This window comes from Centroberyx gerrardi, chromosome 5 (assembly GCF_048128805.1).
Source record: "Centroberyx gerrardi isolate f3 chromosome 5, fCenGer3.hap1.cur.20231027, whole genome shotgun sequence".
Lineage (NCBI taxonomy): Eukaryota > Metazoa > Chordata > Actinopteri > Beryciformes > Berycidae > Centroberyx > Centroberyx gerrardi.
Window position 1 is genome coordinate 16,214,799 of NC_136001.1, and position 258,789 is coordinate 16,473,587.

The following is a 258,789-nucleotide window of genomic DNA, read 5'->3' on the forward strand; positions in this document are numbered from 1 at the left end:
CTGCTGAGTAGGATGTTCAGTGAACGGTTTTATGTCAGAGTAATGGATTTAAGGAGTTACGTCATTGAAATAGAATAGATTAGAATAGAATAGAATAGAATTGAGAAGAACTTTATTTTTCCCAGAAGACACTTCAGGAACACTTTCTGAAGTATATGAAAAGTAAAATATAATATTCATGAATACAGATAGAGCATATAGATATTTATATATATAACATATGTAATCATAACATATATAAATATGGAGATAAGCCAATATTTACTGCCAGAGGAGAAATTCCAGTAGCACTTTTAAATTAGCTTTTGTCAGTGACATAACTCTTTCATCCTATGGCTGGATTTATACAGATATTTGAAATAAAAATCTGACATTTGACATTTGATTTGGTGGTTTCCTCCCATGGTCATTTCACAGTGAAAAGATTTTGGTCAGTTAAGTGATAGAAAGTCAGTAAGTCAGTAAAAAATATTTATTTAAACTGTCTGTTGCTGTGTAAATCCAGTCTTTATGTCTCTGGTCCTTGGCTACTGACTGCTGTGCTCATCATTACCATACAGTAGCCCCCTTCGTCTAAAAGCCTTGAAGTGTGTTGTCGTGTGAGGGAGTTGGATATATGTATGTTCATCCGTGTTCAATTCTTATGCATGGCTCCTCCAAGTGGCTCAGTGTGACTTTTGGAGCAGAAGGGAGTTCTATCAGTGTTGAGTTTTGCCCTCCATTGCCTCTCTCTCTCTAGATGTTGTAGCCTTATTGTGAAGATGTTGTTTTCAATTCACAGCTAGATTTGTTAGCTGTGCAGACCTGGGTCGAGTACAACTTGAAATCCATTCGTGTTTGTTTTAGTCAACTTTGATTAAGTTTGTTGCACTTTTGGGGGCTTTTGGATTGGCCCTATTGTGCCAGACAAAATAAATCAATCCCAGCAAGTAATTGAATGCATTTCCAATAGTAACTGGACCCATGCCTGTAGCTGTGACTGGTGATTCTTGTTTCACCTCTGTGTAGATCTATCAGCAGTAGTGTGATTTGTTGATTATTCTCATAAAAAGACATTGAGACAGTAGTGCAATAACACCTCGACATGACTGTTGAGCGCTGTCACCCTATTATAACTATAAATATGATCATACATACAGGACCTCCATATCCTATCTTTTAAATACCTTACTCTTACTTTCCCTTTAAGGATCCTATTCAGTGGCGACTTTCCAGGCTGCCTTAATTGCAGTCAACAGCTGGATATCAGATTAATATGCCATATTAAGTTGTTGGTTTTTGTATTGTGGGATTATAAAACTGATGAGACTGAGGTTTAGGCAACCTGGAATGCACCCAGTATCTTGACTGGTCATTATCAATTAAGTTGTTGCGTTTCAGGTTTATATGTGTAAAAGAATCTCAGTGTCTCTAGCACTTACAGGACTGCATATCAACCCCCAGTTTATCCATTATCAATATCATGTTACAAGTAAATTATAACATATTGTATTGTATTTGTATGTATGTATGTATGTGTCATCTCAGGAGTTTATTTTTTGTAATATATCGATTGATTTATTTATTTTTTTGAGGCTCCATATTTACAGTACAATATATATTGTTCGGTTTGTATTGTGTTTTTATTTGTAACGCAATACTGCTTTGCATGACCTGGTGACTGATGATGTTTTTTCTGTACAGATAAAAGTTAATAAAGATGTGATTCCATCATTCCACTAATTCACTAAGTGAGATCCATGGTGATGGTGGCGTTTTTATTGTGACAAGTTTTGCTTTATTTGTTACAGCAAATAGTTACTTTTGATGCTAAAAACCAGCATACACTGTAAGACTGTCATGGAAAAGTATCAGATTAGTGACCTCAGGCCCTTATTGGCATTCCCTCAGCATACAAAAATTGTATCTGTTTTATTTGTCAGTGTTTTAGTACAAAGGTGTGCTTACCAGTGCTAATACCATTGACTGCAAGAAATGCATAGAAAATACATTTAAAATGACATCAGTGTTTCATTCATACAGTACACCCCTGTGTGTTTCTGCATCTGCACCAGTAAAGCAGGCTATTATATTTAATATTAATACCACAGTATCCTAGACAACAGTGTTATTAACACCATTCATCTGTATGCTTCAGCCTGGGGACCGCTGCTCAGAACAGAACAACTCAGCAGGTGAAAGATATCTACCCAAAGAAGTCACTGGAGCACATGGATCACTAATTCCGATTTAATGTAATAGGTTTAAGTCCTTGACCTATTAAATGAAATTTTAACCAGTGATCCGTGTTCTCCAGTGCCTTCTTTGGATAGATATCCAAAGACTTCCATATGTTATTGTTCATTGCACTCATCTCAGGCAACAGTCCAGACGAATTTGTCCACTTTTGAGCTGTAAAAATGAAAGATATTTTAAATATTCTTGATGGCCCCAAACTGGTCTCCAACCTGAGAGGTAAAATGTTATCAGTGCCTACCATCAGTCCCAAACACCTCAACAACTGCAAATTGAGGGAGCACAGATTCAGCACAATCTTCCACATTAGTAAAACATGGCTAAAAATTGTGTCCCTTGCATTAAGGAAGCCATCAGATTTTGTGATGTAAGTAAGTAATGTTGATCCAATAGGGAAATTCCCTTTTGACTTTTGACAGGAGTTCAGAGGTCAGGCTGAGTTACAGAGCAGCCCTGGGGCTGGTAGGGGCTCTGTATGTTGCTCGAGGACACTTCAGCAGGGCGGATGGTTGCCTAGACTTGAACCTGAATCATCCAGTTGAACCACTAGGCCACCTAGGGTGTCCATGATTTTGCAATCACAGACAGATTTTGATGGCTTCTGTGAGTGATGGTTGTGTTTTCTCCTCATTTCACTGCCAAGTCACTGACAGCTTCATCTGTTTCACAATATTTGCAGCATTCCATTATATCACCTCTCTGCCATCTTGTAGACATGCTTGTAATCAAATTACAGGTGTCAGTTATCAACTGGCAGGCATAGTAATGTAAATGATCAGTATGCGTGAAGGCATGCCAAATTCTTAGAATATTATTGAAAGTAAGAATATTAAAGTACCATGAATCTAAAGACAAGCATACACTGCAAAAATAAGGCCTGATCTGATCTGATTTCAAATTGCACGGATATTAAAATATTGAGATCTAAGTATGCAATCTAGCAAGTCCTGCAGTGTCAAGAAGCCCCTTTCAGGGATAGCATGAGAATCACTATCAAAGATTCAGGCCCAGTGATCTTTTGAGAGGTTTTGGGGTGTTGAACTATCTATTCCTGACCAGCAGATGGCACTGTATGCAGGTGGAAACATCACTAAATGCAGTATCTCTCATCTGCAGAGGTGTTTCATGTTGCTATCTGCTCGCACACGCGTGTGTGTGTGTGTGTGTGTGTGTGTGTGTGTGTGTGTGAGTGATTGTGTGGTTGTGTGGTTGCGTGCCCTTCCATCAAGGCATCTTTGCAAATGTTCAAAATAGAGCCATGAAACAAAAAAGTGTTCCAAAAGTGAATCAACATCCTCACTCTAATTGGCCTGCAGGGAGCGCTATACCAAATGTGAAAAGTGAAAATTGAAAAATATTTTCTAACATCCTGCATCCTCTAATCATGATACTTGGTACACAGATACAGAAAACCATCTCTCCCAAGGTCCAACAAAGTCTGCCATTATATGATGTGAAACACACACACATACACACATATATATACACACACACACACACACACCAGCAGACCCAGAGCACCAGAGACAGAGGAAGAATGCTCTGCTCTCGGTCCAGGCGACAGTCAGTCAGCGGAGAGGCTGTGGGAACTTCACAGGCCCCGTCTCCATCATGGCTGGGCCCACACTGCTCACTGGGACACAGGCGTGGGCGGCCAATTCACCAGAGCAAGCCTATACTAGCCAAACCCTGTTTGTCTTGGTGCTCATCCCAACCTGCTGGAGCCAGAGACACAGAGACATATACACAGGAGGCTAGTTGAAAGGGAAGGAGTACGCACAGGAGGGGGGAGGGAGCAACCGTTAAAATGGTTAAGGAAAGAATTCTTAAAAAAACAAACAATATATAGATTTCGTTTTTTATATATTCCAAGGAAAAACAAACCTATTTCTCCCAATTTCTCATGTCAAGCCACATATCATTGATGACTGTTGATTTCTAGGGTTCCATTTTCATCATGCTAATACAATTTTGAAAGAGTTATGGGAACGGCTTACTACTCTCCTAGACCTGAAATATGATTTATTAGTTCCATTTTTATCATTATTACTGTGTCATGACATTGTGGGAGAGTTTTGCAAAGATACAGAGGCACTTTAGTGATGAACATTTTAGGACACCAGAGCCCTTCTCTACATCTACCCAACGCAATACCGCTGAGAACGCTCCAGTCAACTGTATAAACAATCAGAAATTATTGCTTCGTTTTGTTTGTGACAGCAAAACTCTCAAGGGCATCGTTTTTTTAGTTCAGTACAAAGAGATTCTGCATGGGGAGGACTAGTGTGCATGTGATACTGTGTGTGTGTGTGTGTGTGTGTGTGTGTGTGTGTGTGTGTGTGTGTGTGTGTGTGTGTGTAAGCGTGCCAGCTGTCTTGGTTCCCCTTCACAGTATTGAGTTATGATAGATCAAAGGAAATCGCATGTGTTGAACAGTGTGAGTAGTCAAGTTCAGCGGTTCTCAACCAAAAAAAGAAAAGAAAAATGCAGCTTTTACTTTTTGCTACCCTGATTTTTAATAATCATACACAACTTTATGACAATTTTAAACACAGTATGCAGTGGGTTTTTGAGTCTTGCCAAAGTGTGTTGTGATCTGTGAAGGTTGATGGCTACATCCGTTTAGCTTTACCTTGCTCTTTGAGAAGCGACACTTCAGTACCTGTGTGGATCTTTTTTTTTTTTTTAAATAGTTTCTGTTACACAGTCATATTCAGTCATTTTATATCAGTGCCTGGATTTTCTGACAGAATTTTCAATCAGTGCACATGATGTGACATCAATCATATGATTCTTATTTAACAATATGAAACTTTAAGCTGTTTCAAGACTCAACCACTTTAAGGTACAGTGTCGGAAACAATTGCCCAAAATAAAGATGTTGTCCTGTATATTCACTGTCAGCTACAGACAAGAGAACACAACAAGACAATTTACTTTGTATTCGATGAATAGAGGGATTTTTGTTAAATGTTATAATGCTCTAAATCTAAATACATTCATGCAAAAATATGAATGCAAAAATGGCATACACAGTGTAACTGGATTATAATTTAAACCTTTCACCCACCCAAAGAACAGTGGAATTTAGGAGCTGCAGGAGCAGACAGAGGGTCAGTGTCTTGTCAAATGACATTTCTACATGGATTGAACCTTTAAGCTGTGGAACCACCTCTCCATCAAGCTACTTTCCTATACCCATCAAGTACTTCCATGTGTTTCCAAAGCCTTGGCTCAAACCAGGGACCTTTAGCTTGCCAGGAGAACACTTTGCCAGCAGATCATCACAACAGTTTGTGTCCTAACCAAAACCATTTACCTAATTAAGTTGTGATCTTGAGAAAACCATTTTTTGTTATCTCATGATAAGGAGATAGTTAAATTGTGGTTACAAGAAAAAAAAGATAACTTGGGATAACGTAATCTCGAGATAACAGGGTTAAAAATATATGAGCAACCATGGCTGCTCTTGGCTTCCTACACAATAGTGTGAAAAGTAATCAGTGTCTGGGTTAGGGTTAATCTTAGGGTTAGGGTTAGGTTTAAAAATGGGGTTAGGGTTAGGTTTAGGGTTCAGCCCCAAACCAAGTCTAGTACATAGTTTGTAAAGATGCAGAAAATAGGCAACAGATAATTTGCTGTACATCTACTCGTTGTCACCTGATAGTTGAGTATCAACATTGGACTGTCCAGATAAAGAATCTTTCTAAAATGGTTCATTGATGCAACAAAATGGTCAGAAGAATTCCTTTCTGGTTCTATATGGATCCCATTTTGTCAAGAGTGTAGCTGCTTTAAAACAGCTTTAGTTTTCATTTGGTCTTTAGTTCAGATATCCAAGGATGTAGAAAATTAATTAATGTTTTATCATTTATCATTTGGTGAATTGGTGATAAACAGTCAATCAATCAATCACTGACAAGAATTCGGTCCTAATCACCTTGGTTTAACCAACTATTTCACTGCCATAAAAAAAAATGTTTTTATTTATTTCATTCCTCTGCTTAATGAAAAACAAATTGGATTTGGATGATCTTATCACAGTGCAAACATAACATAACACGAATCCTCTACACCATGGGCACAATATGGATAGAAATTAGATCAAATCGACCAAATCACAACTTTAAAGAGTAATTTGATGCCTCTGCGTCTCTCCACATGATCCCAATTAGGTCTGTGCAGGGAGGGTGGAGAGAGAGGCAGGCAGACAGCGACCGGAGCAGCAGCATGACCAAAACCCTCCACGGTGCAGAGTCAAACAGACCTGACCACGTTAATAGCGCCGTTGCTCCGTGCGCTGTGCCAGATTGCGCTCCTGAAGAAGTGACGAGACGCGACAGTTTCTAGGCAGACGCGCAAATTTGTCGCGCCGCAAAAAGAAGGCGAAAGCAAGACGGTCAAGCCCCAAAAGCAAGTGCACTCTGCATTTCAACACTATTCAGGTCAGTAATCTTCCGCTTGATTATGATTTCGCTGCGTTGTGAGTGTGTGACTGATGGGTGGATGTAAAGCACAACAAGAAGTACCCAACTTTAATGATTTAAGATATAGCCTAGTAAAGTCTTGTCTTGTATTTCGTAAAAGAAGTGAACAAATCTGCCAATGAGATGAGATCATTTCATTTCCAATATAAATCAGCTTGTTTAATGATTTTTTCATGAATCAAGTAGCATTATCTTCATAGCTGTATCTGCCTTATTTCAAGATTGTCACTTGTTTCAACAAAAATCTTGAAACCGGTGAAACTGAATTGGAAACAAATCAAATTATCGCACCCAATTAGCAGGATTCCGTCACTTGTTTGTTTTTTTTGAAGACAAACTATATTTCCAGACTGATGTTTGATGGCTTGTTAAGATGCACATGGCAGTCTGTCAGTCTCGCAGTGGCGCAGGGGAAAGGGGGCGAGTCAATTACAGGACTGACAACTGGCACACAGGCAAGTGTTGGGCCACAGCCTGCACATAACTTCTCTCTGACGCTGCTGAGTGTGTGTGTTTGACATGCAAACACGGGGCAGAGATTTGAACGATCAAAGGGGTCACTGCTTTTCAGGTGAGTAAAATACATAGATGAACTTCTCACTCTCCTCGATTTTCATGTAAACCAATGTAGCATATAGGCCTACCTGTTCATTAGACATAGGCTATATACATTTGTGGAAAGAAACAAGATTTCACGAAGTAGTCTGTAAAGCCTTCTGTGTAAGGAGGGACATTTGCAGCAGTGGGCAGACAGCATGTAGGCTTGTGCTGTGTTTGAGTTGACTGGAAGATCTCAGTTGTGACTCAGCACGCAACCTCGGGGGCAACACTGATATTATTTTGAGATTTACTGTTGGCTATATCTTAAGCACCAGCACTGCTGTAGTTTGTGTCTAATGATTGATAGCCCAACGTTGTTTTTTTTATACAGTATGCTAATGGTTCTTAGAAGGCATACAGTAGGCTGTAATCTACTACTAAGTAAGCAGTCAGGGAAAAATCTACAGAGAATTATTTTGTAGTATTCAGGCTATTACATCTTTACTCTACATAAATACATATTTTTCAGCCTTTTTAGTGCTAGTGTTTTTCCTTTTTTGATATCCAGAATGGGACAGTGGGACACAAATGGGACAGTTCAAATATAGTTACTTAGGTTCTTTTTCAGTACTTTATGAAAGACTCATAGTTAGTTATATTGCATGATATTGTGGAGAGCAGCAGCACTCTGAGGAATAGTTACATTATAGTTACTGGTGGATAAACATGAAAACTAGACACCAGTAATTACAAAAGAACTCATATTTTTTCCATTACATCTTAGCTTTATGGCACTTTCTCTCGTTGTTCTCTCCTGACTAGATCCTTGCTTGTGTTGTATTAAAATCTCATGTGTCACTTTGGATAAAAGCGTCTGCCAAATGGGAAATTGTAATTGTAATCTATGCAGGTAGGTTAAAAGAAATTCTAAATGTTTAACTATTACTACCATCATGTGAATATCATCTGTATTCTGTAAAGACTTTGTATCTCCAGTTTTGGCTTTTATAGGCTACTATAGTTGTCTAGCCCAGTGATTCTCAAACTTTTTCATATCAAGGACCCCTAATTTAGTCCACATTAGGGCCACGGACCCCCATTTGATGAGATTTTGTCTCTCGGACCCAAATCTGAGAATATTTTTATTGTTAGATATGATTTTGTATTGCAGGGAGAGAGATAACAGTGAAACTATGACCAAACTAGTCATTCTTCTCTAATTGTGTTAGCTTCTTGTAAATGAAATAATGCTGAAGTTTAACAATTTATCAATTTGCTGGGGACCCACTGGAACCCCCTCAAGGACCCCTGGTGGTCTCCGGACCCCACGTTGAGAACCACTGGTCTAGCCTGTAGTGAGTGAGCCAGACCTCCCATCCAGCTGTAGGTTTGGGTCAAAGAGTCAAAGGGTCTGGTTAGGACCTGGCAAATAGTTGTTCCCCAGATGCAGAAAACATTCCATGATCCTGCAAGCAAGCGACATTATTGAAAATATATAAAAAATGACTTAAAAGAAAAGAAAATCATAGATTTTCTGAGTTACCGATTATGTCAATGAGTAGGCTTTTTATTTGCATAATGATTAAGAAGCAGGGATATTACATATCAAATTGATGCTATGAATTCATCGTCTCGATGCTTTACCGTTATTATCAGAATACCATCACAGGTTAGAAGTTCATTTAGGGTCACAATGCAGTCATCGCTTATGTAATATAACTTTTTCAAGGCAGGAGAAGCTGTCATAAAAGAAGAACCATTGTGAAATGACCTCTATTTTGGAGAAGTGTTGAAAAGGCCATTTCTGGGATTAATAATACTCATCGGGATTAATTTCCTAATTTCCCTTTCCTGATATGTGTGTTTAATGCAATAAATTGCTTAACCTTCATGCTAATTTGGAAATCATGGGGCAAGACCATAGTCGGCCAATTGATTAGCAAAGCGCCGGCTGGCCTTTCTTGAGTAGTTCATCTTCAGAGGTGTATGCTTCTGTTTTCCTAGTGTAGGAATTTGTTTCTAGTTTACAAAAAGATAAAGATGAGTCTCACACAAGGCTCAGGCAACTTTACAGAAAAACACAGATCTTAGCTCTATTTTGTGAAATAGCATTGTGATGTGGGCAGTCTGAATTGCTTAAAATCTGACAGACTAATGTATTGTGTTGATATAGTATGATACAATATCAATCAGTCAATTATAGCTCTTTTTATGACATAAGTTTATCATGTTATATAATGCCTAACGACAGGTGTGTGTGTGTGTGTGTGTGCGTGAGAGAGAGAGAGAGAGAAAGATCTGAACTTTGCTCTGTTGTCATAAATGAAAGGAGTGCCCCAAGATACCATACTATTGTATGTTTATGTTGTCCCTCACATGTCCTGAAAGCCACTTTAAACTCTCTGCAGACACTTCCCACAATTGGGCATACGTACACACAAAGCTTGTATTGTGTTGAGTCGGTGTAAAAAGATCGTTCAGGTTTTAAAGAAGCCTGTTGGATTTCACCATCCAGGAGCTGCTTTCAGTTCAAGCAGAAAGCACTTTTACTAGTGTTGCTGTAAGATATTGGAAGCAGCAGTTGCAGTTGTTTGCAATGGCAGCAATGAGTCTGAAAGCAAATTCTCTGAAAAATCATATTCAAGACCTTCAGTGAGACTCTATAAGACTTCTGTAAAAGCTCCCTGTGATCACTTGATGAACTTCTGATGAAAGAAAGAAAAATGTAGTGATGATACAAATATTTATCTGTATGAATATGTAAATGTAGGCTATTTGTGAAAATAGAGTGTCATGCCCTGGTGCAGCCTGCAGATAGTTAGCATGCCTCCAAACAACATTTGCCTCTGCACTGCCAACATCCTGACTTGTTTGATTTCAGTTTTCATATTGTTAATGTGAACGGTTTCTGCAGCTAGAGCCCACCATTGATTCAGCCTTATCAGATGACATAGAGACCTTATTCAAGTAGCTTAGCCTTACGTGCATCTATTAGTTATTTAAATAAAGTGTAATTATTAACTTCCAGTGCAATGATTTCCATTTGATTCTTTGCCATCTTACTTACAGCAACCTTTTTTTATTTTGCCTGTAGATTTAGAGTTCTTTTGACAGCAAACAAATGGCCAGCAAGCAGGCTGTTTGCTCATGAAAAATTCACCTCTTTTAGTGTGTCTCTATTATGTCTCCATTGTTATCTGTCAATTCAGGATATCCTCACTTACTCTAAAATAAAAAAAAATAAAAAGTTAAATAAAAAAAAAAAGTTTCAAATCTAAGACCTAAGTTCTTTTTGGCTTTATGGAGTAATTTCATGGTCATGTCTGAGGATCTCCATTTCAGTGTCTTTTCTTTTAAATGTGGTTATTTTTTAGCCTAGTGAGCTAAACCTGAAGGTGACAGTCTGGAAACCTGACACGGAGCCGAACAATGAGCTCTAATTGGAATCCGCTCAACCTTTGAGCATTAAGTTTTATTGGTTGCCAGATATGTCAGTCAAATGAGGCTAGAGTCATTAAGTTGCTAAGCACCCGGAATTTAGCTGATGCACAGCAACATGGCGAACATAAACTGATGCCCATCATTTGGACCGAGCAGCGGATGCAGCCGTAAACGAGCTTGGCCTTGTTTCGAAAGCTGAGCAGGTCGCCTGTGTTACTTTTAAAAAGATTTTTTGCATGTTGTGAAGTGCCATTTATTTTCAAGTTCTGCCCACACAGACTACATAAACTTCTACAAATTGAATCAGCTGTAACGTTTGCACCTGTTGACATTTTCCATCTCTCGATAATGAAAAGATGAATCAGAAAGAAAATGCTCCAATCACACCCGCCTGCTCAGTAATGACGCTATCGCTGGAGGCACCAAAGAAAGTCTTCAGACTCTTTGACTCCCATTTACACCTGGTATTAAAATGCAATCTGTATATCTGAATATCTTGTCTTGATAAGGAAGAAAGCATGTGAATGCAAGGTAACCCATTGTGATCGGAATGTGATTGGATCTGCCAAACCACCTCTGGAGACAGTCTGGCTCGCATTGTGATCAGAGCCCAGAATCAGCATCAATTTATCCATCGAGTTTTGATAAACCGCCACCGACAGCAGCGTCATTTTGCAGCAAGGCCTAGATCTGTCAGTGACACTGGCAGATGCCAAGCCAGCTGCCGCTGCCGCTAAACGCACCCCGCCCTTTCTCTCACTTTTGTCTGGTACTTTGAAGCGACATGCTGTCTGTGGACTGCAACAGTTGGTTATTTTGAACACAGCAGCCCTCTACTCGCTGCCATTTTTTTCACATGAACAATGATAATGCTACGTAACATAACAAATCTTGTGCCTTACGTCACGTAACAACCAGTTGTCCAATGCAGTTCTGGTACACACGAACGGACTGACCGAATCTGCACTCAAATCCGTGAGTCAATCCTTGATTCTCTCTGGCAGTGAGTGTGGAATGAGGTTGTCAGTCTCCTTCAGCAGCGAATTGTGTGTGAACTTCACAGGATTAAGCACTCTAGTGAGGAGTCACCACCGTATTTAGATGCAGTGTGTACATGGCCAAAGAGTCTGGTTAGGACCAGGCAAGTCATGTCAGAGATGTTGTTGTGTAGGTAAAAGGGCATAAGATATTTTCAATTCAAAGGTCCAGCTCCAAAAAAAGAATCCTATGAACGTACGTACACCCACACACACACACACACACACACAAACATACACTAATAGTTTTCTTGCCAATGCACTTTAGCATAGTTATTAACAAACAGATAGAAGGGGTATCCAGTAGCCTTTGGCCCAATTTCCCTTCAGAGAGATGTGGGACCAAACAGCAGCTCTTCAGGTCAAACTCTCTCTCTGCCTCCACAGGGAACTTCAGCATGACTCATTAGACTTTATATGTGCAAGGTTCCCCGTGTTTCAGTGGATTGTGCCACTGCTTGAGACATAATTAGTCTTGCTCATGATGATCTATGTTGTGTATGACCCACTCTCTCCATTTATTGTCTAATAATGCAAAAATAGAGATCTGAAACTTGTACAAGGACTGACGTGTCTGTCACAAATAGCTTGATTTTCAATTAATTTCTGTTTTTTGATCAGTTGTGGATTCGATCCTGAAGTTAACTTGTACTGATTTTAAACATGGCTAGAAAATATTAAGGAGGACATTGTAAATATGTTCCTTTTGAGTGTACCACACCAGGCACATACTGTAGTACGCAAGAATGTTAGTTCTGTGAATGAAAGTCACGTCATGTGTTATTTTGTTATTGTTCGGCTTCGTAGCAGCTGAACGCAGCACACTCCCCTCCTTTCCTCTCCACTTCGAGGAACAGGGTGACGACCCCCTCCACATTGTACCTCTCCCTCTTCCTACCTTGTTGTTGTCCTCCTCTCACTCCCTGTCTCTCACTCCCTGTCTGTGTCAAAATATAACTTTGACTATAAATCTTCACACCGTAGCTGTGATTTTTCCACACAACTCCCATAATCCTGTTCTCATCCGACTGCTGGTGATGTATTTAGCTACATTTTTTCATGATGGCAAGGCAAAACATACTCTCACATTTTATCATGAAGCACATTGTTGTACAGTATAAGCAGTGCTTCCATGTATGTAGGTAATATCTAATCATTAATCAGGTCTATACATAGCCGGTGCTCCCTATAGGCTGAATAGGCAAATGCCTAGGGTCTCATGCGTCCTTTAATAGATTTTTTCTACTTTCGAAAAAATAAATGAATAAATGTGTTTTACTCAGTTTTAATTGCTTGATGGTGGGTGGGATTTGTTTCAAAAGGCGGCCTCCACAGAAAATTTTGCCTAGGGCCTCCAGCAGTTCAGAGCCGGCCCTGTCTATATGTCATCTCCATGAATCTACTGTGGGACTGTGTAGAATCTGTTCTCGTTGTCTCGTTATCTCCACGTCCGCCTGTCTCTCTGCCTCATCTTCCTCCTCTTTCTCTGTCCTCTCTATCACACTCACCCTCTTTTACAGTAATTGCCACCCTTCATTTTCAGACCTGTGTGTGTGTGTGTGTGTGTGTGTGTGTGTGTGTGTGTCTATGTGAGCAAGTGTGTGTGAGAAAGAGATAGATTTTTGACTTTGTTCTGTTGTCATAAATGGAAGGAGTGCTGCATAGATACCACACTATGCTATGTTTATGTTGTGCATACGTGTGTGTGTATGTTTATACACACGTGCCTTTGAGTGTGTGCGCACATGCATACATACATGCATACATATAGTGTGTGTGTGTGTGTGTGTGTGTGTGAGTGAGAGGCCTTGACAGTACGCACCACTCCTTCCCCTTATCCAGCGAGGAAGCTCTTCAGGCCCAAGGGACTCATCAACCATTAACTCATAACTATTTAAAGGAATTGGGGGAAAGTTCATGTCCTCAGATTATTGTGCAAACTGCAAATTCCCAGGGAGCAGCACAATGAAGCTGTAGCATATGGTGTAGAGAGGCACAGATACATCCTATGTGTGTGTGGTGCTCTCCCTCTCTCTCTCTCTGTCTCTCTCTCTCTCTCTCTCTCTCTCTATCTCACTCTCTCAGTTCAATTCAAAGGCGCTTTATTGGCATGAAATACAAAAGTACTTATTAGCAAATTCAGCAAATACAAAGTCAACAAATACAAATTCAAATTGCAGGAACCAAACTTGACCACAGGACAGTAACAATGAACAATAAATATACAGTCGATATTTCATCAAATTTGTAAATCAGGCAATCAACCAATTTATCTAAATACATACATTTTGTATGTATTTCTCTCTCTCTCTCTCTCTCTCTCTTTCTCAGTGTGTGTGTATGTGTATATACATGCTAGTGTGCGTGTATAGTAAGTAGTAAGTCTTCATGCTCCTGTGTGTTTACGTGCTTTTGTGTGTGGAAATATTTGTTACATGCGTGTGGAGGGTCCAATATGAGTGTTTTGTACAATCCCCCAGAGTGCTGTTCGGCGGAGAACAAAGTCGCCCTGTCATCCTGTGATACAAGGCCCACCTCACGTCCCAGTCACATTATTAGTCAGACAGCAATGTCGGACATATCCTGAACACCAGTGTGTGTGCGTGTGTGTACAGGTGTGTCTATGTGGCCGTGTGTGTGTGCATGTGTATGTGACCATGTGTGTGTGCATGTGTATGTGACTGTGTGCGTGTGTGTGTGTGTGTGTGTGTGGCCCAGCCTTGTTGTAGCAGCTGGAATCACAATGGACTATGAGATAATGATTAAAAGATAGGCAGAATAGATCGGCAGTTAGAGTCGCCCTTTCTGTTTTAAATTCTTGCAGTGTGATCACATTATTACTCAAAGTTTTGGTGTTTTTGACATTTTTACTTAAAAGTTGGAAGATCAAACAATTTTTCTCAGTTCCTGAAAAGTTGAAAAGTCTGATGATGTATACTGTATGAATTCTAGGCTATGCAGAGGTATGATATGAATGCCAAAATACTTAAAATTGTTAATGCTTTGATCATGCAGTTTTGCAATGGGTTTGATTAGGAGTAGTGTGGTGAACTTGTGGGCATAAATTTAGTGGTAACCTCCACACTGCATCTATTGGATATTTATCCTGATACATTGTATTGGCTGCCATAGACATTTTTCTCAACGTACCATACAGTAGGAAAAAATAATGCATTACATGATAAAACGTGTGTCTCTCAAATGACTCAAATGCTGTTGTGGGTGTAGCATCATTGCAGCAGTACTGCAGTAAGTTGCAGTATGACGGCCGCATCTGTAAGTCTAAGTCCTACCATTACGTATCTGCTGTCAGCTACTTTTTCATTTGAATAGCAAGACAACAGTGTGCATGCTGTAAGAATGTGCAAATGGTCACATAATGATCAAAATGTTTTCGACGCAAGTCACCTCTGTGTGTCACTATAATAGACTCTCAACAGTCACATCACTTATGCACGTGCGTGTTTGCGTGTGCATGTCTGTGTGTGTGTTTGTGTGTGTTAAGGTGCATCTCTGTGTGCGTTTGTGTGTGTTAAGGTGCATCTCTGTGTGCGTTTGTGTGTGTTAAGGTGCATTTCTGTGTGCGTTTGTGTGTGTTAAGGTGCATCTCTGTGTGCGTTTGTGTGTGTTAAGGTGCATTTCTGTGTGCGTTTGTGTGTGTTAAGGTGCATCTCTGTGTGCGTTTGTGTGTGCACATACATATGTTCACATTCGGTGCAGCAGTGTGTGTGTGCCAGTGTATGATAACATGCAAATTTCTGACATATGAGTGTGGGCAAAAGGAGTTAGGGGTGGACAAAATAATGGAACCTACATAAAAAAGGACTTCAACTTTGAAGTTGCTAAATCACTCTTTCATAGTTACACAGGCAAGTGATATTACGCTGAAAGCCAATCAGCAGTAAGTGTCAGCTTTAAAAGAGGTCTGATAATCGCCATTTTTCAAAGCAATGTGACCCTAACCCTAACTAACAGAGTTCCAAAGTGGCCAAATAGCATTGGTCACAAACACTGCAAAATGTGGCAAGGGAAATTGACACGGACAAACTGCATCAGAACAGGGGTTCCAAGTCAAAGCTCACCCACAGGGATAGACGGACACTTAACAGGATAGTTGCTAAACACAACCTAAAAATGACCCCAGAATTTAATTAACACCTTCGTGACACAGTCTTAACAAAAGCTTTACATCGTCAGCTTCACAAAACTGGTAGGCCTATTTATGGCAGGGCTGCCATTCGGAAACCACTTGAATCCAAGGGTAAATCACACAAATGCATAACCCGGTGCAAGGAGCACAAAACCTGCACTCCTGAGCACTGAAAAAAAGTAATATGATCTGATGAGTCGTTTTTCACCCTTTTTTTCAACCTTGAACTTGCTTTGCCTTGGCTTTTTTTTCTTGCATCTGAGGTTTATGTTTTTCTAAGGGTGCCTTCAACCCACAATGTCTTCTGCCAACTGTTAAACATGGTGGTGGATCTGTAATGGTGTGGGTAGCCAGGTATAAGAGGCCATTTTACAGGACTGGGTGCACCTTAGTGTGCAAAACGCTATTCCCAAATGATATTTCCATATTGCTGAGCAAATTCAAGAGTGGTTTCATGAACACCAGGATGAAGTCAAACGTCTGCCATGGCCTCCCCACACAATCTAAAACATCATGAAACCTTTATGCGACGATCCGGAGCGCAGAGTGAAGTAGAATTCCAGCTCCCTCATCCCTCAAACAGCTAGAGGCTTCCCTTCTTGAAGAATACTCCAGTATCCCACTGCAAACAGTTCAGGACTTGTATAACAGCATTCCAAGGAGGAATGATGTTCTGAAGGCAAAGGGTGGCGCTACTCCTCATTAGGCACGTGATATTCATATGTCGTTAGGTGTTTACATTATTTTTTCCAGCCTCTTTACCGCAGCTATTGCTTGTTTGCTTTTGTTCCACACATCCACTTCTGTTTGCTCCCCACCCATCATCTATCTATCATCTATCTGGAGCCCCAGTTTATTATTGGCTCTGCATCTGTCCAGAAGATTGGGGATTGTCCCAGTGTGCGCCCCTGGGTATGAGGGTGGAGCAGTGCAAGCTATTAAGTATTTTCAAGCTAACGTGAGACCACTTGACCCTTACCTGTCCAAGCCTGACACTTTTTTTGCAAAACAACACCTCTGTGAGGGAATGATTGACGGTAATAAGCAAGCTGAGACTCTCCTGTCTCTGGACCGTTCTGTCTTGATTTATCTTCTATGCCTCACTCTCATTGTATGCCTCATATGCTCGTTAATTACTTTGTTTTTTTAAATGAACCGTAGAAACCACACACTATGCTTTTAATTAAAAGGTTCTTCAGAAAACATACGTACAGACAGTGCTATAGCTGAATGAGGGAGCTGGGGGCTTTGGCTTGCTGTTACACTGCTGAAGTCTGTTACTCTCAGGCAAAAGCAAAACAAGAAAGGACATAGTAAAAGCCAGGCTCCAGTTTTTGAGGAATAACGACTATCGCATTCTGGCTTTTTATAGAATAGAATATAGTGAAGGGAAGTGAAGGGAAGAAGTGAAGTGAGATTTATTCTCTATATTATTCAAGTAAGATTATTTTTCTGAGTTTATACGCATTGTATTTGTCATTAGAATTGTCAGCTAAACCATTCCAGACTGAAATGAGCCTAACTAAACCCATACAAACCAAAAAAATTGCTATCTAGTAGTAACAGTTATCCTTGGAACAGTTTCCACACCAGCAGGCCAATATTGTATCGGTATTGCATGAGGAGGCAGAAGTGCGTCACTGTTGTCACATTGACACTGAGTGACTTGAGCTGACTGAGTGGAGGGGGAGAAGTGCAACCAGAGAGGCATGATGAGGACGCCTGTCAGAGTGAAGCAACAGGAAATCATCTGCATCTGATGTCTGGCACCTTATACACACACACACACACGCACACATGCAGGCGCGCACACACACACAACCACACACACAGTTGTGCGTGAGCGTACACATGCACCAACATACATTCAAGCACATGGACACACACACACAAGTATATATATATATATACACACACACAGAAATGCACACACCTACACAGAATACACACTAAAAAACAAGGAATAATTGATATTGTGCACATACACACACAGACACACACAGGCACACACTGACACACACTGACACACAGACCACATGATAGTTAGCTGTCTGAACTTCTGCTGAGCTCAGACTCTGTCAGAGAGGGAAAATGTGTGTGTGTGTATGTAGTTCCCTTTCTATTGGTCATCACTTCCTGAGGAAAAGCATGACCACACACACACACACACACACACACCACTCTCCTCTCCTGTCGCTGAAACTGTCACTCACTGTGCAGCAAGCTAGCAGTGAAAGCCCTCTGAACCCAACCGGGAGACAGGGTGAGTAGACGATGATGTTGTACTGCACTGTACTGTACTTGGTGTGTGTGTGTTTGTGTGTGTGTGGGTGTGTGACTTTAGGGTATCTTAACAATCATTACTCATACTGTATTTTGCACTCCGATTTAGTCTTTTATTGTGAGACAAAGACATTTGTCTGTGCATTTAGGTATGATGTGATAGTTTACCGTCAATCAAGAAATTTCATCCAATATATCCGGTGTCTATGTGAGCAGAGATCAGTGCTTGTCCTTTATATAGGTCACCCATTTTAACTTTATATGAAAAGTGTCTTCCCAGACAATCTACCAGCCCTTAAATTAGGAAAGCTTGGGTATGTCTGTAAGCTGATGGTCCTGATGTTTGGTAGTTTGCACGCCTATCCAAAAAGGGTCAAACAAGTAGAAATCCCTGTCCTCATCAATAGGTAACCAGGCCATGTAGCAGCTGCAATGCTTTTTGTGTCCTTAAAGGGCAACTTCACCGATTTTCAACCAGCATTGTATCATTACACTATGGGTAGTATATGCAAATGAACAATGTTTAACTTCCCTCCATGTTGCCTGCACCCAGAGCTCCCCGCTCATTTGCCGGCAAAAGTCCGCCGGGTGACGCAAAACGCGTCATCCAGTGGACTTTGGAGATCGGCCTTAGACTACAAACTACGTTTCCGCATTTTCTGTTGTGGTGCCTTCAAGGACGGTAAAATGTGGGTCTCCCAAAACACTCCCGTCCCATGCTACGCTAGCGATAGGGAAAAGCAGACACTAAAATATCATACTACTAAATACTTTAAAATATCAGTATATTTGGAAGAAAACTAGTTTCATGATACGAGGCCGAATATCGCGCTGTTGAATCAGACACAACAGAGTCTGGAAGAGGAAGCGACCACCGGACCGGAGCGACGTTTCAGCCGCAGCTAAGCTAAGCTAAGCTGCTAAGTTTCTCCGTGATTCATCCAGAAGAGCTGAATCTGACACAAATAAACAACTAGCTTTACAATATAATATCGGAGCAGAGATGTGGCGCCACTATTACAACTGAGGCCGAATATAGTGCTGTGGAATCAGACAAAACAGAGCGTGGAGGAGAGGGCGACCACGGGAGCTGTAACAGTGTCAGCCGAGAGAGACGCGCCTGAGAGAGCCGGGGGAGGCTGAACACCTGTGAACGCCCGGTGATGATCGTCAGGGGGACAGACAGAAAACAATAAACTGCAATAAACTTCACGGTGCTTTGGTAAACCTGACTTTGTTTTCTGACAGAATATTATATCGGACTTTGCCAACTCTGAATACAGAACAACAGCGAACAGCGACTGTGTTAACTTTACCTGTAACTTGCGGCTACATCCAGCGGCACCGTTCAGCACTCGGTAAGTTGATGCACTGACTCCAGCGTGCTGGTCTGTTTCATGATCCTTTGAAAACGGGTGCGATTTATCCAGACGTTTTGTAAATGAAAATAAGCCTCAGTAAAGAGATATAATGCTACTTTGTCTCTGCTAACTTTGTCATTGGTGCTACATTGGCCGTGAACACACCGTCAGTCGGTGACATGCGCAATGCATTCTGGTTGTTGTAGGATTCCCCCTTAAGAGCGATATGGGGAATCTACAGCCGTTTTCTCAGTTTTCTCTGGTCATAGGGCTCCAATTTCAAAAATAATTGCACATTTCTACTACATGGGTGACCTAGTTTTAATAAATCATCATATTCACAGCAGTGAAGTAGGCCTTTAAATGTCTTTAAACCATGTTAATCCTCTGTAATACTTTAATCTTATGTAAATAAACCATTTACGTAAAATGAAAATATTACGTAAGTATGTCTTCCGTGCTTTCTCTCTCTCTCTGTGTGTGTGTGTGTGTCTACCAGGTTTAAACATTAAGTTTAAAGTATTTAAGTCCTTAATAGTATAGTATAATAGTAATAACCAGAAAGTGACTAGTAAGGGCATTCTTTTTTCTTTGCAAGAGAAAGATGCAAGGTTCAAGATAGAGTTAGACATGTAGTTTAAGTGTTTAAGGATATGATTAAGGATTCTGTAACTTTTATATTAATGCAAACGTGTGTGTGCATGCTTGTAAAATATGTAGGTGACTGAGAATGGAAGCAGATTTTCTTCAATTTGTGCCCGTTTGCTGGAAGTGCTACCTCCCCCTCAACTTGACTTCAGGTTGACCTAACGTTTCTCTTAAATCACTGCTCCAGTTTCCCTGCGTTCTGAAGTTGAAATGTACAAATTAGATGATAAATCAGAAAAAGGTTATCAGGTTGTTGTTTTAGTCAGTGCTGTGCCAAACAGACAGTGATTGTGGTTTCTAAGCTCCCACTGTGCCAAGCTTTGAAGTTCAGCAAGTTATAGCAGTTGCTGTGTGTGTGTGTGTGTGTGTGTGTGTGTGTGTGTGTGTGTGTGTGTTGGCCATGAGTGAATTCAGTACCAGCCAAGCACGTGGGTTCTGAGACATGATGAGACTCTTGTTTCTGCTGAGAGGGCAATCCAGACCTATGGTTGACACTTTCAGTCATTTTAGGTGTGCTGGGTTTTCTGCTAATCTGCTGTCTGATAGTTTAGGCGCACTAGGGGAATACCCTTTCAGGTGCAGCACTGTGCGGCCTCACACCACCAAAGATACAATCAGAGGCCAATTTTATGACAGGTGAAGGAGGATGGCGTTCTTTGTAGCACTCATTATTTACATACAACCTTGTGTGTGCCGTAGATTTTTGATTGGTAACACATAGTACCTGCTCTCACCGTCTCCCTTGATAATACTGAACAAGTGCTTTGTTGGGTGAAATAAAGCATTGCATTATCATAACAGATGATCTTTTCATGTGTTGTGTTGACACATTCAGTGTCTCCTCAGGACTACATAGGAAAAAATCAAGCGCACTGAATCTTTTCAAAGAAATTGAGGGGACTGCGAGGCAAGCAAGCAGGCGGGTATTTCTCTTTTTTAGTCACTGATACTGAACCACATGCTGTTTTACATGATGAGGTCAGGAAGTCACCGTCTATCTCTCCCTCTCTCTCTCCCTCTCTCTCTCTCTCTCTCTCTCACTAAGTGCTTTTGGGTCATAATACCCTCTCCTCAGACAAATGCAAGCACACGCACGTGCCCACAGACACGCACGCACGCGCTCACACACACACACACACACACACACACACACACAGACACACATACACACACACACGACTGCAATACAAGAAAGGGCTTACTGCACTAAAAACCACACATTCTTTTAGAAAGGAAATACTCTACACCATATTTTGTCTTCAGGAGCTTCTAGAGGCAATGTCAAGAAAAATTGATAAGAACTCTCTAGCTGTAACTTTTCAAGTGGACACATATTTAAGTTTACGAGCATATGGTTTACTTATTTCATTTCAAATTTTTCTAAGGCAAACCAGGCATGATTTATGAAAAACCAATGCAAACACTATCAAATCTTATTTCTAATATATTTTTAACTCCTATGTATACATCTAATTTATAGACTTCTCATATAGCAACTTGTACATACTAATAAATCATTAACAACAACATATGTTTTTGAATGCAGCATTTACTGGTCTGACAGTAGCAGTGCAAGAAAAGGAGTGTAGTTTTCAGTCAGACAGAGAAGATAAGAGTGTCGATGCCTCTGAATGCAGTGGGGCAGGTTCTGCTTCTCGTCTCTCAGATTACTAAATATACCAGACCGGCTTCTGTGTTGGATTCTCCCGTGCCCATAACTACTTACCTTGTACATTTTCCGTGCTTGACTGCTGATGGCCTCCCACTGCGTAGGAGTGTGGTTTCTGCACCCTCAGAAAAAAAATTAGCATGATACTGGATATTTCAAACATCAGGATAGAATTAGATCAATGCTTTGATTTGAACTTGTGAACTTATTCATTGTAAGCTTTTTTGCATACATTTTTTGCATACTTTCATTTTTGACTTTGTTCTGCAAGTGTTGATTTTTTAGTCATCAAATTGATAGCGATAGAGAAGAATACAAAGAAACACAGCGGAATAGAATAGAATAGAATAGGACTTTAAGCACTCTCAGTGCTGCAATCCAATCCTCAGCCGTTGCTTCAGTCAGCAACAGACTGAATCGTTGCTGTTGTGAAGAAATATGAATGTAAAAACATTGCATTCCTTTTTGCAACCGTGTCCCTGAAGAAAAGATTTCACATCTCACTGTTGACCTCTTGCTTTTTCCACTGTTGTACCTCTCTCTCCTGAACTCCTCCTTTTAGTCTGGGATAACAACATAGTGACCGCTCCCAAAGTTGACATTAGATTATTATTTTATATATTATTATATAATCCCAGCTGTTGTTGATCAATTCGGAGTTGTTTGGTGTGTTTCTATGCAGGGAGGGAACCAGCAGCTTACTCCAATCTTAAGGATATTTTTTATCTGTTTATATTAACGCTTTTTATAAGAGAATCTTGTCGCTGTGTCAGTCTTGGTTCACAGACACAGTGTCAGTCTTGGTTCATAGATACGGTATCTTGCCAGACAGTTTTCTGTTGGTCTTTTGTCATTATGTTATGCTTAAGACCAGAACAGGTAGAAAATACTCCTACATTCTGTACACTTAACTATGAGACAAGACTTGACATGCAGACAGAAATCTGAGAGCCGGCGATAGACAGTGGGCGGCAATGCCATGCACGCACACTTTCACACACACACACACACACACACACACACCTTCACAAGAACGTAGAATATCCATGTCTTTTGTTAGTGCACACTGCTTAAACATTATTAATCATGTCATCTTTTGTAGTGTTTGACAGGGTGTTTGCCCACACAGCATTCACTGATACAACAGGAAAATTCAGTCATAGATCTCCCCATCTAGCTTGTTGGGTTAAAGGATTTTGCAAGATGAAGGTTGCAACAGAAAAAAAAGGGGTTGAATTTAATAAATTTTAAACATTTCCTTTCAATTATTTTTCTTCCATGTACACTGGTAAAAAGGTAAAAAAAAGCCCCAGCGACAAAATGTAAAACTCTGCGCCCTTTTTTCAGGCAGTGCATATTAGGAGTATTTTGCATTTTCACCTCTTCAGTTTATGACATGAGTCAAGCACCTTGGTTCAACTGCCAGGCTGCAGCAGTCTTCCTTTTCCTTTTCATGTTGTGTTGAAGTGCCTGCTAAGTACAGAGCAACGGCGTCACGCATTTCTTCAAGAGATGGGATTTTCACCAAGTCCCCAGGGTGCCATTCGATTTGTGAAAATGGTCTGGGGACTTGCTCTCTGTCACCTCTCTCTGCATCTCTCTCACCCTCTCTCTCTAGAGCTCTGTCTCACTAGACTTCTGTCTCCATCACACGACATGCCAACCAGGACACAAGTCCCTTCAATGTTCTGTTTTATTTTAGCTTTGGATAGGATGGCTATTGGCCAACAAATGGAAAAATAACTAGCTTTCTCTGGTTATTAATAGTCAGCATTTTCCCCGCAATAGCTTCCAAGTCGATTCTGAATAGCGGATTTGGCTTCCGTTCTCCTGTCAACCCCCGTTCTCTCTCTCTCTCTCTCCCTCTTCTTCTCTCTCTCTCTCTCGCTCTGAAACAATGTTGCAGTCGCTGTGAATTTTAAGTGGATCCCCCGTTGCATTTTGTTGCCCCATTCCAAACAGCTAAAAAGGAAACAATAAGTAATTGAGAGGAGGATGTTTGTTCCATAGTGATGTTTTGCCAAGTAATTTGGAGCCGTTTCAGGCCATTTTTATACCTGGTTCTATTATGCCATGTGGTTATTTCTCTTATAGTTTTGTCCTATTGTATAATTCATCAGATTCTTTGACACATTTTCCCAAAACAGACATTAGAGGCTGATTAGAGGAGGTTTATTTTGAGATTGGAAGTGTTTTCTGCCAGGCCAGGTGGTTAAGTCCACAGAACCAGGACAGGGTGTCCAGTGGTCAGGGGTCTAAGGTGCAGACCATGTAAATGTGATGTCTTGAGTTTGAATCCAGCCCAGGACCTTTGTCACATGTCATCTCTCTCCCAGTCTTTCCTGTCTCTCTTAAGTCTGAACCATGGGTTCCCAAACATTTTCATTTCAAGGACCCCAAAAACAGATGTGCATCAAACCACAGACCCCCATTTGATACGATTTTTGTCTTAGAATAGAATTACATGACTGTTGTTGTAGTTGGGGAGATAACAGTGTAACAGTGGAGAGAGTTCTTCCACATTCTGTCCTTATACCAACTTTTAAAGGATGAAATAACAGTAGTAGAGTGAACTTACTGTTGACTCTTACTGCTGAGGAACCCTGAGGAACCCCTGGAACACTTTCAAGGCCCCCGAGCCCAATCTGGGAACGACTAAACCAAGGTGAGAATACAAGGGTGGCTCTTTTATTAAAAAAAACAAACTACTGATTAGGACTGTACAAAAAATATTTAATTTGGCAATATTGATTTCTACAATTTCAAAAGCATAAGAGGAAGCAATTGTTTTTCTTCCTAGACAAAGTATTCTGGTGCTTTGCAGAATCCCTATAGCTTCCAAATCTTGTTGCATGGAAAGGTTTTTCATTTCACTGAAACGGAGCAGATCTTAAGCTTCAGCATTTCCTTCCCAGTTGCACTTTTTTTTGTGCTGAAAAAGTGCTGAAAAAGAAACTATGTTGACATCTGTGTCCACATGTATCACAACTCATATTGCACTGGCAATTTTTGACAATAAAACAATCCTGATATGATTTTTGTCAACATCATGCAGCCTTATTTTTAAGACACTTTGTGTTGCCGTGGAAACCCAGTTCCTTGAAAACTCACTGTTTCTCTTGTCATGAAGGGTCCCACAAGAAACAGGTCCATGACCCACTTTAGGTTTAGGGCCCCTAGTCTAAAAAACGCTGCCATAACCATTCATTAAAAACAACACATTTTTATTCATTTCTGTATTGCCATGCAACTGTGGTGTGGTGTTTAAACATTCACTGTGACCTGTGATGACTGAACCGCCCGTTGACTGAACTTTGGGTATCTTAGTAGACTCATGTCTTCCACTGTGTCATCTATGGTGGATATTGGAACGGCTAAAAAGTGATTAACAACACAGAGCTAAATATCTAGAGGGAGTTGTGCAACTGAGTTCAGTCCGGTACCAGTTGTTTCCGAGGCTTCCTGAATGTTCAATAAGCAAATTTTGCAGGGCAACTAATTAATTTCTCTCGCAGTCAGCAGAGATTTGGAAAAAAGTTCCAGACTCCAGAATGTCACAACGATTTTTAACCAATTTCTAATCAACCCAATCCTCAATTAATAACACATCCCAACACTCAGCAGCACAGCATGTCCTATTACAAAAGCTAGAATCCTAGATCCTTGGCCTCAGACAGACTAAGGCTCAAACAGTCCTGCTTTCCGCGTCCTTTGGTTGGGCAATCGCGTTGTGAGCCACCCAAACAGCAACAGAGGAAGACGGTGTTTTGAGCAGAGCCGACGTGCGTCAGTGCCAGAGTTCGTCTTGTACTCCCCGTGACACAATCTCCCTCCCTGTTTACTAGATAACAGACAGACTGCAGGAATGAGCTGGAGGACCAGGGGTACTCCTCATAATGTTTGCATGTGAAGAGTGTGTGTGTGTGTGTGTGTGTGTGTGTGTGTGTGTGTGTGTGTGTGCCTGTGTTGTTTATGTTTTGTCCTTTCTTGAGAGGACATAATTAAATCATTTAGATGTGTGCCACTGTGCATGTGGGTTTTTCTGTTTATATATATATATTTTTATTATTTATTTTTATTTTTCATGGTCATCTCTCTCTCTCTCCCTCTATTTCTCCCCCACTATATTTCTCTCACTTTATCTCTCTCCCTCCCTCTCAGTCTCTCATCCTCCATCTCCCTTTTCCTCTTCCTTCCTCCCTCCCTCTCTCTCTCTCTCTCTCTCTGATTCTCTACTTCTAGCGTTTTTTTTTCAAGGTCACGTACAATCAGTGCAAGATATTGCATCAGCTAAAGCGTCTCCACTTCATCTTTCTCCCCATAGACATGGTGGACACCCAGCAGCTCTTAGCCTGGCCTGTGGGTTTCAGTCTGAGCGCCGTGGACCTGTCGGAGCTGGACGACAGCTCCCACTCCCTGGACATGAAGCCCTACTCCACCTTAGACTACACCATCATCTCCTCCTCCATCTCCTCCACCTCCTCCCTGCCGTCCTCTCTCTCTCCCCCGCTCCCGTCCTCCATCTCGTCCGGCGGCATGGCCTATGACCTCAGTCCACAGCAGAGCGAAGACCACCTGACCAACTTGGACTACACCAGCATGCAGGGCTACAGGGCGGAGCTGGACACACACAGTAAGTCCAGTTTATCAGATGGGTTTATCCAGAGCTACAGCCATCTATTGAGACTGGTTCTTATTCCGGATAAAATGTACAATAAGCTTTAGTTTTATTAACAAGATTCACTTCCAGAAGGTAAAAACTGAATTACTGGTGACTGATTTGTGCCTCTGCTGATAATGCCAGGATATGGGCTACAGCAAGTGTGAGATTATAGTTGAGTTAGATAAACTGAGCCATGAGGTACAATAAGACACACACTGCAGATGTACCTAATTTGAAGAAACACATCTTCCTTCTAAAGATAAAGCCTGATAGTGGGCACAAAAAGGTTAAGTAGGAAAGTATTTTTATCGTATCATCTTTTAACTGTACGGCTCTGTCTGTGTGTCTGCCTGGCTTCCTACCTGTCTGACTGTTTGCTTCTCTGTCAGATTCTATCAAGATGGAGCCAGAGTCTCCTCCACAGTACTCCGACAGCCCCCCGTTCTCCAAGCTCCATGATGATACATCGCTGCCGACCGCACTGAACATCGAGTGTCGTGTGTGTGGGGACAAAGCCTCCGGGTTTCATTATGGTGTCCACGCCTGTGAGGGCTGTAAGGTAGGACTGAAAGAAGAAAATCTGCATACTTTTATGACCACCAATCCATAAATGACAGCAAATGAGGGAAGAGCGTTTGGCTTTTATTCTTTTATCTCTCTGTGTGAGCCGAAAACCAGCATGTTAACCACAGTGTTTCCCCTAGGATGGAGTTGTAGCAAAACATTTTTTTTTTGCACAAAGCGCGCCCGGCACGCTTTGTGCAAAAAAAAAACAGAAGGGCTCTTGAGGCCTAAGTACATACAGTACATTTGTGCACAGTAATGAGCAGGGGAAATGTCTGTCTAGCTTACATATGAGGTGTCTCAAGATTTAGGAAAATACACTTTTATTGAACATAATAAAAGTATAATCTTTAAACCAATTATTGACATTTATTGTCAATTATTATTATTAGACTGGCTGATCAAAAGAAGAAAGAATCTTCTTTTGATCAGCCAGTCTTTTAAACTCATATGAAAATTCAAACATGTGATTTGACAAACAAGCTATTCGTTTATGTGTGACCCATATCACCCACTGGGTGACTGTTTACATCCACTGGGTGGTAGCTAGCGGCTAGCTAGCTGTCATTCATTCTTCCAATTATTCATTCTTAACTGTCCTTTTTTCCAGAATTAACTTGCATCACCACACTGTTGTATTATCAAACAGTGTTAATTTACTTAAATGTAATGACATTTTCAATGATAAAATAACTTACATAACTTAACTTAACTTAACTTAACTTAACTTATGACGTTTCTTTAAGGGAATCCTATCCAAATAATATGTAACGTTAATATCTCTGAGGGGATCTGTCAGTTGTCTTTGAGATTGACAGCTTTCGCGCGTCACGGTGGCCCTCGCGCACAGTAAGGCCCGCCTCCAGGAAGAAGAAACCAATCGGTGCATGTGGAATACCTGCTATCTTTGTATCAAGATGGATCTTCCAAATGTTTATTTCACAGATATGTGTTTCCTTGCGTATTCATATCAAATGATTGCGTTTGCTGTAACGTTACTGTGCGATACTCACGTGAAGTTGCAGGACTGTTTTCCCTTCTGCGAATGATAATCCTGAATCCGTGATCAGCATTGCTTGCTTCATTGTTGATCTACCCGGTGCTTGTTGTTATAATCGTTGTGCTGACATTATCATGTAAGCACAAAGTTTCTCGTATATATGCTTTACTCACAGGTGTGTGAATTGACCTGGATATTAAGCGTCCGTAGCGCAAAATAATATAACGAAGGAGCCCTCTCCTCTCCTTTCCCCTCCTCTCCTCAAAAAAAAAAAAAAATTCAGCAGCGGCGGTCATATTTCAGCAGCTAGGTGCATATAGGGGAAACACTGAACCACTTTTAGGGTGATGTACATCACATGGGGCAGTCCAGACCTGCCCACTGCTTTTCAAGGCTTGAAACTTTTCCAATTTGAGAGCTTTATCGCCAATGAAAAGTGTTATTTTGTTCATTTTTTGTTGCAATGAGAATACACACGGATGATGTAGCCATCATAGCCTCACTACTGCATACAACAGTGCGCTACTGCCGCATTGTTGTTCAAAAAAAAATTTGTATTCTCTTTTTAACTGGCACAAACCAATAATTTGAGACATTATGTCTTAAAATATGCAGATTCACTTATACTGCACAATAGTAGAGACAGAATTGGTTGCAGTGCCCAAGTAGTTACACATGATAGAGTTTCACAGTTTACTACTCTACAGCCACTGATGGTAAAAGGTGTCTGAGCCTTCTCTGTTTCTGTTTCAACTACAGATTGTCAGGTTTTGTTTCCATGCCAGTCTCACTTATCAGTCACCGTATGTCACTCTTAGATGAGACATGTTGGTGGAATAAATAATTTCATATTGCATGGTGAGAAGTGTGCGACTTTCATGTTTTTTGATGTCTGACACTCTAACCACAAGCCCATAGAGTTTCCACCCTCTTACGGCTCAACAGAGGCCTCTGCTTTTACAGACATACAGCCAGCCTCTCGGGCTCTGTCTGTCTGTCTGGAGTATAAATAACTAATAGAGTGTGGGTGAAGAGGTGTCACATGTATTTCCATTTTTCTTTGAAATACATACAGACATGATAAGAAAATATATAAATGGTGCAGTGACCTCCAAAGAAAGGTGAAATGGATTTTTAGAGCCGTTTACAGCTGCATCACTTGTTATTATTATTTGTCTTTCCACTGGGATACATAATCATAAAAAAAATAACTGTTTGGTTACTCATTTAGGATTTTAATTAGTTGCTATAACATTTACTCAGCAGTACAGATAGATGTATGTATATGTTTGTAGATACTGTATGCATATTTACATGACAATATGTGTAGCAGCTTAACCAAGACATTTTGTCATTGTACAGTAGCCGTATGTATCCACAGCATAGTTAAAGCAATTAAAGCAGCATTTTAACCGCGTGGCTATGAAGAAGAGAAGATTCCAATGGGATCTAAAATTATTCCAGACAAATTGGTATGAAAACTTACTATTTATGGTGTTCCCATGTCTCTATTTCCCCACGTCTCTGCAAGATTTAAGATTTGTTGTAGAATACAGTAGATTTTGTCAGATTAGATGACACTTTCACTCACCTAATAAGTTGTATGTCCCCTGAGAAAAAGTTTGAAAAACTCCAGACCCTTGAGTTAAAGCGCACTGTAGCTCTGGCGGCTGAATGATAATACGGTAAGGTACAGTCATTGTTCTGCTCGTGTCTCTGGGGAGGCACGCCAGAAGAAGGGGTCAGCCAAGCAGGCGAACACTTTTATTGTTTCAAAACACAAAACATTCTTTATTGAGGTGGAGTCTTGACCCCCTTTAACTTCCTCCTTCTTAAAATAACCCATGATTAAAAAAGGAAAATATGTGAACTATAGGAATGAAGATGCTAACCACACCAGCCTCCGCTTAGAGAAGAGCGGAGAGAAGAAGAGCTTGCTGCGCCAACAGTTTTTTCCTTGACTTGGAGCCCTAAAGTTTTTCTTTTTGTGCCAAGTAAAAAAAACATGACAACTGCCTCATGTTCATATCCATATTCATTCAAATTCATACTGCATATATATACACAGTATATGCATGAAATGTCTGGAAATGGTCAATCTATATACATTTTTCATCCCATGCACTCACCATGAAGGAATGCATATATTAAATCACAATGATCCTCTCACAGAGAACAAGTACAGTTGGCTTAACCATTTCCAGACATTTCATAGGACAGTAACTCTATTCTATTCTATTCTATTCTATTCTATTCTATTCTATTCTATTCTTTTCTACTCTATTCTATTCCATTACTGCTTTCTTAGTCAGCTTAGAGAACCACAGCCATCAGCAATCTTGTGACTGGGAGTAGGAGTGTACTGTAAGTGTTGGGAGTTTGACCACGGCTGCATAGCTAATAGCTGAGATAAGGATTACGGCTCCCTTGGTGCTAAGGTTGTGAACATCAAAGCACAAATCCACCCTGAAACAGAATTTACTTTTGAAGATGATCTTGGACAGTAAACCCAAGTAGATGACTCATTCAAAGATACAAAAAAAGAACCAAGCATCTAATCCGCAACGTCGTCAACAGACTGTTTCTGGAGCTGCTCCACCAACAATAAATTGGAATCATAATGTGAATATATGAATGGAAAATGTCAAATGCTTGTGTGGAAAAAATGATCTGTTCTGTGCGCAGTAGTTGCCATTTCATCTTTTCTCTTTCCTGTAATTTCCCATCTTTTCCTCTCTTGTCTCAACTATCATGTAGGTGCTTGAGATGCATAGATCATATTAAGCATAGGCTACATACAATACAGTTCAAAAACACCCTCTTTATATTGCTAAATGGGTGTTTTTTTCAGTGTGTCTCCATTAGTTTTTGTTCTTACTTTTTTTTTAATCTTAAATGCTTCTCACTTCAATAATCTCACTCCAGGATTTATCCTGTTTCACAAAGTAAATACTTACATTAATAGAAAGTGTTATAATAAACACACACAATTTTTGTTGGAAAAGGAGCAGGAGTAGCAGCGTACAGCAAGCTAGTGGGACTTCTGCGATGCTTACGTCTGTAGTAACAGTCTCTCTCTTCTTCTTTGTAGGGTTTCTTCAGACGCACAATCAGGTTAAAGTTGGTGTATGACCACTGTGATCTCCACTGTCGCATTCACAAGAAGTCCCGCAACAAATGCCAATACTGTCGCTTCCAGAAATGCCTCATGGTCGGCATGTCACACAACGGTAAGACACAGACACTGTCTTACACACCTTTTAAGCTTCACTATGCCATGAAGAACCTGTTTTTGCACAATGTACAATTATGTACAATGTGCACATATGATTGAGCCTGATTTATGATTAGCTACTTTAGTATAACATTAAAACATTTACAGAAAATCCATCAAAACCTGATAACAAAATTGATAACAACACTATGGGAGTCAAAGCTACCTTACTTTCATGTATTTCATTTTCATGCCAGTTCTTGAGACATGCAAAGTACCCACTCTCTCTGTTCACCCAACCAATAAAAAAACAGTTGTATGCTACAAGTCCAGTTCTCTGAGATCGCTGGCCCACGAAATTGACCGAAACTCTTCTGTTTCTGTGCCCCTCTGAGAATGGCAGCTACCACATTCACCACTGCTGTCAATTCTGTCTCTGAGGTGTAATGGTGATGCATGCAGCACAGTCAGTACACCAGTACCATAGTAACCCTATGTGTTGCCAGCCGCCTCTTCTGTGGTCTTCAACTCTCATGTGTCAGTTCCCATAGCTCTTTCACTGCACTTGCAACCCCAACAGCGGGGTTCAAAGATAAAATGGTGGTTGGAGACCTCAACAGCTCTTAGATTCTTACCTTGCTTTGTGGCTGTGTGAATTAGGCTTCTCAGTGCTCACACCGGCAGAATCAATGCATGGAAAAATTATACCTGTGCTTCACCAGAAGAAGTTGGTGAAACGCACTTCTTTGGTAGATGTAGTACTGATTCAGGAGTGAGCCACTGAAATAGCTTGACTGGTGTGATTGCCAGCTTTCATCCTTAATTGCACAGGACTTGTGGCTTCAAGATTGGTCACCCTCAGATTCATCCTTAGAGGAAGATGTTGCTGTAGTAGAACAAATTGCTCCTGCAACATCTCGCTGCTGTCGGGTGAAAACCTTTTAGAGTCTTGCTTTTTAGGTATTTTTGAGTTTATTCACTTGGTTTTGAAAGAGTTTCATAAGCCCAAGGGTTGTTGAATTTTGAGTTACAACAGCAACAGCCTGCCATGTCATGTTTTTGAAGATGCAATAAAGCTCTATGTTACACTATGTAACATAAAGGCATTGTACTTATTCACATATAAACAAAGATTTTTGCAGCACAGAAAACCATCCAGCCGATGGTTATTTGCACCTGTTTTCATCGATGCCATTATAAAAGATCAAACAGACAAGAACTGTCTGGAACGCAGGTCTAGTGTGAGACAAAGTATTCTCTGGTGACAGACAGATGTGTTAGTGTGTGTGTGTGTGTGTGTGTGTGTATGCTCACATTTCCACCATTGGCATATAATTGGTTTGTTTTGTTTCCCCTCCACCTTGCCTCTCTCTCTCTCTCTCTCTCTCTCTCTCTCCAACTTCCCCCTTATCATTCTATGTGTGTGTTTTTATCAATGATTGACATTTTTAGAGAGCGTAGACCTCAACTGGCTTCTCCAACCTGCTGTGTCACCGCTATTGGCTCGGTGCCCAGTCACTGGTGCTAGGCCCACTTCAGTTTGTATTCATTTGCTTAAGGTGTAATACAGGCCAGACCTGGTGATGATTCATCACTCATCTGTCAGTCAACATTACACACTAGCATACATATAGCACCAAACTCAAGGCACAAGGCTTGAATGGAGGATTGGTAACTGCTGACTTCCACTGACAGAGAAAGAGGGGTTTAGTTTGCTTGACAGACTGATGCATTGGAATCACACAAATCACCTGTTGTATTGGATATTCATTCTTCATTTGTAAGCATGAGCAATTTTCTTCCAACCCTAGAAACAAGAGTCATCATTCCCTCAAAGTTGAACAAACTTTGACTCCACAAAGTCCAATTTCCAATTTCCACAAAGTGAATTTCCAGTTCACTGCCAAAGCAGCAGCTCATGTGACTCAGTGACATTACATATTGGAGTGTTGGCTCTCTGGCTTCTAGTTGTTGGAGATATTAGTTAATGTTTACAAATACTCATTGATCTTGGTCATGTCAAGTCAAGTCAAGTCCGCTTGTCAAACAAAGCCAGTTCAACGTAGTCAGGCTATCTTTGTGATAGCTGGCTTCACAAAACCTAACAAAGGCGATCCTGGCTAACTGGTCTCACGAAGCTCGTTATCAACTGGCTCGTCCGCCCATACAGGAGGTGGGGTTTGTAACAAATAGCCAATCACATGTAACATGGACAGATCCGGAGCAGCTATTTAAGATAAGAAAGTATTGATCCCTGTGGGTAAATTAGGTGGTTGCAGCAGTAGAAAGTAATTGGATTCAGCAGGAAAAATTATATAGAATATAAGCACACAACTAGAATATAAAAATAGTAGAAAAAATAAAATAACTAGAAGGGCACTCGGAGAGCGCAGAGCTCCGCCAAGGCCAATAGCCCAGTCTTCTATGATATGCAAATGCGCAAGCGCCACCAATATACGGATCCGCTCCAAAATTGAATGGGTTCTTCCTTGGCCCATGCTACACCCTTCCACGAAGTTTCATGAAAATCAGGCCAGTAGTTTTTCCATAATCCTGCTGACAAACAGACAAACAAACAAACAAACAAACGGCACCGAATACATAACCTCCTTGGCGGAGGTAATAAAACAATGCAAGCAATAAAAAAACAATAATACAAAAACATTGTAACAGCGAAGTGAAGTCGGCCTCATTTTTCCCCAGGGCAGCGGTGATGGAAAATGGGTGCAATATATTACACAAATCACTCTTGGGAATCCACTTAATATGCAACAGTAAATTTCACTAATTATTGATAACTATAGTCAACTGATGTAAGATAACTGCTATTTGATAGAAGCCCTCTTTTACAACCAGAGTTGGGGAATGGCCTGGAAACGCTACAAACATTTATTATATCTTTGATCTAATCAATCATCAGGGGAAAAAAAAAAAAGATCCTCTAGGAGTGGTGATGCCATTTTTTCCAGAGAGTTTATTGGCTTTTTATATGTGTGGATCCGATAGCTTGAAAATAACCTGCTCCGGAGCAGCATGGTGATGCACCCTGCTTAAAAGTGAGTCGCCATCGTGGTCCAAAAAGCCTGGGTTTAGTCCAAAGTTAGTTCGCTAACCCACTGATCCTGCTTCGTGACACAGGCCCCTGCTTAAGATCACAGGAGTAACATTTATGAATGCTGTTTGAAGGTGGATTTTCCCTTTAAGGACTATAGTGAAAGGTGGTATGGGGCTGTCTGACTCTGCTAGTTATCATAGTTGTCTGACAGAGACTGTGCTGGCTCTCCTATATTTGCAGGGCAGTGGGTTTTCTTTTACATATGCAGAAATCTTTTATCTAAGATCGGCCAGCTTTCTCTTCTCAAACATCTGTTGGATTTCTTAAAGGGGAATACCGTTCAATTGTCTGAATTGTAATACTTTGCTGTACAGATTCAAAACAATGTGTTAATGTGTTGACAATAAAGCAGTTGATAGAGCATTGTTTCTCAATTTTGGGATTGACACCAAAAGATGAGTCACAGGAGGGCTAAGAGTCCCAAAAGTAAGCTTGAGAAACAGCTTAACAGGACATTTCGCTCACAATACATCTGAACTGAATTGTTCCAGACATTATTGTAACTGATTCTGCAACAATGTGTGCTACGGTCTTTAGTTTATCAGATATTTGGTTGTAATATGTTGTTTTTTGTGGTAAACCAACATTTTAAGCTTGAGAACTATATTTTCCCAACAATATCCCACTGTGAGGCTTTAGACCATGCTATATTTTTTGGATGAGCATCATAAATTGTTTTTTTTTCAGTGGCCCAAGTGTCCAATTGTTTCATTGTGTAAATCCTGGACAAACCTTGCTTCAGCATTTTTAAGTCCCTGGAAAATAAGGCTGGCTAAAAAAAATACTGTGGGAAATATATGAAATAGATGGATAGCCAAAATAAAATAAAATAAATTAACCTTTAGAATAACCAAACAAGTCAATTTTGAATCAGAATAAAATGTGATTTTGAAAATTTGGATCCTCAGAGATCAGTGGTTATGGATCATACATCATGTCTGCCCAATAGTAAATTTTGCCAGGCGGGGGATAAATTAGCTGATCTAATCTGACTCAATGATCACTGTTCAAACATGAGAGATGTGATAAAGGAGCTATACTGCAAATAATGGCAGCCTATTAACTCTACATTACAAACTGACTTATCCACACCTTCTTGGGAGTGGAAGCTGTTTGAGAGAGTGAAAAGTTCAGCAGTGTGCAACACATTCCAATGCCTGGCCAAAGCCTCATGGAAATATGAAATCTGTTTATGCAGACATTTGCAAAACTCTCTGTGTAGTTTAATTTATAGTTAGCTTTAGCAACAGTTGGAGTACAACCAAGAGAGTAATATTTTTGCATCATAGTAATTTTTGCTTGTTGCTGTTCCAGATGTCTGATTTGATTTGTGATTTATGATACTCCTGAAGGATAAATTTGTCTTTTCGCTGGCCTCCTCCACAGAGGTCAGAGGTCAGAGGTCAGCTACAGAACAGCGCCCATGGAGGCAGAGCTGCTAGGGATTCAATGTATTGCTCAAGGACACATAAGCAGTAATATTTAGGCTGTGAACTGTCACAGTAAGAGCTCAACAATAACAGCAAAGCAAATCTTGAACGCTGGCCAGGTCCCTCTTTCTTTGATGTTGCCCAAGGTCTGTTCATTGTTAATTAACCTCTCATAACCTCTCATCTGGTTAATCAGTCTCACTGTGGCCTTGGATAAGCTATGTAAGGCACGCTGCAAGACACAATGTATCAGAGCTATTTTATAGCCTGCTATTAAGGTAATGTATACTTTGGTCCTAACAGCAATAACACAAGCATTAGAAAGCATTATGAAAACAGATGAAAGAGAAAGAAAGCAAATGAAATATTGGTTCTACTGGGTGGCAAGATTGGGGTCTGTTTTATCAGAACATTAAAACTATTCTTTCTAATGCTCTCTTTTTCAGGCATCAAATTCAAATGGAAAAGTTTGTTAATAAAAAAAAAAAAAAAAGGTAACCATATTCAGAAAAGAAAGTGACTCGATTTGTTGCTCATTATGAGTCATTCCCCAAACTGCAGAGTGGAAATGGAGACTTAACATTTTTGAAAATGTTGAGAAAAGCCTTGAGATTTTAGAGATTAATTGTATGTCTAATGTTTTGTGTGTGTGTGTGTGTGTGTGTGTGTGTGTGTCTGTCTGTGCCTGCCTGCCTGCCTGCCTATCTGTGTATATGTGTGTCTATTTCTGTGTGTGTGTGTGTGTGTGTGTGTGTGTGCCTGCCCGCCTGCCTGCCTGTTTCCTTTCCCAGCCATTCGTTTTGGACGGATGCCCCAGGCAGAGAAGGAGAAACTGCTTGCTGAGTTCTCGTCTGACATGGAGCACATGCACCCAGAGGCTGCGGATCTGAGGGCTCTGGCCAGGCATCTCTACGAGGCCTATCTCAAATACTTCCCCCTCACCAAGGCCAAGGCCAGGGCCATCCTCTCTGGGAAGACCGGAGACAACGCGGTAAAGATCATTGGCTGCCTTTTCTAATTCTACTTTACTTTTAAGCCATGTGCTTTTTTCTAAGTATATCATTGTCAGCTTAATGTGCAGTATTATATATCAGCTGATATTGGTATGTATTATTATGTCTTACTGCTTTTGATGCCCAACTTGCACCTACTATCTATTACAAGTTTTTTTTTGTGGGACATCTTTCCTGTAAACTCCCAAAATAGACCCAAAGAAAACACAAAAGCAGAAACCTATTCTTTCTGTTGGATACCTAAAAGACTTTTTAACTAGGATCTACTACAGGCACACTGTGCACCTTCCACAAGAACAGCAGGATCATATTTTGTTGCCAGTGCCAAGTTTGGTAATGATTAGATTTGTTAAAATTGATCAATGATAGATTTAAATATATCCTCCAATAGTAAAGGATACATGTAAATATTTACCAGATGGTTTTAGATTAGGATGTCACATTCTTCAAAATGTAAAAATGGGGACTAGATGCAATTCTAGATTTTATTTTCAGTTTATTTTTGAAGCCAAGGCCATAATATCCAGTGACATTTCAGTCTCACTGTTACTTCCTCAGGGTTCATAGACGTCTGTGACACGCTGTCAAAGAAAATGATATAAATAAAGAAAACAAGCACCCACACACTATGCTACAACTTCTTAGTAGTAGTAGTAGTAGTAGTTCAGCAATCCCACTCCTTTATCATAGAAACATAACAAGCAATGCACGTCACAGTAACAAATACAAACAGGACATACACAAACCACAACAGCTCATACATATGCTGAACCATCCATGTCGACAGGTCAGGCTCAAATCCATCATGATCGCCCCAGTTTCATTGCACCATTTTTTACTCAAAAGCTCATATTGGAAATGCACAAGCCTTCTTAACCCTTTAAAACCTTTCTGTATCTCTACTTTGGCATTATATCACCATTAGAATTGCCATAATTTGCTCACATCTGCAGTCTTCAGGTTTAAATGAGAGAAGAAGCTACTTGGGAAACAATAATGGTGAACAAAAGAAGTTTGCTCACAGTATAAACTGTTCAACTCATTGTGTGTGTTAAATCACTTTTGCCAACACTGTCTTCATGTTGGCAAAGTGCTGAGTGCAGTTCAGACGAGGTCTTCCCTGGCTTTTATTGTTGCTGTAACAGAAAGAGTGGAATGACTGGTTCGCAGCACGTGTCTTGGCTGATAGAAATGTTTCAGATTACGATGGCTCAGCTAAGGTCTGGCTAGTCATATAGGGACACAAACTCAACACAGTAACAGGCTGTCGTGTACATGGCTCCTCAGCAGTTTAAAATAATAGCCTCAATATTCCTGCCCAGAATGTCAAGCTCATTTATTAAGCCATGTGTTACTATACATGAGTGTAGGAAAATGTGCTGGCCTGAAGCATGAAAATGCCAAATATCATCTATTTCTCTGCTTTTTTTTTTTACTGTAACTTAGCCAGATTCTCCCTCTGAGATAGTGAATCTCTATTTAAAAAGAGACCTGCTCAGCAAAGCCACATCAACAAAAACATCCAAGTTGCAGACAAAAGAAAACAAGCAAATGTTCTGTAATGTCCCACAGTGCATTTGAGGTAATGACATGAAATTCCTTCTGAATACGTAAAGAGGATTATGGGAGTAGGGAGGACAACTCCTCCTGGCTCATCCGTAACTAACCCACCTGAATTTTCTTCTTGGTGACCACAGTGCTGTGACAACAGCACCTTGCTAAAAATATTCATCATAGATACAACAGTATGGAGCCATTGCTGCCATGTCAAAAAACATACAGTATACGTATATATAGTATATTTTGTGGTAAAGTTTTAACTAACATGCTATTGTGTGTACATAAAATGTGCAAGATGCGTGCAAAACATGCAAACAAGTGGAAAAGGTTTGCATGTAGTCAGCTAATACAGGTGATAGCGCCACTGCAACTGTGCCAAACTCTTTTATGAAACATTGTGTTGAAGAGCTTTGATCAATACAAGTCAGCATATTGACGATGGTATAGTCCATTAGCTCTCAATATTCCTGCCAGCTGTCTCTTACTAACAGTAATACCTTGCGTTGCAAACGTTGTCAATATGGTTTGGTAACTCATTCCCAAACTAAAGTAAAGCTTGCCGAAGCAGCTAAATCAAAAATGTTCTCTGAAAAAAAACTTGATATAACAAAATAATGAAAACAAGGGTTCTAATCAACCAAATTGAAGGAACAATATGCGTCTTGTGCACAGGAATGAATCAAAACAGGGGCACAAGATCTATCTTGTTAGCACCCAAGAGTATTTCATGCACAGTGCTCTGCTAGTAAATCATGGCTTCAACAAGTTTTGTTTTTTTTGCCTCTGTACAACTGGCAGCTAATCAGTCCACACCATTATTCAGGCGTCTTGGTTGGACTGGCTGTTGAAGTAGCATCAGATTTCCTTTTTGCCCTTTTTTGTTGCTTCCTGTTGCAGCAAAATAGTTCAAGGCTACTCTGCATCTTCTGGTCTGCTTGTTATGACTGTTCATCATAGTGATAGCAGCCAAAGAGCGCTGAATCAGCTGTTTGTTTTAAGGAATACTGGGTCATTTACTAAACCACAGCAAACCTTCTGAAACAAACACAGAGTATTTAAAGCAATATTTAGCTTTAGTAGAATATTTAAATTTTTTTAACATGGGTGCCTTGGTATGAGTTCATGTACAGTCAACCTTCAACATTAGCTCCACTAGCATTCCATAGACACCATCAGAGTTTTAGGCCAATTTTCCCAACTCTCGTTGTTTGCAAAATTAGCTTTTTAAAAGTATGACAGAGAACATATGAAAAATATGATCAGAATTGTATATCAGTAGTTGTGTCAATTTTAGAAATATGACTCTTTTTAGACAAGGTTTTCAAAATGAAAGCAAGTGAAATGAGTAACTACGAATTACCCGAACAGCCAATATTGATGTGTAGCTGTTCATTGCCTCATATGGAAGCATGGATCCTAAAAAAAAAAAGTGAAATGTTGTAAAATGAAATATAGCTTTTAAGCCACAGTCAGATTTAAGGCAACCACATGTAGGACCTGTTGCGGAACAAAACCACTGGGGCAGCAGGTTGGTGTGGTGAGTAGGCAGACCCACCCTTCAACCAGAAGCACCTGTGTGGGCAAGCGTTCTTCCTACTGAAGTGTCCAGGGGTCCTGCTCTCTAACTGACCTGCCACTCAAAACAACCATTGATGTCAAGCGAAAAAAGAATTTGCCCACAGGATCAATAGAGTATAACACATTAAGAGGACTGAACTTAGTTTGTTGTCTACCTTGGAATATGAGTGCAACTGTTGCAAAACATCCAATACAGACTAATACATTCTCACAGTGCTACGCCCAAGCAGCGCTCACCACATATGCCAAAAAAAGAAGAGACCCTCAATTCTCTTTGAGTTAAAGAAATGATTGTTCATATTACCCAAGCTTTTTTGAAAGATCCCTTTGAATTGCTTGCTTTAATCCCATCATTCATCCTACCACTATGAAAAGGGACGATTTCAGCGTATGAATGGTGTAACTCGTGGATTCAGGCCAGTGCATGTTCTTGCCAGTGTTTTTCCAAACAGCAAGCTTGGCTTCAACTCAGTTAAGCCTCATTGACTTATGAGAAAAATGATGAGGTGTTTTTGTAAGTCTCAGCCTGCAGCAAGGATTTATTTAGTTTACTCATCAGACATATGAGATGTACTATGTACGCTTTAGCGGCTCTGATGAATGAGCCATGACCAGAATCCACGGGAGGTGTATAACGCAGTGCGGCATACATGGCTCCTCTGGAATGATTACATTCGTAACTCACATGTCCTTAGAAGACCTATGAAAAACTGATGGTGTTTATTTTTCTTTCTCTCACTCACTCACTCCCTTTTTCTTTCCCTTCCTCCCTCCCTCCTCCGCCTGCTCTCTTTGTCCCGTCTCCCGCTTTCTTTCCTACTCCCACCATTCCTCCTCCTGTCTTCCTCCTTCCATACATTCATTCGTCTCTCCCTCCAGCCTTTTGTCATCCATGACATGAAGTCTCTGATGGAAGGAGAACAGTTCATCAACTGCAAACAGATGCCCATCCAAGAGCACCAGCAGCAGCACAGCTCCTCTGCTGTCACAGCCGCACATGGGGGTTAGTAGTGCCTTAATATAAACTGATGCTGTTTGTCGTAATGTAGAAACATGTGATGTGATTCAGTTTGTTTTTACTGGGCTGATTTTGTCATTTTCTAATCATCAATCAATATAGTGAAGCACATAAGTCTATGAAGCATATTTTGTGGTTGCGGTGCAATTCATTTCACAGTACAAGACGGGGCACAGAATGTTTTTCTTAACCTGGCTCCAACCAGACAGGCTTTACCAAAGAATCTGGGAGGCTAATTTGATGTAGCCGACATCCTGGAGTCAGTAATAAGGAGCTTGTTTTATTCTCACACCCCCTCTCTTTTTGAATCAAGCAATTGTGAGTCATGTTTGTTGATATTGTTTCGCTATGTTGTCCCCCTTGTTTAAACACCGGCTGCTGTTTGCGTTCAAGATATTTAAAACACGAGATGAACTGCCTCATTAGAGACATAAAGTTGTTTCTAATCTCGTCTCATGTCATGCAGGGCTCGCAGGAGCTCACCCGGGGCCAGGGTGTGGCGTTGGAGGCGTGATGGGGGTCGGCGTCGAGGGGCCAACAGACGCAGTGGAGCTGCGGTTCTTCTACAGCTGCCAGTCGCGCTCGGCCGAAGCAGTGAGGGAAGTGACGGAGTTCGCCAAGAGTATCCCAGGATTCATAGAGCTTGACCTCAATGATCAGGTGCGTTGACCATTGTTCAATTCATTCAGTCATTTCATCTAATCTGTATTCTATCCAATCTATTGTCATTGTCCTGTAGAAAACCTATATATCTTTTTATCCTTATATCCTGCCTTTTTTTTTTATTTGACTGAATACTTTGTTCCCCATGTGTAGAAAGTGTTTTATTTGACCAGATTTCGCAGTTCCTCAAAACCTTAAGCAATAGCTCAATACATTGTATCACTGTCTGTGTAGCTTAGTGCCAACCACTGCTAAAATTTATGCCAACATGATCATTCCTAGTGATCTAATTGACCCTTTACCCTTTTCCCAGGTGACTCTGCTGAAGTACGGTGTGATCGAGGTCTTGATCATCATGATGGCCCCTCTGATGAACAAAGACGGGACCCTGATCTCCTACGGACAGATCTTCATGACCCGGGAGTTCCTCAAGAGCCTCAGGAAGCCTTTCTGTCAGATGCTGGAACCAAAGTTTGAGTTCTCCGTCAAGTTCAACACCCTGGAGCTGGATGACAGCGACATGGCGCTGTTCCTGGCTGTCATTATCCTCAGTGGGGGTGAGCTCTTTTATTGCAACGGAATATGTTGTAAATACCATATGAAATATTAGAGATTATAATCTGTCTTCAATACTTGCCAAGGCTTAAAGTACAGAGTGGGATGATTTATGGTATCGTGAAACAATTTGAGCAATCTGGAACAAGATAATTGCTATCATTGTAGTAGTAAGTCGCATTATCTTAAATAATACAGCTTTCTTTTTTTCATTATTTCATGAACTGTTCAGGTTTTGTAGTTATGAAAAAAGGCATTTATTGAAGCAGAAATGTGGCATCAAAAAGCATATACTTACTATAGTACTGTAGGCTAGCCTTGGCCCTTTAGTCTATGCAGATAAAGCAGCTGTTTTTCATGCACAAGGAGCTGCTGTATAAACTACAGTGACTAAATGTATTTGTTACTATGTTGATGTCTTTTCCTAATATTAAAACAGAAAGTTTAGAAATTTTGACAGGACACAGTCATTGAATTGGGACTACCTTAACATCTTGTTATCAGTGTTGGGGTCGTTACTGGGAAAAAGTAATTCGCCCGTTTGGCAAGTCCGTGGCTCGCCGTGACATCGCTTGCATTGAAATGGCCGGGGAGCGCGCTAGAGGGGAGTGTCGATACGATTTGCTATTTCTGTGGCTTTAGTTTGTGAAGAAGAACCCAAATGGACCTCTCCAAAATCACATAGACCCCTTTTATGTATGGAATGCCTGCATGTTTCACTTTGATATAAATTCTTCAGTCAGTAGACATCAGTAACAACTTCACGGTGCTTCTGTACACACCAAACTGGTTGGCGATAACTCGGTATTCCGCACAGCTTCCAAATTTATTCACTGCTAATGTCACTGTCATCATCAGGGGTACGAAAGCACGGACGGTGACATACAGTCTGCATTGGACGGACTAGATCACACAGCTTCATTCTAAAGTTCTCCCTCCGCTCTACATCCCTGAACTCCCTCAGCTCCCACCATTCCTTGCTCTATATCATCATCCAACCTGCCAGCGCCTCTGGTCACGAAATTACCAATTTGTGACCAAGTGAGCTACTGCCGTGAACTTGAGCCGTCGCCTGGGCTTGTGCCTTGATTCATAAAAATAAGGCCCTATGTATCTAAAGCTGCATTTAGAAAATAATAGAAAAGCTGTTTTCAAACTCTGTTCATCACAGTCTTTACAGTCCCATACGATTTGGTTTAATTTTGCTGGATAGCACATGGCTGCTTGATTAAAGTCCGACCTTGAACCTGCTAAGCCTTCAAATCAGACATTTAAGTAAATTATTAACTTAAATGACTGAGATTGTAGCTGGAAATGAAGATAAATATAAAGGCTTTTGTAAATAGTAAACTTAACCCAGTTTGACCCCATTTAACATTTAACGCCCTTAAAAACATGATTAACATTATTTTTTCAGCTTGATACTTGATGACTTTTCCTAATTTCATGAGGAAAACTGGTAAACAATAAATTTAACATGACGATACGTTTTCAAGCTCCTGTACAATCTTTGTATAAAACGGTAATGTTTGGGGTCATTTTGACAAACCAGAGAAAATATAAAAGTTTTACACATATTTTCTTTCTCTTTGTTTTGACTGATACTGAGGGAACCGTCCCGTGCAATTTTTAAAAAACATTCCCATGCTTTAGGGCCCTAACATAAGATGCACAGTTTTATTGAGTTTTTATCTCACCTGAAGATTTTCTGCCAATGAAAGAAAAGTGTCACAGCTCTTTGAAAGACTATTTTACTTTTTATTGGTATTTTCTTTATTGACTAACTGCTATGTGTTACTTGATGCTAATGTTCTGAAGTGTAAATTTGGGTAACACTTTCAATTCAATTCAAATTCAATTCAAAGATGTATGTTAATTTTAACATAATAGGAGGGTTATGGGTTTTTTTTCAAGTCCTGTTTTCAAGGGATTTTCTTAGTTTCACAGCAACCAAATTTCACATAAAAAAAGACAAAAATATATACCCAATACTCTCTGAGCATTGCAGCCACCTTATTTCTTTGTCTCTCTCTCTGTCTCTTCCTCTCTCCTTCTCCCATTAACCCTGCCTTTCCTCTCTTCAGCTTGACGTTGTCTCTCTCTCTCTCCTCTCTCATTCATTCATCGGACCCCCACCCCACCCCCAAATCTCACTAATTTTGCCTCCCTCTCTCTCTCTCTCTCTCTCTCTCTCTCTCTCTAACCCCTCCAGACCGTCCAGGCCTGCTGAATGTGAAGCCCATCGAGCGGCTTCAGGAGACGGTGCTCCACTCCCTGGAGCTGCAGCTGAAGGTCAACCACCCAGACTCCCTGCAGCTGTTTGCCAAGCTGCTCCAGAAGATGACCGACCTGCGCCAGATCGTCACCGACCACGTCCACCTCATCCAACTGCTGAAGAAGACCGAGGTGGACATGTGCTTGCACCCTCTGCTGCAGGAGATCATGAAGGACTTGTATTAGAATTGAACGGGAGAAGAACAAAAAAAATAAAGAGAAATGAATTATTTTGTTGTTAAAATCATCACGATGGAGCCCTTTGTGCTGCTGGTGGGGTGAAGAAAGAGAGGTAGCCAGACAGACTGACTGACTGAAATTGAGAAAGAAATGGGGAAGAACAGGAAAAGAGAAATGAAGGAAAGAGAGAAAGAATCTCGAGTGTTAGATCTTGTCTAGACAGCAACATGTGAATAACGTGTGGTGCACAGTCATTTAGCCACTGCTGAGCCTGGACATTTTGTTATGAGTAGACTGCCAACTAAAATATGAAACTACCACCCATTGCACCAACTATAGCATGAACTTCTGTGACTTACTGAAAGAGTGGGGACTTTCTGTTTGTCGAGAGATAATTTCAAAGGCTCGACGCAGTCTACTTTACGTGCCTTTCAAAAGGGAAGGAGAAATATATCACTGTGAATATTTTGTGCCACATGTATGTGTTCATGTGCAGTTTATCTGTACATTGCGTTGCAACTGCCATACTAGGCAGCAGTGTGTACGTGCTTCAAAACCTCTATAAACACACATATGCATGAACACACACACACACACACACACACACACACACATTCACATACACACAGTCGTTTTATGTCTTGGCATCGAGGTGAAGGTGCTATCTCTTTTTAAGCAGCTCAATCCAAAAACAGACATCAGATGAATGCCTGTAGCAGATTTTAATCTCACTCACCTGCACAACCTGTGAGAAAGTGTGAAGCCAACAAGAGGCACATTGCAAAGATGATGTCAGCTCATTGTTAAAACAGCATACCGTACATGCCATAGTGTGCCTTTAATTGGATATGTTCTTAACTATTTGTAAGCTGTGCTATTTGTCCTGTATAAATGACTTATTTTGTGGAATGAATGTCACTTACAGGCCAATATATACATATCCATGTACAATATGTATAATATATATCCATGTTGTTTCTGTACAGATGAAATTGCCTGTCAAACACAATTGGCCCATTGGCCTTACTTGTTTTATTTCAAATTCTACAAAAGTGGTTGAATTGTAATTTTACCTATGAAAATTATTTTATATCTGTTTAAAGCAATGTGTCTATAATGTCTGATTTGATCAGATGGTTTTTCAGGTTTTTCCATAGTCAAAGGGATTGAATTAATACATGTGGGGAAAGAAAATTTGTAAATAAAATATTTTCTAAATATTTGATTCCTTTTTATTTGAAATGTGTCTCTTCTTTGAAATCTGTCTCATTTTTCAGGGTCATATGTACACTATCAAAAATTATATCTTTCTATGTCTAAATTGCAACTTCCTGGTAAGTGCTCCAGCCACCCAAACACTCGCAAATCTATTTTACTGTCATTACATCACCCGTCCTTAGCGTGTCTTACCAAACACACACACCCTGTCGGGATGATTGCAACATCTGAACTCTGCTGAACCAGGCCGGATGACCAAAGTCCCATGGATACAATTTAGATCTGTAGAGAGTAGCTTTCCTTCGTATGGTGGATTTACGTAAATCAATAAAAACTATATACGAATTACTACACACCATCAGTATGTCACATTTAAAACATTTAAGATACGTATTATGTCATCTATGTTGTATATTATCTATAGGTTATTTTGTGAGATTGCCAGGTACACATTCAAAAAAATGAAGTTAAATCCTTTTTGAAGATGACAATTATGACAGGATTTCTCTTCTTAGGGGTCTCTCTCTCTCTCTCTCTCTCTCTTGTTCTCACGCTCAAAAAAAAAAAAGAAAAATGCTGATCAGGAAGAAGAGAAGGAAGGACAGGTGAGGAGTAGGAACGAGAGAAGAGGAGAGAAGAGGAGGCAAGGGGAAAGCCAGCAGGGAAAAGTGAGGAAATGGTGAGAGAATAGGGGAGGAAAGGCAAAGGGAAGAGCGAAGAAAAGGACAAGCAAGAAGATGTGAGAAGGCAGAGCAGAGGAGAAGTTTAGCCCCTAAAAATAAGCCTTCAACTTGGCAGATGGGGTCTTCTGGCTCGGGGCCGGACGGTCCTTTTGGATGGCTGAGGATGATGATGGTGATTAAATCTGTTCTTTATGTTGAGTCAGCATATCCTTACTTTGTTAGGGCTGGTCTCTGCTGACCGAACCCTGCCAAGATTCCTAAACTAATCTGCCAAATAATTTTCAGGAGTATATTTCTGCAGCTATCCCGAGAGCCAAGTCCAAAGATAGCATTTCTGATTTACACAAGGAAGTTGTGTTTTTGTTTGAGTTCCTCGTGAAACAGCAGCTTCATTTTGTCTTCTCCTTTGTTTAAACATCTGACAGGAATTCTACTCCTACGAGCGTGTAACATACCTGTGTGTGTGTGTGTGTGTGTGTGTGTGTGTGTGTGTGTGTGTGTGTGTGTGTGTGAGAGAGAGAGAGAGAGAGAGAGAGAGAGAGAGAGAGACTTGTTGAAGTGCCACACCTGCCACTGTAATTCAAATACAACTCTCAACTAATAGTTTAGTTTAATTTGGTGCATAGAAAACTTCCTCAAAAATGTATATTGACCTGGATGCGCTTTACATTCTCGAGAGCTCTACTGGAAAAAAGTTTTACGGTCACAGGATTATGACGAGACTCTAGGTAGGCATGAGTAGGTATCACTTCCAATTGTAAAATAATTATTCCAGCACAACAATGTAGTAAAACAGTGATTTCAAATGTTTTGTATTTATTTTATTATAAACCTCACATACAAGCTCCATACAGATGTTAGTAATATATTTCAGCATTTCACTGATAATTGCCATTACATTTTTTTTGTATTATAATCAATATGGATTTCTCATTGAGGGACCAAAAGATAGAAAATGGTATTAATTTTTCTTCTCAAGTCAAGTGTAACAAGAACATGAAATGTTTGGAGAGGAGGTTTGCTCTATATTTTACTATTTGAATATATAAGTAGGATTAAAGAGCTCTATGCTTGGGCCTGCAATTCTACGAGTGAGCCTCTATTTCACCAAATCTAATAGAACTCTATTTTACCTGATATAGAATCCAAAATACACACAAAGATTTCATTTGTCTTGGTTTATGAAGCTCATTTGGCAGTGAGAGTGCACATCCATATTGTGTTTATGAACCAGAGCAATTTGCCATAGCCCAATTAAAAACATAGTGTTGATTAATGATGAAAGCATGCATACAATATAATAAAAATCCTACTACCTCAGTAAAGAAACCCTTTCTCATCCACAGTGATTTTAAACCTCACTGTGTGCTTTCCACCCACCTAAACTTTCCAGAAGTTGTGGTCTAACCTGTCGCTGGGAGGGGGTTGTTTATCTTTAGATTACATCACATTTCATTTCTCAAAAGGATTTCTTCCATGTGATTCATTCATTCACATATCTTCAACACAACTGTCACCTGAGTGGAAAGTACAATGTCATGAAACGTGACCTGGTTTGACCTGCTCCGATTGAGACATGATTAAAATGAGGGCATTGCAACATACTGTACTTATTTACTATCTCAGTCTGATTTGATTAATCAAGTGAAATGATTTCTGTTCCTAAACTCATTAAATGTGTGTTTTCAAATTTGCTGTATTCAGATACATCTCCTTCAGCTGCCTAGAGACTACAAGATTGTTCCTGACAAATTGTGATAGTGAGGAGTGTTTTACACTAAATGATGGATCTTTACAAATTCCCTAGTGGCTCTATCACAAGACAATCATAAAAGACCAAAATGAGCTCAAAAGCAATCAATTATTAGGCTAAATTGGTTGTAATAACCACAAATTGTTATATGATCGTAGAATTTAGATCTCATCTCAAAACGTTTTAGCCAAAGCCAACTTGTTTAACATTAAACTTGTTTGTGCGCACTGAACAGAAAGTACTGTATGTATCTTTTGTTTGTGAAACTACGCAGACTAGGCAGTGTAGAGGTTAAAGCAGGCTATGTAAAGTTGGCTACTGACACTTTTGTCTCACACTATAGGTTCCTTCCATAATTGTCTTGTTCTAATAATCTTAGGTGCCCAGACTGGATCAGGAGGGCAGGTTGGTCCCACTTTCCCAAAACTGCGGAATCAGCATAGACTCTACCCAATCTTAAAATCCAGGCATGGGTCTTGACCAAACTGGGTCTAAAATTGGGCGAAAAGTCCTGAAGGGAGGGCCTGGCACTAGCTGACAAGATATGAGCAAGTGATTCTCTCTGGGGTCAAGAGCACAGACTTCACTAACTTGTCTGAGCCAAATGTTAACGTGATCCTTATCATAGTCTATCAAGAGAAAGACTCAAGGAAGGCAAATTGGCACTTTGGTTATGAAGTCAAAAGGGACATGAAAGAGCTTCCTCTATTTTGCCCCTCATCAGTGCCAACCATTCAGTAGATAACAACGCCTGTTCATCTCTATTGCCATACCACAACCGAGGCCTTACAGTGATTCAGTGTGGCAGATGGCCTAATGCCCTTTACCCTGTAGCCTGGTTTTACCCAAGCAGCACATCCACAAGGAGGATCATACCACACCAGTGACAAGGCAAAACACCGCTGGCACCGGAGGGCTGTGTCTTCCCCTGAGGAGCTCCAGTCGGTGACTCACAGTCATGATGTTTTAGGGAGATGTCAAGGTCAAGGTCATGTCTAGAGTCCAGAGGCTGAAGTTTCATCAAATGGGATTTTTATGTGGATGAATACCAGCAGATAAAAAGTACATTACACTGATGAAGTTTTGGACTGTTCAGCCAAAACTGTTCCTAAACAGAAAGGACAAAATGTAATTCTGTGAACAGATGATGTCAATTGAAAATTATTTTCACAATAGATCAGATTACAGTACACATACAGTTTATTTGAGATATGAATATCAATCCATTATGTTTGACCAACCAATAAGTCCTATATCTACCATGGAGAGATACTGTATGTTGATTGACAGCCCTGACGTTCAGTAAAGCAATGTAACAATATCTCCCTCTACAGGCTGTCAACAACTACTGAGCGGCACAGTAGGGGGATTTTCCTGAGCCAATTCCTGAGCCAAACCAAACCAAACTGTGCTGCACTGTGCTGACCTGGCCACACATTCACTGTATAGTTGCTGATTCTGAGAACAGGAATAACCAAGAGCAACAACAGGACTGCAGATCAGCCCGATGGCGGGATGACGGCTCAGGAATGAGTTGATTATTTCAGGGTTAAAGGTTTGTGTCGGGGATGGATCATAATCCGCAGTTAGGAATTATTACAGGTTGTGCACAAACATACATTAATTTAGAGGAGTTGCAGCGTCTCAGTGGCTGTTGTATTGTTTCAGCTGGTTTGGTTGAAGATGGAGAGGAACAATAGAGGCCAATAACAATAATGTAGCTGTCAGGACTGTGAGGGAGGCAATGAGGTGATACAGCAAACACGCCAGCCCAATTCCTTCCCATGGCCTCCTGGCTTAATGGACTCAAGACTGGGTAAAGTTTTAAAGCTGCACTCTGTAGTTTGAGAAGCCTAACAGTGACGATGCATGAGAAACATAATGAGGCGATGCAGATTGGCCTTATTACCTTTAACAGGGAACTGGATTAACGCAGAGTGAAAATCAATATGAAAATCAAAGTGGGTTATAAGTAAGAAAAGGACAATTAAAAATACTATTGGTCAAAACAGTTGTCAAAGATGCCTGACTACATTACCAAAAATATTTGCATATCATGTTTTTTGTGATAAACGCCATGATACACTTTGTGATTGATTCCCAGCTTATTCATGAAAAACAAGATGCTATGAAAACTGTCTAATTAGCTTGTTAAGAAAACCCAAATGTTTGTCTGTTTGAATAATTTTACTCCGTATGAATATAGACAAATGCTGAATAGGTCCTAAGTAAGTCTTTACATTCAATTATTTGTTCATGAAATGTTGAAGAAATGTTTTTTCCGCGACCCTATCTCAGGACTTCTCCACTGCTATTTGTATGCAAAAAAAAAGAAAAACATTTCTAGATTGCACATAGCAGCTTTAGTTTTACCGCTTTGCACTTCATAATGAGGTGCTGACATCAATGCAACAATTATCCATCATGCCTTTCTCAAGCAGACCTGCCTCAGGGGGATAATCAACTGATCAAAAGTGACATCTCCCACTGGACAGACAGTGTTTATGTGTTTAATTCCAAAAATGTAATTTGTACTTCTGAATGTCCCTTGAGAAGGCCCGCAGTGCTGAGGTAAGCCCACAGTGCAGCGGGGTTGTTTGTCCTGGAGGGGCCGTTAGTTTGTCTACTCTATTGTGAACATAAGCTCACCAGCACTCTGACTCATGTGCATGTGTGTGTGTGTGTGTGTGTGTGTGTGTGTGTGTGTGTGTGTGTGTCTGTGTACGGTCCTGTTTTGGTAGATATTTGTGACTTGGATAATTTCCTTCAACTTACTTGTAAACTTGAGCAGACCCTGCACTATTGTAACGTGTGTGTGTGTGTGTGTGTGTGTGTGTGTTTATGTGTGTGTATGTGTCAGACACACACACATAAGCAAGGTCGAGTAAGGTGGAGTAAGGCTCTATGGTGACAGGAATATTGTCAGGACACACTCTTTACTATTGATTGTGGTCTAGGAAGTGAAGCTTATTCTACTGTTGCACTCACTGTAAGTTGCTCTGAATAAGAACATCATCTAAATGCCTAAAACGTAATGTAATGCATCTCGCCCCTCAATCCCTCAATGTGTCCATCAAAAACACAAATTTCTTTTACCTTGTAAAGATGACCAAAAACTTGTCACCACTTGTTGCGACTTAGTGCATACAAGGATTGGTCTGCTGTGGTTCTGTATTGGTCATTGAGCATTTTGACCTACAGACATCCTAGAGGAGGTTGAAAAAGAAGGTGTGGTAAATTAAGAAAAATTGTCATGCACAGGATTCCTAGTGATGCAGCTATTAAATGTTATTTGGGTTTGTGTTTGTCTTTAAAAGTGTTTGTAAGAGATGCATGAGTGGGTCTTTGAAATAAGCAAACTGTACTGATGACTGAAAACAGAGAAGTCCCAGTCTCGTTAACTAACGCCAGGTGGCGGTAATGTGATATATCTTATCTAGTGTCTTGTCGAAGAACACGCCGAAGAAGAAATAGAAAGCCACACATGCGCAGTCGCTCATTATAAAGCCGGAAGTTTTGTTTTGGTGGTCGCGGCGGGAAAAAAGTAAGCACTCAACACTCAACAACTAAACAAATTATTAACTGACAACTTTTGAGTCCAGTGACCAGTCTATCTAACACATTTCTTTCTTTCTTCATAACGCCAACTAGCTAGCCGCTTTCTTATGGAGTTATCATAATCTCTGCTAAAGCTATCATGCTAACTAGTCTTAGCTAATGTTACTATTTCCAACGGGTACCTTTGACAAGCTAGCAGTGTTTCTCATGCTATGAGACTAATCGTGGTCGAAGTCAGTATACCGTTCAATAACATTGATTTGAATCGAAGTGCCCGTTCTCTTCATTCAAGCTCTGTCGCATTCATAATGCATATCCCAATATATTTCACTCATGGATGTATTATTGCCCCATTTTCTGTAACTTCTACAAATAACCAACTGGGTAGCTGCAGTGGTTTTATTATCAATCTACTGGCTGCTCTCATAATGTCATAATCACTTAATATATTTTCTTGCTTATCAGCTTTAACCCACATTAGTGGTCCTCAAAGTGGAGCATTTAAGAGCTCCAGGGTATCCCCAAGAAATACAAGGACTGCTTTTCTTTTGTTGGCACAATGCAGTGGTTGTTATGGCCCTTGGTAAACTGCTATCAACTGGGGTTTCCTTGACCAAAAGCTTATATGTCCCCACTCTTCACCATGAAACATTTTAACTACCTCTGGGCTAGACAGCATTTGCCTCTAACCCGTACATGTCAGGACAGGTGTAAAACATACAGAAACAGTATTTCCTACCAGAACTAGAGATACAACATAAAAGTGCTGTATTGAAACCTCTTGTTGTATTTATGGCAATAATACCTGCAAAGGTGTCCTTCACCGTGATTAATATAAGGGTGCTTCACTGCCGCCGATGGTACCCTTAATGGTCGTACCCATAGTCACAGTACAGAACATCATGTTTGATGCGGTCTCTAACAATGTCTGTAATTACACCCCCTCGACCAGGTAGGAGATCCCGACCATGCCATCCAAACAGGAGGATGGGAGCAAATCCCGTAAAATCTCCCCAGTCCTCTTCATGACTGTGGATGGTGAACCCATGCGTTTTTTTCTGCGCCCGGGTCCTGCCAAAGTCCACCTGCAGCCCTGCATCACGGGTGGGGGAGGCGTGGTGTGCAAGGCCCAGGAGCCAGGGGCAATCCTGCTAGCTGAACCTGAAGAAATGGGCTCCTTTCCAGAAAGTGCTGCTCATTGGTAGGTGCTGGATAGGTTTGGATATTAGTGTTTTTGAATAATAACATTTGAATAATGCATATTTCCTAATGCTTTGCAATACAGCTTGACTTTTCCAGAATTGCAGTGCAAATAGAGAGGTGTATCATTCACCTGAGCAGAATATGTACTGCCAAGGTTTGTTACACTTTGAGAAAACCAAACCATTTCTAAGTGGAAAAAAGGTTCTTGTCTTTATTAGTATGTCTATTAGTATGTTCTGTATGTTAACACAACTTAGCGTATACTGTGTTGTGCCACCTTTCTAATTACAGTAATTAGAAGTTATAGCACTGCAACCTAAAGCATTACCATGTATATCATTAGTGGAATAATTCCATTTGTTAGTAACAGTGGTTACGTAAGAACACATCATTTACCATATGCTATACTTTTACTTCTAAAATTTCACAGTATGAAAATGAGGCAGCTGTAAATATGGCTCCTGTCTACTCTTTGACCAGGTATGTGTCCACACAATACATTCGGGACTGTATCGATAAGAATCTGCAGCTGGATGTGGAGGACTACAGGTTAAACACTGAACAAGTCCAGAGACGCTCTACCAGACAGACCGCCAACACGGAGGTCTTTGCTGGCCTCTCAGGAGGTAATCTGTGACATAAGACCTAACTTTGCACTTTGTGAGGAACACAGTAAAATTGTTCTTCATTTATTTTGCCGCTGCTCCTGTACCGACATGATATGCAAAGACTCGGGCAGTAAATTAAAAAAATACCCAAAAGTAATTTTAAAAAAGCTGTTAAACAGTGTGTTATTACATGGTGTGTAATGCCTTTTGTACTTGCCCTAGCATTTATTCATCTTATTGTATAACTCTGTTTATTTTTTGCAAATCTACTGCTGTTGATACTTGCTGTTATTCTTTATTAACAAACAGGCAGGTTAGCCTACACCTCAGAGGAGGATGCTGCCATTTTGAAGTATGTCAGCAAACGCAAGACGGAGACCGGGGGGAACACGCTGTGGCAAGAAATGGGAAAAAAGCATGTGACCAATCACAGTTGGCAGTCAATGAAACACCGTTACAAGGCACGACTGGCTCACAGACAGTCAGAGGTAGAGGAGGAGGAGAGGACAGAGGGAGAGACCAAGGTAATTCATTGGATGAAAGTATTCTCAGCTATTGCTATGTATCACACAATTGTTTAAACTTTTCTACAGGATACATGCTCTTCATGAGACCAGGATCACAGTTTGAATGAAATGAGAGCAGGAGTTAAAGAGCCAGTTGGATTATCTCACTCATTCAAGGATCATGGACTCTGTGTGTCCAGTTCTCATTGGCTCAAGAGATACCTTACATCCATGGATCATGCTTCAATTGTGTACAGCATAAACATACTGATAAACTCAAGTGTCATGCTCAGAGAGTAGAATAGAGTAAACCTTTATTGTCCCCAAAGGGCAATTTGGCTTACAGTCTGCAGTCATAAAAACATGCACAGCACGCAGTGAACAGTTACAATACATCAAACATAACAAGAGGGGGCTCCAAAATGTGTCAGATCACATTTGGCCGTGCTCTTTAATGTTGCTGTGAGGACAAATTGCCAATTTTGCAAACTGTTATATCTCAGGTACCTGTGTGTGTTTGGCCCATGGGCTTGGATGTGGGTCCTGACCCACATTAATACAAACTATTGAAGTTGAAAAACACTGAAATTGGAGTTTAGAGGTTTTCGTGTGACAGTTGCAATGTGAAAGCTTATGTAGCTTGAGTTTACTCATGTCTGAAAAGTGTACAGAGGACTTTTGAGGATGTTGCAGCTATAATTTTGGTTTTGCATTTCTCTCTCCTAAGTTCTTCAATTTCCAGTGGTATTCCATGTATGTTTGTGTAATCTTGTTAAAATGGATAATACAAGTGCTAGTACTGGCGGACTTTGTTTTCATGGTTGAACAGATCTAAGGCAGTGTGATTTAACCAGATATCCCATCTCACTCATCTGACAAACCAGTACATGTTTCAGTGGTGTTGGTGGTTGATTTCAGGTTATGACACATTCGTGGCTTCTGTCGGCGACCTTTTGCAGGTGCCTCAGATCATTTCCGTGGTTCAAATTCACACAGTTTCCACTGAAGTATAAATTCAGCTTTAGAATAGCGCCAGACCGCTCAAAGTCACAACTTTCATACTAGATATATGGTTTGACACCTCTTGGTTGTCTGCTCCTAGGTAGGAGAAGATCAGAAGACAGACATTCAGAATCTCTCCTGTGACAAAGATGACCCTCCTCCTCCTCAGACACATTCAGCTGACACAGCAGCGACAGACTTAACACAGGTAGGTGTCACAGGTCACTGCTCACACAAGCACCATAGTTGAAAGAATTATACATAGGTTACATGGTTGATAATTTAAAGATGTATGTGTGTGATTTGATAATTCCCAACTGGACTGAACTAAAAAAGAACAGGTGTCTCCACAGACCGATGCCCAACCTTTACCAGCTGAGAGCACGCAACCAGAAACTGTTGAAGCTCAAACATCCAGCACCGGCCAACCTGAGTTGCCATGTTTGCACCCACAGACCGATGCCCAACCCAAACCAGCTGAGAGCATGCAACCAGAAACTGTAGAGGCTCAAACGCCCAGCTCCCCCGAACAAGAAGTGCTTTGTGTGGACCCACAGACCAATGGCCAACCCATACCAGTTGAGAGCACACAACCAGAAAATGTAGAACCACAAACAACCAGCTCCCCCGAACCAGAGGTTGTGCCTGAGGACTCTCCACCAGCTCAGGCTGAAACCCTGCCAGACACTCCTCCTAAAAAGCAAAAGAAGAAGCAGGCGGCCTCCCCTAAGCCGGTTCGACCGCAGCGTCGATCCACGCGCAGGCACCCTGAGGAGCCCCCATCGCCCCAACCTTATGGGAAAAAGCTCAGATTATCATCCCCATGTACTCCTCAGAAAGCCACGCCATCACCTCAGCCCTCGAGGAAAACGAAATCAGCAGAGGAGAACGGACAAGTTACACCCTCTAAGAAGACGAAAACAGGTTTATCATACTTCAATCACACAGAACAGAAAGACAATATCTCGGTGTCATTAGCCAACTTTGATGCTGCAGATTTAACTAAACGCTCAGTCAGGCAAATTACAACTTTACTTCTCTTCTCCTCTTTTCTTCTCTTCGAACAATCTCTTATGTGTGTTTCTCAGATGAGGGAGCTAATACAGTGGCCCAGAAAGAGCCAGAGAAAGGAGGGAAGAGAAAAGAAAAGAGAAAGTTGGGGGTCCTGGAGTTGGCAACAAAAGAGTTTGAAGATGAAAGTGAGGTAAGACAAGTTTGCAGATTTTGAAATGGTGAATTTGTGATGATCAGTGTCTCTTGACAGAATTAATTAATGATAGAGAATGCAAATGGGGATTGCATTTTTTGAATCGGGGTGCTTCTCTATATGCGTCTCTTGTTTGGATACTGTGTGATGTACTTAACTTTTCTCTTGCATAGAATGTAGCATATATGCTTTCCCCTGCCATCATTTGTACATACATCTCCCTGACATCATTGAGACATCCATCATTCTATACAAATCTAGCATCATTCAATAAAAAAAGTCTTCCAAAGGGTAATCCTGTAATCTTTACACCAAAATTCTTTAAGTAGAAGAGAGTTGAACTGTAGTGTTGAAGAATGTTCTTGTTTTTTCCATGTGATATTCAGATCATTGTTTGACCTGAGAGTAACCTAAAAACTGGCCACAGGTTCTCTGGTAGTAGCCATACAGATATCAGCAAAGTAGCTCTAATGATAATTGGGGCAACCACAGCATATCCAAAACTTTGTTGGTGATTTGACCAAGAATTCAAAACATGTTGCACTTGTTCCTATGACTTCTATTCATTTAACATTTAGTTTAGTTTAAGTTTGTTGGCTGATTGCAAGAAAATAAAAATTATTCCAGCCAAAGAACCTTATTAATTTCACAGGGAAAAAGGATTTAGACTGTTATGTTCCTATCTCCTAGTCTGAACAAGATGAAACTACAGACCTCCAAAACCCGACTGAAACAGTGGCGACACAGCCCAGATCGACCGAACCCCCCCTTCCCACTGCAGCCACTGCTGCCATAGCTGCTGCCCCACAGTCTGCCCCTGGACACGCACCTAGCCTTCAGGAGAGCAGGCAAGAAGTTCAGGCTTCCAGCAAAGATCCCCAACCGGAGACAGGCTGCCCCGTGCCTGCGCCGAGTGAGCCTGTCCCGTCCACCTCCAAGGCCCACCTCTTCATATTTGAAAGTGAATCCCAGGAAGAAGAGTCAGACGTCGGTGACAATACAGCAGCTCCCTCCGTCCCTCAGCCATTAATGAACAAAGACGCTGCGATTTCACTGACTCAGATGCAGTTGGAAGAGGACAAGCAGCGAATCAGAGGGCTGATGAAGCAGACAAACCAGGTGAGTGTCACAGCACAATACTTGCTCCCCCTTGTTATTGCACATTATTTAATTTTTTTCCCACAACATAGACATCTTCCAAGACACCAGCAGCACACACAGGGTTTCATTTCATGTCTTTCTCTATGATTGTTCATAACAAACTCGCATCTTACTACTTTGGTTTTCTCAGAGCAAGCAGAGTGTGAAAAAGGTGTTCAGAAAGAAAAGAATTCATAATAATTGTACTGACTGTTGTCTTTCTCTCTATGTCACTCTTTCCTTTTCTTTCTCTTTACTCCTCTCTGTGTGTCTGTATTCCAGGACTTGGTGAGTGTGACCAAGGCCCTGTTGAAGACCAGCGGAGACTTCTCTGCCGCGCTGTCTCTGCTCTTGACTCCCTCCTCCTTTACCGGACCAATTTGGAATCGTCATGACGACAGTCTCCTGCTGTCAGCTGACCCTGCGGTACGCCAGGAGCTCCAGGAGAAATATGGCGAGGAGGACGTGGCCAAAAGACTGGTCTTCCTTGAGGTATAGGGATGAAAGGTAAAGAAGGAAAGAAAGGAGGAGGAGCAAAGAGGTCTGGTCATATGGAGCATACTCATCTATTATATACGTGGATGCTGATCATCTAATATGGGAGTTTAACACAGGGAATTTATGCTAACTGTTGAGAAATCAAGTATCAAGATGGCTGTAGTCATTTTTTGAACCACTTTAAGATTGGCAGAATAGTTACACAATACTTGTCAGCAAGCTATTTGACTGATATTCATTACAGAGTTTGATTTTCCACTGATTTCCACTGTCACACTTTCTGTGTTGGGCTCCTCCCTGTTGGGGCCATCCCATATGAATACTACGAATATTATGATGCATGGCAATTGCTGACCCCTCCTACTTCCAAAAAGTAAAATCTGAATCATTTGGGGCTTAAAAAACACCCCCACATTGTAACGTTTTAAAATTTGTATATACATAAAAGGTAGAAAGGTGGAAAGCAACGAAGGGCTCCCAATTAGACCAAAATACTAAGAAAAATAATGGGAGGAGAGAAACCACTTGTAATGCAAATTTATTCGAGCTTTACATTGTAAAAAATCACATGATTTTTTGTTTGTTGTTTTCCTCCTCCCATTATTTTGCTTAAACTTTCTAAATAAAAGACTTTTATCTTGACTACACCAAAAGAAAAGCACTCATGCAGTACATAAATGGCTTTGTAATTAGCAGATGAAGTTAATCAGGTTGCTTGTCTATTTGTGCTACTTGCACTGAACAGATTTATTTTTGCCAAACAACAATGAGGAGAAGGGCTTTAATAATGTGACAAAGTTGAATGTCACAGCTTTTAGTTCAGGATATCATTTGTGTTATGCTCTATACCTCAGTTTTGGGGAAGAATCCAAGCTTTTAAGCTTTTTTGCTTCAAAATAAGATCTTTTTGTTTATGTGTTTTTAAATAGGCTACCTTTCATTAAATTCTATTATGAGTTGGGTCCCAAATGGGTTTCTTGCCTCTTTGTCTTTGCACAAGAGTGCTTGTTTTAATGAATCTGGGTCCAAGGGCAGAATGAAGTTTGTTCAGTTTGTGTCCATCACTGAAAACATTTTGTAACCCCTGCTGTAAATTCTGAAATAAAATGTTCTTTTTATATGTATAATGTGCTCCCCCTTATTTTATGAGGAGACTGCATTGGAATGGTTATATGAAGAATTCTGTTACTAATCTGAATATTTACAGTAGATATTAAAAGTTTCCTCTTGCTTCTTACTAAAGAAAAGTAAAACATCAGATCCCCTCTTAATTATGCAGGAAGACGGTCAGTCTTCCCAAACCATGTGGGAAATGTCTTTTTGCCTGATGACCCCAAAGTAGAACTTTTTGCTCTTTATTCCAAAAGATCTGTTTTCACTCAGAGCCAAACCAACCCGTCACCCAAAGGCCACACGCTGCCTACTGCATCATTCTATGGGGCTGTTTCTCTTCAGTGGGGACAGGGGCTCTGGTCAAGATAGAGGGGAAAGTGTATAGCCCCAGATACTAAGATATGTTGGGGAAAAATATGCTGCCCCCTGCAAAAAACAAATAATTTCATCCTTCAATGTGACAGCAATCCAAAGCACACAGCCTAGTGAATGAAGGAGTGGCTGAAAACAGGAAGATCAGTTTCCTGGAATGGCTCTGTCAGAGCCTGGACCTCAATCTTATAGAAAATCTATGGATTGACATAATAAGGAGTGTGCAAAGGAGATGCCCTTGCAATTTCAGAAGGAAGAATGGGAGAAAATTCCTAACCAATCAGACTCAATGCTGTAAAAACATTTGATATCCATCCACTGTATTGAAAAATGTTAAGACAAATAACGGCATTTAAGGTGCAGCCTGGACAAAACTACTCATGTCATCACCAATTTTAACAATTTAATTTAACTTCTCTATATTATGCTAGACACACCGGTAGCCTAATGAATGGAAATCACACTCTCTCTCTCTCTCTCTCTCTCACACACACACACACACACACACACACACACACACACAGTCTTATATCCATAGCCTTGACACAACTACAACACAAAAGCATCCACCCACATTTTGTAGCAACACCATAGACTAAGGAACTATGTATGACTCATTACTTAAACACCTGGACTGTAGCAATGGTAGACTGCACATAATAGTAATTCAAAATTTAAAATAATCAAAACGTAATAAATTCAAGTGAACAAACCTACATTTTTCCACTCTACACATTAGGCTCATCCTTTCAATCAGAAGAGAAAGTATTAAAAGTAAAGAAGCAAAACAACCTTGGCTTTATTCAATCCACCATTTTATTTCATTTTACCCAAATATCAATTGTGTACATTCATTATTTTGAAACAACCTACCCCAGACCCACATGAATACAATGTATCAATAGTTTAAACAAATAAAAACTTAAAATCTGAGCAAGATATGCAATGAAGTAAAAGCAGGCAAATCAACCACATGAGACGGAGTCATCAGGATGGTACCTGTGATGCAAATTAAATACAAAGATCAATATCCAATATGGTTCAGTAGATTTTACCCAGATATGGCCACAAGTATTGCTGCACCTTTTTCCTCCCTTGTCATGTTTATGAAATCAAAAGCAAAGAACAGGCCAGAGAATTAGGACACTAACAGCAAACGGGTATGCCGATTAACATGTGAAATCGTATATTGACACAACAGTTATCGCAACCATATAATCCCAGCGCTACATCAATAAAAACCACTCATATAAAACCCTTTTTAGTATGAAACATTCACATCCATCAGGATCTAATTTACACGAGTCATACATCTAGGTCGCATAAGTTGGTCATGTAAGAGCCTGTTTAGTAAAACAAAAAACATACCAAGGTCTCCAATGATTAACAGCACACCGTATATCCCTGGATTTACACAGCCATGTTTTTTTTTGCACGGTTTCTACTTGTAAGGTCTTAAGAGAATGCCTTCAATCACACTCATACATTCAGCAAGGAGGGTTGCTACAGTTTTTTAACAGGATGTCACTGGATTCTGATTTGATTCAAGAAGAAAGTGGAGATAAAGATACACTTAATGTCCTGTAGTTTGCCAGAATTACTGATTTTGAAAAACAATACTTGTGTCTGACTCAGAAGAGGTCTCTGCAAACTGAATACATCTGTGGTAGACATGTACAAACACTGAACTCAAGACTGCACAACTTTCCAATAAGTTAGTAGAAATCATAGCTTGTTTTATGTCTTTGTCATATGCTACTGTACACATTTGCTTTGGTTGGCTGGTTAGTGTGTGGTTCAGATGGGCAGAGTGGTGCGGGTTACAATGTCAGAGAAGAAGAGTGAAAGAGTGTACTGCCTCCTGTTACTGGAGGCTGCAGCCATATAATCAGCAGACAGGGTGTATGGTGTAGGACTTCACGATCTTTACAAAGTACAGTACCAATATAAGCATGGCTCTTTGCTACTTGTCAGGCTGGTTTTACATCGACACAAAGGTAAGGGTATGAAGATTCTCTGTGAATAAGGCTGTCCCTCACTCTTGTCTGATATAATAGTGTTTTTTTTATTATGGGTGATCTGATATGGTTGATAAATAACTAAGAGAAAACAAAAAAATAAGAGAAAACTGAATAATATCAAGACATAAACATACTGTTTGGATAAGATAAAATGATTAAAAAAACAGTGAAAAATACTTTTTATGACACAATTAAATGCAATTACTATTTGAATAGAATAGACACTTTGATTAAAAAAGTAGCGCGCTGTCTGCATTGCAGCTATTTTGTTTAAAATATAACAAGTTATACAAAAAAAAAACAAAGATCCATTGCTCATTTTCTCCTTAGAAACATGCTGAAATGACAAAGGTGTGTATTTTAACATTCTGCATTTTAAAACTTCAAGATAGAAGTAGCACTTTGATCCAGAAAACCATACGATATCTTAATACAAATGAATACATGACGAAAAGATCACTTCCATCCCCATGCGTTGATCAGTTTCTATGCTGATCCAATGAAAGCACTGAAGAGCGAAATGTGAGGCTTCACAATCCGTTGCACATAGAGCAATATGAACAGAAAGGCCTCTGGGGTATACGATCACATGCCTACAGCCCTCTATGTACAGTCACACAATTCTAGCCCCTATTCAGAAGAGACAAAGCGGGACAAGTCGCCAGTCTGGAACAGTGTCCCCTGCAGGACAGGAGGGAACAGTGCGGCACACGCCTGTTAGAAATAAGATGAGCTGGCCAGACGAAAACATATGATGACACCAAACAAAGGAACAAAGAAAAAGAAAATTCAAACAGTTCCCTCAAATTTTGGAACATTTGACAACAGCGGGTGTAATTTTCAGATAAATATACACTTCATCTGATGAAGATTTTCGTGTATGGGGACTATGTGAAAGGGAAGCTTTTCAAAAATGTGTCCTTTGGTTTTGTGTAAGAGGTTTGAGAACATTGTTGTTTGGCTTTAAGGGTATTAATGGATTTTATCACTTTGAAATCATATATGCACCCACTTTCTCTTTGAGATGCATGTAAAATAATAGGGTAAATGCAAGAAAACAATGCACTGCCTGTTTCGGTATTGAGTAATTCTCAGCATAGGGCAGTGTAAATCCTTTTATTCAGATCAATGCAGAGATTGAAGATTTCCACTCCTCAAGATTGACTTAGTGAGGGGGGGGCGCTGTTCCAGTACTTACTGTTGACGTACGGGAAGAAAGAAATGTTCCATACCTCGGATTATTTTACACTCAAATGCACGAAAAGGAGTTTTCAAAATTATACATACAAAACACCTGCTTTGCTTAAAAGGCTAATAGTATGGGTTAAAGAGAAATGAGGGAGGGTGAAAGCCAGTCCAAAAATAAGGCCAGCTAAATTGCATAGAACTTGAACAGGGCACTGATGCATCAAAAGGCTGTGCTCCTTTCCTCTGTCAATTTTGGCAACCCTGGAGAGTTCCCTCAGAAACCACCAGAACTCAGACACCATTTTTCACTAGTTCTTGTTTTGTCTCTTTGGCAGAAAACACATAAATTCCCACCTGTATAATTTGAATTGTAAATACCCCACCTGGACCCATGTAAATCATGTCAGAAGAAAACAGTTTTCCATTTGAGGGGCCCTGATGTTTTTGTGATCCAAAATAAATATTAAAAATGTTATGTAAAGAAAGGTGTATTCTGATCTTAGTGAATAACGTCTACTGTATGTTTCTTGTTCACCAAGAAAGAAACATATTTATCTTAATCCTTTAGAAAGACAAGGATGTTAATGGGGCTACAATTAAGAAATAAGAAAATACTTCTCAGCCAGTCTGAAAGGTTCGAGAAGACTGAATATGTTTTGGGTTTTTTTTCCAAAAAATGATCTTGTGGAGCTCTGGACAAGTTTAAGGAACCAGCAAGGCAGCAGTGAGGAAGAGAGCACAGCTTGGGCACTATATGCACCACCTTTTCATTGTGAAGCAAAGGCGCCTCCTTCCCCTCCTTTCTTAACAACACAGACAGTATAAAAGCACCAGTTCTGGGTCTGCGACAGTGAGCACGACCATCAGAACTCCCACAGGTCAAACAGGCCCAGAGTTAGGTGGGGCCGCCTCCCTAGCAGGGTGGAGCTCTATGAGCATTTATCCATGTGACAACAAGGGACGGCCAGGAGGAGATGGGACGGAGCCCGACCGGACAGCCATCAACTAACCGGGCCTTCGGCCTCTGCGTCCTTGTCCAAAATCTCGTCCTGAATCTCATCAGTGTTCCCTGAGTCGCTGCTGGCCACGGAGCTGAAGGAGGGAGAGTTCCTGCCACCTTTAATCATCCTCCGGCAGGTCTCCATCTGCACGTCCAGCCCTCTCTTCATGCTACACATCTCCATGTACTCGTGCAGGTGGCGGTTCATGTCGCTCTTCGCTGTGGCCAGCTCCATCTAAAGGAAGGCAACATAAACAGAGTGAGGGTGGTGAGGATGATGAGAAGTCTCTCTGGGGATTAATGATGACTGAGAGGTAGATAGAGAGAGAAAATAGAGATAGAAGGTAATACTGGACAGGCAGGAGGACAGAATACGGGTCTGTGTTTCATTTCTTCTGTTCTTATTAGAATATGGAAGTTTTTTGTACATTTACCATCTTGCATGCACATAAAACACATTCTCTCTCTCTCTCTCTCTCACACACACACACACACACACACACACACACAGATTGTCTACCTCAATCTGGCCGATGGTCTCCTGGTACTCTTGCTCTCTGGTCTTAAATAGTGACTCTGTCTCATCTATGAGGCTGCCAAGACTTCCATCCTGAGAATCCTTAGACAGCACAAATAGAGGCCTCATTCATCATGCATGAGTAAATGTCTCATACAGCACGCATAGCAATGAACAACATACTGGTTTACATGTGTTTGAAGGCCATATACTTGGGACCATAAGTGTAGATGAGACTCACAGGCTCCGGGCCGTCTGCGTTGCCGTCGGTGGGACAGGTGGCTGTGCAGTTCGCGGTGGCGATGGTGCAGGGCACGTTGTAGTTTGTGAAATCCTCCCAGAGCAGCAGAGTCTCCTCGTTCTCCTCCCACGTCAGGCTGTCGCAGTCGTCGTCGATTTCAAACGTCTCGCGCCTGGCAACAAAGGAGTTATCTGAACAATGTCTGTGTAGGACAAGGACAGAGAAAGGAAAGAACGGAAGAGAAAGAGAGGGAAGGAAGGAGAGGAAGGACAAATATTGCACACCACATTCAGAAAAGGTCACATGCAAAGAGGAAGATAATACAGTACACTTACAACGAAGACAAAGATGGAAGTGCAGGAGTAAGAGAGACTGTGTAGAGCACATATACAAGGAAAACACAGAGTGCAGGCAAGCATGCAGACCACAGACACAAACTGGTTCATCCATGCTATGAAGTAATTATTTTCAGACATTTTTTTTGGACAGTATAGTTAAAGGTGACAGGAAAGGTTGGGAAGATATATGCAACATCAACTGTGAGGATTGACTTAAACATACAATGTTATGATTAAACAGGATACCCCAAAATGCATTCACATGAACTGTAAGATTTGAAAAAATACCCCTCCGCCCTCAGCAAAGCAAATAAAGGCCTATTTGTGTCTGCTGAGTTCTGCTGAATGAGCATATTTCAAATGCAGCGCTCCATATAAACACTAGATGGAGATGAAGGAATATACAGTACAATTCCATTGCAACAACATTGCAGGAAACTACTGGTATGATGTAACTGCAGAGCATATTCGGGTTCACTCCAATGAGAGTGCACTTGGTTAAGGTGAGTGTGTGTGTGTGTGTGTGTGTGTGTGTGTGTGTTGGGTCAGCCTGTGCGTGACCGAGCGCTTACAGCTGGTTGAGCATGCGTTTCATTTCGTCCGTGATGTTGAGAGAGGCGGGAACCTCGTCCTCTGAAGTGCTGGGGTCGGCGTCCATCTCAGAATTCTCCTCGTCAGACACAACTTTACGCTCTTTCCTCCTGCAGCAGGCCATGGCACCCTGGAAAACACACACACACACACACACACACACACACACACACACACACACACACACACACACACACATATAGAAACATAAACAAACACAGAAACACAAGCACACGCATTACTTGCTTCATCAATGAATCTGCAGCTTTTCTTGTGTGGATTTTTTTTACTTTTCTCTATCTAGCATGAATAAATGCCATTTAAAGTCGGGAACATATAACAACATGTAACATATAAGACGCCACTGGCCTGATTCTCAGTGGATTCATGCTTGGGCTTTAGCCAGCACTGTCGGCGCAATGTGATAACCTTGTGTGCAGCGAAGAAAGTCACCGCATCAGCATTTCACCGCTGTGTGTGTGTGTGTGTGTAAGTAAGAATCAATAATTATTGTCTCTGTATCTCTGTATGATTGCGTGTGTGCTTGCAAGCATACAAGTCTGTGTGTGTGTGTGTGCATGCATGTGTATGTCAGTCTTTTTGGGTCAATAAGTATTTCCTGTTTGCATATGCACAGAATCAGATGTGCATTAGTGAAAGAAAGATCAAAGTAACTGATATAACAATTGCCAGCTCTAATTTCATTTGTAGAGTGCTGACTATTCCCTTCACAAAAGAAATCATATTTTTGCTGTCATGACTGTCAGCTCCTCTGACAAACAGTGAAACAGCAGATAGACTCTCACCCTCTCTGGGAGTGACCTGGCTGGACTAACGTTGAACATCTTTGACATGTCCTCCGAGTTGCGTTGCTGGGCAACGTCACACAGTTTGGCTGTGATGTCGATCCGCCTGCAGATGTCCATGTCCACCCGCATGGCTTTCTCCTGGATCTTGGAGTCCAAGTCAGACATTTGCTGCACGGGGATAGGGGTGTTAAGAGTGACATGTTCAATCAAAACATCTTCTCATTGCTTTGTGGCAGGCAAAAAATTAAAGGTGACTGACATCATATTCATATTATATTCTCAATTACAGCTTTCAGTCACACCGCAAAATCATGAAACATCCCCATATCAATTCCTGTTGCTTGAATACTTTATGGTGAGCTGTAACTATTTGATCACCCATTTTTTGTGGGCAGTGACAAGAGGTGCACCATATCTAAAAACACATCCATAGGCACAAAACACAGGACGTCTATCTATCCACTACTAGAAAAACCATGACAATAAACAATCTACGCCTCCTAATGGATCTACTACTTCTAGATCACTTACCCTTGTCTTGTTTTCACACACCAGGAAGGTAGTAAAGCACAGAAAACAACATGAAAAATCCACAATGCATAGATGCCAAAGTGGAGATAAGCAGGGTGAACAATGATGCTTTCAACAACAAAAAAAAAGAAATCCTACTATATTCATCCCTGACCAAGCACAGGATGAAGACTGGGCCAGCTGCAGTATATTACAACTGTACAGTATATCACACTAGAGCACAGCTGCCTGGGAACAATACAGGGCTGTAGAGAACGGGAAGCCCTGTTGATATACAGCTTGTTTGTAAGCCCTGCTATTTGAGCAGCGAGCTTCTCAATGAATGCTTCTCTTAGAGCCTTTCTGGCTTTTGCGGCATAATATTTTTTCCTGAATCTAAATAAGGAAGCGTGTGATTGTGGCCTAGCTTTATGTGGCTAGCTATCTCTGGGTTTGGGACTTTTATGAATGACAACCTCTATCATCAGCATAACGTTTATGACGGTGCAAGAAAACAATTGTGCACACCGCAAATACCAATGCTTGCGATTCTTAAAATATAACTGCTGTGACTCTGGCAGTTAACATAGAACTTTTTGTATGGTGTGAATGCATTGTCAGACTGTGACAAGTTCAGATGACATCACCCTAATGAGAAACAACACTTACATCACTCATCAGGCTCTTGAAGACCACAAGTTCAGCCTTCAGTCTCTCCACCTTGTCCTTCAGCTCATCCTGGATCTCTGATGACTCCTCGGCACTCTGAATGAATGTTACAGTGAAGGTATTTAAACAAGACACATACAGTACAGCCGTGCACTATGGGTGGGTGGGTTTACCCAACTTGAAAAATAGAGTTCACCCTTGTTTAGGCTGATGTAAATCTTTATGATATAAAGTTAAAGCATAAGGTTTAAAAAAAAGACTGATGCAAGTTACATTCAAATAAGGCCCTTCCAGCAAATAAAGCTTTTATACTATTCTGAAAATACATTTGCATATTGGCTACTGTTAACCTTTTTATGATTAGTAACTGGAGGTCATAGTTTACTTAACTTTTTATATATGTGTACATTACTGAGATAATGCAAATATGACCCACTGTTGAAAGCATTTACCAAATACACAAGATCTTCTATAACTGTTTCTTGTGCTAGTTTAGGGAAAACAACTATGTTGATAGAGGAAAGGGAGGTGGATGATAGTGGTATGTCATTGGGGTTAGGAAGTGGGCACCTCCCATCACAGATGTTTTGTTGAATTAGGCCCATGGCTCAACAGTAAGTTCTGGCTTCCCAGAACCAACCTGCTCCACACCTTGAACCACTTTGGCTTAAACCTAGCGGTCTCGGTCTCAAAAACAATGGTCTACTGGGCCATCTCACCCTGAATTTTACCAACAATTATAGGCTAAAGGGATGGCTAACCCCTCTAGCTGGAAATGGTCTGCTCAGCAATTCAGAAACAGTTTTTTCTCCAACAATCATAGGCTAAAGGGACGGCTGAATTGAAGCGGCCACAAATTAAGCAGCAAAATGTGAGAGATTTAATCTGAAATTCAACAAGAAACGTTTCAGTATTTTGCCTCTCCCGTATTAAGTCGAAACACAGTTACAGCCCTCTGGCTCCAAGCCCTCAATAATAGATGGCTATTTGCATTGAAATGATTATCTTTGAGCAGATTTCCTGCTCTCCCATACCTCGCGACATCTGCCAGTGTGCTCTAAAAGGTTAAACCCCCCGGGGAAGGAACTCCACCTCTCTATCTGGCGTTTTGCTGACCCAGAATCCAAGACAAACACAAATGCTGTCACCGATCGATTTGTGCGAAAGCAGGAGCTGGGGGGAAGGGGGAAGGATGCAGGCTGGACCAGCTACTAACACCTGCTGGGGGGTGGTGTGTGTGTGGTGTGGTACAGGGACCAAGGTGCCTGCCTCAAGATCTGTGACACTTTTATATCTATTTCCTTTGTTTGCTCTACACAGAGATATACTGGTAAAGTGCTGCTGATATTTCACCTTTATATGTATCTAGGACAACAGGCTCCCTGAGATGGGTTTGTAATGTGGTTTTTCTAATCTGACACACATCTCCCCGGCTGTAACTGCTTCTGGTCCAGATCTGCTGAGGCCATGCTGAATGAAAAAACACTGAGGGACTGAGCTATACGTAAATATTTGTTTTTAGTAATAGTATTAAAAGAATATATGCGTACATATGCTTTTTCCTCAGACCGCATATTTTTCTGGTCTGCATATGGTAAACGACCCCCTGCAAGATTTCAAATAGTGAGTGCATGAGTATGTAGGGTGAATGAATGATATTGTTTATGTTTTCCAACCTGCTCCAGAGTTTCCACTGTGGACTCCAACTGCTCTCGTCTGGCCAGCTCCTCCTCCCATCTGCAACACAGAGCACACGGTGGGTCAGCAGCACTCAGGACGTACCGCTGGACTTCGTCCCTGGGGTGCCGCTAGACAGGGTAATGGTACTTTGTGGGGATAGTACTCCCATCTCTGATTACACAGTGCCCTTGACATTGTGGGTTCACACCCAGCTCCCACCCCATTTCCAATCTTTTGTCTCCTTCCCCTTTGTCTCGTCACCTTTTAAAATCCCACTGCCTCGACGAGATAAAGAACTGGAGAGCGAGTGGAATTCCATCCTCCTTTAAAAATAACAAACATTGCTCATGGATAGTTTCGAACCTTTGAGTGACTGCAGAACCTGAGAGTTAAATCTTTACATAAAGAGAGAGACATTTGAGCTTTAACACACCCAAAAGGGTGGGGTCTCTCTGCTGCAGCCCCTGCCATGGAATTCCTTCATGCTATAACTGCCTCATTCATTCCTTATGAAGTCCCGGCAGTGAGGAATCCATTTACCAAATCTCACCGACCACAATTCAGGGCCAACAAAGACTCCTTCATCCATGCTATTCAAAAAGATAAAACTCACAGAGATAGAGCTAAGCATGTGCTATATGTCGAAACGTTGGGCAAAGCCTTTAGTAGTAATCCATGTGTTTATTGAGGATAAGGCAGGCTAAATAATTCATCACTCTACCACAGTGTCAGTGAGACAGATAATTGTCTATCAAACAACCCTCTCACATAATTTATTTGGACAAACTTCACCAGCAATATAAGATGACACAGTGTATCTATGATGGGCATTAGCAAAAATGAAGTGCCTGACCCCCTCAATAGCTGTAAGCTATTATTAGCACCACAGCTCTCTTTCCCTCTGTTGACAGGTCATATCACTCCTCTGCACCATGGCAGCTCTGTAAAAATAGACAAAAATAATAGCCGATTAAATCCCTTGCAGTATCCAGGCACTTACTGCATCAGTCAGTTCGGCCTGCTGCTAATAGGCACTCATCTGTTCCCCGGGATATGAAATAGCAGGCTTGCTGAGTCACGGATGTTTCCCAAAAGAGAGTTTGAAATTCAGAATGGATAAGGAACTCATTCAATAATATGAGGTAACCCACAGCGTCAGACACACATGTGACTGTGAGACACTCTGGCTGCATCTAAACAGAGGAAAGATAGAAAGAGAGAGGGGGTTTTCTGTGTGTGTTGGTGTGTGTGTGTGAGAGAGAGAGTGAGATTGTGTGTATGTCCTGGTGCGAGTGATGCATGCCTGTCCATATATGTTTACTTGAAGGGAGAGGGTTGACATCTGATGACCACTACTGAATGCTGGGACATTATCTTACCCATAGCCTTTACCATGGAGACAGAAATAGCGGCAGAAAACACTCTGGCATCTGGAGTATCACCAATGTAACGCAGGGTAAACAACATGCGTCACTGGAGAGATTCACTTTCTCAAGAAAACTCAGCCTTGTTTCTATTCAGGAGCCACTGAATGTACACTGTCTAATTAGAGAGAAGTATTCCTTGGCAGTGCGTGCCAGCCCACACTGTGATTGAAACCTTGTTCTAAAAATGCTGGCAGTGCTGCTTTTACTGGGTCCACAATACTCTGCCTGCCTGCCGCAGGACTCTCGCTAAGGTCAATGGAGTTCACAACTGCATCACATCCTCTGCAGACGGAGAACAGTTTGTCACGGCATCTGCCTGTGATCTGCATCATTGGTGCTGGATGTGTTACGTTCTGAACGGTCACCATGTCATTTCCTTTCAAGCTGAGGAGTAAAACAATGTGATTAAATTGACATACTGATGCAAGGAAAGACTCTCTCTGTCAAGGCTATTAATGGCATCTATCAAAGGTAATGCCATTGTTGACAGAAGTAAGCAGCAGACGCTCCCTCATTATTCAGAATCCATAATAGTCAAACCGAACGGAAAACCACTGACAGTTGTTATGGGGAAGCACACAGATAAACAGACTGAAAAATGGCTAATCCAAACAAAGATGACACTACAGCATAGGAAAGGTATTCTAATCTGGCCTCTGCCATCGCTGTGGCTCTGGTCTCCCTGTACCTTTGGCTTGAGTCAGTCAAATGAACACACCCGGAGTCTCCTTACAAGGGCAAAGACAGCAGGAGGGCTGGAGCCTGACTGTGTCCTCTCCGTCTATTTACAACCAGACTCATCCTCTGCAATCTTGCTCTAATACAAAAACTGTGTGGCATTTCAGATGTGTTAGCTTGGCCTAAAAAGTCATCATAAATTGCTGTAGCTAAATAATTGAAGAGGTTTCTTTGTAATTGTTGGTGGGAGGCCACTCCTACAAAATGAAATGAAAATGAAACAAAATTGAAATACAATTACGGTACTTTTTAAACAGCCATAGTATTGGAGATATTGTCTAATTTTCCCATTGGAATCATTTAAATTTCATCTAATCTAATCTAATAATGAACATGGTGTATTTTTTTTTCTTTCCCACATAACATTTTTTGGATACATAGCATTTTTTCTTCTCATGAACTGAAGTTTTATTTAACGAACACTCTACTCTAAGAAGATACTGCAGTGCAATACTAAAAAAATATGAAGTGTCTCACATCAAACTGACATTTTCTCATACATTTTTGTCTGCAGAACAATAGCATTCCTGCAGTCCTTGCCAACAAACACTCCCTGCCTTGTGTGGTATGTCTAGGGAGTTTCATTTGCACGCGAGCTGCCTGAACGTTTTCCCATCACTCTGCCTCAGGACACAGAGGATTCATAACACCGCAAGCACAGTTTCTAATCTGATGCACTAATGTTTTATGCTTTGATTTTTTATGACAGTGTTGATAGTGATAATTTTATGACATGTCATGATAATATTTTAACTTTGACGCTTGATTTATCATTGCCGGGATCAAAGTGATGAAATATTATAACTTAGAGGTGATTATTACTGAAAATCCCAGTCACAACATTTACTGTTTTTTAATGTTCAGACAAATGTTCATCTGATTATCTGACCGTCAAATTCCAAGTATCTGATGACTGCTCTTCCATTGTGCAATATGCAGTAAATACCAAAGGAGCACGGGGAAAACTTTGAGGTGCGGTCATCCTATAAAGCCCCTGTTGCTCATAGCATATTTTATGCTTCCAGGGATTTCAAATCAGGCAACACCCTGTTTAAATCATACCTACACAGTGAATTCACTGAAACAGCTATGTGCTGGAAACGGATGTTCAGGGACTGGAATTCCTCAGGAATTTGACACCAAATTGCAAACACCGCCGACCAAAATTGATCCTGAACATTACAGGGCAATAAGAGGTCTTCATAAAGTGATTGGAAGTATAATATCACCAAATAATAATATTACCAATTCCTTGCCCTTAGTAAAGTACAAATCACTTAGAACTAATTTGTAAAATAATAATATTCATAGGGTTTATTTATTGACTACTAGAGCCTTAATGTATCTTTAGCTGTAAATTGTTATGGGGACTACAGAGCAACAAACACCTTATTTAAATTAGGTCTCTTCAAAGTAGGCCACAGTCTAAACGCTATAAAGAGATTTTAATAGCACCATTACAATTAATTCTCTAGTGAAAAGCAGGAACTGTTACATGCTAACAGATTCAGAGATCAATATATCTGGTTGCATGCAGGACAAACACGCCCATTCAGCTCAGTTGCTCACATGAAATGAGCCCACTGACAAGTCCGATAAATCACATCGGAGAGGCCACAGCACACGTGACTCCTCCCTCTATAGGTGTCTATATAGTGCCTTCTCCGTGACAGCATTCCCCATCCTCTCCGTGCAATTACACCCCGCACGGGAGTGTTACAGCCATAATTTACCTTCAAAATGGATTTCTCCACCAACCTTGGCTGGATGGGAGGAGTATGCTGGGAAAAATTATCCGTGACACAGAGGTTAAGGTGGGAAATAGCGAAAAGATTGTGAGCAGCGTAAAGGCTTCCCTGACAGGGAGGGAGGAGGAGGTACAACTGAGGCGGGGTATTGATTGGATGCCATGATCCTGTGTGATCTATAGTCTCCACACAGTGAGAGACGTGTGGAGTGCTAATGATGTGGTGATGTGGTGTGGGTCGGGCAGACAGGTATGCAGAGCGCTGTAGGACTGAGGAGGCTGCAGGCTGGATGCTCGGGGGTCTACTGGTGTGCTCTCCAACCTCAATCCATATCCACAACCCCCCCCCCCCCACACACATGTCCTCCGTCACCCCGTTTTCTCAAGCCCTCTCGTGTCCATGGAGACAGTCCATCCGATGCACATGCAGATGAATTCCTGGCTCATTCAATCATGTTAACTGTACACAGAGATCTCTGGCGGGAGGATCATCATTCACTGACTGATGACCCCTCTCTCTCTGCTCCACCAGCAGGGCCAGTCTTAAATATAGCCCTCCTCTCCCAGACAGGACACAGACACCACCAGGCCCGGTAGGAAGAATGTTGGTGTTGCTAAGTGACCGAGGATATTTTCCCCAGGCACCATTATCGTTGGCCTTTGGGGAGCAACCAAATTTTATGGAAAACAGCGAACGGGAAATAATTCAATTACCGGCAGCTAATGTAAGGGAAAATATTGAGATAAAGGGCTGGAGCAATGATGTAGAAACAATTTATCTCTCTTCCATCGATTTCTTTAAAGCTTGTTTTCTATAATGAGACATTTTCATTTTGTGGAAACCTTTTCAATCATGGATTATAACAGCGTAGACCACCTGTCTCAAAGACAGTTTTTACCCTCAGGTCATTAGAATAATGAACAGTTCTTGAACACTAAGTGTACGCTCGCACACACACACACACACACACACACACATGCATACATGCACTATTCACTTATTCACTATTTATTGTACTTATTGTATGTCACTTGTATGTATATTCAACCTTTTTATTTGTTACTGTTTTTAAGGCTGAGAGAGTGGACATACATTTTGTTGCATTTGAATGTACGTGATACTTTTTGAGTGCATTTGACGATAAACCTAAACTTGAACTTGAACATCTTTAAACGACAGAATAGCTCAGTGTTACCTGGTATTCATATGATGTATTCATAATATTGAGACCGCAAGAGTGGTTTAAAGGAATAATCAATCAAACTGGTGACAACATGTTTGAATGGGGATGGCGTAAGAACAAGTGTACTAAATGACTCAGCAGATTCTGCCAAACATCCTCTTCCTAGGTAGTAGACCATAAATGAAAACCTTTCAAATAAACTCCTCTTAATTAGGTCAAACTTCAGACCTTCACAACAACACATATCAATGACACTGGAAAGGACAAGCAACTGGGAGGGTGTGTATGCAGGCAATGACTATAGTGACCTATAGGGTCTATTTTTATAAGAAATGTCATGGGTTGTTTATCAATAATCATAAACACTTGTGCAAAGGTTTCAGTAGGTCTATCCACATTAGTGATTCTGGTATACACAACAAATACAGGCAGAATATCTCTGTTAATGAATGTGTTCAACAAAAAGGTTTCCCATGTATAGATGGAGTTTTTAAGATAAATCCTACACCTGTAACAACTGATAATGTAATAACTTGTCAAAATGTAATAACATAACCCTCTGAATGGGTTGAAAATGTAATAAAACTGCCACATTATTATATTACCCGGGAATTATTATTTCATAAGGGGTGTAACATATTTTTAACTGATGATGTAATAATAATACTGACTAATACTCTACTACCTTGTAAGAATAGTCAGTATTATTATTCCATCATCAAATAAACATATGTTACAGCCCTTACTAAGTAATACTTGCTGGTTAATGTTATGTTGTTATTCCTTATCCGGCAATTTATTACATTAACAGATTACATTTTTTATCCATATAGCGCAGCATTTTCATTACATTTTGACAAGTTATCATTATCCGACAGTACATTATCAGTTGCTATGCACATGCCAAAGGACGGGATGTTAATGTGCTAAATTATGCATGTTTGGAACAGACTGGATGAGATAGGTTTAACGTTGAGGAGGGGAGGTTGGAGGCACTGGGAAATGTAATCAGTGAGTTTGATGAATGTGTTCCCTGTCTACACACAGACATCTGCCTCTTAATTAAAGTTCTTCAAACAACAGTATGCACAATATATCTACAAACTCAAACAGTGGCTAAAAACCATAACGAGCTTAATCTGTCAGAGGATCATCATGAATAATGAGCAGACGAGACTACATATTACATGTAATCTACAGTAAAGCCTGGCTCAATGGAACATTTTCCATGGATGTCAACACTGAAGGAGCACCGAGTAGCAAGTTCAGGCAGAACAACTGTATGAATAACATGGACTAGCTGCAACACAACAGGGCAAACTGAAAAGGGAGTATAGTCTGGACAAAACTGATGTTTCCGCCACTCTTTGAAACCAGGTGGGCCTATAATGTATTTCTTTACATTGACAAAGCCTCTATCTCAAAAGAGGCTTTTGTATAAGTACCAGTGGAACCTCCCAAATGTTGATGGAGCACCGGACGGTTTGAAGCCGACGTTGTAACACGTCTAATCCCACGTCCTGACCCGGCCCCACCACATTACCACACTGACAATCCCCACAATATGGGTGTGTGCTGGGCTTGTTTGCACTGTGCAAAGGCATTATCTAATTGCTTAACTCCCGGTCCTGACCCTCTTTCCTCTGGCCTGAGGGATGCTACTGTCAGGTTGGCTGTCAAGTTGGCCTCTGGTTTCGACCCTTCACATGTGAGACAAACAAAGAGGTAGGTGTTCCCATGTAATTACCCATGGTTGCAATCTTGAAGTGTGATCTAAAAACACTCTGAAAGAACAGATAATTGCTTTCAAAAGAACTTATGCAATTGTTTTTAATGGCAACATTCATCCAAAATGTCAGTCATTAAGCTTTGTAGGGACATGCAACGTTGGCTCTGTTGCCATTTTGAAAGCACCTCAGACCTAATGGTTTGTGTTTCTGACTGTGCTGTGCTAGCAGAACCGTCATAAAGTTTACTCGTGTGGGTTTCTCACTCACACAGACATGATCTAGCATCTACTGAATAGTTCCTGACAAGATCATCACAGATCATTTGAATGACTCATTTTCTAGAAAGTGGTTTCTCTTCTGGTTTCTCTCTCAGTACCAATGTGAATATTGCAATCTAAAGAAAATTCTGCAATACTTCTTCAGGAAAATAGTAATAATTAAGAATTCATTTTCATGCTCTAAAATCATAGCAATGATAAAAAATGACGTTAACACAGAGAAATAAGGATCGATGAATTGCTTGTTTGTGCAGTTTGCAGCAGAATGGATGGAAAGAGCATTGTGACAGAAAATCAGTTTTCCCTGAGGTCTGCATCTACAATCCCACCCTGCAAACCGACCCCACCCCACATCGCATAAAAAGCAGCACACTACTGTGCTGTTATGTTGTTATGTTCTCACTGTACCGATTTCATTTGCTGCAGTCCACATTATAGTGCCATCATAATCGCTCTGGGCTCCTGGCTATTGACTCAACATACAAATAGAAGGCCATTGCACAAAAACAGAAAAGAGAAAGCTGGTAAAAACACAGTTCACTAAGGGGAAACCTGCCTTCAAAATCTCTCAACTGTAATGGTGGGCTTTGAATTGGGGTTTCTGCTTGACAAATAACATGGATTTGTGAAATGCCTTTCAAGTGCATAAGAATAGGAAAGCATACACGCAGCATGCCCAGGCCTTGTTTGGGTGGAGTTGTCCTGGGTGTAGTTTCCCACTAAAGAGGATGTTCAATTCTGGCACAAATCCTCACCGGTCAGGGTGTGTACTGTCAAATTATGTGACACATAATAGATCTATAAGCCATCGCCACTGTTTTGTACCTCCCTATTGTACTCTTGGCACACACACCTGTGGAATGAACTCGATGAATGAGCTACATGAAATTGCGAGAGTTCTATTCACAGAAGTCATGTTTGTTGGTCGCAATCATCTCTCAAATGAAACATGTATTTCTTACTGTCAAAGAACATTTTCTTCTAGTTGAATGGAAGATGGAGGAATAAATACAAAGCTTATATATCTACAGTATATATGAAGATGTAACAGTATAGATAAAGGGCCCTTCAGATACTGGCACCTTCAGTAAAGATGATCCATAAAGGCTGTAAAAAAATAAAAAAATAAAACAAGGAATGTGCATGCAGTATGTATGATGCAAATAGGAAAGATACAGTGAATAACCTATATCAACATTAACATGATACCAACTTTTGCTGTTGTAACAGACATAATGAAAATGTTGCCACAGGAGGTTAATGCACTTTGTCTCTCACTACATTAGGAGTTTCCAAAAGGGCTCTGAGGAGAGAAACATCTGGTCTACTTTAATGTTGAGTATATAAGAGCACAGAGACAGATTTAATACCCCTGTCAAAACTCTCACAAACTGATACTGACGTATATGATCTTCCTAACTAGCACATGTGGGAGAAGACATACTGCCCAATGCTGTGTGTGTGTGTGTATGTGTGTGAGTGAAGCTGTTCTGTGGTGGGATTTGTCTACAGATTGTTAAATCCCTACCAAACATACATTTCCTCTGGGATAACAAGCTTTTGAAACATAGCTGTTATTATAACGTCAGAGTGCTGTGTCAGTACATGTGGGCCTAGCCTTTTGAATAGCCGTAATAGCCTTTCAATCTGAACAGGTCTGGACAGATAGGCAAGAACACTCTTTAAATAATTAGATCTGATGATTATAGGCTTAGCAGTAAGATTTACCTGATGTAACAAACTATAGATGAACCTTGCTTCAGGGTAGAGCTGGTGCAAGGTCTTACCAGTGCATTTCCAAAACAACCCACCAAAACCTCACAGCAGTCTGCCTTTCTGCTCTGCCTGCCCAATGCAGTGCTTAAAAAAGACAGGTGCATTCCTGCACTTTTAAACATGGCAGAGTGCCACTGCTCTCAGCTGTATCGATACCCATGAATAATCAACCACAGCAGCACAGCAGCAGCTCCAGACACATGGTGCAGGCACTGAGGAAATAAAGGCACAAAAACCAGGAGGAAACATAATCCCATCATGGGATCACCCAGATTCTCCTTCCAATTGGATCAATATGGAGAGAGGCCACACTTCCGTACCATCTGCTTTTTCACCACAGCTCTCTGCCATAAGCATTGACCTTTTATTGTCTTAATAATAGCCTGGTTCCATGGAAAATGAAGTTCCTTATCAATTCCACTACAGACAATTCAGTTTGTAGTAATGACGGTGATATCTACATTATGAACACTTCCTCTATGGAGTCTTAATATCATAATGGTGACCTCCAATTGAAGATGACCTATAATTACTAGAGATTGCAATCTATCTTGGGAAACTAAGACAAAAATGTGAGTATTAGACAAAGAGACAGAGAGAGAAAGAGAGAGAGGGGGAGAGAGAAGAGAGAGAGAGAGGGAGTGAGAGAGAGAGAGAGAGAGAGAGAGAGAGAGAAAGAGGGGAGAGAAGAGATAGAGAGAGGAAAGAGAGATAGAGAGAGTTTTAATCTTATCCCATTTGAAATACTGTACTGCTTTGGCAACATAGGTTTTTTCTTTCCTGCCATGCCAATAAAGCATATTTGAATTTGCATTTGAATTTGAGAGAGAGAGAGAGAGAGAGAGAGAGAGAGAGAGGGGGAGAGCTAGAGAGAGAGAGACAGAGAGAGAGAGAGAGCAAACTGTAATCTAGAGCACAAGGGCCTTAGTGAGTGAAGTGAGCTCTGTATGTCAACAGCAGGGGGCCTTGCACTTGTGAGGCTCCAGTTCAGTGCTGCAGTTGCGTGCCAGGATGTGGTGCAGCGCTGGCTGGAGTTTGGAGACTTGGTGCTAGGTGACGGCTTAGAGAAAATCCCTCTCCTGAATAGAAGGCCTGGATTACTGGGAGCAGGTCAGCAGCACAGACAGACAGAGAGGCTGAAGAGCTCATTAGCGCAGCACGTTGCTCTTCTTGGGGAAATGTGATATTTGAACAACAATACAGACTCAGGCTTTCGAATCACACTTTATCTCCCTTGTACGGTAATTAGTCATTTCTTGATTAAGACAAGCCTGAATCCTTCTTTCAGAGAGAGAGAGAGAGCCAAAAAGCCACTGTTGCGCAATTTTGCCTTTCATCTCTTAAGCACAAGGAGTGAGATCAAAGCCTCAGAAAGTGTCTCCTCAGGATTCTCATTCCATTGATCCACACATGGGTTGGGATGCAGCTAAATTCGGCTGTACTTCAATTATTCATGCAGGAAGAACATGCCCAGGAGGCCCGGGGACTGTTCTGATTCAGTGTACGTCCTGTATCACCCACATGGCGATCCAGCAGCGGGACAGTTGTTTGGCCCCTGCTCCCTGGTGGAATAGTCTAACAATTAGGTGAGACTCGAGCAGTGACCGGAGATCTCTGGTTCAAATAGCTTACGGCAGATGTGTCCTTGAGTGCTACTGTATGTCTAAACTACTGCAGTAAGCATTTCACCTAGAAAATGTGTTAACATATTACTGCGAATAATATTCTCTCTCTGTGTCTCTATCTTTCTGTCTGAGCAATCATCTCCATAATAGCTGCCTGTACTTATCTCTGTACCAAAGAAACTGATGTAAATTAACACATTTATACTGTCTTCATCTTACACAGATGTTCTTTGAAATGGGCAGAAGTCATTACAAATTCTTATCCTTATTGGCATAGCACTTAGAAAATGTATTAGCATATTACTGCAAGTAGAATTGCTGTCTATCTTTCTGTCTGGACAATCATCTACATAATAGCTAGCTAAACCTCTCTGTACTATCTCTGTACCAAAGGAATATATGTAAATTGAGAGCAAATGTATACTGTGCCTTCCTGGTCATAAACAGGTGATCATTGGCATGGGCAGATGTCATGTGCAGCTAAAAACAGTTTCTATCCTTACTTAGGCAACAAACGCTGACGAGGTCGCCAACTGTCAGATATGGTTGTCAATGTCAGCCACCGTATCAGACGGTCTTTTTATTACATGACATGCTGGTGGCAATTTCTGGTGCCAACTCACTGACCCCCTCAGTAATACTTTTCACAGTGATGCAAGACTGTGGGATGAATCATGCAGCAAAACACTGTGGACCAGCTCACTGGCATTGACCTTAGCCATCTTCCTTTGCACTGTCATTTGTCAATATGAGAGAGATGTAACCCCTCTGTCCAGACCCCGAAGCAATAAGGGGATACTCATATAACCTGGCTCTGATTTATTAATCCTACCCAGGGACAGTGGTCTGTGTGTGTGTGTGTGTGTGAGAGAGAGAGAGAGAGAGAGAGAGGGAGAGAGAGTGTGTGTGTGTGTGTGTGGACAAGCCGACTTTTACGTATGTTAGGATTCTAAGCAACGGAGAGATGAAAATTTGCTCGACACAGCAATGTTGTGAAAGCTATGAAATCAGATGAGTTAGGGAAGTATGTGGACCAAATCTGAGAGTTAAGACCTAGGAGCTTTCCCAGATCTAGAATTATGTTCTCCACCACCGTGAAAGAACGACACTTTTCCATAACAAAAGACCGTTTGTGTAACAGAGCATTTAGCTTATTTAGAAATATGGTTTGGGTTCATTACAAACTACAAACAAACATGGAATTTTCTGCTCATACAAACAGCCAACAGTGGTAGATGGTTGAGGAACTAGCTACATGGAAATAAACAGCACACTAGAACTGGGTTTCTATTATTCTGTGATATTGTGGTTCAATCTGACTTAAATCTTTGTCAGGTCAAATAATACAGTTGCAATTCATCCACATGTAATACAATGTCATGGGGTCACAGAACCACACTGTCCGTCCAAACATGTCCTTTGAGACATGTTTGTGATAAAGGGCTTTATAAATAAACAAACTTAGGCCTATGCAAAAAAAACAAAAAAAAAACTGAGAAAGATCCAAGCTGGGCTGTTTCCCATTTCTAAAAACATGTCAGATCACATATGAGAAACATAAAAAAAACATCATGCCTTAGGAAACCTTAAGTATTTTCTTAACTTTATACTGATTTTGCTTGCTAAGAAAAAAGGTATGAACCAAGCAAATGTCTCATTTGTTCTTTGTTCTTCTTTTTTTCAAATTAAAGACAAACTTCCACGTCTTACAATTGTTGCAGCAAAAAAAGTAAGCCTCTAAATTTATTTACATACATTTTAGACAATTAAGTGGGTATTTCATGGTATTAATAGTTTTACTTAATGTGTCTTACAATTTAAGCTTACCCCTCTTGTTAATCTTGCTACCCAGCTGTTAGACTGCAGAGGCTGGTTATTAAAGGTTTGCATGAGCTGATACCATTTATACTGTTAACATTTGCCTCTCAAAGGTTGCACAGGTGGATTTAAATTTTCAAACCAATAAAGGTTATATTGCTATAGATAGCAGACAGGGTGCATCATTGTCATCAAACATGCTTATTTAAATTACTGAAAACAAATTTTCTGTCCTTTTATGGTCGTTTACATCGCAGTTGCTAGGTAGGCCCCATCTGAGAAGTTCCTATGTAAGAAACCAAGAGAAGTTTGTTAGAGATTAGGCTAATCCTCAGAAAATATTGGAGAATTGTACTTCCAAGCCCTTAAACTTCCTAAAATTTCTTCCTAGGTAACTTCTTAAGATCTACCTAAGGGCCTTTTTTGTGAATCCAGCCCCGGGCCCCTGTTCTTTTACAATACATTTAGACGCATATTATATTATACATCTTTAGAGCTTTATTATACATCTTTGTAATCATAGCTAACAATTTTTCTATTGTAGTGCTACCTTTTCATGTGATCAAACAGGCCTACCTATCTGAACTAACTTCATATATCCCACAGTATTACTTCATGAGCGTCTTTGTTTTGACAAACCACACTATTTTGCCTCAGGCTCAGAAAATAGGCTCTTGATCAGAAAAGGGCCGCATTGTAAAATGGCAGAAAGTAAACAAGTGAGGACTTCACAGTATGAATACAAGTGGCCGAATCAGAAACGGGGCGGCTGGCCATTCATCTCCTGGTGTGTGTCCACAGCGGTAAAGGTTTAATAAATCACCGCAGCAGTGTGGGAGCACAGGGGGCCCCCGTCGGGATTGAGGATGCCTTACAAAGCAGTCTGTATGACAGAGAGGAGCGGAGGGGTAGAGGCTACAGAGGGGTGGAGTGAAGGACGAAGGAATGGCTGGAGACAAAGAGCGGTGGCCGTGGAACACAAGAGGCATGGCAGGATGGGGCAAAGGAGTGAATGCTGATATGCGATTGAAGTAAAAGAGGAGAAAGACTGGGAGACTGAGAGAGAACAGGGCCGTAAAGTCTGCGGTGATGTCATCATTTAGCTCACACCAGAGAAGGAAAGTGAGGGGCGGGCCCAGGAATAGGCTACCATGACTTGTATGGCCACTAAAATGAGGCAAACAATGTCTGTTGCTCCTGGGTTCTCTCTATGGAAAGACTCTATGAAGAAAATGTTTGAGGCTGAGCTGATTGAGCTGTGTGGTATTGAAGAAATATGTAGAATTTGAGTTTCATTCTGTCCTGTATAGCAAAACATTAAGACGATATTATTACCTATACAGTATCATTAAATATGAATGAATAGTTTCATACAATATAGAAAAACAGCCACAAAATGAGCTGATACTGTGTGGCTATTTGGAGAAATAATGTATATTTTGGGAGTGAATGTGCGGATTCCAGTAGTTTCATACATTTTAGCCACTAAAACACTCATTAATGGCAACTGAGATGACTGTTTCAATGACTTACACAGCCTAGAGCTCCCTTATTTGCCAAAGGAAACATTAGGTCCGGGTTTTCTACTTCAGCTGCAGCAGTTTAAGCAATTTGGCTGTTGTCCCAGCCACTGCTGTTCATTTCTAAAGCAGAAATGCACAAAAAAGGATATGTTGGTGTTACAGAAAATGACTGGACAGGATATCCAGCTTCCCAGAGGCGTGGTAAAGCACAGGCATTCTGTGTCACTGAGTCAGTCTGCTCACATGGAAGTCTGCTTCCGTCATAGCCAGCCTCCCAGTGCAGACAGGCTCTGTGTGAATGCCTCCCTGCTTGAATCATGGGAGAACAGAAGCAGGCGGTTGGTTGGCATGCTTCCCTCCAGTAGCCAGCCAAGCCGGCCAGCAGTGACGTGGGTCAGCCAGGGACGCTGCAGTGAGTCCTCAAGGAAATGGATTTGATATGACTAAAGAAGAACAATAGGCGGAGACTGGGCCATTGAAAAATTTTCCTTGGAAGTGTGAGAAGCAGGATTGTTAGAGTTTTGGAGTCAATTCTGTGTGCAACTAAAATGCTGAGCACCCACTATACTCAGCTCCAAGATCCATCAGGACATTAAATAGATGTGAAATATTATCTGAAGCTCTCAACTTAGCATTATCACTCACTATGCTGTCATTTCTCCGCCATACTGTAACACCAAAGAGGAGATATCTGATGTGGGCTAGTCACATCCACAAGATGGAAAGAAAAAAGTCACAGGGAAATGACAGGGAGCTGGATAAATGAAAACAGCTCCATAATCCCACCACTCAAACTTCTCAACCAAGTCATGTTAACAATTTAAACACGTGGAAAAGAACGGGTCTACTTTAAAAGGCAATATTGATTATGTGTCTTGATTTAATAGGCACCATATTAGTACAATGTATTGGCTTATAAGATGCTACATGGGCATCTGCAATGAATGAGTCAACCCCTTGAACTGTTGGCATTTCAGTGGTTGCGGTGTATAATAGCATAGGCCTCACCCTAACGAGAAATCACTATAGGCTAATACCCCTGTAATATTCCTGCAGGGACTTAAAGCGTCTGTGACACTCTGTATTAAGTTCATAGGGATATTGTTGCACTTGATGCCATTTTCATTTTTTCTTTTTCGTTAGGATAACCACACACACTTAACTGCATCAGCACTGAATGCAGCAACAAGCATACTAGTTTCACATCAAGCTGCATGTTGACATGGACCTTTGCGACTCACCTTCTCTTATACTCGTCCCTCTCCCGCTTGACTTTGGCCAGCACGTTATACAGCGCTCTCACTTCTGGGGTGATGGTGTCTATCTGGACCCCAACTCCGTCCGGGTGCGTCCAGGACACCCCGGGCCCCTGGAGGGTCTCGAAGCGCTCCCCTTGTCTCCTCACGTGGGTGAAACTCCAAATGGTACCCGGCAGTCGAGACTCGGGACCGTCCGTCTGCACGGCAACTTCGCGGGCGTACAGACTGTGGTAGTGCGGCCGTTGCAAAGCCTGCTGCAGCTGGCTCTCCAGTAGTTTGTTTCTCCTCTCCAGTTCGTGGACTTTGGCAAGGAAGCAGCGGAAACGCAGGTTGAGGGTTTTCAGCACATGGATGTTGGAGCCCAGGTCGTTTCGCAGCGCGCTGGTCACCGCGCCCGACCCGGCGGACACGCTGCAGACCGGACCTGTGGCCATCATAGCAGCAGCAGGCGGAGAATCGGAGTAAAACAACGAGTTCATGTTGGTAAACAACACCTGGTAATCCCGCTGTGGGTCTGTGTTGGTTTGCCAAAGGATGCAACAACCGAACCTCTTGTTTTTATCTCTGCATATTCTCCCACAATCCGACCTCCCCCGACGAGTTTCTCCTTATAATGCAGATGTTGGGAATGAGATTGACTGAGTTAGTGGAGGTGAGGCGACCATCACTGTCCCTTCTGGCTGTTTACCTCCAGATGACATACATCCCTGCTATCAGTGTTGACACGCAAATAATAAAGGCAAGAGTCCCTCAGAGGAATCCAGAGAGGGGATCATCTTCTGACCGAGCGAGAGATTTGACGCAGACCGCAATAGGCACCAGCGTTATTCTCCATCGCCATCGCCTCGGTGTTTGCCTCTGCTTCGTCAGGTGCTGCTGATGCTGCTGTGAGCGCTCGTGTAAGCCGACTGAACACCGTCTCTCTCGATCACTCCCTGTTTCTGTGTCTCTATTCGGTCTCCGGTGGCGTGGTGGGACGGCAGGGTCCAGGACCGCAGAGCCCAGCCTCTCCGTGGTGCGCCTGGATCATGTTGCAAAGTGCTAAACTAGGCACTATAACCTACACCAACCCCTCCCACTGCTCGCTCGCTCGCTCTCGCTCTCTCTCTCTCTCTCTCTCTCTCTCTCTCTCTCTCTCTCTCTCTCTCTCTCTCTCTCTCTCTCTCTCTCTCTCTCTCTCTCTCTCTCTCGCACACAACAGACAGAAGGAGAAGTGAGTCCCAGCTAATAAACTTAATTACATAGGGTAAACTAAATAACACACTAACTTTTCAGTTAATTTTGTTTTTATACAGTGAGTTTGGAATTAAGGTTCTATCTGATATTTTTTTCTTTAAAAAAAAAAATCAAAACTGAGTTAGGCTATACATCTTTGTCTTTGAATGTTAGGCTAATTTATGCTTGTGCAGTGTTATTTTTTTTAAAGAACCGTTTGGGGTTAAATGTTTAGAAAGTACATTTTTGCCAGCATGATATGTCAAATCTCTGATGCTCAATATCTCAGAACTGCACCCCACCCAGATAGAACCTTGTAATTACAAGCTCATGACATATTATATATTTTTATGGCTGAGTGGTTTCTCAAAATAAAAAAATGTGCCATCCCTATAACGAAATATCACTAATATTTCTAGAAGGACTTAGTGTGTCTATATGACTTTTGACGCCCTTTAATGAAAAATATCTTGCCTTTAAACACACCAGGAAAAAAACACAGTGTGTCTATGATGATCAATAGTGAGTTTATAATGGCTTTATGTCCCATGGCATCACTATTATATAGGGACTTATAGTTTTTAGAATCTATTATAAAATGATTATAGTTATTTTTTGTAAAGCATTGCTATCAACCCCCGTGTGCACCAGGGCAAATGAAATAGCTCTCAAACTTAATGGTTAACTAGCTATGTATTAAATATCCTCTCCCTTGAGAGTGATTCACTGCTGCACAGTGAATTTACACCGCGCCCTGTCATTCTACACATAGATGTAAAAATGGAGGAGGGAGGGCTATTCCCTGAAACCCTGTGACCCAGCACACACATGGACAACAGTTCATAATCTCCCACCTTTCCCCTAGAGCTGTCAGTGTCTTGATTGTTGTTCTGCTTGATGATTTGGCCTTTTCAAAATAGTTCAGTAGCCTGTACAGTGATTAACAGTGTCTAACCTTCTACTTCATGATGGACAATGAATTGTTTTTCATGTTCTTGTAGATACAAAAGTGTTATCCACTAAAATAATTGAAATACATTAATATGATCTAATTTATGATGTGTTGGATCACTCCCGAGTGAGTGCTTGTCCGACGAAGGCCAATAGTGTTGGTTAATCATCATTTTAGCACTTTGATTGTATAGGCCCTTTGTGCGCAGATAATAACGGAGAGATTATATTTACACACTGACAATAACTACATTTTAAATTAATTTACCCGATCTTTAATGAATTTTATTTAGAAAATAGCACCGAAGCAACACTCTTCTTGTATTGATCTAATTCATACATTAGCATTTCTCAGTGGCGTTACAATTTGTTCAGGCACGGCACGGTCAGCTTCACCGAACAGAAACATTTGGGGTCCTTTCACTTCACGTGTGCGTCTGTCTGTCTTCCCGACAACGTGAGAGAGAACCATGCCGAAGTCAAAGAGGGATAAGAAAAGTAGGCAAATACGTTAAAATTGCACAATATTTGAACATGTTAAGTGATTAAACGTATTGACTTGTCGCTTATTTGTGAGAACTGTCCTCGAAAACTGAAAACTAACTTAAATTGAGGTGGCAAGCTAACGTTAGCTTAACATGCTGGGGAAATAGCAATGCATTAAGGGATGCTCACTGTGCTGCTGGCTAGTAACTGACAAATGTTTTTTCATGATCTGTCCGTCAGTTTCGTTAACGAAAACAGTCAAGAAGGGGCTGGAAGCAAAGCAGGGCTTAATTGAGGAGGTAAGTGTTTTCTGCCCTTGTCTGCTGTCAATGAGGACATAACATTAGCTAGCAAATGCTACTTACAGGCGTAATCTAACAAAATTCCCTTCCTACCTTTTTCAGCTGCGGAAATGTGTGGACATCTACACGAATTTGTTTATATTTTCTGTGGCCAACATGAGGAATAACAAACTGAAAGACATCAGGACAGCATGGAAACACAGCAGGTAATGGGAAGACGAGCAGCCTGGTGATTTGACTGATTTATTTGTCCATGAATCTAGTTAGTTGGATGGCATAACGGTTCTGGACTGTCCTCTCTTCCACAGGTTCTTCTTTGGCAAAAACAAAGTCATGGTTGTTGCCCTAGGTAAAGGACAAACAGACGAATACAAAGATAATTTGCACAAGGTAGGCAAGACCTCAGGTGTGGTGCTGAGCCAGTGACTCACATTGTAACTACCATAGTCTGTTGCAAAGACTTCATCTTAATGTGCCTTTTAATGTGTAGGTCAGCAAGTATCTGCGAGGAGAAGTGGGTGTGTTGTTCACAAATAAAACAAAGGATGAGGTACAAGAGTAAGTACGCTTTCACTTCATACTTTCTCCTATGGCTGTTAAGAGAGATATATGCACTATTAGTCAGTGAATACACTGTATGTGTGATGCTCTGTGTTATTGATCCAGTCTCCAAATGATCTTCTATCCATAGGTACTTCAGTCATTTCAAAGAGATGGATTATGCGCGGGCAGGCAACCAGGCACAGATGGACGTCACACTGGATGAAGGACCCCTGGAGCAGTTTACTCACTCCATGGAGCCCCAGCTGAGGCAATTAGGACTTCCCACTGCACTCAAGAAGGGTACGATTAAACATGTTATGATTGACTGCTTTCTAACCTGAAAAATTACCTTTATCACACTCTCTCTTTTCATGCCATTTGACTGTGAAGCATGATACATGACGGTCACATTTTCATCAATTGTTTTGTATATCCTAGGAGTGGTGACGTTACTAAAAGACCATGATGTGTGCAAGGAGGGGGACACGCTAACGCCTGAGCAGGCTCGTATTCTGGTGAGTTCTTGACCGACCCACTTTGACTTGAGAAAAATAAAACGGTGAAATATTTGTGCTGTAGGGTGCTGACTGCTCAGACTTGCTTTCTTTTGTCCATAGAAACTCTTTGGTATTGAGATGGCGGAATTCAAAGTGCAGATCAAGTGCATGTGGAATTCACAAACAGGCGAGTTTGACAACTTTGCTGGGGAGGAATCGATGCAGGAGGATGACGATGAGGAGGAAGATGATGCAGAATGAAACTGTTGCAAAGGCGAGTTTCTACACACCTGTTTTTAAGTCATCTTTTTTGCCAGCCTTCAATAACAGAGGGACATTGAAACCAAACATCCTGACTGCCACTACTGTCCCTGGAATCTGTTGCGGTCTCTCTACTCTTTGTCCATTTTTCACCCAAAAGCATTCACTGGACTTCTGTCCTTGGGAATTTTATATTTGGACTGGATTGTTGATCAGTGAGCACCAATTTGTGGAGAGAACAGACTTAATGATCCTATACATGTATCATGTTGATGCCCCTTCATGTCCCATTCAGGAGTTTTTTTTTTTACTGTATGTGAATTCTTTACCATTCAGCCAACACAAATAAGAACCAGATATGGTTAATACTATCAGTTTGTGAAAAATACTGCTTTTCATTGATGTGATAAACATTTGACTGTCATTGTTTAGCAGTTTATTTAAGATGAAGACACAGCCTCCAGAAAAGGTTAGGTTTTTCCCTGAAAACACATCATCTAAATATGTCAATTGAACATTAACAATTAAGTGCTGTTAGCCATTAAAACATATAGGTCTACAATTGTTCCATTGATCAGAAAATGACATTGTTTCAAGTGGGATTTGTAAAATAAACTTGTCTCACTCTTTATTAACAAACTCTTAGAAACATTATGGAAAATCTTATTTGGTAGAAGGCAATTTATATAGATGTACTGTCATGATATTTGATTGGAACATCATGGAGATTTTGGCTCTATAGTGACAAATAGGGAGACGGGGTCTTCAGCGGAAGTAGTTTGGACACTCGTGGGCCACGAGGTCCCAGGCCTGTTTGAAGGCCTCCACCACTCTCTCGTCCAGAGGATCTTCCTCTGCAGCAGACATGTTTTGCTGAAGCTGCTCCATGCTAGACATGCCAATGATGACTCCATCTCCTACATCACCCTGCAATGGTCAAAGAGAAAGGGATGTTGTCAAACCACAACATGGTCTTGGAGATGCATTACACACAAAGTTAAGACATGGTAGCCTGACTGCACAATATTTTCCCTGCCAAGCAACGAGACAGCCTCTGACTGCATTATTTAGCAATTATTACCAATTTAGCTGATAACTGACCAAATAACCTACAATATTTTCAAAATCACATCCAATTAAGATGTGCCAACATAAATGTGGTCACTAATGCTCACAGACAGATGATGAATGAGTCATAAACATCAACATGGTCAAATCATAGCCAATTAAAATTATGGAAATGCAAACACTGATGTGAGGTGACAGTGGTGTGCAGACTGATACGGGCAGGGGTGAAAATCTAATGTGTCACTTGCTGTTGCCATGCTTCCCCCAGGAAGAAACTTTTGAGTATTTGCTTTTAAAAAATAATGTCTAGTGAGTTTTGTACAGTGGTGCATGTGCATACTCATTTAAGCACTCATTCAATCAGTATTAATATTTATGAATTATACAACAATTTCGCCTATTGCACTATTATATCAATGAGTCTATTCACAATTCTTTGGGGTCCAAAGACCATTAAGAATTTCAGACTAAACTGCTCTAGGAAGCTGAAAGTGAAGAGTGCAGTTTGAGAATAACTGGAGTGATTAGGCCTGGGTTTAAAATTGTGTTAGGCAGCCCTAATAGTTGCATCTCATAACTAACACGCTGGATAAGAGAATAAGGCAAGCATGTCAGCATTTCATGGAGAGGATGAAAACATTTGCCTTAAATGCTCACTGCTGACCAGTGGAAGCTCCTGAAGAGAAGTAAGGCATGCGCTACTGTAAGCAAACATTACAGGGTTGAATGCAAACAGTGGAAATACTGCAGTATAAAGTGCCTTCAGACTAGTCATATGCCCCTTTTAGCTTACAGCTCCTCATGTTTTCAGTGTTAGAAATGCACTTTGGAAATTCTATCTCAGTCTTTCAATCTGAAAAGGGCACCTTGGACAAAAAGGGCAGAGTGAATCTTGTTTTATTTCAAGTCCAGTGACATCATCTACATTGAGTAAATGCATTAAAACGCAGAGTGAGATGCCTAGTTTTTTCAGACTCTAATCTCACTTTTATAAATCCCCATAGCAAATAGTTATACAGTATAATCTCAGTGTTCATACTACTGCATGAATACATGCACAGCAGAGTTACCTTGAGCTGGGAGTGGTGGTACATCCAGCGTATGGCAGCAGAAGTCATAGTGGGTTTCTCTGAGCCGTACGCCGTGTCCAACGCCTTCACAACCAAATCTATTGCCTGGAAATGGCTCTGCTTCCAGTATCTGCCACAGAACATGAGGCCAGATAGGATTACCATACTTTCTGTTCTGTTCTTTTTTTGGCACAAATAAATGTGCATAGGCAGAGAGACACTGAAAACATCATCAGCAACAACATAATAAAACAAACTGCTTTCTTCTGAAAGAAATTCAAAATTAGTCAGTTGGTCTTTCACCTGTCCCTGTACGCTCCGGCCCAGCTGTTGCCAAAGAATCGTCCTGCAGGCTGGGAACCATCTTTGTCTTCATAATGATATTTCCCTGTCAGAAGACCGCCTGGCAGAACAGGAGAGGTGTCAAGGACATGACATCTGTTACATTATTATCCTATTATAGAACAATGTATAGCTGAAGAAAGCTCAGCTTATGTTATATGTAGAATGTCATCTTGGTTATACTCATTAGGATTATGATTCACTCTTCAACACTTTGTCAGTCAAAAAAATAGATTGCATGCTATATTTTGGAGGAAAAAAATGTCACCTGATGTTCTTTGTCAATATTTAAAAAACACAGATGATTACATCCTCTAAAACGTTGATATTTTGCAATTAAAGAGCTTAAGATAACTTATAAATTCAATACTATTCTTCGAGAATAGGTATCACATTATTCCAATAGTGAGTATCTCATTTTGGAATTAAAGTATTCACACTGTGACTGCAGGAGTCAGATATACAGTACAGTACCTGCTAGTGGGTTGTACGCATAGAATCTGATTCCGAAGTATCTGAGACATGGCAGCAACTCTGTCTCAACCTGCCTTGTAGTGGCGTTGTACATTCCCTGTGAATGGTTACAGTTTAGGTTAGGTATTATGGGATGGTTCCGAACTGAAAAGTAAAACAGTAATAATATAATCATTTGTATAGCACTTGTCAAAATGCAGGAACAAAGCACACTGCAAAGAAGTAAATAAAATCGAAAAAAAAAGATCAAATCAAAAGTGAAAAGTAAAGAGCAATGTAAGCAAAGCAAGAAAGAAAGAAAGCAAAAAAGACAGCAAATAATAGGAGGACAAGAACAAATGAGAAAAGATTATTATGTTAAAGCAAGACTATAAAAGTGAGTTTTAAGAAGTGATTTAACCGGCTGAAGTTTCAAAGTCTAGGAGCTCAGATAGTAAACGCATGGCCACCTTTTGTTTCCACCCAAAATAATGTTATATGGATATTATTGGTTTATGGAAGTAAGCATGGATTGAAAATGTGAATAAAACCAGTCGAATAAAATGGCAGTTTGATTGCTGAAGAATGTCATAATTGTGCGGGAATACCTGATACACTGTGGGAGCAATCCAGTTGTTGTGTCTGCAGATGCTCACAATTTCAGCCACTTCCCATGATGCATAGTTTGATAAGCCAAACTCCTTGAATTTCCCCTGAAAGTAACATATGTTAACATTAAATCTTACTTCACAAGCACGCACGTATTTCAACATGCTCAGTACAGTATCGTCAAATCATTTTGTAGTGTCTATAAGGTAAGTTGCTGGTCTCTGTACCTCTTTGTGGAGTTCATTGCAGGCTCTAAGGGTATCCTGGATCGGGTTTTGGTGATCAGGGGCATGGAGATAGAAAAGGTCCACAGAGTCCGTACGCAGCCTCTTGAGGGAGGTTTCCAGCTGGGAGCGCACACTCTCTGGCTTCAGTGTCTTCCCATCCCAGGGGTTGGCCTTGGTGGCTAGGCTTACTGCCATACAGAAGTTGAAAAAGATTAAGTATAAAGCAAATGCAGTTATTAGCAGGATTGTCCCAGCAAACTGAGCCTCATATTTGCTTGTTTGTTGAGTTATTGTTGGAGCTGTTGCACAGAATGCAGACGCCCCGTTTCAGTTTTTTACTACATCTGAAAATAGTCAAACCAGAGCCAAGATGATGGGAGCAAGATTTCCAACTTGAAGACTGTTGGTGGGGACGTGAACTAGGTCTGGTCCAGCCTCCATCTGGTTCCAGGAAGTGTTTTTATTATGCAGTTTTGACATCATTCTGACAACACTGGGTAAATGCTAATATACTGTATGGATCCACATGGAACCATCTTTTATGTAATCGTGCTAAAATGGGAGGTAAAACAAAATGTTCTCGAATACAGCGACTGTTATGTTTATCTGAGACAAACTAGAACAACTAGCAATACAATTTTTCCTGTGCAGACTAAAACCAAACTGTCCTCCCTAGACAGACTTTGAAAGGGGATTACCAGTGAAAGTATGGTTATGACAGATGATTAGCACTGAAGGGTAGTTCCCAAAACCCATAACTACAAATGGGAATGTGTCCGATAACTGATCAGTAAATACATGTGTGTAGGTGTGTTTAAGTTGTGGATTGGTGGGCATAGGTATCAGAGATGGACTGGTGGTGTGTGGACAAGTGGAAAGTGGAGGGGGGGGTGGGGGGGTGGCAGAGTCAGCTACTGTGCCCAGGACCCATAATTCCTAGCTACGCACCTGGTTTCAGGTGGTCACCCGCCAGAAGAGGGGCAGTTTAACCCTAAAATGAGCAAAGAGTTTACACCCTCCCTCTTCCCTTGAACGAACGTGAGTGATACCTGTTGCAGGGAGATCCATGCCCCCTATGATTGTCTCTGACTGTCCATCCATGTACATAAAGGCTGTGTCCACCTCGGTGTGACCCCGCTGCAGGAACGACTTCACCATCTCCAGGCTCGTGTCGGCGTCAGCTCGCCCCCCAAACGCCATGGTTCCCAGCAGGGAAATGGGCCGTTTAGCCTGAGAAGACGACATGTTTCGACGGGCAACAAACGCGGGTAAATGCGTGAACACGTCCTTGATAATGTGACTCTGTCGGAGTGTGCACAGTCCTGCTGTTATTATTGCTCGCTGCATGCTACAGGAAGATGACGGGGGTTAAAGGTCGCACTGGAAGTAATAGGGAGCGTCATAAAGTTACTTGGCAAGTTTTAAACCGGACGTACGTTGGATGCTCGATTGCTGGGCTTTTTTTTCTTTCTTTTTTTTAAGCAAAACAGGCTGTTGAAGCAGTGCAAAGTTCGTTTACTGTTTGCTATCAGTGTTTCCTGTTCCTGTCTTTTAGCCAACTGGTTAATATTTCTTTAGGTCTTTTCGTTGTGTCACCCAACGAGAACTTGCCATATTCCCTTGGTGTAAGTCTTATGTTAACCACAAGGTGTCAGCAAACCATAATTTTTACAAAGGGTGTATGAGCCGCAGTAATGAGCTCAGGCATGTAGCCCAGTGAAAAGTTGGTTACCAGTGCGTTCCTTTTGTCTTTTCACTCCATACCATACAGCCAATTTTTCCACAGTCATAAATAACACCCTTCGTGTGTGTGTGTGTGTGTGTGTGTGTGTGCGTGTGTGTGTGTGTGTGAGAGAGAGAGAGAGAGAGAGAGAGCTTGTTCCAGATTATAACAGGGTGTTATGACAAAAAAACAAAACAAACACAGCTTCCAGGTAAAACATGTCATATTTTGACGGTGAACCTGTTTTCACCACTTATACTTATATCACCGTTCGTCAGCCCGGAGTGAGCTAGGTCAAAGTGGGGTCCGGGAACCTGTAGGGGTCCTGGACGCGGGATTCAGGGCCCCCGAAGTAAAATGAAGAATTGAAGAATGAAGAATTTCTTTAGCCTACTAATTAGAGGTTAGTGCCATGGGAGAATGGTTGTTTGATCATACTTACAGTGTAGGCAGTTGTCTATTGTCTAATATGTAGGCTAGACTATGTATTCGTGGGTATTTGATATGAAAATGCTTGGGAACCCCTAAGCTAAAGCAACATTTCTCCCCGACACTATACGGAGCATGGTTATAGCGATGACCCGCGAAAGCTTTGGGTCGTGAACACACATGCATGCAATGAAGGCTTTGTTTGGAGAGCAGCAGTAATTCAGTCCTGATCGTCTGACCCTTTGACCGCGTCATCAGCTGTCTGCCCTGCAGAGTGACCACTGCAGCCCCCCGCCCTTCCTCTATAACTCAAAGGGGTAATATATCACTCCATTTTCCTAGATGGTCATGTCAACCATGAACAAGACTATAGTAATCCTATGATAAATTGTAGAAGGTTACTATACAAATGTCATACTAAAACTATAAGTCCCTATTGGTATATAGGAGACAAACAGAATACAATAAAGTACTATAAATACACTGTAAACGTACTATTGAGTAGCCTACCACTGACACATGTCCCTATCGGAATATTATAGGGACTTTTCTTTAGGGTTTTTCTGTGAGGATCAGTTCTAAAATAAATAGGAAATAAAATATCAGCAATAATTTCACCAAAGTTGCTTTTATATCATTAACCTACAATATCTCATTCCTAAGAAGTGAGTATCCTGCATTTCCCCCCAGAGAATGTCTGATGCGAATACGAAACACTCATTTTCATCATTTTCATTTCAACATTTTCATCAATTAAGCAAGGAAATCCAGAAGCGGTGAAACTTGGATCATCATCTTGGCTCGACGCTTTTATAAACGGGAGAGAAGACGGCGAATGCGAAGTGTGTGTGTGTGTGTGTGTGTGTGTGTCTTTGTCTTTCACAAGCTCTGAATAGATGGCACCCTGTGCTTGTGCATCCTCCCCCAACCCCTGCCATCATTACCAAGTCAATGGAAGCAGAAGTAGGCTACTCAGTTTCCACAAGTTTCGCACGCGCGTCAGTTGAACATCTGCAGTGAAGGAGCGTAGGTGAGCTGCAGTGTGGTCAGTGTCACACACCGGCTGCGCACGGGACGCGTTACATGTAGCCTAATGGCTGTGTCATTTTTGGAAGGTGTTGGTCATTTCCAAGCAATAGATCCTGTACGCGCCTTTTAACTTTCTTCAAGTTGACTGCTCGGATTTTTCTTTTGTTGTTGTTATTTATTGGGAAAACCCCTGTGTAAACATGTTGATTTTATACCCATGAATGAGTTCGCAAGTAATTCGTGATTTTAAAAAAAAAAATTGTATTCCAAGAAGACGACAAAATGGATAGTATTATTTTTTCATTTTTCCTTATATTTATTAAAGAGGCTCACGCATCCCGTTATGGCATTGCCAACAACCTTCAACCTTATATGTGAGTAACCTGTTTTATATCCTGTTATTTATTTATTCTTTTTTTTACTTAACTATACAATGTCCCTATGCTTTGAAGGTGATATTTACTCTTCACTTTAAATAAAATTGTTTGTTTTTTTACAGCGTCACATTTCCTTTAAAGCTGCAGCAAACTCTGATCTGTGGTTTACCTGTGCATGCATAAACTTGTGGTGAAAGAGTCAGACGCAAACTCAAAGTCATAGGACAGACGGATCTAAAGAAACACTTTGTCTCAAGGCTGTTTTTCTTCCACATTTCTTAGAGGCATGAAGCAGCAGCAGGATGACAGGTCTATTTTGTAGATGCTGGAGGATTCAATTTGCTTGTGTGCTGCTTTCATTATGATCTTTATTGGCTCCCTTGATATGACTATAATTTACATGATTATATATTACCTCCCTGATGCTGCATTCCTAACTCAGCCAGTTGGTGTTTGTGTTAAACCCCTGAGAGTGAAGAGCCAGTGAGTGTGACAGGTATTTTAAACCTGAGAATAATAAATTAAGGGTTTGAATAATTCAAAATGAAGTTTAGTTTATCCCTTGTGGCTCTGCTGTAATACAGGGTCTTTCTCTGGCAAGTCTACGTACAACTTGATGTGATGGAGATGGCTATTGTTTACTACATCAGCAGCTGTAGGTTATCTTACAGATCCTGTGCTAGACAAAAAAAACTCCATATGATGAGAGGGTGTGAAGACCTGCTGCACTCTCAGTCCTTGGAGAGTTACCAAAGGACTAAATGTTTGAAAGATCATGTTGCACTTTGAGACTGTTTTAGAGACGTCTGTGCAACGCAGGGAATGGTGCGAAGACATCAATAGCACCTCAGGCTGCCTGTTAACCCAGACGCACTATTGTGTGCAGGGGGAAAAAAACATCATAGCTGAAAGTTTACCTCATTGTACCTGGGGTGAAAATATACCTGGCTCCTCTTCCTGATATTGAATATCATATGCACACCTGAAAACACGCATGTCCTACAATATCCAGTTAAAAAATGATAAATCTTTAATGTGTATTGTCTGGGAAATTGTTACTTGAAAATGTTGTTGGAAAATGTTTTATTAGTTCCAGAGATTGTATTTCATATGCTTTTGTTTCCCATGGATTCCTTCTCATATTTACAAACTTTTTGATATATCTTTTCTGGTTTGGAATTTCTTTTTTACAGTTGGAGTTAGGAATTGAAAAGCAAAGAGAAACTCCTTGCCACTTTTATGCCCCCCACCCCTCTAGTATCCCCCCCCCCCCCCCCCCCCCCCCACACACACACACACACACACACACCCCTAAAAGCCTTTCAGGTAACACATTTCAAACGAATATTGGGCTTAGGTTTAACTGCAGGTAGTATCTTGTGCTTTGCAGCTTAGCGTTCTGAAGGGTGAGGTATGAGGAATTCCCCCTAAGTCTTTAAAAATTCCAAAACCAGGCAACATAACCAGCCTGACATTTTCAACACAGGTAATGCCCTCACAGGCATTACATCGCTGATGACTAGAAAATGCCTCGCGAAATCTTTGTCCATCTATCTTCACTCCCAACATTTCCCACAACCCTCATAAATTGCTCTGCTTGCAATCTGTACATCTGTAAAACACTGCAGAACATTTTGACAAGTTAAGTATTTTTTACCGCTGTTTTGTTCCAGGCCCAATGTATGTGTGGAGAGGGAGGTGACGCTGGTTGCCCAGAGGCAGCCATGTGTGCAGGCCTTCACACGCATGGTCAAAGTGTGGAAGCAAGGCTGCCTGGGACAGACTTGGTGCATGGGATATGAAAGGAGGTGAGTACTGCACCTCATTTGTAGTCTGTCTCTCCATCTGTCTCCTCACCTATGTTCTCACCCTTTCTGGAGTCAACACCTCCGGCTCTGTCATTTACAAACACTTCCATCCTCACCTGGAGGCTATGCAGTGCTCTGCTGATTAAGTTGTTGCTCGAGTAAAGCTTTCCTGTGACTGGGTTTGAATAGTGCAGTTCTTATATCTGTTTCCACAGGTTTTAAGTCATTTACCCAAAGAAACTCTAACAGAGAGGGCATCACCCTTCACCTAACATCTCTAAGCAATATCTGACAGGAGGAGATCTCAGCCCCCACTTCTCCCCTTTCCTCTTTATCTCTCTCTCTCTCTCGTTCTGTAATCAAGGGCTTTGAGCCTCTCATGCAGTTAAGTGCAAGGTGTAGCCCTCCACTTCAGTGGGGTTACCAGCTATTTAACACACAGGCGTCTCCGGAGCCTGCATACCTTTGAGGGAGAGTCCTAGTGCTTCTCAGACTGTCTCTGTGAGTCACTCACTGCAGTTTCAGGAGAGTTTCTCACTGTGCTGCTCACGCTCGCTTTCTCCGTATATTTACCTTGTTACAAAATCAAAGACTGCTTTGAAGGCAGCCAAGGCCACAATTACTTGCCGTAAACAAAACATTTTTCCACGACGCGTAATGACTGTGGAGCAATGAGAGGGGTCCCAAAGTAGAGGGATAGACATGGGAGTCTGAAGTAGAGTCTGCCAGTCTCGCACGGTGGAACACACTGACTTAAAAGTCTGGGGAAATGTTTGCCGGTTATTATACTGCATGTGACTTTAAAGGGTAGGAGTCGTTTGAGCAGATTTTTTCCTAATCCATTCTGCCACATCAAGCATTAGAACTTAAATGTCCCACTGAAAAATTATTCACTCAGCTAATCATAACACACACGTACGTGCAGACACTCACACACACTTACACACACACACACACACACACACAAACACTACTATCTTACCATTAGATCCTACATCCTAAAATTTCCCTTCTGTGTTGTTTGTCAGTCCATGTATTTTTTAGTCATGTTTCATAACTAAGGCTTGATTGAAAGTTTTTAACTTCATGTTTGTCGTGATAACAGGACGGCATACTACACCGCATACAGGCAAGTGTACAGGCAGGATTATCAGACTGTGTACAAGTGTTGCCCTGGATGGTCTCAACTCAATGGAGAAGCTGGTTGTCTGTATCGTAAGTATTTTTTATGTTTTTCCATTTTTCTATCTCTTGATATTCAATTTCTTTATCAAAAAATCACCAAAAATTCACCAAGTGTTTCAGTGATTGTAATTCTATTTTTGTGCAAAAGAGAGAGGGGATGTGGTTAAGTTTCAAGTATGTTTATTAAGTCTAAAGGCAATATGTCGTGGGAGTTTGCCTGACTCAACAGGAGGGGAAGTGATACTTGATAGGCTGGTAGGAGGCAGGGCAAACATCAAACATCACCTCACCCTGGGCACAAAACTCTGAATGGAAGGGTTTTTAGGGAAAGGTCAAGAGGTGCTTCGCCCATACAGATTTCTCAGCAGCTGTTATCAGTCAGTGCCATGTCCACAGTACTACTTCTGTTGTTACAACAGTCCCACAAAGTTTAGATGTGGATGCGAGGTGAAAATTCTTCAGTGTTGAATGTTGGAAAAAACTGTTGAAATTGGTTCTGAAATCGGATTTACAATGTAAAGTCTACAAAGTCTTGTTCTACATTCAGCAAAAAAACAATTATGATCTCAGAGACATGTTTAAATGCTGAGTGACCTGACTAGAGTTAATCCCCTTTATACTTTTGGCACAGGCACATTTGGCCCGGCAATGCTCCTGTATTTCCCTAAGATAGATGGGCCTGCCTGGCAGTCAGACAGATTTTGCTTGGCTGGACAGGTACTTCTCAGTGTAAAGCAGAGTTCTAAATGTCCACATTCCCTGTCTAGCTGTGGTCCCATGGTTGAATCTTGGCTCTCAGCCACATAGTCATGCCACTCATCCAATTCAGAGGTGTGTTACTAGTACATGGCAGTGCAGGTCAGAGGCTTGCACTACAGATCTGAATACAGACTAGCCCCAGTATCCCAACCAGTCACAGTCTACGTCCCCAGAACAATAACTATCAACTCAGAGAGGAGAGACCACCCACTGATAAGCACAAAAAGAAGAAAGCAAAATAAACGTGAATCTGCCCACTGTAGTTCTAATCCAAGAGTCCATGGATGGAAAAGTTGTAGGTAACAGCAGAGCAGAGCTTGTATGGGTCATACTGGGGCTGCAGCAGCTCATCTCCTTGTGGATAAGCTTAGCTCCACACCGCTGAGACCAAGCAGCCCCCTTTGATGGGATTTTACAGCCACTGATCCACATCGCATAGCCTGCATACCTTAGACAGCACCCTTGGCAAAGCCCTCCTGTAAACAGCTTGGACGTCACTGTCCCCACGGCAGCCTGACAAGAAAGCTCCCACTTCCCTATCCTCCATGCCCAGCCTGGTGCCACCCCATGTGCTCAGAGCCCAGCCTTCACACCCCCAGTACAGGCACTCTCTCTGGGATAGGCGGCTGATGAGAAGTGGCTGGGATGGGGAGCGGGAGATGATCCCCTGGATGTGCCTTTCATCAGTGTCTCATTATGGCATCTCTGCTCTCCTCAAAGCGCTCTTTGTCTCTAGGGAGAAGGTTACAGTATTAAATTATACAGGGGAACATTAGGCTGTCTGCTCTGCAACGAGCCTGGTTTGTTTTAAAACACACATAAAGAAATGTCTTAAGAGGCATTCCTCAGCGCTGCCCAGTGTCCCCCCTCACTTAAGTCGAAGGGGTTTTGTTTCTCTTTTCGCGTGACAATGTCTGCTCTCTTCGACGTGAGGCAGGGCTTTTATCTCTGTAACTGAAGACGTGGCAGCACTTTGAGATGGGACAAACTAATCACCCTTTTCTCTGAGCCATTGAACCAGGATAAAAGGAAGCTCACACTACAATCCTCCCTCTCCCACTCCTGCGCACTTAGCTGTGTGCTATCTGCACTGTTCCTCATTCAGCACAATTCAATCTGTGTGACTGTTTTCAACAGTGCCTACAACATCCAAAAGGAAAAAATCAGCTTTGTAGGAGGCATGGTAAAATGTACAGCTTTAGCAAATCCTCTGAAATCCCGAAAGAGAGAGGGAGATGGGAATGCTTTGTGTTGAGATAGCGATTTGGTGTCTGGCACCTGTGAGGTCTCTTTCTCTCTCGCGTTCTCTCTCTCTCCCTTTTTCTGTGTGTGTGTGTACGCGCAAGTGTGTGTGTTCCCTAATAAAATGTCAATGTAAGCTAATTAGGCTAATGACCAGTGGTTATTGTGAGGCAGTTGAGCGGAATTGAGTATCTAATCAAGTTGTAGAAACAGCCTGCATGGTGGCTGGGAAGTGGCTGCAGTGACTCGACCCCCCCCCCCCCCCTCCCAGCCCTCTCTCTCTCTCTCTCTCTCTCTCTCTCTCCTTTGGATCACCTGTGTTTCTTCTCTCTCTCTCTATCCTCCCATTGCAGTTGTACAGTCCAGATGTAGACCCCTCATCCAATATTGCAGAGTCTCTGGCCTCAATTGTTGTGCTCTCCAGCATTCTTTGCTTGGCATAATTAGTCACATATTTGGAGAAAGAATGCCAAATCACTGCAAATATCTGGTTATTGTCACAGCTTGTTCCACTATTTTTTACCCCTCCCCTTATTTTCTATATCTTCCTGTTTACTATCATCTAATTATGAAGCTTTTGGAGTTTTCCACTGACACGATAGCATGGATTCCAAGTTCTACGAAGTTCAGGGATTCAAAGATTTTACAACATGATTAGAATGGACAAAGAATGCACAAAGAAGGAGAGTCACACTGAAGGCCTTTTAAAGTCACAGTCCTTGTACAATGTATGTACAATACTGCTAGATACTAGAAATGCAAATGTTCTACAGAGATCTTAGAGCCACATCTATTCAAATCCTTACTAAAGATTCAATGGAAGGTCCTTTTTGTCTGAAAGTCAGTCCGCAGGCGACCAAGGAAGTGCATGCAGAATGCAATGTTTGATTGAAAAACCCCAGAGTGCAACTGAGTTGACTGATTGAAATTCGCTACTTTTGTGTGTTTTGAAAAGACTCCAATTGGCTTGATGACTATCTGGGTCTCTTGAAAGTGTAGAGCTCTTGACTTGGCGGTGGCATTCAGAGCGACTTCCTCCTCTTAAGCGTTTTGAGAGCCGCTCAGTCAATGAGCAAAATTACCTCAGCGAGTAGCCACTGGCTGGGTGAGAATGGATGGGGCTAGTCGGGAGTGGAAGCGGGCAGTTATGTTGATTGACGGCAACAATAAGCTTTGTGACAGGGGCTGAGGAGCAGGGACAATGGCTCCTCCAGTTTGTCGTCCTCGTTAACTGCTGAATAGGAACTGGCCCCCTTTTGTGGTGGGACCAGGCTGGCGAAGGTAGCTAGACCCAGTAGCCGGAATAGAGGAAACGGTCAACTGTCTGTCCATGGGTGGTCTTTGTGTGTGTGTAGTGGGACACAGCAATGACTATGTCAGTGGTCCTGAGGACTACACAGTGCATAACTCAACACAAACACAGACACAGACCCAGAAACACACAGAAATGGACCAAAACTGGCCAACTCAGGCATGACATGGTGTAATTGAGATTGTTTGGTCATCGCTGTAAACCATAAATATAGCAACAAAATATTGCCGCAGGTTACACTGAAATATTTCAGGCAATAAGGCTTGGTTTAATCATTCCTAGTTGGTCTGAGAAACATCCATATCATTATCTTGTCTGATCCATGTCTGTGGTACATTTGAGAGGAAAAGTGAGAAAGTGTATCATGTAAGTAGGCCAACTACCACCCATGTGAGGTCAGGGAGGGTTATCTCCACAAAGTTCTCTGTCTGTGATGTGACTGAAAGTCTTATTTATCTGGCCCTGCTACCAGGCACTCACCCTCATCTTCTCATCCTCCCACATGGAAATAATAAGTCCCTCCTGAGGATCTCCCTCTCAAATTAATCTGTAATATATACCTAGACATATGATTTAGGGCACAACAAATGCTCCAGATATTCTAAATGCAGGCTGTTAAATGCCAGGAATTTTTTTCCCAAGCATAATTGTTCTTGGTCAAACTGTTCCTGGGACTTACTCAAATGGTATTTGGAGTCTTTCAGAGAAAACTGTCGAAGACCATCTGACACAGCTGCCCCCAGCGTTCCCTGGTTTTCACAAAAACCCTTTGAAATGACACATTCCTCTGCATAGCAAAACATGATTTGTTGCCTCAAAATACAGAGCTAGGCTCTGCGCGTACCAATTATGGCACCAAACGGAGTCCAGAGCGTAGGCTTTTGTGTCTGCGAATTGCCCTAAATGTGGTCTCACTCTGGGGGTTAAACAGATCGACGGAGCCTAAGCAAACACAGGCCTGCCTCTGTTTTGATGTGGTCGTCCCTTCAGAAGCTGAACGGGTGCCACCTGCTCATTGGTTTTCAGTGTCCGGCGCGAGTCGCTGACCCCTGCTCTCTCTGCCTCTTCTTTTTGTGGAAGCTGCTAATCCTCTCAGAAAAGGTGTCTTTGTAATAGAGTGGAGGCAATCACAGCGACAGATGAGAGTGAGTTTTACGCCACGCTGCATGCCACATTAAGGAATTATTTCAGGGAAGATTAAGCAGTCTAAGGGGCTCAGGATGGGGGCGGCCCAAAAATGCCCTGGTTAGCTGCCAACAAGTCTGTGTCTCTCATATCTCAGAGGGGGGAATGTACATTCCCCTTGTTTGCCACTTACCATGCTGCATTGAAGTGACTGTGAGAGACATCTGACCCTTATTTTGTTGCAGGTGATTTAGCTATTTTTTCACCACAATGGAGGAGTGTCTCTCCCATCTGATGATCTCTCAGCTGGTGGCAATATCATTGTCCTGAAGAATTTTGAAATTGTGCAATTAAACCTGACCTCCGAGCAATGTTTTTTCCTCCTCATCTATCATCTATGGAGCCATAAATTTGCTCTCAGCACATCAGAATTTCATCACATTAGATAATCACAGAAGTAGGGAGAGTTATATTATGTTGACGTACTGCAGTGTATTATAGCTACTGTAGCCACACAGTCTGAGGAGCTGGGAGTCATCATGGGCAGATTAGTGGCGGTGAGCTGTTCTTCCTGTTGGAGTAGGATTTCACCGGCCGCAGAAATTGGGCAGGAGAGATGTTGGCCTATTAGCTGCTGAGCACAGTAACATGGATGTGTTAGACAATGTGCGTTCGTTTTGTGACTCACTGTTTGATGTTTGCTGTTTTGCTGATGTTCCTTGTGTGTGTGTGTTCTGTGTGTATGTGTGTGGGAGAGAGAGAGAGACAAAGAGGGATATTCTTCATGTCTATTTTGGGTTGTGTGTTTGTAAAGTCTTATGTGTTTGATATGAGTGTGTGTAGGGGGTGTTTGTTGCAGACTGGATGGTCCAACTGTTGAGCAGGTGTCTGAAGATGGGGCCAGACTGAGGGATGACAAGCGGATGTTTAGGCTGAGCTTCGGTCTCCAGGGAGCCCTTTGTAGCTGCTGAGAGACATAGATGAAATTACTCTGGCCCCTCTGCGCTGATTAGAGACCACTTCTTCATGTCCATCTCCTTTGTCTGGAAATGGTGAATGTTATTCCCCCCTGCTGACGTGACAAAGTTGAAGCCAGACCGGAGACACATTTGAGTTTAGCCTATGTGTTTACACCTCTAAGCATCTTTTCATTACTTCAGATGTGTATTTACAGTAAATTTACAATTGTTCCATTCATTTCTGAGGATAAGCTAAAGTGACACTGATCTTGCTGTTTGAACTTTGCTGGGCACATTGATATCAACAGTATGACCATATATGGCCCATGAATGGCATCAAAACCAGCGGGGCCAGGAGTGATGATTGGTCATGCAGTCTCCAATAGGATTAGATGAGCAGAAAAATGCATATCTGGCAGAAGACACTCTGTTAATCTGGCTTTGAGAGAACTTGTCCACAATCATCTGAGGAAGGACTGGCATTTAAATTCCTCCCGTGATTAGATTGACCCTGCCTCTCCACTCCCAGTGTCCACATGTTGCCAGTAGGGAAGAGCAATGATAGACATCAATCCTCTGGACCCGTCATCACTAAGCACTGTACTCTGTTCAACAGAATGCAAACAACAGGCCTGGCTTAAACAGCTGTCTTTTACTCCACGGGGATATTAGACTCACACACATCAGGCAAGCATGCGGGAAGGCAGGCAGGCTCGAGGACACATACACACACACACGCACACACACACACACACACACACACACTTTGAGGCGAAAGAGTGTCATGATTAATGTGAGTGTTGTGTGAGTGTATGGAATGTGATTCTACACCTCTGAGGTAGATTCACATGTTCACATGTCTGAGCTACCTAGTGGGTCTCACTGTTTATACGTCCTGGATTCCTTGAATTTCACGTGTCTTAAGGAGAGAGGAGTTTGACTTGGGGGATTTATGGAGATAAGGCCATTGGCCCCTAGAGATGGATGAGCCACACTCGCCCTGCAGCTCTCTGATTTACCCCACGACTCACCCCAGCACATCTGTATGATCCATATTTGTGACAATGATCAAAAGTTCAATTAATCAATAGAGGTCATTCTCAGGTAACATGCTCACACTTTACTAGGTAAAGAGGCCATTTTCACAGACTGCCCTCAATAGAAGTACAAGCTATTTCTGCCACTCAAAAACAATTACGACTCATTAATTTTCCCCTGAACATTGAGATTAGAAATGTCTTTCACTTGGCCAAAAGCCTGGTCCCCACTCTCCTCTTTGTAAAGGGAGTCAAATGGTGGAGAGCCGTCTTACATTGGTTAGTGTGAACGGAGAAGCACCAAGGTCCCTCTCAGTCAGGAGTTAACAGGCCGATGAAAAGGCTGTGATAGAAAGAGGTCAGTGTTTGACACTGCAGATGTTCACATCTTGTGGCAACAGCCAGGTGTCTCTGCTTCACTCACCTCTTTTTTCCTCTTTCTCTCGCAGCGGTATGCAGCTACGGTGTGTGCTTCAACGGGGGCCAGTGTCGGGAGGGATCCACCCAGCTTTGTGACTGTCCTGCCGGGTTCAACGGCCCCAGCTGCCAGTATGGTGAGTAGAAACATCCTCATCCTCATAGCCTTTGCACATTTATAATCTCTGCTCTCTTCCTTTCATGTCTCTCTCTGTTTCTCTCTTTCTCTACCTTTTTCTTTCATCCTTTCTTTTATTATCTATCTGACACTTTCCAGCCATTTTGTCATTAAATCAAAGTGTATGTATAAAACTTAATATCTTTTCCTTTTGTTCAGGGAATGATGTCATTATATATAGTCTACAGAAATTTATGTGAAACTGCACAGTTACATGAAGGCAGTCTCAGCATTTTTACCAATGTCCATTTCACACCAATGTCAATGAACACAGTAATGTGGAAGATTGCTAAAAGTAGGAATCATGAAAACTCTTCACAGATGATGAATAGATTGAAACTGATAGCGGTTTACCATTTGATTAAAAACATCTTTTTGGCTATTTTCCCCCCGAGCCAATGATTCTGATTCATTTCTGCCAAATCCCCAAGCCTCCCCACTGAACTCTACTTGAGTGATCGCATTTCCCTATGAGTAAATGGGAATCTCCTCACATCAGCAGTTGGCTTCTTCACCAGCAGCCCAGGAATTTTATCAGCAACCCATTGTGGAAGTCGAGCTGTTGAAGTAAAACAGTGGAGGATGTTGTTGTTTTTTCTGATAGCACCACACGACAGGAAATTCCTCCCAGTGTTCGCTTTTCACCAGAATCACCCATCTCTGCTTCAGCGTGGGCCCTCCTAGACACCTCAAACTGATAGACATTGTTGCTTAAGCCAAGTTCAAATCTATGGGGGGACCAGTGAACAACAGGAGTCCCCTTTATGTGTCATGGTCTGACCTGACTTGGCGCTCTCTGGCCAGCATCCAGGATCTCCCTGCACATCTCCAACATGCCAACTCCACATAGGCAGATGCTTACCTTAGAGGTCTCTGGAGGGACAGTTGTAGCTTAACTCTAGCATGATACATATACTTTCTCCTGGCTATTATAGGACTCATGATCAAGCTTGGACAGGCTCAGTACTGACAGGTCCTCTGTACGATCAGAGCTCTCTGTGGTAGCTAAGCTGACCTGGCTTCCTTCAAGTTGCTTCACACTTGAATGAAAGTCTTAATCATTAGGACAGAGGATCCATGAACGCACATACCCAGTGAGGTGCTGCCAAGCACAGCTCGAGGCCATTGGGTGTCTAATCCAAGCTGTTCCTTATGGGCCCAATCAAGGTCTTTGGGAAGATTGAAGCCATCTGTTGAACATGAAGTGTGCTGTCTGTGTGTACATGCAAAAAGACAGCATAGACCTACATAAAATTGAACATGTAAACACAATTACATAAATTCAGTGTAAACACCCACCAGTTCTCTGAGTGGGTTTTGTTGGTAATGCTCTGATCACTGTCTGATCTGCATTGTCAGAAGAGTGGAAGACTTTATATCCTGAATGAGAGCATGTGAGTGCTTTCATGTACAGTATGCGTGTTATGTGTGATAAGCAGCGTGCCCTCTGTGATCCCCACATAGCAGCCCATCAGTCACTGAGATCCGGACTTTGATTTTACACAGCAGCACTGCAGTGTGGTGGCATATTTCCCCGACACATAATGATGCATCGTGGGATGGAGTGCGGAGGTGAGGGGTATGGTGCCCCTCATCCTTCACCCCTCACCTCGAGAGACAACACTACCTGGCAGATGAGAGAAAAATCTCAATAATCTGCTGGAAACCTAAGTCTTTGTGAAAATGAGACTGTTAGCCTGAGGTTCAAGACTTCAAATCCTGCTTTCCTCGCTGTTCTGTGTTCCCTCCCTTTCTGTGTCCTTGTGGCGCTATTCTGAGCTCTTCTTGACCAGAATAAATAAACACTTTTTATTGTATTTGATGCCAGACTTCCTTCCTCTTCTGTTCTGAGGGTAATGAGTCTTTTAATCAAATTTTAATCAGTACTAGCAGTAGTCTGGAGAGTGTATGTTCACTGTCTAGACCCTCAGCTGTTTTGATATCAGTACAAACATCAACTACCCCCCTCCCATCCCACGCATTGACATCCGCCGGCATTGTTCACCACTGTGAATGATAGCTGTCATCAATGGGCACCCAGGGGCCCTTGCTGGTGGACAGCTATGCAGAGGACCCCCACGCCCTGGTCCTCCCCCTATTGGAGGCTATTAGCCCGTGAACGCGGTGGCGGTTATATTGCCCTGTGATTGTCACTGAATGGGCTGCTGGACGAAGGGTGTGGCGCTGGGAGTGATTCTGCCTGACCTGGGGCAACACTTGCGACGGTGGGAGTTCGACACAGGCACTGATAAACTCAAGAGTTTATCAGTTTATTAGCACTGTGCCTAATACCCGTCCCTAATAGGAGAGTGAAAAGGCCTGAGGGAAAAGGCAGTAGCTGCAGGCGGAGTACAAAGTGGCTCATTCTAGCAAGAGCAATAACATCACCTCTAATGAACGACTGATCTGTTGTTCACCCATTATGAAGAATACTCTCTGGTGGTCTGGCTCCTACCATCTTGTTGTAACTCTGTCACATTCTTGAGCTCAACAACCTTGGTGGTTTTGTAGTGGAGAGCGCTCTGCTCACACAGGCTGCTTTTATAGTTCAGTTACTGCTGCGGTCCACATGCCTTCTCAGAACTGTCAATCACTGTTCGTTCACTCTTGTCATGTTATCGCCTGTTTACACATAAGCCGGAGCCACAGAGGAGGATCAAGCCACGCTTCTCTCAGAGATTCACTCATCATTTAATGACTTTAGACAGTTGTCAGCGGTCTGAGCATTCCTGCGCAATTGCATGTGGTGGTGTCCCATTAAAGGGCTTTTGATGTGGTTTGCCCATGTTTGTGTATGGCAATTGGTCTGTGTTTACGTCGTTCAAGGGGCTAATTAGTGCCCTACTCTCAATAGTTCTCTGAGGCTGTCATCTGTTTTGCTTTTCAATTGCATTGTGTCTCAGTGATGTAAAAGGCAATAATTACTATTTTTCATTTTGCTCAGTGCCTTAACTCTGTAGTGGGGGAAGGAGTGGCTCCTAGAGGCAGTCCTAGACCCATCAAAGACTATCATTCCTATTTATTTGAAAAGGTCACTTGCCTCAACTTTATCATTCACAGACCATGATACTATCGTACTGTATGATAGATTAGTTTGTTTAAAGGTCACATAATTTGACATGATTGATGGAGACTTCTCCAAGTATAAGTCACTGTACTCTGTCAAGCCGCTAGCCTGATCGCAGCTGTTTTAACTAAGAGGAGTGTAATTTGTTAGTACACACATGCAAACGCACGCATATGGCACATGTTGTAATAGGTGATGGCATTCATTATGGTGGAATAAAAAAAAGTATTTTAGGCTGTGCTGAACCTTGTCTCAGTGAAAATGAGGCTTTATCTACACATTATAACTTACCATTAATTCATAAGTTATCATTGTCATTTGAATATATTGAACCTGATATGGAATGGAAACTTGCAGTGAATTGGAACCCATTTTTTTTGTTTTGCTGTTCTTTTTTCCTCTTTTTTTGTACTAAAGTCCTTCAGACCTCTTTGTCCTGCCTATTCCCGACGGGGTTGAGTCACTTGGTGCCTGATGTTCACAGCATCCAGCCTGTCATCAGCAGACAAGTGGTATCCTCTGGGATCAAGAGCTTCCAAGGCTTTCAGACCTCTGGCAGGGCAGATGTCTTCATACCAGCTGACATCTGGGCTCGGCCACAGACACGCACAGTAATGCTCTGTTTGATATGAGAACTGATCTTAGTTTAACAACCTTTAAGTATCTTTAAAGCGACTTAATCTGTCACACTCTGAGGCGAGAGGTAAAATGGAAGTGGTCTAAAAAAAACATAATAAGACTCATGGATTCTGTAATAATCTCAGAGGGAAGAGCTACCCTGTGACGCCACTATGGGGAGTCAGTGATACGGAAATAAAACCCTTGATAGTGGAGGGGAAAATATCATAACAAAATAGAAGTAACCCCAGTAGGCGAAAATATATGCCTCACTGTATTTGTTCCTTTACCACGGGGCCACATTGCAGGTCCATTTATCCCAGATTCTGTAGATGTTTATTAGGCTTTTGTTTGTTGATAATTTCATGATCCCAAACTGTGAAATGCTTCAGTGAAAGAGCTCTTTCACTGTTGCAGTAATTGCGGCTTTTTTTTTTTTTTTTTTGCTTGTGTGCAATTGCTGGACCATAAGCTCACGTCTTGGCTGGGTTCGGGGTCATTGCGATGCCAGGAGGACCAGCTTGTTCTAGACATCACTCAAGACAGGCGCTCTACCGATGGCTATCATCATTATCATTATTCTGTAATGTTTGCTTCAAAGCATCCCAGGCATGCCTTCTCAGCAACGGCCATACTGTCTTTGAAGCTTTCAATAAGTACAAATGTTAGCATATCTTTCCAGCTGAGAAGTAGCTTGAATTCATCCCCCAGTTTATGGTTGAATAAGACTCCTTAGTCCGGTTTATGTTACCATATTATATTGGAAATGTATGCACTTTTCTCCTTTTTTGTGTGAGCGAGAAGTATAGGAAACTTTTATACCATTTTGGCATCACAGGGTGCGTGGTCAGGACAGCAACCCTGGAGCTATTGCGGGGATTCAGTGTCTTGCTAAAGGACACTTCAGCAGGACACATGCTTTGAACCTGGGGCCTTGTTGAGGGATGATCCCCCTACTCAGTAAAATACTCTGCTGCCTAGGAAAATGTAGAAAATGTTGAAACCTTTAGAAAAACAGCTGAAGAAAAATAACCAACTAATATTCAAAATGTCAAAGATCCTTTATTTGTCTAGATTTCTCCATTCCACAGGACCATGGCAGCGCAGAGGGAGGTGATGGGCAGAGCAGTTTAACTGGACTCACTGTCTTACTGTGTTACTTAGTGGTTCAGTATTACAACAGGAGCAGGTTATCTAGTCATCATATACAACCACTCTGACTGTAGAACAGTCTGTAACTTAAACACATCTCTTTCTGTCTTCCTTCTTGCTGCTTGTACCTGTTTCTCGCTGTCTTTTGTTGTCAACAAAATAACACACACACACACACACACACACACACACACACAGAACAGCTGCCTCCAGAAAGACGCAAATTCATATATATGGAAACTAGGTGCTGCAATTTATCGCAAGACAGGGATGACTTTGCCTGTATAGCAGTGTTTGGGTTATTTCAGATGTTACTCTCTGCATCACCACTATTCATCCTTTAATGGCTGTCCTACTCTACAATTACTTAAAGGTGAATAGTGGTCTTCCTTCAGAGTAACTGTCCAGCAGCCTGTTGTAACCTGTCTTTTCACTACCCATGTCGCCCCTCTTCTCACCTCACACACACATGCCGAAATGGTTCCTCTGTAAATTACAGTAAATTGTCTTGAAATAGGTCATAGGTTATATTTCCAGAAATTTGATGGATGTGCATGCCTCCCCTACTCGCAAATAGGTGTAATCTGTGTTTTTACATGCAATTACATGCACGGTTTATCCCTTCCTAGTCACGGGAACCACTGCTGCACATTAGGACCAAGTGTGACCGAAAGCTTTGGTGGTTCATGCCTCCCACACACACATCTAAAGCTTGCTGGTCGTACCTCTTAACAAGTGTAGCTGGACTTCACCGACACGGACAACTGCTTTTATATTTGAGTCGACAAACTACAATTTTTAAAGCTAATGCCATGACACTTGCTCCTGTTTCCTAGCCTTGCAAAGCAGAAGCGATGTGTACAGACAGCAGTCATTGCAATAGCATTGCTAACTGTTTGTTTAGTATGTGTTAAAGCTGGACTGATTTACGCGACAGTGATGACTTGTGGTGTCTCCTGCTGCTCTGTGGATGGCAGGGGAGCAGCGAGGTCAGGGGTGAAGCCAGCATGTGGACCCTCTCTGTGGCTTTGAGAGCGGGCTGGAACTTACATGGCTGGCAATAAACACAGGAATGTTACGTGGCCTCTCACCCTATTTGAAAATGTGGGTTAACTGTTATCATCACTCTTATTCATCGGGCCATTTACAGACCGACAGTGATGGGAGAGAGCAGCAGTGACACAGATGTTGCTCTTCTGCCATGGTTAGGGGACGCAGGTCCGCATGGGGTAGTGTTGTAAAAGGGAACATCCCTTTGCCGTATGGAGAAGCCATTTCACACATGCTGCTAGCCCTGGCGAGTATACAACTTTGACTGTCAGTTGACTGGTCAGGGAGAATTCTTTGATTTTTTTTCCCCCTCCCTTCTGCTAAATATATCTGCCCCCTTCGTGTTCGGGAGCACTGAGGAATGTAAAGCAGGGAGAGAGGTGTTCCGCGCATACTGGCCTTGGGACCCTTCCCATTGTAAAAATAAATCCCCGAGTTCTGAGTCCCATTGAAGGGTTTTAACTTGGGATCAAGAAAAACATCAGTGAAACCTCCACGCTGGGTTAGTGGAGCACTTCAGCAAGAATTCACCTCTTCTCGGTTCCCCCAAAATGAAAGACAAATGTGCGCCTCAGTGCTCATGGCTGGAGATATGACAGCTTTGTTGATGCCTTCATTGCTTCAGCATTGATTTAGTATGTTGTCCCATCATGACGATTAGCCATCATTTCAGAAGGTCTCCTTTCACTGAGGCATAGCTGTGATTTTGGTGCGTTGGGAGCCAGTAGGTGCTTCAGACTCATGTTCATACAGAGAACATGGGAACATAAGGAGAATGTGAGACTTAATGCGCTACAGCTTGACAGGTATAGTACCATGGCTTTGACCATTTGGCACGCTGTAATAGCACAATTTGATAACAGATTATCTGTGACCACTAGGAATCCACTTACACTTTTGGCAGCTTTGCCACGGAATGGATTCCAAGAATGTCACACTTTTCAAATTTTCTGTTTTCTCTAACTTTAGTTGGCATATTTGCTCCTATATCTGCGCTGGGACTGTGAGAAAAGAGATGTCGGCTGGGCAGAAAGATTTTTAACACTCATAATTCCCATAATTCACATGATTATCTTTATCAGTCAGCCACCCAGAGCTAATTGTGAGCATGAAAGATTGTAAAGCTTTTGGATGCCCAGCTGCAGCAGTCTGTCATTCATGATTGGTGTGTCCATCCAGTGAGAGGTCAAAGAGCGTCATTAGAGGAGGTTATATAACCCATATACAACATTTCCCACATACGCTTTATCTCCTCAAAATCTGGTCTTATGCTTTTAGAGAGTTTTTATTGGGGAGATAGAGAGTTGTAAAAGTCAAAAAAAGGCTGGTAATGAGATAATAAATGTCCAGGCAGATCACAAGGAACCTAGATCGTTCTCAGGGTGTCCCTTTACCTCTCCGATGGGTTTACCAGGCCACAGCTGAAATGGCTGTGAACAGGTTGAAGTCTGCTTCTTTACTCAAATCTAATGGGGAGATTTACGACACATTAGCTTCTACTGTAGAAAACACAAACATAATTCTGTGCGGATAAAACACACAGAATGTAAAAATAGGTAATCGGAGCCGTTATTAAGAACAGCGAACAAGGCCAGGTGGTGAAATGTTATTCAAATATCTGGAAATGATTTTGAGGTTTTGTTGCAGCACGGTTTCTCCTGTGAGCCATAAATTGGTCAATTTACAGCTCATTCACATGTTTTCTGTTTTGCTATTTGAAGATTTAATCCCGTACTTAGAGTATTGTTAGCAGCCAGCGTAGCGTGACCCCTAGAGCAGCTGAAATGAAGGCGGCCGCGGAGATAGGCGCTGCCGGCCAGGAGAACCGGACGGTCCCAGGAGTTTCTAGCCGGCGTTTTCTCACACATTGCCCACCTCATTGTCTTGCTCCTTCCCCACACTGCTCAGATGCCTGCACTCCTCTGATCCCTTGTTTCAATCCCTCCTTCTCTCCCTCTCTCCATCCTTCTCGCTTCCTTTTTCTTACCCCGTGCATTCCTTGCTCTAACTAAACAGTAGAGTCTATCTCATTAGGAAAAGGCATCTATTCTGTCAGAAATGTACTGAGGATGAAGCACAATCTGACTCATTCCTTCATCATTTCTGTCTCTTTCTACGAATTACTATGAGGAGAAAACTAGCAATGAGCACTGACCATGGGAAGGAGCCATTCTTTTCTGTTCTACCACTTGTTTGCCATTCCTTTGAGACAAAGGGGGAATCCTTGTTTCCTCTCAGAAGTGACTTCCTCTTCCTATGTGTACTCATTCATCCCGAAAGACTCTGTGAGATATTTCGGCTTTAACCACCAGAGACCCACCCTCTATGTCTGTGAAGTCAGGAAAGGCATTTCTAATGAGAGGGAGTGCGGTGCAGTGAGAGGGTGGGGTACATCCTTGCCCCCCTACCTGCCATTGCGTCCTGCGCAGCACCCTAATCTGCCGTAATTGTGCTTAGTCTTGGCTCCCACCCTGACTCATTAGGCTCTTTACAACATTCCTGATGAAAGGTCGCTCCTGGTCATGCTGGGGGCGAGAGCATCAAGTTTGTGTAAATCGGAGTCGACATGAGTTTGCAAAATACAATTAGAGGAATAATCAGCGTGGCCCGATCTTTTCCACTACCAGTTTTGACCTGATTCTCCTTATCTCCCCCTACCTCTTACTGCACTGAAACTCTCCATATCTCCCTCAAATGTACTAAATCTGTCTTCTCTGCCTTTGTTCTTCCTTATCAGCTTGATGTGCTCCTTGTGTATTCCACAGATCTAACGCTTCACTGCTAATCTCTGTTTTCTCTCCACCTACAACATTATCTCCTCTGTTGTGTATTATCTCCATATGGAATCCACTTCGCCTTGGGGAACATTTGCCGCCTCCTGAGAGTATTCTCCCTCAATACGCAGCTAGCGTTTTACTGATGTGTTGTGAGGTGTGAAAAAGCGGTTGCTAATCTGATGGAAATGCAACGGGACGGGGTCACTCACCTTTCAAATGTCAAGGCTGTTTGTTGGAAATCAGACTGCCATTGTCTCTGTATGAGACATCCACAGGGGGGTACTTAACTATTTCACTGCTCTGCCTTTCAGCACTTAACGACTATGAAAGTGTGTAGTGTCACACTTACAGCATGTTAAGCAACATTCAGAGCCGCAGTGTTTGTTCCCCCTGCCTACCTTGAACATGACAGTCTGTCATGTACCTGCCTCCCGTTGCCCCGTAGGGCAGTGACTCTGGGGCACTTTCCATCCGCTATGGCCTTGCGCATACCACTGCAGCACATCTCACACACGCTACCGGGAGGGAGACAGGTTGGAAACCACAACAAGTAATTTTAGAATTCCTGCTGGCCTCCATGTGTTGTCCCAGGCACTCAAAACTCCTGGGTCAGGGGTGGAAAACACAGGTCCTAACAGGTAGTGCACAGATACAGCACACGCAAAGGGTCAGAGGGCACTCCCTCAGGGTCCAAAAGGTATTTAGCCCTCCTGTTTGTCTGTGTAGATCATAAAATGTTATTCAATTGAAAGAAGAGACACATATAGGTGCTCGCTGTTGGCCTAGTTTTTTTCTGGGTTATGGTCTGTGAGTTAGGGCAGACAGTAAAAGTGAGTGACAGGAGTCAGACACCTTTTGGTATCTAGGGGATTCTAGCGGGGCGAGCGCTTCTCCCAAGACTTATTGCTCTTCACCTGCACAACTACAGAATTAAATCAGTGCTGTGGAAGAATCCCAGGATTGTCTCGGCCAGAACGCAAGACTTGGATCTCCGCTTTGGAGTCCCCGGCTGCCAGCGAGCATGGTGACTGTCTCACCCAAGTGATTTGAGCTGCCTGTGCCTGGGAAGGAAGGGGTTACGCTGGTCACACTCAGCTGTAGCTAAGACAAAAGTAAAATTAAATCCTACAGGAGTGTGAGGCAGCTGGATCTTAAGAACGGGGCAGCTCATAACACATGAACATACATGAGTACATGCGCACAGAAACACACACCCTCCCAGGCACACACAGACATACTTATGTGTGCGTATGAGCGTGCACACACACACACACACACACACACACACACCCCTTGTGGTGCAGTGAAATGGATCATCAAAACAGAGATTAAAGGAGTTTAGGATTCACTAGAGCAGAATGTTCACTAAACAAATGCAAACAATGGATTTTAGTGTCTTTGATGTCACACATGAATCCCTTGTGGTCAAACATGCACAAATAAGAAAACTCGAGGTTCAGTGGACTGAGTAATAGGCTATGCAGAGACTACCAATTGGCTTGATTTATATTTTCACCCAAGGGTCAGAGAGCTTCTCAGTGCTTCTCTCAGCACAACAGCGTTGCTGTCTGCCGCTGGATGAGCCTGACTTATTTGTCTGTGGTTTCTTGTCAACACATGCCTTGGGAAGAAGAATTGTATAAAAACAAAAGACAGCTGTTTGAAAAGGCAGATATGCAGAGAATTTGGTTGTATTCCGTTCATCTGCATTTTCACATGAGAACCACAAAAGACTTAAGGCAGCTTTCATCAATCCATCATACCTGTGACTACAAGACACTAATGAGATTTTGTATTTTTCAGAATGTGTTTTGGAAAATCTTTAAGCACAGGTAAAACAAATAGAAGCGGAAAGGTTTTTCACTGGCTAAACCATAATATTCTTTACTCGTTTTTTTTCTCTGTGGGGCACCAAGCTTGAGACACATTGTTAATGACTTCATGGAAACCTTACAGATTCTTGAATGCGGCTACGGATTTGGGCCTTAAACACCAGCGGATACGCATCATAGAAGTCTGTGTGCGGTTAGTCCTTTGTCATTAACGGGGACATTTTTGAATTTCTCTAGTTGTAGGAAAGCCAGTGGATCCGAGGCTTGGCACACCACATCCGAATGATAGTGGCACTTAACAACAACTCAGCTGCCAAGGTGGCCACAATTACAGGGCCTTAGGAAGAAAACCATAGCCATAACTGGCACTCAGAAGGCATCAAATAAGATTAGGGGTGGGAATATCTGGATGCCCACTAGTGTGATCACATACTCTCTAGTTTGCTGGTGTAAGCTAGTGTGGTGTACCAAAGTGAAAGAGATTTAGCTAAGTGGATGCTTTGACAAGGAAGTGTGGTCTGCTTTGGAAGTGAATTATGTGGCTGCAGCTGTGTTGTAGTTACATGATGAGTGAGTGTAGAACAAAATCACATATTGTCAACTTAATAAACATCCAGCACTGCATCTGTGCTGTTCTTGATGTAGCAGGAGATTAACAGCAGGGGGCAATGTTGAGCTTGTGCTGATTACCAGCAGAAGAAAGGGGAACATATAGCCATATCCTGTGTCTTTCTTTAACTGTTTTTATTTAGTTTTATTTTTCTCATTATATTATTTCACATAACCATGGACATTATTTTTATTTCATATGAAATTGATTTACTGTCTTCATCTGTTGTTATCTCTGTGTGACTCTTATGAAGAACCGATCCACCAGTATTTTCAATGATGTTAGATTTTAATTGTCACTTATTATTTTCTTGAAAATGATTTTCTTGTGTGCACAATTGCAATACATTATGCCAGCAGTTTAGTGTTTTTAGACCTAATAATATTTTTGAGACTTGATCAAAGACAAGATGAAAAAAACCACACTTCAGAATATAATTGTTTACCTCACCTGATGACTATTGCAGTGGAAGGTGAGAGGGCTTCCTGATCTCACCTATCCTTTTGGCCCTCTGCCTTTATGATTTCCCTGCAGTCTATTTGTAAGTATTTACATAGCACAGAGACAGTAGTCTGGCAGAGAAGCATTATAAGGAAACATTAGAACAAAAGTATCGCAATAATTTACTCAACATAGACACGATAACCCTAACCACAGAGGTGCTGGTTAAAACAGAGGCTTGGATAAAACATTTTGGATGTATTGCTGGGATACTTTTGAAATCTGACTCCGGGAGCTGAATATCCATTTGAAACCCTTGAGGAGTTATGGGGCCCATATAAAAACTTTTGTTTTTATGTGTTTGAGATCGGGCAGCACATTTCACCAGTTTCATTTCAACTTCTGCTCGGCAACGTTTTGTCGCTGTATGTCGGACGGGTAAATGAAACGTGTCTTCTACAATAAACATTTTAAGGGTCAGTTACACTGGAGGTCACAGGTGAGGATGAGTTTCCTGTGAAGTAATTGTCAGTTCCAGTCCATATAGCCTAAGATGGTCCACATAGGGTGAGTTTGTCAACCAGACAACATGTTGTCATAAACCACCCTGGACCGTGTGAGTCACCAGTTGCCACATGTGCATGTCAGGTAGACTGTAGAGCAGAGGGACGACAACATTGAAACCCCCTGCTCCCCCCAGTCATCATCTGAATGAAACCTCTGCCTCAAATATGTCTTCTGGAGCCTCTGGGGTGATAGCCAATAGCCTCTCTATAGCACCTGGTAAATGAAAGCAGCTGTGAGGACTGGAGGGAATGAAACCAGGAATGAACACTAGCAAAGCACATTATTACACCGGCAGGTTTTTAGATCAGGGCTCTAAAAGGAAACAGACCAGGCTATCTACGGCGTCCCCCCCACCCCCCCGCCCCCCCTTGATGAATGCTGCAATTTTCCGGCCCGTGACCCCCAAGATCGTATCAGAGGTCTGGTGGTTTTCTTTGGCCCTGCTGCTGAGTTAGTGTTAGCCCCTCGCGGTCTGCCGAGACATTAGCCGCCTCCTCCTGGGAGCAGTGGCGGTTGTCCTTATCACAGGAAGTCACACAATACAGCACTGGAATGTAAACCCAGGGCTTCGGCGCAACTGACTTGCAGAAACACAGTCGAAAATTTCAGTGAAGGGTTTATATTTTTCATTCTTTCCCAGATTGCTTTGGAACACAGTGTCCACTGCAGGGAAATATTTTTTTTTGTCCATTTTAGAGATTTGTTTTTGTTTTGTGTTATGCTTATGAGAAGACATAACAGCATTGAGCTTTGTTGGCCCTTGGCTCATATAGCGATGTAGATGTTGAATGTTGAATGTCTTGGCATCCCACAGAACAATGCACAGAAACTCAGTTAGAGGTGATTTATGAGTGGGATCAGCTGTGTTTGTTAGTCTGGGTGACTGCCAGCAGTCCCTGGTTGGTAGTGAGAGTCAATGGGCCATGAGGACATGGAGGGCAGGTTCACCGGGGTCCAGTCGGCAGCACATTAAAAAAAAAGGTATGGGAGGCTGCTCGGTGTGGCCTTACATACCTAGAGTGTTGAGATAACTCTGATCAGAACCAGCTGAACAGACTGTGTGTGTGTGTGTGTGTGTGTGTGTGTGTGTCTGTATGTCTGTGTATGTGCGCAGGCATGTTTGTCCACATATGCTGATTTTACGCTGATAATACCTGATTATCAATGGGCTGTTCAGTGTTCTTTAAATCAGTGAGACACATCATAACAAGGTTTTCTAGACAGTGTGAATTCTTCGAGGCAGGAAGGGACCTATGATGTTCTTGGAGTCTGAATTCCTTTTCACAGTATGGTTTACCTCTTGCCAAGGAGACTCGGGTGCCTAGGTCAACAAGGGTCGTCTATATATATGAACATCCACCACATGGTAAATTATTCCCATGCATTTTCCCCCGGCATGGGCTCGACCCTCCGACCCTGACCCGGGGCACAGAGCGGGCCGCAGACACGCCGCTTTGTTTCAGGCATGTGAGCGTGTAATCTCGTCAGAAACGTGCACACCTACCCCCAGAAGCTTGGGTCAGGGAGGGACAACCTTGGTGATCTGATGTTCACAGGATGGGGCTGATCGTGAACCCCTTCTTTAAACGCTCATTTGTTCTTCTGGAAGGAAAGTACAGCTCCTGCAGCTGTCGTTCCTTTAGATGTGTAGGATCGCTCAGCTGGAGGTTCAGCCCGGTGAGGGACTGATGGACGGGTGATGTATCAAGAGGTGAAAATACGGGAGTCTCACCACTGCCCCCCGGAGTCAAGTGTGGGTGTAGCCTCTGCTCCGAACCCCAGGCGACAGACTCATGATTTCAGAGGTCATTGGGTTCAACATTCTGGGAAAACGAATTTCACAATTTCTATTTTGAAATTAGCTTACATTCTCATAGCAATATTGTGGCACAGAGTTATAGTCATTGGCATAGTCTTTCAGTGTAGCTACAGCACATTAGCAGTAATCTGGTTTATCTCTCATGTTTGTCTTTTGGACGGGCATATATGGACCTGCTTCTTTATCCATCTGGTGTAGGTGCTGGTGTTCCCTTGCAACATTCACTTGCCATCGCTGTCCTGTGTTTTCTCCTGACCCGTAGCAGTTCAGCATTCCTGCTTGCTTATTGGGCAGAATGACTAAGAGAATGATGAGCGTGACACTGACCCTGGGCAAACCCCTGCTCAAGCTGCCACACAGGTGTGCGGCCTCAGGGGAAGGAGGGGGGTAGACATCCTCCCCCATACGCACACACACGCACACGCACACCACACACACACACACACACACCCAGATAGCATGTTCCTCAGGGTGTTGAATCGCACCCTTGACTTAAGGTCACGTTGTGTTCATTGTGTGTCCTTCTGCTCAGCTGCCATTGCAGTCTGCTTTGGCCTTATATATTCCCGGATCAGTGGAGTGACTTGATTCTGTATCATTCTCTTCAAACCTGTTGTCACTAGGGTGTGTCTTTGGCAAGTGAAATAAGCTTTAAATAAATGAAGAAAACCCTGGGACCCAGGCTCATTAAATTATGCTAGTACTCTTGTCCTGTGGTGTCCAACTAGAAATAGGCAAGCATATCATTAGAGATCCTGATTGATCAGCAATTATTTTTTATATATATGTATTACACATTGTATGCCTTTCATAGTTTGGCATAGAGTGATGAATCTTTTAGAGTAACATTTGGCAATATAAAGAGCACAGTGTTTTTTGGTATTAACATTTCCAGATGTCGTAAACTGAGAGGGAAATGGTTTAATTGGCTGGTTAAATGCTAGCATTGCTTGAATGTACTGAAGGAAAAAAAAAAGTTTCTATAAAGCACTTTTCTTGGCATTCTTACTCATCCTCTGTAACTCTCCTCTTTTATGGACATGGAGAAGGTTTACAAGATGATTAGTGCCAAGCGAATGCCCCCTCCTGCTTTTCTCTGTGGTGCGTTCTCAGTCCAAGATTTCTTCTGTGGGCATGGCAAATGAAACAGCCCAATGTCATCAAGTCTAAAACTACACTGTGAACATAATCTCTCCTGACAAACTCCCACATGAACAAAATTCAATTGTAATGCAAGCAATCTGGGTCTATGTCCTGAAATTACAGTGTCAAACGGAAAAACCCACAACGCATTACATTATTCCTTTCATTTTGAATTTTTAATATTTCCTAATTAACCATAAGAACTCTATTTCAAATTGTGGTATGTGCTGGACTGTCAGCACCTGCGTCAGACCGGAGTCATTATGTGTAGTTTGTGAATCGGAGTGAGAGAATTCATGTGGTTTAGTTGATGACAGCTTTGGCAGGATGTTTAAGTGATAGAAATCAAATGGAAAAACTGTGACTTCTTATATGGAAGTGTGTCGGAGGCAGGGCTTGATTGACACACGCTGGTCTCCAGTTTGTATTGGAGGAAGTTCAGGGGTCACAGAGGAGACGCAGATATTTTATTTCCCTCGTGTGTGTTTGATACTATGGGAGCATATTTCATTTTTGATACTTGTCTCACTCCATTTATTACTTGATATATTTTGATTCCATTTTGGAAATATAGGTTTTTTTTGTACCAAGCTGTGAGGGGAAACAGGTTTAAAGATGGAAACAGAGCACACAGTGTCCCATAATAATTGTCATGAATCACAGTTTTCCAAGCGCTGGAGACCTTTCCACACTTTCAAGACTTAGATCCAAATTCATTCGTGGAAGACATTTGAAACTTAATCAGACTGACATGAATGAAAGAGAGACACATTTTTTCTTAATCCTGGCTGTTGGGGGAAAAAGTCGTATTCCAGTGCTTCTTCCACCAAGACACTTCTTGTTCACTAAGCCATACTGGCATAACCTTTTAAACAACATGTTTGATGTTTTTTTATGTTGCAGATTTTCTGTCCTGTCAGTGACAGCACTTTGACTTTCCATTTCACTCTTTATTTTACTACAATAGTTCTTTCTTCTTTATAATTTCTCTTTTTGGATGCGTTTTTAAAGACTGCAGGATTAACTTTCCCCTTGTCTCTCCCTCTCAGATGTGAATGAGTGTGAAGAGACCAATGGAGGCTGCGAGGCTCTTTGCTGTAACACCATTGGAAGTTTCTACTGCAGGTGTCCCCCAGGCCAGAAACTGAAAGAAGACGGCAAGACCTGTCAAGGTGAGTCTTCTACTCTGAACCAGGCAGCACTCAGATCATTAACACATATTACATAACACATACATTACTTTGATATGAAAACTAAGCGTGATTGAGCTTTCTCCATCAGGCACAAAATCACACTAGCCAGCTCAATGTCGTCCTTTAAAACTCTTTTAAAAATGTATTATTTTTTGGCTTGCTTTTATTTTAACTATGGTCTGTATTTGTTTTATAGTTGTTTAGTTATCCTGTGCATTTGCCCTTTTGTATTTAGCGCACTTTGTGTTTTAATGGTACAATGGTTCTGTTACTATGCTGATATATTTGCTTGGAAGCAAAATCTTATTCCTAACCCTCCATGGCTGTACCTGAAACCAGGGTTCATACTGGTCTAGCAGGATGCCCAGTCTCTGCACCAGTGCTCACCAAACCAGAGCTTCTTCTCAGCATTTTCCCTTGAATTTTTTTTTTTCCCCAAAATAGTTTGATGTTTCTGATTAGTGAATGTCTTTGAGTGGTTGGTTTAATCAAAATAATGACTCCTCTGTGCTACAGCCAAGCCTAGAGGAGAGGGAGAAGAGCTGGAAAGCTCTGCAGCATGGCTGCCTCCTAACGGAGCCAGTGAGAGGTCTAATCCAGGTTATGGTTATTAGGATAGCTGATGGGAACGTTGTCACAGCTGGCTTTCATAGCAATCTGCACTCTGCCGCTGATGTATATTGGAGAAAAACAACTACCCACAGCATTAATGTCATAATTGTCTGCAATTGGCAGGAGTATTTACAGAAGTAAAAGAAGCTGGCTGGCTGAATGCAGTGGATGTTGTGGATGTTTAAGTTAGAATTGCATGTGTGGCACTATCTATAGAGAGTGACTGGTGCAAAGCCTCAGGCAAAACCCATATACATTTTGATGAGAGAAAACATCAATTCAGTAAGCTATTAAGAATGCACACTTTTGTGGAGTTGGATCATACACAACCACATTACTACTTGGGGTGAATCCTGTCTTTGGCAACATGCTATATTTAGTCAATGAAACACATCTGTTGTGGGATGTTAATTTGCCTATACTGCTGGCATAGACAAAGAATGAACAAATACATCTTTTGTTCAGCGCAAAAAAAAAAATGTTTACAAAATGTTGAATTTACAATATAATCCCCTTTGGAGAGTTCCCTAGCTTTAAGCTCCTGGTCTTATTCTTGGATGTTTTTTTTTTTTTTTGTTATGAATGAGCAGCGTTGATATGAATGGCACGGATCAGAGTGAGAGAGGCCAACAGTAACTGCTGTCATGCTGAGCAGGGTACAGCAGTGTCAACACCCCAGCCGTCATGCCAAATGAACATTACAGGTCAGACCAATACAACTGTGAAGGTGGGGGTAATGGTCTGCCAGTGCTTGGCACCTTCTTAATACTCAGTTGTAGGTTGCTGTGTGTGTGTGTGTGTGTGTGTGTGTGTGTGTGTGTGTGTGTGTGTGTTTGAGAGAGAGAGAGAGAGACAGAGAGAGAGAGAGAGATAGAGACCATTTGAATAGGCCGATTGAGTTGCGCCTCTTCTTCCAAAAGCAACAGGTATTAGACGTTCTTGTTAATGCTGACTGCTTTTCCTGTAAAGGTTTTTTAAGGAAAACAGGTCCTCCTCACTAGGGGCTCTACTGGATTTTTCTGGTATTCTTTTAGGAATTTTTACATTGGCGCTTTATTTTACAGATATGGCTCTGAGCCTATCATCTGTCTTCCATACTCGAGCCGTCTGCTTCCCTCCTCACCTGGCTGGCATTGTCCACATGATTTATCATTTGCCATGTCTGCACAAATATGCATTTTATATGTGTTGTCGTGTGCGGATCTGTGAATATGTACAGTATGTGTGCTAGCTGTATCAGTTTCTGGTGGTCTGTCTGAGCTTGAGGACTCTTCAGATGCTTGCAGCCTGATGTAACGACTCGACAGGTTTCTGTTACAAATGTTTTAGGGCTGCATTAGTAAGAGCAACAGTGATATCTGGATGAAGCTCAGTCAAATGCATGTTGCAGAGGTCTTTATGGGCCATTTCTGTTCAGAGCGTGGAAGTGTTCCTGACCATCAACATGTCCTGCTCTTTTTAAGGTCTATAAAGTGCTGCCATGGTGCAGCTCACCAGTGTTTAAATGTATATGTTGGCAACAGATGAGAGAGTAGACGGTTTCACTGCAAGACTCATTCCTTTCTCAGATGTTTGGATTCTAAATAGCAAATTCAACTTCTGGCACTTATCAAATTTGGCATTACTTTGGTGGCTATATTTTGGTAGCTATTTTTTTTTTATACATGCGTCAATATCAAAAGAAAACCATACTAAATCAATCAGTCTGTTCACATTCTTTATGCTCCCATACCTGAATGATGTGCCTTTATAAATCAGCCTTTTTATCATATAACCGTCTTTGAAGAGACAGTAAAATACAATGGCCCACTGTAGTAAATCATTATGAGGGAACAGAGTTGTTCACTGTTGCTCTTCATCACATCGCTGCTTATGTCAAAATGCAGTATCATTCTTCTTCAGTTCATATGGTGTTGGATGTATAAGGGAGAGAGTTTAGGTTGGGGGTGAGAGGGAAGGATGGGGAAGAGGGGGAGAGAGAGAGAGAGGGAGGAGGCTCTTTAATGTGATGGACATTTAGTTTTAGGAGTGTGAGGGAGGGTGAAAGAGAGAGGGAGATGCAGAAAGAGGGGGAGAAATCAGCAGAGGCAGAGTGAATAAGAAGTAGTTCTGCTTCACAGATGAGTTGCCATGTACATCAGACCAGACTTCTTTGGAGTGCTGGTCACTAATGGGCATTTTTTCTAGCCAATGTCTTAACAACAAAACAATATTAAAGTTGTTTCATTATTTTTTGTAAATTAGATTTTTGTGCATTTCTTTTTTAATTGAAACAGTCATTTTGAATATTCTTGCTCTGTGAGGCATTAGTCTGCAACTTTTTGCTGTTAGCCATGGCTTTGTCATCAGCAAGGTGGATTTTCCTCTTGATATTTTTTGAAGCAATGGCCTGTCTGGTATCTGGTGCAAACTATCCACACAGCTACTATAGAAGGATCTGCTATATGCCACACTGTTTCCATGGATACCATGGCTACAACACGGGCTACATGGGAGCAGGTAAGTGATGCATCCCACACTCCAAATACAGATGTTGTACTTGTAGCCATGGTGGAGATGCTACTTTTTACTACTTGCTGCACTAATGCTGCACTTTGGCTCCATCCTCAAGTGGAGGAGTGATTTGGAAAAATCAAGACTTACTCTTCTTTCAGATGTTAAAAGTTAAAAGCTAAAAGGAATGGTCCAGTAACTATGCAGTTGAGTGACATTAGAATTTTATTTTACAATATTATAATGTCATTCGACTGTATAATGTTCAAGAAAGAACTGTCTACAGTACTAGTGCAGGATAGATGCAAGATGAAAGCATGAAGGTGACTTTATATAGTTGACTGTATATAGACTGTATATAGTTGAGTGATTGAGTGAGACAATGCAGTCTTAAATTTTACTTATAATACCATGCGTTGGTTTCATAATGGATTTTGTCTTTATTTTCTATTTCTACCCTTGTTGATTTTTTTAGCATCTTCCCATCATTTTCATGCAGGTAGTAGTACATAAGCAGGGGTTTAATTACACATGTCGGGTGTTTTTTTTGTCCTCTCTAGAGGCAGAACATGGCTCAGTCAGACTGGCTAATCAGTCCTGCTGATACAGTATCAGTCTGCTGTGCATGCTGCCTGGCACTGCCCAGATAACTTGTGCTCTTGATCAGAGCCAGGGAGGCTTGCTTTTATCAACACAGAGACTAGCACACTTACCATGAAATATGAATCATGAAAGAGATGTTTTGTAATGCTAACACTAACAGGACTTGATATACACTTGACAGATTGTGTCAGTATGATGATGATTGAATATTTGGTTTCATGTTTTGCATGACTGCAGCCCTCAGGGATAAATACACAAGATGGAGCATGCTTTACATTTATTATTACCATATTAGTGATAATCTCGCTGTATTAGTGGAGTACTGCTGTAATTACATGACATTCTTGGAAAAAAGTTCAGAAATAATTTATCTTCTGCGCACATTAAACAAATTATCTGAAGGAAACCAACCAAAACAGAAAGACAGTTTTTCCATGACTAAGGGAAGACACCGGTGTGACGGTGGCTGCGGGCAAAGAATTAATGTGCCTTCTGTTAAGCCAGCGGCTGCTGAGGCTTTGGCTCCGTGCTCGGGGGGATCATGTTCTGGACGTGGAAACCAGGCTGGAGGGGATTCACTCACTGTGCTCTGCACTCGACAGAGCAGCGGCAGCCCCACAGCGCTGGACTGATTTCATGAAAAACCAAACCAAAAGACGGCATGCAGCATGGCTGGAAAAAAAAACGAGGGTTCTTGCCAGCTTTCCTGGAAGTGAAGCTAAGGTTTTGGCAGCGGGGAGAAGAAGAGGAAAGTTTAGAACCTGATTTCTGTCCCAAACACTATATTTGAAGATGTAGCGGGATATCCTCGTCCTGGGGAGCGTCCAAAGGTAGTAGATGGGTTCATCCATAGGATATATCTATAATTCAACAACAGAGTTTTGGGCAGGTTTTACCGATATCATTAAACAAGCGCACTGTAGCCCCTTTATGCTCATGTAATCCTATTGTTCTGTATGAAAAGGGAAATCTTTGTTTCATTTATTATATTATAGCCATTACGATTTCACAAAGTCAAATAAATGAGATACGAATACAATTTACAATATCCCCTCCATTATGTACTGTAACCCCAGGAAGAAGAAGAAGAGGGTTTTAAGTTTTTTAAGGACTTGATCTTATATTCTCAGGGAGATCACACGCTGTTTTTGTGTACTGTTTGTTCATATGGCTTTAACATCAAGACAGTGATGTGGCGGCGTGTAATGTGCACGATGAGGCTCAGATGCGTTGGTCCAGATACCATGCTGCCTCCATCCCACATAGCGTGACACAAGCGGTCTGGAAGCCAGACTCTCTGCCTCTGGTACAGTGACTCTGGGTTTCATATCCTCCTCCACAACGGGCCACAAGGAATAATATCTCGATCATGTTAGCCACAGTTATTGTAGGTTATTGTAAGTCGCCATTTAAAAGGGGGATGCACCATCATGACAGTGTGATTATATTAGTGTATTTATGTGCAAATTAATGTTCCCATCAGGGTCTAAGACTGTCATAATGGGGGGGATTTCCACTGTGATGAATGTTCAAAAACTACTTATGGGATTTGTCTATAGTTCAATGCATATTAAGAATTTCACAATTTTGCATTGTTTACAAAGGACAATGCCAGAAGACCTCATGGGAGGATACTGTGGTGAGACGGTTACATTTCAACAACAGTCCACTCTTTGTTCCTCTCTAGATTAGAATATTACTCCCCTAGTTTGGAAAAACAATTCATTCCTATCCATTCTTGAAATAGTTTCTTCCTGAAAATAGCTGCTTGGAGTGGGGACTTGCAAATTGGACTGTACTGAACAACACATTACTCAACCAGACATTTAACTTGGCCCTCACCATCAGTCTTTTATGATGTGTTAGTTGTTTTACAGGCATTCAGGAGTGGCCAAAAGCTGTTCACACTCACCTTTTAATGTTTCATGTTGTGATGGCTGTAAGAATTTGGCCATGCAGTTGGCAGCATTTCCAGTGATGTCAACATGAAGATTTTGGTAATCCTGAATTACAAGTGTATGAAACAGACTAGTAGCTTGTCACTGTCAATGATCCTGTTTGTGTAGGTCATGGGAGGTGGGTTTGACTTCATGTCCTAATTTTCCTTCTGATGGTGCCTGACGAGTGTTAGCAGTAGTCCAAACAGAGCCGAGCACCATCAGTCACGTCAGATCTCACAGGGGGTCTGCTGTGCAACTCAGAAAACAATTTATTAATCTTTGACCCTTAAAATGAGATGTGTTTAGGAAAATCGTTTTGAAATTTGGTCACACTAGAATCGGTCATGTTTCGTTCACCACAAGTTCCTCAGATAAAGAGCCCCCTTCTTCATTTGTTTATCATCTCCGTGCTTGGCTTAGTGGAATGTGTATATTTTGCATCCTTTGATTTTAGTTTCCATATGTTTGCTGCACCCAAGGGACTTTGACAAGAAGCAAAGGAATTTAAATTTGGTTTTAAATGTTCAGTAGTTGCTACCACATGGGGAATTTGTTTGCTTGGGCAGTAATGCACTTGTAGAGTAGTTTTACTCCTCATCCATCATCTCTTTTCTTCTTGGAGTATATCTTTATCCTAAAGGCTGCATTAAATTCCTCTCTCAGCCTGGCAGCTTTCCGGGCTTTAGTCCTCAGAACAATTTTTTTTTTTTTTTTTTTTGATAATGAGAGGATTTAGTAAAATTGCACTAATTTCTCTCCCGACTCTCTCTTTCTGCCTCCCTCTGTCTTCCTCTTCCTCCCTCCTTCCCTACAGATATTGATGAGTGCCAGGTCCACAACGGAGGCTGCCAGCACAGATGTATTAACACCAGGGGCTCCTACTACTGTGAATGCAACCCTGGCTCTCGCTTGCATGTGGATGGGCGCACCTGCCTTGGTGAGTAATGCAGCGAACGTGTGGCAAGTTGAACAAAGAACATGAATCTGCACACTGAAATAATGCTGCTAACTCTAAATTTGATTTAGACTTATATGAATGTTTCAACCCTATTGGGTTTTTGTAATGTAACAACAAGTACAATTACTCCTGTATATAATTTCTTGTCTTATTATCTCAGCACACTCTTGTTCATCAGGTGTGCCTATGGAGTGAAAAGCTGTGATTATGCATGGCTACACATAGGTGGAGTCACAAATAGAAAGGAGTAAACAGTCAAATAACTATACACAGTAACAGCCTAATTAAAAACATGAAAGTGATATATAAAAGTTTAAAAGCATCCCATCAAGTAACATTTTATAGTCCATCATAATTCCTTCATAGGGAAGGTTTGAGGTCACATTCTTCATTTAATCCAATTAGCGACAGAGTATTAAGTCTATGAATCCAAAAGGCTTCTCTTTGTAACAACACTTTGTCAACATTGCCTCCCCTACATGGTAGCCTCACTTGTTCAATACTCGCATATCTTAACGATGAAAGATTGTGTCTCATTTGGAAGAAAAGAGCTGCAGCTGCTTAAAGTCTTTGTTGCTGCTTCTGTGTTCAGATAGTCTTGTTTTTAGGCAGCGTTGCATTTTACCCACATATGCTTCTCCACATGAGCACTTTATCATGTAAACCACATTTATGGTGTTGGAAGAGATGACCCCTTTGATTTTGATTAATTCGCCTGTTGTGGCATAATTGAATGAGTTGCATTTGCTGGTAAAACCACATTGAGCAGAGTGTGCACATTCCCCTCTTGGAGATCTTGAAGAAAGCTGTGCCTGGAAGGCGCTGGGAGTCAATCATCTCTAACCAGCAAGTCCTGTAGATTATTTTGGACGTCTTGTGTAGACCATATGTGGAAGAATTTGGAATTAATCGGGGAGGGTATTGTCTGTTCTTAAAATATGCCAATACATTTTGACAATTTTTACAATATGTTTGTTAAGGGCGGAATATGCGTTTCGAATTGTATTTGTTTTTCCATGGACACTCTCTGTTTGGAGACCCTCACACTGTCCCATGGAGCCTGAATCCATTCTACATAATATATCCATCTCTCTGAATATATCTGTACATCTATATGGGTCAGATATGGTTAAATTGGCTTATGGGGAGATTCTTCTGAGGAATATTATAGCTATCCCCTCTTAAAATAGTGCTTCTATCCATGGGCCTTTTGTGTATATCAGTCACTAGTTGATTCCTTGATACTAGTTGGTTCCTTAATGCCTATAATATCCATGAAACTGATTTTGGTTGAACTACAGTTCATAGTAAAACAAGGGGGTTCGCTCTGTGTGTTCATGAGATCATGGAATTTTTTTAATTCTGACAAAGATGAAGTCCAGATAAAGCATAAATCATCTAGAAATCACAATAGATTCATTGTATAAGTTACCATCTATCTCAATAAATCACAGTGGCACAATTATGATGTGAGAAGCTAGAAATGTAGAGTAGTCCCACTGTGTGCTGAAGAAGGAACCACTGGAGACCATATCAGTTCAGTTATCCAGGCATCTCCAGGCCTCGGTTTAGTTATGAAGCAAACCTTCCCCCCTGCATTAAATTGTCAGTGTGGTATTTGAAAGCTCAAGTAAGCTTCATTCCCCAAATCTGTGTGCGATCCTGTCGCTCTTGACCTCCAAAGTGTTTATGTAATACCTGCACCTTGTTTCTGTCATGCCTGATGCATTAGCCTCGGGTTTTTAAAAACAGCTGATAGAGGAAGAGTATAAACCTGGTATCGGTTTCTGCAGCCAGGAATGTATACAGAGCGTCCTCTCTGACATTTAGAATGGAAATCCCTACTGCTTTTCTTGGCTTCGTAATGTAAAGTTGTTATGTTGCCTTGTGGTTGGAGTGAGAGCAGATACTGTAGTTGGGACCCAAGTGTCCCTGAGTGCTTTCTGTGTGACGGCTGTTATGTGGAGAGATGACTGATTACACTAATAATCATAGTGCACATGTGGACGGACTCCCAGGTATCAGTGAGGCTGCATATCTGTCAACTAACGGTGTTTTAACATGGTATGGAGGCCCTGGATGGACAATACTGTACACTGCAAAACATGTCCATCTTAACAAGGAAATCTAGTGTACAGTCTTGGAATCTTATTTTCCATAAAACAAGAGAATAAAATGCAAATTGGGTGAGCTAACTTGTTCACAATGCAAATCAGCTTTTTGTTGTGTATGAAGAATTTCCTTTGATCACGATATTGTCACTGACTTCAAGACAATTGTTGAATCAAGTGGAACTGTGTTGGAAACAACTGTATATGTCACACCATCCGCAGATTTTTTTCATTTGTTTTAAGAGAAATAAAATTGTTTGTGCAGTATGCACTGCACAGCATGACCGCATATTGGATAACAAACCTCACAATGCATGCCAATCACCATAGAGGCACAGGGAGAAAAAGAAGAGCAGATGTCCTCAGATCAATTCTCAGCTCGTCTCGGCTTATCCAGCTCTTGATCTGCCAGGAGAGGTCAGATGTATCCCACACACTTAGCGTGTGGGTGCATAATATTTGAGCTGGAAGGGACTCAGGGTTTTGACGTGAACTTATGATGGATGGATCTTGACTCGAGGCTTCTAGTATGAGAACGGCGGTCTGTGAAGCCTCTACCTGTTGTTTTCCCTGAAGAGATCAAGTCCAGACCGTCCGCCGGGGTTTCATCTGTTGCTGAGACAAGGGGAAACAGAGAAAGGAGAGATGATTGAGCTGGCTCTGCCCTCAGCTCATCAACGTATGAGTGCTGTCCACCACAGAGGCCTCGCTGCTCAAGTCTCTATGTGATTTTTGGCCATTCTGTGGTGATTTTTTTTATGGCTCAGAGGATAGCGATTCCCTGAGGTATTTAGTGCGGCGTTTTGTATGAGTATCAAGTTGGAGGGTCATGGCCTCTCTCAGAAAGATTCCTGTGAATGTGACACTGCAGCCATATCAAAACTCAAAATGACTAATATGAGAATGCAGTTTGGATTTTTGGAAATTCATTTGTTCTGCAAAGATACCTGTCTAGAATTCATTATTTTCTCATTCTTTGCTAATCACCTCTCTGTGTGTCTGGCTGTTTTTCTGTCTCTGCCTCTCTGTGTCTTTGGCCTTTTGTCAAACAATCTTTTGATATGTCACTCCCTCTGTTTATCTGTCTCTTCAGCTGTCCACTCCTGTGCCATCAGCAACGGGGGATGTGAGCACTACTGCGTGCAGCAGTCTCCGGCTCACTTCCGCTGCCGCTGCAAGCCCAATTACCTGCTGGCCGAGGATGGCAAGCATTGTAAATGTGAGTGCCCTTATTCCCAGATTCTGGTACAGTGCAACACTAAGGACACATAAGCATGCAACACACTCACTTTTGAAGAATGTTGTGAATGAGGACTAATTATAGTGGATGGATGACAAGTACGTCGGAAGATTTTGAAGGTGTGATTCTGAAGATTTTGTCATAACATGAAAAGCACATTGCAGGCAATTGCTGCCAATTGCAATTATCTGACAGGATGTCTGTGGTTGAATAGGATTAACTGTCATTCATGGGATGAGACATTACATTGGAGTGAATCACAGCAGTCTTCTTCAGTGTTTTTTCTCCAAATTAGTATTTTGATGTCCTTTCCTCTTTTGTATCTCTCTGTCTCTCCCCTGGTCTCTGAGGCCATGCAGTGGACAGTTCTCAGGGGGTGGAAAGATTACGATTTTTTCCCAAAAAAATTACTGTCTTTTAGACGCTTTTACTTTGTAATTGTTGGCTGTGAACAGCTTCCTCTAATTTTTGCAGAGCTGAAGGTTCTCATCCCAGATGCCGGACAGGCTTATACAAGTTAAACACACACAACTATGCAGAGAGAGGACCCAGAACAATATAGAGATGGGGTACTGGCTGGTGGTGTGGATTCAGGATTCTCCATGTGCTCCGCATTACGATGTGTGACAGCAGATTTTTACAGCGTTCTCCTACTGTGCCGGGAGCGTTCCCCATTTGACTGACATGCAGATTTATGTTTATGAGTGTGTGCTTCTGTGTTACAGTGCAGAATCCCTGTGCAGATCAGAATGGAGGCTGTATGCATGAGTGCCGGGCCGATGGTGGCAAGGCTCACTGTGACTGCAAAGCTGGGTACATCCTGGCAGAAGACAGGAAGACCTGTCAAGGTTAATATCGCCAGTAACAAAAATAATGAAAATAATAAATGTTATTTATGTAGCACAGAGTTTACAAAGTGTTTTATAAGAAGGCATATAAACAAAAACAGGAAAGAAATATAGGAAATACATTCAAAAGAATAGTGGTTAGAAATAAAATTACATAAAAATAAAGCAACCTAAGAAAAAACACAAGATTAAAACGTGGGCAAAATCAAAAACATTACCTAAGTGTGTGTTTTAATAAAAGGTGTGTTTTAAGAAGATTAGTTTTTGGCTAATAATACCTGGCCACAGGGACTACAGTTGAAAAGTTGCCAGTTGGCACATTTACCCTCGGGTCAATCAATGTGCACTGCCCCTGTTTAAAAAGAAAGAAAGAAAGAAAGATGATACATAATTTGCTAGCCTAAGATTTCCACTGTCAGCTTGGTGGGTCTACAGCAATATGGAGTTGAAAGTGTGTGAAAGACTGCTACCAAGTGCAGAAATGGATAATGGATTTGATATGTGAACAGCACAGATGGGCTGGTGGCAGAGGCTGTGCAATCCAGATGCATCGCTCTGTTTTGTTGACATTCTTTGGTTGTTTTTTTTCACAGATATTGATGAGTGTGAGACAGAGGAGGCCAACTGTGCTCATGGCTGCCACAACACACTGGGATCCTACGCCTGTGTGTGTAACACTGCCTATGAGCTGGGGTCCGATGGAAAGCAGTGTTACAGTGAGTTTAACCCCTTTCTCTCAATATTATTAAACATATCACACCTTATCTTTAGTTAATATATGACTATTTGAAACATTTCATTAAGACGCAGTCTGATCTTACTGTGAATTTGTGATAGGAATTGAGATGGAGATAGTGAACAGCTGTGAGAACAACAATGGCGGCTGTTCCCATCACTGCCAACATTCGAACAGCGGCCCTGTCTGCTCCTGTAACCAAGGTTACAGACTAGACGATGACCTCAGAACCTGTGTTGGTAAGGGAATAGCATGCAGTATCAACACTTGGCAACACTTTGTATGGCTGCCATATCTGTTGTGCATTACAGGGTACAGGGACACTACACTCACACTATAATGCCGTATAACCATACTTATAAGAACACATAATGCTTATTGATGCATTACATCAGCACTTATAAAACATTATAGATATAAACTCTAATGAATTATTATTACAAGCATCTTATGAATGTTTATGAGTGCTCTTATAATGCACTATAAACAGGGTGATTGTCTGTTCACTGATGTTCACTAATACAAACCAAAAGGAAAAGGAATAACATTAAGCTGAAATTCAGTGACATTCTCCTTTATCTGTAATCTCAACCATAGTTGGCTATTCAACTTATTCAAATCGTATTATCTCTATAAAACATCGCTTTCAGTGAGCAGGGAAGCATATCACTGTATTCGGATCGTAATTTTTGTGTTGCTGCTTGTTTGGTTTGGCAGATGTGGATGAGTGTGGAGAGCAGAGCTCCTGCTGTGAGCAGGACTGCACCAACTACCCCGGGGGTTATGAATGCTACTGCTCAGCAGGGTACAGGCTCAACTCAGATGGATGTAGCTGCGATGGTATGTTTTGCACTCAGTCAAAAGTGAATGACACTCACACTTTTATGAGACTGTGAGTATTTATTTCTGTTGAATCTGGAGGAGTTCCAGTTGAACTTAGAAGAAGTGAACGGCAAGTGTGCACAAGGTTGTCTTTGTTTTAGTTCATTGTGTAACGTGAGGAAATTGAGCACAGTTCTGTTAAATTGTTTTTGGCTATTCTCATCTTTTCCTCGGAGGTTCGGTGATGTAGTGAAAGCATTTGAATCTGTGTTGTGTCTGCGTTGTTTAGATGTGGATGAGTGTCTGGCAGCTAACGGTGGGTGTGATCACACATGCCAGAACAGCGCTGGTTCCTTCCAGTGTTTCTGCCGGCGGGGCTTCCGTCTGGACGAGGACCGGCGCTCCTGCATCCGTGAGTATCAGCAATCAGATTAAACGGTGTGGGCGAGTGGGAATCACACCGGTGGAGCTCCTGGCTATCTGTTGCTGTTGCACTGCAAGAAAATACCCATCGTACCGAGTCATTTAGTCTAGTTTTAAAACCTTACGTAAAACAAAACAAAGAAAATCTGCCAGTGGGGTGAGATCATTTCACTTGTTTCTACTTCAGACCAACTTGGTTAAGAAAGTTCTCAAAACAGGTGAAAATGCACTGGAAATAAGTGGTTTTCTCACTCCACTGGCAGATTTTTTTTCACTTGTTTTAAAGAAAAAACAATTTTAAGACTCAAAAACTAGACTTGTTAATATGTATATTTTTGGAGTGTGTGTAATGTACTTACTTACTCTCACACTCTCTCTCTCTCTCTCTCTCTCTCTCTCTCTCTCTCTCTCTCTCTCTCTCTCTCTCTCTCCCCCCACAGCACTAGAGCATGCCATCGAGGCCCTGTCCAGTGGAGGCGCCGTCGAACTGCCTCTCGTTCACCCCCAGCTCACGTTGCTCCAGGACTACAGTCAGCCCCTGGAGCGCTACGACGACTACGAAGACGACGAGGGGGAGCTGAGGGCCGAGAGTAACCTGGCAGAGAAATTCGGTTAGCACACACACACCCCCCCACAATTACCCACATATTACCATTAACCAGCAACCTGTATCTGATTACCTGTGTCTGACTCAGAGGAGGTAGAGCTGTCTGACAGCCTCATTTACTGCAGGCAATTACAGACCACACGGTGGGGGTTAATTGCTGTGCTTCATGCTCCCAGGCTGTTCCTACATACTGTACCACCACAGCATCGCTGGCTGTAATGGTGAGGCTTATACGCACTGGCAGCTAGTTGGGGCCCGTAGCAGGAAGCCCAAAGGCGCTGTTTTGTGTCGCCCAACCTTGATGGATTCATTTGACAACAGCAGTCACTGAAGATTGAATGTTACCTCACTGGGAATTGTAAGAATTTCGCTCAAGACCGGCACATTCGTAACCGTCTTATACCTGATGTTAAGCAAGCGAAAAAAGCACGGTTATTGTTCTGCCCTACAAATAAGCAGCAGTAACTATATTTTGTGTTTGTGAAGGTCAAAGGTCATGATTGGGGTATAGACATAATAACAAAAAAATATACTTTGAAGTATTATTAAATGATATACAGTTCACTTTTGTACCAACAATAGTTTTGGCAGGCCAGGACATTTTTGGCTTTGTAGGGCAGTGTTTACCAGACGCATTTGTAAACTTGAGCCGTATCTTCTGGTTTTCAGAAACAGATCTTGGTGAAATATGTAGAGACATGCCCCTGTCCTCTTGTTTTCAGTGTGTTTGAACGACACGTTTGGCAATGACTGCAGTCTGACCTGTGATGACTGTTCCAACGGAGGAAAGTGCCGTCTAGAGAGAAATGGCTGCGACTGTCCTGACGGATGGACAGGCATCATCTGCAACCAGAGTGAGGATTGGCTCAGCACACACAGACATTGCTGACACACACACACACACACACACACACACACACACACACACACACACACACACGCAGGCATGCACGCACACACACATACATATAGTGCCTCATCACTGTAACAGATTCTTAAGTCAGCCTTGACAGTTGAGCAATTGTAAACCCTGTTATTTTTCAATCCCACAGCTTGTCCCGAGGGATATTTTGGTAAAAACTGCTCCTTCCCCTGTAAGTGTAAGAATGGTGCCAGCTGTGATCCTGTCACTGGAAACTGCCGCTGCCCGCCTGGGGTCAGTGGAGACTTGTGCCAGGATGGTGAGTTGCCCCTGTTTGTCCCAGACAAAAAAAAAATGTCTTTGTTACTTAATCTGCACTGACATTTTCCCACCACTACATGATCTCATTATCTCATAAGTAGATATTTGAAGCTTACTGTGAGTTATGTTTTCCTCTGTGCAGGCTGTCCTAAGGGCTTCTATGGGAAGCAGTGCAACAAGAAGTGTAACTGCGCCAACAACGGGCGCTGCCACCGGACCTATGGAGCCTGTCTGTGTGACCCCGGGCTCTACGGGAGGTTCTGCCACCTACGTGAGTCCCACTGTTCACACATCACCATCTTGTGATCTTTCACCCCTGAACTCTCGTGTCAAGAGGCCCAGCTTGTAGAAACGTTGACTGACAGGCTCCCAGTGTTTGTTCATATCCAAACAACCGTCCAATAATCTGGCTAATATTGCAGGTGTCCACATGTTTTCACTGGAGTGTTTTTTTTCCCATCTTAATCTATCATCATTATCTTAATCTAAATATCATATCATATATCTCTGACTTCACATGACCCATACGTTAAATTGCAGCATTCTAATAAATGCATTAAGATCAGACTTGGTGAAAACATTCTAAGTCTTCTGCGTCTCTTTTCCTTCTTGTTTTCTCCCCCAGCTTGTCCCAAGTGGGCCTTTGGACCAGGCTGCTCTGAGGAGTGCCAGTGCGTCCAGCAGAACACTCTGGAATGTCACCGTCGCCATGGCACCTGTGTCTGTAAACCCGGATACCAAGGCAACACGTGCAAAGAGGGTGAGCACACTAGCAGATAGCTGTGTTATTTATTATTTACCTTTATTTATTCAGGGTAAATAAAGGTCACGTTCATCATGAGGTATCAGATGTAGCGTAGGTCATGTTTTGCTCTGAAGAGTTACATGTCTTGTCTCCATCTTTGGGTGATAACTGAGCGTTCTGTGCTGCTCCGTCTCTAGAATGTGACCCGGGTACCTATGGGGCCGGCTGTGAAAAGAAGTGCACCTGCCTGCCAGGAGTGTCTTGCAATCATGTGACCGGGGAGTGCCAACGAAAATGCCCTCCTGGTCGCCGTGGAGAGAACTGTGATCAAGGTAGCTGGCCCTGTACAAAGAGTTGTACCTTTTGTCACTGGGGCTGTACCATTTGTACCTTTTTGTCAAAATGTTAGTCTGTACCTTGTTTTCTCACATTGTAGATCACATGCAGAGGGCGTGCTTTTTTTCATGTCACGAGGCTCAGTGCTGTTCAGTATTTATCCTCGCTTGTTGAGACTAATCCCCCAGCTGTGTCCTGTTGCAGACTGTCCAGAGGGACGGTTTGGTACAGGCTGTGCCCTCCCTTGTAACTGTACCGGCGCCCCGTGTGACAAAGTGACCGGGCAATGCAAGTGTCCGGCGGGGACATCAGGAAAGCACTGTGAGAACTGTGAGTGTATACACATTTTTATTGACAGCTTGATTTTAAATATTGCAGAAATACCACCTTTTGCATGATGATGATGAAAATAATATTACAGTTGATCGTAATGCACAATCTTTGCCGCAGTGTGTCCGGAGGGCTTCTGGGGTCCAGGCTGCAAGGAAACCTGCCCAGCCTGTGAGAATGGCGGCGTGTGTGATAAACACAACGGGTCATGTAACTGTCCCCCAGGGTTCATGGGCAGACTCTGCCAGAACTGTGAGTATCCGCAGTATCCGTGGATTTGTAGGAAAGTTTCCATAGCAACATGCATTCAATCGTCAACCAGCTGAGGTGAATCGTAGCACTGTGATTGTTTTGAAAACTGTGGTAGAAATCATACAGTGTGGTAGAAATCATACAGTGCTGTAGTTTTGACAAGAAATAGACCAAGATGTTAGAAGATTAATGAGTTGGTTTTCTCCTGGACCATTAATCCCAACGTTACCCAGCCTATAAATACAGTCCTTCAGCAGCCTGAAAACCACCTCAGACATATTTTCACTGAGAGAAAAACAAATGTTATTCCACTTTAAACAACCGTTGCTCTCAAAAAAACCCACTTGATGGCACAATCACAACACTAAAACTGTCATAGGAACTCGCTGTGCTTTTGTGCGTCTGGCGGAGTGAGTTTGGGGTAGATTACTCTCCGGGTTTTAAATCGTTCTTTCCTTGTGTAGCATGCCCGACTGGACGTTTCGGTCAGGGATGCCAAATGAAGTGCGTGTGCGAGAACAACGCTCGCTGCCACCATGTGACTGGCCGCTGTACCTGCGCCCCTGGCTGGACCGGGCACAACTGCAGGAAAGGTAAAGTACAAGTGAATCATGTAAGAAAACCGAGACTTTGACGTTTGAGACTAAATATCTGATACCAAAAACACCAAATGTCCCCGGTGATGTCCGACACACACTTTTGATGTTTCCATGGCAGCCTGTGATGCGGGGCACTGGGGAGCGGACTGTGCTGAAACCTGTGACTGTAGGAATGGAGACGGCAGCTGTGATGCCGTGACTGGCCAGTGCAACTGTGAGGCCGGTTACACTGGAGCACGCTGCCATCAGAGTATGTGGTTATGTTATTTGTGTTCTGGGTTTTGTTAAGGGTCCCAATGTTCATTCTGTGTTATATAATAATGTAATATTCGATTATCTAATACAGTTTAGTCTTTGCTTGTCATCTTGATTTTTTTTTGGTTTTTGCTTTTGTTTGTTCATTATTTAGTTTATCACTGTACCTCCATTTTATCACTCCAAACTAAACTTTTTTTTAAAAATAACTCAAAGCAAATGACTCAATGTAATTTTAAGCTTCAAATCACTGGTCCATTTGTCTAAGTTGTGTCTCATGTGAACACCTCAGAATGCCCAGCGGGTATGTTTGGTCTTGGTTGTCGCCATCGGTGTCAGTGTGACAACAAGGCAGCGTGTGACCATGTGAGCGGAGCCTGTACCTGCCAGGTGGGATGGACCGGAACCTTCTGTGAAAGGCGTAAGAGAAGCTCCTTGGTCATATCTCAGTGATACCCATACAAAAGTCAAAGCCAAATTCATCAGTTTTATATACAGCGTCATGCTAGTAAGAGGTAATCTTTCCATGTTTGTGTGTTTCAGCCTGTCCGCAGGGTTTCTATGGGCTGGACTGCCAGGAGAAGTGCTTGTGTCTAAACGGCGGGAGCTGTAACCACGTCAGAGGGGAGTGCTCCTGTCCCGCTGGCTGGATCGGTCCGTACTGCAACCTGAGTGAGTGACAGACATACCACAGATCTTTTAAAATTACACGGATAATCTTACGCTGCCATAACTCCAAGAGTTATATGACACGCCATGAAAGGAAGGTGGGGACAGAGCCTGGTGGTTCATATCAGGACTGAGTTGAGTAGAAGCATCGTTGCACCAACACCATCTTTGTAACACTGACTTACAATGGAACAAAAACACACTTAGTTTCAAAGTTATTTGGGACAATCCAGCACAGAAATGATCACACATGAGAAAGTATTGACTTGATTTTCCCCATGGTATGGCCTGTATCATTTACCAAGACGCTGGAATTTCCACTTTTGATCAACAGAGTTCATCAAAAGGTAATGATATTGTTTGTCTCTCTCCTGGCAGCGTGCCCAACTGGTTTCTATGGGGAAGGATGTAACCAAACCTGTAGTTGCCATAACAATGGCATCTGCCACCCGGCGAGTGGGCAGTGTGTGTGCACACCAGGCTGGACTGGGCCCAACTGCACAGAAGGTGAGTGTACAGAGCATAGAGCGCAGTGATACAGGTGATCTAAGCTGCACAAGAGTTAAATGAGGGGTCACAAGATTATAAAGACAGTTTTGTCTGTTTTCTCCCAGAATGCCCCTCAGGCTTTTATGGCGCAGACTGTCGCCAGCGCTGCTTGTGCCAGAATGGAGCTACCTGTAACAAGACCAATGGAAAATGCACATGTGCCAAGGGATGGATGGGCACAGCCTGTGAACTGGGTAAGTCCAGCAACACACACAGACAGAGATGCTGTGAGGAAGCGTCTCCATGTATCACTTAACCACACATACAGTGTAATCTGACATTTCTACCCATACTTATCAATTTCTATCCAAACTCTCGGATTGACAGACTATCACATTCAGTAATAATTAAAAAAAACTTGATATAAGTCTAATCTTGCTGAAAAACATCAGAATTTTTGAGATTGGAAAACTAGAGTAGTCTGGACAGAAATGCCGAAGAAAAACATTACCTGAAATGTAACCATTTAGAACAGTGGCCTGTGGTTGTTTTACTGCGTTCAGGAAATACATTAGTCTGAGTTTAATTTGCTGCCTTAGCTCATTTGTTTTTGCCTAAAGTAGAGTTATTCCCTGGCAGCGTGTGTGTTCGCACCACAGACAAGTCTGCTAGACCCCATAGTCTGCTCTGTAAATGTCTCAGTCGACCCCGCAAAGACATTCTGGCTCATTCTCCCTGTGCGCTCCACATCACACACTATCCTCCCTCTGTGCCTGTTACAACCTTTCCCTGGGCGCACCATGCCAGGCCCGGCCCCCTCTTCAGGCTCAGGAAACCTCTAATCCCGCTGCTGGAATGTTCTTTACCCTCCAAACTCTGTGTCTGCCACCTTTGGTTGCCAACTGTACACTAGGTCCAACTGACTGCAAATTATTGGAAAAAAAGGTATTGCTGTCCTCAGCAGAAATGTCACAGAGCAAGTTTCCCTTTAGTATGTGGTTTCGTATCATGACGTCTCTGTTTTCTTTCTCTTGTCTTGTCGTGTGTGTGTGTGTGTGTTTCTGCTTTTTGTCCTTGCGCATGCCGCTGTATGTTTACACAGAGTGTGTGGCGGGCCGATTCGGGGCGGACTGCCAGCAGAAGTGTGAGTGTGAGAACGGCGGCCAATGTGACAGACAGACTGGACAGTGCAGCTGCGGTCCCGGCTGGGTTGGGGAACACTGTGAGAAAGGTAATCCAGCCTCTACTGTATAACTAAGCACAATTAACGAATCTACAGAAACTTTTACCTCATGGGAACTGCCGCACCATGGAAACTGTGCTGTTGGGATGGCAATACTTTATATTTTTGTCAAATATAACCCCTAATTTCCTCTTCTCCTCTACTTACCGCCGTCCAGCGTGTGAAGCAGGCCAATTTGGCGCAGGCTGTGAGGAGCGATGTCAGTGTGAGCACGGGGCTTCATGTCACCACCGCACTGGAGACTGCCAGTGTCCACCAGGCTGGAGGGGAAAACTGTGTGATAAAGGTACAAACTTGTTATAAGAAATGTGTCCATGTTGTAGACCGTTATACTCTAGTGACTCCTGGTGGAGGAAGTTTAGTTTGGTATTGTAACAGAAATGATGATACATTTCACAACATCTAAAAGCATCAGCAGGATTAGAGATGGAAAGCCATATTGATGATGCATTTTATTTGAATAGTGCTTTTCAGGAGAATCAAAGAGATTTTGCATGAGGAGAAAAGTATGAAATGAAAACAACAGAACATAAAAAACTGGATTGAAAATAAAATTTGATATATTAACAAAAAGTACAGTTAAAATGGACAGAACAGTCAACATCTGAACATATTGTTTTGCTGGAAAGTAGTGAATTAGTTTCTCACTTATGATAGCAGAACGTTCCAGATGACGGGGGCTGTGCTGAAAACAAACCCTGCCATCACAGGTGTTTCTGTTTGACCTGTGGCTATAAACATCTGACATTGCTTTTTTTTTTCTTTTTTTTTCAAACATCCAGCATGTTTGCCTGGTGCCTATGGGAAGGGCTGCATGCAGCGCTGCAGCTGCCCTCAGGGAACCTCCTGCCACCACGTCTCTGGAGAGTGTGGCTGTCCTCCTGGATTCACAGGCAACGGCTGCGAACAGAGTGAGTAGTGCAGAGCAGCCATAACATCCTGTGTGCCAATCCCACTCTTTCTCAATTCCTTTAAAAAGCTGGGCGTCCTGGTGGCTCAGTGGTCTGGGGCCGCCTAGGTTTGAATTCGGCCCGGGACCTTTGTCAGATGTCAACCCTTCTCTCTCCCATGATTTCTTGTCTCTCTTCACTGTGAACTCTCAAATAAAGGCTAAAATTCCCCCCCCCCCCCCCCCAAAAAAAAGCTTAATTAAATAATATTATTATACGATCATTCTTACATTCACAAGGCATCCAAAATGTATACAAACTGTAAATGTAAATCTCCCTCTCGCTCTCTCAGCTTGTCTTCCAGGAACATACGGGCTCAACTGTAACCAGGTCTGCCAGTGTTCAGAGACCAACCAGCTCTGCCACCCAGTGTTTGGGTCATGCTACTGCGCCCCAGGTTTCCATGGCCCTAAATGTGACCAAGGTACGTATAAAAGCTAATATTCTACCTCTCTGGGACATATTACATTCCATCAAGGAAGCCATCTCTTTTCATTACTGTGAGATGAGATGTCTTAAAAGTAGTAACTGTTTGCTGTCTATTTTTTTTAAACTTTTTTTAGTGTGTGGAGAGGGTCGTTATGGACCCAACTGTGACAAAGAGTGCCAGTGTCAAAATGGTGGGAAGTGCATTCCTACCACCGGCACCTGTGAATGCCCAGCAGGGTTTATAGGAGCTCGCTGCAATATCAGTGAGTCCATCTGAAACTGACGCGGTCACTGAATAAATAATGGCATACTGTTTTTTTGCTGAGTGTTACAGTATGCTATTTGGATACTGAAATGACAGATGTTTGGTGTGTGTGTGTGTGTGTGTGTGTGTGTGTTGCCAGCCTGTCCCACTGGGCGTTATGGACCGGACTGTGCTCGGGCTGCTCTGTGTGGAGATGGGGCCCAGAACGACCCGGTCACCGGCCGGTGTGTCTGCAGGCCTGGGCGGAGAGGAGAAGACTGTGGACATGGTGAGCTTCCAACCTACTGTTCGTGCTATTGTTACACTGTGTTTATGCACGTCCACATGTCCATTTTAGTTATATCTCTGACCTCATGACCCTTATGAGACTCTCGCACAACCTCAGATCACCTGATCCTTCCCAAGTCTAGACTCCTTGACGAGAGTATTCCATTAGTGTCGTCGTTTAAATCACTTCAGGCTTCATGGTTACAGTGATGGATTATCTAACAGTTTTCAAGTCTGTGCAAGTTGTTTTTAATACTGTACAACAATGAAGGCCAGCAAATGGCTTCTTCTGAAGGTGGGAAAATAAGCGCTGATATCTCCAGCTACACTGACTGTGTACAGACACCAGCAGGGAGAATGTAAAGGACATCTAGACAACTGGCATAAACTAAAAAAAACAACAAAAAAAAACACTTTTTATGTGATGATGTTTCTATTTTCAGTATTGCATTTTTCTTTTTTCTTTTTTTGCCGTAGTCTTCTTTTTTGTGTTTCTTGTTTTGTTTCTGTCTTTTGTTAGTCTTGATTGTGAAGCACTTAAACAGGTGCTGTTTAGTTCATGACAGTTTCAGTATTGCAGCATCTTTTCCGTAGCTTAATTTGCTTGTTTGGCTCCAGGCTGTGCTCCAGGCTGGTTTGGGGTGGACTGTGTGCACCGCTGTAACTGCAGTAACGGTGGAGTGTGTGACTCTGTGACCGGCAACTGCACCTGTGGTCTGGGCTGGACTGGTGCACACTGTGACAGAGGTGAGACATTCACACTTATACTGTATATAGAATCAGTACACAGCATATTTGGTCCTTTTTTTGCACCTGTTTGTGCCAATGCTGCATTAATGATCTGCTATAGCATGCTAACTAAACCTATAGGGGCAAGTGTTCAGTTGTTAGGTGGATTGTGGCTAACTGTCTTCCTGTTTTGCTCATCTATGTGCCAGAATGTCCTGTGGGGACATTTGGTGCCAACTGCCAGCTCAAGTGTGACTGCCAGAATAACGGCACTTGTGACAAGGTGACAGGGACCTGCCAGTGTGGGCCGGGCTACTATGGACATCTGTGTGAACATGGTAAGAAGAGAGAAGAAAATAGAGAAATGCCTAGTGTTGAGGAAAAAGTTCTGGAGTCAGGTTCGTCTTACTTGAGTATATATTTATTAAAAGGAGTCTCATGAGAGGAAGAGATGCACACAGCACATAGGCTACATACACTTCTTCAAAGGAGAATAGATTTGAGCTGGTCTTTATGTATCTTCCAAGGACGCACAGAATGTGCTGACATGGGAACAGGTCACAGAAAAGGGTTACAGCATCATATGTTATGTCTTAGTTTAGAGAATCTACAGATAGTCTGGGACATCCAGGAGCCACTTGTGACAAGAGACCTCTGGCCTAGTAAGTTATGGCCCAAAGATTACAGTGAGGTAACCATTCATCATGAAACATGATGTGCATTCCCCGAGGGAGACCAGTTAAGCTGTTACATGTATGTTAAATTTTCTTCCACACCTAGAAAAATACAGACAGAAATCTGCTCAGAAATCAGACAGAAATCTGCTCAGCCCTATTTTAGACGCACAAATTGAAGCTTTTACTTTTGAGGTGTCTGACAAGTTGAACTCTAGGGCTTTACACATTTATTAATTCAGTGGGAAGGTTTTAAAACATAAAGCTCTACTGTATATCTCACGTGCCATGAACCCTCGTCCTCAGCCTGCCCTCCTGGGCTCCACGGCCCGCTGTGCCAGCTGCAGTGTGACTGTGCGAACGGAGCCTCCTGTCATCCTGCATCAGGCCAGTGTGTCTGTCCTCCAGGATACAACGGAGCCCGCTGTCATAGAGGTCAGTTAGTACACAGTCTGTAAAGTACTGGGATCATTGGCATGTTTTTGTTTTGTTGTTGTTACCAAGAATCAAACTGACTGCTGCTTATGTTTCTATTGTCTACAACCCCTTGTTTTTCCTCCTCTCAAGAGTGTGAGCAGGGCAGCTACGGCCCGCGCTGTGCGAAGGTGTGTGACTGTGAAGAGGGCACTCCATGCGATCCCGTGACGGGACGATGCCTCTGCTCCTCAGGGAAGACTGGGGCCAGATGTGACATTGGTGAGGCTCAGAGACGCTTGAATCTTCTTTCTTTTGATACTGCATGCACAAGTTGGCTCCTGTCCGGCACTGTGTAGTACAATGTGTCTGTATGTGTGTGTGTGTGGTGTCAGACTGCAAAGCTAACCGCTACGGCCCAGACTGCACCGAGACCTGCGAGTGTGAGAATGGGGCGCACTGCGACCGTCGGAGCGGCCGCTGTACCTGTCTCAACAGTTGGATCGGACTCACTTGTCAGGAAGGTAATGACTAACCAGCATGACTGGTACATGCACATTCCTGCTGTCTCAACACTTTCAGTGCCTTGTCATTATGTCCACAGGAATGGCTAGTGACAAGCCATGCTGTAACAAAGCCAGGCTGTTGAGCTGGACTGGAAGTGGCATTTTAGCTGACTTGAGAAATAAGAATAAATAAGAAATTATAGTGCTGACACCATTCGGTTGCTGTGGGAGTTTGGGGGCAGAAGTGCTGAGGCTGCACTTCTCCTTGGTGCTTTGTCTTACAGAATCTGAATCTGTGGTATATCTGCTGAGCTGGACTGACAGGTCTTTGTTTCCTCAGGTGGGCCCCCACGCCTCACCTACAGAGGCAGCAGAGAGGACTCACATCAGGACAACGCATTATAGCACCTCCGTCTCGTTGGAAGACTCCAACAAACCGGGACAGATCAAGTAACCTTTACTGAAGTGACTCGAGTGAATAAAAGCATAGAAATTCCTCAACCTCGGGACAGGAGGTGGCTGGAAGACCTTCATGGAGACGGACTCTGATGAGAATTGCAATTCCATGTTTGAACCTGAGTTGGACAATGCTTTGTGCGTGCTTAGGTGTCCCTTGAACTGTGCAAGTTTGTGGTCAGTCAGTCGACTCCCGCCTGGCCTCAGCCCGACCCGTCACTGGTACGTTGCCATTGCCCTTCCTACTGGTCAAAAGGGAGCTACTTCACTCAGCCTCGTCCTAAACAAAAGCTTAAGAGTCTTCAGGATAAGAATCATTCTTCCAAAAACCAGGAGATCCATTTCACTCCTCTTAATAAGATTGTGGTTTTGTTTAATGTACTCTAAGTATTTTGTGTTTATTTTGTCTGTCTGCCATGAAATGCCTTTTGCAGGTATGTAAAACAATCAAGTATGATTACCGTATGTATGGAAATTGGTGGTATTGCTGGATATGATGCCACGATGTCTCAAACAAGAGCAATTCATTCAACCTCATCTCATTATATGCATCACTTTCTAGTGCTATGAAGTTGTTTCCAATTCTGTACAATATGAAGTAATATCCTGAAACTAATGGTGCTATGGTGCTTTACTGTATTGTGCAATTTAATATAGCAAAGCACATTCCTGTTTACTAAATGTGCTTTAATGGACAGCTGGAACCGTTACAGTTCCATATGAATCAGTGTCTAATGATTGCACGATTATCAATCACCTGTGCAGCAGCCTCATCCAAGGTAAAGTGTCCTAACAGTTTTTGTTTTGAATTTGTTTTGTGTGTATAAATTGCTTCTTCATATTTATATTTCACAGTTGTATACAGTTGAATATACTGCAAGTTTTAAATGTATCATTTCTTGTCCACTGGAGAGGGGAGACTTTGCAACTCTGCCAAACCCACAGTAAAAAAAAAGGCGTTAAACTCATGAATGATACCAATAAAGACAGACACATTAAGGTGTTATTTACCATTCTTATTATTTTTTCATTGTCATTTCATTTTCATTAAAGATTGAAGCTGTACATCCTGTCTAAATTCAGATTCAAGCACAGTGCAGTTAGCAATGCCTGCAAATGAAAATTAAAAAAAGAAAGAGAAAAGGCAGAGGTGATCACAACCAGAAATATATACAAAGGTCAAACTATGTACAGAACAGGAGATATCAGACTCTCACTAGGGCGTCTTCACAGAGTGAATTTAGTCCACCATCGCATTCAGTTCAGATCATTCCTCACAATGCATACACAATACAAAGAAATTGCTTCTTTTGTCAGTCTTAACATTGATACAATATTAACAGAGGAAAATGCAGCATGGTGAAAAAAATAAAAACTGTTCTTCTTCTCTCTACTACATTAAAGGCTCAAACATAAAAATATATTCTCTGTATAACCTAGGACCTTCTATGAAATAAGCTATATCTGTCTGTGGGTCTGGTTTCATTTCTGAACTGGTCATTAATATCATGTTAGAACAGTAATCAGGACCTCTTAAAGCATGATTTTTCCATAAATATTCCTCCTAGGCAGGTGAGGGCACCAGATAACTAGACTTTAGCCTTTCTATGAAGCTCTTGAGCATTAACACTTATTTCTACAGTGTGCATAAACCTTTTACAGCATTACCCGGGGGATGAGTTTCACACTGCTGGATCTCTTTTAGGTAGGTCAGTGCTAAGCCCTGTGCACTATGGTGTGAAATACAATTGATGGTGCGACAAAATGCACAAAAATACCATTAAAGTGTCTAAGGATTTTGCTCCTGACTTTGTCAGAATTTCTGAGCTCTTAACACACATCTCTAAAAAATTACTCTCCATTCCCTGCTGATGAAAATATTAAGACACAGGAACTCTTCACAGACTAATGAACTAAGTGTTCTTTGCTCATCTTTTTTTTTTTTCTTCTGAGAAAACAACATCGGCATATGCCTCTTTAATTCACTCAGACATACAAGACACAGCAAATAAAATGTACACAGGGATCAACCGATACGACAGGCTAAAGCAAGGGATCAATCTATTTTGTCCCCCCCCCCCCCATACGCCCACCCACACATACACACTTACACAAACATGATCTACACCAGTGACACAAATGACTTTGCTGTTGTTAAAAAATCACCTAGAATTTTAACGAAGCATAATTGTATACCTCATCTGCACAAATCCCACACTGTAACGTTCGTTTTGATTCTCTAGCTCTCCCCTCCACTTTAACTGAGTAGCACTTACATCTCGCTCTTATCACCACTCGCACTGACACCAGTTTCCTTAACCTGTATTCGCTTTAGCTAAGAATGAATATCAGCTGTTAGTAAAGACTCCTTATCTACATGTGTTAGTAGCCTAAGCTGGGTAGCATCACCTTGCTTGTCCCATATGCAGGTTGGCTGAAGAGGGTCCATGCTCTGAGGATGGATCGCATGCTATCCACTTGTGCTTTAATCACAGTAAGAGAGCACCCAAAAGAGAAAGAATGAATACCGATATAGGGCAGCGTCAAATTTTCTTCAGTGTGCGATAATACTTCTGAGATGTATCAGATAACCTGCCACCTGAAACGAACCTTATCGATCCTAAAGCAAATAGTTGTACTATGCATACTGTATATGAAGGACGTATTTGTTAAGCGTTATAACAGCATGGTCAAGTGAGGATATATATGGAATAAAGTCCATACCATAGATAGATAGCAAGCTGGATAGCACATGCTTCAACATGATTTATATAATCTTGCAGGAAGTGACGTGTGGTCAAAGAGATGCGCGGAATATCTTTGGCTCAAGCCACGTGAAATGTCACCGGGTCGGACGATGAAGTCCTCCAGCGTCCACACATGAAAGAAAGACATACAAGTAAATACGACCTCCTGACCATGCGTACACCAACACATGCCTAGTTAGCTTCTACCTAAAACTACCTGCTCCGTTCCCTGAGCTACTGACACTAACCTATTAATTTAACACGCAACCCCTTGCTCCCATTGGGGAGGAACAAATATAAGCTGTACTGAACCACTTCAACCAGTCTGTGTTCCCATATGCCAGGGACATGAGGCCAGCCGGCCCAGGGCAGCTGTCGCGCTGCGGTCTACGCCAGAGCCCACTGCACAGTCTGATGCAACTGTAAATAAGGCAAAAATACTTGAACACAATTTGATCAAGGAGAAATTTCCATGAGATGTTGACCCAGCACTGGTATGACCACTTTATCATGTAACACCCCACCCTGAAAAGAGAGAAGAGACTGGGTAGCACAGTGAAGTAGGACACTACATTTGATTTAACGCAGTCTGTAGTTCCTACTATAGGGGATGAATAAGTAGCTAATCTCTCCGGTGGCAGATGAGTCGCCCTGACACAACGGCCTGCACTCTTGACTCAGCAGTGCGGATGGTTCACTGAACACGCAAGTTAAGGACAGGGGGCAAGCCTCTCCAGCAGAGGGCAGGCGTTCACCCTTATCCTCTCAGTACTGTCACACAGCAGCACCCATGCAAAAAGGGTGGGGGTGGAGGCTCTGCCATGCTTAGACAGCAGGAGTGTCAGAGCATCAGGCTGGACAGAACCACTGCCAGTGAAGGCTGGGTAGAAGAGAGAGAGAGAGGGAGGGAGGAGTGGGAAGATGAGCAGAGGGAACGGGATTATGGAGAGGGATCTGGTCTCGGGGAGGCGATGCAATTCTATAGTGCAATGACTGTGTGATAAGATTATAGTAATACCCATCCTCTCACCTCCTTAAAATAACTCCACCATTATACTGACAATACTAAAGTGCTGATTGTTTAAGCCTGCGAGGAGGCTTGTACACTGATAATGTAGACAACACAAACAAACAGCTGTTTCAGAGAGAAACCTTGACAGAATTGTACAGTACACAGGTGTTTGTAAACAGAACTTCCAAGGAACAAATGCATGGCTATGGTACATGTGCAACAGAGTAGTTCTTGTATATTCATACAGTATAAACTTAAATCTTCCTTTTGTACGCATTCAGTTTTTAGAAAAAAAAAAAAAAGCAAAAAGAAATAATATCTGGCTGCCAAGCAAGCGTGTGCTTTATTTTTTTTAAAAAGGTATTTTTCTTCGGTTTTAAAATACGTTCAGCTGAATTGAATGTATAACTGATTTAACTATGAGCGCATATCCCTAACCTGTCTTTCGTGTCAATCCCTTCCTTCCCTGTGGAGGTGACTTTATTTTTTTCCCCCTATTCTCATCGTATCCCTGTAACTCTAAATGAGGTGCCCTGGGTGGCCGAGGTGTGGCCAGACTCATGCGCCAGGGTCTCACTCAGTAAAAGCTCAAGCAAACAGAGGATCAGGCAAAGGTGGGGCGCTGCAGCTGCAGCCCGGTGCGGCCCTGCCGGGCGGGGCTGTGCCACGCGTTAGGAGCGGTAGTCCTTTTTACTGTACGGCTTGTTCCCTAGGATGCTGTCCACCTCATGTGTGATGGAGGATGACAACTTTGGAAGAACCTGCGGCAGGAGAGAAACCAGAGTACAAAGACAGTAAAATATATTCTCAGCACTTGTTGGGAGCGCCTTTAATTATTACCATTCAGCTATCTATCAGTTGGTCCCTCTGGTTTTCTGTGATTCCATGATAATGAAAAACAAAACATCTCTGCAGTTGCCTATTGTCGCCTCTAGATGTCACTGAAGTTCGTCTTCGTTTAATCACAGTCTGGCTTGCAGCCTCAATTCCCTGTGCAACGCTCGTCAAGACCCATACAGCCACCAAATCCTATTCCTTTGGTAGCGTTTTTATGATTTTATATATATATATATTTTTAACAAGTTGGTTATGTGTAAAGATGATTTATTTCTTTTGATGCATTTATTAATCCATCAAAAATAAATACATAAATTAAGATAACTCAAGATGTTCTGTCTGCATTTCATGAGAATCTGTAAGTACCATAAGGCAGCGGTTTCATTTCACTATGATTTAATTCCCAATAATAAAAAAATATTCTAATTTTAAGTTCTCTCACTCTCGCCACTTCTATCTCCCCACATTATAGTGTAGACATATGAACAATGTGATACTGAATCAACAAAATCACCCTGTACTGGTTCCCTGGGAAAGAAATATTACCAAATGAAGCACCGCGGCCAAATGTGTCTATTTGGGTAGTCTGCCACATAAAAATGTTTGGGACCCCCTGGTGTGAGGAATAATGCAGAGCCCTCTGGAAATGTGAGCATAGCATTTCAGAAATGAAATATCAAATGTGCTCAGGGAGAGGAGACATATAGAATGCACACGTCACACACACAGCAGGCACTTATATAAACACACACATGAGCATACACAAAATATATTAAAACGCACACACACACACACACACACACACAGAATCATCCAAGAAGGGAGAGGAATGGGAATGCTATTCACCTCAGGCCAGACATAATGTGAGGAGAGAACATAAACCCCCATTGGTTTGAAAATCCCATTAAATGAGTGCATCTTATCAGGAGAGGAAGCAGTGGCCCTGAGCTTGCCTCCAATCCCCCTGGCGACTGATACTCCGCTGACCTTATTAACTCGTACAGTAAAGCACCCAAGCATGCAACAGCAAACTGCCCAAGAGGCCGTGCTGTACCCAGGAGAGGAGAATGCCATTATGGATTGTTAGGCATGAATATGGACCAGGGGAAACGGGTCAGGTAACATTTTCTCTAATTAATCGACAGTGAGCCAATGGGTTGTCAATACAGTCGCACTACTGAACACCAAACACAAGTTTACACACACATACATAAACGATTTTGTGGCCTCACCTGTATTGCTCCTATGTTCTCCATCAGCTGGTCGGTGTTGGATGCCCCTAAAAGGACAGAGCTCACTCCCTCGTTCCGTAGGCACCACGCTGTAGAAGACCGGTAAAGAGCAATGACACCCCTACCACCACTAAACACACACACACACACACACACACACACACACACACACACCTACAACATCCCCAATTCAAACACAAACACACACAGTGCAACAGCTCTCCAACAATACTTCACAAATACACACCCGTCTTGATTCTTCCCATCCCAAACGACAATCCCTACACTAGATACACACATAAAACATGTAGGCTACTGCCTTTCCACCACCATGAGATAACAATGCTGTTCACAAACAATAAAATAATAGCTTGACATGAACCCTGCACACACGCCAACACGCTATAGATACTATATGCAATAAACATGCCTTTCTATAACCTGTTTGAACAAACCAAAGAACCGTCCCTGTTCTGTATGCTATTATAACTGTGAGCTGTATATACGTAGCAGCAAAACTGTATGCTATTGCATTTGAGGGAAATACACTTGTAAGCGGATTACAGCATAAAGGGATGGAGAATTTTGTTGTAAAAACAGTGGGATTAGAATTCTACCGAAGTGGGAGAGGAACACAGGAATATGGCCAGATCCCGGCCTACAGCTGAGGGTCTTCCACTGGATTAGAAAAGTCAACGCTGACGCAAGAGTGGAGCTTCCCTTTAGGCCACTGGGATTGCTGCAACAAAAGCTACTATCTCATGTCATTCACAATTCACTACCGCATCTATTAACTCTATTCTCCCACTTACACCACAACCTAATTCCTAAATTTACCACCTGCTCCAGGATAACCAGGCCTCGGGATTACGCCAAAGGGAGGGAACAGTATTTCATGTTTAGTTTTTATTCAATATCGCAACGCAGGAGTGATGCAGAGTGGCACATGGTACACATAAATCGCCTGCGCTGCCTACAGGAGTGCCAGCAGGATTTATGGTAATTGGGGGAGATGACGGTGTCCACTAATGGGCCGTGAAACCTAATCTTTGACAGTGCGTTACTGCAAGGCTGAAAAATCTGCCCTGATATGCATTGAGATAGGTACGGAGTCCCAGATTTACTCTGTGCTTCCTTCATCTCTGACGCTTTAACAGCCCTCCCAGGATTGGGAATCTCTGGAGTTGCTCATTCCCACTTTCCTGCCCGGCAGTGAATCAATATTAGCCACTCACTGGATTTATGTTTGGGATGCCATTTTTCTGCTGACACAGTAAACTCCCAAATATAGCACACCCATACGTCCGTGAATATCAGAGACCTACATACACAAACATATAACTCATTCACTACATTCCATATGTTGATATTTAGAATATTACTTTCTTAATTAATTAATTAAAGGGGCTGCGCCAGAGACTTACTGTATGTAGGAGGAGATAATTCTATCGATGTTGTTGCAATTCCTACTGGTCCCCAATAGAGGTTGATAAAAGTTATAGATTACTTAATGTCCTTTTAACATTGTTACCTTTCATTTTCTCCTCTTAAAAACTACAGTATAGTCAAAACACAAGACACACACGAGACAGCACAACACACCAACAGGCAAACCCGACAGCTGCAAGAGCGGCGGCGACCTCAGCCCGCCGTGAAAGAGAGCGAGCGGAGAGGCAGAGGGACGGACAGACAGACAGAAAGAGAGAGAGCGGCAGAGTGTATCTGCGTACCGATGGCGAGTTGGGGCAGAGTGCAGCCCAGCCGCTCCGCGATTGCCTGCAGCTCTTTCAACTTCGCCTGCTGACGCCGGCCCTCCTCGCTCAAGATCTTGTCCTTCAACCACTGGTAACCCTGTCAAAAACACAGCACACCTGCTCAAAAACACAGCCCTGCTCACACTGGTGCGCTGCGGCTCCTGTGTCACCAGGGCCTGTTTTTAAACACGTGACTCTGTCTCCTGCCGTCGCCTCAGGAAGGCGACTCTAGCTAAGCTTTCAAGCTACATCCACACAAAAAATAAAAATATGTTTTAGGTGTATTATTAAAATTATAAAATGCTATAAAAGAAAAATCGTTTTTTGATCTGCACTGAAAAAGTCCATTCCTCTACCTATTGAATTTGCTTTTATGTGTGTAAAGAGTCAAAACAGTAATCTTGATAACTGGATGTCAGAACTAAATAGCATCAAGGATCAGGGATCATATAATGATTCCAATATTAACAAATGAGAACCAAGAAGATTAATCACAGTTAAATAACCAAAAGGAGCAAATACCACAAACATCCACAGGCAACACTGTACTGAACAATGGGTATCACATTCCACACAAGCCGTCGAAAGGTACTGCACAACACCAAAATGGAGAGCTAGTTTCATGAACCAGGAAAGACTCGGGTCCACAGGGTGCAACTCCACACTCACTGATACACAATCTACAGATACAACATGCCACTCCACCACAAAGGGATAGATTAATGGATTAAGTAATATGTTATCTTACTGTAGAGGCTAATTTGGATATTACTTATTTTTGTGAGGATTTAGACTTTTGAGAGATGGAAAATAAGTGGTTGCTGATGAGACTTTCTGAGCTCATCCAGCACTAAACTTAAATATTCCACTGGGTTTCTTCTGAGTGCTCGCTAAATGAAATCATGAAAAGTGTTTTTCCTCACCCAAAGCAATGACAGTAAGCAATAATGTATATATAATAATAATAATAATAATAATAATAAAGTAATATGGGTGTTTTGTTGCCTTATGCTTAGTGCAAAAAAAAAAGTCATTTTCAGTTCACTGGGTGTCACTATCCAAGCGGGATAAAAAAATAAATAAATATAAATAAATAAAACATATTCACACATATCGTTACAGCTCTTTGTATATGCATTTTTGTGTCCACGTATATAGAAAGTGTGTGTGTGTGTGTGTGCTTGTTGAGTGCGAGCACTAAAATGCATTGAGCTGACACTAGCCAACAAGCAGTGTCAAACAGCACTGCTTGGGAAGTACGTACACAGTGCATGGCATCAACATGGCACTGAAAACACACAAACATATCGAGGGGACAACAACTTACAGAACCTGAAAGGCACAAAACACATACAAAAAACAAAAACAATCCACTGTGACAACCAGCAACCAGTAAGGACAAGGGACACAGAATAGGGACACAGGGCAGCAGCACGGACGACTAGAGGAGGAGATATACACAGAAAACAGGGAGAGGGAGGGGCGGGTTCGGCTACCTTCAGAGAGGCCCGAGAGTAGGCAGGCACCCTGCCGTCGTATTTCCCTGAGATGATCCCACAGGCCAGTGGTGACCATGTCATGGCCCCCACACCTGAGGACAAAAGTATCATTATCATCATCAAAATCATAATCATCGACAGACCATGACTCGCTTCCCCAAAAGGATTGTAGTCTTAAATTCAGCTTTGCTTATTTGGCTATAAAGGAAGAAAATTGATCTTAGTAATGCTGGGTTCTAACTGCATGAGTTTTAGCCTGTTGGGTCTGATTCTTCCTTTCGAACTGGATTATAAGATCGGGCTGAGTCTTTGCTGACTGATATGGGGGCGTCGGTGGAGATGATTGACATAGCTAATCTTGTAGTGTGAGAAAGGTTAAGGACTAATCCTAACCCTAACCCCGACCTGGAATTTGTTTGACAAGGACACATTTGACAAATTTGGACAAATCTAGATGAACTCCTGTAGTGTGAGATGGACAATGACACAAATCTCTTACAGAGACTTGCAATAGTGTCGCTGAACCCCATTACAGAAGATTCACGCATGTGATGCTCATTTTCATCAAATAGGTGATCCCTAATCCCAGTTTTTCTTCAAGTTTGTGTCTGTATGACAGAGCGATTAGAAATCTTCTCAAATCTGTTGTTTAGTGTGAAATGCTTTGTTTTCACAGTCTCTTAGGATTTTAAGTTGTATAGCCTGTAGGCAACATAAGGTGCATTTGCAAACGTCATGTCTTAGTGTTGTGTCATTTAAACCAAGCCCCAGTTGCAGATCAAGTCACATTTACATCCTAAACTCCATCCCACAAGTTCAAAAGATTGCAGTCCCACCCCTCTCTAGCCCTACCCTAAAGCAGACCTGAACCAATCCCCCATCCCCAGCCATAAGTCCATCCCTACTCACCTATCTTATGGAAGAGCTCAGGTAGCTGCACCTCCACCTTCTCTCTCTGGAACATGTGGTACTCAGCCTGCTCACAGATGGGCGGGATCTGGTTGAACTGCCGTGCCACAGAGTACGCTTCCTACAAGAAACAAGGAAGTAGCAAGAAATAGGGTGATATACAGTGCTCAGCAGTTTTTAATGAAACATATACAGGCAACACACCCGAGCAACAAATTGATCTACACAGTCAAAAATCAATTCAGATGATTCAGCAACAAGGCGTTCCTATATGATTAAAAGGAAAAATCTTGAGGAAACACCTTCAGCAATGTTGGCAATTCATGCTGCCCAAAACGTTCTGTGTATCACCAGGCCCGGATTAACACAGTGTGGTGCCCTAGGGTGACCTCACTTGAAGTGCCCCCCTCCTTCCACTTGGCACGCAAAAAAGTGAAATTTACTATTGCAATAAAGATCATAAATTTACATTAACTTAAACTATACAGGCTCAACACACATACTACAGACAAATGTAAGACAGTGTACTAACCAACAAATTACTTTACACCATAGATTGACTTGAATTTCCAAAGGCCTGAATGAAGACTAAATGCCAAACCATTACAGAGCATGACTAAAAAAAAATCATAAAACTAGAAGGGCACTCGGAGAGCGCAGACCTCCGCCAAGGTTCGTGCTATTATTGCTTGTTCGTGAGTCGGATCCGGATCCGCTCCAAAATGTAATGGGTTCTTCCTTGGCCCATGCTACACCCTTCCACGAAGTTTCATGAAAATCGGGCCAGTAGTTTTTCCGTAATCCTGCTAACAGACAAACGGCACCGAAAACATAACCTCCTTGGCGGAGGTAACAAAAAAGAAAAAAAATCATTACACAGACATCTAATGCAACTTCAGCACCACGGACAAGGCCCCACATACCACTAAATAAGGCAAGCTCAATAACTGTAGCAAGCAGTCACTTCAACAGTTGAAGCGCCAGGTGAGGTGATGTGACAGTGGGAACTGCAGAAGGTGAAAAGCAGCAGCACATTGAGACGATGTATTCAGGCATGGACTGGGTCCAGACCAGCCCACCGCTATCACCTACACACCAACCACGATTCTTTCTCTTTATATATCCTATTCTTTTTTAGTATAAAAGGTTAATTTTGGCCGTGTATGCATTCCTGCCAGAGAGTAATATATAAAGAAAATATGACAAAACTTTTAAAAGTATAATTGTGGTTTGAATGCTGTGTGGTGCCCCCCCAACAAAGCAAATTGGCTTTTGCCCCCGGGCACTCGCCCGATGCCATATATGGATAATCCGGCCCAGTGTATCACTGCTTTTAGTCAGAGAAGTTTTGGACACTAGACTCTCAAAAGCGGTCTACACAGATTCATTCAGTCTCACCATAATCTCCATAGGGCTCCAACGAGATGTTCCCCAGTACATGGCCATGCCTTGGTTTATCACATGGGTCATCGCCCGCACCGTCTCTGTAAACACAAACATACACAAAAGTCAAAACACACTATAGACACTATAGACTGCAGTCTTTAGAGGATGGCCAATGTTATGAGAACCTACAGTATTGTGTATCTCAAGTGCTTATTCAAGGGATTTATTTGTTATTACAAGCAATGTATCTTATTATTACAAATCCAAATGGACTAGGGAATTCAGGAAAGATTGCAGAAGAGCTGCTTGTTAATGCTAACGCGTGATTGATTCATTCAGATGAGTACGACACCCATTCATAACAAGATGGAATAGTACAACATTAAGGTAAGAATGTACATTTGATCTTCAAGAAGCTGCAGGGGGACAAAGAAAGAGCCAATTAAAATTAATAAGGGATGACAGGCATACTTGCACCAGTTCTAACTTTCTTGGCCAATTATGGGGAGAGGGAATCCTCAATCATAAACTAAGAGTCTTCAAAAGGCTGACACGTAGGTCTACAGCTCATGTAAGCACACAAGGGTTAAAGAAATCTGTCCAGTTCTCAAAAATGAAAAATATCTTGGAAAAGTTGCTACCATAGAGACAAAGTGAGTCATTTTCCATGGTTGTGCGATGTGTGTGTGTGTGGTTTTTTTTAGTGTTTTTTTTATGTGTGACACTGGCTAAGCTTGGCTGAATGTCACGCAGAGATAATTCTTTGGTTATTATGTTGATCCGTCGCATCACTGTATTTTAGTTAGGGGCATTAGGCAGGAATTGCCTTTACTGCTTGCCCACTGGCCATTTGTGACCAGTGTGTGACCGCCACACAAAGCACAATGAGAGGGAGAGAGGGATAAAGAGGGTTTCTTTAAGTGGACAGAGCTTTCCCCTGTTCGCTGTCCTTTGGCTACTGCCAGATTAAAATATACCAGATGGTCACACTACTGTTGTTTCGAAGGCATAGACTCAAATCTGTCCATGCGAGCTGTGTGAATTATGTGCAATCTTTTAAAAGGGCAGATGGGCAAAAGAATCCCCTCGCAGACACCTACATCAAAGAGCACCAACTACTTCTGACTAATAAAGACTGAAGTAATGTGACAGAGGCGGAGCCACAGAGGATATGGTCCCTGTAAGGATAGCTTCGAAGCATCGAGGGTAGCAAGCTGACCTCTAACCTGAGTCTGACCCAGAGAGAAACTCTGACATGGGAGCAGATGGATACTGTGTGTCACCAGCTGAGCCCACACACAGTTAGCACTCTGCCATTTAAAGGTCTCCAGCATTCGTCTTCAACCTCATTCTGACTGACTGTGGAGGTGGAAGCACCAGGACAACATGCAGGATTTAAAAATAGATTTTTTTCTGTTACAAGAGAAATTTATAAGAAAAACATGTTTAAGAGCTTCTGAGACAGCAAGAAAAAAAGGTGGTGATAATTCAAAAACAAGACAGGCTAAAGCAGAGACCATAGAGACTTTACCTTCCATAGGCGTATTAGGGTCCGGTCTGTTAGCAAAAACCACATCAACGTATTCTAACTGCAGTCTTTCCAGGGAGGCTTTTAAACCTAGAAATAAGCACAACAGTCACAAGTTCATGCAAGAATAGTGGTCCTCTCTTCTGATCTCTGTTCAATTCCTTACAAGAGCCCAATCAATATACTGAAGCTGAAAAATGACTACAGAGGATTCTCAAAACAATGCGACAATACTATGGCACACCCAAAAGCCTGAGTTTTCTCAGCAACTCAGATAACCTCAAGAGCATATCAATTATTAAAGTGAGGCCTTGATTCCCTGGAGCCAAAGTGACTAATTAGGAAGTATTTTGTTGATGCCGGGTCAGCATTTAAGTTCTCCCGCTGTCCTTGGTATGATCTACATCACTGTTGCTTACCTTCTATAATGTGTTTTCGGGATAACCCTCTTTCAGTCTCTGCTCTGCAAACAAAAAATACAGTGCATTAGAAACAATTATCAGAAATGGTACAAGATATGTTATTACTGTTGTATTATATCATATGTTCATTGAGAAATACGATCTAATTCATGTTTCAGCTCTACTGAAAGTACCTGACAACAAATCCATTTGGATTACACATGATCCCATTAAATGGAACATTAGATACAAGCCGAGGGAAATTATACAGAGGAGCATTTCTCATTTGCACACGCCAGATGAAACAAATCAACCAGATGAAACTTACTTTCCACCCCAAAAGATCTTTGTTGTTATCACCAGACTGGAACGTCTAAGAATGGAGAATGAAAACACATCAGTTACAACACCTGCCACACACAGAAAAATAATAGCAAAAAGGCTTAATGCCTACGAGTTGTTACTATCTGAAGGTACAGGCTGAGGTCTAGAATATACATGAGCCTTATATGTACCAACAGGTAGGATGAATAAGCCTCACACATCCTCCTATGCCAGAACTCAGCCAGTGCCAATGAATGAGTGTTGTAGGTGTACAACTTGACAAGGCTATACAAATGCCAATCCAGGACTGAAAAAGTAAAAGAGCCAGGCACTAGAAGTTGATCCATTATTCAGTATCTTTGAGGAGGGACACATGAGTGCAGGCATGGCACGGCCGTCCGCATTAATCTTTTATCTCCCTACCTTGCCTTTCCAGTTCATAACGCACTGTTCCTTTCCAATATGTGCAAGGAAAAAGATGATACAAGATTAGGGACACCGTTGGGACGGAAATTAAAAAACACCCAACTCAATGAAAATAGGCTCCATACCTCCATCCTTTCTTCTTTATGATGTTCCCAAGCACCACCTCTGCCCTGCAAAACAGACAGAGAGGAGGCAAGATTAGATTAAATGGAGATAGTCTCAACACATGACTGTCTGGGGGTTGTTTTGAAACCCTGAATTAAAGAACACAGTACAACTCTGCACATATATAATGCATAAGGGAGCTTTCATTGAAAAGAGCACCTGTCTAGGATTGGTCAGTGTGAAAAGGCTGCCAGGGCAGAATCAGCAGGGCTTAGACTGGGCTGTGCTATGTAGCCACCATGTCACTCATTAGTAGCCACAGGGGTGCCAATTATGCCCAATGTGGGGCCCATTAGGGATAGGGCAGAACCTGTCAGTGGGAGGTCTCAACACTTCTCTCACTGTAACAAATAAATGAGATGCCTCCATGTAAGTTTCTCAAGCAATGTTTATATTTGAGTGACCTGCCCAGGTAAATTAATAGCCCACCAAGTGAAGTTTGGTGCCGTGATGCATGAAGCTGCCAGTTCTTGCTGATGTAGTTTTCAAACAAACAAGATTTAATGCTGCCAAGCGCTAAAAATGTGCTAGTGAACTACAATGACCATAATTCATTGCACCTATGACGCAGCGCATCTGTGCTCCTTTGAGTCGTGGTGTGTCTGTGCCGACACAAACTGAATCGAGAAACTGTTTGAAGCGTAGCCTCGATAATCATATGGCAATTTAATAGCCAGCTAATGTTGCAATGCCATTAGCTTATACTAGACTGAGATACTTTAGTGCCTGAAAAAATGTTACTGGGCTCGCTAAACGAAACATCAATAACAAAACGTCAATAACCCCCGCTTTCGACGCTGCCAAAGTAAACTGACAACCTGTGGGAAACGCAGTGTAATGCGGCCTCACTGCACTGAACACACATAGTAGAAGTATAGGCTCAGTTATCGATCCCTGTGCCTCCCTCAGCTCTTTACTCTCTCTTCTCCCTCCCACCTCCCATTTTTACTTGCACCACCTGTTCCTTCCCTCACCCTTTCTTCTGCTCTCCCCCAGGTACCATCTCCATTATCCCTCCCACTCTGCCCCTGTATTACTTTTTTCTTGAATCTCCCTACTCTGTCTGGCTGTGTGTGTGCCTGGTACAGCGTGCTGATCTGAGAAACAACGAGAGCAGAGCAGAGTAGGGCTGTACTACTACTAGATGTTACAGACCGGGTGGCTGGACCCACATCTTCTTCATGACTAGAACAAAAGCAAAAGCACTCCCTTAAGAGAAAAGCACAATAATACAGTATATGTGTCTCGCACACACTCACACACACCCACTGCACTATGCATAGCTGCTCTGAAATGTGAGTACTTTGAAAGCCTTAATGCTGAATCTATACTTATAGTAGATGCCATGCCTTAATTCAGTATTATTCATGGATTCATAATATTCTTCTACTTTCAGATTTCTCCATAATTATCCTAACAATTTGTCACTGATTTCACACAATATCATGCAATTACTATGCATCTGGAGCAAAATGTCTAAGCCTGAAACATAATGGAGGAGATTGTGTTATGCCAATTACTCACATACTTTTAAGTGCACGGACGGCCGTATGCGTTTGCTGATAACAGCTGCTGCATGGTATAAAATGAAAATTGAAGCAAAACATGTTTATTTGTTATTTATATATATATTCTGAGAGACACTAGCTTGTACACTGGAATGTGTAAGCTAGTTAAGAATAACAATCAATATTTAAATATCTCCATTTATTGAATGTTTTACCAGAGCACACATATACAGGCCTGACACAATCACTGCCAAACGCTTTGCATGAGCAGAGCTACGACTGTGAGCACAGCTTACAAACCCTGTTTATCTCTCAAACCTCCCAGTACAGAATCAACATTACAGCAGGGGATTCAAAGTCAACTGTGAGGCTACCAACACCACTTCACGTTCACTGAGCCTGACTGATGAAGGAACTGCAGTATGCCAGAACAAAGTGATTCACATGAAGCCTCTTTACATTCTGATGTGCAAAGTGTTTGATTTGTTCTACTTCTGTGCATGTGTGTATGTGCATGTGCGTGTTTGTGTGCATGTGCATACCATAAGCTTCTCAGCACTGCTTTGCAGCGCAAGCTGTCAGGATTAACACCTGTGCAAGACATGCAGAGTTGTGACATGCTGTCACAGCCATTTGCACGTGCCTCACAGATTTGTCCTTTCTGTCGATCTGTGATCTTTGCTATGTGATATCATGAAGATCAGGGTCAGTTTGTAATCCTTGTGTCAAAGATCATCCTTGTGTCTGTTTTTATGGCCCCATCATAAAACTCAAAGTCAAACAGTGTTGAAAGCTCCCCACAACAATGGAGCGTGTAGTAATGGAAGTTTACCAGACAGCAGCTGCTGAAGCAGTAGGTGGGAAAGGAGGAAGACAATTAAGATCTCCTTTCCTGTCTTTTTCTTTTCTTTTGATTTGTTTTTATGAGAAACTGGCACCTACGGATATCTCCCCAAACATATTGGCACAATGAAACCCTAGAATATTCTTAGGAAGATTAAAAAAAGACTTGCTGTTAATCAGAGATACTGTTGGCAAAGGATAATCCCTCAATCCATCCAAGCTACTACAAAGCCCGATTAATCCTGGAATATAAGACATCACTATGTACAGCGAGACGGCATAGGGATGGAAAGAGGTTAAAGATATCATTACTGCCTGTCTTGTAAATTTAAGCCAAGATTGTGAATGTCTGACCCCTCATAAAACATGTCAAACATTGCAACAGTGACACACTGTTAATGAGAAAGACCCACCTAACCTCAGGTCTGTGTTCAAGGACAGAGACATTAACCACTTTGTGCCCCCTGTGTTTATGTAGACAGGATAGTAGGTCTGACCCCAGCCTGTCTCCTGCATATCAATAACATGCTTTAGATTATATTACATGCTGAATGTGCAAGCCTGGATGTTATTGCATGTTCTTGTATGCGCAAGCATACTGGAGGCTGCAGTATCAGGGCAACTGTAGCCATGAATAGTTTCGGTTCACCTCCAACCTCAGGGCTTCAGAAAAGTCAACCAGAAATATAATACATTTGAATGAAATCTCCAAAGGTCTCTCAAGCATTGAAGATGAGATTATATGTCTCACCATAAGTAGAGACAACTCACTAGGAGATACACTTTGCACTCAAAACTTGGTCCTCCTAAGTATTTACATCCTTTCTAATGCTTTGAGCATTTGCTTGTGAAGCATTACGGATAAGGCTTGCACCAGGCAAGCTCACTCAAGGATGGCAACTGTAACTAGTTTACTAGCTCTACCTGGTCCAGTGCATTTATAATCTCAAGTCGGCAGCTTGTTCATGTTTGGTGTTGTCTCATTGATAAGTGACCTGTGGCACCGGGCATACTCACTTCCCAGCAGCGTAGACTTCTGCTGTGTCAAACAGATTGATGCCATTCTCATAGGCCAAAGTCATCAGCTGCTCTGCCGTCTGTTGAGAGGGTAGGAGAGAAGGAATGGAAGAGAAAAGGGGGAGAGAGGAGGAAGGGGGGTGTTGAGTGATCACTTATGTGAGGCATTAGGGCTTTTCAATTATTAAACTTCCTTCACATGCCTAAGGAACACCTCAGTAGCTTTGCTTTCACATGGCATGTGTCTATTCTCTGGCTGTGACTGCTGGTGTCAATATGTTCGTAGTATAATCAGGAATAGTTTTCCTGAGCAACCCAGGCTATGCTAGATCATATGGAGGGGTGCAAAATCCCAAGCCTTGACTGATGGAGGATGACAAAATCCATCTGCTCTCACCTCATCCGTTATCTGTCCACCGAACGTCACCCATGTTCCTACACAGAATGACAGGGAGAAAGGGCAAAGTATCAGTACACTTGCAAGCACTAACACGACACACACACACACACACACACACACACACACAACATGAATGCACACACGTAAATGACAGTAATACATGCATTCATGGAAACTTGTATACACACAAACAAAACCTAAGCTTTCTAAACTCGCAGTGTCTTCAAGTTTCATCAAGTTACATTAGAAACTAAATGACGTTTTAAACAACTATGAAGACTTCCAACGTTTTTAATTCCATTTCCATGAAAAAAATGAAGTAAATGTGAAAAGAAAAACAGGTGCAAACTTATCAGAATAGTTATGTGTGACTGAGCTGATTTCTCATCAGAAAAACAGTGCTCTAACATTTGCAAATCTGTATTCAAGACCATTTAAGGTGTTGAGTGTTTATGATATAATTTAAGATGCCCTAACCTTGGTGAATTATTTTTTCTTTTTTTATACATAATGTCAATAATGCCCTTTCCTCCCTATTAAGAGTACAAAGGACAGCAGGGAATCAGTTCCCCTCACAAATCTGTTAAACAAAGCCTTTGTTTTGAACAAGCCTCTCAGTCTGTCTCATGGTCCAAGAAACTCTTACCTAATCCAAGGCAGGACACCCGCAGGCCCGACTTTCCAAGGTTTCTGTCAAAACAGAAAGAATTATATTAGCATAAATGCTGAATTGATGTGGCAGTGATTTGTGATATTTTCTACTCCAGAGGTGGGAAAGGCCATTAGACTAGGACTCATCTAAAAATAATAATAATAATAATATTCCTATCACATCTCTGTAATGGGTGGTCTAGTTTTACTTATACTGGAAGAAAAGTATGTTCAAGTTCTTATTGCAGTGGAAGCTTACAGTCATGGAAGCAGAGAAGAAAAGGGCTCTGTATGGATTTGAAGCCAGCCTGTTTCTACTCCAATTTTCTATCTGCTCTGACACATGTAGGATGGATGCGTATGGAGGGACAGTGGCACATCTGCTGACAAGGAGAGTGTGTGTGTGTGGCTGCGTGTGCCCGCAAACAAATGTCAAGGGGACGCCTGGGAGAGGAAGTCTTAAGCAGGCCCACCATGACATCCATTGAAGTTTCTCACAGCACGCCAGGATTCCCTAGCCGCCATGTGACTAAAATCCCCTCCAGCCACTCAGAAGCTTGACTCCCCACAACAGCTTGCTCCTAAAGCTGGCATCTCTGAGCCTATCACAGTCCAGACAGACCCCACTGCTGACAATCACAGCTTTGGTTGGGTCTTTTATTCTTTTTATGTCAGCTTTTAAAGTTTTCTGAGACGGCTATGCATATACATACGAGTAGATTCCTACTTAAAAGGCAACACTCCGATGTTTAGCATCATCTAGATCTGATATGAGCAATGAAATGTTTTTTCCTTAGTCAACTGTTCACAGTTAGAACAATATGTTTGAAATTGTTTCATGAAGGAAGAGCAGTGTATCAGATACAGGCTTCAGATCAATGAAAACCTCGAGACCATAACATTTCTATTCCTTCAGATGTCTCTGATCTAAGAAAATATTAAACATACAAAATGAAGTGTGCTACTTCTGGTCGACCTTCTGTAAGAGATACGTTGGCAGTGTGGACACATAAAAAAATGTGGCATCAGAGATGATGTAACGTGCAGGAGTCAAAGTGAGCGCGTGAGTGTGGGAGGCTGTCTAATATATTTTTGTAAGAGCGCCTGTTTGTACAGAAATACAATTGGAATGTCTGTATTTGAAAGGAGTAGAGAGGGATGACAGAAAAGGTGTGTGTGTGTGTGTGTGCATGCGCACGCGTGTGTGTGTGTGTTATATGACTGTGCATGCAACTGCATGTGAGTGGGATTGTGCGTGTGTGGGTGTTTTGTGAAGCCATGGTAGGATTGCTAAATTGCTGTGGTGACTGAATAAAGCACTTCTTTCAATGTGCTCTGAACGGCAAGAGAGTCCAAAAAACCCACTTTGCATCAACTAAACCATTTTAAATAAATATGGAAATCTCAACAATATCATATCCCCTCTAAGTAGGCTAAGTGGGCTAGGGTTGTGTTGTAGTGAGGAAAAAAAGACAAAAAAAAGAAGAGAAAACAAAAAACAAGCTCTCTTCAAATGTCTGGTCTTAAGTTTCTTTTTGATGTATCTCCATATATTCTCTATTTTGGAAGAGTTAATCCAGTTAACTGTTATGTATTATGTATTATGTGTATTAACAGTCCAACACGCTACATCATCCAACATAATTAGTTCCACCATCTCTGAACCACCATGGCTGCTGGTGAAGTCTCTCCAATCCTTAAGTCTTATCTTCTCTAATCTCCAACTCCACAAGATATTTCAAATATAGCATCTTGGCAAAAATCAACCATTATCTTTTTGAGCCATCATAGGTGTCAGCGAGGTCAAAAATGAAATCAAATAAAAAAAATGAAATCAAATCCTGTTTATATCAATTTGGTGCCCAGTAAAGCACTTTGTGTCAAACTTATTTTCTATAAAGAGCTTCACAGATAAATCTGACTTGATTTGGTCAGTGAGGTCTCTAATCCTGTTACGGTATGAACTGGACTGAATCCGAGAGCCTGATGATGTCATTAATATGGTCCCACTGGCTTATCAGCACACACAGTCACTCACAGGGGAGCGAGGGAGTGATATGGGAATCTAGCGAGACCACGTGCCCTCGCGGTGCATCGGGGGAGACACTGCAGCGGTGACAAGGTTAACACAAGTCCCCTCTGGCAAACCATTGGAGCTGATCTACAATTAACCGCGTCTTAATTGCTTTGACTAAAATACCCCCTCGGGGGGGCAACTGCTCAGCATCACAAACACAGATAAGTGAAACCAACAGCAGCTTACTGACCGAAAATGTTAGCAGAGCATGTTTGAGTGTTTTAATGATTCACTGAGATATTTGTCTAATGGTTCTGTGAAATATCCTCTTCATTTAGATGCTGCTTGACTGCGTCCTGCTTTAAATAGAAGGTGTAAAGTGTAAATGCAGTTAGCGTTTGTCTCGACACTGCGTTGTGTGTAGATTCAGCACTGAGTCTCTGTCATGCCTTGCAGTATTCCAGCATCAAACACACCCACTTAATGTGATTAACTGAATTCATGTAGCTTATGTGTGAAAACATTGTGCACGAGCATGTTCAGAAAATGAGTTGCATAGTAAACCTGTCTTATTAGATAAACTAGGAGCTACTGTATAGATGTGCTTCTAGAGTTGCACCATTTTCATTAGCAAGTGTTACAAAGACAAAGCTCACTGTGTCAGCGTTGCATAAGCATGCTTCATCCATGAATACAGTACATACAGTACCAGTGCATTTAAGTGCTTCTCCAAACCTAAAAATAAGAAACCAGGATATCAGAATACACAGTCCTGCCCTTCCTATTGTTCTCTTTGTAATGATGTCCCTTTGTCAGCACTGTGTTGTGTTCAATATTTTACTAGGCTGGCCTTGAATACTGCATCGTGAGTTGCTGCAGTGACCCTCTGCCAGGGCCTGAAAGCAGGCAAGGGTCAGGTTCCCGCTGAGCCTAGGCAGACACAGACCGCAACAGTAAAGTTATCTCCCTCTCATCCTGCTCAATAATGGAAGGAGACAGGTACAGTACAGGACAAGAACACCACTGCAGTCAGAAAGCCAAAAGCAGATGGGTTTCACTGAACAGGTAACTGTTCTGGGACTTAGTGACCCTTGTTTCCTCAGAAATATATTAGTCACCCTGTCACATCAGCCTTCTGCTCCAATCAGCCCGCAGCCCCACTGGAATAATCCACAGGGGTCATTTCAGTATTTTGGTTCGTTTCTTTGCTCTGATGAGGGGTGGCTTGGAGGTTTATTTTGGGGACCTGTTTACATCTGCATTACACCCGAGCTTGACACATAATAAATCCTTGTTGTCTAAGTCAGTCATTCGGCCCTGCTGCTGACTCTGGGGGCCCTTGAAGGAGGTGGCGCTGGCTTGGAGCTGCAATATGTTTCCATGTCATCAAGGTCAAGGTAAGGCAGGATATATCAGAGATAGAGTTTCTTTCAGCTAAAGTGGTTCTGCCTCTGGAAGAGGGGAGTGATGTGTGATCCTAGATCAGCACAGAGCCATGGAGAGTATGCAGATGAGATCACCATTAAAAATGTGATTTTGGCTCATGGATTTGTAGTTATGATGTTTTGTTAAGATATTTACAAGTAAAAAAATGACACAAGGTGTGCCTAGTGATGGCTGGGATATTATCCAGTTGAGTCAGGCATTGTTTATATCTGCTTCTTTATCTTCCACCTCGAGTACGACAAAAATCAATTATGCCAATATTCCAGTGACACTGGAAGTTAAATACTGTACTTACTCCGGTTTCTCTATGCTAACTAAAGCTAGAAAGCTCTGCCTAGAAACCAATTGATAAAAGACTGCCAACCGACATGGATAATACCATATTACTATGGTTTACCACCTATCACTGACAAACTATTTATGTTATCCAATGTCAGCATTATTGGCAATATCAATTTAGTATTCAAAACTATGCAAAAAGAATAAACAACCTAACTTCTGTTTATGCCAAGCTAACGTAGCCAGAAGACCTTCCCCCATTTCAGGCAGCAAGCCAGAGACAAAGAAACAGGTCACGGCTCCACTGGCCGAGCCACGCCTACAGGCATCACAGGTGCAAGTTTTCGCATTTCAAAAAGGTTAACTTTTTGCAACTTGTTTAAGTCGAGTTGGAGACAGACTGACCTCTTGGACTGGTAGCCAGCTGTGGCTACTGCCACCTGCTCACCTAGGCAAAAAGAGCAATTCTAAAGAAAATCCCAGAATGTGTGTTGGTTGCCTGTAATTTTTGTGACCTAGGAAATTGAGCTCATTCTACTGTTGAACTCTTTGTAAGTCACTCTGCATCAGGGGCATCAGTCAAATGCCTATAATGTAAAAAAATAAATAAAATGTTTTTGTGTTTTAGAACTGTAGTTGCGAGGGTCTTTGGCCTGGAGAGGGTTATTGTGATAACAGCACAGTAGCAGATTTATTGATAATTCTTCCCCAATTATCAGTATTACGCAAAAATCATGTATCAGGCAAGCCCTGGTAGGACGTGGGAGTGGAGTGTCAGGGAGGAGGAGAGGCATGGGGCAGACATCAGTCAGAGTGACTGGGAGAGGGGCTCAGGCTCACAGTGAAGGCACTGGTCAGGATGAGATGATGAATGAGAGACGAGGTCACAGAGCTGTAAGGAGGAATGTGTCGAGAGAGATATGTTCACTGAGCGGAACTATTAATATAACCTCACCAGTGGCTCCAACTTCAAAAACAAAACCACACTCCTCATGCCACCAGCCTGTGTTGGCTGCAGGTGGTTTCCGACTCCATTTAAGTTTATGTAATATTCATTGCACTTGAGGGAAGAAGAGAGGGAAGAAGGGAGGGAGGGAGAGGGAGAGAGAGAGAGATCAAGAGTTGAGAACTTAGATTTTAGATTAGAACTGTCCTGACTGGGAAATGAGAAAGAGGGAGGGAGGGATAGGGTGCACCACCTTTGTCCTGAAAAGCCGCTACACACACTACCTGTGATTAGAGGAACAGTTCACCCAAAATGAAAATTCAGTCTATGTCAATCGAAACTGCACTGAACTCCACTGAAGTTCATCCAACCTCCATCCAACTTCTCCAAAACAATTCAAGTGAACGAAAACAGCATAAAATGATCAAATGTCTCTAAACAACTTGTGCAAGTGTTTTGTGGCCAAACAGCTGTGATGTGAGTCTAAAAGCCTATATTTACCTCACTGACAGCATGTTTTTGAAGCATGAACGGTTGTGTGCCTTGTCGCGCGCACTACAGCATTCTACCATGAGGCGCTGCTCGCATGCCGCCAGCGTCCTGACCTTTTTGGAACTCCAAACAAACAGAACCCATTCACTTCAACTGTTTGAGATGGAACTGCGAGGGCTACCTCGCTGCGTGTTTGGCGGTCATACAAACTTCAAGAGAGTTTTGACTGACATGGAGGCGAGAAGATAGACAGAATTTTCATTTCAGCCTGAACTGTTCCTTTGAAGTTCACACTTCAAATAGAACTCTCCCTACGGTATACCTCCCATCCCACATACACAGGACACATAGGCCAGCTAACACTACGCCCTTACTCTAGATAGAGCAGCCCGAAACAAAGAGCCACCAGACTTGCAGCACTTTAAGACTATTTTTTTTCTTGTTTTGCTTTTTTTAACTTCAGTATTAACAGATTGTCTTCTCAGAGGGTTTTCCTAAGGCTGGATCTGTTACTCTTCTAACCCCAGCCGCACTCACAGGCTCTTGTCATGGGCAAATCTGCCAGAGCCCGCAGGGATAGAAAATCTTCTGTTGTATACTGGAGAGGAGACAGAGGGCAACTTACTACAACCTGGCAGGGATTCCGAGTCTTAGCAATGGCTGTTCTATCTAAAATGTCTCTGAGCCATTTCCAGACATCCTGAAATGCTTGGAAATTACCTAACAAGGAGACAAAACTGGGGCCAATTAAAGAATTGTCTCAATGAAATCTAGCAGATGCCAAAGGAACTGAATAGACTATATTTAAGGTTAGCAGATTTAATGTATTTGTTATGTCCTTACTATGTTCAAAAGGAGAACACAAATGTTAACAGAAATAACTCAGTAAAACTGACCAATAGCTCAAAGACAGACAATCTAAACAAAATGTGGCATGATGACATAAAATCAAAACAGGCTCATTCATACCTACAGTGATAACTATAAAGATAACTATACACTAAAGCCTTGCTCACTATTCCTGCGCATGTTGCCACACTGCATCAATTCAGAGTCTATTGGTACCATCTGCCTGATTTTACAGTAAAACTAGTTAGGTTAAATATTCATAACATACATGACTAGGCGTGATGCTGAGAGATAGATGTAATTTTGCACTTCTGATCTGTGCTCTAATACATTTTGGATTTGCTACTCCTTATTTAACAAATTACGTATGCTGAAGTTTTGTGCTCATGCTACAGTTTAGCTTCACTCCCTGCTACCATTTTTCATCAATCACTGCATTACAAATTACATAAGGCATACAGATCAAATGCTTGTTATGCAGAATAACAAACCCAAGTACAAATTTTATTGTCAAAACAATTTAAGCACAATCTGATGTTTTGGTACAGAAAGTCAGTGGATTCAGTGCTCATTTTCCAATTCAAACCCCTGCCCACACCTACAATAATAGACCAGTTTGGCAGCTTTCAATAACCTCACACAGAGCACTTGTACAAGAATAACACAGAATTGTGCATGTAATCGCTCAGCTTTAGGCTTATATAAGCAGGCTACATATTACTATGCTATACTCAGCCCAGAAATCATGTGTAACTCACTCCTAAGAAAAATAACAACAGTCAAACGAAATTCCTGCACACATACCATACAGCCTAAAGATTGTGGAAATTGGTATTGACAAACTCTGGAGAGAATGGAGGAATTGCCTCTTCCTGACAGTACACATCAGAATTAATACATCTAGGCTATTTCTAAAGCATTTAAGACAATAACATACAGAGAAAATCAGAGTGCTGCTAAGGCATAAACATGCAGGCTCTAATTAAACTCTATCAGCCATGCAAGGAAAGAACAGCTGTCTTCATTTCCTCCAACTTAACACAACTGTGTGTCTCTCACACACAGACATGCTTATAGACACATAGGCACAGATAAAACTCCACAACAACCCCCCATCGCACTTCGCTCTCACACACACCAACACAGACGAAACCTCAGTGCATACAGTGAAACACAAACCCCCATCAATAAATGAACCATCCCACCATTTGGCAATTCCTCTCCACATGCCCAGAGCAAACAGATGGTGAATGTTCTGTGCACATTTAAGATGGCTACAGTAGCCTGTTACGGTTACAGTCTCCGTGGATGAATCCTAGCGTTTACATTGGAGTGGCCAGAGTGTAGCGCTGTGCGTGTTCTGCTCAACTTCCACAGTCTATTTATGATTCATATTTCAGGAAGGAGGAGTACAGGCTGTAGAGAGCTGGCTCCCTAATGGAGAGACCTCAGAATGCAGGAAAATGCCCAGCACGCACCCACACTCATGACGCCCTAAATTTCACACCCACAGCTTTTGTCACCCAAACCACAACCATGCATGCCCTTGCACTTGAGTAACAAAATATTTGAAGTTTGACGCTCAGTTTCATGAACAAGGTTAAAAATTCCCTGTCAATGAGAAACTATTCCTACAGTTAGGCATGCCCAATTAAATTTTCACACTGAAATCACAGCCAATAATCAATAGGCATACATGAAGCCTCCGTGATAAGTGAGTGTTCATGTTGCATGTTTTATTTGTAAATCATTCACACTTGCCTGAAGTCTATGTCTTTGTAAATGCTGCCGTCTGCTCAGGTATGGACCAAGTGACTTCTAGGTGTACCAAATGAAAACAGAATTGGGGTGACTGGCTTTATAAGTGGTACTTTATTTCTCTGTGTCTCTATGTTGTTCATAACGATACATCACACCTTCACACAACACAGTGATGGGATTCAAATGCCATCTGCTCACACAGCTCTGCCAGTAGCTATATACTGTGGCCGTGATTCAGTATCAACTTTACAACTAACAGTGGACCTCCAGAGCAATCAAGAATCCTACTGACAGTGTGAGCTAAGGCGAGTCACTGTAGATCTATGCCAAGGGAAGAGGAGAGTCAGCTACTCATATTTACATGGCCACTGCAGTAAAAAGATACTGAATGCAACAGAGCAGAAGGACAAGTCTACTCTCGCCCATAAATACTGTGGCATGAAAACAATCCTGTGTTTTGGAAAACATCCTCTAAATAGCCCTAATGTTATCGCATAGTGTATACTAAAACTCTTGAATTCAGCCTATGATTGCAAAAACCACACAAACTGCAGTCCAATAAGAAACTGATCTGTATTCAAACTTATTCGCCTCTATATTACTTTGCAGCAGTTTATTTGTTACACCTAAGCAAATAAACCGACTCTTGTGGAGGGAAGTCATTCCCCCAAGACCCTTCCCAGGTTTGGTGGATTGCGAGGAGAGCTGATACACGACAAGGAAAAGCAGGGTCTTATGGGATTGACTCCCCACCTGCCCTGTCTGCCCATTCTCACAGATATTCTTCCGTTCCCTGAGCAAGACTACTTTACATAATCATAAGCCGTTTTGCGTGCATCATTAATTCAGTCCTGACTGAAGCCATTTAATCATTCCTTGGAGGAGGCGCAGGCTCTCGCAGCCCGGCTAGATGATTTTAACCAGTCATGTCATGCAGGCCCAGTGTCACATAACGGAGCGGCTCAGTCTGTGGTGAGGCAGGCCGCTGGGCTGCAGTAACTAAAGCCGCCGCAATCCTTCTATACCTTGAAAAAACAGTCAATCCGATGGTTTCCTTGGCCTCGTGGGGAGGTCAGCTTCAAGTAAACTGCATCCTTGTCTGTCAGCCGTGATTCAAGCTCAAGGCTGCTATCCGGGGAATTGTAAAGGATCCATGCAAAACAGGCTGAATTGAATATGAAGCAATCAACATGTTCTGCTGCTTGGATAACCGTGGAAAGTTTTGTGAGCTGAGAGTAAATAGGGCTTTCAGTATTCATATCCATAAGTCATGTTGCCATGCAGTATATGACAAGCTAACATTTTATTTTTCACAGGTCCTTACCATACAGCCCAATGTTAACTGTACTATTTTGGGAAGCAGCCATTAAACCGCTATCCCTTTCAACTGTCAGGAGCAGAATGAAAATAAAATTGAACTGAATTTAAAAAATAAAAAATAAAAATAAAATAAAATGCTGAAACGTGAAAATAGAAATGCAATGGTCTGCTACGGTGCTGGGGAGCTTTTACTTCCAGAGGCATGTTGGAAAGATACACACTGACGTGAGCACAGATCACCCCGGCCTACTTCCTCATGGGCACAGAGCCTACACTAGCACTAACCTTAGCGCTCTCTCTCTCTCTCTCACTCTCCCTCTCCCCCTCCCTCCTCAAAAGCACATATGTTTTGCCCTCAGTGCATGTATCATCATGCTACATCTACATTACCTTCAATTTACATCAGATACAAGCATGGCTCACGAACACAGCGTCCGCTCTGTATTTTGAACTGTACTGAGGATGCAAGGAACACAATCAGGCGCGGGCCCCCAAGCTGAAAATGATTTTACTCATTCAACATCATTAGCCTCAATAATGACAGTGTGCCAACATGGCTAGGCTGCTGCTAGAAAATCAGATATGAAGGATTGTGCTGTGCCTTCAGACAACAGTACTGAGGAGGGGTAATGTACTTCCTCAATACAACTCCCATTGTTATTTTCCCAATCAACAGTCAATATACAGCTAGTTCAGGGATGGACAAATGATGGGCTGCATTACAAAATCAACGATTTGCTGAACATTATCCAGTGGCTTTTGGGTGACTGTCAATTTTTTTTTACTAAATTAATTTCTTGGCCATTTTTTCAATCTAAACAGAATTTTGTGCACAACGTAATTGCCAAAGTAAGTAATGCAGTGTGCAACAATGTAAAATGTAGCACTTAGTGTTCACATTGGCTTTGAAACTTATTCCTTATGGGACCGAGTATGAGTATCATTTACATTTTTTTTTTTTTCTCATGAACCTATTTGGTAACAGGGGAGTGGAATATACAGTCAAAATCATGAGCATTAAAACTGTCTGTGTCTTGTGCAGTGTGCAGTGTTGCAAGTATGAGGCAAAATAACTGTAATTATGGCCCCTCATTGGCCTCCATATTAACCCAAAAAACCCTGATTTGTTGTTAAATGACCAGATTTCTGCTAATGTTTTGGTACCGCATTAGGCAACAGAAGCTAATATTATTTACAGGAATAATATACATATTAATTCCTTACATATTCATTCATTATTACAGCATTATTACAAGGCTTTGTTGAATACTCAATTCTGAATGGCCAGTGAACACATTCTGAGGTCTCAGTTATTTTTTTTTACATTTAATATCTCTCTACAGGCAAGAAGTCCGGTCAATTTTGTTGATTTCTAATAAAATGTAGCAACATCTTGTGCCAAGAAGACATTACTCCTTGGTTACTACAGATAAATACTCGGCTCCTCCCAAGATTTTTCCAATATTACTTAATATATTCGAAGAACAGAAAACTTTTGATTGCTGGTTAGAGGCTGAGCGGTAATCTTACCGGATTTGTTTACATTGCAACGGTTGCAGTTCTGCTACAGTGTAGCCACGGATGCTAGCTGCAGACGCTTCTATGGTTGCAGTCCTGCTGGCAGATGCTTGTAAAGTACGTTAGCTTGTAATAATATAATTTTAAATCAATATTTTGTGTCAAATGATCGTCTTTGGCAAGTAGCCATGTAATAACTGGGATAATGTAAAGGGAGCCGGTCATTATTGTAAATAAGCAGCTGTCAAAACTGTGACATTTGTGTCACAAGTGGATATTTTGCAATAATGAAAGGTTGCTGTACATTATCCCTTACATAATCAACCATATATGAAGTATTTCATATAAATTGTAAAGTAACGCGCATATACACACATATTTTCCAACCCCTCTTGTATTTTTTTGTCCTCCACCACCACTAAATTTGCCATTTGGTCGACTTCCCTCAGCACTTAAATATGTTTAGAGACATTTCATTTTGTAAATCATTCTTCTCTTGCTTTTACAGCCTGTGTGTAAAAAAAAGCTGGAATGATTTGAATAATTCACTACACACAAATAGAAACATTTGCATCTTGTTATAAATGCTTTTACCCAAGTAAATCTGTGCCTACATGTTAAATATGGGTGTTTTTGAGGGGAACAGTAGATAGAACAAGGCCATTAGTCTTCATGTCTCTTTGGGTGTGCGCAGTCAAAAACAGGCTACGCCATTTTCCTCTAATGAAATACAAGCCTTTCATCCACTATGCCAACATGAAAGCAACAGAATTGTAAAAACTACAATCTAGCAGTAATCAGGTGATAGAGGGGTTGGGGTAAAAATTGAACACAGTACAATATTACGGCACAATATTGTGGGCAAAAGTTATCATTATGCAAAGTGTCAATATTTGTATTCACAGCACGTCAAGAATGTAAAAAAAAAAACAACAACACTAAACGAGGTGTTATCAAGTAATTTTCTTGAAAATGAAAATTTTTCATTACTGATTGAGTTTGTACAGCCATTCATTTTATGTAGTATTTGAATTATTGATTTGAAATGACTGATTTCCATATTCAATTGCCAACTGAGGACTGTAATGTTAGTAATTGTTAAAAGCCCACACTGTACACTGTAATTAAAAACTAAGGGATTATCAATATAGAGTACACAAAGACAAACAAAGATGTCTCATTAGAATAAATTTGGTCTAAAAGTGCACAAGTATCCTGGTCCTTTATAAAGACGAATCTGGGAAAATACTAACCAGTAATGGGGGGGGATTGGGTTTCAGCTGATTGAATCGCCCCTTTTTCAGTTGAACAAATGTGGCTTGCTTGTTAACAGTGCTTGTTTGCATCACTCCCCAACATAATAGAATAGACAACTGCCACTAACTGAATTCAAATTACTTACCAACCAATTAGTCATACCACTCAAGCACAAATAACACCGGATGAAATGATGAGTCAAACCTTTCCTTGTGAGACCGTTACTGTCTTAGTTCAGGCTTGCTGGGCTAAATAAAATGTTTGGGGTTTTACTAATTAGCGTTATAATGAAGCACTTCTGTTAACTCTGTGGATGTAATCAATCCTAAACAGGTGGGGTTTGGCATTTTTGACAGGAGGGTGTAAGAAAGATAAACTTGTGTACAATAGGAAAGTGGGCTGTCCTCTCTGTGATGCATTACACCCAGAGCCAAAATATTTGATGGTCATTATTCACAACACACTGCAGCAGGAGGGGGGCTGCTCTAAAATCCTGCAGTTTAAGAGCCCTTTAGAGATTTAATACAGACCTAAATCTTTTCAGGGAAAACTTACAGTAACTGGTTAACAGTTTAGACAACAGATTATTGAAGATCTGTAACAACAGAAAAATGTACTTCATCTCTCACTGCACCTGTACTCCCTCAATCTCAGACTCAGCTCTACAGCCTGTGAGATGCAGTATTGCACAGTTTATTGAGTATGCCCTACCTATACTTCATGCCGGTCTTCATGCTTTGCTCGCTGGAGGAAGGCACACTCTGAACAGAGAGTTGTCCCAGACTGCGAGCCACCATTGCCACCGCTCTGAACTTGCTGCGGGTGCCTGTGTTGGGGCTGTTGGCATTCTGTCGGTTTAGCCGGTCCTCCGTGTTGCGGCTCACCCCGCCGCGATGGTCCGTGCACACTAATGACACCTGCATCCTGGCTGTTGGCCTGCCGACCCAGTTGCAGATATTCTAATTAAAACTCTCTTCCGGCTAAATCAGGTAAGGCAGACTCCCAGAAGTGGAAAAGCTGAAGCCTGAGGATCCTCTGGAGAGTGTGAGGCAGTTCAGTCTGTAGGACGCTACTACCTTGAGTCGAGCCTCACACTCTGTGCCTTAGTCAGAAATCACTGCCCAGCCACTGAAAGTGACTGTCCTGTTCACGATGACCAGGGAGAAAAAAAGGGGCGGAAGGGGGGAGCAGATCAGATCGTTTGCAAACAATGAAAGACAGCTGATCAGGTGAAAGCGGAGTCCAAGGAAGTCAAAAGGAGTCCAAGTCCAACTACAACATTAGAGCATCTCTTCAGTTGGTGTGAATCCCTCAGAAACCAATGAGCAACCACTGCAGACTTTGGGTAGATAAAAACACAGCTCCAGCACAAACACAATTATAAAAAAACAAAATCTCCCAAAAAAACACAGAGTCCAATAAGAGGAGAGGCTCTATGAATTTCCTCTCGCAGGTTTTTCCTTGATTCATCAGTGTGTCCCGCTCTCGCTTTCTCAATTAATCAGAGGCTCATCAGAGGCTGACAGGCAGATTTAGAGTCTTGCAATTTCCTCTTAAGCTGAGCTCAGCGCTAGAGATAACACCTCTTGCTGCCAAGATTTAAGAGTGGAGACGCATAGATCCACACAAAGAGATGGAGAGAATAGAGCACGACACACAATTCCAGGAGGTTTTCATCTCCCCCACTAAGTCCGTCTTGGCAGTTGTGCTGGCTGCTGAATATTCTGCTGAATGCTATGTCAGGCAAGGGGCAACCTCATATCCACTTCCCAGCCCTCAACCGTTGCCTGGATTAAACTTACATCTGTATGCCTTGTGCTCAGCATAAAGAGGCACGGTGCGCGCAGGCAAGAGATGGGAGGAGAGAGAGAGAGAGGGAGGGAATGTGGTGGGAGGGATATGAAGAGAAGCTGTGAGGAGGAATATTGAGAGAGCTACAGCAGCGCGGGAGAGCAAGCCAGTGAAATCAGTTGCGTTTACAGCTGCTACCATAAGAAATGCTAGCGCAGTGTGTACTTCTTTGCCCGTCTGTTGTCCTCCAGTGTGGTTTAGCATAGTTTATTCTGTCAGAAGAAGGGGGGAAGACTCAACTGTCAGGACTTTGCAATAGCCTATGGCCCCAGAAAAGGGGGCTCTCACGTGGGTCTGTTCAACTGCCCATGAAATATTCATTATGTAACTTTATCTGTGCCAATATATGTCAAAGGCAGGGGTGTCACAGGCATCTTACAGCTGAGGCGCTGTATTGTTGCCTGTACTGCTTCACCCCTTGTCCCCAAACTGAAATATGGAAACAGTCATTAACAGAAAATATTTAATCTGGCATATTCATTTGGCTGAACAATTCCATCTAGTCAAGAAGAAAGTATCTCACTGGTGGGATAAAGTGGCCAACAGCGTACGCGGAGGTAATAGTGAAAATATGATAATAGATGGAGGCTGAAAGTAAATACCATAGTAATTGGAGTCAACGCAACACTGGCTGCAGATTGAAGAGACAGTAGAGCAAACACGCTCCCAGTAATACAATACTGAAGCTTATCTGAGTGGACCAGCTAGTGTGCCAAGGAGATAATTAAAAGAGATGCCGTCAGGAGCAGACATGTAGTACGGCAGTGGAAGAAGCAACCTCCATCAAAGGAATCCAGCAAATCCTGTTGCTAACTGACAGCCCTATTCTTGGAAGTATGACCTTTTGCTCTCCAGGACTTAAATAGAAACTGGGAGAAAGAGGTGATTTAATGCAACTAAAATCTAAATTGAATTTCACACTGTTTGAAGAAGCACTTTTAGCTGTATGTGTGTGCATGTGTGTGAAAGAGTATATGACTCCATCAGGACCTTTTAAATGTCCGTTCTCCTTACAAAAAAGGAGGCTGAGGGGGGTAGAGGGGTGCCCTAGTACCAACATACCCATCATATTGCATGTATGTATGCATATCAAGCAGCAGTAGAAGCATCATATAGGCAAGGCCGTTGGGTCCTTGTCACCCTGTGTCACGTTCAGTGTGACGGGGTCGCAGGGTTGCGTCCTGCTGTTTGGGTCAGGGTGAGGACGAACTGACTGGGGCTGACGCCATTCTCTCCGCCTTTATTTTCTTTCCCCTCAGATTGACAAAGCAGTCGAGCATGAGAGCAGGAGTCTGACCTGGCGTCCCCTCACCCAGTGTGGCGTCTGTACACACATACACTCGCCACCACTGCTGTGGAAACGTGACGCCACAAGCCGCTCCGCTCCAGGGCCCCCAGGAGTCGTGACATGGGGAAGGTACTGAGAAGTGGGAGAGGCCGGGGACAGGAGCTCAGGCTGCACAGATAGAGTGTCAGTCTTGAAATCCACACCAGCCCACTCACCAAGCTGGACCAAAACCCCCGCAGCCCTAGCTAGGATTTGGGAACATGCCTCCAACATCCAGCCTCAAGCATCCAGAGGAATATAGTATTAGGGGGAAATGAAAAATAGGGTTAATTTTACTTTCTGTACAAAGTTGTAACCTCCATCCTATACCGTTGGGGCTTTTACCCTGCCATGGCTTTTCATGGCTACTGAAGCCAGGTGATGACTGATTTCCTGTCATTATTACACCAAATAAGCCCTTTGTTGACCTTTGATTTATCCAAGTCCGAATATCTACACATTTATTAACTGGTGTGCAATGCAAGCTAATCAATACTAGCATGCGTCATCCGACAGACTAGTGATCCATCACCTAAATGGATCAATAGATCAACCATTTTTCATGTGTTGCCCCTGCTGACATTTTGTCAAACTGATTGACTCCCACTAGATGCAAACAACATTATAATAGCTTATATTCTGTATACATAATCTTCATTCACTTTAATGTTCCAAAGAAAATATCTAAAACAATATTACAGAATGCCATATGCACCTTATTTTTAGAATTATTAATACACCAATCTGTGGACTATGTCAAACTACTGCAGCATATGCCTAGAAAGTAAGCATCAGATGTGTCATTGCACAATCCTATAAACCATGACCGTCACACTAATCATGCTTTAATAATCCAGAACAGGCACATCTGCCAACTTTCTTCAGATTGACAGCACGCTTCTCATCCTATTAGACTATATCTGGAATAAAGAAAAAGAACAAAAGACCAGATAAACAGAAGAGACAATCATTGAAGATGACTGATGCCTTATCATTGCTGTGATGCCCTGTGTCACAATATTAGCCAGCGTTGCAGTGAAAGACATTTTGATGGTCTATGCCTACTGCCGTGATGTGAGAAGCTGCTTAGTGAAACCTTTTATATCTTGTTCTTTACAAACCCGCAGTCCTATTCAAAGTTTGCCCACTTATCAACATGGAATACACATGCGTGGCTTTGTTGGGTCACCCAATAGTCATAGTCGACTGCTGCAGTGCAGTCATGACATGACTCAAGGGGAGGTCTTCCCTCCGTGTGATAGTCATGCCCCATACACCGTCTTTCTGCTGATTTAATTACTTAAGTTTTCACTAGCATGGCGCATCAAATTGCACTGCAGTGGACACATTGCCTCCTGGCCTGCCAGTGAACCCAGAGTCAGCACGGACAAATGCTGAGATACATAACCATTTATCAACTCATTTAGACTTTTCATGCACACATTCATCAGGGCTTCTTTTCTCAACACTTATCGAGCAAATACTGTCCCGTGCTATGAGATGCTTTGTGTTCATTCATCAGAGTCTGCTGAAGCAAATTTGCAATGAAGCTCTATTCCTCGTTAGTCGCAGGATAAATCAGCCATACGGCATGCAAAGCTAAAAATAGCCAGCATACAACTAGTTGAGGCACTTTGTTTCACTGCAGGGCATATTTGAGAAACTTTCATCTTCTCATAATGCCTCTAAGTGCCACTGTTAAATTACTGATTAATGACACTGCATTCAGGGTGCTCACAGTAGGGTGATTACATTATATGCTCAAACCAGTGCATGACTTTTTTCTTAAGATAAAAAGGCATTTTTGTATGGAGGCAGAAGGAAACAATGGAACAATATATATTTAAAAAACCAAATCCTATTGGTGTCCATTGTTACTGGTGGATTCAATGGCTGGTGTTAGTTAGCTATACTGGACAAATCTCAGTGTAAAGAAAAGAAATCCATCTCCTCCCACTCAACATATTATCACAATGTCCTCCCTTGGGTTGTGGCCTCTGCCTCCTTACTTTGATTAAGTACCTGATTTGCGGTTATCAAAAAATCTACTGGGCTGCTAAAATCCCTCTCGGACACTCAATCACTGTGAGTGAGTGCAGAGCGCTGATAGGGCCCCGCACTTCACTCAACGTGCGGGGGAGGAAGAGGAGAGAAAAGCTGGAGAGGGACTGGAGATATACAGTAGTACACATGTATTTCTCTGATCACGACTACAGCTGAGTAAAACCCACTACTACCACCAACAGGATCAGCAGCACAGGCTCCATGTTTTTTTTTTTTTAAGGCTGTGCAGACAAAGAAGGAAAGCGAAGGACTTAGGGCAAAAATTCTGATTCAAATTCAACATCTAGCCTAACAGCTGTAAAAACAAGCTGACCTACACATTGGAATTGTTGTGCATAAATGTATCCCACTTACTGACAGTACCATACCCCTTATTGACAATGCTAGATAAGATTGCTGCAGGACACACACACACACACACACACACACACACACACACACACACACACACACACACACACACACACACACAATTAAACTAACTATTGTTTTTGCTCTGTTCACCCTCACAGTCTTGGCCTGCAAGGAGCTTTGCCAATCAATGATGCCATACCATAATGAAGCCTCTGTGGAGTCCCTGCTGGTAGTCCAGGAGTTAGAGCCGAGACTGAGAACTGACCTCAAGCAAACCCTACAGCACCTATGTAAGAGCAGAGTGGCAGAGAGGGGAAGACAGCTACACTAATCTACAGAGAATTACAAACTACTCTGACCACAGAGGTACTGTGGGCTACCGTCATGAGCAATGATCACACAATCTCGGCAGCATCAGCTCTAAAAATAGGCATTAGTGTTCTGCATCAATTCATTTAGCACAGTGAGCCCAGACGAAATACAATGAGCGCCCTTAGCTATTGAATGGGGAAAAAAGGAGTCCCAAATTTGAAATTTGCTACTGCAGTCAGAGTCTCGTGTGGTGCCTCGCTAATTCGCTCTCAGGGGCACTTTGTGTACCTCCGTCGAGCTGGGACTGGCACAAGAGCTGGCAGCCAGTGTTGCTGCAGGGTGCTAGGCCTGATCTGTCCAAGCTAGTTTAGCAGGGACTGGCTTTCTGGAGCTCACTGGGGGAACTACTGCCGAGATCCTCCGATAAGAATGATGCCTTTGAAGCCTGCAATCAAATAGGGGTATTAACATCTCAAAATAAAAAGCGCTCCACGCTGGGTAAATACAGCAATCTACACTCATAAATATAAAACCAAAGACAGTTTTAGTGCTTCATCTCACTCTCGCTCTCTTCTCGTTTTCTCTCATACCATCTCTCACTATAAACTTAAATAAGCTCATCCAGGGGCATCGGGCCAAGGCCATGTGATTTGCGGCACCCGGTGTTTGTTACTGCAGTGTGGACCAGAGCGTAGAGACACGGCAACAGACGTGACTTGTGTTACTGTTGGCCAGCTGTCCGGTGGAGATTTAAGTTCCACTGACTGAGGGTTTAATTGAACAACATTAGTGGGGATTTGAGTGACGGAGTGAAAAGGATAGCAGCCCTGAGATCGGTGTGTGTGTGTGTGTGTGTGTGTTGGTGGTGGCAGTGTGAAAGGGATTGGCTTAAGAGAGTTAATGGAAAGCGATGTTGTGAGGCCAGCCAGATTGACAGTGTTGCCTTATATGATCGACAGATGCGGTAATGCTTTTCTAGTAGCCTACTGCATCCTGGGGCTTGACAGCCTGCTGTGCAGAGTCCAAACAGTTTTAATGGCAGGCCGTTTCATCACTGTAATAAGGTTGTAATTAACCGTGAGAACAAAATCTATTATTATCTTATTATTAATCATGTCTTCTAATTATTTAGTATTTTGTTTAGTTCTGGCACGCAGACGCGTCAAATAACATCTCTAGTAATTGCTGTAAAATGAATTTGAACTGCAACATTAATGTGTTACAAGAGATTTTATAGCGTCGGAATCATACAGATACATATAAAAAGTGGAACATTAAATATTAGCCAAGCTACAGCTAAATACTAGATCAGTGAATCAAGGAATTTCTGAGGAAACAGGAGGGTGAGAGGCAGAGAGGTCACATCTGTGAGCGCTGCAGTTCTTAATTCTCCAGTGAACATGACAGAGATTCCCTGCAGACGGCAGGGCTCAGGAGGAGCTGTCCCTTCAGCTGTCCCCTCCAACACATCTAACACAGCAAGAGGGCTGAGACGGTCTAAAACAGAGGGCAGGGAACCCCTGTTCTTATGTAACATAGCGTAATAGCGATCGCCTATGGCTTTAGCTGAAGGGGCTCTGTGATAAAATAAAATATATATGTTACAGTAAACATAGGAAAATGGTAAATATACACATTTACCATAACATATGAGGATGTAGGCATGTGTAGGGTGGAAGTGTGTGTTTTTGTTATGTGATGGAATGCATGCGCAGCATAAGTGTGAGTGATTTTTTACGCATGTGTATGTATATATGTTGACCATTACAAAACAGCAGTGATCTAACAACCATGCAGGGATTTCAGTCTGTCAAGGCTTGTGTAACAAGGTGTGTTCAACTGAACAGGACTGAGCTACACAGACCCAGGGAATACACTCACTAATCTGAAGAGAGAGAGAGAACGGAGGGAGCGGAATAATCTGTCCTGTTCCACAGAATATCTCCACTCCTGCCTGTGTGCATATATCAAACCTAACAGCACCTCGTGAGGAAGACATTGCAGAGAAGTTGTTAGTCACAGCTGCGACTCTAAAGAGGTTCCACCAACATCATTGTGAGAGTTTAGTTAGGAGTTATGAGACAATCGACACCTCCTCAACCATTACCAATCCATTGATTAACCAAGTCAGAATGCAATGGAATTGAAAGAAAGATTGAAAAAGGAATTCAAAGACAGGCAGGGCTGGGAGGAGAAAAAAAAAGAAAACATGATATACATAACAATTGTATTTTTTTTTTTTCTGCAAATCCTGATATCAATACTTGAAACCCCTGTTGTTTTACAGGAGAGCAGGTTTTGTTTGTTGCTCTTATGAAGACTCCACTCTAGCCATCATTTTGCTGCAGCTGTGGGAAGTACAGAGAGCCCACTTGACCAAAGTACTTCTGTTCAATCCAATAGTCATTAAGCCAGTGCCAGTGCCAATCTCTAGGCAAATGATTGGGCATATTTCGGATTCAAAAAAAAAAAAGAAAAAAAAAAAAAGACCAGCATTAACTCAAAAAACACACAAACACACACACACCTCACTCAGATGTTTTCCCAACAGTTTGTGGTTAAACCTGAGCCTGTTTACTACTGTGTATATTTTGTGTATACATCTACATGTGCATTTAATTTGCTTGATAAAGAGAAACCTAAATATTAAGGTTAGGGTTAGTGGGTTAACGCTTTACACAGAGGCGGGGTGAAGGGTATGCATGATTGGAGTGAGTGAAACTACATTGATTTTAAAATCACCAAAATGCTGTGGTAGCACAGTTTTGTTGTAAGAGAATCATTGCTGTACAAAATATCTAATTAATGTGTTGACCACTACAGCTAGAAAATCACCATGCTACATCCTGGTATGTGGATGTTCAGCGCACCAACATAGAGCTGCCTCATGCTCGTGTGACTTCAACCGTTCTGCCTGGTGTATGAACACACACTGTGTTTCCCTTACGCAGGGCTCTTGGGACTCTGCGTGGCCTAAACAGTGCATACCGTTAATTCCCCTAAGCAGTGCACATTATAAAAAGCGATACACACATATGCACAAAAGAACACATATGCAGAGCTGGGCTCTTATAGATGTGCTCCTCTTGAGTCCCTAAAAGCTTTTTTTGCTTCAATTTGTCTCCTAATCCATGTCAACAACGCATATAATCATGCATCACAATACTAAAAACATACACTGTATAGGTAGTTTTTATCAGTTCACTACAAAATTCACTCAGATACAGGATACTGTGCAGTATACTGTAGTGAATGTTGATACTGTGTGAAGAATCGATTAGAACTGTAGTGTGACCCGTATCAAAAGCAAATCCTTGACAATATCCAGCCATAGAGGCTAACAAGGAGAAATCTTTTAAATAGAATGACCCATCCCTCTGCCTTGTTTTGCACTTTAGTTTTTGATGGTGTTAACACAGAATAAAGTGATGAATAAAGAGGTTAAACCGGAGTTATGAAACAGCTGGCCCCCCATTTAATTCTCAGATGTCTCTCCATCGCCTCTTTGGAAAGGACGCGTGTGTGGGTGTGTGTGTGTGTATGTGCGTGTAATGTCACATGTACCTGTGGAACATACAGAAACTAGACCGCCTATCACGCGGTCAGCTAGGTGCTAGAGGAGCGATCCTCCTCTGCTATACAGTTACTGGTTGCAGTTAGTAAATCCCTGACCTCGACATTCAGTGGCACAGCCTCCTCCGGTGGTCCTGCCAAGGGTCACAGTCCTCACAAACATTGTGAAACGACACCTTAAAATAACTAAAGAATAAAGGAACAGGCTGAGAAGAAACAGCAGGCAGAATGGAATACACCATACTATATGCAAATGCTATGCCTTACTAGCAGAAACCAAGAGGGAAAAACGGCGAAGGAAAGAAAAAAGAAAAGGCCGGAGGAGCAGAAGGAAAAGGTGCAACTTTAAGCTTGCACAAGAACCAGAGATGAGGACAGCAGCACAACTCTGTGCCCCTTTTTTTTTGGTCAAGTTATGCAAGGCTTGTAGAGGTGGCTTCAGCCAGAGTGGATCCAGTTTATTCTCCCTATGTACAGGGCGTCTTAATAATATATAGGCAAAAACAGTAAAAATGGGAACCTTAAAAGGATCAAGTAGAGCAGAAAAGACGGATATGCCATGCAGTCCATCAAAGATGGGGTGCAACGAGAGAGATGGGGAACAGTGAGGAGACAGTGGCCCATGAAATTGACAGAGACAAAACAATCAAAGGAAATGTGTCAAGTTAAATCAAAGGGGCAGTAATTAAAAAAAAAAAACACAAAAAAACCCCAACTACTTTCAGCATTATCTGCATTTGTATCTTACATCATACAACATAAATGATAGCGCTAAGACAGCTGCATCAAAGATCTGGCTCTCTGCTGCATATTAGAAAGATCGGTCAGGTGTTTCAAATAGGAAATTTCCCTCTGCATTAAATTTGCAAGAGTGATGCTAGGACATCCCAGAAATGTTATTAAAAGCTTTAGTGCACAGTCTTTGTTCAATAGGTTAGCCTAGCCTTGTGAATGAGAAGCCATTCCCTGGCCACATCTTCCGCAGACATTTAGAACTGGAAGACTAGCACTTAACTGCATGTAAAGACTTACATTCTTCATCTCTTCGGTTACTTAAGGAAAAGTGAAAACACGTTAGAAAACAATGGAAAATAAATTAGCGTAGGATTTCCGGCAAATGTTACATTCATGCAACATTATGTGATGTTAATGTACCATGAGAAAAGGAAAGCTACGGACTTGACTCTGAAGCCCAAAGATAACTTTTAAGGAAACAAAACTTCATGTTTTATTCAATAATAAAGCTAGACAGTTTGGAAAATATGTACTGAGTGTTGTTGAGTAATAACTTTTATGGGATACAAAGCGACAACAGCACAATTTTCCAGCCTGACTGTCCAAAAGGCTGAGGAGAGCGGAGAGGACCCACTACCTCCTGTCACTACTCGGTATTCATACAGTAAAGAGCAATGCCCCTGCAGCCGCCGCCGCCACACACACACACACATAGACTTTAAGAAAATTCAGAAAATAAACACACAATTATTGCATAAAGGCACAGATGTACGAGATAAAAAGAAAGAAAGAGAGAGAGAGAGAGAGAGAGAGAGAGAGAGAGAGAGAGAGAGAGAGAGAGAGAGAGAGAGAGAGAGAGAGAGAGAGAGAAAGAGAGAGAGAGAGAGAGAGAGAGATCGATGTAGGTGTAATTGAGCTTGATTGGTCACTCCTAATTAAAAAAAAACTACACTATGTTTCCAGCTAGCATTATGCAGTGTGCTGAAGGAAAGTACAAGTCTAAACGTGCTCCAACCATTTGAAAATTCCCAATCTGGAGAAGTTTCCATTCATAAAAGCTGCTAAAATGGAATGGGAGAACGCTGGCTTGGTGATTGGTCGATCTCCAAGCCAACAACACTGTCATTGGCCAATCCCAAGGAGAGAATGGAATTGTTGGTCTTTCCAACTTTCTTAGCTGTGACGAAAACAACTGACCTATGAATTTAGCTAAAAATACAATACAAATACAGTATATGACAGACAACATATTTAACAGACAATATATTTAATGCGAGAAGAAGCACCATGTTTCGAAATCCATCCAAAGTTTATATTTCAACTCCATCGCCCCAAGCCAATATTTAATGTAGGCGTGATGCCTCACTGACAGGCACAAAGTCTCCGCCCCCTTTTTAACTAGCTAGCCTGTCAGATTTCGTGAATGTTTAGAAATGGAACAAGAGAGAGGCTGGGGCTGAGTCAAACTGACGGGGTACTGCTAGGGACGGAGGGGGGATGAGTCACTTAACATTCATGATTACACATCTTCTGATGCATCTTTTTTCTTGATTTTACATTATTTTAACTGCTGAAATTGAATCAATAACAATATAGGCCATATCATTGGAAAGAGCTCCACTGGAAAAACCTTTTAATTTTCATTTGAGTGTATTTGCATTCTTGTCAGATGAAAAAAAGCAGTAACTAGATCTGTTCAAAGGCAACAACCATGGCATATTTCCATCTATTCTCACCTAAATCACATAGGATTTGTCAGGTTATTGTGAACTCTAGTGATGTTCTAGACAAAATATCACAAGATTGAGATAAATTGCAGGCATCAAAGCATAAACCACAGTATAATGCAACCAAGTAATATTTAAGATTGTAGAAACATTCCTAATAAGCATTTACCAATACACAGGATTTGATACAACCCTTTGTGCCATAATCCAGGGTGAGCATCCATGCAGAAGCCCAATTCAGATCTCTAAAGAATGATGCACTAACCATAGCGGACATCGGGCCACGCCGTCATAAACAGGAAACATTAAATAGCAATCCCAACAACCAAAACCAAATTGAACTGTGAGATCTCTGGTAATTCCCTCCCCTTGTGCCACACTCCACTTCTGACTAGAAGATTGTGACAGGCTGTCAGACTGGGCCAGCCAGAGATCGCTCAAAGAGGAATTAGAGAGGTCACCACTGGAAACCAAATCTATAACATTCCAAATACCTAAACATCATCTCCCACTCGTGTGATAAAAATAAAGCAGTTCTCATCAGTGTAGCACTGCTGCTGTTAGCTAGTGGGATAAAATAGTTGATGACTCTCTCTTTAAGTTGTATCCAGCTACAGGCACGGAGCCTCGTCTGTTGATGAAATTAGAGTAAATGATGGCCTCAGAGGAAAAACATCCTAGGATCGCTGAAATTCAGAAATATTATTACTAATAGTTATGCGGTGCCCATGCAGTTCTATAGCTTATGTGTGGTCTACACCAGCTCTATCAATCTGTCTTGACCAGAAGTGTGTGCGTGTGTGAGAGTGAGTGAGTGAGTGAGTGAGTGAGTGAGTGAGTGAGTGAGTGAGAGAGAGAGAGAGAGAGAGAAAGAGAAAGAAAGAGAGAGCGAGAGCGAGAGCGAGAGATAAAAGAAAGAGCAAGAGAGAGAAGCTCCAAACACTAAATATTATGTTCGAATAGTGTTTTGAAATTGAAGCAAAGAACTTAAAATAATGAAATGAAATATCCTTTAAATTCAAGTGTTGAATTGCCAGTTGAAATCCACCACAGTGCCACCTCATGTCAGGCTGCACCCTTGGGAGGTTTTATTCAGAGCCCATCTCTCATTTTTTTAATAACAGGCTAAACTCCACGGATACAGATAAATACTGTGCCCTAAATTGATCCGGATGTTCAGCTAATTAGGCAAGAAATGACAAAATTAAATGCTTACAACTAACACTTATTAAGAGTGATGCATTCATGTGTTCAACCACTGCATTACTGAACGGAGTGCAGTGGAAAACATTTGGGATGTGTGCTGCTATGCATCACCTTAGTCGGTAACGTGGAACGTTTGTACCATCTAGTGGTGATCAGCTGTTATTAACACACTCAGTCTAGCCAATGTGCACAAAGCTATACAACCTTTCAGGTATATTTCATTACAGCGAGGTGAAAAATAACTTGTTTCTGTTCAAAACATGCCAGATATGACATGCACATTTATAATTTTTCACTCAGGAAGGGTTTACATCAAGGTTATGATAATACATAGGTCTGCATGTATGAAGGACTGCATGTATGAAAGACTAAGTGGAGATCATTGCCATGTCCATTAGTGTTAAGTCATTACAGAAATCTATACTGCCCCAATGAAACCTCCATAGGGCCCTAAGGGGAGACACAAGACTTCCTGTCTGGCATCGCCGAACCGGCTGGCTGCTTCGCCCGCTGCCTGCCTCTCTCAGTCTGAGGACATGGACACGAGAGAAAGTTTTCCGGTGTCCAAATGGGCCTGCTGAGTGGTGGTATTTTGTTTCAAGGACGACATGATGGAAATAGGGTAATCCTTTTACTTAATTTGAATTACAAAATATTTACAACCTTAAGACCACACGATCAATATTGAATATTCCTAAGCTGAAAGGTGGCTTAGCACCTGTTCATTTACACTGGTGAGTATTTGTGAAAGATAAGAGACCATTCGTGGTGTCTTACTAAAGTGCTGCAGATTAAGTTCATGAAAAGCCGACAAAAAGGAATCCCATGCTGTTCTAGCGGTGTAAACCAATAGCTGCTTTAATTCCTCTGAGTGCTCTACCCCCACGAGCTAGGCCTGTGTGGATATTTGCCAAAACAAAACCAAAATGTGTGTGCAAGTGTGTGTGCATGAGACAGAGAGAAAGAGTGAGCAAGAGTGAGGGAGAGAGGTAGAGATAGAGGAAGGGAGAGAAAGGGTGCACTGGTTACATCCTTCTAAAAAGCAGCTATGCACACACAGAGAAGCAGACAAACGCATGATAACCAAAGTCATTGAGGGTTCCCAACTGATAGCTAGACTACAGCCTAAATTTACCCATGTCCATTGCAAATAGTGATTACGTTGCAAGGCATGGTTAAAGGCAGCTCAGTAGCAGTGCTGCCCCGCCTTCCTGACCACAGACCTGAAATAATGATGAGTTTGAGTCAGAGGTTGCATGTACCTGCTGACCCAATTGCAACACTAATTACAGAATTGCGGGCGATCAGGATACAAGTACCAGCAGATCCTGCCGGGTTATCCTTCAATAGATGAGCTAATACTTCTGTGGAAAACCAATACTAGTGGTTAAATACAACACCACACACGAGTAGAATGAATCAAACTTAGATTCATTTTTAGATTCACTACAGAGAACAGAAAAAAATGAGAAGGTTCAGAAAAAAAAGACCAAAAAAAAGCCTTAATGGTCATGACACAGGAACAATTCTGATAGCTACTGTAGGAAGGTCTCTGAGGTTAGGGAGCGAAGAACCTCACATGCTCCTTGCAACATGAAACTCCCTTTCTACATGCACGATCACAAAGCTGTAGCTAAGCCCGTCACAGGCCACTGGCTGAGTTTTACAGTACAGGGAGGCAACTGTGGGCAAGGTAACATGCCAGTGTTGGTGACATACAACACTGCCTGTAGAAGACAGTAGAACTTCGTCACCCCTGGCCCAGGTAACAGCAGCCACCCATACCTGCGTTCAAGTCACTGGGCTCAGTCAAAAACAACAGCAGCCAAGCCTGTGTGTGATGAAAGCTATCCATGTCTATGGCAATAACAACATCAGCTTAACAGGCCTTATTAGCGAACACAACAGCCGCTTAGCCTGCTGCACAGGCTCAGTCCTTCCAATAGCAACAGTCCATTAAGAAGCCTTTTCTACTTTCCTCTTCATTGTGGTGACAGCACAGCTAGTATGCTACTATTACTACACTATGCATCAGTGAGGAGGCTGAAAAGCTTCCAGAAATATGTTCCAGTCTGCTGAATTTTAGAATACATCAATGGTCCACTCCTGCATTCAACACAACAAGAGCGCGGCACAACACACTTCTGCCCAACAAAGCCAAACAGCAGTAACTGCATGAGTGATGAAATTGAGAAAAATATTTAAAATGTAATCTCTTGTCTTGCCTGGCTGGTAACAAAGTGCATAGCATATCATTTGGAAAACACTTTTGAGTATCATCTTTGGTGATATGAAATCTAAACCCCGGTCATGACCTTTGACCTTGGAACACACACACACACAAAGTAGTTACTTCTGTTTGCCTTTATATGGTAGAGTTCTCTACACATTAAATGGGAAAGGGAGAACATCTATGTCTGATCAAGGGGAAAAGGAGGAGAAAGTTTGAGTGAGATTTTAAGGGGCCAGGTAAATCCTTATGGAGCAGTCTGTCCTTCCCATCTAGTTGGGCAAATATGCCGCCGACCTAGATGATTAAAATAAAACCTGAGCCAGTACCTTTGGATGAGAGCAGTCTGACCAGAGGACATAGCAAGACTCTACTGATATTAACAAAGAGACAGATATACATGTTCCTAATATTCATCTGTTTCGGAGAGGCAAGATTTATCTAAATAAAATCAACAGCAAAGTGAGAAATAGACTTTTTGATGGACCGACCAAGTCATTCTTATGAAAAACACCTATAAACCCAAAGTATAAAGCAACCTCGAACTGAAGCCCTCCACCTGCAGACCCGCACACCCGTCCAGTAGACCCGAGAGTGTCTAACCTTCCTAGACCACAACGCCACTCTCACCTGGTTTCTCTCCCGGCTCAGTCCCACCAGTGTCTGGGTCTCCACGGTGTCTGAGTTTCTGTCAAGCTCTGCCCCTCTCTTACCTGTACTTCATGCCTGTCTGATAGGACACACACTCCTCCAGGGCCAGGCCATTCATCTTCAGGAAGTCTTCCATGTTCTTGATCTGAGCGGCGATTCTCTGCTCGCGGAGCCTCTGCAGCTCCGCCTGGTCGGTGGGCCGTGGCTGATTCAGCCCCTGGTCCGAGTGGTAGCGGTTGATCCCGCTCCGGATGCTCTCGCTGTATGACATAGACAGCATCTTGCCACTGCCGCTGCTACTGCTCTTCCGAACACCGCTGCCCGGCGCTGCCGGTTTGGGGATCTGCAGGTTGTCAGGAGGACAGTAACTGGACTTGCGCCTGCCGGGAGCCCCCCGGGGGCCACCGGCGTACCCTCCTGCAAACATACCCCCCCCTCCTCCTCCTCCTCCTGATGCTGATTCTGCAGCGACCCGTGCAGTGCAGAGCCAGAAAAAGTGGGGCCACGGACGGAGCGAGGAGCCGGCGGGGCACAGCCACCTCCTTAAATAGCACCTGCTCCCATAAAAAAGAGCTCTCCTGTGCGGGGCAGCACACAGCCATGCATCCTGTAATCAGAGTCGCCCAACACAGCCTAGCACCACCCTCCCCTGACAGGCACACAATGGCAGGGTTACACTGATAGGGAGCATTCAGGTGACTAGCTGGTGATTAAGGAGCAGGACCAAAGAGAAGGCGCATGCTATCTGCAGACAGAGAGGAGGCATTCAAACATGCACCAAGCAACAAGGACACCATTCCTGGTCTCATTTCTGCTTCGGGCTGGATGGAGAGGGAGAGCCAAGAAACAAACTTTCTGAAAACAAGCCAGGACCTAATTTGTTTGAATCCCACTTAAGTCTCTTTGAACTTCAAAAAATAGATAGGCAAGTGCTAAAGGAATCACCAAACAGAGTCTCACACAAAACACACTTGCCGTGGATCTTTTATAAGAGGTTGGGCTTTAGTTTATGTTCGGGAGTTTAGGGAGCCGATAGTGGTCATGTTAACCAATTTCCAAAACATCTCCATTTCCTCACTTTCACCACCAGGTCCACTTCCCTCTTGTTTAATACCCAATTTTGTTTGCTTAAGTTATTGTAGCCTCTATGATTCAAAACGGAAGTAAATGATGGATAACAAAACATGTGCAGCAAAGGGTGTTGCACTCAATTTTGCCAATAGAGGGCAGTGAGAGGGCACTGAGTCAGTAAGTTACTTACTACCACAAAATGCTCAATGCACTAGTGAGCACTGTAAAACAAAACCTCTTCCCTGGAGAAGGCAATGTAGAAAATTTACATAAGTGAAAAGCAGATATTCGAGCGCTACTGGTGGGTTTTTGTAGTTTAAGATGGTGCTCTTCGGCCTATGGGCAAAAAACTCTGATAAAAAACCAAGGCAACTCCTCTTCGAAGTATCAAAAGACAAAATACTTTATATTTACTTTACTTTAAATTACTTTAAAGTATTTAGTCTTGATACTTCAAAGAGGAGAGTTGCCTTGTTTTTTTTCTTCAAGTAGAACATTTACATTTTGTTTATCAATACAGTTAATATCCATTAGGCTGAGCTACAGCACTTAATGTAAATTTAAAAATATTTACCCCTGAATATCAGTTGCTCTACAAAATAGGATGCCAGGTTTTCCCCCACAGAAAAGTTCAGTCTATCCTCCTTGCTGTGCATAAAAATGGTACATGGATGGTTGTGGCTATTCATAAAACCTTCTGTCCAAGAACAGGAAACACATGAAAAATTACATACCAGGATCATCTCAAATCTCAGCTATATCATAACACAGAATATCCAATAACCAAGACTAGATGAGCTGTTTTTGCCTGTTTGATTTGGATCAAATTGAAATCACAGATTTAGCCATTCAGTAAATACACTGAAATATAACTCATTCAATAAAAACTTGGTTCAATTATAGAGACTACTATTTAGACCAACTGTTGTTGCGTCACCTTGTCAATACACTGTCCCTTAATTGCCACCACCTGTGACTAAAGAAAAGACACATTTCCCTGCGGATATAAAATACACTGTAAGGTCTAAGCTGTATTGATCCTTTAAAATCTATTGACTGATACACCGCTTGAACAGCACTTCTCCTTTCCTCTCTCCACGCCAGCTCGAGAGCTACAGTACCATAACACCGACATCAAAACTCAAGCTTATTTAAATTGTCACAAAACCAACATTAAATCTCACAAACCTTGTATTTATTAAAATGTATAGACTATATATATAATTCCAAGAGTAGTTCTAACTTGGGGTGAGAATTAGTCCAAAGTCTAGACCCCATCACGACACAGGACTTGGGTCTCTCTCGCAAAATCTCTATTCATCCCGGTTCTCATCGAAGTTTTCCCCAACCGCTGGTTTACCCCCGTAAAGACAGAGAGAAAGTAAGGGAGATTCCAGGCTAGGCAGCATGCACCCGCTGCATACTACATACTGTACACACACCCACACATACTCATCACTCTGCTAACTCCTCACACACAAAACATACACACACACACACACACACACACTCCGTGATGCGGTCATGGGCGCAAGCCTTTCCTCAAACTCACCCGATTTCTTGGGGGTCGGCTCATGAGCGAGGTTGTGGGGTGCCAGTCTGCTCTTATAAACACACACTGCAGCCAGCGAAGAAGCGGGCCCACCCAAACTGGGAGTGTCTTACTAGGAAACGTCTAAACCAATTAGTGAATGAGAGAGTGCATCCCATCCCTCCCCTCACCACTTGGACCATACTGTATCACCACAACCACCACCTCTCACCCTCCCCTCCCTGTTAGATCTCATGGAAGAAATCCATTTATGCCGTTTAGTGGCCCGTCTTGTTTCTGCTAACCGCAGCAAATAATATCAGGCCTGAATTATTCACCAAAGCTTTTGCACTAAAAGCCTCTGATTGTTGTTCCACAGGAAAGAATACTAAGAGCCCGACAATAATGAGGGCCTGAGTGTTGTGCGCACATGAAGCACACGCGCGCGCGCACACAGTCTCAAGCAATCACACACGCACACGTATAGACAAAGACAGAAAAGGACAGACCACTAAGCACGTTCAAGTCCGCTCTAACCAAGCCACAGCAATACTTTACCATCCCAGGCTGAAAACCACAGCAGCACCAGTTAAGCACATTGGTTCTCTTACGGCATCTCTCAGCATTCTGTTCAGGTCAAGGTCAGAATCAGAAGTGTCCCACATAATCTAAACTCCGGCTCTAAACACACAGCTGTCGAGCACCAGTAGTGATAAGCTGGTGTAGCTGCTTAGCGGTTTGTTATACCACTGCTAAATGTCTGACCAACATTGATGGCCACTCCATGTTTTCATAGTCACAAATTTCAGACAAACTTGGCAGTCACTACTGTTCATGTCGTTTTTATCAAACAAAAAGCCAATGAGATAAAAAGGTCAGCAACGGCTAAAGTAGGATGAGCCATAAGCAGGCTAAACTGTATACACCTGTGATACGTTAAATGAAGCGCTTACTTTAAGAGCCTTTATCTACAATATATATTTTTCCACAATCGATGAGAGAGTGAAATAACTGCATGAGAGACAATATAGGGGTCAAAGGTTAAGGACCTCCATCATTAGGAAAGCACTCACTCCCCTGAAAACTGTAAAATGGTTTAACGATAGCCAGAGCCGGAAATACTGTACTAAAAGCCTTGGTATAGAACAACAGTATATAGCCTAACATAAAGTGGCCTTGGACTGATCTAGTCCACATACTAAAGAACAAAATGCTGGTAGAGAACAAAACAAAACTCTCATCTGAGAGGTAAAAAAAGTATAGGCATAATGTAGCAGTGGGAAAAAAGACTTGGATTCCATCATATTTGGGTGCAACTGTTGAATGAATCTGCTTTCTAGTAAACAATATATTAGCCATCCCGGATGCAGTATTACACGTGTTGTGTTACAATGCTGAAATGAGTGAAAAGGAGAAAACTTCACTTCCCAGCATCAGCCCGTTAGGCTGTCAGAGTGATAGACAGACAGAGACAGGGGGCTTAATCGATCCCCCTCACCTAGGCCAGAGTAGCAGCTAGTTGGACGGTTTGCACTTTAAAAGGACAGAAATGTGCCAGGCGCCAAGATAAAAATCCGATAGCGAGCTCATTACGGGCACATCCACATCGTCAGGGGTTTTTATAACTAGATCAGCAGAATAAGGCCTCATATAAGATCATAAAACATGATCCGGGTCTAAAGCAGCAGGAAGACAGATCATCTAAAAGCACAGTATTGGAGGAGTGGGCCGATAACACAAGCTCCCCTGCTCTAAGACAACAACGTCCCATCCCCAATGCTGTCTAACATGGTCTGGCTTTTGGAACAAGACAGATACGGTTAAACTCCAGATGAGTGCAATTTACTCCGAAAAAATATGTACTATTAAGATTGAAATGATGAATGAAGACAGTATGCAGGCTAACCTTACTGGGGCAATTGTAACAAGTCATAGCTTAATGTAGGCCTATATACTTGTTTAGAGTGTGCAGTCACTAATAAGGATGTTAATTATCTGTTATTTAGTCCTATATCTGACTGTATGTGCAACATCAATCAGTTAATTTTGGTGTGGGGCGTAATGTTTATTTTAGCATCTTTAGTGGAAAATGCTATCTTTTAAATTGAGCATGTCAGATAACATAATGTAAACGTTCTGTGCTTGCTGGGTTCAAGAGTAAAACTCTTTTTGAATTCACCAACTCTGGGATCAGAACTCTGGACCCCCACATGAAAGTCTGCTGCCCTCCCAAGTGAGCGAACGCACCAGTGAGGCTGCCTGAGAAACTTACAGGTATTGCATCTCTGTATCCTGCAGATCTCTATGCGCAGTGGGATTTTATGACTTATAATAGCTGCTGGTCACAGCTAAAAACACGTTTAATATACTGTAATTGTTGATTCAAAAATTTTGCAAGCAACCGTGCAACAAAATCCATCAGCACCCCTATCAGGTTTAAGCTGGATAGTGCATTGCCAGCTAAATAGTAGATGCTAAGTGTTATCTGTGCAGCAGAGGTTTACTAATGGATGTACAGTCCTCAATGACAGAACAGCAAGTCTCTACAGCAAGGTTATTATTATAATTAACTAAAATTTCTTCTTCTTCTGTAGAAAAAGATAAATAAAACCAGCAAGACAGGAAACACCAACAGAAATGTCATATCTTCTCCCTCTGTTATACCCGTGAGAGAGAACAGTGCACAGTCGGCCATATTAAAAGCCCAGATGCAGTCCGCATTTATTTATCTCTTATATTGCATTTGATAAAACGTTGACATGATAACAAAAGATGCTGAAAAGTTGCAGTGTGGCATTCTGCACCACCACAAAGAGCAAAACCTGGATTTATAATTCCATGACTTAATAATAATCATGTAATAATGTAGATGTAATAATAAGCTTTATTTATGCAACACTTTTCCAAAATATAGTTTAGAAAGTACTGTACATCAATCAAATCATTCAATCAAAACGAGTTAAAGTTTTGTCACATCCTGCCCTTACCAAGCCATATAGTCACATTGGCCTGTCAAAATTTGTTTGGGAAAACCCAGGTCCAAAAAGGCTCGCTTGTGACTCTCCAAGATCACTTTTTAAAAAACAGTAGGTGTCCAACCAATCCATTTTGTGGTGGAAAGGCATCGCTTCAAAGATCTGATTAAAAAAATGTGTGCATCCAGGAACCTATAGTTTTTATTGCTGTGTTTGACAGTGATTGGGACAAGGGAGGACTACAAAATAGCCTAACATATTTCTGATCCTAGTATTTTTATGCTTGTTTTTTTTGTTTCTAAGTTAAACTAAAATTTAGCACCACACTCTTATCTGTTATATTACCTTATAGCTACACAACTTAACCAATATTTCTGCCGGTGATCATAAAAAGTTCATGAAAAGATCATGAAAAATCCTCGATACCAGGAAACACAATCAGCTAACAGAAGATGTCAAAGAATAACATCTCCGGCCACTGAGTTGGATCGCTCGTCCACTCTGTAATTACATATGGATGACACTCATCCATTTAATTTATCAACTTACCCATGGCCGTCTATTCAGGAGCGACGACTATGAAATTTACAGATATTGCATTACATATGTTATCAGATATGTAGCTACTCAGATCTGGATTGTGTTTCTTCTTACTCAGTGACTCTCAGACATGGATTATTTTCCCCCACACCAGCTCTGCCAACATCCCACCCGTCTGTACAACAACTCTATCTTCTTATAATTTTTTTTTGCTCAACTTAAAAGAGTGAGTGGCAGACAGACAGATACACAGACAGACAGGTACCTGTAGAACTGCAGCTGTCGTTTGGGGCTCCCATAGCGAGCGCTGAAGCCATCGAGGGAGAGGAGGAGAAAGAAAAGCTTTGGTTAATATAAAGCAGGAAAGGGAAGAGGTTAGTACTCATGAAAAGCCAGACAAAGACAGACACTAAGGAGACCATAAACACAAAAATGGCAGATGAAGCAAGGAGTGTTGAGTGATAATGGAAGACAATACAGAATATGAAGTCTGAAATATGAGCTTATATATAAAAGAAAAAGTCAAGCAGGAGGGAATAGGAAATACTGAATCAGCAGCGACAAGCACTGATATAGAGTGTACTCTTTACACTCTGGATATTGACAATGTAACAGATAAAGACTTTCAAAATCATGTTCAGGGTTCCTACGCCTTTACCAGTTCAAAATGAACGATTTGTTCAGAAGATCATTCTTCACAACAACAAATATCACAATATGTGAAAATGCAGTGGGTCCACAACTACATAAAATGTGTACTTTAATACAGTTTGATTTTACAGTGTGCTATTCCTAAACTTTTCAAGACCTGGAAATGATTGAATTCACTTTCCATAGATTTTCAGACTTTCCAGACCTGCGTAGGAACCCTGCATATTCATTGTATCCAATTGCCAGATGTCACAGTATCTGGATAAAGACTGACACTGAAACCAAGAAATTCAGATGAAACTATGGATGGGTGATATAGATAAAATATAATTTCACAAAATCTTCAGATATTAACACAATTTACGATATGCTTCACAATATTTTTCACTTTTCTTTTAAGGCTATACTGCAAGTTACTGAAAAGTAAAACCCAAATGGAAACAGCATACTACTCCATTTGCAGCCTTAAAAGAAAGTATAAGCAATATGCAATAAGAAGAAAAAAAAAAGATGATGATGAAATTTGAGTTTATTAAATATAAGTAGAGTAACTTGACCATCAGGAACGGTCAAAGTAGGTTATCAGGCCCATTTTAATGAATTCTAGCTTCAAAAGCACCGCTTAGCTTCCATGAATAAATGAATAGTAAGATTCAAATAGGGCTCTGATGTACAAAAAGACCTTAAATCGTTACATCTTTAACCTTCATTTTCAACTGTTTTAATTGGAACCATTGTTTGCAGGTCAAAACATGACATGACTTGCCATTCCTTTCTTTTCAAATGGAGTGCTTCTCTCAAATGACTTGACTAGTGGTGTCTGATGCTGCCTTCAAGTGCTTCTCGTAAGCTCCTTCTTCCGAGTTCAAAAGTCGCATAATTTGTTGTTCATTCAAGTGCTTTTGGTGGGAAATAACAAAATGTATCACGTAATAAAAGTATTTTTTTTTTATGGCCGTGTTATTTTTTAAATCAAGCAGCATGGAGCTACTGTGCTTTGTGCTGCAGCAGCATAATAAAGAGGAGAAAACGTGCATCATATAACTGATGTTATAATTAATTTAGCATAAACAAATGTGTGATAAAAGTTAAACAAAGAATAAAAATACAAACGTACAACAATATTACTTATTAAATAGAATGCCAAACAATAAAATAATAATAGAATACATCCCATTTCAAATTAGTTGTTGACAGGGCTTCCATGCTCTCAGTGCAACTCAGGTATCATAGGGTCATTCAGGTGTGTTCAACTCGCAATTCTGACATTTCCATCATCACTTGAAGGCAGCATTTGTCCATCCCTTTGGCCGTTCAATGATGCACTCGAACAAGGTGCTGAACCAGGAAATTTTAAGCTTTCAGTTTAATAGGAAAGTTATGCAGTGACTTAGGTGAAAACTTGGGTGAAAGCAGCAGATGTTATGAATGGAAATTATGCACAGATTATAGGCTACTATATAATATAACACAATGCCCACGATCTCCCTGTAAAGGCAAATCATGATAAATCTTAACCGGTGTAGATGTAAAATCATCATATCGTCCACCACCACCCATCTGACACATCAGTCTGATAGCTGCTTTCTTAGTTGGTGACACATCACACCACCCTTCAGCCACTGCGCCCTATCTGCCCATAGCATAGGTGATGTGTGGACTGGAGCAGATGCTTCTCAATGAGACAAACAGATGAGTCTCTGGCGCCACATGCTGGTGGTGCATCAGAGAGCAGGATATCGACCTCTACACTCTACAGAACAGGGATGGGTGTTCCCACTGCAGGGTTAATACAGTGGGAACACTGCAACAAAAACAGAGGCGAGTGAGGCGTGTGTGTGTGAGAAATCTTTGAAACTCACTGTCATAACTGCAAATGTAGTATTGTAGTATCTCAATCGGAGTAAGGTCATAATCCAGTTAACACACCTAGATTTCTGCTCAATCTTTCGATTTATTAGAGCATGTAAACGCCTTAGTCAGATTTCTGACGCCTTTTTTAAACTGCGCATGTCGGTCACCAGAGGCAGTAACACGGATGTTGTATTTACAAAGCAAACAACATGGTGCAGTGCACTGGAGTGATGAGCTGTAGATTGATTATTAAATGAATCAGTGTAAACCGGGTTATTAGAGAAATTGTGGTACTTGCAACCATGTAAACGTTGTAATCGGGGAATTGGTGTGCATGTAAACATACTCACTGTCCATCAACAGTAATGTGTCCTGCTATGGGCCTGAGCAAGATTTTGAACCTACTCGCTCACTGTAAATTGCCCTGTATTATTATTATACATATTATTAGTATCTGGGAGGGAAAATGTTTTTTCACTTTTCCCCTCCACAGCTACAGAGCAGCACCCCTGGAGCTGGTAGGGATTCATTGCCTTGCTCAAGGACACTTCAGTAAGGTGGATCCTTGCCAAGACAGGGGATTGAACGCAGGTCCTGCGGCTAAATGGCGCTCTAGCTATAGAAAACACCGCCCTGCTGTCCAGTTAGGCAGGTTTCATGAACAGCATCAGTTAAATACCTAAAATGAAACTTAAATGAAATGTGCTTGTGTGTGTGCACTCACCTGTAGATCATGCCTGGCGAGCCAGTCTGTCGGAGGGAGAGGCGGGCAGGTGAGTCTGTGGTAGATTCAGGATACATGGAGACAGGAGGGTGGGGGTGTGGCCAGCCTGCCGGGGGTGCTTTTCTTTCTCCAGGACCACAGGGCACACAGTCTCTCACCAGTCAGGGCCTCTGGAAGGGAGAGGGAGTGCACATGCATTAGCCTACTCAGTGGAGTTTTTATTTTTAACAAAATACAGAATTTCCCTCAGACGTTGAATGCTGAATTCCCAAGCGTCTCCACTAACGTCTGACAAATTAATACTTTTTTCCCCACATAGAACCTCATTCTTGGATGACCTCCAGAAAAAACACAGACATTCATCTTGAAAAACACTAGAAAAGGGCTGTTCACATAAGGCCATGTTGTTCAGTCCAGGTAAACTGATCTGTCAGACTCAGCTCAGGAAACTCATTACATTTCCACCACATGTTCGTGGCAATTTAAATCAAGGCAGCAAGTCACAATGTCAGTGAAAAAACAGAAACCTTTATTAAGTCTCCAGTCGGGAACTACTGAAGGTGTCTTTGGCTGAAATGCTGTATGGATCACTCAGCCACTGGTCATTATAAAAAGTCACCATTGTGGTTGTAGAAATCATAATTTTACCCCATCATTCTCCTTAGTAAGAGAATAGACTGATCACAGAGATGTTTGTGTAGACTGTGCAGGACACAGGCAGACAGTAAAGCGAGGTGTGGCTGACAGAGCCTTTGTAATTATAGACAGGATGACCTCAATCACCACCTGAAAACTAAGCATCACAAGGCTGTGTTGGCCAAGCAATTTTAAAATCTACAAGTATGCTCTATTTTATTTATGTCCCTGTACACTCTCTGGACCTGGTATTCTTTCTTTCTTTCTTTCTTTCTTTCTTTCGTATTCTAAGTTTCTGAAATATTAAATTTCACATCAGACCAATTACTCAGCCTCGTTTGACTAAGCAAAGCGTCTTCGTTGTCATTTTTTATTCACATCACTGCTCCCTCCGAAGTACCTACACCAACTACTTTCTTAAGAGAAGCTCTGAAATGTTACCATCAAAATTGTAAGCAATCAAAACAAAGTACATGATCTCTCAAGAACTTGATCTTTTATTCAAATCAGATGTTCACAATTGAGATCTGATTTTCATTAACAAAAACGCTTACAACAACTTCACACAACTAATGGGCTTCACAGCAGGTCCTAAACAACTACTGATGGACTTTTATATGTATTTATTTGATTATTTATGTAATTTAGATGTAAACATTTTGAGAAGATTTTGTGCTGTTTTCCACATCCAAAAAGCACATTAAAAGTTTTAATTTATTCCCATTCACATCATAACATGGATCCTCCGTACCATTAGGTATTCATGACAACATATTAGTTTTGTTTCTGGTGTGAGTAATCATGAAAAGATAAGCCGGGCCCATGCCTTCAAGTCTTTTCAGCTTTAATAAGGCCGTGTTCACATCAAGCTTGTTTAGAGCGGTTCAGTCAAACTCCTTTAGATCGGTTCATTTGATCAGGTGAGAACAGTGCCATGCAAACTCAGATGCACATCGAATAACAAGACCACCTGAAATGCGGGTCCTCATCGAAGCAAACTGAGGTGCAGTTTGTTAGGGGTGAGAACATAATGGTACCAACTACAGGAAATTACCCCAAAACATGCATATGAGTTGTATGAGTATGCCGTTTGTTGTACTTGAAAAGCCTAGCATAACAAAATGTCTGTACTGATGCTTATATTCAGCTATTTCTTCATGTGTTCTTGCCTGGCATGAACCAGAGGTACCAGAACTGGTAAATCACAGAAGAGACCACAGACAAGTCCATCATGCTTAGCTTAAGTTACAGGCAAGGGCGTAGAATTGGGTAGGGACGGTAGGGACGTGTCCCTACCAATATCAAGCGACTCTGAAATGTCCCTAGCAATTATTTTGATTGACAATAAACGTTGTTTTGTCCGTCAGTGTCTAGTCAATGTTAACAGATCGCGTTCTCTACTACGAGTCCCGCTGCATTGGTGTAGTGCATTGGTGTCCCGTGTCGGCATAGCAACGGACGCTGTAACGAAACTTTAGTATAACAGCTGTTTTAGAATGTTATTGCGTCACCCGGATAAAAAGTGGCGTGACACCGCCTCCCTAACCCCCCCAAAAAAATCGCTGATTGGCTTTGCCATTTCTTGCTAACGTATGAAATGCTGTGGGCAAGAAGAGTTTGTATGTAGGGTTTGGATATAGTTTACAATATCTTATTATTATTATTATTATTTTAAATGTAAACACAGATCGTTGGTTTGAATAGGCAACAGTACTACAGTACCTGCCTTAAAACAAAATGTGCTCTTCAAAGTCCCATTCAGCTGGCAAATTTGAGTAAAGGATTCATTAATGTGCTACACCCCTGTGTCTGTGTGTCTGTTAATGAGTGTATTGGCTACCATAACTATCTAGATCAGTGGTTCTCAACGTGGGGTCCGGGGACCACCAGCGGTCCTTGAGGGGGTTCCAGGGGGTCCCTAGCAAATTGATGAATTGTTGAACTTCAGCATTATTTAATTTACAAATAGTTAACACAATTACAGAATGTAGAAGAATGACTGTTTTGATCTTAGTTTCACTGTTATCTCTCTACCTACAATACAGACAGTCATGGGATTCTGGATCAAAATCATATCTAACAATAAAAGTATTCTCAGATTTGGGTCCGAGAGACAAAATCTCATCAAATGGGGGTCCATGGCTCTAATGTGGACTAAACTAGGGGTCCTCGATATGAAAAAGGTTGAGAATTACTGATCTAGATGACATGAAATGGCGGTCAGAAGTCTATCATAAATGTAAAATGCCTCAGCTTCCAGTGGGGGTTACATCCCCTCCGGACCTCCCCCATTTGTGTCCCTACCAATATCAAAATCAAACCTACGCCCTTGATTACAGGGAATTGGATTTGTTTTGATTCCCCCTGCTCCCTGGCTGCCAAAATCTGTAACTTCGCAGGATGACAGGTTACTAAAACTCTGTCATCCTGCGAAATTACAGATTCTGGCAACTCTGTCCAATAAATGAACAACTTGTGAGTCCATGTGACTTTAGTTCACAAGCCTTGGTTTGTTTGTAATTTGGCAGTGTGAACCTGAATTAATCAAATACAAAAAAAACAAAGTTTTCAACTATGGTTCGGACCAAAGAAAACTAACTGTAGGGGTGATTGCACCCTTAAGTGAATTCATTTGACATCATCACGAACAAAAATGATTGCTACATATAGCTGCCACTAGATGGAGTCATCTCCTCACTATGCAGACATGAGCTGAATGAATAAAACCATCAGACCAATGAGACTGCTGTAGTTTCCCAAGACTGTGGCTTAGGGATTTTAACTCCCTCACAGTGAAGGCTATGGATACCAGTCTAGAACAATCAGAACTACTAGTAATTCAGACAGAAGGATAATCACATAACAGAACACTCTGCAGTAACACACAGTTTAAAATGCAGGCAGAGACAGCAAGCAGCACAAACCAACACATATGAACATATGGGTCCTACTTCATCATCCTATCCTTGCTGTGCACTGTACATATGTGTGTGCACAACAGCAAACCATAGCTGATCCACTGCTTGGAGCGACTCTGATTCTATGAATAATTCAAGAGTGTCTGCCCAAGAAGCAGGGCACTGCTGTAGAGAGGGCTACAGCACGAGGAGAGCTGGGCATCGATGAGGGATGGGTGGTTGGGGGGGTGGGTGGTTTAAGTGGAGGGGACTGGAGTGGTCTGCAGAATAAAAAACAAATGCCATTAACACACATTTGCATTACCTCGTCATTTCAACATTTCAAATCCACTCAATGGTCTGGGTGGGTGGGGAACTGCATTGCTGATGTTTTAGCCCAGAACAACTGTAGTGAATAAATTGAAATGGGGAGAGCAGCAGAGAGAGTGGAATCTATCTCAGGCTGACAAGGCATCTGAGAGACAGGCCGAGCTGCCCATGCTCGCCTATTTCACCAATGGCTGCGCTCACGCGACTCACGGCTCGTAACAGACGTCGTAATGACAACATGAAGGTGACTTTCTCCTCCCATCAATCTCCAAGGCTGCGAATAAGGTGTCCCATGTTCCCAAGGACTCATTTAATGCTCTCTGCCCATTCATTTCAATCATGCCGGGACAGACCACCGGTCATCCCTGCTATGATCATGATGATGATGGCATGACCCTGATGTGGAAAAGGCAGGGTTGTAGATCTACTCCCTGGCAGCAGAGTCCTCCTGGAGGTGAAATTCCTCTGTCATTGATCTGGATCAGAGGACATGGGGAGGAGTGGGGGGGTGAAGCACACAGCGCTTCAAACAGCCATTTGTTCCTACTAGGGTTCAACTGATATGCCGTTTTGAAGGCCAATACCAATGCAGATATTTTTAGACTGAAACTGCCAATAGCCAACTGCCAAGTGATGTTTTGTGCAGATATTCAATATCTTTAAATTTGACCATTTTCTTGCCAAAAAATGTATTCTGTTTACCCCAGAATTTTATTCTTGGCAGGGTTAGGGTTAGCCTCTGAAAAAGAATTAGACCATGGGACACTAAAATTCACTACAATAATAATAATAATAACATATTCATGCATACTTGGAATGCAATCAGAATGTCGCATTAGAGTCAATTCAGGTTGAGGGCTTCCTTTACACAACCAGTGTAGTATTGGGTCAATTATATCAGTACAAAATCAAGCAAATTGTATCATATCAGGTGAACAACACTGACTGGCTGATATGCAATTTTTAATAAAAGGCCAATATCGGCCCCATATATCAACAAACCAATATATTGGTGGAACCATAGTTCCTAGTGTGAAGGCTTTGGAATGAACACAATGGACTAGAACCTGACCTGCACTAAGCACCCTACTGTGGTTCCTCTGCAGTCTCAATGTAGTAAGTCATCAACTGTTTAGCCACAGATACTACACAAAACATTTTGTCACAAAGAATACAAGAACATGAGACTGCAGAGATGCCATCTCAGGACTTAGGCTACATGCCTACTCTCAGTATTTGCAAGTGATCACTGGTGCATCACTCTTGTCCACAGTGCGCTACAGTCAGTCTCACAGAGATGCCTGTAGTGTGCTGCAGTTGGAGCGGATGATGCTGCTGACTGCAGCAATGCGGTACACTACAGACTCGTCCCAGCTCAAGTTGGAGAGTTAGAGAGCTCAGATTTACTGCTCTAATGGGCCAAGGTGCACTTTGCAGAGTAAAACTGCAGACGGGGAGACAGAGAGGAAGCAGAGAGAAAGAGAAGAGAGAAAAGGAGTTGATCAACCATTCGGTCTCTTGTGTCTTAAAAAATTGAAGACACAAGAGAACAAGAATAAGATAATAAGACTGCCACGGTGGCTATGTCAGAAATCTATACTCACGCAATCGACCTGCTGCATTTAACACTAAAGTGTATTCACTGTGGTACATTCAGAATCAATTCTGCAAATCCTGATATTGATACCCCATTGTTTTACAGCTCAAATTTCATTTTTCACTTATGTATAGGTTCCGCTCCAGAAAGTGTCACTAGCCATTATTTTACTGCAGCTTCAAGAAATACGCCACCCCCACTTGACCAAACTACATCTGTTCAATAATATGTTGGCTGTCATTAAGCCAGTGCCAGCAAATCTCAAGGCAGATGTTTGGCTACAATTCAGATTTAGAGTTACAAGAAAGTAACATGAACTCAAAAGGAACGTTATGTATAAACTTTGCCATTCAGTGTTAAAATACTGTGGCAAGAAGACGAATTTAATCATACACATGACTAGACACCATTCAGATCTTTCCAATCTGTGGTTAAATCTGACGGAGCTGAAGATAGTAGTGTGTATTTACATTTTAAGTCAAGTTCAAATTACTACAGCATTAAGAGTTGCATTTTCAGAGTTTATGTTCACGTTATAGCAAGCTACTGCACTTCACTATAGTTGTCATGATCCCTGTCTAGCCCTTGTGTTTTCGTTGTTTCCTTTTCCCTGTGTTCCCAGTGCTCTTTTGTCTGTCTCTCTCTCTGTCTTCTTGTGTGTGGGTGTGGTCTCCCCTCGTTCTCCTGGCTCCCAGCTCAAGCTCTTCCTGCACACCTGCCTGTAAGTCTGCTCACCTGCTTCCCATCAGCTCATCAGCCCACAGTATATCATCCCCGGCTTGCCATTCATTCTCCACCGGATCATACACTCTGTTCTTGCAAAGACTCAGCTACCATTCCGCCTGCCAGCCAGACTCCAGCCTCTGTCTCCAGTCCTCCTGCCTTGTCTGCTTCCCTCTTCGGATCAGTTCAGCTCCCCGCTCTTTGGAACCCGCTCTGCCTGGCTCTCCTCAGCACTTTCCCTGTCCTGCCTTGGCCCAGCTTCGCGCCTCACCTCAGCTCCAGGTTTCCAGTTGCCAGCCCTGGCCCTCGCCCCAGCTACCAGCTCAGTAAATAAACTGTCGTTGAACTTTACTCTCTGCCTCCTGTCTCTGTGTCTTGCACTTGGGTTCACTTGCCTAGCCGTAACAATAGTACGCAGAAGTGTGTACTGTTCATATTTCATTTGCCTAATAAAGATGAATGAAAATTCACAATACTAAAAAGATACACTGTAGCTTGTAGAGCTGCATGATTATGGCAAAAATGATAATCCAAATTATTTTGCTAAATATTGTCAATTATCATGGAAACATAAAATTATGATATACGATTAAAAGTGTAGGCCTAGTACCTTGCATCATGTTACTCCAAATTTCAGTCATATATACTTACACTGTATTTATACTGTGTGAAGTATCAAATTGAATCGAGTCATTGTGGGGTGTTGTGGGTCCTTGACAATACCCAGCCCTACTACATACAGTACATCCAGTAGCTAGCATACTTAGTAGAGCTATCTCCTTTCAGAAATGATTGAGCAAAACCTTGAACAAGAGTGGTTTGTTTGAATTTTCTTGAAACTCATGCATTTCAAAATGGTATATCATGGCTGGTGCTGTTGTTGTTAGTCAGTGCCTGCTGCCATATGGGACTGATTCCACATGTCTCATGAAAATACCATTGTATTTTCTCAGTTTTCTCAGGACAGGCTAACATATAAAGCAAGACTTACAAAAGTGCTCCTCTGAGCAATGTGTTCTTCTCCATAATGGTGATGCATGTGCCAGTGGAAATATAAACTAACTAGGAAGAGGGTTACAGTACATAAGCACAGCTCCAAGATTCACATAGTAGAGCATGACATCTAAAGAAGCCCAAATACCAGTATGTATTAAAATCATGATGCTTACCATCTCTCATTTTCATATAGCATTATGGGTAATATTTGATCATACAACTTCCTGAACAGTAGTTTCCCAATGTCTACTCATTCAACTGTGTAATTAAGTATAACATCCTGACAGCCTATATTGATGCTGTTAACTAACCCATTTTCAAATTGAGCATAATAAAAAGGTCTGCTGATCAGCAAGTCCTATCAATTAGGGATTTTCAGACAAATGCACTAACGTAGTACATTATGCATATAATGGATAGACGTACAAACAGGAAAGATGAGATAGAATGGCAGAGATGGTGCCATATGAGAGGCTGAAGTCATGAAAAACATGCCTCTCCATAGCCTCTGTTAAGCTAGTCTCATAAAGCACATACAAAACCTCAGTATTTTCCAAACAAAATGCAAAATTGAGTCACAAAAGGCTGCTCTTCATGCTTTCCATCCATAAATCCACCTACACCCAGCCTGAGTGAATTCCCTCTTGAGACGGGGCTTACGTGAGCAAGGCAGGCAGGCAGGCAGTGCTGGCCTGGAAAGCACAGCACCGTGTTGTGTAGTATGTTGGCAGCTGCGGAAAACACACACGGACCCAAGCAGATGGCTGCGGAAGAGGGAGACAGGCTAACAGACGAGGACTGCCGGGGATATCCTACGTGAGAGTTCAGTCAGGCAGAGAGACACAAACGCTAAGCTAACCTCGTTCTCAGGCAGACTACAAAGAAGATTCTGACGGAATCTCCTTAACGCCTTCTTCCTCAATGACATTCATCAAAGGATGAAAGTCAAAGTCGTGTAAAGATGTGGATCCATGTCAGTGCATCATCTTTGCTCTCTCATCAGCCGGCAGACAGGTTGTGGTTTTAAAAATGGTCTCCTCTTTGTTAAGCTGTGGAGGGCCCTTGATTACAGAAACAGTGCAGGTCAGTGGCTGCCAACATAGAAAAAAAAAGCTCAAAGTCATTTGCATAAATAGCCTATTTATACAGCAAACTTCTGACACCAATCCTCCTCCCCCTAGTTAAAAGCAGTTAAAAGCACAACTAGGAGCTCTGCTGTCAGGAATCATTAAATTCTGGGACAGCTGCAGCTGTTTCATAAGGAGAGGTTTACCACATATTAGGGTCAAACCTTAAGCCTTGCCTAACAGTGGCCTCAGTGACTGGGCCTACATAAATTACAGATCAGCCTATAGTAAGGCCTAAAAGACAGGACACTGATATTTTCCTAGGTTTTGTATTGACATTCATGCATATCCACAGATATGATATCTTCATTGATATCTGTCAGTTGTGACGAATCCATGAAGGGTTCAAGTACAAAGAAAATCAGATTAGAGCTTCTTGCCTTTACACTTAAAGTTAATTTTGAGTGAATGTGTGGAAATGACATATTTCAAAACGTTTTTGTTAGGTAACTCTGTAATTGCTAATTTTGCTCCTTATCCATATAAGTTCCAAATTTCCTATCTGCCAGACCTACTTCAAGAAATAAGCATAAAAATCTCTTGTTCCATAAAGCAGAATTGAGGCTTTTGTGCATCAATAAGCCATTAGGTGTGCCCATGAAGTCCAGTAACCTATCTCCAGTACTACCTGGATATTGTACTGTATGAGATGTATGGTCCCAGGTTGGTTGTATCATTGACAGCATGAAGATGAATCGGCACCCTGCACATGCTCAGCATTTTCTTTATGCTCTTGTGCTGACTTATTGGCAATCACTAACATTAAAACATGGTACATGTGCTAGAAATACCAGCCACCACAGACACAAGTCAAGTTTATAGACCATCTAGACATGGGAACAAAGAGAATAAAAAAACAGAAGGACACAGGAAAAGATACAAAGGACAAATGAGAACACATGAAGACATGAGTAGAATAGCCCACTTCAAGATAATTAACAGGGGACTGTACGGCTAACTGTGGGCCTGTGATGTATAGCTGAAATGAAGCCCTTGCTAGCACTCCAGGGAGAGAACATACTGCAGTAAACCAGGAACATGGAGCGGTACACTGCAGCAGAAATAGGAAACCATCTCTCTGTCGTTCTGGGTCCATCCCAGCTCCCTCTCTCCACACCAAAGACAGATAAAGACAGTGAGAATGAGAATGAGGTCTGGAGAGTGAAAGAGAGAGAGAGAGAGAGAGAGAGAGAGAGGGAAGTGTGATTTTAGGAAGTGTGTCTGTCTCATTGTGCCAGCTTCACACCCCCGCACTTGGCACATGGTACATGAACAGTGTCCACTGAGGGTGGAAAAAGATTGAGGAGCTTTAGGTTGTTTCATGGTGTTAGACTGACCTTTATGCCATGTGCTCAAACCTGTTAACCCAAATATGTGGTTTCAGATCCCACCTCCCTCAAAGCACCAGTGTAATGCTTTCAAATGGGCAATGTGTCCTTGTGTTTTTCTGTCAGGTACTCACTGCTCATGCCTCATGTTTAAGCAGGTTGCTATACAGTAAAATTAAGCATTAGATGAAATGTGGGAGTACATTACCAAACCCAATGGCAGCGATTCATGAAATCATAGCCAGACATTCAGAGATAAGAGGAGCAATTCATCTCACTGTTTTTTGGCATGCCTGCAAAATCCCTCCAGCAAACACATTAGTTTCCCTACGCTTTACATCCCAGAGTCCATTAACTTCTAAACTTCCTTTCACTTTGCATAGTTTGCCCTGTTTTTCCATCCTTGTCCTTGTGCTACGGATCAGTACTATGCACATCGCTGCACATGTAATGACACATAGGCGTGAGCAAGTGGGAGAAGGAAGAGGAGTTCAAGGATATTTAATTCTGCATAGGTGAGCAGAAAGCACTGAGTTGATACAAAAATACAGCCGGGTAGACGGATACAGAGTGGCGGAGGCGATCGATGGATCTAAATCCAGACAGTCATTAGGGAGGATCAGGGGGACAGCAACAGATCAGTAAAAACTCTATTAACAGCAGAAGTTTAATTCTGCTGAACAACACACATCACTGTACCCAACATGACTGCATGTGCACCCAACGTCACAGTTTATTGTCTCACTTATTGTCATTCTAGCCAAAGTGAGCATCTATTTGGGCTGAAGGCTGCATCGTCTTGTCCACAGAGGATAAAGGCGAGTCTTTAACGCCAGAATAACTGATGGACAGAACTGTGGTTTCTGGGTAGGCCTGCACTGAAAGAATCTTGCCCATGCCCATAGGGCTGGGCACTGAGCCTGTGAAAAAACCTGGTGACATTTTGGCACTGCCTTCCTGTAATAGCCTTACTCACAGACAAATCCTTTGCACTGCGAGGAGAGGAGTCAGAAATTCTACCCAGCCCCCCCCGCCCCAGCCCCCCCCCCACCACCACCACCACTCCCCATCTCTTTCTGGAGAGTATGTTTGTCGGGGAGGTTACTGCGTTAATGCACCAATAACCATAAACACAGACATTATAGCCAGTGATAGTGTTTAAGTCATCTGCTGGATTTAGCTTTTGTGTAGTCAGCGAAGGATTCCTAGGAGTCTGGGCGGATGGCAGAGAGCCACTGCGGCAGATAAGAGTCGTTCGATACACGCCTTCTGCTGCTGCTTTTCTATTTATAAAGATAATGCTGCTATCTTTTAAATACATTGTTCAATAATACACAAGTTCTTTTTATGCCTTGTCCTGACGTCCTCAAATATACAAGCCCTCGTTACCTCGTGTATTTTTTTTTCCAGCAATACAGGATTGAATCTTCCCCCTCAGGTTGCTGCCATGCCACTCTGACGGATGCCGTTGCTAACTGAGGGAGAAAACATAGAGAGAATGGTCCAGAATTCCTAATGAAATCTGGCGCAAATGCAGCAAGTGGCTGCCGGCTCTTTGAACAGACTCTAAGCGCCCCCAGGAGAAGTAGCCTGCGGCGAATAGCCAGCAACACACACCTTCTGAGCAGTAGGAGAGAAAAAAAAAAGATTGCTTGAAAATAAGGAATGAGAGAAGGAGGAGGAGGAGGAGGAGAGAGTAAAAGAGAAAACTGCAGTTGAGGAGAGATTGTGGGGAAAAAGCTGAGTAGGCACTAGAGAGCAGGCTGGTCCAGATAGGCCCTGTGCTGCACTTGGCTTAAAAAAAAACAACAACAACAAAAGAAAAAAGAAAAAAACAGGCAATGCTATGCATCACTCCTCCCACCATGGTCCCTCTCAGGCCTTAGCTTCTCCCCTCTCAATGTCCTGCGCTAATGCTTGACTGGCCACTGTGCGTCACAAGCACACACAAGGATTGCATAATGCTTTGATACAATGAGCTGCCACAATACCAATCCCTTAACAATAAGGTAAAAAAAGATTCTGAGGTATTGTAGTATTGTACAATAAGTAATGAAAGTTATGGTCCATACAAAGCAGCTTATATTGGAGACATATGAATATGCAACATAACATCTAAGTTTTAGAGGCTATATGCTTATGACAAGATGCACAGATAAAAGAGCTGGTTAGCTTGCCAGTTTCTGCCATTAACAGTACCTTGGACCACTCCAACCGTAAAATACACATAGTTTCCTGCACTCTTTGCCATGATATTGCGATTAGAGATGGGACAGTCTCAGTACGAGAGCACTCATGCCCCGACAGGCAAAGCTATCAGTACAGTACAAATATTACATAACAATAATAATACAACAATGAGTTAACAGGTAGAGGTTTAGTCAGTGTCTTGCCCTGGGACACTTTGACAGGACACATGGCTGTTGCAGGGATCAAACCTGTGACTTGTAAGTCATGGGATGGTCTCACTAGGCCATCCTGCCGCCCGCTTAATAGGAGGAGGCAGTCCTGTTCTTCCTTTTCTGCTGTGTGTCATTCTGACCAGTACCAGCTCCTTCAAGAACTCACAGAGAAAATGTAAAAGGCATCTTGTATTCACTTTCATTTCAAAGTTTTCAACTGCTGCAACATCTTTCACACATATTTCATTTGAAATCCTGCAGTGGTGTTTGTATCGCCCATGTTTAGCATCGCACAGGAAGGAAAGCACCTCCCCCACTTCACAGTTCAATTCAAGCTAGTTTCTCCTCGTCACCATCTTAAGGTAGAGCGGTGGCAGCATCTTGTCGTTTTATTTTTGAAGATTCTGTCAAGAAAAACTACGGATGGGAATGAAATGTCTACATGACTAGTCATGGGCAGACCTGTTAGTTGTCAATTTAAGAAAGGGACTTCATGCCATGCCATTTTGAGAATGACCCTCAAAAATATTGATTGGCCTAGAACAATTTGTTTCATTACATCTATAATATTCTCTAAAACAATTACATAGTCTCCAATATCTTATTCATCCTGTGTACACTCATCAATACACTGTGGGATCCACTGATCCGTTGTTGCGTGGCAGAGCACATGGGAGAGTAGTAGGATCATGTACAAAAATATGAGCTATGAAAATATATCACCCCCTTGATTGGGGCCAGACAATTATGTGCAGCTATTGCACTGAGTTGGTGTGTTCAAAGAGATTCTCTCATCCCAAAAATAATTGAGCACCACTGTCCTACAGCAACCCCAGAGACACTAAGTTAAAAGCTAATTTAAAGGCATGACTAGTCAAAATTCCCATCCCTACATATCATTAAAGCCTGCTATAATATCAGGTATAACTAGTGACAAATTACCCATTACCCCCTCTGCCAAAATAAGCTGCTGACCTGTGGAATCACAGCAACATCGAGAAAAGTAACTCATTTTAAAACATAAATAACAGACTGATGTAAACATAGACACACATGAACAGAAAAAACAGTTGGCAGAGAGAGAAAAGACTATTCCTGTCCAGCTGGGCTCCACGCTGTGCCTCTGAAATGGCAGTAAGCCCCTAAAGATTTGCAGAGCACAAACAATCTGCCTGTCTGACATAGTATGTGTGATTCACACAGGCTCTAAATGCCAGCTAAGGGAGGTTACGGCTTTTACTGTGGTTATCAGCTGTCAGAGAGTGACGCTCTGCGGCGTGACGTCCTCCCTTACCCAACACCATATCCCCAGGATCACATGCACCCTACTGATAAAATCATCAAGTACATAAGCATAAAACACACCGGCTTCCATCCGTCTGATCACACAAATGCAAGCAGATCTGACTCCCTCATGGACGAGTTGGCTCTCCACACACACACACACACACACACACACACACACACACACACACACCACCTCAGGACACTTGCCCAGCTGCTCTTTTCAAACAAAACACTGCTCCTTATACTGGCTCAAGTCTCCCTGTCACACAATAATCTTGCATCTATCTAGTGTTTGTACTCCAGAAGCCAATACAGTTTATTGCTTAATGAATTTATAAGAAGTATAACTGAAGAGGTATATTGTAAACACAAACCTCCTGTATGTCAAACACCTGGTTGTTGGCTTGTTTTCTGCACACTGTGGCAGCTGAAAAGTGCCTTTCGGACAGAATTTGAGCTCCAACAAGGAAGGCACTTGATGAAATACATCAAAATCATAGTAGAAAATGGGATCTAGGTAATGGCTACATGCATGTGCCCAACACAATGACTGTATGGTGTATGGTAGAGCTGCAACGATTAATCGATTAGTTGTCAACTATTAAATAAATCGCCAACTATTTTGATAATCGATTAATCGGTTTGAGTAATTTTTTAAGAAAAATAAGTCAAAATTCTCTGATTCCAGCTTCTTAAATGTGAATATTTTCTGGTTTCTTTACTCCTCTATGACAGTAAACTGAGTATCTTTGGGTTGTGGACAAAACAAGACATTTGAGGACGTCATCTTGGGCTTTGGGAAACACTGATCGACATTTTTCACCATTTTCTGATATTTTATAGACCACACAACTAATCGATTAATCGAGAAAATAATCGACAGATTAATCGACAATGAAAATAATCGTTAGTTGCAGCCCTAGTGTATGGATCCATCTAAGCATGCTTTAACATAGTGGCTATTTGAGTTTCTATAGACAGACAGAAGGAAGACTGACACTCCTCCAACTCCCTCTCATTCTTTTTGTACACACACACACGCACACACGCACACACACACACACACACACACACCACGTACCATCACCCTACCTACACAGACCCTTAGTGATTGTGCTGTGGAGCGTGACAATAGTGTAAGGTTTCCTGAGGCATAAAGGGTTAACGTCATTCTGTTTATTCATGTCTACATACATGCCTTCGGCCTGCCCATAGTCTGTGTCATAGGCAATCACTGTGGGAGTGCAAGTGTTTGTTTACCAGCCGATTTCTGCGCTCCTGGGATAAGAGCAGCTACACTCATACGAGAGTGGGTTTCTATGTGCATTAAGGTGAGGGTACTTGTTTAGATCCTATGTGCCAACGCAATGTTTCCAGGTGTTACGGTTAAACAACATGCCATCTGTACTGTTACATCAACCTTTGTAAACTGCAAGACTAACAGCAGGTAATGTGTAAGACTGTTAAGATGTAAAATATTGCTAGCACCGCCATTAAATGAATAAAATACACAATGTTACGGAAGAAAACCAAAGTTAAAGTAGTGAATTTGTGTGCTCTCTCACCCCTATCTGTACACGGAGAATCCATGGCATTTGCAGGCATTAAATATGATTCAATCTAAAACAAAATGTAGTAATCATAATAACAAATTGGGCTAATCCTGTCATAACATAAGGAGTATTTGAATTGTGAAGGTAATGGCGATCACCTTTTATGGAATCAAAGTAAGAGATCCCAGCCACCTACAACAGATCCCTATTGGGAAACAAATGAAGTGATGAATAAGCCTAATACTGACAAACTTATGGGTCCTCCTAGCCATTGAAAATGAATAAAATTGGATTTAAAAGCTAAAGAATGCCTCAACGAGGACAGTGTTATGTTAGTCTAGGCCAAAATCTGGTGTGTATAAAAGCATAAAATTGGAATAGAAGACCGGCTGCACTTAGGTACCACCTAAGCCTCTTTTTGAGTCAGGAAAAACTCTGAATTCTATAAATAATGTGATGCCATTGATGACAAAAAAAAAGCCATGTTGACGCATTTGCATAATCAGTTTTGTCAATTATGTCGACTAATCATTGCAGCCCCAGGTAAATACTTTTCTTAAAAGGCACCTCAACAGTAATTGCTGAAGGAGGGGAAAGCATGTTTTCCCTTACGTCCCTAAACCCAAATTTTCTCAGCCAGGTGGGGATTGTAATTGCTGACGCTCCAGTCACAAGTTCACTACCAGCCCCAATTCTCTATGCCATCAGGATCCCATATCCCTGCTCAGCCCTGAGAGTCAGCTGCTAAGGTGAAGAGTTACTGCTATCTAAATGTGGCCTGTTTCTGTCTTTACCCATCTCAAAATCTGCATCTCTGTTTCTGTGTCTCCAGTAGTCTGTCTCTCTGCCTCCTACAGTGTAGTCCATCTGTCTCTCAACCTGTTTTATGTAGCCTGCTCTCGTGCTTATCGCTCTAACCCTGCCACGTCACAGTCTCCCCACTGAATAATATACCCTCTCCTTTATTCTTCCCATTACTCTCAAAATAAATCCCCTCTATCTCTCTCCCCTTAGCTCTTATTCTATCTCTCTTACATGATCATTCTATTATAACAGGAATATCATCAAGACTGACCCTTGCACTCCTTACCAAATTATTGGTAAGGCCTATTGCTTGTGGTCTAGGAAATGAAACTTATTCTACTGTTGCACTTCTTGCAAGTCAGTTAATTGCTTAAAATGTAAATGCACACTCAGCAACCACGTCAGTAACATCCCGAAAAAGTACAGAGAGGGATAGAAAGAGGGAGTGTGTGTTGAGAAAATTGTTATTGGATCAGAAATGTCTTATCTCCAAACTGGGCCAGCCAATGATCTTAAAACTGTGAGACACAGAGGATGGGATAACAAAGGTAGTGGGTTCATAAGTCAAACACACTCTTCCCATTACACAGAACGGCAGGCCCCTTTGTGAATTCAGTCACATAGCGATGTCGTGATTGGACAGAAACCAGCTGCAGAGCAGTTACCTACAGCTTTACTCAGCAAGAAAGTCATTCTCCCCCCTCCTACTCCTTCCTCCTTTCTTTACTGCACTTATGTTCTTACATTCACCCACTTCCCGTCCGTGTTCTTTCTTCTAATTTGCAGACCTGCCATAGTCCAAAAGACCTTCAAAAAGTTGACGTTTTTTGCTAAGACAGCCCGGCCATCCTAAATGTAACAATTCGAAAATCACTAACAAGATAAGGTTTAATAAAAGGCTTCATATATCATCAAGGTATTCCAATAGTTTTAGACCAGACAATATAAAGATGTTACTGTAAAACTTTTTCTTGATTATCAAAGAAGCTAAACAATATGTTAGTTTTGTTTGTGGCAAGATGCTTTTAGACCAAGAAATAAAAAGAAATCACACCACCCTACCTGATAAGAACCAGACTCTGTAGCCCAGAAATATATATGGGACAATGGGTCAAGAGTCCATATACTGTAGTCTGAAGGGCCATTTTTGTGAAAATGTTTAAATTCCTCTGAAAGGTTCACAAAAACTATGACTACATAGCCATACACACTTGCAGTAAACAATGGAATTAAACAATCGTTGTTTTCAAGGCTTGACTGCATCTTGAAAAAGTCCAAGACTTCATCCAACAGATTGATGACTTGATATCGAAATGTTACCAAAATGGCAATTAGTAGACAGAAGAAAGCTTTCTGGTTGCTGACCCTCATGTGGTGTGAAAAATCCGTCGGAACAAAGTGCTCCATCATTCCACAAAGAAATCTCAGCATTTTATGGAAGGGTGAGAGGTCAAGCGTACAAACTGCCAGCAGACAATAATACCTGCAAAATCCACTGGAAATGTCCATTGATTTTGCCATAGTTATTGTTCATACAGTACCTACAATAGCCTACTTACTAGGCCTTACTCAGGTTATCATTAGGATCAATTACTAACTTGTTAAATATTATTGTGTCTATAAAGGAGATGGAAGATTAAAAACATATGCGTAAAAAAACCCAAGTTTATTATTTTAACTCTTATGTCATGTTTTCTATGTACTGTATTGCAATAGTTGTTTAAAACAAACAATACATTCTGTCCATAAGCTAATAACGTGTGTAATGTATGTATGGGAACAAAATACGCACATTTTTTTGAGTTTGGACATGTTATTGTTTGACTGTGGTCAGCACAACCCAAACAGACCTCCATCCAGGGTAATTTTTCACTTTTTGACAGAAAAGCAATCTTAGAGATACAAACAATCAACCAGTCCGCACTACAAATTGAAACTGTTAATGGACTATTTCCACGGCCCAAGTGTCTTTTGTCAGTAACTGTCCAGTTTACAAGGATAAATTGAAGCTCTCTGGTCTAAGCCTATCAAAGTATTCAGTACGACCCAATGCAGCTTATTTGACCTGTAACCCATAGACAGGGGACCTTAAAAATTAAAATTAAGCATGTCATGGACCCTCATCTTAATTGATACGTTTAGCATGACAGCTACTAACAAAAATGATGGTTACAAATTGTAAACAGGCCTCTTGGCAGGTTTGTCTCTTCTCCCCACACTCACTGTTATTCTCTCCATTTCTCTTTCTACCAATCTCCGTCAACACCTCCCACCTCCTTCTTTGAGCACTATGTGCCAGCCAGGTCAGCCAGACTTGTGCTCTCACTGCAAAGACACAGGCTAGGATTGAGAGCCCTCCATCGTTTAGTCATGTAGTTTCATTTTTTGTTTCCAAGATGTTGTCTTTCTTGAAAATACAACTCCCATTAATATCTAGTGGGAAATAGCAGTGAATAGCACCAACGGCCTTAGATGTCTCTCAACCCATTTTCCTGAGCCGTTTGCTCAGTCTATTTTGAGGTTACCTTATGGAGACGGGCAGTAGCCTGGTTTAGTCAGTAGCTGGCCAGGTTCACATGTGCTGTGGCCAACTGGAGGCCCTGGAGCAGAACAGACATAGCCTAGGTCTGGGCGAGGGATGTACGTACGGAAAAATGAATGGGCAGTGACACCATCTGAGGCATCTGCTCTCTTAACACTTCCCCTAATGTCTCACAGACTGGGACAGTGAGCACACACACCACTAATTTGTGCACATCACGCTGAACCAAAGCAAAGTGAGCTAGCCTAAGGTGCATTGTGTCTTTACTGTTGATTGGAGATGCACTTCTAAATGATGGAGCTGTTCAGGCAACACAAAGTCAAAAGGGGTTGAGACCAAAATAAACAGCTAGCACAGTCTGGATGCAGGTCAGTGATAAGTATGTGAAAAGGGTAATAGAGTACTAGGGTTTTACTAATCCAGCAGACAAGAGTGACCTTAAGCCACTAAATCCCTGTGCTCCGGCCTCAGACTGAGGTATTCTAATCAATCTCAAGCATCCACGCCAAATACAGAAATGACCCTGATAACTCAGCCATCACCAACAGTGCAATGTCTCATAAGTCACATAAATACGTCAAACAACACTCAGTGCTAAATCATTTTTCACACCTAAAATACTGTTGCCATAATTCACATGGACTGTCCACAGTGTTGCACTGTATCATGATTCACATGGCTTGGGCTTTGTCAAGTGCATTTACACTCACAAATCACATGTGACATCTCCACATTACTTGGTGATAGCAGTGAGTCTGTATACACAGAAAAACATTTAGGGAGGAAAAATAACCAGGCCTATGTCAACACTGACTTGTGTGATCTAAAAGTAGAAGTGTGAGAAGTGTGCTGTGCTATTCAGGCCCATCTGTCTGTGAGGTGTGAAGAAGACTTCTGTTTTTGGTCAGTGCTATGAGTGTATGGTTGACAAGGAGGCTACAATCAGATGGTAGTTCTGTTGCAGCAAGACACTAAATAAAGCTAAGGCTCAGTGTATAAAGAACTCAGTGGGTTTTATTCAACCTGTATGGACATTGTTGGGATGTCATAGCAAATGTGAGCAAAACACTGGTTCTCTTCATGAATAGTAGGGGAAATTGAATTTTGAGACAAACAAAATGTCAGTTTATGTTAGCCTACACTAATCTAGTCATCTGTTATGTAGTAACTGTATCGTGGAATATTGCCCATTCGAGCTTTACTAGTGAGATTTTTGACTGACTAAATTTATATTGAAGTAGTAGGTAAAAGCTAAGTGTATTATGATAGCATTGAGTGTTTGGGTGAGAAATAAGGCCAGGTGACATATTTTCATTCTCCTTAACATTTTTCCAAGCAGTGGAGCCATTTCTCCTCTTGAACTGAGAACATTCAGCAGCAACACATTAACAGCAAGTGAGCATTTTATCACACTGTATCAGTTAAGCTTTTTATTAGCAGCACATTCTCCAGCAGTATATAGGAATATTTCAGGGATACCTTCTCCATTAGGGTGATTTATTAAGCTCCAAGGACATACAATAGGCTACCCGCCATAGAGCAAGGGCATGGTACATCCCATTAACAGCAGACAGGGTTGGTGCACCACTCACAGATCACGGATTGAACCCTGGGGCCCAGTCAAACTTCTTAAGACAACCTTAAGTGAAATGAAATTACAGCAGCTGTTTTAGGCCTGTTGTTGTGATCACAGACATACACCGAATCTGAAAAACCTGCAACAACAAATGTCACAATAGCAGCAGAGTGACATCTGAGAGCCGGACTTGTCTCTCAGGGAAAGCCAATCTCCTTCGATGGAACATCACTGTCTCATGGGAACGACCAATCGACTGCCAGAGAGAGCCTGTCGTCCTCACTCAGAACACAGTGATCACATTAGGGTGATCCACCAAAACTGGAACTATGCTACGGCTGTCTGTCTTGTCCAAGACACTAAGGACCAGAATTTTAAAGAAGACAGTCACAGCAGCAGGGAATGCTGTGCTACTGACATACTGTAGGCAAAGTGGTCAAACTGGCAAAAAGGTACAATAAATGTCAGACAATAACCTACAGTGACCTTTGATCCTAATTAAGATTAATATATCTGATTCTAATTCTAACGAACAATCGTCTGATATGAAGAGTGGACTAGGAGAATTGGGACTAAAATATGAGAAACCTGATAAAGCCTACAACAGACAACAGCCTGAGTAGAGTTGGTCACTGCAGGAAGGAATATGAACTGGACATACGGCTGCACCATTATGGCTATACTGGCAATCCAGATTATTAGGTGCTTGGGACAGAGCACCTCAACAAGAGCTGGGCTCTGTGTGTACGTCAGTAGTGGCGGAGTCTGTGGGTGCGTCTGTGCCTCTGTGAGGATGTAGGCTACGCACAGGATTAGCCCCAATGAGATGCTAGATAGCGTTGAGATTGGACATGCAAGCATGTGTATAATTACTGTTGCTCTATACAACTCCAATAATGCATACACCCCTAAAAAATACTAGCATACTTGTTTTGCTAGATAGTATGATCACCATTATTAATCCCGATTATTAGTATTGACAATTTGAGAAGTAAAATTGTTTTACTGCACTTTTGGCATCTTATATCTTGATATCTTAAATTAAATTAAATGTTTCAATATCGCCGATATGCAAGCACAATTATCAATTATGGAAACTAAAATCGCAATTCACAATTATGCACGATTAATTGTGCAGCCTTGACTGAATATACTTTTGCCATACTGGCCAAACTGGTAAAAGATAAACAGCAAGTTACTACAACAAACTGACTCTAATTATGATATACAAAATAATGCAACTGTCACAATCTTCTATTCTATATTGAAAATAGATTTTTCTTTCCAGCCTCATGTGGTGTGACTGAGTTCACACAGGCACAGGGAGCTGAGGAGGAGGAAAACACACCTGCTAAACAAATGTGTGATAAATACACCGAGTTCCTGACACCTGTGTGTGCGCGTGTGTGTATGTGTGTTTGTGTGGGTGTGTGTGTGTGTGATGCCCCTCGGGAGGTCCAAAACAGGGCTAATGAAGCTAGACAGGCCGCTAAATCTCAACTGCAGAATGATTACAGAGCTCAGTTTAGGAAACACTCCCGCTGGAGCATTCAACAGTCTTATAATGCTCAGAAGTTGAAAGATTGGAGAGTCAGGACCAACATCACTGATTTAATAACCATTGTCTCAGCAACCCCCACCCCCCACCCACCCACACACAAGGATGCTCCAAGGATCTCAGACGGGCAGAAAGCCTCAGAGAATTTGAGATAAACAATTATAAATATTTAACCAAGCCTTGCAAACCAGACCTCTATTACTGCCAACAATAAAGCATCCGTCTAGAAAGGACAAACGCACCAATCACATTTCGCTCCAAGCTGGAGCAGTATGACTAATTAGTCTAATCATCAGTGGGAGTTTCAAAGCCAAGCAATATCAATAAACTGACCTGCGACTGCCTGATTCAAAATGGGGGCGCTCCCAAAATTAAATTCAAACAGAGTTCATGTTATTTCTATGGCATTAGACAGTTCAATCTATATTTGTGAAACGTAAATGCTAGCTTCCCCAAAAGCTAGAAACCAGAGAACTATGGCTGTTTGTTTTTGCATTCAAGATAAGACAAAAGATTAAACTTTATGTCCATGGGGAAAATGGGCTGTTGCAGCAGCAAACAGTAAAAGGATACGGCAAAGAAAAACAAAACATAAATAGGAGTAGAGCATACGGGGGTTGTATAAACATACTCAACTGACAATTTCAACAAGAATTGAAAATTCTGAAAATTACAGCACATATACTCATTATGTGCAAAATCTTCTTCAGCCTAAAAAAAACACCTTAAATAAACTTTACAGATGTAGATACCTAACATGTACAGAATGTGTAGATTTGGACATGTGCATTATTAGTGCTCAAAAACTCCAGATGGAGGTCACATGTACAGAAAAAGTGATGTTGTCTGTTCTCATTATCCCTGCCATCATCAGAACATATTTGTGAAAGGAGGCATCACACATGCTTATGTACAGTGTAACATATAGTATTTACATACATACTGACACACACTGTTCAAGGAAATGTTTAGATTAGTCCTGAGCAGAGGAATGTGAGGGTATCTAAGGTAGTTTGTATAGGCAATGCAGGCGCCCTGTTTCAGCACACTCCTAGTTGTCTGAGCGTAATTTCATTGTAATGCAGTTACTGCCCAAAAAATGGCTCTGCAATTCACTGCCAGTGCAGCAGGTCTGGTATTTAATGCATGGTGAGATCATCAAGAAAGTACAGGCTCTTTTGTGTCTAGCACTGGGAGATACTTTGTTCATGTCCATAAGTATCATGCATGACATGATTCATTCATTAGTGTTTGACATCGCCAAGCACTTCTTCAAATCAAAGGTTTCTATAACATATTCTGCGTTCCTTGCTGTTGTAGGATCTCACATACAGTCATCCTTTGAAGAAATCTTGTTTGTGGTATTGTTTGATGGGCCTTGCCTGTGCATCTTTCATTACAAAATGTCTCCAACATATGAGATAACAAACACAGGATAATAAGAAGCCTCATTACCAATCTAGCAGTATCACATCAACACCTGTCTCGTCACAGGACAAGCCTATTTTGTTGAGAATACAAGTTATACAGCAGCACAACAACTTTGCACAGAGTTAGGCTACTCAAGGACACAGCAGACATCTCAGAAGAGGCCAAGCTTTTCTGCAGTGTAGGGGCACCAGCCCAGTGGAAGGCACACTAGCACAGAAATGTGCCTTTCTCTTCACTGCTGCTTGTTACAGAGCATTCAACAGCTTACTGCACCAAACCAAACCCCTGCAGCCTGCCTCTCCTGTGCTTTCTCCCTAGCCTTGGACCAGAGCCCATGGGCAGGCAAGCACACATAGACCACAGTGCACACACACACACGCAAACAAACATGTACAAGTGTGCGCAGGCATGCACACGCACATACACACACACACACACACAACCCAGCCACAGCATGAACACCCACACACACAAACAAACACTTTATGACTGTATAACACACAGTCGGCCAGGCACAGCCAACTGTCACAACCTCTCAGCAACACACATCACAACACTAGGAGAACAGTTAAAGTCTCGCTTCAGGGTGTTGCTGACCCCGGCGGCAACTGCAACAGATGGAACTGCAGCAGCATCGGCTGGGGCAGGTAAGGCGAAATGGACTCAAACCTCCTCTGTGTGTGTGTGTGCCTTTCACCATAGCTATTTTAAGGTGGTTCTTTATAAATCCGACAGCGTGGCTAGTCCCTGGGAAGAATTCAAGAGGACAGAGCATGCATAAAACATGACAGACATGCAGACAGAGAGACAAGAGCGCTGGAGTAGAGAGAGAGAGAGAGAGAGAGAGAGAGAGAGAGAGAGAGAGAGAGAGAGAGAGAGAGAGAGAGAGAGAGAGAGAGAGAGAGAGAGAGAGAGAGAGAGAGAGAGAAATACATCCAAGTGTAATAAGGTATGCAAGGATGGTTCTCAATGCAGCAACAGCAGCATACACCATATTGGCAGCTAAGGAGACACTCAGAGAGATCTAGAAAGGGAGATTTGCTACCTTCCTAGCCCTCTGTGTAATAATGTTAAACACTGCTGCATACAGATAGTATGGCATCTGCTCCTCTGTACCAACAGACACACACGATCGTTAAGACTCTCACTGAGACCGGAGGAGGGAGAAAAGAGGCAGGGAGAGAGAGGGAAAGTGAGAGAGAGGGGGAGAGAGAGAGACACACACACAGATACAGAGAGGGAGAGAGGTAGAGAGATGCTGAAGACATATAGCCTCAGACCTAGCGATGATGCTCTTAAAACACCCACCTCAGTCTGCTGCTGATTCCTGACGCAGTGAACCGAACCGGGGGACTGAATGGAGGATAGCTGTGATGGAGGAGCGGCCAAAATCCGAGAGGATGAGCGGGAAAATAGAGAAAGAGGAGAGGGAGGAGGAATGACACAAGACTGGTGAATGGCTTCCCCTCTATGTGATCCTGTGTGACTAAGATTACGTGTCTGTGTGAGATGAGCATGTATGTCTGACATGAGACAGATAGAAATACAGACAGCTAGAAAAAAAGACTGACACACAAGAAAGACAGAAGGGGGGAAGGGAGCAGGGAGGAAGTAAGAAAGAAAGAGATAGAGAGAGGAGAGAGAATGAATGTGTGAGCTTTGAGAGTCACTGAGGAGAGCAGATGCATTATAGGCAACGCCCCTCCCTCTCTTTCCCTCCCTCTTTCCGTTTTACACAGACACACACACACACAGACACACACACACACACACACACCTCCCTTTGCACTGTCAGCATTCAAGTAAGCATGCATTCAGTGAAGCGGAGTGAGATGGAAATGGAGAAAGAGAGGAGGGGTGGGCCAGATGAAAGCAAGCAGGAAGCATGTGTGTTCAATTTAAATTCAAGACATTCCCTTTCAGGAAACGCTCTACAGTTTGCATTGGAATTGACTGAAAGTTGATTGGCTGCACATCAAGTGCACATGGCACAGCTAGCTGGGGGGGGTTTACATGAAGTTTCCGAGCTCTTTGCAAACACTGAAACAAGATGGAAGAATTTGATGTTACACACACACACAGCCGACTCCTCGTCATGCCAGAAGGTAAAATAAAATTACATGGGGCAGCAACGTAGCATGGCAAGTAGGGAGACCGGCCTACAACCGCAGGAGAACCCAGGTTCAAGCCCCAGCAAGCACCCACTCTGCTGACTCTCACTCTGCTTTGAGCAAGACCGAACCCCAGTCAGTTCTTCTGTTTTGTAGCTGACCCTGCGCTTTGACCTCACTGTAGAGGGGGGCAAGTAAAAGGAGAACTTCACTCAAAGTATTACATACTAATGTACTTCAAAGCCAGCTTCCCCTTGTATGCATAAGCTGCCTGTTTCACTCTGCTCCTGATTTCGAGTTCTGATTTCAAAGGGTGGGATCAGGATTTAAGAAACCAATCATATTGCTTATTAATCAATCCCTCAGGACATTCAAAAGGGTTTTTGTTTCTGTGAAATTGACACCACTCTCCTGATAGTATCTGTTAGTAATGCCAGCATGCTAGCAGTAAATGTGATATGAAACCACTGCTCTCAAAAACATGAATTTTCTGAATGTCCTAACAGGAAAGAAGAGAGGGAAATCATGATGACTTCCAGAGTTGGTCAAATTGATTCTCAGTGCAGAGCAAAGTGTCCTGAGCTTCAGGTAACTGAACAGGTGGCTGCGCAGGGAGTTGGGCTCAGATGACCCATCTGCAAAGGAACGCAGCCCAAGTCTCATTATGCGTTTCTGCAGACCACTTTCAAAACACTAACCAGGACCAGTGGAGTGGTACTAATATGGTATCAGTTTGTAGATGAGTTAGTGCTTGTACAATAGAATTGAAAGGAGTGCAGTATAATCTTAATGACATTAAGAGCAGAAGAAGCCCAACAGCCAGTCTCAACTTCGCTAATTAGCCACACAGTCAGCCAAGGACGTTCATATTAGCCAATTAGCACAAATCATGTGTGGGGTAATACGTGTATAGTGATAATGAGATTTGGGTAAGGTTGTTTACTAACATCTTAACCTAAAGGGGAACAAACTGCATGAATGATGGCAATGAAAGACACATTTTGCATTCTCTATCTAATTTATGGCAACTAAGCTCTAAGCACTTTCACTTTCAAGAAGAAGCCTAATATTCTTTGCTGTGCTCGACCTCTTTAGTTGGTTTGTGTCAGTGTGGTGTTCAGCTCAGTTTCCTTTGCAACTGTGTTAACTTATTTGCCTCATTGTGTGTGTGTGTTGCCCAGAGCCTAAGGGAACTGCTACGGCTTCACTGTTGCGCACCACTGTCCTTGGCCTCTCAGAGCTAAATCCGAGTCACGGCATCTCCAGCTTCAGCTTCCAGCCAGGCCGCAGCTCCACGGCTCTTTCCTCTCCGCTCATGACACCTAGCATAGAGGGGCGTCTGCCAGACAATCTGACAGGACCACACCAACAGATCTTAACCCGCACCCAAACAATAACTGCAGCTTCCTAAGAGCTTTCCTTGAGAGTTGGACACAAACAACAACAACCTAGTGCAAGAAAAATGCCTGTTGAGGCCCTGCTGTGGAAAAGGAACTTCCAAAACTGTATCTGTCTGCCATGATTTATGATAGGCAAATGGCATTTATATGGAAACATCCAACGCTCCCATACTATCAAGCATCTATTGTTGCCTTTTATGAAATGGATAAAATCATGCTGGGTGAGTGATGTTGCATCGCTTGGGATTTTGGTTATCATAATATTGTGAAATAACTTAAATGTTACTTCTTCCTGGTATTAAAGGCTGCGTTACAGTGAAGTGAAACAATTTTCTGAACTTATTAGCCTGTTCTGGCTGAGTAAAATGAACAATGATTGACTTTACCTGCTCATCATATCCACATTACTTATTACCGATTACACATTGCTAATGACCAATACTAATTTTCTCTTGTGTGAATATCTTACGAAAGCATAATCATTCCCAAAATATCGTCACATTATCGATATATTCAGACTAAAATATTGTGATATTTGATTTTGTCAGTATTAGGTAGTTTACATGACCATGTACTCTGTCTCCTATGTCACTCCTAGTCATGCCCTTCCAAAATTACTACCTCCACTTCCATGGTTGATACAGGACAGTGTGTGGGGTCTCTGTGCCATGTATGTGTAGTGCAGCATGCCTAGAATGTGTAATGATGATTATGTTACCCTCTGGATCTTTCCCAGACAGATGCATGAGGGAAGGGTGATGTTCCTGTGTTCCTGCCAGGTGCTTAAGTGTTTGCCCTCCTCACTACCAGCTGGGCAGTTTAAAAAAAAAAAAGCCAATCCATTAGTGTTAACCCATACCTTCCTGCTGCTACGGAGAGGCAGGGCTTGGGCCCCCATAATCTGGCTGCAAGCATACCAAAATGAATCTTACTACAGTGAGTGGAAATATAATCAGAAGAAGAAAATTAGAACATTATCGTCTCATGGATCACGATATGACAACAATTTAAATGATGCATGGTATATAGCCTAGATAATGTACCAAAATTAGGACCTCTGTCCCGGTATCAAACTAATACACACTGAAGAAAAAAAAAGAAAAAAAAAAAACCATTAGCCATCATCTAATCAGTTGCCCTATGATAAGTGGTTAGTGATGCACCCCACCCTTCAAATTGCAAAACTGATGCAGAAGCACTGTTTATTGACACTTGACAGGAATTAAGCTAGGATTTCCAATTCATGGGTCTTTAAATGGATATACCATATTACTATATAACTACAGATATAAAGTGCACCAATAATTAATAAATTAATAAAACAGAATTTGCTTAAGTTACAAATAATCAACAGTCTACATTGAGTTGTTCGTTATTTTTTCAGCCCTACGTTTAGCTGACTCTGAGGTCCTTTGGGTGTTGCTCCAGGGAAGGCCATTAGGCCTGTAGCACTCCCATCTCACTGGGATTACCACACACAGAGCAAGCGACAGGTATTAAGCGAACAAAATTAAAAGCTCTAAGGAATTAGTCTATAACTTGTTATACAACACAGCAAGTCACACAATCTTCGCTTAGCTCCTAGATTAGAGCATCGAGGAGCACTGATCTCTCAGACAGACAGCAACACTGTGGTGATGATGGCATGCAACTGCTATAGCTATGTACTCTAAGCTAAATCTCCAACTCTCAGCCCTACAGTCCTAAGATGTGCCAGAGAAAAGGCTGGCATGTCTTAACACTATAGGGATGTGAGCTCGCATATATCTGGAGATCATAATTGGAGAATAATTAACCCACAGAAATAGAATTCAGCTACAAGGCAAAAATGATACAGAACCATTTAATATTAAAACAACTGTATCTACTACAGGGTGGGAAATATACATTTTGGCTCTGACTGTAAGTTTCTCTACTCTATTAGTCACTTCAGGAAACAGCAGGAAACAGACATCACTTGGAGGGTCCATTCTATTTTTAAACACTTGTCGGTGCATAAAATAGTGAAGTGGCTGGTACATTTTGGGGTTTACCAGACGTTTGTCTCCCGCCCTGATCAACTTTAATGAATCATAAATATATGCATAGGCCAAAAGGGAACTCATACAGGATTATTTATGAACAATATGTGAACTGAATTGTGACAATGACCATAGGCTCCAGATTCTATATCCCCTTTGCTGCCTAGATAAGTTATATTTCATCATTTATCCTCCTTGTAAATGTGTAACCTACCTGGAGGAATATTTAAGATTTTGCAGGGAACTAAAACGAGAACTCCCAAACTGGACCAAATAAAAACAAGAAAGATGCAGATCATGACCTGATTGACAACAAAAAACATGATCATCATCCCATCAAATTCCACTGTTAATATATTGAAAGAAATCCTACATGTTGCAAGAAGATTTAATATACATGTCCCCAAATAGCCCTGTAGCCCCATTTTGTTTCTGGAAATCCTAATTGCATGATCACAGGAGCAGTGCAGACAACCTAATAACTGAGAGTGATAAGTGTAACATTGGACGACCGAGTTCGGCATTTCTCATTAACCTTTGCATTTGCAAACGTTCTAGATCTAAGTCTAATGGATCTCTGCAATTACCTTGTCATATTCTCTCCCAAAAATAAACTCACAGTTATCACTCTTATAGTCAGTTGTAGATGCCATCAGAGCAAACTCCTCCAAACAGTATTGCTGGCAAACAAAGTCTCAAAGTGTAATTATTTGTGATGAAATGGTTGCTAGGCTAAACACGCTCTGGCTGATCAGTTAAAGGCATCCAATCAAAAGAACCAAACATATTCTCCCCACATTATCAATAACATAGGCATAAATGCCAAAATAGTACAGCATAAAGTTACTTCTTCCTGTCACATCCTCGGTATAGATTTTCTTAATGACTTGTTTGGTGTTTTTCTTTGGTGTTTAGTGTTTGAGTATGTCCATGTCCTTATGTGTGCATGCAACCACAGTGAAGGATAACACTTATACAAACCACCTATAGTGGTTCAAAGTTGTATCATCACTGATCACTATGATTTTGATTCCGGTTTGGGTGAGGTGACTGAGATAGAGGTAGGCTATATATTATATCCATTTGTTGCCTATGTAATTGACACAAAAAAGTAGCAGCTAGGCCTGAATGAGAATATCTGTTCGATGCAATCATCACTGCTCACAACTTGTCTATTACCTTTTGAAATTTGTCAGTTGATTACCTGCAGTCAGTCTTCATTGTCCACAGGCCTATGCAAGTAGGGGATCTAATCAGGAGATGCAAAGTGCAGCACTCTAATTGCATCATTAGCCAAACCAATGACTCAGTCGCAGTGACTTCACCCTCACCCTCCCCCACTCCACCCTCCTCCGCCCCATCCAGAAATAGGGAGTCAAGCCTCAAGCTCTTTACTGTACAGCTGCTCAAGCAGAATAATTCTAACATGTTATGTTCAACAGTGCAAAATGTTAACATTCCAGAAATATCCAACTGAAAAACATTGTAGCAGTAATGAGAATAGTGCTATATGACTGTCATCAGGCTATTTTATCCAGCCGTGATGCTCATTGTCTCTGGGAGAGTGGCATAGATTAGTTCTTTGTTCTGAAACACATAAATGAATCATATTAGCTCAAGCATACACTGCAGTGATGACCGCTTTAATATGACAGGCACAGCTCCATCTAAAATGTTAAAGACTGTCAAAAGCAAACAACTAGCCTTAGCCATTTTGCAACGTGCCCAGCACCTACAGTCATTCACAGGTACACATAACCATGATCTTGATGTGATGTGACTACAGCAGAATACAATGCTCTCCTGAGTCTGGGTGTTTTTTGTTTGGTTGCTTGTTAGTTCCCTGTACAGTGGTGGATGAAAAAGCCACTTGAGTTGCCCTATTATTTGGATGACTCCTAACTGCTCTGGTCCTGCATGCTTAGCTAAGAATGACTAATATTCGGTTTCCCAGCAGTCGAACTACCAGAAAGAGCATTCAGCAGCTGCAAGTAAAACAGCTAGCCTAGAAGACTTGCCTGTGTATTTCCTCTGTCACTGAACTGACAGAGGTGATGCCAACACTTCTCATTCTATTTCCTGTTTCAAGCACTGCTAGGAAAATGAGAGAATAATCTGACAGGCCTAGTTTCAATGAATAAGGCCTATACCTCTATAATGAAGCCAACTCATGTTGCAGAAAGGCTCTGCTCTGCTCAATCACTTTGCACTCCTATCTTGATGAGAAATATAACCATTGTTACTGTATTATGAGGTTCAGAAATTCTGATCATGAAAGAACGCGCCTATACCAACATCCCCTTAACCACAAGATTATGACATTTCGACTTGTACACATTTGGATCATAAAGCCAATATACAAGATCGGTCCTGGTTTATCATTTTTTGCAGTTATGTGTGTTTAACAGCGCATTTTTCCGTCGTGACACTGATGGCTCTGAATGAAGAATTAACCTCGCTTCTGCAGCACTGTGTTTCAGTGTAACGTTATGCAGCGTAGTCAGACTGCAGCTGCTGAGGATGGAGAGCTTCTGGATCTGACGTCTCCATGTCGGTTCAGATCTGCAGAACCGGCTAACATGAGCTCTCTCTACAACATTATGCGATGGATTGCTCAAGTTCAGCAACGTGAATCTACTCCGTCTGCAGGCATCTTTGAAAGATGAGCATTTAATACCTAACGTTAATGCTAACGTTACTCTAGCTAGCTAATCTGAGAGATGGATGTCAATCCATTATGCCATGGCAGCGAACTTAGAGCTCAGCACTAAACAAGCTTAGCAGGCTAACGTCGGCTAATCAAATGACTCCTGGAAACAGCCAGTCTTTTAACGCTATAACACTTAGCCATGTTGCTGTAATTTTATTAGCTAACGTTAACGTTACAATATTTAATCATTTCCTGTACGTTCATAGTACCGTGATTAAGTAAACTACTTCTTCCACCGAAAAAAATAAATCAGGCGTGCGGGCATCTGAACAGTCTCGGACCTATCTCTGAAAGTCTACACAACGTTACCTTACTGATAACACTGCAGATACACGTTGCAAAATATTTAGTTACTTGAGAAAATTCAAATGCTCCTACCTTTGGCGAAATCTTTTCCTCTCCTTTGAGTGAGTGAAGACCTTCTGGTGTTTGTTGCTCTGACACCGCTACCACGCGCTGTAGCAGAGCCCCGCCCTACTGGCTGCGGGCGTGCTGTCATTCGCCATTACAATTTAACTGCAACCAGGCCCAGGCCTTTCATTGGCCAAATGACCTGCCAATCGATTCGGATTCTGTTTCCCGCGTTCTTCCGACGTATGATTTGAGATTTCACAATACAGCACAGTACATTGAGGTGCCAACAATAACCATAAAAATAGTCTCCAGGCTACTGCAGGCATGTGAAATTCAAGTCGCAATGACCTCTAGTAGTAATGTAAGACAGAGCAAGACAAAGAAGCACAGCACGTCCATGTTTTAATGACAAGGGCAACAATAACAAGGACATAGATGTCCAAATGCATCAAAATAATGAACTAGTGATTCGATATACTTATAATTGAAATGTAACAAAATCAAAACTTATTTTGGAAAAGCCTTGTGCAGTGATCCACCACAATGTTAAAGTGCAGGGGTACCTTTCATTGCCAACTAAAAAAGATTAATAATCAGGAAAATAGAGTTTTATGTCACTTTGTGAGAATGATTTGTCACTAATGCCAAGTTGGATTAGTTGACTTGATTATCAGTGCCAGGCTGTTATAGTAGATAGTGCTGCTTGCAGGTTGGTGGCTGTAGTGAACAGGGCTACAGTCAGTCTTTCATCACAAGAGGTGCTTTGACTTGAGCTGCAACTTCGGCCCCCATAAGCTCCTCTACAATCGTGAGGGCAAACTCAAAACTGGTTCCTGGCCCACGGCTGGTGATGTAATGGCCATCCTTCTGTACTCGAGCCTCTGAATATTTATAGTGGTCTAGAAAGAAAAAAGACAAAGAGCAACAACACAGGTTAATCAAGGTGAGGGACTTCCAGCTACAGTCCAAAAGCTACACGCAAGTCAGAGGTCACATTGTATTATAAGCACTTATACAGAGAATCTAGTACCCCTTCAACTGACCCAATTCTAGTATGTTCTGTCAGAAATTCCTACAACCGCTTTCACCTCTGTATGGTGTGCTCTCCTCTACTGCATAGTGACGTGATGCTCTATGGGCAAGAAACAGCTATCACAGCACCATCTGCTGCCCTTTAGAAACAATTGCAATTCCTTTAGTGTTCCTGAGTTCCAGCAGCTATTGTAAAACCGCTGGCTGTACATTTCAGCTGATCTTTCACCCCTTTGTTGGCATAGAGTCTGTTTGTACCTCCAGTCATCATCTTGTCCTTCATGGCGGGGTGGGTGGTGACTGTGCTGCCGTAGCCGATGCCGTGTGCCAGGAGAGCCGTGGGACCTGCAGAAGGGCAAAGTTGTTTCAGGTTTGTCAAACAGCTTCCCATTATTAAAAACTAATGCTTAAGCACACATTTTTGCTGTTTGTGTCAGTACAAGTCTTCATTCATTCATTCATTTTCACATAGTTCAAAAAAGGATATGCAGTAAATTGAGGGAAAAATAGCTTCAAATAATTTCCCTCCACCAAAACATGATATATTAATTCACATACTACACTTAGAGATTGTAAATTACATATAGAAAATGTTCTTACAGTGTATTAAACAGTCCATCTCATTATTAAATATTACAGCTGTTTAACAAATGAATAAATACAGTATAAAATATTTGATGACAACACTGCCTCTGAAAGACGTCCTCAACTATATTTGTGTCTAAGAATACACATGTACAGTATACAGTTTCAGTCTCTCTCCAAAGGCTCTGCACCACATTCAAAAGAGGCTGAAGACACTGACTGCAGCTGCATTAACTTTGGCAATGTCCTAGCACTGCAGTGAGCTCATCCAAAAACTGTTAATAAATAGAAAGTTATTGATTATGCTCCTTGGCTGCGTTCCCATGCAGTCTAAAGATTACACTTCTCCCTGGCAGAACAGCAGTCTGCCAGTTAAAGCCAAGCTACTCTTGTTACAGCTTGTCTCCACCCAGAGGACGCCAGTCTGGGAGAGAGACCGTCTGAGAACCAGAGCCAGACAGCTAGGCCGACAATGGAGAGGAGGGCAATTATGAGCATCCATCTCTCCTCTCTGATGAATCCTAAAACCTGACTGTGCGTCTATGATTTGTACACATTTGTCCAGGGGTAATGTGTTACTGTGAGCACTCATCAAGATCCTATATGCAGGTGAACTGATATTAGTACACATCGAGGAGCATACAATGGTAAAATTATCCTGCTCATTTCTGCTACAAGTATTCTATTAATGGATTATTAATCGCCCTGGTTTTCAGTGAAGCTCTTTTCGAAAGGCCCTCTTTCACAAAATATGTGATGAAAATAATTTTCACGTTACGGCAGGATAATATGTCTTGCTACTGGTACTCTTGTTGGCAGGTTCATTAAACTGTATATTCCTGTGAGGATTTCAGTCATTTTCTAGGACGCCCTTCACTCCACTCTGCCACATGGGTCCCGTGTCCCTATTCAAAATGCCCTTCCAGTGTCCTTTCTCAGCACAAGCTGTCAAATAAAATATCAGTGGTTGTGGGCTCACTCAGGGGCTGTTATTAATCAAACCCTCACCCTATTAGCTTATATGCCAAAATGGGTGCACAAATGACCAGAAATGTATGAATCATGTCTGTAGTCTGTTAATAGTGTGTTTGTTAAAAACAAATAGAACAAAAATACACAGGCTGGTTAAGATTACATTTCCTATTTCACATTATGATAAATGATAATGCTACATTATGTTGAGAAATAACTTGAAAAGGAAACAAAAGTAGTTTAATTTGAGTAAAATATGACCTGATCAAAGACATAGGTTCACTCAGAGAATTACGTGAACCGCTAGATTAATTGGTTAATATGTAATAAACTCTATTCAGGGCACATCGCATTATTGAGATGCCAGTGACTGAATCCCATGATAATCTGCCATGTCCATACTTTCAGTAGTTTTTATTTTCTGTCAAAGACAGATAATTCTAGCAGTTATGAGCAAATCCAAATCCCATTTACCTTAGGCACAACACTAGCTCTGCAGTATGTTTTAAACAAGTATAATGTACCTTTTTGATTGTTGCTTGTTCATAAAAAAAAATTGTAGGTCACACAGTAGCACAGTACCTAGTGATTTATATTACTAGATTGTCATACTGATTTGATTTGATTTGATACGGAAAGTGTGTTTTAATACATTTCTCATTTAATTATTTGTGAAAATACCATTTTACATAATCAACCACTAGAATAACCCTCTCTGTGTAAAATGACTAAATTACAGCTTTCTGAATCAAAACCACAACATGATCAAATCAGGGACATGTCACTCTCAAATCTTATCCCATTTACAGGCACCACTATAAGAGGTTGGTCCCACAGGTCCCACTTTAGTTGAGTTTAGCAAACTGTACCTGCACAGATGGCTGCAATCAGGCCTTTCTTGCCATCTTGCTCCTTCAGCACCTCCTTCACAGCAGGAGACTACAAGTGAAACAGCAGGGAAACCAGATACACAATGAGTTATTCGTGGCCTGTGTACAATGTGTGTGATTGCTCTGTACATGTGCTGACTGCAAGATTTGCTCACATCCAAAATACTCTACAGAGGAGCTGGACAAAAAAGCAATCAAATGAAGAAAAGGGGAATGTCCGCTCACTGTTTCAATGCTCTCAAAATATTAAATTAATTGAAGTAAAACTGTGACAATAAAGTTTCAACCAAACATGGTCTTCGTCAGATAGCCCGTCAGAACTTTTTGGGAGCACCGAAACAGTGATCAGATAATCCTCGATGCTATAGAAAATTCCCCTGTGGGATGGAGGAATTAAATCCATAACGGGGATCTGTAACTTCTAGTAGGGTTAATCGTTTTCCAAAATGAGTGTTGGAAAAATAACACTCTTGTACATGTGTGCTTTCATTTCTGAAGCCCCAATGATTTCTTGCTAAAAGGAAGTACCACGGAAATGTGGATGATGACACACTTTTAGGTCTTTTTTAGGTCAAAGTTATCATCAACTGTATATCAAGGCAGAATTGGGCAGGCTCACAAGCACAGCAAAAAATGTCTAAAACTTATGGAAAATATGCCATAATCAACAATATATGTACTAACATTGTGTGATCCCCTTCCAAAGTTCATTAATTCCTCTTGTTTTAGCTACTTTGAAATAATTTACCTCCAGTATTGACATATCACTGAGTGCTTATGAGAACTCATGTTGGAATAGCCTGTGTAATAGGAAACCTAGCAGATCAAAACATATAAAGGAATAGACTGCATAATTTATACATATAATTTACTGTGTATGTATATTTCTCACCTCTGCCAGATTCTGGGCCCCTGGCATTCCCCCTGGCAGAAGCACCACATCATATGGACCCTGGGAGACAAACCATGACAGATGGAGGCTGACAAGGTTGGAAATCGCAGAACACCAGCCATCACGGCTTGATTGACGGTGTTAATGAAACTGAAAATACTTACAATACGAAATATTGGATACGCTTTGAAACCCTAAGCCTGGCCTTAGGCTACCGCTTCAACACGGAATAATAGTATCTGGATGCTGGGTCTAACCTGTTTGCTGGCTTCCTCCAAGCTAGCATCAGGACAGATGACGACATTTCTGCTGCACTGGACTGGCTCTTTGCCTGTCAGTCCTGCCACCGTCACAGCAATCTACAGGTTGTGTAGGCATTATAAAAAGGATACGATTAGCATGATAATGATACAACATGGCAACCTACTGTATATTCTAGTATATTTTTGGGATGCCCGTCTGTAGACATTAGTTGATGAAGACTTTTATTTCGAGCTGCAATGACGTTAAACTTTGACATTTACATGGCCTTTGCACGCACTTTTCAGGTTGTGAGCGCACCAACGCTTAGCAGATAACCAACCCAATAGTTTATTTTGCTAGCATAACAAAAATCAAAATAGAGAAAAAGCAACTAAGCTAATTATATTGTTATTACTTCTTGCTAACGTTAGCCAGGGAAAGTTAGCAGGCTTGCAAGCGTTAGCTCGTTACAAATGCCGCTATTCACTGCACGACTCCCATTGAAATCCATGTGACCATAAATCTGAACAATGCTGTGAAGTAAGAAATAAATAAAAACACGATAGAGCTGTGGCTTGGTTGGCTAAAAGGGATTCTACTTTGAATTCAAGCTAGCTAAGTTGCATTGGCTGTCATTGGCATTAGCTAACTTGGCTAAGCTAAAGCAAGTCAGCAAGCTTGCAGAAGAGTACAAACCCCAGCTCTACGCATGATGTCCACAGGAATAACAGTCTCCATCTCCTCCGCACCTTTCGATAGGATTACTAATGCTCTCTTGCCTGCCATGATTGAGCTTGTAAATATGTCAGGTGCGGGGCGCTAACTTGTGTGCGCAAGTTTGAATAGCCAGTGAGTGCACCAGCAGGCTGACCAGACACATGCGAGAACTGTTTGGTTTGTCAGGAGCAGGGTTGCCATGCTGCGTCACGCTATCCCCCTATTCAAGTCCAGGCACCAGGCATTCACGGGCTAGTTAGGTTTACCTCCACACACCTTCTCCAACACATGCACACGCACCCATTAAATGTCAACCATGATCCCTTATGGAAAAGGAGATTGTCAAGGCTAAAACCACCTACATGAATAGCGAAATCCAAATATGCATCCAAGAGTAGTAGTGGGAGTTTGTACAGAATTGAAGGAGCTAAAAGTGATGTGTGGCAGAGAAAGGTCAAGACACCACAGAGTTACACCACAGAGATACAGAGTTACACAGTATGCATTACAGAATAATGCATACTTTGCAGAAAAATTGCACAAGTGGTCGGCCTTGTGATGACAGATTGTCATTGCTGCAAGATTCAACCCATTCAACATTTACCAAATATAAATGCACGAGCTGAGATGTTGAGTCTTGCTCAAGGCTGAGAGCCTTCAGTCTCATAAGCTCCAGCTCCAAGTGTCTACTCTGCAGCTGATGCTATGCTGCCAACAATTAAAAAAAACAACAACATAGGCTTTGTAGGCTAAACAGTAGCCTAGTTAACAATAGATCTTCACAAAATAATTCAAAATAACAAGCATTATACAATAGCCATTATTAACTTGTCGCATAAATCTATGTCACACCACAATATGATAAATCCTACAACGTACTCCAGATCACAGGTTTTGTCTGGAGACCCACATTTCACAGTAATTTTTCATGCAACTCATAATGAACTAGTTGCTGTTTAAAAAGTTGGCCTTTCAGTGCATGCCTTAAGGCCTTTTAAATCACTTCTCAAAGCACACTTGTACAGGACATTTTTATAATGTTCATTTTTATGGAACTGTATCCGGTGCTATTTAGCACATCTTTTTAAAGGTGCTATAAGGTACCATCACCACTTTGTGGTCTATCTCACAACACGACTTGCAGTGTAGCACTTCTTCCAGTAGGTGGAGGCATTAACCCATGATTGAGGAAAAGCTGTCAAGGGAATCATGAAAAGGTAGTGCAAGTTCAACATGTGTACACATCTGTCAATAACAGAGTGTCGTCCACCAATACAGTTTTCATTCCAAAGGAAAAATGTAACTAAGAGATTCTTGAGACAATCCCAGAAAGGTATTTTTAAAGCAAATCATGCATTCAGTGTCTATTAATGTCTGTTAATCATAGGCTTATCATAGGCTAAATGAATTGAGGGAGCCAATTCAGTAATATAACAAAAGTAATTTTGAAAGTGACACGGGGCAGCAGGTCGTTTAGGTCATCAAGTTCTTGAAGCTTTGTCTGAGAACTTCTGCACCAAACTCTTAAGACACTTGGGGAATCATATTCCAGTGTAAATCCTAGACTTAATGTCTGGGGCTTTAGTGTGCAGGCACCCGTCCCAGTTAATGTGCCTCTGTGCATTCTGCTGCAGAGATTCACTTTCATATTTGTGCGACAAACTAGAGCCCAGTGAAACGGCAGATTAGACAAAAGCGTAGGGGGTGCTGGCAGCAGGTTGTTTATTGCGTGCCTGTGAGTGAATCCAAGAGGCAGCGGTGATTACCAACATATGCAGCTGGGGATCAACTAAACCAGACCCACAGTGGCACTCAAGCTAATTTCCATACATTAATTCAGTTATGTACATTTACTAATTCCTTTCAGTATGTAATCATAAAGTGCATGATCATGAGGAAATGTTTCAAAGTAACTTGTGAAACAGTAGTAAGCATGACAATTAATGTCTGAGACACTGAAAACGAGTCTGGAACGACTGATAACTGACAAAACAGATTGATACAACTGACATATCTGCACAGGGCCTCGTCTTCCTTTGTTGGGCAGGTTGTCCATGACCTCTGCTGACTCTGAAGAGAAAGTGGCATAAAATTGGAGCACAGATCGTGACACAGAGCTTAAGGATACTGCTTCAAGTGTCAGACCTTTTGATTCGCAGCTGGCACGGCAGCAAATAATCATCCCCTCTCCCCGGTACATATGTGTATGTGTTTTACTCTTTGGGACTCATCAGTGGCATCCATGGCTTATTATTATTCTCTAGTGCTCCCTTGTTCCTGCAACACCAGGCCTTGCTCTGCTTTATCTGGCCCTTCACAGAGGTCTGCTCCGAAACCTGAAGGGCTTCTGGAATCAAACCTCTGGGGATTCTAGAATACAGAATCATTTTTTTTTATGAGCAAGAGAGAGAGAAAAAAAGAAAATCCTCAGACTGAAATGAGGGAATTCCACAAATTACCGTTTGTCACAAAGTAATCCTGTTACTATTGCAAAGAATATGAAACGGTGTAAACATGGAAATAAACTTGAAATGCGGATGTAGCTTACATGCGGAGGCTCTGTTCAGTTGAGATATACAGCTGCAAACCCTGTTTCAGATCCCCAGTAAGGAGGTGCCACAAAATTCAAAGTGGTTACAGTAAATTTGCTTCTACAGGGAGAGATTAAAACATTCAGATGTGTTTTTTTTTATTTTATTCTTTGAGTTAGTACATTTCAGCTCATTTTGCTCCAAACCTGTGCTAACTGGTTACTCTTCCCAGTCAACTAATGGCAGCATTCAGGGCTTACATTTCTGCAGTCAGATAACTGATGAATATTTAGGAGCATTTTATCTGCCCATCTGTGCACAGGCTTTATCTTGTGTTTGTTTCACACATTGTAAGCCACTGAGTGCATGGAATGAGTGACAAGCATATAATCTTGATTGCATCTTGATGCTATTACCTTATGCTGCCAAGCGCTCAGGTGACAGCTGGAGGACGGCGAGATCTGGGAGAAAAGGTGACATTGAATTTTATGCACCTGTGTTGGCAGACAGCCGCCCCATACAGACACAAGATGGCGCCAGTTGAGTGAGTTCAACTTAGTGTAGGATAGTTTGGTAGCAAGGCCAACTGTGTCACAATGATATTTTCAACAATCATCATGGAAAGAAAACATATAAAATAAAGATTGTACTTTGTAAGTTCTACAACAAAGGCGATCAGTTGTCTTCTTTGTCAAATCATGAAAAGTTTTTGAATGCACAGTCAGTGTATTGCTTACTATCAAATTGAACAGGGATACATTTGGATATATGTCTCAACATTCATTAAACAATTTGTGTTAAATGCTTTTGAATTATCCAAAATGAGATTCCTACAAATCCAATGCATGACAAATTGTTTTCAACCACAGAGGCAGTATTACAAATTAAGGCAGCACATTAATGTGTTGTTTAGATTATTGAGTATGTGTAACCACATGAACCAGAATTGCCTCACAGCCATTTCTGGTTGCAATAATCTGCCTATCCTCAAATTATGCCCCCACCCATACTATTTTAAGGGGGGCAAAAGTGACTCTCCTTTTTCTTTATTCTTTTTCTCTGTCTCCATGAGTATCTATCTGTTTTGCTCTCTCTTTGCCTCTATTAGATGCCTTAATGCTGTACAGCATGGCCTATCTTCAAACAGGAATGCTGATGATACTGGCCCTGCAGCGGTGCTTCCCCCCAGTCCCAGCCACGGCCTGCTCCTCTACAGAGAGGGTAATAAAGACACAAGGAGGATTAGTGTTGTGTGCCTAACAAAGTGGTTGCCAGGGAGTGAGAAGGCCATGCCCATGGGCTCAACCACAACCCTGCTCGGCTCCACTCTGTTCTGTCGAGGTCCCCCCCTGCTTGGGCTTCCCTAAGGTCCGCTCTCTCTTAGGGAGCTCTGTGGATGTGTGATAGACTCTGAGTGGGTGAATTCATGTTGATGCTAAAGAGGCAGAGAGACGCAGACAGATAATCCATGGCTTAAGCAGTGCTGTAGTAACTTTCCCCCTCAAACAAGGGAACATATGTGAAAACAGTTAAATTTAATTCCGTCACATACTTATGCAGTGCATATTTTTCGTCAAAGACTTTTCCACAGTAAACTCAGACAAAATGTTCCAACACTTTGACCAGTAGGCGATGTAACCTGGCCAAATAACATCAATAAACCCATGACCATGTAGTTTAGCCTACAGAGCAACCCGATGGTCCAATACAAGCGAACAGCAGTATGTCTCGGAGGTGATTCGTCCTACTCACTGTCCAGCGGAAAAACATGCCACCCTAAACATCTGCTTATTGGTTTGATACAGAGCATAGAGTAAGGGCCCCATGTTTATGGATATCTCTCACACTATAACCAGTTTGCTTATACAACTGGAAAACCATATAATTCTACAAGTCTGCAAAACAGTGGGGCTGTGGTCTTGTAAATGTTGTCACATTAGATAGGAGTGTTACATCTGAGATTACTGTGGAGGAACATGGCTGTAGGTGCAGGCCTGTGAGGACAGTAGCCTCTGGTTTGATGGAGAGCCGTGTACGGGACAGGACAGGTGAACCAAACAGCTGCTACCCCCGTTTCTCCTTAAAAACCCCAGCGTGACAGATCAGGCCATGGCTCTCACACACAACGGCCCGCTTTTCACACGGTAGCTGTCTCGGGCCACGTTACGCACGTCTCTTAGATGGTCCATTTTGTGCGTTGGGTAATGTAATTTACTCTGGAGACCCCAGAATATGCACACATATGGTGGCTATTAATGCTCCTCACTCCCTTTCAGCTGCAGCCCTCTGCCCAACAGTATGGTCTCTTCCCGCCTGTCTGTTTTGGGTCCTCTTCACTCCTCAAGCTGTTTGCCTTTTACCTCTGTCACGCCAACCAGGATTCACACAGCAGCATGAACTGCTGTGTGTGGAAGAAAGGGCAAGTTCTGTTAATACTTGGCTAAGTTTACATGTTCATTCACACTTGATTATAGGGGAAGCCCTTGGTTCTGAATGGTTTCAGTATGTCAGAGAGGCACAAAGGGGGACGGCCTATCCCTTCAACAGGAGATGCACAATGGAAATCCAATATTTAACAACAACATAGTAAAATTAGTTCCAACATTTAACTGACCTTTGTTCAGTAACTTCTCTTACTGGCAAAATAGAAAGAGCAGACCAACCTAGTGTGCATCTGAATTTTGGGAAAATTCTTGCAACTTTACAAATTCATCTAGGTACGGGTTGATGGACACACTGGTTTATGAATGTATTGTACCTTGATGATAGTATTATAAGTTTAATTTTTATGTGATATGACTTCATATGTTTGCAACTCAGCATTAAACATGGTGCAACAAATTCAGTGACAAATTCTGATTCTGTTCAGGTTTTTCGGAAGGCCTCTGAATTGGTGGCAGGTGTATGCTTCATTCTGTGAACAATGTACCCAAGCCACTCAGAAAATTGATGGTAAAATATCCTTTTTACATTCCTTGGTATTGGAAATGGATGCTCAATAGTCTGCTTCTGCAAAGTATTATGGAAGTAAAAAGGCATGCAGGTGTAGTCTATTTTTACCTGCATAAGCCTTTATAGATTAACATAGTTTACCTGTCCCTGCTCAGCTTTTGGTACACTATCCTCTAACTCTGAAATTAACCGGATTCCACTCACTTAATCCCCTACTTTTTATATAAATGCATACTGCATTATCTGACTTAATGTCTGAGACGCTTCCAAACAATTTTCCTTAAAAACTTCTTCGAATTGGTATGAAAACATTTCCACGAAATGATGGCTTCTTTATTGTTGTCATAGGGGATATTTTCAGCTTGGAGTGTAATTTTTCCGGGTTTTGGAGGACACAAACCACCTATAAACACATCCTATGCAATCTCAATTATGTCTGTTTTTTTCACAATTCCCACACTTTTGATTTCCACTTAAAAAGGAGAGTGATATATCCCTATGATTGGAAATGTTCAATGCACTTCTGGAAGTGGGTGCACTGTCCTGTGCAGATAAGGTTGCGAATGCAAGATCTGTCCCTCTGAAATAGAAGCCTGACAAACAGTGCTGTCTCTCCCAGACGCAGTGGGAGAGGAGTGTGCTCGGATGGAAGCCTTTGAGACCAGCCTTTTTAATATCTGCGCCGCTGTAACATCAGTAAGGTGACATTTCGGTAGCACCATCAAGATCCAACAGTGGCCATGCTGCTTCGACAATCAATTATCCATGCATAGCATCCCACCAGTGTGTGCGACATGAATCAGCCCTGGACCAGGCTTCTCCTCTGCCTTGATTCCCAAGAAAAGAGGGACCTTTCATTCGACCCTTAAGAAAGAGAGAAATGCTCTGTGTGCTGATAAGGGAGGGAAGAGAGGAAACTTATGAAAAACAGGCAAATCAGAGTTGATATTTATTTGCATTATCTTGAAAGGAGCTCAAATTGGTTTCATTCCAGTGACTGTGAATTGTGATCCAGAGAGCACAATGACCATCTCCAGTAGAAACCAACGTTATGATTGAATGGGCAGAATACATTCTTTGTGTTGCTTAGTGGACTACAGGGAAGAATGCATATTTTGTATTGCCCAAGGAAAAAGAAATACATTTCACAGTACGTATTACTCATATCAGTTGTTGAGGCCACTTTAGTTGTTATATGATTTTTATCAAGGTTGTGGCTATAATTTACTTCCACAGATAACTGACATGAATGACATCTCCTCTTCAGACTGAGTTCTTTCCTATATTCTTGTTTTTCTTCAGCTCAGAATAGTTGTGTGTTTGGAACACATTAGAGGGAGAAAATAAATTCTCAAGCATAGGTCAGCAGGCCTATGCTTTAGGATAGGCCAAATACTACTAGCATGGCAGCATTATGCCTTATCAGTGCTTGTAGAGAAGTGCTACACATCTGTATAGTGTTTAGCGGTAGTCATTGGAGTCATTTCAATCTATTCTTTGTATATTGAAAAATACACACATTTTCTTCTTCTAATGTGCATTGTCCCTGTCAAATAAATGATTAAATGAAATGAAATTAAATAGAACTGTAAGGTCTTCTTGTAAAACAAAACATGTGTCTCTCAAACTTGCGGCTGATGGTAAACAAAAACTTGAATTTCAAATATTTTCTCTCCATCAAGGAAGCTAGATTGCAACACGCATTTTGCTGTAGTGCAGCAAGCTTGTAATACAAAGTGAGATTTCTTCAATGGCTGTATCTGTAGCGATGAATCTTCTGGATGCTCAGAGCGGTGGTGATCAGATCGCATTGAGTTTTAAGGTTTGGTTCTATATAACACGTATCATAACTGTGGATGCTGAGACCTCCCATGAGAGAAGTCAGTGACGCGGGACCCAGTTTAGTGCAGCAGTCTACTCCCTGAACCCAGAAGCCTTCTCCAGTGTTTGACAAACAGCACCATTCCCCCGCTCGCCTTCATTTCCATCTGTATGCTATCACTTGGCTGTCAGCGGCCGGATTGGCCTGTAGTTCGCAGGATGAAAGGGAGAGAGATCCTGTTGAGTGAATAATCTTGCCAGTTTACAGAAGAGAGTGGATGTCAACTTGACAGACTGTGAGTAGCACACAGATTTGGGATTCATGGGCAATCCCATAGTCCCTTTAAGTCTGGACGTGTGAATGTGAAATCAATGGTACATCCATACAACAGTTTGTTTGCTGGACCCTGGAACGCTTTGTGATGAAAATAAGAGTCATGGATCTTCACCTTACGGATTGAGGACACAGAAAGGGGGACTATAAACATGGGATTTCAGCATGAAAATCCTTATCTTTTTTTACTGTATGTGAAAGCATGCACTATTCAAATACATCTATTTATCAAGCCAATGCAATTTAGAGAAATGAAAACACTCTGAATAACTAAGCGCAGTGTTAGTCTCTCTTGTTGTGTTAAGTGTATGGCTTGCTTTTAATCAACATTTTTACACCTGTGATGTTGTGATGTCTCAGATCAAAAGTCTTGCAGCCTGGAGGCAGAGCGCTCACTGTTTGAAGTATATCCTCAGGACCATATACACTCCATATAGAAAACACTTCCCTCAACCTTAGAGACTATGTCACCATGATCTGTAGCTTTGACAGAGGATATTCAACATCCCAGATGTAAAAAGACTTCAATGATACCTTAATAAACATGTGCATATGCATGTGTGTACATACACCATAGCTGTCTGGGTTGGCATCGCCATAGTGCCCTGCTGTTTATTTGATATGCAAAGGAGTGCTGTGGAGCAGCTCCACGGTCCCTGCTAAAGTACTTTACTCCTCACATAACCCAAAGTGGCAGCAGCAGCATCAGGATGAGCTCCAAGAGCGAGGTGGCTCTCTCTCCGTAATTTATAATGCACTTAACTCCTCTACCCTGTTGATTGTCTGCATTACCAAGAATCAAACACGAGGCAAAACAAATAAAAAATGCCACTTTTTATTCTGGTTTAACACCGTCTAAAACACAAGTCTTTCATTACGTTCCCTCTCATTCACATCAGAGTCTGTGTCGAACAGAAATGGGGATTACAGTGGCAAAGGAAAACCACTTCAAACTGCTTCCATAAACACCATCAAAGAATAGCGTCTTAAAAAGCTTGAGCGAAAAAAAGACGGAAGAGGAAAAAATAAATATAAAATGTGTCAGTATGTTCAAATTGAATAAAGTTTGGAAAAAAGCCAAAGTATCAAGATTGAAAGTAACTATGGCCCCTGTCAGACTGGTGAAACAGAGACTGCAGGCCCCCAAACCACGCTCTTCATGCCACTACCACAAGCTTGTCGCAACCCCAGCCTTCCCATAATGCCATGCTGCTGCTCCAGGCCTACGCTCCGGCCTGCAGTCCATACGACGGCCCATCGCTTGGGAAGGAGACCATTATTAAATATGCACTGTAGAGGGCCTGCAGGTAGCTCCCAGGACCAGACACAGGGAAAGCAAGAGGGGGGCTGTTTGGCTTAAGTGTTTTTTATTAGGATAGATGGAGACCTAAGCCCCATAACGGAGCTTCAGCCCTTTCTCCCAGACAGGGGCTCCCTCTCCACACAGCCCACAGCGGGCCCATATCAAAACACTGGCCCCTCACAGACACGCAGCGCAAAATGGCATATTCTCCTTTTCACTTGGCTCAGCTTTCTCCCTGTCAAAATACAAACGCTGTATGATGGAATTCTGCAATTTCCTTTATCATCTGCAACAAGCCCATTTCTCGATTGTTAAACCCCTTAATTATTATCACTGAAAACAAACTGCACAGAGCAGATTGACAGGGAGACTGCGTACGTGTATGTGTGTGTGTATGTGTCTGTGTGTGTGCATGCGTGTGTGTGCAGTGTGAAATAAATGAGCGACATACTTGTGTGAACTTGTGAGACTGTGCTGAATGCAAATAGCTACTGCAGATGCTTTACTGTACTGTACCAAGGTTAAGAGATACTGTGTGGGCAATTCAGCCAAATTTGTGTAATGGCTCCATCCCGGCTCTAGCATTTTTCTCACAATGGTGCGGCTTCTATTAGAGCCAGCTGGCCTCATGATGACATAACTTCCTCCTCCAGTTGTAACGATATGGTGACATGAACATGTGTAGGCCTGCTTTTACACTGCCCACCACTGACACTGGAACACCCCTAACATCTGCTCCGAACAAGGACAGCAAGTCGAGAAAGACTGTCCGCAAACGCCTTCATCACTTAATTTGACTACCAGGACCTACCAGCCTCAAAAGTTATTAACCTCTCTTTGATGGAAGAACTTAATATGAACTTCACAATATCTTATGGACAGCACATACGGACATGTCGCAGCTATTTTACATGTATTAGCCACCATTGTAGTATTTCTCTCTATATATCTATAATGTGCAATCAAAGTTATGAGAAACAACTTTACAGCACACAGTAACTTGTCTTGACCCCACTGCCATCACCAGTGGAATGCTGTGCTGCCAGAAAAACTTTCCCATCTGGCCTGCCATCACTCCAACTGCTGCCTCATACATGTGGGAACTACAAGGCTCTGGCACCGGGCACAGAGAAGGAAGAACAGAAGGAAGAATGGAAGGAGAGAAGGATGGAGGGAGTTGAAAGATCCAGCTGTTCGGCCACCAGAACCCTGGGAAAGTCTGATACTGTTTTTAATGTACAGTGATCACCTCCCCAGCACATCATCCTGACTTATAAAGCCTCCTAAAAAAAAACCTCAGGGAACAGGTGGAGGGGGAAATTTGGCCGAGGGGGAAAGATGCCAAATGCCAGGTCCGTTCTCACTGCCAACATAACGTGTTGCATTAAACCCTTTCTACCTCAAGCAATGCAGTAAACCACTTTTCTTATTTTGCATTTAAGCAAAGTGTTTATTTCTCCACATTTTAATACATATTTGTTGCTTACATTAGTCTCCGACTCTCCACAAAATGGGGTTTGTGTCAGTATAGGCTGGTAGATATAAAAAGAAGAGAGAAAAACATTAAAATTCTTTCCAAAGCTTTAATGTGGTGCAATGCAGGTGAGGACTGTACACCAGAGTGTATATTGACTTCTCTATTTCTGTAATGTTTCATTGAATAAAACAAACACCCAACCCCTCGATCCAGTTTTATCCATAACCTCTGAAATGAGACTTTATGTTTCATACAAACGGCATCTCGGTTACATCAATAATCCTGCAAATGAAATCGATTTCCCCTCCCGCTCTTCCAATTCTGATCACAGCTGGGTTCCCCATATGGAGTATTAATGGGGTGGAGCACCCTGAGCCTGATCTAAAGCTGGAGAATTCTGGGCACACCACAACATCAAATCCCACTGTAATTACCTTCATGCAAACACAGGGGCCCTCTCCAACACAATATGGGTTGAATAAATGGGATTTGTGTGCATTGTTCTTGATGCTGGAATTGATCTTGAAAATTGTTTGGTGCAATTTACCGAGATGCTTAACAAAATTGAAGAGCACTGTGCACCATACAAATGCCTTGTTGCGACGAACACCAATGTACTGGCTCAAGGTGGCCCATCTACATTTTGCCAGCAATGACTGTCTGGTAAAATCAAACAATACCTAATCTTTGTGTTTTCCGTAAATTCCAATTACAGAGATCACGGACCTGGACAATCGGCACTCATCTTTATACTTAACATGAAATTCTTCAAATCAGAGATGAAACCAATTATCTCCATGCAGATGGGTTAGCAGTGGATTCTTCTCTTCTCAATTAGCTCGCACATGTATTTTGAGCCCAATTTTGGCACAGTAAATAAAATGCTATTTTGTCACTAGATTATGCTATCTGACATATGGCTATTGTCTGAATTCCCTTAGGCTGCGGTGGAGAAGAATCACTAAACATACAGAGGCCCAGACTATATCCTGTCTTACAGACATCCCTATCCCATCATGCACACCCCAGCCTTCTCTCTCCAGCAGGTGGGGGTGGTTATGCACCACGCAACACAGTTATGGGTTTAAGTCTGAAATCTACATACTGAAATGACTTCAGCTCTCTCACACAATGTCAAACTTGCTGGAAGTCTGATGAGTTTATTTCATCAATTCTAGAAATGCTGCAGAGAGAGGGACGGACGGACAGAGAGAGAGAGAGAGAGAGAGAGAGAGAGAGAGAGAGAGAGAGAGAGAGAGGAGAGAGTCTATTCCTATTTACAATAGACTGTGTCCATCATCCTCTGAGTATGTGTGTGTGTGTGCGTGCATGCGTATATGTGCACTTATATCCCTTCTGCATACATAGATGTGTGTAAGTAAGTTTCATGTGAATCCTCTCTGCCCGCTCAGTAGCACAGTGACTGCTGTCCATCTGCTCCAGGGTCTCAGGTGTGTGTTATCTCTTTTCGTGCCCCTGGGAACTTTCCACAGATATGCCAGTCAGCCTGGGCTGAACTGCTCTTGTAAATTACTCACTAAACAGCCCTGCCCTGGATTCTGCATTCGGGGGAAAATCAATTATTTGACCCCCCCTTACATTTCACAGTCCATTTTCAGCATGCTGGGGCCAATTACACCCAGCAGAAAGACTACTCTTTATGTCATTCCCACGATGACCTCCATCTTGCAGCTCCACACGGAGCACTGTTAATGCACCAGCTACAAGCACTTGTGCCACGAAGGAGCGTGCTAATGCACTGGTTACCCACACTTTAGCCACACCAAGCACACAAATACAGCGGCTGAGAGGCAGTACCCCAGCCGCACACAGCCAGCTGTAGCGTCTCTCAACTGGGAGGTGATCATCCCGTGTCCAGTGCACTGAGCGAACGCCACTGACGGTTTGACAGCCCTAATGAAAGCTGATTACCAGGAGGCATCTATTAATTTGTCCTTAATCACGACAAAGAGAGTCTGTGGCTAACAGCTGTGAAATGGCAGCCGCCGCGCGGAAATGAGGCTCAGGGAAAGGCCGGGGACAAGGGGTTAGGGCCTGCGCTGTCATTAACTGCCTGCCATTGTGTGTGCTTGCTCAGAGCTTAGCTACAGGTAACTCAATAAGATAACACAGAGTGCGCTCTGCCCTGGTCTTTGTAAAAAGCTATTGCTGTGAATCCTGGGTGGCTGAGTAAAGAATAGAAGGATATTGGTTTGCATGCCCTGAGCAGGAGTTGTTATGATCCAGGTGAGAAGCTGACAGTTACAGGTTTAAGCCCTCTTCCTTTATCTGCTGGAGGGGGGTGATGAGGGAAAGTCAATCACTGGACAGGTTATTGAATACGGAACTGAGCTGGTCTTCAAGAGGCAGAGCGCAACAAATGCATGTACACTCTGACCTAATTTTAAAATAATATAAAAAATAATATGAAAACTTAAATGGCAAAATCTACATTGCGCTTGATATTTACCAAAATGAAAAAGAAAAAAAGAAATCTTCAATATACACAGATTTCATGCAATGATGTCACATCATAATGAAGTCATCATATTTAAATATTTGTAACTGTGTCAAATCCAAGTCATCATGTCTGTCTGATTCTCGAAGCACAAATCCATACGCAGCTTTTACCCATCACTCAGTCAAAGATGTAGCGGCTTCGGTGGATTGGCAGCGCGGTGTTCAGCGGAGGCCCCTCATATAAGCCTAAATGAACTGCCTGGCTAGAGTGGCTAATGTGGTTTATAGGACCCTAGGGAAGCATTGGGAGGGAAGGTGATTATTGTGGCTGTCACAAGGTCTGTGATATAACAACACCACAGAGTATTTAACCAATGCAAAGAATTTATCATTAGACTAAGTGATCTCCTAATTTCTGCTCTGTTTAGTTTGCACGTACACACACATGCGCACACACATGCTTTTGTGTGTAATGTAACTCCCTACCCCACCCACCCCATCACACACAAACACACTCATGCAGCCATTGATAGCTGACACTCGAAGAGTAGATGGCCTTGGCTACAAATACAACAGTAATTGTCACCTGTAGGCTAGCTGTGAAAGGACCTGAGACAGTTTTTGCTACATAACCTGGTAAGGGTTCTGTGTTTGAAACATGCCACTTTCCCGCATTTCACATTAGGCACTAGTCCTTGTTGAGTGTGGAACATGTATCATAGGTCATTTGAATTTACATCACCGGTGTTGCCATCTCTCTACCAAAGAAAGTAGCTATTGGATATTCAAAAATCTCCAGAGGTCGCCATATAACGCCATACGCTAATTTGCATATGAATTTAGTTGCTACAGCCCCCCTCACTCACTTTTAGCAGAGTGAGGGGGCCACGGTGTGGGAACAAGGAGGTGGAAAGCATTACGATCATCAGGCCTATTTGGATTAGACAAGCAAGTCGCGTAAATTTACGTGAATAGGCATCAGCCGTGCCTATTTGTTGCCAAATGCTTTGGAAGTCAACACGTTCCCAATGGTCGAAAAAAGTAGCTAAATTTGTCACATGTCGCTTAAATCAAGTGACAAGTGGTAGGGGGGGTCTGAAAAGGTGCTAAATCTAGCAAAGTTGCCAAATTGCCAGTGAGTCACACACCTAGTTTGGAGTTTGAAACACATTCTATCCTGATTACATTTTATAAAATTAGCAGTGCTCCACCACTGCTGTGAAGGTAATTCATTAAAGTTTATTCTGTTGGGTAATGTTAGATAAATTAAAGAAATTTCACCACGTTAATCTCACTGGCTTGTTTTTGCTGGCCTACTGTAAATACTAATTAGCATTAATGCTCTGAAATTTCAGCAACAATGTCTTTTAGCAGCTAGCGGTAGTTCATACAGATGGTGAAATGGAGAAACAATATGCTCGCCAAGACCTGATGACGCAGGGATGCAAAACACGTCATTCACTATTCATTAATTATATGAAATCTTTCTTTCTGTCAGGATTTTGACTCAAACAATAAAGATATATGTGTGTATATAGATAGATAGATAGACAGACAGACAGACAGACAGACTGCACTATATTGGAAGATATCACTTAAATTTAGTGCTTGCAGAGTAATAATAATTAAAAAAAAAAACAGATTCCGATTTGCATTCTTTGGGGAGGAAAATGCAGGACTGTGCAAATCTACTTGCATGCTACTCCTCTAACTAGCCTAACACCTTACACAAATATTGAATTTGAATCGTGAATCATTTTTTGAACCAATTCCGAAAAATCCTCGAGGTTCCAGTGAAAATGCTCCAGCCTAAGAACATTCAATTTGATAGCAGGGCAGGGGAAAGAGCACAGAGCTTGGATGTAATATGACAAACAAGGCAGAACATTTCGTTTGGCTTCGTATGAATTAATCAGTCAAAATGGGCAGACATGTTGAGCAAACAGTCATTTAAGTCTCTGCTGAGACACTGATGGGACCCGTGATTCAATTAGATACTGAGCTCTTAAAGATGCAACAAGTCTTTTAGCCTGGGAGGGAGGACAACAACCACAGCTGCATTTCAACAGAAGCCCAATGCTGACTGACAGCCGCGCCACACTGTACCTCTCTGGAGCTTCTGAGCACAGCTTAAATCTTTTGATTGATGAGTGGTGGTAACAGCTGCAAAAACCTATCAAACGGAACACTGGCCGTTATTACCAGTTTATACTGACAATATAACTAGAGTGTTTTAACGTGTTGAAAAATAGAATTTATGTGTGAATTTATTTGCTCACGTGGAATAGAAATAGTTCTTGCATGATTTTTTCCTAGAATTGGAAATTCACAGATAAGACTGCAGTTTAAGAAGTTACAAACAAGATAATCATTTGATATGACATTTGGAAGAGAGCTTTAGTGCACCTTTTCTCACTACCTAAGTAGTGTGTTACGCACTCGGACCAAATGAATGAGTTCCAGATACATATAAGTTCAACAAAAAAATTATTCTTTCCAGGTTCTCTGCAAATGCCAGCACATTGGTGCTATGCATAGCTGTACATTACAAACACAGGGTCAATTTGCAATTGTCCTATTTCAAATAGTGCCTGAAAAATGCACCTCATCTACCAAGTCACCTGGCATCTGACACTTAAAACAACTTTGCTCACCTGCACATCACGAACAAAGCACGTCAGTATGCAGAGCTATAGCAAGGCGAGCTCTGGGTCCAGTAAGCTGAGCATGTGCATTTCTACACATTCCAAAGGCCCCAGGGCTGCCCAAATAAAGTGCCTGTATGTACACCACTTGAAACCAACTATTAGCCAAGGGCGGAAGTAACAAATTACATTTAATCTCACTAGTGTCATTGAGTAGCTTTTTTGTGTAGGCTATTATTTGAAGTCAGTAATTTTACTTTTACTCAATTATATTTTGACTTGACTTAAGTATTGTACTTCACTGCATTTTAAAATGCTAATTTTGTAGTTTCTTCATTAGCATTGCATCATAAAGTGGCCAAATGAAAATTATATCTGCATCACAGCTGCATAAGCATGTGGAGAAAATGTTAAGTTAACTGCTCAAATTTATCCATGATAGTAGCTTAGTTAACATCCATCCAGCTACAGTTTTATAGGTTTTGTGTTAGCATGGTTGTTGCTTGGCTAGTTTGCTAGCTGGATAGGTAATAACTACTGTACATAAACACCAATGCACTAATGTTATTGAATAATGGGGCTTGGCTATTTCCAATTAAATAATGACATTAATTTCAGAATCTTATTTTCAATTCTTAACATAGTCTATAAAACATGTACAATATCACATAATCACCTAATCAATGAGCTACTTTTTATTTTTACTTTGGGTAGATTGGGTAGAAAAAACAGTAGGCTACTTATACCTGAGTAGGATGTTTTAGTAGTCTACTGTTTCCATCCCTGCTATTAGCCAACTTGTGCATTACAGATGCTTACATGCATTGACTTGCACAGAAATATATACACTACACAGTCATATATTATGTACACTACACAATCAGAATAAGAATGTATAAAATACAATTAAAACAAAATAATAAGAGGAGGGGAAAGGGGGGTTTCCATTTTGCCCAATATTAATTACTGAGACCCACTTGTGCACCTGTTTGATTTATTTTGCACAGTATAACATCATGAAAAATTATGGATTTCAGAGAAATGGATTGGTATTGCTGTAAACAGCTGTGGCAAGTGTGTTTATTGAAGGGTAATATTACTGGTGTGCCATTTCCCTCAAGTGTGGAGTCAAAGACTTTTAAGCCCTGTTGCCATGGGAGCTACACACTACCTTCTTCATCCAGCCCCGGTTTTTGTTAAAGTGAAATTTGTGCATGCATTTAGCTGTATTAATCAGATAATTACAAAAGCATTCTTCCTAGTTGATGCTTAAGTGCTGTTGTGAAGCTTATTTGCATAGCCTACAGTAAATTAATGGCATAAATTTCTGATGGTACGTGATCAAGTGCCACAGTTTACTGGCAAAAGTGAACTCACTGCATCTCAATCGAAATAAACGCACACACACGGTTGATTTTCAGTGTTCCCGGAATGTACATTCAGATACTGTATAAGGTATCTTTCTAAGGAGTCTAATGATGAAGTGTGGGTTGATATTTTTTTATTATCATTTCATTGCTGTAGAATTTAAATTTGTTTGGAATGAAGAGATTGAATGATGGAATGCGACGTCTTAAGTTTCTATTTTTTTGTTTGGTATTTGGTGAGTGTTGTCAATTTATGGTTGGGGTAGTGGGGAAGTTGACAGGCATTGAGCGCCCCATGCTGAGTCCCCCGGTGCTGCCCCCTCTCATCTAGGAGAAGAGTCTCTTCTCCCCTGCTAAGTTTGCAAAGTCCAATTTTCAGCTAATATGGAGGTCGCAACAGCGGGCGCAGAGGGCGTAGTAGGACATAATGGCTACGGGATTGTAAATATTGGTTTTAGAGAGACACAATTGGAGGGCAAGCGGGGAGAAATTTCCATAGAGTATGTGCTAGCACCATTGGAGGCCTTGGTGCGGCAGAATAGATTTTCCATTCTAGTGTGTCACATTAGATTTTCGGAGGTGCTCGGTGGCAGGTACATGTCATTAGTAACACTTTAGCACGGTAATGAACCTTTTTATTTATCCGGTGCTTCTCTCATGAATGAATAAGGAGCTGCTCCCCAACTGTGCCCAGCCGTGAGGAGCAGACAGAGGAGGCAGAGAGAGAGGGAGAGAGAGAGAGAGAGGGAAAGAGAGAGAGAGGGAAAGAGAGAGAGAGAGAGAGGGCTGGGGCCTGGAGCTCTACTGGGGCGAAAGGGGAACGCCGTGCCCTGGGGAATGCTGAGGAGGGTTAAATGATCATTATTGTGACACTCACATGCACACACACACAAACACACACGCATTCACATATGCATCGGTGAACAAAAGAGCAAACACACATGTGCACACAAGCACACACACACACACACACACACACACACACACACACTCCCCACCTCCGCTCCCTGGGGTCCTGATCTGACACTCTATTTACACACACATTTACACAGTCTACTCCCTCCTTTATAAAGCTGACAGGTACTTAAGCGGTACATTACTCTGAGGAGCTCAAGCCTCACGGCGGTGTAACCAAACTGTCCATTCACCGCTATCCTTGTCTCAGTGTTCATTCAATAATGGCCTCTAAGAAATGCACTAGTAACACGCGGTTGTAACTGGGAAGGCCCGATCGCCTGACGCTAAGCATCAAGACACTTTTAAGATGGTCCAGCCTCATTTGTGGAAAAGAAAAATCTGTCAGGGTTCAGGACCCTGTAGAGACTGTGACATCGAGAGGCTCCGTGGAATTTCAGTGATATGGGAGCTCTCTCAACCTGCCAATGCCAATATAGCATCACAACGTCTGTCCGTTTCTCTATTTCCCGTGTTGCGTCGGGAATCAATAGTGCAAGTAGTTTTTATCATAGTTTTATCCTCATGGCAAAACAATCAGTGCATATCTGTGTTTGGTCAGTGACTTGACCATTGTTACACAGGTGGCCGACCCCAGTCTTAGCCCCTCCTCCACGGCTCATCTCAGATCCAAGCCTGGCGCAGTGAAGCGGTGAGAGTGGCAATGGCTGGCGTGGTCAGGGCCCCATGTCACCCCCAGCGTCCTCAGTGTTCATTTCCCTTTCATCTTGAGTGTGAAATCGCTGCCGGTGCAGCGCTGACCCCAGCATTAAGAGGTCAACTATTGAAATCTGATGTGCACCTCTCTGGCTGAGGGACTTCAACAGATGGAAGGAAAAAGAGGGGGAAAGTAAGAAATGGAAGGAGAGAGGGGGCACTTCAAAAAAAGAATCATCTTAACAAGTCATTCGATGTAGTATTGAGTCTTAAAATCTTACTTTCCTGAAAACAAGTGAAAGAATCTGCCAGTCGGGTGAGATCATTTCACTAGTTTCCAATGCAAATCAACTTATTGAATCAAGAGTCATTTTCTAGATACTAGTGATCTGCCTTCTGCCTTGTTACAAGATATTGAGTGTTTGTGGAAAATCCCTGAAACAGGTGAAACCCCATTGGCAGATTTTTTCACTTGTTTTAACGAAAGTAAGATTTTAAAACAGAGCATGAGACTAAATGATTTGTTAAGATAATCATTTTTGCAGCAGGGAATAAGAAGTTTACAAGTCCTCTATATTTGCATATTTGAATATTATAGTGTAACTTTGTGTCCATTTATTCAAGGATGTGTGCAATATTTGGCTGTACCTTGTTTGTTTTTCTCATCCCAAAACATCTCTGCCTATTTTTAATACATAAGCAGTTTGGGTTTAATACCAATTCATAGACGCGAGTTACACTTTACACCTCCATGACATTTGCAAGCAACATTACGTTTTACCATAATATTTTTTCCCTCTCAGTTAAGGCACTAGAGAAACTCCAGCCCAAAACTTTGCAGCTTTTGGCAGCTTTCTTCAAAATACATGCCAGAACTTCCTGTCTCCATGTGTTTCAAACATAAGGTTCTGCATTTAAAGTCAATTCGACACCTCATCTCAGTATGAATCCCCTCCGAAAGCATATGTGATATAAAGCGTCAGAGAAGTTTGAGGTCTTGTCTCGTATTTCCCATCGGCTACACTTTCATCCCTCTCTCTGCAGCAGACCACCCCCAGCAGCCCTGCCCAAATAAGGTGTTCTGCCTTCAATACCCTCCTCTCTAAAGAATCTGAAGAGTTCAGAATCTGCCGAAACTTTGGATCTCAAACACAAACATCTTTTATTCAAAGGGTGTCTGTAATCACAAATAAATAGCATTTCTGGCGATGAGCACAAGGCTGGGGGAAAGAGAGAGAGAGAGGAGCCTATCTCAGGAGCAGATAACTAGTAGATATGATTCCCTAGATAAGGAGCAGTAATTTGGCTTTTAGAGATAGCTCCGGGGGCCGCTGTGCTGAGCTGCGCTGATTTACTGTGTGTATGGGAGGTTGTTTTTTCCACATTTTTATCTCTCCTGTTGAAGAGCT

The 258,789-nt window shown here is 42.0% G+C and overlaps 8 protein-coding genes across 11 annotated transcripts; 4 read left to right on the plus strand and 4 right to left on the minus strand.

The window, feature by feature from the left end:
* Positions 1-7,233: 7,233 nt before the first annotated feature.
* On the plus strand, positions 7,234-45,857 carry pparg (peroxisome proliferator-activated receptor gamma). Its single transcript, XM_071895263.2, has 9 exons — positions 7,234-7,293; positions 26,176-26,484; positions 26,904-27,073; positions 31,170-31,308; positions 36,629-36,828; positions 40,868-40,991; positions 41,473-41,666; positions 41,983-42,226; positions 44,437-45,857. The coding sequence occupies exons 1-9, from the start codon at positions 7,242-7,244 to the stop codon at positions 44,682-44,684; spliced, it is 1,680 nt and encodes a 559-aa protein (XP_071751364.1). The 5' UTR covers positions 7,234-7,241; the 3' UTR covers positions 44,685-45,857.
* A 6,991-nt stretch (positions 45,858-52,848) lies between these two features.
* On the plus strand, positions 52,849-59,136 carry terf2ip (telomeric repeat binding factor 2, interacting protein). The gene is made up of 8 exons (XM_078283426.1): positions 52,849-53,091; positions 53,574-53,719; positions 54,011-54,225; positions 55,310-55,417; positions 55,665-56,133; positions 56,298-56,413; positions 57,107-57,535; positions 57,839-59,136. The coding sequence occupies exons 1-8, from the start codon at positions 52,859-52,861 to the stop codon at positions 58,052-58,054; spliced, it is 1,932 nt and encodes a 643-aa protein (XP_078139552.1). The 5' UTR covers positions 52,849-52,858; the 3' UTR covers positions 58,055-59,136.
* Positions 59,137-60,351: 1,215 nt separating this feature from the next.
* iffo2b (intermediate filament family orphan 2b) lies at positions 60,352-85,152 on the minus strand. The gene is made up of 8 exons (XM_071895201.2): positions 84,191-85,152; positions 69,100-69,160; positions 67,424-67,519; positions 66,242-66,412; positions 65,417-65,565; positions 64,507-64,678; positions 64,269-64,367; positions 60,352-63,983 (listed from the first exon to the last, which is right to left on the minus strand). Exons 1-8 carry the CDS (start codon positions 84,685-84,687, stop codon positions 63,750-63,752), a joined length of 1,479 nt encoding a protein of 492 aa, XP_071751302.1. The 5' UTR covers positions 84,688-85,152; the 3' UTR covers positions 60,352-63,749.
* Positions 85,153-86,797: 1,645 nt separating this feature from the next.
* On the plus strand, positions 86,798-89,079 carry mrto4 (MRT4 homolog, ribosome maturation factor). The gene is made up of 8 exons (XM_071895180.2): positions 86,798-86,872; positions 87,101-87,159; positions 87,265-87,368; positions 87,471-87,552; positions 87,653-87,720; positions 87,854-88,005; positions 88,144-88,220; positions 88,323-89,079. Exons 1-8 carry the CDS (start codon positions 86,845-86,847, stop codon positions 88,461-88,463), a joined length of 711 nt encoding a protein of 236 aa, XP_071751281.1. The 5' UTR covers positions 86,798-86,844; the 3' UTR covers positions 88,464-89,079.
* Positions 89,065-93,696, minus strand: akr7a3 (aldo-keto reductase family 7, member A3 (aflatoxin aldehyde reductase)). Its single transcript, XM_071895178.2, has 7 exons — positions 93,282-93,696; positions 92,233-92,420; positions 92,005-92,109; positions 91,418-91,514; positions 90,905-91,004; positions 90,602-90,731; positions 89,065-89,390 (listed from the first exon to the last, which is right to left on the minus strand). Exons 1-7 carry the CDS (start codon positions 93,577-93,579, stop codon positions 89,229-89,231), a joined length of 1,080 nt encoding a protein of 359 aa, XP_071751279.2. The 5' UTR covers positions 93,580-93,696; the 3' UTR covers positions 89,065-89,228.
* A 1,999-nt stretch (positions 93,697-95,695) lies between these two features.
* On the plus strand, positions 95,696-147,250 carry megf6b (multiple EGF-like-domains 6b). Its single transcript, XM_071895215.2, has 38 exons — positions 95,696-95,787; positions 97,464-97,598; positions 98,704-98,813; positions 105,667-105,771; positions 121,938-122,060; positions 128,544-128,666; positions 131,892-132,017; positions 132,764-132,886; positions 133,480-133,602; positions 133,724-133,861; positions 134,340-134,462; positions 134,734-134,856; positions 135,308-135,478; positions 136,197-136,328; positions 136,527-136,655; positions 136,800-136,928; positions 137,283-137,417; positions 137,600-137,734; positions 137,943-138,068; positions 138,189-138,320; positions 138,785-138,913; positions 139,038-139,169; positions 139,467-139,595; positions 139,718-139,846; positions 140,222-140,350; positions 140,458-140,586; positions 141,435-141,563; positions 141,733-141,861; positions 142,358-142,486; positions 142,818-142,949; positions 143,089-143,217; positions 143,359-143,487; positions 144,105-144,233; positions 144,425-144,553; positions 145,196-145,324; positions 145,457-145,585; positions 145,699-145,827; positions 146,150-147,250. The coding sequence occupies exons 1-38, from the start codon at positions 95,696-95,698 to the stop codon at positions 146,212-146,214; spliced, it is 4,797 nt and encodes a 1,598-aa protein (XP_071751316.2). The 3' UTR covers positions 146,215-147,250.
* A 402-nt stretch (positions 147,251-147,652) lies between these two features.
* kcnab2a (potassium voltage-gated channel subfamily A regulatory beta subunit 2a) lies at positions 147,653-233,606 on the minus strand. 4 transcript variants are annotated; one of them, XM_071895188.2, is made up of 15 exons: positions 233,573-233,606; positions 202,166-202,335; positions 164,900-164,943; positions 164,251-164,288; positions 163,854-163,933; positions 160,446-160,490; positions 159,899-159,943; positions 159,589-159,632; positions 159,173-159,259; positions 157,654-157,739; positions 156,256-156,376; positions 155,344-155,438; positions 153,824-153,944; positions 152,094-152,182; positions 147,653-150,785 (listed from the first exon to the last, which is right to left on the minus strand). In XM_071895188.2, exons 2-15 carry the CDS (start codon positions 202,240-202,242, stop codon positions 150,696-150,698), a joined length of 1,062 nt encoding a protein of 353 aa, XP_071751289.1. In that variant the 5' UTR covers positions 202,243-202,335; positions 233,573-233,606; the 3' UTR covers positions 147,653-150,695. The 4 variants fall into 4 exon arrangements, with proteins under 4 accessions (XP_071751289.1, XP_078139554.1, XP_071751285.1 ...); XM_078283428.1 differs by lacking the exon at positions 233,573-233,606 and adding an exon at positions 226,261-226,316; XM_071895184.2 differs by lacking the exons at positions 202,166-202,335; positions 233,573-233,606 and adding exons at positions 192,882-193,162; positions 195,443-195,466.
* Positions 233,607-233,930: 324 nt separating this feature from the next.
* On the minus strand, positions 233,931-239,050 carry park7 (parkinson protein 7). Its single transcript, XM_071895272.2, has 6 exons — positions 238,859-239,050; positions 238,177-238,278; positions 237,920-237,979; positions 237,007-237,076; positions 234,839-234,925; positions 233,931-234,447 (listed from the first exon to the last, which is right to left on the minus strand). The coding sequence occupies exons 1-6, from the start codon at positions 238,946-238,948 to the stop codon at positions 234,287-234,289; spliced, it is 570 nt and encodes a 189-aa protein (XP_071751373.1). The 5' UTR covers positions 238,949-239,050; the 3' UTR covers positions 233,931-234,286.
* Positions 239,051-258,789: the final 19,739 nt, after the last annotated feature.

Bases quoted from the DNA above. Each gene is read 5' to 3' on its own strand.
- iffo2b (XM_071895201.2), bottom strand. From the start codon at position 84,687: ATGAACTCGTTGTTTTACTCCGATTCTCCGCCTGCTGCTGCTATGATG. The intron at 65,566-66,241 runs GTGAGAGTCTAT...TGTGTTTTCCAG, and splicing joins CCAGGTCACTCCCAGAGAGG to GGTGCCATGGCCTGCTGCAG. The intron at 63,984-64,268 runs GTAGACAATCTG...GCCTTCCTTTAG, and splicing joins AGACCATCGGCCAGATTGAG to ATGGAGCTGGCCACAGCGAA.
- terf2ip (XM_078283426.1), top strand. From the start codon at position 52,859: ATGCCATCCAAACAGGAGGATGGGAGCAAATCCCGTAAAATCTCCCCA. The intron at 56,134-56,297 runs GTTTATCATACT...TGTGTTTCTCAG, and splicing joins CTCTAAGAAGACGAAAACAG to ATGAGGGAGCTAATACAGTG. The intron at 56,414-57,106 runs GTAAGACAAGTT...CCTATCTCCTAG, and splicing joins AGTTTGAAGATGAAAGTGAG to TCTGAACAAGATGAAACTAC.
- kcnab2a (XM_071895183.2), bottom strand. From the start codon at position 193,246: ATGTTTGCAGGAGGGTACGCCGGTGGCCCCCGGGGGGCTCCCGGCAGG. The intron at 160,491-163,853 runs GTGAGTATGCCC...TCTGTTTTGCAG, and splicing joins GAAGTCTACGCTGCTGGGAA to GGCAGAGGTGGTGCTTGGGA. The intron at 159,633-159,898 runs GTAAGTTTCATC...TTTTGTTTGCAG, and splicing joins AAGATCTTTTGGGGTGGAAA to AGCAGAGACTGAAAGAGGGT.
- megf6b (XM_071895215.2), top strand. From the start codon at position 95,696: ATGGATAGTATTATTTTTTCATTTTTCCTTATATTTATTAAAGAGGCT. The intron at 138,914-139,037 runs GTAAAGTACAAG...TTTCCATGGCAG, and splicing joins CGGGCACAACTGCAGGAAAG to CCTGTGATGCGGGGCACTGG. The intron at 142,487-142,817 runs GTGAGTAGTGCA...TCGCTCTCTCAG, and splicing joins AGGCAACGGCTGCGAACAGA to CTTGTCTTCCAGGAACATAC.
- park7 (XM_071895272.2), bottom strand. From the start codon at position 238,948: ATGGCAGGCAAGAGAGCATTAGTAATCCTATCGAAAGGTGCGGAGGAG. The intron at 234,926-237,006 runs GTACAGTTTGCT...GCCCTTCTGCAG, and splicing joins GATTGCAGCCATCTGTGCAG to GTCCCACGGCTCTCCTGGCA. The intron at 234,448-234,838 runs GTACAAACAGAC...TTTTCTTTCTAG, and splicing joins GGACAAGATGATGACTGGAG to ACCACTATAAATATTCAGAG.
- mrto4 (XM_071895180.2), top strand. From the start codon at position 86,845: ATGCCGAAGTCAAAGAGGGATAAGAAAA. The intron at 87,369-87,470 runs GTAATGGGAAGA...TCTCTTCCACAG, and splicing joins ACAGCATGGAAACACAGCAG to GTTCTTCTTTGGCAAAAACA. The intron at 88,221-88,322 runs GTGAGTTCTTGA...TTTTGTCCATAG, and splicing joins CTGAGCAGGCTCGTATTCTG to AAACTCTTTGGTATTGAGAT.
- akr7a3 (XM_071895178.2), bottom strand. From the start codon at position 93,579: ATGCAGCGAGCAATAATAACAGCAGGACTGTGCACACTCCGACAGAGT. The intron at 91,005-91,417 runs GTACTGTACTGT...CTGTTCTGCCAG, and splicing joins TGCGTACAACCCACTAGCAG to GCGGTCTTCTGACAGGGAAA. The intron at 89,391-90,601 runs GTAACTCTGCTG...TGACCATTGCAG, and splicing joins ACCACCACTCCCAGCTCAAG to GGTGATGTAGGAGATGGAGT.
- pparg (XM_071895263.2), top strand. From the start codon at position 7,242: ATGCAAACACGGGGCAGAGATTTGAACGATCAAAGGGGTCACTGCTTT. The intron at 31,309-36,628 runs GTAAGACACAGA...TTCCTTTCCCAG, and splicing joins GGTCGGCATGTCACACAACG to CCATTCGTTTTGGACGGATG. The intron at 41,667-41,982 runs GTGCGTTGACCA...CCCTTTTCCCAG, and splicing joins AGCTTGACCTCAATGATCAG to GTGACTCTGCTGAAGTACGG.